Consider the following 268,885-nt stretch of genomic DNA (forward strand, 5'->3'; position numbering starts at 1 on the left):
GGAGTTTGCTTGCTCCTCTCCTTCCACTCTTCTCCCTGCTCACTCTCTTTCTCTAAAATAAATAAATAAAATCTTTTTTTTTAAAGTGGCCAAATTCTGGATCTATTTTTAGATAAAATCCACAGGATTTGTAGTATTTACAGTGTGAGACAAAGAGAGGTGATAAAGCTGATCCGAGGGGTTCAGCCTGAACATCTATAATAACAGTTACCATGAATTGAGATAGGAAAAAGAAAACTGCAGAATCTGAGAATGAAGATCAAGAGCTCAGACTGCAAACTCCTGCATGGAGAGGTGTCATAGCCAGCTGGATATATAGGTCAGGAGTTTAGGGGAGACGTCTGAGCTGGAGATATAAATTTGGAAGTTATCAGCATATCTATGGTATTTGAAGTCACAAGACTGATGACTTCATCTGGAAAGTGGTTTAGATTGTGAAAAAAGAGAAGAGGTTCAAGAACCAAGCCCCAGGGACTTCATCATTTAGAAGTGGGGACGATGAAGAGGAACCAGCAAACAAGACTGAAACAGAGCAACCAGAAATACAGGAAGAAAACAAGATGAGTGTGTGTCTTCAAAGCCAACTGAAGGAAGTTATTAAGGTATTCAAATCCATAGTTGGGTTCAATAGCAGTTTAGACATACATGAAGTTAAAATTAGCAAATTCAAGGAAAAGATAGAAAGATGGAAAAAAAAGGGGTTATTATAAGGAATGGAGGATAGAATGAAGACATTCAACATGTATTTATTCAGTGAATGTACTGGAAGGAAAGAACAGAGAATGCAAAAAGGTGATATTTCAAGAAAATATCTAGGAATTTTCTGTCATTAAATTTAGAGAGACATTAGTGTTGCAGGTTAGGTTCCTGGGGAGGTAAGTTAGGACAGAGGTTGGTGAACAGGAGGCTTATTATGGAATACTTCTGGGATCAATATCAGTGGAAGGGATGAAAGCAGGACAAGGCAGAGGGAGAGGGGGAGTGCTCTGCCGTCTCAACAAAGACTTCATTCACCTTTATGAGAAGGATGACCAATTGCCCTGGTTTGCCCAGGATCAACGGATTTCCCAAGATGCAAAATTGAGGGTTTTCAGAGACAAGAGTCTCTGAAATCTAGGCAAATCTAGGATGAATTAACCGTCCTATGATGGAAGCTAGGAAGCTAAGATGGACCTTTAGAATTGTCCCATGTAGAGACAAGAGGGCTAACTCTATATACCCCTGCCTCAACCAATCATTGGATGCCAGCTGCACTCAGGAAGGGGTGTCATGCTATGGGAGAAGCAGCCCTATTCAGCTGAAGGCAATTCCTAGAGAGGAGCTGACATTGTGAGATGTCTGCTGGAAGTACCTCCAGCTTCTATCATCTGGAGGATTAGGACTAAGTCCTTCAGCCCTGAAGAGAGATCCAGGTGGTCAGGACAGTGTCAAACACCATGAATCTTGGGTTCCTGGTGGCTCAGTCATTAAGCATCTGCCTTTGATTTGGGTCATGATCCCAGGGTCTTGGGATCAAGCCATGCTTTGGGCTCCCTGCTTAGCACGGAGTCTGCTTCTCCCTCCCCCACTCCCCCTGCTTGTGTTCCCTCTCTCACTGTCCCTCTCTCTGTCAAACAAATAAATAAAATCTTTAAAACAAACAAATAATACCATGAGTCTTGGGGTACCTGGGTGTCTGAATCTCGGTTTCTGCTCAGGTCATAATTTCATGGGTCACGGGACTGAACCTCACATTGGGCTCCCCACTCAGCGGGTAGTCTGCTTAAAGATTCTTTTTCTCTGCCCCTCCTCTGGCTTGCACCCCCTCACTCTAAATATAAATAAATCAAATGAATTTTTAAAAAGCATGAAAATATAAAAATCATTTTAAAACACTGTAAGTCTTTCTAATGGAAGTAGCCAATTGAGTCTTGACAGAGTAAATAAATACAAATCCATACGTAGACACATCATCACACCTGCAGAGCAATATAGACAAAGAAGAGAGAAATCCAACCAAACTGGAAAGACAAATTGTCTACAAAAGCACAGTAATTCCTGAGAGTCACCTTCTCATCCGCAATAACAAGAAAAGAAAATGAAACAGTTTGTTCAATGTAGCAAGGGAAAGTCATTGTCAACATGGAATTCTATATTCACCTGAATCATGTTTCCAGTCTGAGTTCAAAATAAAATAATGACATATTCAGACAAGCTAAAGATGAAGAGAGTTCATTTCTCACAGAACCTCAGTGAAAGAATTCCTGAAGAACATTCTCCACTAAGATGATAGTTGGAGTGGGATGCAAGGAGCAGTGGTGAATAACAGACTCTTAACTCTAGAGAACAAACTGAAGTTTGCAGGGAAGGAAGTGGATGGAGAATGGACTAGATAGGTACTAAGGAGTGCATTTGTGATGAGCACTAGGTGTTATATGTAAATGTTTAGTCACTAAATTCTAGTCCTGAAACCACCCCCAAAAAGGGGGTGGTGGTGGTGGAGGCATCATGACATTAAAATAATTATTTTTCTGTTAATAAAAAAAAAGAAACAGTGGTGAACAAACAGGTAGATTGGTAACCTAAACCCCAACAAACACTATTATAAATTACTAATTTGTGTGGAGAGGTTTAGAAACAAGACAGAAATACATTTTTGGCACCTATAATATGAAATGTAAGGGGGGGAGGTATTAAATCATTATAAGACCTTGCATTTTTTAGGAAGATAACAATACCAATTAATTTTGTAATTTATTATGTCAAAAATACATATTAAAATGCTAAGTGTCGCTTCTAAAAGAATAAAAAATAGAATACATAATTTCCAAATGCATAGAAATGAAAGGGAGGCCATACGAAAAACTTTTTATTAATATAATAAAAACAATTTAGAAAAAGAAAAGGCTTGAAAAAGGAAATGCACAAAAAGAGGACAGCAACATAAATCCAAACAGATCACTAGTCCCAATAAATTTATGTATTTACTTACTTCTCTTTTTAAAATTTTTTCAACAAATTTTTAAAATTAAATCCAGCTGTTAAAAGAGAAAAATTCCAAAAAAGTAAAATAAAAAAGACAAAAATTCTCATACCAGGATGTGAAATCCAACAGTTATGTTCTTTTTAAAGCAATAAATCTGGGGGTGACTGCATGGCCCACTGGGGGTGCCAAGTGCCTGCCTTCCACTCAGTTCATGATCCCAGAGTTCTGGGATCAAGCCTGAGTTCAGCTCCCTGCTCAGTAGGGGAGTCTGCTTCTCTCTCTCTCTGCCCTGCTTGTGGTCTTTCTCTCTCTCACTCTCTCAAACAAATAAATAAAATGTTTTTAAAAATAAAGAGGTAAATCTGAGGGGCACCTGGGTGGCTCAGTCAGTTAAGCTGTCTGACTTCAGCTCAGATCATGATCTCAGGGACCTGGGATAGAGCAGAGCCCTAGTCAGGCTCCCTGCGCATTGGGGAGTCTGCTTCTCCCTCTCCCCCTGCCCCCCCCTTTACCCCTCCTCCTCCCCCTGCTTGTGCTTTCGCTCTCTCAAATAAATAAATAAGATATAAAATACCAACAATAATAATATAATAATAAAGAGAAAAATCAAAGATGTAATGATGTAAGAATGTTCAAAGTAAATAGATGGCAGCATCTACACAAGGCAAATGCCGCAGGAAAGACAGCTGGTGTGGCAATAGCAATGTCAGGCAAAAAAAAAACATTACTAGAAACTAACTAAACTTCAGCTTGCAGCAAAGATGGAGTAACAGGACCCAGATTTACCTTCTCACCTGAAACAACTAAAGAAGTGAGCAGACTACTGGAAACAAAGGCTTTTCACACTTTGGACATCAGATGGCACAGATAGTGATCTCTGAGAGGGGAAACAAATTTGGCAAGCTGTATAATTGTTCCAGTTTAAAGCCCGGAGAGTTCCCAGGACATGGCATAGGCAGGGAGAACCCAGGCAGACCTGTGGTCTCCCTGAGGTGAAGAGACAAGTCTGGGAGTCCAAAGCAGGGAGATAAAGCTGTTATGGGTTTGCAGGCATAGCATTGGACAGAAGAGAATTGCACACAGAGAAAAACAGTTCCAGAGATCTGCATGTAAGATCCCCCTTAAGTCTTCAACTGAGTACTCTTCAGTACATGAGTGAAAGGAAACTTCCAAAAACCAGAAGAGAAATGACCCAAAAGGAGAAGAGGGAACCATCCAGGGAGATGACACAGGGCTAGGAATAGTTGGGTTCCCATAAGACAAAGTTGAAAACCCTGTAATTGATGCAGCATTGAGTAATCAGGACATGGCCTCAATAGTGGGGAGAAAACAGCACTAGACTAAAGACTACAAGAGTCTCACCAAACAAAGCTTAAAAATGAAAAATCCTGTGACACCTGGGTGGCACAATTAATCATTGCCTCTCAGTTTTGGCATGAATCATGATCTCAGGATTGTGAGATCAAGCCCTTCACAGGGCTCTGTGCTCAGTGGGAAGTCTGCTTGAGATTCTCTCTGTTGCTCTGCCTCTGCCCTTCCCCTGCACTCTCTCTCTCAAATAAATAAATAAATCTTAAAAAAAATAAAAAAATCCTTAGGGGGCGCCTGGGTGGCTCAGTGGGTTAAGCCTCTACCTTTGGCTCAGGTCATGATCCCAGGGTCCTGGGATCGAGCCCCGCATCCGGCTCTCTGCTCCACAGGGAGCCTGCTTCCTCCTCTCTCTCTGCCTGCGTCTCTGCCTCCTTGTGATCTCTGTCAAATAAATTAATAAGATCTTTAAAAAAAATAATAATAAATAAATAAAATAAAAAATCCTTAGGAGAATCAGCTGTTTCCTTGTAATTTAACTGTGTCCCAGAACAAAGCTCAAGAACATTTACAGAAACACAAAACATCTAGCATTTAACAAGGTAAAATATACAACGTCCAGAAACTAAGCAAAACTTAAGACTAGCATGCAAAGAAGCAGGAAACTATGATCCATAATGAGGAGAAAATTGGGGTGGAGGGGAGGAATAAGGATGAGAAGATGGTGGAGGAGTAGAGACCTAAATATCACTGGGTCCAAGGAGATCAGCTAGATAGTTATCCAACCATTCTAAACAACTGTAAACTCAACAGGAGATCGAATGGAAGAGCAGCAATTCTAGGAACAGAAAAGTGACCACTTTCCGGAAGGTAAGACACACAGAGAAGTGAATCTGAGACGATATACAGGAAGATAGACCACCGGGCGGGGTGGGGGTTGGCTCCTGGTAAGTGGTAGAGAAGTGGAGCACAAAATTGGAACTTTTAGAAGTCTGCTCCACTGAGGAACACGGCTCCAGAGGCTAAGCGGGGAGTGGAGCCCTCGTGGGGACAGTGTAGTCTCAGGACCCATGGGTCCACAGAAAGAGCGGGGGTGTCTGAGTGTGGCAGAGCTCCCAGGTATCGGATCAGGGAAGACAGCTATAGAGATGGAACCAAGCAGTGAGCTCTCAGCTCAGGGTTACCTTAAACTGTGATCTGCAGCATAGTCAGACCACTGCTCATTGAGCAGAGATCCTGCTAGTGGCAGATCTGGGGAAACTCAGCTTCCTCCACCAGGAGGAGTGATGCAGGAGTATGCTGCAGGAATCAGCTAGGTTGGAGACTCCAAACAGGGTTATGTGCCAGAGATAGAAACTCTTGGTCACAGACTGGGTGAGCAGGGAACGGACTGGAGACCAGGGAGACAGGAGGGATTGACTGCTTATCTCTGAGGGCACACTGAGGAGTGTGGCCCCAGGCTCTCGGCTCCTCTGGGCTGGAGATTGGGAGGCCACCATTTTCATTCCCATCCTCCAGAACTCTCCAGAAAGCATTCAGGGGGGTGCCTGGGTGGCTCAGTGGGTTAAAGCCTCCGCCTTCCACTTAGGTCATGATCTCAGAGTCCTGGGATCGAGCCCCTCATCAGGCTCTCTGCTCAAGCAGGGAGCTGCTTCCTCCTCTCTCTCTCTGCCTGCCTCTCTGCCTACTTGTGATCTCTGTCTGTCAAATAAATAAATAAAAATCTTAAAAAAAAAAAAAAGATAGCATTCAGGGAACAAAAGCTCCAAAAGCGAACCCAAGCAGATTACTTAGCCTGGCCCCTGGAAAGGGCAGTGCAATTCCACCTCAGGCAAAGACATTTGAGAATCATGGCAACATGCACCTCACCCAGAAGATCAGCAAGAACATCCAGCCAAGACCAAGTTCACCGATCAATGAGAACTGAGGAACTGCAGAGCTAGGGAATGCAACATATAGAATTCGTGGCTTTTTCCCCATGATTCTTTAGTCCTTTGAAGTTAAATTTTTTTAATTTTATTTTTTTCTTATTCCATTTTTAAAAATTTTTCCTCTCCTATTTTAACATTTTTAACTATTTTATCTTATCAATATCTTTTTAAAAAATCTTTTTAGGGGTGCCTGGGTGGCTCAGTGGGTTAAAGCCTCTGCCTTTGGCTCAGGTCATAATCCCAGGATCCTGGAATCAAACCCCACTTCAGGCTATCTGCTCCGCAGGGAGCCTGCTTCCCCTCTCTCTCTCTGCCTGCCTCTCTGCCTCTCTGCCTACTCTGTCTGTCAAGTAAATAAATAAAATCTTTTAAAAAAATCTTTTTAAATTTTTATTGTTATAGTCATATTCTATCTCTTCAGTGCATTTAACCTTATTTTTTGTACATATAGGTTTTTCTTTCTTTAAAATTTTGGGATACAGTTTCTTCTAACAGATCAAAACATATCCTGAATCTAGCATAGGGCTTTATTCTAGTCTCCAGCCTGACCACATTCTTTCCTCTTTTTTTTTTTTTCAACTTCTTATCTTATCAATTCCTTTTTTAGAATCTTTTTTTAAATTTTCATCTTTACAGTCATATTCTATCCTTCATCGTGTTTACACTTATTTTTGTGTATATATAAGTTTTTCATTCTTTAAAATTTGGGAGGCAGTTTCTTCTAACAGGCAGGTACACCCAAAATCAAATGTGTGGCTCTGTTCTATTCACCAGTTATATATAATCATTAGTAAGAAGCCAGAACTAGAGTTCAGAATGATGATTATCAAGGTGCTAGCTGGGCTTGAAAAAAGCATGGAAGATACTAGAGAATCCCTTTCTGGAGAAATAAAAGAACTAAAATCTAACCAAGTAGAAATTTTCAAAAGCTATTAAAGAGTGCAATAAAAAAAATGGGGTCTCTTACTACTTAGCATAAAAGAGGCAGAAGAGAGAACTAGTGATATAGAAGACCAAATGATGGAGAATAAATATGCCGAGAAAAAGAGAGAAAAACAGCTATTAAATCACAAGGGGAAAATTCGAGAGATAAGTAATACCATAAGATGAAACAATATTAGAATAATTGGAATCCCAAAAGAAGAAGAAAGGGGGGGCATAGAAACTATATTGGAGCAAATTATAGCAGAGAAGTTCCCTAATTTGGCCAAGGGAACAAGCATCAAAATCCAGGAGGCACAGAGAAACCCCTCAAAATCAATAAAAATAGGTCCACACCCCATCATCTAATAATAAAATTTATAAGTCTCAGTGATAAAGAAAAAATCCTGAAAGCAACTCGGGACAAGAAGTCTGTAACTTGGTAGAAATATTAGATTGGCAGCAGACCTATCCACAGAGACCTGGCAGGCCAGAAAGGACTGGCATGATATATTCAGAGCACTAATTGAGAAAAATATGCAGCCAAAAATACTATATCCACCTAAGCTGTCATTGAAAATAGAAGGAGAGATGAATAGCTTCCAGGACAAACAAAATCTAAAAGAATTCACAAACACCAAACCAGCCCTACAGGAAATATTGAAAGGGGTCCTCTAAGCAAAGAAAAAGCCTAAAAATAACAGACCAGAAAGGAGCAGAGACATATACAGTAACAGTCACCTTACAGGCATTACAATGGCACTAAACTCATATCTTTCAATGTTACCCTGAATGTAAATGGGCTAAATGTCCCAATCAAAAGACACAGAGTACCAGAATGGATTTAAAAAAAATAAGACCCACCAATATGCTGTCTGCAAGAAGCTCATGTTAGACCCAAAGATACCTCCAGATTTAAAGCAAAGGGGTGGAAAACAATTTGCCAGGCTAATGGACATAAAAAAAAAAAAAAAAAGAAAGAAAGAAAAGCTAGGTGGCAATCCTTATTTCAGAGGAGAAAACTCAATTAATAGAAACACATCATCCAGAAACAGCACAGAGGATAGAATTAATAGATAAGGACGCTAAGTTACTGTAACTATATTCCATAAGTTCAAGAAGGTGGAGGAAAGATTGAGCATGTTAAGAAGAGACATGAGAGATACAAAAAAGACCCAAATTGAAACTTTTAGAGATAAAAACTACAATGTCTGGGACAGATTTCACTGGTTGGTGTGAGCAGCCAATTGGCCACAGCAGGAAATAAAAGGGAGTTCATTAGAAAGTTATAAAAATCCTGAACAGCCATGCACCTAAACATAGAGACTTGAAGTATATGAAACAAAAATTGACAGACCTAAAGGAGTATTTGATGACTTCATGACCATGGTGAGAGATTTGCTTTATCAAATTCTGATAGATAGAAAGGCAGAGCTTTACATAAAAACAATAACAAAATGGGCTGCCTAGGTGCCTTGGTTACGCATCTGCCTTTGGGTCAGGTCATGATCCCACAGTTGTGGGATCGAATTCCCATATCCTGCTCCCTGCTCACTGGGGAGTCTGCTTCTCCCTCTCCCTCTGGCACTCCTCTGACTTGTGCTCTCCCTCTCCTTTTCTTACTCTATCAAGTAAATAAATAAAATCTTTAGAAAATAAATTCACTAAATAATAACAAAATATAATTAAAAACATAAATTCAAAGTAAAAATAAACTGCCATTGCAGGTCATATATCCTCATGGATTGAGACATTTGTCATCTACTATGAGGTCTCCAAAGAACAGAATTCAGGATAGACCCCTCAGAGCCTAGCATGGGGCCTGACATAGTTTATCAATAAATAAACATTTATTATTTTAATTCTAAATAACTAAAACATTTGTAAAGTCATAGAGCACATAAATGCATAATAAGATTGAATTAATGGATATATATAAAACTGCACCTAACAACAAATGGAACATATTTTTTTAAAAAGATTTATTTATTTATTTGTTTGTTTGTTTATTTATTTATTTATTTTAGAGAGAGAGCAGGGAGGGGCAGAGGGAGAGAGAGAAGTTTTAGCAAACTCTGCGTTCAGCACAGTATTCATTGTGGGGTTCAATCTCACCACCCCGAGATCACGACCTGAACCAAAACCAAGAGTTTGACGCTCGAGCGACCACTCCACCCAGGCACCCCACATATATACTTTTTTCAAAACCATGTGAAACTTCTGGGAAAGTCAACTATGGAGTAACCATTAGATAATGAAAAATGTGCTGTTATGCTGCTATAGGAGAGTCAAACTGTACCTTGTTTTCTTATTAGGTAAAAAGTGAATTCAGATACCTTAATGGTTCTTGGAAATAAAGTTATGAACACTGTTTTGTTTTCTGGGAAATTGAAGAAGGGACAATACTTCACTCTCCCCTCTCTCCATGTCGACAAGCTACTATCACTTCATAATCAGAACACAGCAGATCCTAAGTGGTGGTTTAAACTTCACATTCAGAGAACATAAGAACTCGGATCAAGTCTCCGTACTGATCTTCACCTTACTGGTAAGAGGAATATAATAATATTAACTGTAATATTACACTCTAATAACTGTATGATAAACTAACATTTAGTTCTCATTTCACATTTAGTCCTATAAACTCCTCCATCAAAAAGCCCATTAAAGTTAGCTATTGTTGTTAGCTATCTGGGTTGATTTCTCTTATCTGGTGATAGGCAAGAGTCTGGTGCCCCAAATAGTCAAAACAAAATAGACATCAGTCTCATAGAATTTTGCATTAAAAAAAAAAAAACAACTTTGGGGTGCCTGGCTGGCTCAGTCAGTAGAGTGTGTGACTCTCTTTCTTTTTTTATTGAGAGACAAAGAGAGAGCAAGTGAGCAAGCACAAGCAGGGGAATGGCAGGCAGAGGGAGAGGGAGGAGCAGGCTCCTTGCTGAGCAGAGCCTGATGTGGGGCTCGATCCCAGGACCCTGGGATCATGACCCGAGCCAAAGACAGACACTTAACCAATTGAGTTACCCAGGTGCCCTAAGTGTGTGACTCTTGATCTCAGGGTCATCAGTTTGAGCCTTGTACTGGGTGTAGGGATTTTTTTTTAACATTTTATTTATTTATTTGACAGAGAGAGATCACAAGTATGCAGAGAGGCAGGCAGAGAGAGAGAGGAAGAAGCAGGCTCCCTGCCGAGCAGAGAGCCCAATGTGGGGCTCGATCCGAGGACCCTGAGAATATGACCCGAGCCAAAGGCAGAGGCTTAACCCACTGAGCCACCCAGGTGCCCCAGTGTAGGGATTTCTTAAAAATAAAATCATAATAAAAAATTTTTTAAACACCTTTATTGATATATAATTCATGCCATACAGTTCACCCAAGTGTATAATTCAATGTTTGTGTATCCACAGTTTGAAATCTTCAAGCAATCAATTTTAGAATATTTTCATTAACCCCAAAACAAATTCTTTACCCACTGACGGTCGTTTTTCATTGTTCTCAGCCTAGGTGACCCTAATCTTCTCTCGGCCTCTATAGATTTGCCTATTCTGGACATTTCATATAAATAGAATTATACAATATATGCTTTCTGTGACTGGCTTCTTTAATTTAACATAATATTTTCTTTTTTAAAATTAATTTTTATTTAAAAATATTTTTAAACTAATCTCTGCACCCAATGTAAGGCTCAAACTCACAACCCCAAGATCAAGAGTCACACATTCTACATACTGTGCCAGCCCAGGGACCCCTAACATAACATTTTATTTTTTCATTTTATTTTTCATTACAATTCTTTTTTTTTTTAAGACTCCTTTTTTTTTTTTTTTAAGATTTTTTATTTATTTGACAGACAGAGATCACAAGTAGGCAGAGAGGCAAGCAGCAAGAGAGGGGGAAGCAGGCCCACTGCTGAGCAGAAAGCCTGACATGGGGCTCAATCCTTGGACCCTGGGATCATGACCTGAGCGAATGGCAGAAACTTTAACCCACTGAGCCACCCAGGAGCCCCAATATAACATTTTCAAGTTTCATTCACGTTGTAGCCTGTGTCAGTACTTCATGCCTTTCTATCACCAAATAATAATACTCACATATATGGATCATGTGATTTATCCATTTGTCACATGATGGACATTTGGGTTGTTTCTGATTTTCAGCTATTATGAATAATGTTGCTATGAATGGTTCTGTACAAGCTTTTGTGGGAACATACATTTTCCATTTCCCCTGGGTATATGGTAATGGAATTGCTGGATCACATGCGAACTCTATGAGGAAACTGCCAGATAGCCTTCCAAAGCAGCTGCACTATTTTGCATCCCACCAAAGGTGTTTAAGGGTTTAGATTTCTCCACGTAACTGTCAACACTTGCTACCATCTGTCTTTGAAAATTGTTGTCATAATGATAGGTGAAAAGTGCCATCTCACTGTGGTCCAAATATCAAGAGTTTTTTAAATTACCTTGCTATAAAATGCATTGTTATTAACCTTGTGTATCCATATAAATAACCAGGTTTGATATATGAAAATGGAAGGTGTTTGGTTACCTATTGCTATGTGACAAACCACCCCACAACTCAGGGGCTTAAAATAACAACCATTTTATTAGCTTTCATGATTCTGTAGGTTGATGAGGCTCAGCTGGGTGATTCTTCTGCTATGTGTGTTATCAGCTGATACCACAGTAACGGTGGCGGGGTGGGGGTGGGGGCTCTACTGCACAGGACCAGCCAAGATAGCACATCATCATGTCTGATACTTTCTTGGAGATAGCTGGCAGGCTAGACTTTGAGACCTTTCTAAAGCTTAGGCCTAGAACTGGCAAAGCTTCCACCATATTGTATTGATTGAAGGGAATCTGGGCCAATCTAGACCCCCAGACATGAGTCCTATATGGGGCAGATCCTGGGGGACCATCTTTGTAATCTGGCTACTGCAAAACGAATAGCTCACTCAGGAAATAATATCAACAATTGTTCTAATTTACTAACATTACTGTTCATGCTTTCAATGGTTAAGGCATTTCTGGCATCTATCATTCAGTACCTTTTGGAAAGCAAGGAAGAACTTGGTTTTGTAAGAAACTCTAAGAAAATATTCTCCCCCACCTTCCAGATTTCTTGTTCTCTCATGTGTCAAGGAGATTCCAAAAGGATCATTCTTACAACAGAATCTCGAGAAAAAAGACCCCCATGGCAGCTCAGAAAAATTATATGGAAACAGTCAGTCATTCCCATCGTCAAAACACACCTTCTTCTGATGCTTTTGGAAGATTGCCCTACCCACCATTCCACATGTTAGGTTATTTCTGGATGGGCATGCTTGTATTTCCCCATGGGCTCATGTTGAAGGGAAATAGAGGCTCCATGCTGCAGAAATTCAAACCCCAGTCCTAGACAACACACCTGAAGATGTTCTACATTTTACAACATTTGAAGGCATCTTGCCAGCATCTGATCCTAAGGTAATTTGGGATTTATTATTTTAAATGCACTCATCAAGTCCAACCATGTTGCTGATTCCTGATGAAGTAGGAAGCTCCCATCCCCAGAAGGCTTCCTACAGAGCTGGGTCCCCTGTCATGGATACTGCAAATTCCAGATCTTATTATTTTAAACCTGTTCAAAGTAGCCAAAGCATTGCCCACTAATGAAATGTTCCATTTCTGAAGTCAGATTTATCTGGCTTTATAACGTGGATTCACCATTTGCTAGCCTTGGATGGGTCATTTAAACTCTGTCAGCATGTTTTCTCAACTGTACAATAGGGATGAGAGTATTATCTATATTTAAGGTGTGGGTCCTTCAGCTGATCCAGAAAGCATGCAAGTGCTCCAGCCTTGGACCAGTTGCCTTTACTTCCAAAGTCACAGACTCCTCTAAGGATCTAATGAGAGCAGTGGAACCTCCATATTCCCCCAACCTGTGTTCGTATGATGAAAATGTTACTAAACATAAACAAGTTTATGGGTTTACAAACCCTCAGTTGCTCATTCATGGTTCTTCTAGGGAGTTCCAAGCCTTGGCTCTAGACTAAACACAACAGCAAGAAATCAACAAAGAAAAGGCAGCAACTCCTCCTCGTGAAAACTAGAGCAGCTCCAAAGGCAAACATGGACTGTGTCTTTGAGAGGCTCAGTCTACCTTTGATGTCCAGGAGTATAATCTTCTGGGACTGAGCTGACCCTACGGAAAATTTCCCATGTTGTTGTTTTAAGAACTATCTTGGAAGAAATAAAATGTAATAAGCAACACATAACCATCTTACCTTTAACATTTCAATCATCTTTCTACAATCTAAATAATTTTTGAGAAGTTCTCTGAGGAAAACCTAATTTTATTCTTTCCAGAATTTCCCCTGGATCTTCACTCTCTATTCTCCCACGTAGAGACTAGAAAGGCACAAATAGATTGAGAAGCTGAACTTGGAAGCCAAGTCTGTCATTAAAAAGAAGGAAGGGAAATTTGCAAATTTTGGGGTTTCTCACTCAAGCCCTGGCCTGAGTATTATCTAGAGGCTTATGAACCTATGAGCATTTATTTGATGGTTTAGGGGTTGGAAACTCTGAGTGCCCACTGAATAAGGAGACCTAGTCCTATGGCAGATGGGGAGAAATAACAAGTAACCCATCTCGGGACTAAAGAGAGCTACTCTTCTAAAGTCTATCCTCTCTCAGGAGAGGTCCAGTAGGGTCTCTGCATGGATGAAAAAACATGTGGTCTGAGCATATTATTATTGTTAATGATTGACTTTTCTCAAGAAGTAAATGGATGGGGCACCTCGGTGGTTCAGTGGGTTAAGCCTTTGCCTTCGGCTCAGTTCATGATCCCAGGTCCTGGGATCGAGCCCCAAGTTAGGCTCCCTGCTCAGCAGAGAGCCTGCTTCTCTCTCTCCCTCCGCCTGCCACGCTGCCTGCTTGTGCTCTCTCGCGCTCTCTCTCTTTCTCTCTCTCTCTGTCAAATAAATAAATAAAATCTTAAAAAAAAAAAAAAAGGAAGTAAATAGATAACATCTCTTGTGTTTGACCAAAGAGTTTTTGTGTCCCTTATATGGTTGTACATGTCTCCCCTTGTGTTGTTTTAAACTAGAGTTTAATTTTTAATAATTCATTAATGAATCTTGTTTAACCTTGCTTAATCTTCTTGCCTAATTCTCCTATACATTAAGGGATTAAAGACAGAAAAGGCGTAGCCAAGGGATGACTCACTCCTCTTTCAGTGCTGATCCCCAAAGGCAGATAGATGAGAATATATGTCCCAGGAATGAATGAAACACACAAGTCTAAACTGAAAAATAAATCATCCGAATCTCAGTCTATTTATTCTAACTTCCCCTTTCTTTCATGGCACAGAAATTAGTCTTATGAGGTCTGCAAGTGCTAGTCACTGCTGTACCTTCCACAGAATGCTCTCGAAAGAAGCTGGCATTACTAACTCACTGCCCCAAATCATTTGCTCTGAGCTTCTTCTCTGATGGTGGGGATGGGCCACACTGAGTCATCCACACTTTCCCCCAGGCCCCTAAGAATCCAGGAAATTGTTTATTTGACAAGTGGCCAGGATTAGTAATGCAGGGACTGTGGCTGCGGGGGCGAGGGACAGGCAGGCCATGGGGCCCAGGCCGTGCTAGGGCTGAGGAGGCTGGAAGGAGAGGCTGAGTCTCAGACTAGTTGGTTGCAGCCTGATGAGGTCAACTTACCCTACAGAACCCAGAAATGGTGTCTGGGTCACTTCAGTGGGTTCTGTGTTGCCCTTACCTATTTCCTGTTTCTACCCAAACTGGTGAAGTGTATCCTGACGTGGTGGGGCTCGAAGGGTCCCTGCTCTGAGGCCACCTGTGTTTTGGTCTTTTGAATTAAACCTGGAAAGCTTCCCCCTTTCCACCACATTCTTACAAGCCATCAGCCTCATGTGTGGGAGAATCAAGTAAGCACTTCCTAGACACCATGATTTAGGGGTACCAAGATGGGGAGAAAGTGTTTCTATCTTCTGGCCTCCCAACGATCCAAAGCAGGGAAGAAAAGTGAGAGAGATTATAAAGAATGCAGAAAAGCAGATTAGCACTAAAGAAGTTCACGACTTTATAGAGTGGTCCTCCCCTTCTCTGTGGGAAATTAATTCCAAAACCCCCAGTGGATGCCTAAAATTGTGGATAGTACTAAACCCTACAGGTACTGGGTTTCTTCTACATGTACATACTCATGATAAAGTTTCATTTATAAATTAGGCACGGTAAGAGATTAGCAATAACTAATAATGGAATAGGACAATGATAGCAATGATAGTAGTAAAAGTTACGTGAATGTGCTCTCTCTCTCCAAATATCTTATTGTACTGTCCTGACCTTTCTTCTTGTGATGACTTGAGATGATAAAATGCCTCCGTATGAGATGAAATGAACAGAGTGCCATAGGTGCATGAAGGATTGTGATGCAGCCTTAAGCTACTGAACATCAGAAGGAGGATCACCTGCTTCCAGATCACACTTGACCTCACGTACTAGAAACCACCGGCATTGACACTGTGGATAAGGGGGACTGCTCTTGGCTGGCTTTCTGAATTCACTTTTGCCTGGGCCAGTGGTTGGCAACCTGCTCTGTGGAGTCCAGGTGTGTTCTGGTCTCTTCCCCCCAGCCATATGATAAGCCAAACAGGATCACCTCTCTCCTTGCAGGGATGGACAATGGTGTTTTGGAGTAGCCCAAAACAGGACAGTATTGACAAGACCATTTGACTTCACAACCGAGTTTGGTAATGAAACCAGCATTTTATTTTATTTTTTTAAGATGTTATTATTTACTTGAGAGAGAGAACACAAGCAGGGAGGACGGGCAGAGAGAGTGAGAGAAGCAGACTCCCTGCTGAGCAGGGAGCCCCATGTGGGCTCAATCCCAGGACCCTCAGGTCATGTCCTGAACTGAAGGCAGAAGGCACCCAAAAACCAGCATTTTAATGATTCCTTAAAAATAACATTTAGGGGCACCTGGGTGGCTCAGTTGGTTAAGTGACTGCCTTCGGCTTGCGTGTGAACCCAGTGTCCTGGGATCAAACCCCACATTGGGATCCTTGCTCAGCAGGGAGCCTGCTTCTCCCTCTCCCTCTCCCTCTACCTGCTACTCTGCTAGCCTGTGGTCTCTCTCCCTCTCTCAAATAAATAAAAATTATTTAAAAAAAATAAAATTTAAACATCTATAAAATTTAAATATAAAAATATATATAAAGTTAAACACATGTAAAATTTATATATAATCCTAAAAATTCAAATAGGAGAAGAGACGTACTGTTCCGTTGTCCCCCTGCATTTAGGGTGACTTTTGTTTCCATTCACCAGTGTTCTGGAGTGCACTGCCAGGGGCTCAGGGCTTGAGGCAAGAGTTCATGAGACTATTTCTGACTCAGCCTTTACCAAGAGCCTCACCCAGGCTGAGATTACTCAGGTGTGTATGTATGCTGGCTGGGTACACCACTTCTCCGTGCTCTCAAGAAAGAGTGTCCTCCAAGGCGCCTGGGTGGCTCAGCCGTTAAGCGTCTGCCTTCAGCTCAGGTCATGATCCCAGCATCCTGGGATCTAGCCTGGGATCAAACCCTGGGATAGAGCCCCACACTGCGCTCCCTGCTTGGTGGAAAGCCTGCTCCTCCCTCTTTCACTCCCCCTGCTTCTGTTCCCTCTCTTTGTGTGTGTCTCTCTCAGTCAAATAAATAAAATCTTTAAAAATAATTTAAAAAAAGAGTGTCTTCCACACTGCCCAGAACAGTGAATATATAGAATCCTCATACCTACTAAACAAATGTTTCTGTGTTGTTTATCAGGAAGGATACTGAGGTTACAAAATGAAAGAGAAACCACAAATTCTTGGGATGATCTCACAAACAGGTCACATCTACGACTGGCATAGAGGTAACACACAAGGGGTTGTGGACACAGAGAGGAGGGGATTTTTAACTCTATCTAGGGAAGAAAGGGCTTCAAAAGGCATAAATATATACACAAAAGGCACAAATATATACACATATATACGTATATATTTGGCTTTGAGTAGTAGAATATCCAACTACAGTAACTGAAACAGTAAAGGTGTTTATTTTCTCATATAACAAGAAGTATGAAGACCAGGAAGTGCCGGATTGGTCTCGATGCCATTAAGAACCAGGTTCTCAAAAAACCCCAAAACCAAAACCAAACAAACAAACAAAGAAAAGCAGGCTCTATTTGTCCTGGCCCTGGGGAAAGAAGACTTCATTTACTTTAAATCTTCCCCACGGTGGATTTAATATGAAGTTTCCATTCTTATATTCCTCATTTCTGATCCAACAGTTCAGGATTTCTTCAGCGACTAAAATACATTTCGTGGTTTGTTATTATTTTATTATGAATTATTATATTTTATTATTTTAATAATACCCTTGGACCAAATATGTTTCTTTTTCTTATGAAGAACCTTTCAGTTTTGCAGCAGTGACTGAATGCCCCACTTGTCTCAAGCATTGATGAGTGTCCCTTGTAACAATCATTTTGGAGGACCAGGATAATTTCTCTCCCATTCTAGTAAAAATGCTGAACTAGGTCAATATCAGTTGTCTTTTAAATGTTCTAGGGAGAAAAAGCAAGGTTGCCATTTATTAAAACTGCGTTTGTTTGTTTATTTGATTACACAAGAGTAATACACATACATTTTAGAAGCTAGAGGCAATAAAGGAGGTTGTATGAGCCAGAGGTGTGAAGAGGGACAAATGGAGTCCCCAGGAGTTGTACAGTGCACATCCTATGAGACAGTATATGGCAACTTATTTCTGAACACATAGCACATAAGTGAAACAATTCCCCATGATTCTACCTTCTAGCAACAATATTAATATTTTTATAAGTTTACTTCCAGTCTTTCTTCTAGGTACATTGTGTTTTTAAATATTATAATGTACATCTGTTTTGTAACCTCCTTGACTTAACAATTAATTATGAACTTAATTATATTTAAATTTCTTAAAAACATCATTCTCAATTGTGCCATTGTGCCATATTTTATTATTTCATTTAACAAACACACAGTTGACCCTTGAAAAACATGGTGGTTAAATTTTTTAATTAAAAAAAATTTTTTTTTAAGGTTATTTATTTATTTATTTATTTGACAGAGAGAGAGAGAGAGATCACAAGTAGGCAGAGAGAGAGGGGAAATCAGGCTCCCTACTGAACAGAGAACCCGATGTAGGGCTCAATCCCAGAACCCTGGGATCATGACCCAAGCTGAAGGCAGAGGTTTTAACCCACTGGGCCACACAAGCGCCCCAAACATGGTGGTTAGGGGCACCAACTCTCCCATGCAGTTGAAAATCCACATATAACTTGTGACTCCCTCAAAACTTGACTACTAATAGCCTACTGTTGACAGGAAGACTTACTAATAACATAAACAACACATATGTTGTATGTTATATCTGTTCTTACAATAAAATAAGCTAGAGAAAAGAAAATATTATTAGGAAACTCATATGGAAGAGAAAGTACATTTACAGTACAGTATTTATCAAAACAAAAAAATCTGTATAAATGGACTCATGTAGTTTAACCCCATGTTGTTCAAGGTTAACTGTACAGCATTTCCCTTTTTTAAAAAAGATTTTATTTATTTATTTAGTTAGTTAGTTAGTTCACAGAATGAGAAAGAAAGTATAAGCTGGGGGAGCAGCAGGGGCAGAGGGAGAGAGAGAAGCAGGCTCCCCGCTGAGCAGAAATCCTGAGGTGGGGCTTGATCCCAAGACCCTGGGATCATGACCTGAGCCAAAGGCAGCCTTTTTCAACCACCTGAGCCACCCGGGTGCCCCTGAACAGTACTTTCTTAGTTTGTTTTTGTTTGTTTGTTTGTTTGTTTTGTTTTGTTTTGTTTTGTTGAGAGAGACAGAGAGTGCACAGTGACAGAGGGGCAGAGGGACAGGGAGAAAATCTTAAAAGACATTGCTGAGCTCAGAGCCAGACACAGGACTCGATCTCATAACCCTGAGATCATGATCTGAGTCAAAATCAAGAGTCACCTCAGCCAACTAGGCACCCCCTACAGTATTTTCTACATACTAGTCACTATCCTAAACTCATTAAAAATATTAACTCATATAATGCTGCACAGATACCTTCGTTTGCCTCTCCAGTCACCTCTACCTTCTTTCACCCTGCTCTGTGCCCCAGAAGGCCAACTTGCATAGGTCAATAAGCTTCTGTACCATCTCACTTCCCTTGGGTTTGGCCAGTGACAAATTGTGGTAGACTGGATTGTCATTCCCAACTCCACTCCCTGCCTCTCTTCCTGTGTTAGCATTTACCATGTCAATGTGCCTTCTCGTAGAATACACGGAACATAAATATTTCTACTCTGTTGATCTTGGGCTCAGTCATGTGACATGCTTTGGCCAATGGGATGGTTGTAGACTGGGGGCAATCAGAGGCCTGAAATGGACTTGTCTGTCTGGTTTGTCCTCTTGACTTCTGGCCCCAAAATAAAAGGCCTTCAAAGCTGACCAGAACCCAACCAATCCAAAACCTGAAGCAGAGCCACCCCTCAACCTGGGAATGAGAAAAACAAATGTTTGCAGTTGGTAGCCACTGAAATTTGGAGTTGTTTGTATATAGCCCTACGGCAGAAATGGCAGACTCATCACAGGTGTCTCAGAAGGACCCTAGAGAGTGAGGTCAAGGTACTTATGAAGGCTCTGTGGGCTTTCTTCAAAAAGCACAGCTCCTCCTAGATTGACCTCTTTCTCCCTCTCCCTCTCTCTCCCCTTCACTTTCTCTCTCACCAGGTTCCAATCACTGCCCAACTGCTTCCTATGACTGCATACTTTACTAGCCCAGGGTACTGCACTGTCATTTTTTTGCCCGACACCCTGTCCCCACCTCTATAAAGAGTCCCTTTGTTAAATTCTCCTCAAATTACCTAATTTCAGTGTGTCATTGGTTTTCCCTGTGCACCCTAATGGAGAAACATCCTCATAACTATCCTACAAGGCAGGTAATTATTGCTATCCCCACTTTACTGATGACCTTGTACAAGGTCACACAGCAGGTAAGTGGAGAAGATTTGAATCTAACTGACTTCACTCCAGGACTATCAGTCCACCTAATGGACCCATATCACAGTTTATTTATCTAGCTCCCTGTTGTCGAACATTTAGATGGTGCTTATATGTTTGCTATCAGGTTTTTTGTTTGTTTTTTTCTGTTGTACATACTGTTGGTGTGAGCAATCTCTGCATAAGTATTTGTTCATTTTCAGGGTGAAGAGCATTTCTGTTTTAAGATTTATTTATTTATTTATTTGAGAGAGCCAGAGCACATGCATGTGTAGGGGGACAGGGCAGAGGGAGTGGAAGTCTTAAGCCAAGTCTGAGCTGAGCGCAAAGCCCTGCCAGGGCTCGATCTCACCACCCTGAGATCACTGCGAGAGTGAGAGTCAGATGCTTAGCTGACTGCTCCACCCAGGCGCCTCAGGGTTAAGAGCATATTTAAAAGTGATATTGTTGAATTAAAGAACATGAACTTCTCTGTTCTCTAACTCTTTCTTTGTTTTTAAAATTGTTTCTTTTTTACTATAAAAATGACCAGATTTGATAAGCATAGGTCAATCATAACACAAGTGTATCTTGTAGGACATGAACAACCCTGTAATTCCATGCCCCCAGAAAACCATTGGTCCAGGATTTGTTACATTCTCTTTAGTAACAATAAATAGTAATTATTAATTTTTCTTATGGGAAAACCAACAAATACATTCTGTGGAAATGCAAAAAAAGAAAAGGAAAAAAATATTTTGTAATGTACAATTCATGCTGTGTGTGTGTGTAAACATAGGACCATATTGTGAATACAACCCAGTAAGATACATTTTTCACTCTGCAATACACATTGTCATGAATATTTATCATGTCATTGAATATTCTTCTACAATATCAGCTGTGTAGTACCTTCTATATCTACCTCCTATTTTACTGAATAGTATAAAACACTGGCATTTGTGCAACCAATTCCCTAGAAATAGACATTTAAGTTTTTTCTCCCTTTAAAGTACAATAAATACAATTTCCATGAACATAATTATAAAGAGATACATACACATACTTCTGGTTATTCCTTTAGAAAATATTTCTAGATAAGCAATTGCTGAATCAGAATGGATGCATGTTGATAAGGCTTTTGATTTATAATACAACTGGCCTTACAGAAGGGCTGCCAATTTAGTCTCCCAACAAAGGATACTATTGTTTAAAATTATTTTGTCAGTATGATTAAGTTTTTTAAAAAACAGGGAGGAGGAGATCTTCAGGGTCATTATTTACTCTCATTTGCTAACTAAGAAGATAGAGCATTTCCCAATTTTGTTGTCATTTGTACTTCTGTGGTTAAATTATGTACTTTCCCATTTTTCTGTTAGCATGTTAATTCTTTTATTAATGATTTGTAAGAATTCTCTTAAATTATCATATATGCCACAAAGGTTTTTTCCGCATTGTCATTTCTACTGTACTTTTTTGAAATGGATTTTTCATGCAGTCAGGTTTTATCTGTTTCTATGTTTATGGTGTCTGCCTTTCACGTTATATTTAGAAAGTTTTTCTTCACCCAAAAACCATGTAATCATTGATCCTTCTTCTAATTCTTCTGTGGTTTTACTTTTTTTTATGTTAAAAGTTGTAAGCCATCTGAAATTTATTTTGGTATTTTGGAGAGATAGGAACCTAGTTTAAGTTGTGTTCAAATGATGGGGTGCCTGGTTGGCTCAGTGGGGTAGGCCTCTACCTTCAGCTCGGGTCATGATGTCAGGGTCATGGGATCGAGCCCCACATCGGGCTCTCTGCTAAGCGGGGAGCCTGCTTCTCCCTCTCTCTCTGCCTGCCTCTCTGCCTACTTGTGATCTCTGTCAAATAAATAAATAAATAAATAAAATCTTTTAAAAAAATGTGTGTTCAAATGATCAGTCTATTCTCCCAACATCATTTACAAAGTAAACCATTCTTTCCCAATTGACCTGAACCACTTTTATCATATTTATCATATATCAAATTTTGGTATATTTCCTGGGCTTTTCATTTTGTTTCATTGGTTGAATAATTCTATGCCAATACCTCACTGCTTAAAATACCAAAGTTTATTATTATTTTATTTTATTTTTAAAGATTTATTTATTTATTAAAGAGAGAGCATGAAGGCAGAGGGAGGAAGGGAGAGTGAGGGGGATAGACTCTCAAGCAGACTCCTCACTGAGTGCAGAGTTCCCTATGGGGCTCAATCTCATGACTCTGAGATCATGACGTGAGCCAAAACTAAGAGTTGGGCGCTTAACTGACTAAGCCACCCAGGGGCCCCTATTTTTATTTTTAAGTTGGCTCCATGCTGAGTGTGGACACCAACTTGGGCCTCAAACTCATGACCCTGAGATCAAGACCCAAGATGAGATTAAGAGTCCGATGCTTAATCAACAGAGCCACCCAGATGCCCCCAAAGTACCAAGGTTTAATAACTTTTTTTTTTAAGATTTCATTTATTTATTTATTTGACAAAGAGAGAGAGATCACAAGTAGGCAGAGAGGCAGGCAGAGAGAAGGGGTGGGGGGGAAGCAGGCCTCCTGCTGAGCAGAGAGCCTGATGTGGGGCTAGATCCCAGACTCTGAGATCATGACCTGACCGAAGGCAGAGGCTTTAACCACTGAACCACCCAGGCGCCCCTAAGGTTTAATAACTTTTAATAACTAGTAGCTAGTAACACAACACTTCATTCATAATTGTTCTTTTTCAAAAATTTCTCACACTTTTATTCAGGAAGTATTCTAGCAGATGAACTTGGGATCACTTTTGCCTTGTTCAAAAAAAAAAAATTTACTGAAATCTTTTAAAGATTTATTTATTTATTTTGAGAGGCGGGGTGGGAGGGACAGAGAGAAATGGAGAGAGAGAATCTCCAGCAGATTTCCCACTGAATGGGGAGTCCTATGTGGGTCTCAATCTCACAACACTGAGATCATGACCCTGAGATCCTGACTGTAACCAAAATCGAGATTAGGGTGCTCAACCTACTGAGACACCAGCCATCCCCTGAAATTTTAAGTTAAAACTGCATTCAATATATTAAATAATTTTGAGGAGCCTATCTTTGCAATATTGAATTGTTCCACTTAGAAAGACAATATTCCATATTCCACTTATGCAGGTCCTTTGGGAACATCAAAGTACAGTTCGTGTGTTTTTTTGTTTTGTTTTATTTTGTTTTGTTTTCACAAAAATCCTGTGCAATTATTTTAGATGTTGAAAGATATGGGAAGTTGAAACTCTATAGTGGTTTTCAAATTCCAGGGAGCCCTGCTTAGAAGCCAAAAGATCTAAAAGAGACTGGCTTAGTCAGTAGAGTATTCGACTCTTGATCTTGGAGTTGTAAATTCAAGCCCCACGTTGGGTGTGGGGATTCCTTTAAAGAGTCGTCTTGGGGTGCCTGGCTGTCTCAGTTGGTAGAACAAGCTCCACACTGGGTGTAGAGCCTACAAGAAAAGAGAGGAGAAGAGAGACAAGAGAAGAGAGAGAAGAGAAGAGAAGAGAAGATGAGGAAAGGAAAGGGAAGGAGGGAAAGGAAAGAAAAGGAAATCTTAAAGAAAAAATCCTTGAAAGATAGGTTTTAGGCATTCACTTAGAAAAATTCACAAAACTTTCCTCACCCTCAGTTTCCTCAACTAGACTAATAATCCTTACCTGTTCCTACTTTCAGAGTTGGTCTGAGGATCATACAAACACTTCAGTAGAGAAAGCCATGTTAATACAACAGTTATTGTTTTACCAGTATATAGCTAACAATGGGGACGAGCTAGGAGGGATTTTACCGTATAAAACAATCCAACCAATCAAGAAATAATTACCCAGTAAAGTGCCCAACGTTTTTGCCAAAACCAGGTTTTTTTGTTTTGTTTTCTGGACATGTTACCTTCAGTGTTAAGACCAGGAAAAGTCTCAGCAAGCCAGAATGCATTGGTCATGCTAGCAGGCAGGGATTCCCTTTGAACTCTAAGAGGTTACAGTTCCGGGGACAAAACTGGCCCGTGCTCACAAGGTGTTTCCAATCTAGTAGTAGTGGAGTTCTAGTGTCTGCCTATGGTGTAATGAGGAAATGTGTACACACTGAGTTGTTCCATGAGGACTGGTGGAGGAATAGGGCTCCAAAGCGGGTGACTGGTTTGGACTGGAGACTCCACTGGAGGTGCCCGAATTAGACCTAAGAACCAGAGCGTGTGTGGGGGATGGGACTCCAGATGAGGAGGGAACAGAAGGTAGGAATCAGAGTTCAATTGCATGGAAGACATGATTGAGCTTTCTGCCCCAGGCCTGACACAAGGGTGGTACTCAATGAACACAAGTTCGGTCGCTTTTGATGGACCTGGTGACACGAACTGGATTATGCGTGGAGCATCTGCTCAGGGTTGCACACCCTCAAGTTTGCACTGTGAACAACTGGAAATGCAGAGCACCCCCTAAGAAGCTCTCTTCTAAAATGCTAAGTGAAATCACGGGAAATTTATACAAGTACGTTTCTCTTTTTCCTTTGGCATGCAGTTTTAATGCTAAATTTAGTGCCCAGGACAACTTCAAGAACTAGTTCCCATTTACTCCCTCCACTTCCTTCAATCAGGCATTGTTCTTTCATATCCTGAAATATCACAGTTTGCATTGCTTTAAAAAAAATTTCTACTTTGTGGTGGGGGCGTGGGATGGGGGACCCGACTGGCTCAGTTGGTGAAGTAACTTGACTCTTGACCTCAGGGTTTTAAGTTTGAACCCCATGTTGGGTGTAGAGATTGTGTTTTTAAAAAAACTTACTACCTGAAAAATACGCTATGAAAAAAATTAGGATATAAAGAAAAAGGTGAGGATGAAAGCCAAAATTTCTGATACACCCTCTAAGTATAGCTACTGTTAATATTTTAGTGTTCCCCCCCCCACACACACACACTCCCACCAAATTATTCTTTCTGGATATTGAACTGAGACTGTTTTCTTTTTTATTATTATTATTTTAAAGGTTTTATTTATTTATTTGAGAGAGAGAAAGAGCATGAGCAGGAGGAAGGCACAGCGGGAGAAGAAGAAGTAGACTCCCTGCTGAAGAGGGATTCCCAACATGAGTCTCCATCCCAGAACCCTGAGATTATAACCTGAGCCGAAGGCAGCTACTTAACTGACTGAGCCACCCAGGTGTCTTGGAATAGTTTTCTAACTTACTTTAAAAAAAAAAAAAATTATTTATTTATTTGACAGAGAGAGATCACAAGTAGGCAGAGAGGCAGGCAGAGAGAGAGAGAGAGAGACAGGAGGAAGCAGGCTCCCTGCTGAGCAGAGAGCCTGAAGTGGGACTTGATCCCAGGACCCTGAGATCATGACAGTGGGTTAAGGCAGAGGCTTAACCCACTGAGCCACCCAGATGCCCTCTAACTTACTTTTTTGACTTAATACTTCATGAAGATTTTTTCCATTTCAATAAATTGCCTCTGTATCAGTAGTCTTAGCTGTTACATATCATTTCACTTCGTGGTGATTCATTAATTTATGAACTAGTCTCCTGGTCTGCCTACTTTTGCTCTGCATTATGCAGTTGTCTGGTCATTTCCTTGAATAAAGTCCTAGAACTAACATCACTGGGCAAAATCTAAGTGTATTTTATATAGTATCACTTGCAGGTGAAGAGGCCAGTTCTTGGGACAGATTGCCTATGTTTAAAGCCTCTATTTTCCAGCTCTGTGGCCATAAGTCTCTTCTTGAATCCTTCTAAACCTTGTTTTTCATCTGATATTAAGATCACAATCGTACCCACCACATGGGGCTGTTGTGAGGATACAAATGATATGATATATGTGAAGCACTCAGCACTGCATCTGACCAGAGTGAGCACTAAATGCCTTCTATAATTATTTTGCTAAAGTGATCTCCAGAAAGATAGCATCAGTTTGCACTGATAACAAAGATCAATGGCCTTTGAGGGAGCAGATAGGATTTAACTCAAATAAAAGTTAAAAAGTAGCAATACATGCTGGTCCTTTGCCCACTAGGATGACTCTGAGCAATGTCCCCAAGAATGTCAGCCTATCCTTCCCAGAGTGTTTTAATCCAGTCCCCCTAGTGGCCAAGGGGCTGAATTTTCCTTTTTTTTTTTTTTTTTTAAGATTTTATTTATTTATTCTACAGAATAAAGACCACAAGTAGGCAGAGAGACAGGGAGAAGGGGGGGGGGGAGCAGGCTCCCCGCTGAGCAGAGAGCCCGATGCGGGGCTCCATCCCAGGACTCTGAGATCATGACCCGAGCCAAGGGCAGAGGCTTAACCCACTGAGCCACCCAGGTGCCCCAGGGCTGAATTTTCACAATAACTAAACTAATTCTGTTCTTTCAAGGTTAATTCACAAAGGGGAAATAAAACAACCTTGATTTTTTTTTTTAAGATTTTATTTATTTGAGAGAGAGAGGGAGGGCACAAGCTCAAGCAGGGGAAGCAGCAGAAGGGAGAGGCAGAAGCGGACTCCCGGCCAAGCAGGGAGCCCAATGCTGAGACTCCATCCCAGGACCCTGGGATCATAACCTAAGCTGAAGACAGGTGTTTAACTGACTGAGCCACCTAGATGCCCCAATTTCTTTTTAATAGAAAATTTGTCATGGCCCAAGTAACAGTCCTAAAGATAATATCGGGTCTCTCTACCTTCTGAAAGCTGCTAGCCTACTTTCCCAGATAGATGTAGCTTGTCCCTGCTAAAGAAGAATAAATCTGGCTAAAGCAGGGGTTCTCCATCTTGGCTGAGCCTCAGCATCCTGAAAAATAGAGATTCTCCAGAGATCCTGATTTAATCAGACAACAGTGTGGCTGAGTATCAGAATTTTAAAAAGCTCTCCAAGAAATTCTAATGTTCAGCTGAGGCTAAAGACATTTGGCAAGAATGCCCTCAAATTCATCTAAACCTCCACCCATTCTTCAACCAGACAAGCTACAGAGGATTTGCTTCTTCTCTTACCAATTCCTCTACTCTTAGGAGGGTTCCAAAGAGAATAAAGAACAAGTGTGAATAAACCCCCTGGGTCTAACTTCCCATTGCCTCTACCTGGCTAGAAATAAAGTGTGAGCTACAAAAGTAATTTAAAATTTTCTGAGTAGCTACATTTACCCAGGGAAAAAGAAACAGGTGAAATAATTTCAATAATATGCTTTATTTAACCCAAACATATCTAAATCAATGTCATTTCAATGTATAATTAATAGATAACATTATTATGTTATTATAAATTGTTATATACATTATATATATACATTTTATACATTATTATACTTAGCACTATTATTATGAGCTTTTACTTTTTTTATACTAGGTCTTTGAAATCTGGTGATATTTTACACTTAAGGTACATATCAATTCGGACTGGCCATTTAAGTGTTCAAAAGCCATATGTGGCTAGTGGCTTCCATATTGGACAGCACAGGGCTAGGAATTAAATGCAAATGAAGTCACCTCGCTAGGGCTCAGCCTTCCCTAAAATGGCAATATTTGTAGCGCTCCTCCTTGACATTGTCACAAGGATCAGTGAAATGCCTGTTACAGTGCTGGGTGGCCAGTGATCTGTCAGCAATGTTTAGTTTCTCTTATGCTAAGGGAAAGAGATGCACTGGTAGGAGGTAGATGGACAGACTCTTATCTCTTTAAAACAGGGTTTTTTTCAGTATGCTTAACCCATCTTCCCTTTAGCTAACCACAAAAAGCTCATGGTTTCCTTTGTGATTATTATTTATCTCAAAATACAATTTAAAAAATTCAATATTGTGACTAAAAATAAAAGAGATAGCACAAAGACTGCTTTGTCGTCATTCTCCCTCTTCCAGACCAAGCACGAGCCCTCCCTTCCCTTTTCTTCTCTCTCTTTTTTTAAGATTTTATTTATTTATTTGACAGACAGAGATCACAAATAGGTAGAGAGGCAGGCAGAGAGAGAGGGGGAAGCAGGCTCCCCACAGAGCAGAGAGCCTGATGCGGGCTCAATCCCAGGACCCTGATACCTTGACCAGAGCCAAAGGCAGAGGCTTAACCCTCTGAGCCACCCAGGCACCCCCTCCCTTCCCTTTTCTATTGTGAATCCTGCTCTAAACAATCTTTCTCATTTCAAGTCTGCTGTCTAAACTTCAGATGAGCCTTACATTCATGTTTAAAATAAGTTCTTTATCATTACAAAAATGATACATGTTCCCTAAACAAAATGAGAAAATGCAGAAAAGCAGAAAGTATAATGTTGGAACCGCTAGATCTGCACCATCCACAGGGAGCGTACACTAACACCTGTGGGAGATCTTTGAAGCAGCTGTTTCCAATCCTGGCTGTTCATCAGGATCACCTGGGCTTTCTATGCTATAGGATGCCCACCACCCATCCCCCTCCCTCTCTCTCGTCCTTTCTCCCTCTCTCCCTCCCCCACCCAGAGACTGTGATTTAATTGGATTGGGTGCCACCTGCGCACCAGGATTTTTTTTTTTTTTTAAGATTTCATTCATTTATTTGACAGAGAGAGATCACAAGTAGGCAGAGAGGCAGGCAGAGAGAGAGAGGAGGAAGCAGGCTCCCTGCTGAGCAGAGAGCCCAATGCGGGACTCGATCCCAGGACCCTGAGATCATGACCTGAGCCGAAGGCAGCGGCCCAACCCACTGAGCCACCCAGGCGCCCCCCAGGATTTTTTTTTAATGGACCTGGCTGGCTCAGTTGGTGGAGCAGGCAACACTGGATATCAGGGTTTTAAGTTCGAGTCCCACACTGGGTAAAGAGATTAATTAAAAATAAAATCTTTAAAAAATAAAAAATAAATAAATGCTCCTCAAGTGAGCTCTAATGAGCAACCAAGATAAGAACCAGTGTTCAAGAGCAGCGAGTCTCGGACTTTAATGTGCCCACCAATCGTGGTGACTTCATCAAAATGCAGATTCTGCTTGAATATCTCTAGAGTGGAGGCCAGGTTCTTTTATTTTTTTATTTTTTAATATTTTTGTTATTTATTTGAGAGACTAAATAAGAGAGAGAGCACAGGAAGGGACAGAGGCAGAGGGAGAAGCAGACTCCCCTGCTGAGCAGGGAGCCCGGCCCCGGGCTCAATCCTGGGCCCCTGGGATCATGACTTGAGCTGAAGGCAGATGCTTAACTGACTGAGGCACCCAGGCGCCCCTCCACAAACAACTCTTATATACTATCCCTCTCTCTTTTTTCCAGACCTTGAGAGCCACTGACTTAACACTTCCCTATTTTATAGGCACTAAACTTCCAACTGCTTTTCAGATAAACATAGCTAAAAAAGAAAAAAGGCGGGGGGAAGAAAAGGTAGATCACATCGCTCTTATGAAGTGTTATTACTGTCTCCATTTTACAAATAAGTAAAATTTTTGTGTGTAAAAATTTGCCCGTTAGATTCCGCTATTCACTTGGTTTGAGAATCATCAAAATTCTAATTTTACCCTTTTGTACTTGTGGGAAGGACAACAGTGTTTCCTAGACAAAGCCAAGCTCAGAGTGCTGGACACACCCACAGCCCTGCCAGATCCCTGCGTGAAGGGAAAGACCCCAGACAAAGCCACAGGTCTCCATGGGCAAAGGCCAAAAGACCAGGGAAACCAATGCAGGTCAAGCCAGCCGCCTACGAGGAGCTCTGCTATAAAACCCCTGGCTCAGCAGACTGGAGGCAGGTAGTAGCACCATGAGACACAGAAGCTGTAGAGGCCCAGAACTCTCGAAAAGCAGAAGCTAAGAGAGAGCAGAAGCCATGAGGCAGAGAAAAGAGGTGTGAAAGGTGGGCTGACAGCAACAGAAGTGTGAGAAGCGGAAGCAGAAGAAGGCTGTGTCATGCCGCAAAATGGACACTGTCTTGCCAAGGTGGGAACAAGACACTGTCCTTCAGGCTCTAGTTCCCAGAGCTCTTCCCAATCCTTGAGCTGTGTTCCAGTGAAGCCAGCTGGGAAGCCACTCCTGGTGCTTCTGGGGCCCTGAGCCCCACAATTACTATAGGGACTCTTCAAAATAATTATGTAGCCTCCTGCCCAATAAAGGAGGGGAATTATTTAAGGTAAACCAGAAAAAACTTCCTTACAAGCAAAAGTGTCTAACATACACTCCTCAGAATTTGACCCATTTCTTACATTTTGTGGGGAAAAAAAAAAGTAAAATCTGATTTTTTTTAATGGGAAGAAGAATGAAAGCAGGGTGACTGAATGAGGTGGAGACTGGGGGATCCCTGGAGAAGCAAGAGAGGGAAGACATTGTGGGGAGGGTAGAATAGGGGGAGATGGGAACAGACTTTTCCATCAGTAGCCAGTCTAGACTATTCCTGGAATGTTCGACTGTCTAGTCAGAAAGAGGACCCAACTGGTGGCAGAGTCAGAGAGAAGGGAAACTGGGCTGCAGTGTTGTCCATAAGGTGCTCAGGGGACAGTGTGGTGACCAGAGCAGGCCAAAGTGTGCAGGAAGCAGGGACTCCTTAAAGTCGCCTTTGGTCTGTTGAGGATCGGTCAGAAACAGCAACCAGATTTGCCCACCCAGAGTCCAGTCGTTCCATCGGAACAAGAACAAATATCCCAGTGCACTTTTAGAGGACAGAACTTAGGCACCCAGAAAGTCCCCACCATTTCCCCTAAGACAAAAGATACGCACCAAGAACTGGAGAGTCAGAGGTCAGCAGGCTCCTGTGAGCAGTGGGCTGACTGGCTACCATCGAACTCCCGGAGAAGCCTCAATTTTACATGCATCTCTCCCAAAGCTCCTATTTAGTGACATAAGAATAACAGTATTAGCAAAAGCGAATATGTGGTAAATCCTTAATGTGGGCCAGATGCCATGATAGAAGCCTCAAACCCATTATCTCATTTGATTTTTATATCATCCTTATGAAGTAGGCACAAAGACTCTCCCCACTTTACAGATAAGCTTATGCTCCAAGACACTGGTTAGTTTGACCAATGTCATACAGCTAGTTAGAGCAGAAATGGGATTCCCACTTTATGTCCGAATCCAAAGTCTGTGCTCTTGGTCACTTGAGTCATACAGACTCTCTAATCAATTATGATATTGAAAGGGAGTATAGTCATGATCTAAATTCAAAGCTCCATTTAAAATAGGAAAACATGTTCAACACCTCCGGATTTCATAGAGTGGTGAGCTTGGAAAATTACAAAAGAGTAACCCAGGCACCCAGTCTGGCAACAGGTGGTGAAGTCAAGCACCTAGAGGAAGTGACTTTCATTTGCAAATATGGCCAAACATTTCTCCTTTATAATGTACTGAACCCTTCCCAGAACCTTCACCTCAGCATTTCTCCTGGAAGTAGAAAACCCTGAAAAGCCATTAGGTCTTGAATCACACAGGCAAATCGAGCTGGTACAGTGAATTAAACACCATCTTTCATCAGAGAAAAGGATCAGTAAGTCCCCAAACCGGCACAGGGCTTAACTGTTTATCAGCAAGTAGCAACTCCAGATCTCATTCCAATGGTGCAGAGGGGGCCTCACATATTTCCTCTGGGGAAGTGTCTACAAAGGTGACTGGGGAGACCACGGGAGTGTGGGGCCAAGTCTGAGGACTGTGGAGAAAGGAGTGGTAGAAATTCCTTTTATTTTGTCCTATTTTATCAGGGCTGCCGAAGAGAAACATGGTCTGTTGAACTAAATTCTTATCCAAACAATACAATTAACTTCCTCCTCCTCCTTTTCCTTTTCCTTCTCCTCCTTTTCCGGCTCCCTGAAGCTTCCAGAAAGTAAATTTTACATCTTTCATTCAATATTACTTCTGCGCCGCTGAGACTACAGCTTACAGGGTACGTCTGCTTAGAGATGGGCCTCACCCTACCAACTGTGATTTGATTTGAAGGATGGGGAAGGGCCAATCTGTCCAAGTGCTGGACACTATTATTTTTCAAATTTACTCACCAGATGGTTCCAATGCTGTTAGGCAATTTAGAAGCATAAGAGAGAAAGCAAGCTTTCAGACTTTTTTTTTTTTTTTACAAAACCAGTATTACACTGATATCAAAACCTGAAAAATACAGCACCCAGAAGAAAACCACAAATTTCACTCCTGAATAGAGATTTTAAAAACCTGAAAGATGCGACATTGATTTCTGATAAAATCTCTTAATAAAAAAGAAGGATATCCCCGTAACATAAGAAACATATTCAGTCACACCAAAGCTAGCATCATGCTTAATCGTGAAATAATAAAAGGACACCCAGTAAACCTAACAAAAGACAAAAAGGCCCTCATTTGGATACTGGAGGGGAGGGTTTTGGGAGGGATGGGGTGGCTGGGTGATGGATATTGGGGAGGGTATGTGTTATGGTGTGTGATGCGAAATGTGTAAGAGTGATGATTCGCAGACCTGTACCCCTGAAACAAATAATACATTATATGTTAATTTTTTTTAAAAAATGGAGTGCCTGGGTGGCTCAGGTCATAATCTCGGGGTCCTGGGGTCGAGTCCCACGTCGGGCTCTCTGCTCAGCAGGGAGCCTGCTTCCCTCTATCTCTCACTCTGCCTGCCTCTTCATCTACTTGTGATCTCTCTCTGTCAAATAAATAAATAAAATCTTTAAAAAAAAAAAAAAAAAAAGATGCCCTCACTGCCACTATTATATTTTTCATGTTGTAGTAGAGGTATAAGCCAATGCAATTATAGAAGGGAAAGAAATAGGAAATATAAAAATCATTAAGGGAAAAACAATTTTCATTATTTATGGATGCTATGATGGTATGCTTTGAAAACTTAAGGGTAAGAAACTGCACTACAGTGTCTAACTGCAAAATAAATACAACAGAATATATAGTTCTATCAGTAAACGACTCAGACCTGAGAAAATAGAATTGTAAGATGGCAGTGGGAAAGATAAGAATCAAACCAATTTGCACCGCAGAATCCCCCACAGGCTCAGGAATTGGTGGGACCAGTTCCCTTCGGAAGTGGAGGAAGAATTAAAGCAAAGAGAACTGATGGAAATATTGTTTGAGAAGCAGTTAGAATCCCAAGGATCCTGTCACCTTCCTGCCTCGCCACAGCAGAAGACTGGAGGTTTATACTCTGGAAAGGGAATACCAGGGAGGTCTCTGGCTTGGAGGACATTAGGCACACTTGAGGGCAGGGGTACCAGTTGGAAAACAGGACTAGGTGTTAAGTATTGGTTGCTGAAACTTCTGCCCTCTTCCACCACCACTGCTCCTAGGAGATAGCAGCCTGCCTTTCTCCCTTGCAGAAGGAGGTTGGAAAAGACTTACCTGGGGAATCCAACCAGCTCACATGGAAAGACATAAAGGTACAGACAAAGGTCCCCCCCAGTGAAACCATCCACCTGGAATACGTTACAAATCCTTCTCTACACCTGCAAAGCTTCCAATCAGCTTAAATAGGAGCAGATGACCAAAGATCGCCAAGCATCTGAGGAAAACTTCTAACATGCAGAAACCAAATGCGGAAAGAGAAAAAGGAAGATGGAGGAAATGGATTATGTAATTATGCAAGGAGAAGAGCACAAAAGCAAGGACAACAAAAACCATTATTAATATCCTTAGGAACATAAGAAGCTATTGTGACATTGCATCCACAAAATAAGAATAGAATGCTCTAAAAAAAATATGAAAAAAAATAGACTGAGAGAGAGCTTTCGAAAATTTTTAAAAAATATTTTATTTGAGGGCGCCTGGCTGGCTCAGTGGGTTAAAGCCTCTGCCTTCAGCTCAGGTCATGATTCCAGGGTCCTGGGATCAAGCCCCGCATCAGGTTCTCTGCTCAGCAGGGAGCCTGCTTCCTCCTCTCTCTCTGCCTGCCTCTCTGTCTACTTGTGATGTCTGTCTGCCAAATAAATAAATAAAATCTTAAAAAAAAAAAAAAGATTTTATTTCAGAGAGACAGAGAGAAAGCGCGTGCACATGCACAGACAGAGGGACAAGCAAACTTCCCACTGAGTGGGGAGCCAAGATCCTGGTGGTCATGACCTGAGCCAAACACAGATGTTTAACCAACTGAGGCACCCCGGCACTCCCACTCCGTAGCTTTTGGAATTTAAATACATGATATGAGAGATTTGGTTTTAATCTACAGAAATGTTGGAAGTTGGTGTGGAGAAAATCTCTCAGTGTAAAACCCAGAGACAAAAAGATATGGCAAATAGGAGAGAAAATATAAGAAAGTTAGCAGCCTGGTCCCAGAGGTCCAACACCCGAAACGCAGGAGTTCAAGAAAGAATAAACAATGAACATAAAAGGGAGGGAATTATTAAAGAAATAATTTGAGAAAATTTCCCAGAACTGGAGAGCATGAGTTTCCAAATTAAAAGTATTCTACACAAAGAATTAAAATAGACCTGTGCTCACATTTATCATCGTAAAATTTCAGAACAACGAAGACAAACAAAAAATCCTCCAAATTTCTGGTGAGGTAAACAAAAGACTCAAATAAAAATGATCTGAGAATAGAGATGGTTTCTGACTTCTACCACATGAAGCTAGAAAGCAACAGAATGATGTTATCAAAATTCCAGAGTGGCTTTCAACTTAGAGATCCATGTTCATGATGCCACTACTGAAGTACAGGAGTCAAACAGGGACATGTTTACTTTTATTTTTTTTTTAAGATTTTATTTATTTATCTGACAGAGAGAGACAGAAGAAGGAACACAAGCAGAGAGAGTGGGAGAGGGAGAAGCAGGCTTCCCGCTGAGCAGGGAGCCCGATGTGGGGCTAGATCCCAGGACTCTAGGATCATGACTTGGGCTGAAGGCAGAGGCTTAGTGACTGAGCCACCCAGGCACCCCTAGGGACATTTTTAGATGTGAGAAAATGTACCTCTAAAGCACCCTTCCTTATAAAGCTATTGAAGGATATGCTTCACCAAAACATGAGAGTAAACCAAAAAAAAAAAAAAAGAAAAAGAAGAAGAAGAAAGAAAGAAAGAAAAGGAAAATCTAACGTCCAAAAACTAGAGCTCTTTCACAGGAGACAGGCTGAGGGGCTCTCCAGAAGAAATGACCAAGAGAGGAAAATATATACCAGGCATAGAGACCAAGTCCACATGTTTCTTAGGAAGAAAAAAGTTGATAAAATAGTAAACCTTGAGAAGAGATTTAGAAACTAGCAAAGAATTTGAAGTGGAATCAATCATAAACAGAAGAAATAAACAGAAAAAAAATCAATCAATAAAAACAATCAGTAAACAGAAAAACAACTGAGAAAACGGGGGGGGGGGAGACAGTTATTAACTCAGAGACAGAAAACAAATACTGAATACTAAAACACATTATAAATCTACCTATTTGAAACAATTTGGTGCCAGTTCAGGAATACACAAACAATTGTAACAGATTAAAGAGTTTAGGAAAAACTCTACATACCAATGAGAATTTAAAGTGTAATTTGGGGGGTGCCTGGGTGGCTCCGTGGGTTAAAGCCTCTGCCTTTGACTCAGGTCATGATCCCAGGATCCTAGGATCAAGCTGCATCAGGCTCTCTGCTTTTTCTCTGCCTGCCTCTCTCCTTACTTGTGATCTCTGTCTATCAAATATATAAATAAAAAAATCTTAAAATAAAATAAAGTGTAATTTGGTTGGTATTCCCAATCAGTGGGGGAAAGGATAGTTTCTCAATAAATCATGTTGCCTAGCCATTTAGGAAAAAAAAAAAAAAAAAGGTAGATGTCTTTCTTACTCTCCATTTCGAAGTAAATTTTAGATGGATTTAAACAGAAGAAATAAAGTCATAATAGGTATTGAGAAAACATGGGTAAATACTTTATAAACTTATTGCGAAAAAAAAACTTTTAAATAAAAAACAAAATCTAGGGGGGCGCCTGGGTGGCTCACTGGTTAAGCCGCTGCCTTCGGCTCGGGTCATGATCTCAGGGTCCTGGGATCGAGCCCCGCATCGGGCTCTCTGCTCAGCAGGGAGCCTGCTTCCTCCTCTCTCTCTGCCTGCCTCTCTGCCTGCTTGTGATCTCTCTCTGTCAAATAAATAAATAAAATCTAAAAAAAAAAAAATCTAGGGATGCCTGGGTGGCTTAGTCGGTTTAGTGTCCAACTCTTGGTTTCAGCTCATGTCAAAATTTCAGGGTTGTAAGATCAAGCCCCACAACAGGCTCTGCACTCAGCAGATAGTCTGCTTTCTCCTCCCTCTCCCTCTGCCCCTCCTCTCTTATGCTCATGCATGTGTGCTCTCTTTCTCTGTCAAATAAATAAATAAATAAATAATCTTTTTTTTTTTTAAGCCAAAATCTAATACTATAAAGGAAAAGATTAATAATTTTGACTACATAAAAATATAAATCACTCCTTTTCGGGGAGAAAAACCATGAAAAAGTCAAAAGACAAGCAAAAAGACAGAGATAATAGTTGCAACACATATAATGACCAGAGAGTTATCTTCCTTAACATATAAAGAGTATTAACAAACCAATAAAAAGGACCAAAAATCTACTTGAAAAATGGAACTAGGGAATTTACTTATAGGGAACATAATTGTGCTTTTAGAAGACATAAGAAGTGTTTAATTTTGCTCATAATTAAGAGACGTAAAACAAAAATATAATGCTATTTTATCTGTAAGATTGGCAAAGATTAAAAAGTGCTATAATCCTCAATGTTGCTAAGAATATGGGGAAACGTTAATTCTCACATACTGTTCGTGGGAGTGCAAATCAATATATTGTCTTAAAAAGGGAAATTGGCTATATATATCAAAACTTGTAGTGTAAATACTATTTGGACCAGCAGTTCTACTTCTGGCAATTTATACTAAACATATATTCTCATATGTTTACCAAATCGTATATACAAGATTTGTCATGTTAAACATATCACTTTGGGGACTCCTGTTTGTGTTATAGGATTCAAGAAAAATTCCACAAGCGGCATAGTGTGGGTTAAAGAATAGACTTCAGGGGCACCTGGGCAGCTCAGCTGGTTGGGCGTCCGACTCTTGAATTTGGCTGTGGTCAGATCTCAGGGTCATGAAATTGAGCCCTGTGTCAGGCTCCATGTTCAGAGGGGAGTCTGCAGGAAATTCTGTCCCTCTCCCTCCCTCTCTACCCTCTGCCCCTCCCTTGCTCTCTGGCTTGCTCTCTCGCTCTCTCTCTCTCTAATAAATAAATAAATCTTGGAAAAAAATAAAGAATAGACTTTAATGAGGGACGGTTGGGGTCAACAAGAGAAGGCCCATGATCCCCATCAACATATTTGCCCCTGGAGAAATGTGCTAGGACCCTGCAGTCTATTGGATATGCAATGCACATTTGTGTTTCATGGGAGGGACTCCAGTTCCCTGACAGAATCCCATCTTTCAGAGGAAACATGAGAACCACCTTACCAATGAAGCACAAGCTTGGATGCTGTGCCGTCTAGATATGGTGCCAGCGAATTTAGACACAGGGTGAGGCAAAAGAGCCACCTATTTCAGGTACAAAATTTAAGAAGCCACCCATACCTCAGTAATCAAGATAATTTATATTTTAATAAAATATATTAAAATAAAAATCAATATATAAGCCAAAATGACTTGGCACAGCACTGTTACTGATTCTGTCTTTATTTAAAATGTTGATATTTTGTTCATCATGGATTTTTTGGATTAATATTTATTTTTAAATATTGCATCAAATATCTTTTTTTTTTTCTTAATTACTGAGATTTGACATCCCTCTTAAAAGTTGCATCCAAGCACCATAGTCTCAGCCCTTTTGCCATTGTTGGCTATGCTGTCTGGGAAAGCCAGTGCCCCCAACCCTGCACCTGGATGAAGGAGCTCTCAGTATTACTGATGGAGTTCAGGTGCAGCCCTGTCCACTGATAAAAGTAGAGTGGAGGGAGACTCCAAGTTCCAGCTCGCTCGTTTTCTAGACTGCTTGGGAGAAACACTTGAGGACAATCATTGCACCACAAAGATGTTCACCGAAGCAGTAATCAGATAGAATAGGGCTGAAAATAAACCAAATGACCATCAATAGAAACAAATTAATTTTTTAAAAGGATTTCTATGGGTGCCTGGGTGGCTAAGTCGGTTAAGTATCTGCCTTTAGCTCAGGTCATGATCCCAGGGTCCTGGATGGAGCCAGGTCCCATGGTCCCAGGATGGAGCCCCGCATCTGGCTCCCTGCTCCGCGGGGAGCCTGCTTCTCTCTCTCTCACTCCCTTTACTCGTGTTACTGCTCTCACTGTATCTCTCTCTGTCAAATAAGTAAATAAAATCTTTTCAATAAATAAATGAAAGGATTTCTACGGATCTGTGAAAAAAAATAAGCAAGACTTAGAAGGTGAATAAAAGCAAGCTATACAACGATTCATGTAGTACAGTGGTTCTGCCTTAATCCAGGGTTTTGATTCCTGCAGTTTCAGCTACTCGTGGTAAACTGTGGTCTGGAAGAAAATAGTCTTCCTTCTGACATATTGTCATCAGGTCAGTATAGCCTAATACTGTATCACAATGCCCATGTCATTCCCCTTCACTTCCTCTCATCATGTAGGCATTTTATCACCTCACGTTATCACAAGAAAAAAGAGGTGAATACAGTACAATAAGATATTTTAAGAGAAACCACATTTGCCTCACTTTAAAAATATATATATATATATTATTTATTTATTTATTTGCCAGAGAGCGAGCAAGAGAGCGTGAGAGTGCAAGCAGGGGGAGCAGTAGGCAGAGGGAGAAGCAGGCTCCCCACTGAGGAAGGAGTGTCCTGGGATCATGACCTGAGCTGAAGGCAGATGCCCAACTGACTGAGCCACCCAAGTCCACACATTCACTTTTATTAAAGTATATTGTTATAATTGTATAATTTTATTATTGTTAATCTTTTATTGTGTCTAATTTATAAATTAAACTTTACTATAGGTATGCATGCACAGGAAAAAAATGTATATATTTTTTTAAGATTTTATTTATTTATTTGACAGAGAGAGAGAGCACAGGCAAGGGGAGTGGCAAGCAGAGGGAGAAGGAGAAATAGGCTACCAGCTTAGCAGGGATCCCAACCAGCATCTCCATCCCAGGACCTTGGGTTCAGGCACATAACCATTTAACCGACTGAACCACCCACCCCTGTGCCCAGAAAAAACATAGAGTTTGGTGCTGTTTTAGGCATCCACTGGGAGTCATGGAACACACCCCCATGGATAAGAGGAGACTACTACATGTCTCCATATGAATTTGCAACACAGGATATATAATATCAATGGTAATAATTATCATTATTGATAATAGACAGTCATTCAGTGCCTTATGTGTGCCAGACTCATTTAACCTCCATTAAAACCCTATTAAGTGGATACTATTATTATCCTCATGTTACAGATAAGGGAACTAAGATCCAGATAAATGAAGTAACCCTTTGAAGTCACCCAGCTAACAACTGAGGGAGTCAGGATTCTTCATTCGGCAAGGCCAGAAATTCCCTTGCTCCTGCCACAGTGAAATACCAATGATCCCACAACATGTCTCAATCTGATTAAGACAGGATTTCAACAGGTGGCATAACGCAGATATTGAAGTTACTCAATTCAATTACAACATATTATTAGGATGATTCAGAAACAACTGTGCCTGAAATTCTGCCTTCCCTTGGTTTTTTTTTTTTTTTACTGAAAAGGGATGAGTTGTCAACAACAAAACACCTCAGGCGCCCTCCATGGCACGGTTTGGCTCTATCTCTAACCCCAAGAGCAAGCAGAAGAGGCTTTTTTTTTTTTTTTTAAAGATTTTATTTATTTATTTGACAGAGAGAAATCACAAGTAGACGGAGAGGCAGGCAGAGAGAGAGGAAGGGAAGCAGGCTCCCCGCCGAGCAGAGAGCCCGATGCGGGACTCGATCTCAGGACCCTGAGATCATGACCTGAGCCGAAGGCAGCGGCTTAACCCACTGAGCCACCCAGGCGCCCCAGAAGAGGCTTTTGTTCAAATGCCCTGCCAATAAAAAACCAGACATATATTAATGGGAATTTCGGGCTCTAGAGAAAGCAACTCCACATCTGGGTACAGTATCGGAATTTGTATGGGGTCTGAACCACACACAGCTTCGGAAGCCTCACAGACAGCCATACACGCCGCCCTTCCGCTGGGTCCATATCACAAACCAGAATAGGAGGTGTGTCTCCTTGACCCATGGAGGCTAGATCCTCTCTGGGATTCCTCAGGGAGGGGAAGGAATTGGCCCCAAGCTTCCGGTCCTGAGGAGGCGGAACACCACGCTCCTTTGAATGTCAGTTACCAGCCGCTTATTGAATGTAAAACAACAAAGGGACATCAAGTACTTCTGCGTCCCAAGCTGTGCAACGGGAATCGCTCGTGTTCAAACAAATGCAAGCTCCATTGTTAAAGAAGAGGAACCCCAGGGAATAGGAAAGCCCAGCCCCGCCGAGTCGGCCCTCCCCGACGCGCTGCAGAGGCCAGCCCTGGGCAAGAGCGCCCCCTGCAGGCACCCAGCATCATTGCCAGGGAGCGCAGTCTAATTCAGAACTTCAGCCAGGTAAGTGCATGGCCTTGACTCACATCTAAAACCTCCTTAGGTGGTAGTCCTCTTACACGTAGCTTGGGTTGGGGGGTTGGGGCACTACACTTGAAAAGGAGAATGAGGGGTCTCATCACAGTGGGGGCCGATTAAAGGCAGTACAAATGACATGACTCTGGACTCTGGAGATAAACTGGATATCCTCTCATGGTTTCAAAGCCCTGGGCTGTGATGGATGTTGACAATTGACTTTGCTGGTACAAAGTCAGTTGACTGGCAACAACTGACTTCAGTTGACTGGCAATTCTGAGAAAATTAAACTCCTGGTTCTTTGTGTGGACGCCACCAAATCCCTGGTGAGGAATCCTTGTTCTTACAAGATGAGGGAGGCAGGCAAGAGACACATGAACAGAGTGATCACAGAGAAATGGATACAGCCCAGGCAAAGACAAGGGTCCAACATATATAACAACTAACATGCTATTTTCAACAACCCTGGGAGGAGGTTGGCCTTTCCCTCCATACTACTGTGCCTAGAGATAACATCCTGCCCATTGCTGAAATTTCACTGCTACTCAGGCTATCAAACCCACGAGAGTGTTGTCACATCAGTTAATGCTTAATTAAGTGAAATCAGCCATTATGGAATTATGTCTTTAGAAGCTTTCCTAAGAAGTTGTACAAGAATATGACATTCCTGGGGTGCCTGGGTGGCTCAGTGGGTTGGGCCTCTGCCTTCGGCTCAGGTCATGATCTCAGGGTACTGGGATCGAGCTCTGCATCGGGCTCTCTGCTCAGCGGGGTGTCTGCTTCCCCCTCTCTCTCTGCTTGCCTCTCTGCCTACTTGTGATCTCCATCTGTCAAATAAATAAATGGAATCTTTAAAAAAAAAAAAAAGAATATGACAGTCCCGATTTCTTTTTTTTTTTTTTTTAAGAGGGAGTGATAGAAAGGTGACGGGAGAGGCAGAGGGAGAGAGAGAATCCCAGGAAGGCTCCATGCCAGCTCAGTGCCCCACAAGGGCTCAGTCTCACAACCCTGAAATCATTGACCTGAGCGGAAACCAAGAGTCAGAGGTTTAACCGACTGAGCCACCCAGCGTCCCCAACATTCCTGATTTCTTAGCATCTGATTTGGAAACACAGCTTCACAACTGGTGTGATTCAAGAACGGGTTTATAATCTAAGTATAAAACAACCTTCCCACGTGTCCATCTCTCCCAAGCAGCAGGTAAGAAAAGACCCCCTCAGGGATCAAAGGAATTGATCCCTCATTTCATTGCTGAGGATATTTATTAGGTTAGGAACATGCATTAGAAGGTTTACAATTCTATGATATGCCAGTCACTCTCATGCTAATTGTTCTCTACCACATTCCACCTGTTGGTAGCACCAAGGAATGAGTAAAAATAATGAGGTATAGTAAGAGTCCTAACATATGGGCCAAATCCCCAAATATATCTGGCTATGTCACTTATGAAAGGACCTGATAAATACAAATAAGGAGGTTTTCTTAAAAACATTTTATTTATTTATTTGAGGAAGAGAGAGAGCACAATCAGAGGAAGGGACAGAGAGAGAAGGAGAAGCAGATTCCCCACTGAGCTCAGAGTCCAATGTGAGGCTTGATCCCAGAACCCTGAGATCATGACCTGAGCTGAAGCCAGACACCTAATGGACTGAGTCACTCCCAAATAAGGAGTTTTAAATTTAGCTTTGATCGGGGTGGGTGCCTGAGCAGCTCAGTCAGTTAAGTGTTCCACTCTGGGTTTTGGCTTGGGTCTTGATCTCAAGGTCGTGAGATTGAGCCCCACATCGGGCTCTGGGCTCTGGGCTCAGGGCAGTGTTGCTTGAGATTCTCTGCCTCTCCCTCTCCTTCTGCCCTCCCCTGCTCATGCTCACATTTGTTCTCTCTCTTAAAAAAATCTTTTAAAAAATAAAAAAATAATAAACTTGGCTTTGATAAAGCACAAGTGAAGGATGTGGGCAAAAGTGAGAAAAGAACTATGAATTGGAAAAAATAACAACTAAACATATGAGTCTCAGATGAAATTTCCCTCTATCTTTTGGGTTTTACACAATGTGGGTGACCAATCTGATGATCGTTTACTGGGTAAAGTGGGACAGGAACTTATGATTTCACAATTTATCAGAAAGATTAAAGTAAAAATGAAAACTCCCTTTAACTAAACGGTAGGTGCATTATGAACTTACTACCTTGGAATCAAACCATGAACGGGAGAAGAAGGGAGGCCCAGAAAAGATTGAATATGATCATAAACATAAATTCAGCACTCCCAAATCATGTGATGAGGTCTTTGATTGAATTTTCCTTTTCTAGTGTAGCTGCTCTGATCTTGTTTCTTTTCATTAGGGCTCCTGTTGCTCAAAGAGCAGCCCTTGATGGATGTGGGATTATTCCCTCTACTGGGAAGCAACACAACCTCCAGCATAAGGTGACTCCTCATCCATCAATTGCAGACAGACTGGACATGTAAGACTCTCCCAATCCAGGATGGGATGTATAAAAAGAACAATCATGGGGTGCCTGGGTGGCTCAGTGGATTAAGCTACTGCCTTTGGCTCAGGTCATGATCCCAGGGTCCTGGGATAGAGCCCCGCATTGGCCTCTCTGCTCAGCAGGGAGCCTGCTTCCCCTCCTCTCTCTCTGCCTGCCTCTCTGCCTACTTGTGATCTCTTTCTGTCAAATAAATAAATAAAATATTTTTAAAAAAGAAAAAAAATAGTCACATACTCTAATTAATAACATCCAATTATTTGAGTGTTTGCCGATAGAAGACGATATGGGAGGTAAGCTCAATTATGGAAGGATTCAACTATTGTAGCCACTGGCAAAAATAAATAATGAATGGAAATAAAAGCCAACAGTAAGTAATCCATATGTATAGATCCAAGATCAGAACATGACTTTTTTAAAAGTATACTGATATCCTTTTTTTTTTTTTTTTTAAAGATTTTATTTATTTATTTGACAGAGAGAAATTACAAGTACACTGAGAGGCAGGCAGAGAGAGAGAGAGAAGGAAGCAGGCTCCCTGCTGAGCAGAGAGTCTGATGCGGGACTCGATCCCAGGACACTGAGATCATGACCTGAGCCGAAGGCAGCGGCTTAACCCACTGAGCCACCCAGGCGCCCCTGATATCCTTTTAACAATAAAAAAATGAGCACATTCATCCCTTCCAGTCTACAATGAGTTTGTTTAACTGACTCAACTTGGGAGCCTGGGAATTGTGTTCCTGCAGGTTCTGGCAGTGGGTGCCATATTGGACTACTCCATTGACAGTGGGAAAAGATTGGAACATTTTACCATCCAGGCAAAAGACGAAACCAAAATCAAGAGTCGGATGCTTAACAGACTGAGCCATCTAGGTGCCCCTGATCCATGTCTTTAATATCTTTTTTTCTCTATATTTTTCAGGTGCATAATATTCCTCCCCACAATCTATTGTGCAAAAATTTTAAACTATAGGAAAGACCCAAAAACTTCACGATAAGCACTATACACCTACCTCCTAAATCCTACACTTAACATTTTATTATGCTTATTTTATCACCAATCTGTCCATCTATCCATTCCTCGGAGTTCACATTATTATGCTGATGAAAATTAATTATAGCTGAACCATATGGTAAATTACGGTGACTTTTCCTGAACAGCTTTTTGTTTTCCATGGCATTAAAAATTGTCTTGTTTCTCATTTTCACTTCTCTCTGAACACATCAGAATGTTCAACTCCCAAGTCTCCTCTCCACCAATTGGCTAAATATTTCATTATACTGAGACACATGCAGTTGCCTATAATTTTAGCTCATTGAGATCTCTCCTGGAGTTTTCTGACCTACTCCAAAATGGGCTGATTGCCCTGTTAGCTTAGAGCCGGAAGTGGACTTCTCATGAAGCTAATGAAGCCTCAGCTGCCGGAACCCTCCACACAATCATGAATTGGGTAAAATTTGCGAAGTAAGATATTTTAACTGTGATTGGTTAAATTCACTGTTTCTTTTCTATTCAACTTTCCCTCTGTCATACTTGTTCTCACACTGCAGTTATAGGAAAGTAAATTGGAGATCCCTTCAGTTTAGATTTAGTTGGATTTATTTCTGTAGCTTGCAGTCACATCTATATTCAGTTAGCTTATGGTCAACCATTCCAGTAGGAATTGCTTCAGGAGTATTTCTACCTCCTACTGTACCCAGCTCACCTAGAGCTATTACATGAAGGTGCTGGGTCAGAGGTTATAGCAAGATGTGCTATGGTGTCTAGCAGCAGGGTGAGTAGGGGCAGAGAGACAAAGATTGAATGTAAGGAGCCAGAAGCTAGTCTGTGGAAAACATTTTTCATTAATCAGATATAGGAAATTGCAAGCAACAGATTCGATTCTCAGCAATTCAGTTTTCTCCTATCAGGAATATACTGGATAATGCCACACATACAATTATAAATGCACTGTACAGTTTTTCTCTTTTGGGAGAATACATATATGAAATTTATCAGAATTTTGCTTAAGCCTATAGCAGAACAATACTATGTGTATATAAAGTTGCTTATTTTATACATCTCTACTGGTAATAATAAAAACAAATTGTGACTAACCACGCTCAAGAAAAGATTGAATTATCTCCCTATTCTCTCTAGAGAAAAATATCACAAAATCACTGTCACATGACTATATTAGGATGATAGAGGAATAGGAAAGGAGCCTGTATGTGGTGGGGGCAGGGGCTGAAAGAGAGTGAAATTCTCATCTTTCGGTACAGGAAGTGCATAAACGATACCTAAAATGGAAAAAAAAAATCAAGAAGCAGTACAGGGAAGCTATTTTGAGATATGGAAGCAGCTAAAATAATTCAAAGTGATTGCCTCTGAGAAGGCAGAAATGGGAGGAAGGAGACTAAGCACTGCTTTGGTTTTTTTCTTACCAAACTTTGCAGAACCCTATAACTCTTGAAATTTGTGCATGCGTAATTTTGATAAAAATTAAAAATTAAAGAACACTCATATCCTGAAATAGAGGGATTCTAGCTTTGAGAATTTATCTATCCCACAGATAGATTTACATATCTGCATAATGATATTTTTACAAAGTTATTGATTGCAACATGATCTATAAGAAATGATTTAAATACCATCAACAAGGGCTCATTAAATAAATGAAGTATATCCATTGCAATACTAGATTGCCTATTTTTAAAAAGAGGTGACTTGATATACATGTGGAAGTATCTCCTAATTGAAAAAGAAAAATGCAGAAAATGTGCATGGATCCTACCACTGGAATAGGAACAAGAAAATACTTGAATAGAAACTCTAGAAGGTAGGGCCACCTAGGTGGCTCAGTGGGTCAGCCTCTGTCTTCGGCTCAGGTCATAGTCTCAGGGTCCTGGGATCAAGCCCCGCATCAGGGCCTCTCCTTCCCCCTCTCTCTGTCTGCCTGTCTGCCTACTTGTGATCTTGGTCTGTCAAATAAATAAATAAAATCTTAAAGAAAAAAAAAAAGAAAATAAAAGAAACTCTAGAAAGACACACCAAAAATAAAAAGTTAATATTAGTTGTCTCCAGGAGAGAGAACTTGATGGCTAATGGAAAGGGTAGGAGTGTGACTTACTTTTCACTACTATACCCTTTCATACTTTTAAAATCGCAGGCTGTGTGATAATATTACCTATTAAAAATGAATTTTTAATTAGAAAAATGTTACTACAAAATGTAAAAACCATACAGTTTAATTAAAGGAGCCCAACAACAAAATAAATGTGTATTTGCTAATTAGTAACAGTATCAATGAGGATTCTCCAGAGAAACAGAACCAATTTATATATACAGAGACAGATTTATTTTAAGGAACTGGCTCTCACGATCAAGAGGGCTGGCAAGTCTGGAAAATGTGGGGCAGGTCAACAGGCTAGAAACTCAAATAAGATCTCTATTACAGTTTGAAGCAAATTCCTTTTCTCTAGGAAACCTTAGTTTTTGTTTTTAAGGCCTTCAATTGACTGGATGGGGTCCACCCACATTATCAAGAGTAATCTTCTTTACTTAAAGTCAACTGATTATAAATGTTCATCACATCTGCAAGATACTTTCACAGCAATATCTACACTAGTGTTTGACCAAACAACTGGGCACCATAACTCAACCAAATTAACACCTAAAATTAACCATCAGAGTAACCATCAATGAAGGTCGAGTTACAAAGCATTGAAATTGCTATGCAGGTTTTTTTTTTTAAAGAAAGTAGGTATTTGATACAAGAAAGTAGATGCTCACAAGGGTGCAATTTTTGAATGAGCATCTAGGAGATTGATCCTGGAACTGCTAAATTTACTGCCACAATAATGGCCTCTTAATATTTTAGAAACTATAGTCTGTAATCTACAGATGGTGTAGATAACTCAACATCTCCATGATCATGCTTGATATCCGTAATAGCCATGGAAACAGAAAGACAGCCACCAACTCACTTTCAACTTCTAAATCTCACCAGAGCACATATAACTGATTTGTCTTAGAGCCCTCATTGCAAAGGAAGGTGGGAAATGTAGTGTTTAGCTTACCACACTTTGTAGCGTGTGAAAGCATACCCCTGATGAAACTGGCTGGCAAACCAATCCACAGCATTTCCTGCAGCAACTAAACTTGTGAATGATGGTTCCTGAGAGGCCAGTAGATTAGTACCCTTCCTAGCAGCCTTAAGCCTTTGTGCTTTTTGGGTTGGAAGTCATTGGCTTACTAATGCCTTTGCAAAGCCAGGTGGATAGAGATCATTTCTTTCACTGACACAGTGACCAAGTATAAGCATTTATACACTTTAAAGAGTGTATTATACCTGTCAAGAAAAAACAAATTTCATGATACTTGTTTAAAGATGATAAAGAAGACTTTATTCAAAGAGGCTACTACAGAATGGGGTTTTGTGATCAAGGAGAAAGATCAGGTTCAGAATACAACAAAGACAAATAGAGATTTATAGCCAAGGAGCAGGATGGGCTCACGGGGTGGACGATTGTTAAGAAGAAACATCAAAACTAGCAGGATTCTTGTTAGCCCAACTCAACCAGATTCCTGCTGAAGGCAGGCTAGGGTTATAAAATATCAAGGATGAGGGATGAGGAATTTGATTAAATATCAAGTCAGTCAGACCAAAGGTGGGAGATTCTTGCCAAACTGACTCAGCAGAATTCTTGCTAAACTTGAATAAGCAGGCCAAGGACAGATCCCAAGGCCTAGTCAAAAACAGGACTCAGAGGAGCCTGACTAGAGGTAGGTCGAGAGCAAAGTCTTTGTCACATCCCTCCACACTCAATGGACAGAAATAATTGGGGAGGGATGAAATGTGCTAGCTGAACAATTTTTCCTTATGGTATGCCATGTGATAATCCTTGCCAATCTGGAAAAAAGACTGTCTTGATAAGCTGTCTTTAGGGAGCAGAAGGCTCCTAATGTTCTGTTCCCAAGATATCATTTACCTCAGTGACAACAGATGAAGAAAATATGAGGGCACCTTGGTCTCCCTGGACTCCTTCACGTGCTTGCAGCTACCTACAGGTCAGCAGGTGACTCTGCTTCTAGGAGTTGGCTAGCTGCTAACCTGTGTACCACTATTCTCCTCCATGTGGTCTCATCCTCCAGCAGGCCAGCCCAACTTTGTTGCCATGGGGAAGGCAGAGGTCGAAGAAAGAGGGTTGCAATGTGCAAGACCACATCTGGGGATCTAGGCTTGGAACTGGGATACCATCATTTTCATTGCATTCTATTTACTAAAGCAAATCACAAGGTCATCCCAGTTTTGAAGGATAGGAAAATAGACTCAAAGACTGACAGAGTCACATTGTAGTGGAAGTAGTATGGGGGGGGCATTAATTAGGTCCATAAAACTGCAATCAAGGGTGCCTGGGTGGCTCAGTTGGTTAAGCATCTGTCTTCAGTTCAGGTCATGATCCCAGAGTATGAGGATCAAGTCCCATGTTGGGCTCCCTGCTCAGCAGGGAGTCTGCTTCTCCCTCTGTCCTTCACCCTGCTTGTATTCTCTCTTGCTTTCTCTCTCACACTCTCAAATAAATAAATGAAATATAAAAAAAAATTGCAATCAATCTATCACAGTGACTTTGAGTAAGTTACTTATCTATATGAGCCTAAGTTTCATCATGTCTTAAATGAAAGTAAAGTAACTTTTCCTTTCATTTAATGAAATGAAAGTAAAGTAACATCTGAAAGGGTTTTAGTAAATAAGAATAATACACCTGTTCCAATCACTAGTAAGCACAGCATTTATTTATCTGAAAACTTTTAAAATATATTTTTAGGGGCGGATGGGCAAAGAGAGAGGGCAAGAGAGAATCCCAAGCAGGCCCCACATCCAATGCAGAGCCCCTACACAGGGCTTGACCCCATAACCCTGAGATCACGACCTGACCTGAAATCAAGAGTCAGACGCCCAACCGACTGAGCCACCCAGGCACCCCATCTGAAAAGTTTCTGCAATAAAGTCATAGCTTTCATATTTTTCTTGATTCATTTCAAGTTTGTTTCAGCCTCAGGGCCTTTGCATTTGCCACATCCTTTATCTAGAATGCTCTCGTCTCAGATCCTAACATGAGTATTCTTTTCACTTAGGGCTCAATTCAATTCTTTTTTTTTTTTTTACAGATTTTATTTATTTATTTGAAAGAGAAAGATCACAAGTCAGCAGAGAGGCAGGTAGAGAGAGAGAGAGAGAGAGAGAAGCAGGCTCGCCGTTGAGCAAAGAGCCCAATGCGGGGCTCGATCCCAGGACCCTGAGATCATGACCTGAGCCGGAGGCAGCAGCTTAACCCACTGAGCCACCCAGGTGCCCCAGGGCTCAACTCAATTCTTACCTGCACCCCCAACTCACATATGCCTCCCTGACCTGTCTATACTTAAAAAGAGTTTGCCAATCTATATGAACAAGGAATTTCATTATTTTAATTGCACAAAACACTGAAAAAAGCCAATGAGTTTATCAGTAAGGCTAAATACATTATGATGCATTCATATCTTGGAATACTATGTAGCTATGAAAAATGATGAAGCATTGTGGGGTTTAATAAAAACAACATGAAGAAGCACCTGGGTGACTCAGTCAGTTGAGTGTCTGACTGTTGATTTTGGCTTAGGTCATAATCTCAGGATCATGAGATCAAGCTCCATGTCAGGCTCTGTTCTCAGTGAAGAGTCTGCTCTCCTTCTCTCTCTCCCTTTGCTCCTCCCTGATTTGCACATTTTCTTTCTATATATTAAACAAAAAAAACAAATTAATCTTTAAAAAAGATCAATGTGGATTTGTGGTTTACTCATTCATCTGGTAAATATTTATGGAGCATGTACTATGTTCCAAACACTCTTCAAGAAACATGGATACATGCATAAAAACAGGGTCCTTGCCTTCATTCAACCCACATTTTAGCAATTCTGAAAATATGACAAACTTTATCACCTCAATAACCACCACTTCCAAGACAAATACCTAGAAATTTTGGATAAAAATATAATAAATATGATCGTAAATGCATATTTTAAAGATGGGTTCCATTCTGATTCTGTTGCCTTTGTGTTGTCTCTTTCTGGAAGTTGGTAGACTTCTTTGTTCCTGATGTTCTAAAAGGTCCTTATGATTTGTCATGATGTTGCTACATTTATTTATTAAATAAAAATATCTTGTTTTTAAGTAATCCCTTTACCTAATATGGAGCTTGAAGCAACAACCCTAAGGTCAAGAGTCACATGTTCTTCCAACTGAGCTAGCCAGGCATCCCAACATTGCTATATTTAAAGCAATTGTTCTGTGTACTGGATGGGCTTATTCAGTCTAGAATCTCATATATTTCAGTTTTTGCAAGTTTCCTTGAAAGATTTTCTCGATAATTTATACTCATCCATTTTTGTTGTTGTTCTTTCTAGAATTCCTATTATTCAATTTTTACTCTGAATATTTTAAAGGTTAGTGCGATTCTGATTCAGTTGCCTTTTTGTTTTCTCTTTCTGGAAATTTTTAGGATTCTCTCTTTGTTCCTGACATTCTGAAAGTCCAAAACCATGAGAAAATAAATTTCTGTTATTTAAGCCACCCAGTTGGTAGTATTTTGTTATGGCTGCCTGAGCTGTCTAATATAGGGTTCCACTCCTCTGGTAGATTTTCTTTCTTTTGAGCTGGTCAGTTTCTCTGCAGAAGACTTTCTCAAACTCCTGCCTGGGAGTTATAAGCCAGTCACTGATGTTCTCAGAGTCAAGTGGGGGGAAATGCACTGGAGTAATTCTGTTCAGTGGAGAGACTTTGAATTAATGCCCCAGTATTTAGTAGTGTTACTGTCCTTAGCTGTGCCTGGTGTCTCACAATCCAAAGACCTCAGGAGCAGCCTCTCTAGAGGAAAAGCCTCCAGTCTTCTTCCAGGGTAGAAGATGGGGTGATCTAACCTCCTGCTATATAGACATTTTTTTTTAAGATTTTATTTATTTATTTGACAGACAGAGATCACATGCAGGCAGAGAGGCAGGTGGTGGGGTGGGGGTTGGGAGGGTGGGAGCAGGCTCCCTGCTGAGCAGAAAGCCTGATGTGGGCTCAATTCCAGGATGCTGGGATCATGACCTGATCCAAAAACAGAGGCTTAAACCACTGAGCCACCCAGGCACCCCCATACAGACTTTCAAACAATATTCTTGCTTTTAAGATCATCTTCACCCACTCTCAGAGCAACATAGTGCTTCAAATTTCTAAGTCTTTCAGGGTTCTGTGCATGAATTCACTTGATTCTGGGTTTTCCTGCTGCTAACTTAGGTTTCAGCATTCTCTAATTGCTAAGCCAGTTATTTCTCATCCATTTGCTTCCCATCTTCCAAAATTTTGATGTTGCCATTCCCTAGCCTCTTCCCCACCCCCTACCTTTTGCTCCTATGAGTATTCAATACGTCCTGTCTAATCAGATATTTTAAATGCCCATATGGGAACATAAGACAAGACCTTGGATCCAAGGAACACTAATTGAAACTGTGATCCCTACATAAAGCCACGGCTTTCAAAGGAAAGTAACATCAGTGAAAACATAGACTAGAAAAACACACACTGACCTGAAGAGGGAAATGACAAGGAAGATTTTAACCTTGACTCTGAGAAGGAAAAAGTATTCTCCCTTAAGAATTTACAAACAGGGATAATGTCACACAATTGAATTTATATTATTAGGGAACCCCAAGACAAGAAACTGACATAAAAATTGGTCCCTATGTATATGATACTCCCAGAGGGCCTAGTCCTGAGTTTATGATGCTTCTAGAATGCTTGGCTTTGCAGAGGCAAATGCAAAACCACTTTGAAAGTACATGCTCTCAACAGAGGCCTCTCAAGTTTCTCATGGCTAATGTTTAATGAAGATGATCTCAAAATTCACAATTACAAAGTGGAAAGGAAACAATCATTAGGGTGATTAACACATAAACACACACAGTAAGATTAGATTCCCAAGATCTTCATAACTACAACAATCTAATGAATACTGAATATGCCTATTTAAAAGTATGAGAGATATAAAAATATTTAGAACCATACATTAAGTAACATGACATTATGAAAGAAGAACAAGAATCTTTGAAATGAATTAAATGTAATTTCTAGGAATGACAAAGGAAATCACTGAAAATAACTTAGATTGTTCAATATCAGATTAGACACAGCTGACGAGAGAGTTTGCATACTAGAAGATATATCCAGAATGCAGCACAGACAATTAAAAGTATGGAAGAATGTGGGGCGCCTGGGTGACTCAGTTGTTTAAAGCCTCTGCCTTCAGCTCAGGTCATGATCCCAGGGTCCTGGAATTGAGCCCCGCATCTCATCGGACTCTCTCCCCAGCAGGGAGCCTGCTTCCTCCTCTCTCTCTGCCTGCCTCTCTGCCTACTTGTGATCTCTGTCGGTCAAATAAGCAAATAAAATTTTTTTTCAAAGTATGGAAGAATGAAAAAGATTAATAAAGAATAGAAAAAGGAGTCAGACAGAAGTCCCAGAAGGAGAAAATAGAATGGTAATATCTGAAGAAACATTTGAAGGTAATATTTGAAAAAATAATGGCTTTGAAGAATTTGTTGGCCATATACTCTAGTCTGCAAACCAAATGTCATTTTATACTACAGAATGTACATCATATAGACCATGTTCTCTCCCCACAATATGATACAATGAGAAAGCAGTAATAAACAACAACAATACCACACATATTTGAAAAATTTAACCTATACTATATGGGTCAAAGAAGAAATCATAATAAAATCAGAAAATATTTAGCAATGGATGATAATGAAATCACTACATACCAAAATGTGTGTAATGCAGTCAAAGCAGTAGATACAGAAATGTATTGCCTTAATAAATCTTTTGGTTCTAAAGTTGATCCCAGGCCAGCAGGATGACCCAGGAACTTGATAGAAATGCAATTTTCTGTCTCCACCCAAAACCTATTGAATTAGAAATTTTGAAGGTGGGATCTAGAAATCTGTATTTTATCAAGACCTCCAGGTGATTCTGATGCATGCATAACTTTGAGAACCACTGCCTTAAATGTATATATTGAAACAAAGAGAAATATTAATAGCAAACACCCAACTCAAGAATTTGGAAAAAATATTAAAATCAATCTAAAAGTAATAGAAGGAAGGAAATAATGTTAACAGCAGACATTTTCTTTATAATCTATTTAAATGGCTTTAATTCTATGTTAGGAGCCTTAAAGAGGCATTACCTTTGCTTCCAGGTTGTAACAATCCCAGTTTTCCTCCAGCTTGACTCTGACTAGGTAGAGTAACAGTCAAGAAAATTGGGTAAAAAAGAAAGTAACATATAGAACAACATTTCAAGATAATTCATTCTAGATATCTATCTAGATATATGTATTTTTTTTCTAGACCAAGTCATAAGAAAGTATTAAAAATTATTTTCTTTGGGGAGGAGGGCTGGGAGTAAGTGGAGTAGTTTTCATTTTTCTTTTTAAAAACTTTTTAATGATTTTACTTATTTATTTGAGACAGAGAGAGAGAGCATGTACATACAAGCGGGAGAGGGTGACAGAGAGATGGAGGGAGAAGCCGACTCCCCACTGAGCAGGGATCCCAGTGAAGGACTTGATTCCAGGATGCTGGGATCATGAACTAAGCCGAAGACAGACGATTAACCAGCTGAGTCACCCAGGCACCCCTCATTTTTCCTTTTAAAATATTTCTACATGGGCACCTGGCTGACTCAGTTGGTGGAGATAGGACTTTTGATCTTGGGGTCGTGAGTTCAATCCCCATGTTGGGCATAGCACTTACTTTAAAAATAAATAGAGAAATGAATAAAATATTCTTACCAGAGTACCTGGGTGGCTCAATCATTTAATCATCTGCCTTGGCTCAGGTCATGATCTTGGGGTCCTGGGATGGAGCCCCAAGTCCGGCTCCCTGTTCAGTGATGAGCCTGCTTCCTCTTCTCCTTCTGCCCCTCCCCCCTGCTTATATGTGATTTTTCCTGCTCTGTCTCAAATAAATAAATAAAACATTTAAAAATATATTCCTATTAAGTTTGAATTTCTAATCTTTTATTTTCAAAAGCAATAGCAAGACTTATTTGATCTTTGAGATTATAGGTAATTTTTATTTCCTAATCAAAAAAGCAAAAACAAAAAGATACTTGGTTAATATTATTATTAAAACAATAAAAACAAAAACATTTCCCAGGCCTGGAGTTTGTCAGGTTCCCCCCCCCCCCTTAATTCACAATCTCTTTCTCGGAATTAACTAGCATGCTTGATAAAATGTGTAAGCAATTTTCTTTTTTTTTTTTTTTTGCAATTTTCTGATAAACTCCAAAAGAACTGAAGACTTGTTCTAAGAAACGCATTCACCTAACTGCCAGTCAAAACCCTAATTACCTCTAACCTAATATTGTACCTAATCTATTTTTATAAAATGTCCCTATCAAGAGTAAATCTTGATAGATTTGGCTTACAGGCTACTTTTCCTTTCCAGCAACATTTATAATAAACTTTGAGATAAGTGATCATAACTAAATTACTTGGAAATATTTTCTTGCCTAGTGTTTAAGTATGTTTCAAACCCTTAAAGAATCTGGGTAATGTCCACCTAACTTACAGTCTGAAAGATGAGGGCATGATGAATGACAGGGCCATAGAACTATGGGAATAGAATGGGATTCTTCCATTCTTTCCACGATTATCTGTCTACCTGTCAGGCTTTGAAAAGTACTTGAGCGGTTGCCACGTGCCAGGCACCGTTCTAGGATCTGCAGATACAAACAGGAACAAATAGACTGAGGGAATAAAACTACAGTTCCCACAATGTCTTGCCCTTCGGCTTCTTCCCAGGTGAGGGCTTCTTTCCGCCAGTCTCTTCCCAGGATCCTAGTAGTAAAGGAAAGCCCCGCCCGCTTAGCTGCCATTTGCCCATGTTCTGGTTAAAAGATGGACTACAACTCCCAAAATGCCTTTGTGGGGGCACCCTATAAGGGCTCCACCCGCTTCCCTGCCGTGTGGCGGAGGACTACAGCTCCCAGAATGCTCTGCTTCCTCTTTTGGGTGTTGTTGCCCCTTTCCCGGTGCCGGACGCGGTAGAAGCTAGCGAGAGTGCCAGGTCTTGGGTTCTCTGTGTCCTTCTCCGGGGCCAGGACGAGGCAGTGACTTGACTTTTGGGCGCCGAGCTCGGAGGGAGCGCAGGAGGCCGCTTTTCCTTCTGTCCGGTTTACCTCAGACTACTCTTCTTCTTCCCCACCCGCGGCCGCCTGGACGACTCCGGACTGACTGCCTGGGGCACGGGTGGCAGTCTCGGCAGCCAGGGCTGTGGCGAGGCCGCGGCCCTCGGGACGGCGGTCGCGGCGTCAGCGCTGGTGAGGAGGAGGAGGGAAGATGGCGTCGGAGCTGGAGCCCGAGGTGCAGGCCATCGACCGGAGTTTGCTGGAATGTTCGGCTGAGGAGATTGCAGGGGTGAGTGCCGGGACCCGAGCGGGGACTTTCGGCCCTCGCAGGCCGCGTCCCGGGAGAGGAACCGACTCCTGGAAATCTTGGAGCAGCCCTGCCCTGACTTGGGGCTACGACCTCGCCGGGCTCTCTGTCCTCGCCTTGTGGGTAACGGCCCGGGGAGGCCACTGTGCCTGCCCCGCTTCTTCCTTCTTTTATCTTCTAATGGGCGGCAGAGCCGTGCTGGGCGCCAGCCACCTTTGCGCTTCCCTTTCTGCCTAGGAGAACCGACAGCTCCTCCACTATTCCTCTTTTGCCCCCAGGCTCTCATTAGGTCCCCAGCACGAGGGCATTTGCCCTTTTTGCTAGCTCCTGGAAGAGGGAAGGGGAGACGCTTCCTGGTTTGGGGGTATAATCGTCCTACTTCATCTGCCTAATTCCTTTTCCGCAGATTAGCGGAGCGTTGCCTCCTCCACCGAAACATGCTACCCGAACCGGGTTCCTACTGTGTTCTGGGATTGCCCTGGGCACCAGAGGATGCAAACGGCGCTGTTTTCCCTTCATCCCCTGTTCAGTGCATTTTTGCCCCGGTTTGGTCAGTCGACAGCGTTGATGAATGTGCGGAAAGTAGTGTCTGGGCGTGTTTACTGAGTGTGAGAAAGCAATAGTGGAGGCTGGGAGAGTAAAAAAAATAATTTTTAGGGAGTTGGGGTTAGTCGGGTGGAAAGAATTGTTATGTAACTTTGAGAGAGCAGCTTTCAACAAATAGAAGCCAATAAAGTGAGTTTTGGTCACAGCCTAGTGGGTGCAGTTTAAATCCCAAACTTAAACATTCAAACCCAGTATTGTAACGAAAGTGTATTATGAATATGCTCTTGTAAGTAGCAGAGTTGTAAAATGATTACTTTAATAAACTTGATGGCATTTTTGCTCAAGAAGGACAGGGAACACCATTAGAACAAATAGTTCAGGATGGCTATAAGGACCAAAACAACCTAGGCCTCACCTCTAAGGTCTCTGATTTAAGAAGCTTAGTTTCTGGGGAGGGAGGGACCTTTGAACACTTGTCAACAACTCTAATGTTAGGAACAAAATTTTAGTGGGGCCCTTTGGAGCTGTTGGTCAGTGAGGAGTTATTTGTGTGACTTGATGAAGACACTAGAGGCAGAGTGGAAGCAGTTGACAGGAGTAGAGGTGAAGAGTTTAATATGTTGAATGATGACTCTTGCATTTTATTATTTTGAAACCACCTTGTTTAGTGTAGGTCTGTTTTCATTTACTTCCTACTTAATATCGCAGCAACCTGAGGGTTTTCGTCCCTTATCTATGAGATGTGAAAAAAGAAAAAGTGTTACAAGTAAACAGTAAAATGGTCAGAATAACAGCTATTCCCAATCTGTCACTCTGTTAGTATCCATGTTGATATTTTAATCTGTTGTTTACCTCAGAGTGTTGTTTTTACATCCACCAAATTATGTGTGTGTTGGCCCAGCGATACAGGCTGTGTGCTTCATTTTTGCAGTTCTGAAAGTGCAAGCTATCAAGTGATTGGGAGTTTTACCAACTTGTTGAAGTTCCTGCGAAGACAAGTTATAAACGGTGTTAGGGGGCAGTGTAATAATTCTTTTGCAGGGAAATTCTCAGGCAGATGCAGAGGGAGAAATTAAGGGAAAAGCAGTAAAAATTTATTAATTTGAATTTGTGAAGATCACAGTCTGAGCCACATTTTACTTTTGTTCTGTTTACTTTTGAATGGCTTTCTGAACAATAATATGAAAAAATATCTAGTCTAAAGACCAACAGAAGTCCTTAAAGAAGATGCACACTAATATTAAAATACAAGGCTCTTCTAGCTATATAACCTGCCCTTACTTTGTGAGAAATTGTCTGTGTTTAGTTAAAATGATATAACACTTACAAGCTGTTCTTTCAGCTTGGGCTGTAGCACAGCTCTATATCACAAATTGAAATGAATTAATAAAGTTTTCTCAAGTTAAAAGTAAATTTTAGAGTAAACAGCAGTAATTGCAGCCTTTAGACCTTTGTTACTGGTAATTTTGGGGATCACATCCACTTAAAATTACTTAATAAGCTTTTCCCACACTTTATTTACACACTGCTTTTTAATTTTCTATTATAAGGAGGAAGGATTTTTGTGATTTTGTATATCTTGACAAGCATCCTCACAAATAAAAGCCTTTACGCGCTCTCTGCGATAGTTGTAAGCTTTATCAATTATCTTGCAGTGGCCCTCTTTTCTCAGTTTTCTCCTTTTCTTGGTAGATTTGATTGCACAACAATATGACTTTCCCAGCGCTTCTTGAGTCTATCTACATTTTTTACTGCACAAATTTTATTATCATGTGTTCTAGTGGATGATTGTGACTTAAGAAGTACCTATATTGTTTTTCCCCAAACCTAAAATACATATTCATTATAGAAGTTTTATGTCTGTATTGGATACTTTTTGCTTTTAAATTTTGACAGTTTTATACATAATTCAGATATATAAATTTAGTTTAGTGTGTTTTTAGTATATTCACAGTTGTGCGACGTTCACTGCAATTTTAGAACATTTCATCATCCCAAAAAAGAAATCCTATACCTATCAGTAGTCACTTCTGTTTTCCTTTAAACTCCCAACTAAACTGCGTATCTATTTTCTGCCGCCATCAATTTGCTTATTCTGGAAATTTCTTTTTCTTTCTTTTTTCTTATAAGATTTTATTTATTTATTTGACAGAGATCACAAGTAGGCTGGGGGGGAGCAGGCTCCCTGCTGAGCAGAGAGCCCGATGTGGATCTCGATCCCAGGGTCACGACCTGAGGCAAAGGCAGAGGTTTAACCCACTGAGGCACTCAGGCACCCCTATTCTGGAAATTTCATATAGATGGAAGCATAACAATATGTTGTCTTTTTGACTTCTTTCACTTAACAGATGTTTACAAGGTTCATCCTTGTAGCATATATCAATACTCATTCCTTTTTATTGCCAAATGATAGTTCATTATATGACTATACTGTATTTTATTTATCCATTCATCAGTTGATGGACATTTGGGTTGCTAACACTTTTTGTATATTAGGAATTATGCTGCTGTGAACATTTGTGTTTGTTTTTATGGGAACATACGTTTTAATTTCTCTTGGGCATATATACCCAGGCATAGAATTGCTGGGTTCTATGGTAGTTTTATGCTTAATGTCTTGGGGAACCACTCAGCTGTTGTTCAGAGTGACTGCATCCTTTTACACTTTAACCAGCAGTATGCGAGGGTTCTATTGAATTTCTCTGTATCCTTTCCAACCTTTTTGATTATAGCCATTCTATTGAATGTAAAGTGGTATCTCATTGTAGTTTTGATTTGTATTTCCCTCTTGACTGTTGATGCTGAACATCTTTTCGTGATCTTACTGACTATACATCTTAAGAAGTGTCAATTCAGGTCTTTTGCTTATTTTTTAAATTCGATTTTTTTTCTTTTATTACTGAGTTTCTGTATTATTTTGATTTGTGAATGCTTCATTTCTGGAACTCAATATGATTTGTTTAAAATTTTTCTAATCTTAAAATTTTCATTTCAGCACTAGTGATTATTGTTTTGTAATTAACTTACATGTTGGTGGTTCTTGTTTGAAAACAAATCAAATGTGGTTGAAGGATACAGTTTTAATTGGGTATAGAATAATAATTAGATACTGTAATAAAAGGCTAACCTCTAGGGATTCTTTCATTTTTGTGTTTATCGTACTTGCTCTCTATCCCAAGGCTTAAATTTAGCATTCAAAAAAGGAAAGCTCCTGGAAACATTGTCATAACATGTTTACTTTAGTGGAATGAGTTGACAAGTTTCTTTAGTTCCCTTATGGAGGACTTCTAATAAGATAGTGCTTATTACTTTGTTGTGCACATTGGTGTGACAGCCACAAGTGTCTGAAATACTAACATGCAACCAAGTTAGAAATCAATAGTTTTTCCTGCTGAAGAAACAGTTACTGTTAGCTTATGTTAGTGAGGAGAGGAAAGGCTATTGATTTTATTCTTTTGAGAAATACGAGCTGTTATTGTGAAAGGTGGCCAAAAAATTTTTACCTCCTGCTCAGTTTTTCTTTACAATTTTTTTTTTTTTTTTAATCTATACTGTTGCCAGTCACTAATTCAGTATTTCTGGTATAGAATTCTCATGTAAAGGTACTTTGCTTTTTTTTTTTTTTTTAAAGATTTTATTTATTTGTCAGAGAGAGAGAGGGAGAGAGAGCGAGCACAGGCAGACAGAATGGCAGGCAGAGGCAGAGGGAGAAGCAGGCTCCCTGCTGAGCAAGGAGCCCGATGTGGGACTCATCCCAGGAGGCTGGGATCATGACCTGAGCCGAAGGCAGTCGCTTAACCAACTGAGCCACCCTGGCGTCCTGGTACTTTGCTTTTTATGTTGTTTAAATTTAAAGAAGTTTGAAATGCCCATTTCAGATCTCAAATCTGTTAGGTGACTTTAAATTTGAAGCATATGCCTGTGTTTTTTAAACCAGATATTTGTATTTTCTTAGTAATTTATAATAATATATTATAAACAGTATTCAGACTGAAATGCTTTACTAATATGTGATATATTATCAGCAGATATTATATATAGTAATATATTATTTTATATATAACAATATACAAGTATTAACAGTGATGATATAGTATAAATATATAACAACATGTAGTTAATATTATAATATAAAAAATATTTCATATAAGAGTGCTGATTTTTTTCTTAACCAAAAGTTGGTATTAGTTTCTGAATTTTTTGTTTAAGGAATCTATGAACAGGGTGTGCCTTGCTGGCTCCTTTGGTAGAGCATACAACTCTTAATCTCAGGGTCATGAGTTCAAGCCCCATGTTGGGCATGGAGTCTACTTTAAAAAAAAAAAAATTACGAACAGATTTGACCTGTCAGTGTTGTTGGAGCCACAAAACATATAATTTATTTTAGAAATCATCACCTTTTATTCTCCCTGGATGAAAATGCTGCAAAAGTGGTTTTAAGAAAATGGGAACATAAACTATAAAAAAAAAATTGTTGTTAAAATAAAACCTTTAAATGTGCTGTAAATTAACATTGCCTGAAGTGTAACTTTCTAGCAACATAGGAGTGAATTCTTTGAATCTTAAAGCTTTTTTATCCAGAAAGAAGTTACTTAGGATAATTTTACTATCTTCATTCAGATTTTGAAATAGGGTTTCTGACAATGGGTGAAAAACTGGGCATTTATTCTTAGATATGGCCAAAAGGTATTTTTTAGCCCAGAGAATTAGATTTTAGGTTGCTTATTGATTGATGACTCTTTGCCTTATACTATTGACTACTTTTTTAAAAAATTCATCCTTTTATAATTGCTGAATTGTGTGTGTGTGTGTGTGTATAATTTTGATTGCAAGTCACTTCTCTAAAGAGCGGTAATCCTTAATCCTGTGGGGTTATCTCCCAAGAAGTGCTTTTAAGAGTAGTTTAGTCTTTCTCCTTGAATAAAGCAAACAACTAAATTAGTAACATTTGAAAAAGATAGTTTCTCTTCAGGATAAAAACTTTTTTCACTGTGCTCCCTAAGAAGCTTCAATTCAGTCCTTTAATTTACAAACAAAATTTTACATTTTTAGTACACATGAAAATATGAAGTTGACTAGAAATATATATATATAATATATAATATTATATACATATATAATATATATACCACCTCAGAAATATTTAAAATTTCTCTCTATATATAGTTATTTTTAGAAGGAAGGAAGTGGGTAAAGACTGTACAAGTAAGAGTTAAAATGAAGACCTTATACTGTTGTCTTATGGTGTTAGACATTACTAAAATGTAAACTCTTTTAACAAGGATGTAATGTAAACTTTGATTGTAATCCATAGGTAAACATGGGGCATGTGAGTTAGCAGCTCTATTAACTGCATCTTTGTAGAAGTGAGTCCTTTCATGTGTTCTGATTTTAAATTTTTGCCTGGTTTAGAGCCAAAATAAGTGGCAAATACACAAAGCAGTATGGGGGAGAAATAAACATAAAGACAGAATTGATGGGGATCGATGACAATACAGGGAAGAGACTTAGATAAAAGGAAGTAAAAATGGAAAGGAAAGAAGGCGGTTTGAAGGATGCCCTATCTAGGGCTTATGGGTTTGGTTTTTAGAGATTGCAGGCCTGGATCTATTATCTCTGCTTTCATTAAAGCCACAAGTAGCATCTTTCTGTAGTATCAATACGTATGACAGTAAGTAGTATAAACATGTTTATAGTCACTCTGGTAAAAGATTTTACTAAATCCCCACTGACGCTGGGTTCTATTTTAGACCTAGGGGAATTGGGAACGGGTGATAGGAATGAGGAATGGGCTGAGCAGGCATCTTAGAGAATGTGAAACATGGAGTTCTGAAGAATGAGTAGAAAATAACCTGTAAAGCAGAGAGAAGAGCACTACTCAGGTGGAGGAGACAAGTATGACAGAGGCAGAGGACCTTATAGATCCTGTTGGGGACTTCACTTGATCCTAAATGCAAGGGGAAGTGGAATGACATGATCAGATTGACATTTTGCAAGAATCACTCTGGTAGTGAGGTTGGAAAATGGGCTGTACAAGGGCAAGACTAATGGGGATGAAGGAAGATTTTCAGGTTTTTCTGGCCCACTTTATGTTGGTGTGGTTACTTAGGTAGATGCTTGTATCTAAAATAGGGAAGTGGAGGCAATAGGTTTTTGAGAAGGGGTAATGGAGATCTTAAGTTCAATTTTAGACCTGTTGAGTTGGTGTTTGAATCAAGAGAAACTTTCTTCTATTTCTCTCTACACTTAACAATACCTGTGGCCACTGAATGTGTGAGTTTTTTCCCCATACTAAGTTCTCTAATTCCCTACAGACGCCAATTGGGTGTCCTACAATTCTGACACCATACACCTGGAATTAGAATCAGATCCCATAGATTAAGGGCACGGTCCCACAAGACTGACCCCCTTCACCACTTAAGATGCCAGTCACAAACAGTGGGTCCTCAGGTTACATAGAACTTCTGTCTGACTTGGCTACAAATTGAGGGTTCCCATGACCCCCTCTTCGGGTTCAATAATTTGCTAGATTGGCTCACAGAAGGTTTATTTAATAAATTACTGGTTTATTGTAAAATGATACAACTCAGAAACAGCAGGTGGAAGAGATGCATAGAGCAGCGTATGTGGGAAGGGGTGCAGAGCTGAATCTGGGTGCACCAGCCCTTCTGGGTTCACCATTCCAGAAGCTCTTTGAACCGCAGCATAGAAATTTTTATGGAAGCTTCATTATGTAAGCATAATTAGTAAATCAGTGGCCGTTAATGATTAGCTCAACTGGGAGCACCTCTCCCCTCCCTGAGGTTGGGGGTGGAGGCTATTATTTCCAACCTTCTTATCACATGCTATGTTCCCCTGGCAACCAGGTATCCATCCCTAGGGGCTTTCCAAAAGTCATCTTATTAAACTCAGCTCTAGTTCAGTTGAAAGGAGATTAATTATCACAGGTAGTTGGACATCAGAGTTTGGGGCAGAAAAGTAGCTTTTGTTTTTGAGCAGGAAGAGCAAAGGGGAAAGGGTTTACAGAGTGGTTAATCAGGGAAAGAAGGCATAATTGATAGAACAAAGTCCCTTGTAGATTCCTATTCATAAGAGACTGGTATATCATTTATTAATCAATGAGAAGTGTAAGTAGGCATAGTATAAGGCAGTTCATTTTCATTGCCTACTCTTCCTGTTAGCAAACTGACATGAGAACCCAAATTACAATCAGTATATCATTTGAGCAAAGGGTTAGAATGGAAGTCAGATGGGCATAATGGTTTGTGTCTTACATGATGATTTGTTGTGGTCATTTTCCTATAACTGCCTATAGAAGATTGCTTCAAGAGTAATTTTGAGGAGAGGGATCATTTTACTTTAAGTAAAGTAGAATTCTTAAATAGTGGCATTTTAGTAAAGTTCTAAGTGAATTTTACCCTTTTTGGAAAGAAAACCTGGTTATGCATTAAGTCAATAAAATAATTTATGTGATTATCTTAATCACTGTTTTTGTACTAAAGGAATATGTAGTAGGTTTATCCCCATTAGCAGTTTGACATTGTTGAAACCTAATTTTTCTTTTTTCTTTTTTTTTTTTTTTTTTAAGAAATGGCTGCAAGCAACTGACCTCACTAGAGAAGTTTACCAGCATTTAGCCCACTATGTACCCAAAATCTACTGCAGGGGTCCCAACCCTTTTCCACAGAAGGAGGACATGCTGGCACAGCATGTTTTGTTGGGACCAATGGAATGGTACCTTTGTGGTGAAGATCCTGCATTTGGATTTCCAAAACTTGAACAAGCAAACAAACCTTCTCATCTTTGTGGTCGTGTTTTTAAAGTAGGAGAACCTACATACTCTTGCAGGTAAAATACTGTAGTTTTCTTTCTAAAAGGCTCTTGTTTTTACTTTTTTTCCTGAAACTTTTATGTTTTTGTTTTAAAATTATGAAATATGTACATATTAAGAAAGTCTGCACAAATATATATGGCTTATTAAATAATCATGAAACAAATATTCATGTAATTATTTTCCAGGTCAAGATACAGATCATCAGGGGCACCTGGGTGGCTCAGTGAGTTAAACCTCTGCCTTTGGCATAGGTCATGATCTCAGGGCCCTGGGATGGAGCCCCACATTAGGCTCTCTGCTCACCAGGGAGCCTTCTTCCCCCCCACCCCCTCTGCCTGCCTCTCTGCCTACTTGTGATCTCTGTCTGTCAAATAAATAAATAAATAATCTTTAAAAAAAGAAAAGAATAAGAAAAAGAACATCATCAGCATTCCAGAAAACCACAGTATGTTTTCCTCCTGCCCTGTATTTAACTGCTGCCCTGACTTTTAAAATAATCATTTCTTTGCTTTTCTTGATAGTTTTCTAGCTGGTGATTTATTTTTTTTTTAATGTTGAGAATTGAGGGCAGAAGATGGAGAGGAAGGTGCCCTGTCCCCTTTAAAACCATCTACTCCTTTTCACAGAACTAGTCATTGTCAACAGTTTTTTATGTATCTTTCCAGAAATTTTTAATGCATAGTCAGTCCCATATATATGGCTATCTTATACATGTATACAAACATACATACCAAAGGGAGTATGTGTTATATATTCTGGGCTGAATTTTCCTTTCTGTGTTTAACAAAGTCTCGACTTCTGTCCATATCAGTTGGTATAGCTAGGTAATATTCCATTGCGTGGTTGTACTATTTATAGAGGCATTATGTACCATTTCTTTTCCTTAACACTTTTTTCTATAAGACTTAAATTTAATAAGATCGGGATGCCTGCGTGGCTCAGTTGGTTGAGCAGCTAGCTGCCTTCGGCTCAGGTCATGATCCCAGCATCCTAGGACTGATTCCCACATTGGGGGCTCCTTGCTCCACAGGGAGCCTGCTTCTCCCTCTTCCTCTGTCTGCCACTCTGCCTGCCTGTACTCTCTTTCTCTCTGACAAATAAATAAATAAAATCTAAAAAAAAAAATTAATAAGACCAGTTTTGGTTAAGGCCTGTAAGCATCTATGGTAGTCTTCCTTTATAAGCATGGTTAGAATACCAGTGGAGGTCTTTTTATATTTTGAAATACTGTTAGATTTAGTTTTTTGTTTGTCTTTATAAAAACTTTTTTGAGTTCTCTATTGATGTTTGCAATAGATTTTAGTTTAACATCATGATGTACAGACGAGGAACCTAAGACCCACTTGTTCCACTAATGTCTTTTGTAGCAAAAAGATCCATTTCAGCACATGTATTTGAATGTCATATCTTTTGATCTTTGATCTGGAATTTTTTCTCAGAGTTTTTTGTTGTTGTTTTGGTGTGTTTTTTTTTTTTTTAAACTTTCATGATCTTGATACTTTTGAAGATTACAAGCCAGTTGTTTTTTAAATGTCTGTTTGTTTGTCTAGCCCACTTTATGTTGGAGTTCGGTTGCATCTTTCACAGAAATATCACAGAAATCACATGTTCTCATTTTCATTTTACCCTGTCAAGTAGCATGTGATTTTGATTTGTTTGATAACTGGTGATATTAATTTTGATCGCTTGATTAAAGGAGTGTCGACAAGACTTCTCTGCTGTGAAGTTACTCTTTTACTCTTTGTAGTCAATAAGTATTTTGTGGGGAGGTACTCTAAGATATTTAATGTCCTGTTTCTTATTAAACATTCATTTTATTCATTTATTTATCTCAGTATATGTTCATGGAATCCCATTTTTATGTTCAAATAGTTCTGTATTTGACCAGTGGGAGGCCATTCAAGCTGTCTTCTTTGTTCTTTTCACGTCCCCATCATTTTTTGAATACTTCTTGGTCTATCACAAGATGTTTAGGGCACATCTTGAACTTTCTCTTGTCCCAGACCTGAAATCAGTCATTTCTTCAGGGAGCCTTGTTCCTTTTCAGTAGACATTAGTATTAAGAAATAAAATACTAGGTGTGCTTATTGCTATTGGTATGTCACTAATTCCAGGCCATCTCAGTGGATCTGTAATTTATAGATGTCTTTAGATACATATTGAAAGAAGTACTGAAAATCATGCATTTGCAGTAATCTCTCTAGTCTAGTCCAATGCCACAGCCTTCTCTCTTGTTTTCTCCCTTTGTGCATATGTATATATAGATAGATAGATAGATAGATATTTTTTTAAGATTATTTATTTATTTATTTGCAGACAAAGATCACAAGTAGACAGAGAGGCAGGCAGAGAGAGGAAGGGAAACAGGCTCCCGGCTGACCAGAGAGCCCGATGCGGAGCTCGATCCCAGGACCCTGGGATCATGACCTGAGCCGAAGGCAGAGGCTTTAACCCACTGAGCCACCCAGGTGTCCCATCCCTTTGCATATTTTTAACTTCTGTCTCTGATGAATCTGATTCTCTCTTATTTGAGGGACACCTGGGTGGCTCACTTGGTTAAGTGGCTGTCTTCGGCTCAGGTCATGATCCTGGGGTCCTGGGATCGAGTCCCGCATCAGGCTCCTTGCTTGGTGGGGAGCCTACTTCTCTCTCTCTCTCTGCCTGCTTGTGCCCTTTCTCTGTCTCTGTCAAATAAATAAATAAAATCTTAAAAAAAAAATTTTTTTTATTTGATCATTTACTTACGTACAACCACTGCTGCCGCCACTGCCTTATCCCATTTGGGCTCCATACCCTATGCTAGGTCATGGTAGCCTTCCCTCACCCCTCATTAGGACAGATCTAAAAGAAGTCTTCAAGACACATGATGTTGAATCAGCTGGATGTCTACCTTGACAAGAAGTCCAGAGTCCTCTAGCACTGTTGGCTGGACTTGAGTTATCTCTGTGGCACTCTTGATTCCCTAGCAGCCATTCCCTGAAGAGTGTTACTCTCTGTGTGTGCAACCTAACCCTCAGCCAAGAACTCATCCGAAGGTGACCTCCATATAGACTTCTGTCCTTTCCTGCCCCACCCGACCAGTGTACATTTCCACTCTTGGACCCTGACCCAAGATTTCTAGCTCTTTTACCTGCCCCCAAATTTGATCTAATCTCAGCTCAGTGGGACCTTCCTGTACTGCTTAGATTCTAGCTCACTGTGCCACAGGTGGGAATTTACCGCCTCAATGAGAGAGCCTTATGTATTCATCCAGTTTTATGGCTGTGTAGAGTATTCTGTTGAAACCAGAAGTGGAAGTTCTAATATTTATTTTAACGATGTTGCTTATGTTTGTTGAGCACCTTTAAGGCTCCACATTTAATGGTAAGTGTTTAATATGAAATCATGTTTAACCTGTCTACAAACTTCTGAGATAATATCCCTGAGGAGACTAAGGGTCAGAGTGGTTAAGTGACTTAACTTGCAGTCATAAAAATTGAAACCAGGGAGCTCTCAGACTCTAAAATCCATTATCTTTTCATTTTACCTTTGATCGATTCTCTTATATTGGTCTCTTACGAACTTTTTATTCATATTCAGTAAAAGAGGAAAAAATAGGAAAAATGTTGTTTTTCTTGCAACTAAATCTGTCTAGTTCCCAAATTCTGGGAAATGTTCTTTGTTGCTAAGATATTAGTATTTAAAATGAAGACAATGAACTAGGTAGTTTTGTTTTTTATTGATTTTAGACAAAAAATCAGCAATCCTTTTTGTGGTCATTCCACTGGTCCCAGAAACTCAGTAGCACTTGATTCCTAAGCAGAAAATCAAGTTGCTCTGTAGTACTGCTGTACTACAAAGTACCTGCAAAGAATATTAAATAAACTTATTTGGGCTGGAGAAGGAGCTTTTGGTGACGGTATTGTGAACTGGGCCTGAATCTTTTTTCCCCTCATTATTCCCAGTTAGCCTAGTCTATAAGATACTCTTTCCCCATTGCAGATGTTTGGCACTAATAATAGCCTCATACATATTAGGTGCTTAGCAAATATTTATTAAGAAAATGTCTGTTTTATTGTTCAAAGTACAGAGGACAGTTTTAAAGATATTCTGCTTTTCTTACTGTAGTTAAATTGTTTGAGTGTTCTTATTTTTTGCCTATTTCCATACCTGCCTGGTGGCAATATCATATTTATTGTAAGCCAGTACTTTGGGAGGTGTTATTAATGATTATGTATAAGAAATCCTTCTCATTCTAGATTTTACAACTTTGACTATTCTTCTATCCAGCCAAATCATTAATAGGACAGCTGGTGCTACCAGTACATAGCACATTAATCTCTCTTATGAATTTATTGCCATCTCATTTATCTTTTAACCATAGGCACAGTATTCAGAAATTTTGTTAATACCAGGAATTCATATGTGTCAATGTGGGCCCATCCCATGGGAGAAGAGATTGGGTACAGGTTTGAATGCTTTATACGGAGATCTTGTTTAAATTGACAGGGTTCTGGGATCTTCCATTACTAGAAGAAAAGGAAGTAAGAAGAACCTTGTCTTCAAAAGTGACTGTGGAATAGACTTTTGGGAGCTTGGAGGCATGGAGTGGGATGGCAGGAAGAGGAATATATTTATTCCCTCAATGAAAATGGTGCACTGAAAAGCTATTTTCCTATATTGGAAGGTTAGGTGTGTGTAAAGATTTGTGGGGGAAACTAAGTCAGAGATGATGTTAGTAGATTTTTTTTCTTTATTACATGTGGTCAAGTTTGAACTTGGGTACGTCAGCCTGGAGTTTCTCTGAGATATAAATTCTTTTCACTATAGTCCAGGTGTTTAGGTTAATCCATCATCCCTGTTCTGGATATTCTAACTGTATTAAGAGGTTGTATATAATCGGTGGAAGGAAGGCACAATTGGTAAGGGGAATGCCTCATGTTATGAGGAGAAAATTACTTCGTTGACATCATCTCAAGAGAGTCACAAGGGTATATTAAGGACAGAACATAGAAGAACAGCCTTAGCTACTGCTTTTTAGAAATTAAAAACCTAACAGGCAAGACATGCATTTGGTTATATCTTTCAAAAGGTACAAAAGTATATGCCATGAAAAATAACCTTCCTCCTCCGTCCCTTAATTTCCCGGCTTCCTTATCCAGAAGTGGCCACCATTAGTAGTTTCTTGTGCATTCTTCCAGATATCCTATGCATTTGCAACCATTTGTATTTTAGTCAGTGAATGCTAGCATATCACGTATCATATATACTGTTTTCACCTCGTTTATATAATTTCAAATTTGTCCTTAAAATTGTTACATAACATTAGAGAGTAACTATGCCAACTTTGTCTTATGTTTTTAATGGCTGATTATTCTGTTGCAAAATAGTCTATCCTTTACTTACTAGCCTTCTATTAATAGATATTTCGGTGGTTTGAGGTATTAGAAATAATAACACACTAAATATTTTTGTATGTCTTTGTGCACATGTAGAAGTAGATCACTGTATACATTCCTGTAAGTCGAATTTCTGGGTCAAAGGATGAATACTTTTATTTCTCTTTTCGCGATCAGTAGTAAAAACCTATAAAATGGGAAAGAGATGGGGACACCTGGGTGGCTTGTCAGTTAAGCAGCTACATTTGGCTTGGGTCATGATCCCAGGGGGTGCTAAGATCCAGTCCCACATCGGTTCCCTGCTAAGCAGGGAACCTGCTTCTCCCTCTGCCTGCAGCTCCCCCTGCTTGAGCGCTCTCTCTCTCTCTCTCTCTCTCTGACAAATATATAAATAAAATCTTAAAAACAAGAAAGGTGATGTGCTAGTTTGAGGAAGGGAGGCAGGGTGGGAGGCAAATAACAGACACTGCAATGGAAATGATGAGAAAGTTTGGAAGATCTGTCTTCTAGCCAGCCTTACAGGGATAAGAAACCAGGCAGAACAGAACAGTGTGCGACCCACTGAAAGAGGAAGCAGATTGGTCAGTTACCTGAGCTGTAGAGGAAAGAAAGCAGTGTCTGGTGAGAATCTCACGTGAAAGAACAGAAATCTTTCTCCCTGGGGTGGAGTAAAAGATTTAATCTGTAAAGGATCCAGTAGGTCCTACTGGAGTAGGTCCACTCTTAACAGATCTTTGTAAACTTTGCTGATACCTGAAGTTAGCCACACTCCAGATTAAAGGTACTGTCCTTCAAGACTGTTCAAGATACAGATGCATCGTATTTCATCTTCTCAGAGGCACCTTCAATTCTAATCAGCTGGCTGCAAATTTCAGGTATCTCAGGCTACCAGAGGTTATATAATTCATTAGAACAACTCCCAGAACTGAGGAAAATGCTGTACTTATGATTAAAGTTTTATTACAGAAAAAGGATACACATCAGAATTAGCCAGGGAGATAACGTGGGAAGATTTCCAAATGCAAAGCTCCTGTTTTCCTCAGGGACACATTATCTTCTGGACACGTTAATGCATGACGATCCACACACAGTATTGGCGACTAGGGACTCTCATCCAGGCTTTGGTGTCCAGAGTTCTGTTGGGTTTTCATTATGTAGAAATAACTAACTGAATCATTGCCCATGGACTTAATATCTAGCTCCACTTCCCTTCCCAGAGGTAGGGCTACTATTCTGCTGCTGAAAACCCCAACCCTCCAATCACATGGTTTGTCTTTCTAGTATGACCTATCCCCACTCTCTCATTCATTAGCATAAACTATCACATGGAGGGGACAGCATGAGTAACAAAGATACTCCTATCACAGGAAATTATAAGGATTTAAGAGTTCCCTGCAGAAATCCTGGGACAAAAGCCAGCCACATTCTTCAGTTACAGAGTTGTTGAGAAAGTAAAAGAGATCCATTGTATATTGCTTTCCACAATTCTTAGCACATGGTAAACTCTTCGTAAATGTCCGCACTGGGGTCCTGGGGATGAATGTCTCCTGTTACTCCCATGTCTCGTGTATTCCTGGTAAAATAACATGGAGCCTATCATTTGGAAAGATGAAGTACGATTATTGAAATTCTAGGGGAGTTTCTAAACTAGATCCTTCAAGGATAAAAATGATTTGTGTCTACAGGATAGAGGTTTTCTTGAACTAGAAAAAATGATATTCAGGAGTCTTTTATATGTGTTACTTAGGAAAGGGATTTGTGAAGGAAATTAGGTTAGTTTTTCTGTAGTGATTTGTACATAGTTTCTAAATTTGTATAGGTTCCAAATTACCTTGCTAAAGCCTCTGTGATACCAGAAAAACCTGTTTTCAGACAGTAGGCTAGTATTTTATATTTGTCTGTACTCAGTTATCTATTAGGAAAAGTGTAGTCAAATTTAACACTTGTTATTCCTTTCTAAATAGGGATGGTTATTAGGGACAGTAATCTTAGTTTTGATCATAACTATTTACCATTTTATAACCATTAATAGAAATAAAATATTAGTAAAATATGAAATCATACTTTAGTGTGGTATAAATTTTAATTTGAGTTTAACACTTCTGTTAGATGTAAAGAAATTAGCTTTAGTGATTTCTTTGCATAGTTAAATTGAGAACATTTTTTTTTATTGGAGTTTTATTTATTTAAATAATCTCTATACCCGATATAGTTGTAGCTCAAACTCATCATGCGAGATCGAGTCACATGCTCTTCCATCTGAGCCAGCCAGGCACCCTGACAACATTTTTTTTTAGCTAATAGTTTTAAAAACTTACTGCATAAATGTTGCAGATAACCAGAAGTTATGGTTGGGGAGTTATGCTGCCATCAGGAATATTCTTACTGTGTGTTTCCAGATAATGCTTTATGATGCTTTATTATAAATTATTAAATGGTTTTGCTCAGGTTTAACTTTTTTTCTTAACTTTGATTCTGTTAGTCGTGATAGATGAAGTTATGCTAAAAATAACAAACCAACCTACGGTCTTAAAGATTTGAACTACCTAAAATGTATTTATCACTCAGACTGTGACCCATTCAGATTGGTGAAGGCAATAAGTCAAGGGTTCTGTATTGGTTAGTTACTTAACACCATATTAAGTCTTTATAAACTTAACATAATGCTCTTTAGGGTTCAGCACAGCAAGGGAAGAGTAGGACTGGAGAGTCTTGCCCTGCAAATAAATTGCAGTCCTCAGAATTATCGACCATGCCATATCCCTTTAGCCAGAACTAATCTGAAGGCCTCTGTCTAACTACAAAACAGGGTGGGGAGGTATAATTCTCCAGTGTCTAGAAGAGATGGTAAACTCTCTGGATGAACATTAGAAGTATCTTCAGTGATTTTTTTAGGTTTTGGGGTTATTTTTCCTTCTTCACAGAGCAGTTAGGAAAAATGAGGTAATACGTAAATACAGCACTCGAGGAATTATGTAGGTAAGAATTTTTAAACCAAACACAGAGCCTTCTAATGAGTTACTGAGCCATGAGTAATATCTCAAGCAGAGGGGTAGAGATAATTTCATTTCTATTCTGTTTGGAAATATAACGGTCTAATGTGGAAGAAAGAACCTCTTATTTCCAATAGGAAGAGTTTGTTTAGTTTCTTGACTTTTAAAAAATTTGAAAACTTGATCTCTTTTTTAGCTGAGTTATAATTTAAGACTGTTTTTGTCTCGAATAGTCTAGAGATTGAAATCAATGCTATGTTAGTTTTTAAAAATACTGTTTACCTCTAATTACGATGTGCTGCATGAATGAAATTATACTGTGTATATTGCACTTGTGACTTTTTTCCATTTAACAGTTTGTCTCAGAGAACTTTCCCTGTTGATATGTATAAATCATCACTCTTCTAATTGCTGTGTTTCTATAGTAAGTTCAGGCCATTATTTAGTTCACTGCTCTGTTAATGAAATTAGAAATGGGGAACTTCTGGGATTTTTCCCCCATAATAAACTGCTGCAAAGAATACCCTGTACATATTTGTACACATCTCTTTTTATATATGTCCCAGTATTTCTCAAGATAAATATCTTGAAGTAGAATTTCAGTGCTGCGTGTTGTCATTGTGAGCTTCAATGTATAGGAAATTGCCTTGTCTGCACTGCTGTCTTTGCCCCAGGAAAATGACAGAGAGTGGGCAGTTGATTCCTTCTAAATAGTTTGGATTCCTGTAGTTGTCTAAAATGAGTCCTGTATTCTTGTTTTAGATATCTGTGATTGTTTTTAATTACTCTGTGCCAGTTTGTTGCAGGATCAAATATAGGCATGCATGGGGTATAATATCAACTTTATATGTATACCTTTGTCGATGTTAGGAAACAGTAGAACTATGACTAGATTACTATGGCCTGATCCTTTCAGGTACAGAAACTCAGATTTATATCTAAAATTTTCCTTTTGATGCACAATTGAGTTCTGTGTGTGTGTGTGTGTGTGTGTGTGTGTGTTTTAAGCGAAAATTTACATATTTCAAAAGGCACAAATCTTAATTATACATTTTTGGCAGTAGTTAACCTCATGTAACTCACATGCCTTTTGGATATGAATATTTCCATCTGCCTAGAAATTTCCCTCTGAATAGCTCCAGCCTCTAGGTAACCACTATTCTGATAATTTCACCTTATTTTGCCTGTTCTAGAACTTCATAAAAATGAAATCATTCTTTTGTGCCTGGCTTCTTTTACTCACGTAATGTCTATCAGATTTATCCATATTGGTACAGTTGTGGGAAATTGGTTCCACTTCAATTGCTGAGTAGTAGTCCATTGTATGAATGTCCTTATATTTGCCCATAATCCATTGGCCTGCTGATGAACATTTGGATGGTTTCCAGTTAGAGGCTATCATGAGTAAAGTTTCTATGACCTTTTTTTTAATTGCTTTTTTTTTAGTAAGATTTTTAATTTATTTTTGAGAGAGAGAGAGATAGCACAAGCCTGAGCAGGGGGAGAGGTGGAGGGAGAGGGAGACACAAACCCTCCACTGAGCAGGGAGCTCAGTGCAGCACTCGATCCCAGGACTGTAGGATCATGACCTGAGCTGAAGGCAGACAATTAACCTACAGGACCACCCAGGTGGCCGCCTTTTTTTTCCTTTTCCTTTTTTTTTTTTTTAAACAATTCTATTTTTTTTGTGTGAAAATTTTCTAAATTTAAAGGAAAGAAAATGGTAATTTTCTTTCATAAATCATATCAGTTTTTATTTATTTATTTTTTTTCTTTATCCATTTGAGAGAGAGTGTGACCATGAGCCAGAAGAGGAGCGCAGAAGGAGAGACATATACAGATTGAGGGTGGATCCCAAACAAGGCTCCATCCCAGGACATTGAGATCATGACCCGAGCTGATGCCACTTACCCAACTGAGCCACCCAGGTTCCCCTAAATCATATCAGTTTATGCCAGCATTATTTTAAATGCAGCATACTAAAGTACTGGGTGTTATTATTCTGTACTTAAACGTACTTATATGTGTCTAATAGGCCAAATAACATAAATCTTGGACTATTAAAAATCTTCAGCTTTTTATGACACATTTTAGGAATATTAAGATACCATTAAAATAGACCTTTCTGGACAGTAATCTAATATAGTGAGCATTCTTATCTGATACATTAGTTACTATTACCATTTGCAAACAAGTAATGTTTAATTTTTTCATGGATAATCCTTAGGAGTGGAATTGCTGAATCAAAGGGCAGGTATATGTTGAACTGCCAAAAACTTTCTCCAAAATGGTTTTTGTTCCCACCAGTAATGTGTGAAAACTGTTTGTTCCATATGTTAGTTTTTTAAATTATAGCCATTCTGTGTAGTGGTATCTCATTATGTTTTTGTGTTTTTTTCTTAAAAATTTTATTTATTTATTCAACAGAGAGAGAGAGAGCACAAGTAGGCAGAGAGGCAGGCAGAGAGAGAGGAGGAAGCAGGCTCCCCGCTGTGCAGAGAGCCCGATGTGGGGCTCTATCCCAGGTCCCTGAGATCATGACCTGAGCCAAAGGCAGAGGCTTAACCCATTGAGCCACCCAGGCGCCCCTCTCATTATGTTTTTAATTACCCCTAATGATGAATGATGTTGATGGAATTTTACAAGTACTCTTTGCTCATTCATCTAACTTCCAAAGTTTTTGTTCCAGTCTATTTTTTATTGGATTGTTTGTCTTTCTATTATTGAGTGTTGGAGTTCTTTAGATACTCTGGGTTAGATGTGTTTTGTATTTTCTCACAGTCTGTGGCTTGCCTATATGGTGTCTTAATGATAGACGTTTTTAATAATGATGTCTTTTTACCAGTTTTTTTTCTTTTCTGATGATTTAAGAAATGTCTGCCTTCTCCCAGGTAGCATAGTCTGTATATTTTCTTTTATAAACTTTGATATGTTAGATTTTATGTCTGGGTTTATGATCTTTTTCAAACATTTTTTTGAAATGTTTGTAAACATTTCAAACAACTACCTGTTGAGGTTTGAGGAGTTGAGCTTCACGTATTTATATGTGAATATCCAGTTGTTCCAGCACCATTTTTTCTTTTCCCTAGTGAATTGCTTTGGTACCTTATGAAAAAACATTTGACCATATAAGTGTTGGTCTATTTCAGAACACCCTAATCTATCGTAGCCCTCTTTTATCCACATGGGATATGTTCCTAGACCCCCAGTGGATGCCTGAAACCATGCACAATACCAAACCCTATATATACTGTGGTTTTTTTGTATATACATACCTGTGTAAAGTTGAATTTATAAATTAGGCACAGTTAGAGATTAACAAAACACAACAATGATAACAGTGTACTGTAATAAAAGGTATGTGAATGTGGTCTCTCAGAATATTTTATTGTATGTATTCACCCTTTTTTGTGATGACGTGAAATGGTAAAATGCCTACATGATGAAATGAAGTGAGGTGAATAACATTCCCTTGATCACATTGAGGAAGTTCTTATTTCTAGTTTGTAGAGTTTAAAAAGTATTATAAATGACTGTTGAATACTGTCAACTGCTTTTATATTGCAGCTTTCAGAATTGTCATAATTTTCCTTTTTTATTCCATTAGTGATTGCATTAATTGATTTTTCAGATGTTTTTCTTTTTTTCTTTTTTTAAAAATTAATTTATTTAATTATTGGACAGAGATCACAAGTAGGCAAAGAAGTAGGCAAAGAGAGAGGAGGAAGCAGGCTCCCTGCTGAGCAGAGAGCTCTATCTGGGCTCTGTCCCAGGACCCTGGGATCATGACCTGAGCCGAAGGCAGAGGCTTTAACTCACTGAGCCACCCAGGCGTCCCCAGATGTTTTTCATTACTGAGATAAACCCAACTTGATTATCATGTATTATAACTTTTATGTATTACTTGATTCCGTTTGCTAATACTGTGTTAAAGACTTTTGTGATTGTGTTCTATGCAGTATACCAGTCTGTCACCTTCTACAATTGACTTTGGTTTTTATATCTGAGTTAGTGTTGGCCTTATAAAATGAATTAAGAAGTATTTTTTCTACATTTTCTGAAGAATCTATGTAAAATTGATAGGATTTCTTGCTTAAGTGATAAAATTTTTCAGTAAAACTGTCAAAACCTGGTGTTTTTGTTGAAGGAAGTTTTTGTTTGTTTGTTTGTTTTTTAAGATTCTATTTATTTATTTGACAGAGATCACAAATAGGCAGAGAGGTAGGCAGAGAGAGGGGGAAGCAGGCTCCCTGCCGAGCAGAGAGCTTGATGCAGGGCTCCGTCCCAGGACCCTGGGATCATGACTTGAGCTGAAGACCAGGCTTTAACCCACTGAGCCACCCAGGTGCCCCTGTTGAAGGAAGTTTTTGATGACAGATTTCTTTCATACTTATTATAGTTGTTCAGAACTGTATTTCATCTTGTGTCAAGAAATATGTTTGATTGTATAATTCAAATTTATTGATATAAAGTTATACATAGTATTTTCTTATGCTATTGATGTCTGTAGTATCTGTAGTGAGGTCCCCTCTTTAATTCCTGATATTAGTGATTTGTGTTTTCTGTTGTTAATCAGTTTTATAAATCTTTCCAAAGAATCCATTTTTGGCTTTGTTAATGTTCTCTTTTATGTGTTTTGTTTCATTGATTTTTTTTTTCTTAAGATTTTATTTATTTGACAGACAGAGATCCCAAGTAGGCAGAGAGGCAGGCAGAGAGAGAGGAGGAAGCAGGCTCCCGGCCGAGCAGAGAGCCCAATGCGGGACTCGATCCCAGGACCCTGGGATCATGTCCTGAGCCAAAGGCAGAGGCTTTAACCCACTGAGCCACCCAGGCACCCCTGTTTCATTGATTTTTGCTCCTGTTGTTACTCTCCTTTCTGCTTACTTTAGATTTAATGTGCTTATATTTTATTCTTCAATCTCTCAGTTACTTAGAAGTATATTGTTTAATTTCCATAAACTTGAGGCTTTCCTAGATACTGTAACTTATTTCTAACACAAATGTTCTGTAAGGTTTCATTCTTGAAATTTATTAAGACTTGTTTTATGAGGAGCGCCTGGGTGGCTCAGTCATTTAAGGGTCTGCTTTCAGCTCAGGTCTGATCTCAGGGTCCTGGGATCGAGCCCCAGGGCTGGCTCCCTGCAAGTTTTAAAAATCAGAAAAAAAAACTTGTTTTATGATTCAGGACCACGGCCAGTCTTGAACATTCCGTATACACTTGAAAAGAAGGTGTATTTGGCAGTTGTTGGTTATAATATTCTATAAATGTCAATTAGAACAAGGTGGTTGGTAGTGCTGATCAGGTCGTCCTTGTGCTTATTTAGTGATTTTTATGACTAGTTGTTTTTATCAATTACTGAGAAAAGGGTATGAAAATACTCTAATGTGATTGTGGATTTATTTATTTCTTCGAGTTCTGTCAGTTTATTTTTCAGTTATCTTTCAGCTCTTTTATAAGCCACATATATAGATGTTCATAATTGCTGTGACTTCCTTTCGTATTGACCCTTTTATCATTATGAATTATCAGTGTCCTTTATTAATTCTGGTAATATTCCTTGCCTCAGGTCTACTTTATCAGATGTTAATATAGCCATTCCTACCTATTATAACATTCGTTATACTTTTTTTTTCCATTTTATTCTGTGGTTGCCCTAGAATTTGCAGTATATATTTACAGTTAATCCACGTTTCTTCATCTGAGAAAATTTTTTCTTTCTCCTTCACTTTTGAAAGATAATTTTGCAGATACAGAGCTGTAGGTTGGTGGGGTTTATCCTTCAACTTTTTTTTTTTTTAAGATTTTATTTATTTATTTGACAAAGACAGAGAGGGAACACAAGCTGTAGGAGTGGGAGAGGAAGAAGTGGGCTTCCTGCTGAACAGGGAGCCCCATGCAGGGCTTGATCCTAGAACCCTGGGATCATAACCTAAACCAAAGACAGACTCTGAAGGACTGAGCCACCCAGGCACCCATATCCTTCAACATTTGAAGTGTTCCACTCTACCCTCCTCTAACTTGCATGGCTTCTGAGAAATCCAGATATAATTCTTATCTTTATTGCTCTGTAGGTAAAGTGTTTTTTCTCCATTTGTGGCTTTTATCTTTAACTTTCTGTAATCTGAAAATAATATACGTAGGAATCATCTTTTTGGCATTTGTCTTGATGTTCTCTGAGCTTTCTGGATCTGTAGTTTGATGTCTGATGTTATTTTAGGGAAATTCTCAGTAATTTCTGTTTTAAAGAGTTCTTCTGTCCCCTTTTCTTTCTTGCCTTTTTTTTTTCTTTAAGATTTTACTCATTTACTTGTCAGAGGGAGCAAACAAGCTGGAGGAGCACCAGACAGAGGGAGAAGTAGACTCCCAGCTGAGCAAGGCCTCCCTCCTCCCCCACCATGCAGGACTCCATCCGGGGACCCTGGGATCATGACCTGAGCCAAAGGCAGACACTTAACCAACTGAGCCACTCAGGCATCCCTCCTTTTTCTTTCTTCTTTTTCTCTTCTCTGGTATTCCTGTTAAACATACATTCATATCTTTCGTAGTTGTCTCACATTTTGTGGATATTTTGTACTTTTTTTTTTTTGTCTTTTTCTGTTTGCTTCTCAGATTGTTGAGATATTCTCAACTCAAGTATTCTTTGTCCAGCTTTGTCCAGTCTGCTAATAAGCCCATCAAAGGCATTCTTCATTCTTTTACATCGTTTTGATCTTTAGGTTTTCTTTTTGGTTCTTTCTTAACATTTCCATCTCTGCTTACATTGCCCTTATTTTCTTGCATGCTGTCTACTATATTCATTAGAGACTCTAATATATTAGTTAGAGTTGTTTTCAATTTCAGATCTGATAAATCCAACATTTTTTAAAAGATTTTATTTATTTATTTGACACAGATCACAACTAGGCAGAGAGAGGGGTCAGGGAAGCAGGCTCCCCGCTGAGCAGAGAGCCCAATGTGGGGCTCAATCCCAGGACCCCAAGATCATGACCTGAATGAAGGCATAGACTTAACCCCACTGAGCCACCCAGGCGCCCCATATTCATCCTTTCTGATGGAGGCATAATACTCCATTGTATATATGGACCATATCTTCTTTATCATTTTGTCTATCGAAGGGCATCTTGGCTCTTTCCACAGTTTGGTGACTGTGGCCATTGCTGCTATGAACATTGGGGTACAGATGGCCCTTCTTTTCACTACATCTGTATCTTTGGGATTAATACCCAGTAGTGCAATTGCAGGGTCATAGGGTAGCTTTCTTGTTAATTTCTTAAGGAATCTCCACACTGTTTTCCAAAGTGACTGCACCAACTTGCATTCTCACCAACAGTGTAAGAGGGTTCCACTTTATCCACATCGTTTCCAACACACGTTTATTGTCTTACTGATTTTGGCCATTCTAACCTGGTATAAGGTGATATCTCACTGTGGTTTTTATTTGAATTTCCCTGATGGCTAATGACAATGTTTTCTTCATGTGTCTGTTAACCATTTGTATGTCTTTTTTGGAGAAGTGTCTATTCACATCTTCTGCCCATTTTTTGACATGATTATCTGTTTTTTGAGTGTTGAATTTGAGGAATTCTTTATAGATCTTGGATATCATTTGGACATGGACATGTAGTGTCATTTGTGAGTATCTTATCTTTTAAATTTTTTAAAATTAACATATAATGTATTATTTGTTTCAGGGGTAGAGGTCTGTGATTCATCAGTCTTAACATCATAATTCACAGCACTCACCATAGCACATACCCTCCCCAATCACCCATCACCCAGCCACCCCATCCTTCCCACCACCCTCCCCTCCAGCAACTCTCTGAGCCACCCAGGCACCCCATTAATCCAACATTTCTGGCATAAAGTGAGTTTGATTTTGATGCTTGCTCTGTCTCTTCAAGCTAAATTTTTGCCTTTTAGTCTTATAATTTTTTTTTTTTTTTGATAGCCAGGCATATGATATACCAGGTAAAAGGAATGTCATAAGCTTTTAGTGAAGTGGTAGTAAGGTGTGGGAAAGGGGAAACATTTTCTATCCTATGATCAGATCTCAGTCTTCTAGTGAGTCTGTACCTCTGGACTCTGAACTTCTCAGGTGCCTTTCATTACCTCACCGCCCCGCTCCCCTGGTCTTTATGTGGAACAGGATGGCTAGAGTGGGCTGGAAGTGGATAGTTCTCTTTTCCAGGTCAGTTAGATGCTGATAAAACCCCAGCTGGTTAAGCTCTGATTATGGTTTCTTCTGAGGGCAGACTTTTTAAGAACAGAATGCCCTTGCATATTTTAGAATGATTCCTTTTTTTTCCTACCTGCCGGAAATTTGAGATTTTTTTTCTTATGTTCACTGTGAAAACCTAGTAGAATTCCAGGAAATAAAACTCACCAAAATGTTAGGGCCCCCAGTGACTAGGCACCCCTCTGGTTCCCAGTGACTGGAGTTTTAATCTCTCAAACATTCACACTGAGCCTCCAGCAGTTTGGCAGGTACAGTTCAGGTTTCCCTACCTCAGCACTGGTTCCTGTAGAGGTTTGTGTTTGTGGGTTTCTGCTCTCACAAGTTGTGTCTCTGTATTCATTTATTGGTCTGTGTAATTTCAGGGGAAGACTGTGACTTTACTCCTTTCGAAATCTAAGTAGTATTGTTGGCTTTTCAGTTTGTTTAACTTTTTTACTTGTGAGGACAGTGTGGCAACCTCCAAACTTACATGCTCACTAGAAACTGGAAGTCTGCTCTCATTTTTTAGGGATATTTTCCTGAATATAGAATTCTGGGTTGATACTCCCCCCCCCCCACCCTTCAGCATTTTAAAGATCTTGTTCCATTGTCTTCTGACCTCTGTTAGCTTTGATGATGTCCGTTTTTATTAGCATATGTATGTGGCTCTGTATTAAGTGTGCTGGTTTTCTCTAGCTGGCTTTTCAAGATTCTTACTTTATTGTTGGATGTCAGCAGTGTGACTGTGATATGCCTGGCTGTATGTTCCTTTTTTGTATCCTTGAGTTTCTTGGATCATAAGTTGATGTCTTTAACCAAATTTGGAAAGTTCAGGTTATTACTTTTTCAAATAAACTTTCTGCCTCATATTTTCCACTGGGACTCCAGTTACACAGTAGTGTAAGTGAGGGACAGATTTTACTACATAGTAGTAAAGCATAAATATAACTTAAAAATATATGTAAAATTACTATGGAGATATGTGTGTAATACAAATGTATTTACATAGTGCGTGCTTTAAATATTTTAATAAGAAATGTGTGATTCAAGAGAGATTGGAGATGACTGCTTTTGCTAACGCTCTAAAATCTGAGGGATCTTTGTGTGCTTTCACCAAACCAGCATACCTTTAATATGGCAATTAACAACTGGTCCTGTAACTGTACACATTTGTCTTTTCTGTTAAATGATGGGCTCTTAGAGAACAAGGGTCTGGCTTTACTTTTCTTTTTAGTTATGTAAAGAGAGTGGCTCCCAGGTCGATTTTTAGAAACCCAAAAATTCTGTTTATGAGAGGCAAAGTAAAACTGAAAGTCACTAAAAATAGGAATAGAAATGGAGAAAAACTGCCAGCCAAAACTACGATACAATAGAAGGCTGAAATAACAATTTTTATATCTGACAAATAGAATTTATCATAGAAAACTAAAGGACACAAAAAGACAACCAAATTTTTAAAATGTGCAAAGGATCTGCATAGACATTTCTCCAAACATTTTGGTTGGTTATGTTTGTGCAACCTTGTAATATTACAAAGCTACCAAGTTGGACACTTTTTTAAAAATTAATAAGGCATTGTATTTGTTTTTGTTTTTGTGTTTTTTAAAGACTTTATTTATTTGTCAGAGAGAGAGCACACAAGCACAAGCAAGGGGAGAGGCAAGTAAAGGAAGACACAGGCTCCCTGCTGAGCAAGGAGCTAGATACAGGACTCCATCCCAGACTGTGGGATCATGACCTGAGCCAAAGGCAGATGCTTAACCCACTAAGCCACCCAGGTGTCCCTTTTTTTTTTTTTTAAACATAAGTTCTACATCCAACATGGGGCTTGAACTCATGATCCTGAGATCAAGAGTTACGTGCTTCACTGACTGAGACAGCCAGGTGCCCCTAAGGTGGACATTTTTAAAAAGATGAATTTTATATGTTAATTAGATCTTAATTTTTTAAAAGCAATCTGTTTATTTAACATAAAGGAAACTTCAGTTAATTCTTGAGGCTCAGAGCCATACAGATTGTTTTCCCCCTATGTTTAATAAAATTCGAAACTACGAAAGAGTAGGTTAAATAAATTTTATGTTTGGAAACTAACATTGCTAATGTTAAGCAAAAGAATATCACTGAAATCACTAAGAAAATTTAGAAATAGAACTGAATGATAAAAATGTGTTAAAATTTTGGGGACATAGCTAAGGGAGTATTCGTTCAGTAGGAAATACATACTTAAAAAAATATTTGCCAAGAAGAAAGAAAGGTTAAAAATAAGCTATGTGGTGGAAAACAAATGAAAACAAAAACAAAACAGTCCAGAATCTTTGGGATATAGCCAAAGTGATTCTAAGAGGGAAGTTCATAGCAATACAGGCCTGCCTTAAGAAGCAAGAAAAATCTCAACCAAACCTTTTACCTAAAGGAGCTAGAAAAAGAACAAAACCCAAACCCAGCAAAAGGAAGGAAATAATAAGGAGTAAAGCAGAAATAAATGATATAGGAACTAAAACAACAACAAAAAAAACAGATCAATGAAACCAGGACATGGTTCTTTCAAAAGATTGACAAAATTGGTAAATCCGTATCAAAACTCATTTTAAAAAAGAGGGAAAACCCAAAAAAACAAAATCATCAGTGAAAGAAACAACAACCAACACAATAGAAATACAAACAGTTGTTACAGAATATCATAAAAACCTATATGCCAATGAATTGGACAACTTAGAAGGAATGGATAAATTACTAGAAACATACAACCTACCAAAACTTAAACAAAAAGAAGTAGAAAATTTGGACAGACCGATTACCAGCAATTAAATTGAATTTGTAATTTAAAAATTCCAAAAAACAAAAGTCCAGGACCAGATGGGTTCACAGGTGAATTCCGTCACACATTTTCTCAAACTAATCTGAAGAAAACACGAGAGAAAGGAAAACTTTCATATTCATTCTATGAGGCCAGTATATCAAAACTAGATAAAGACACCACAAAAAAAGAGAACCACAGGCCAGATAGATGGAAAAATCCACAACAACATAACAGCAAACCGAATCCAAAAATACATTAAAAAAATTGTACACCACGATCAAGTGGTTCGGTATTCATAAAACAATCTACATGATATGTCACATCAGTAAGAGGAAGGATAGAAACCATATAATCATTTCTGTAGATGCAGAAAAAGCATTTAACAAAGTACAACATCCATTCGTGAGAAAAGAACCCTCTGCAAAGTAGACCTAGAGGGAACATATCTCAGCGCAATAAAGGCCTTATACAAAACACGCACAGCCAACATCCTATTTAATGGTGAAAAACGGAGAGCTTTTCCCCTAAGGTCAGGAACAAGACAAGGATGTCCACTCTCACCACTTTTATTCAACACAGTACTGGAAGTCCTAGCCAGAGCAATTTAGAGAACATAACTTAAAGGCATCTAAATTGGTAAGGAAGAAGTAAAACTCAGTGTTTGCAGGTGACATGGTAGTATATATAGAAGACCCTAAAGACTTGCCCAGAAAGCTACTAGAATTGATAAAACAAATTCAGTAAAGTCACAGTTTACAAAATCAGTGAACAGAAATCTGTTGCATTCTTGTACACTAATAATGAAGCAGCAGAAAGTGAATTAAGAAAGCAATCCCATTTACAATTGCACCAAAAAACAATAAAATATCTAGGAATAAACTTAACTAAAGAGGTAAAAGACCTGTCCTCTGAACACTATAAAAGACTGATAAAAGAAATTCAAGACAATGCAAGGAAATGGGAAAGATATTCTATGAAATGTTCATGGGTTGGAAGAACAAGTATTAAAATGTCTGTAGTACCTAAAGCAATCCCTAGTCTCTGGAATCCCTATCAAAATACCAACACATTTTTCACAGAACTAGAACAATCATAAAATCTGTATAGAAGCCCAAAAGACCTTGAATAGCCAAAGCAGTCTTGAAAAAAGAAAAAAATGAAGGTATCAGAATCCCAAATTTCAAGTTACATTACAAAACAGGGTGCCTGGGTGGCTCAGTCCTTTAAGCATCTGCCTTTGACTCAGTCATGATCCAGGGTCGGGATGGAGTCCCACGTCAGGCTCCCTGCTGAGAAGGAAGTCTGCTTCTCCCTTTGCCCCTCCCCTCTCCTTGTACTTTCACGCATTTGCTCTCTCTCATAAATAAGCAAGTAAAATCTTTAAAAAAACACAAAATGGGGGGAGCCTGGGTGGCTCAGTGGGTTAAAGCCTCTGCCTTTGGCTCAGGTCATGATCCGGGTGTCCTGGGATCGAGCCCCGCATCTGGCTCTCTGCTCAGTGGGGAGCCTGCTTTCTCTTCTCTCTATGCCTGCCTCTCTGCCTACTTGTGATCTCTGTCAAATGAATGAATAGAATCTTTGAAAAAAAAAAAAAAAGTTTTAAAATTTAAAAAAAAAACACAAAATGGTAATAATTTATTTTTTTTTAAGATTTATTTGTCAGAGAGAGAGGGAAGCGTATATGCTTACATGAGCAGAGGGAGAGAAATCCTCAAGCAGACTCCCCACTGAGCATGGAGCCCAAATCAGCGCTCAGTGCCAGGACCCTGATATCATGACCTGAGCCAGACTCAAGAGTTGGATGCTCAACTGACTGAGCCACCCAGGTGCCCCAAAGTGGTTGTAATTAAAACGGTATATAGTACTAGCATAAAAATAGACACAAGATCAATGGAACAGAATAGAAAACCCAGAAATAAACCTTTAAGAGTATGATCAATTAATTTTCAAGAAAGGAGGAATGAATATACAATGGGAAAAACAGTCTCTTCAACAAATGGTGTTGGAAAAATTGGACAGCCACGTGCAAAAGAATGAAACTAGACCACTTTCTTTCATCATATACAAAAATAAATTGAAAATGGATTGAACACCTAAATGTGAGACCTGAAACTATAAAAATCCTTGAGGAGAGCATCAGCAGTAAAGAGCATCAGCAGTAAAAAGCATCAGCAGTAATCTCTTTGACATCAGCCGTAACAGTGTTTTTCTAGATATATTTCCTGAGGCAAGAGAAAATAAAACTTAAACACAGTGAAGGAAACAGTCAACAAAACTAAAGGCAGCCTATGAATGGGAGAAGCTCTTTGCAAATGACATAACTGATAAAGGATTGGTATCCAAAACCTGTAAAGAACTCCTACAACTCAATATCCAAAAGACAAGTAATCCAATTTAAAAATGGGCAGAAGACATGAACAAACATTTCTCCAATGAAGACATATAGATGGCTGACACATGAAAAAGATGCCCAACATCATTCATCAGGGAATTACAAATCAAAAGTACAGTGAAATACCACCTCACACCTGTCCAAATGACCAAAATCAAAACAAACAACCAAGTGTTGATGAGGATGTGAAGAAAAAGCAATTGGTAGGAATGCAAACTGGTACACCCACTCTGGAAAACAAAACAACTTAAAAATAGAACTACCTAATGATCCAGTAATCATACTACCAGATATTTGCCCCCAAAGTACAAAAACACTCATTCAAAGGATTCATGTACCCCAGTTTATTGTAGCATTATTCACAATGGCCAGGCTGTGGAAGAGCCCAAGTGTCCATCAATAGGTGAAATGGGTAAAGAGGATGTGGCATATATTACACAGTGGGCTATTATTTAGCCATTAAAAGAAAGAGAAAGAAAGAAAGAAAGAAAGAAAGAAAGAAAGAAAGAAATCAATCTTGCTATTTGCACAATGTGGATAAAGCTAGAAAGTATACTGCTAAGGGAAGTAAGTCAAAGACAAATATTGTATGATCATACTCCTGTGGAATTTAAGAAACAAAGCAGACAAGCAGAGAAAAGAGAGAGAGAAGCTACGAAACAGACCATAACTATAGAGAATGAACTGATGGTTACCGGAGGGGAGGTTGGTGGGAGATGGGGGAAATAGGGGATGGGGTTTAAAGAGTACATTTATCATGATAAAAAAAATAAAATACTAAAAAATAGCTATACATTTCCTGGTTTTGTCTGCTGAAAGGGTCTAGAACAATGGAACTCCTGTAGCAGTGAGCACATCTAATACCCAGATACTGGTTTCTTAATTCCAGTGTCCAATAAAAGGAATTAGAGCTCCATGATGAAATGATTGATTCCAGGGCTGGGACAGAGAAAATACAAATTAAGTTTGGAACATGTTGTGTTGCTCTCTTCCCCCAAGAAAAAGAGGGAACATGTTGAAAGGGCACAGGAGCCAACCTGAAAGAGCTCCTGGTGGTCACAGTTGAAACCATTTGAACAGTAAAATGATTGGATTAAACTCTAACCCATAGACTCAAATAAATACTCATGAGACCACACTGATAGAAGTATTTGGTTGAATAAATAAATGGGAGAGAAGGGATGTTTTCAGTAGTTTTCCCATACTGAAAAATTCCAATTAATAAATAAGACAGGAATGCAGAAAATAGAAAGTTATCATTAGGCAAATCAGTAACTGTAGACAAGATTCATTGATAGGGGCCCCGGGGTGGCTCAGTGGGTTAAAGCCTCTGCCTTCGGCTCCGGTCATGATCCCAAGGTCAAGGGATCGAGCCCCACATTGGGCTGTCTGTTCAGCGGGGAGCCTGCTTCCTCCTCTCTCTCTCTGCCTGCCTCTCAGCCTACTTGTGATCTCTGTCAAATAAATAAATAAAATCTTAAAAAAAAAAAAAGATTCATTGATAAATGCTAAAAGTAGTAGAAGAAAGTTTGAGAAATAGTAGGATATTTGCATAGTCTCAAAGTATCTCCCCAAATATATTTATTGATAAATGCTAAAAGTAGTAGATAAAAATTTGAAAAATAGTGGGATATTTGCATAGTCTCAAAGTATCTCCCCAAATATATTTAATTATAAAAGGTACAGTAGCAAATTTATAGTGAAGGAATCTGGCAGATACCATTTTTTAAAATTAACATGTATTATTTGTTTCAGGGGTACAGGTCTATGATTCATCAGTTTTATACAATTTTTTTTTAAGATGTTATTTCTTTATTTGACAGACAGAGATCACAAGTAGGCAGAGAGAGAGGAAGGGAAGCAGGCTCCCTGCTGAGCAGAGAGTCCAATGGAGGGCTCGATCCTAGAATGCTAGGATCGTGACCTGAGCTGAAGGCAGAGGCTTTAACCCACTGAGCCACCCAGGCGCCCAGTTTTACACAATTCTGAATGCTCACCATAGCACATACCCTCCCCAAGTCCATCCCTCCCACCCCCCCTCCACTCCAGCAACCTTCAGTTTGTTTCCTGAGATGAAGTTTCTTGTGTTTTGTCTCCTCTGCTTTCATTTTGTTTCATTTTTCCCTCCTTTCCACTAAGATCTTATGTCTTGTTTCTCAGATTCCTCATATCAGAGAGATCATGTGATAATTGTCTTTCTCTGATAGACTTACTTTGCTTAGCATAATGCCCTCTAGTTCCATTCATGTCATTGCAAATGTCAAAGATTTTGGTGTTTTTTGATGGCTGCATAATATTCCATTGTATGTATAAACCACATCTTCTTTATCCATTCGTCTGTTAATGGACATCTAGGCTCTTTTCCATAGTTTGGTTATTGTGGACATTGTGGCAGAGACCATCTTAACAAAGTAAGCAAAGTTAATGCCACCAGTACTACAGCATATCAGATCAGCATCTTGTGCCCCATGTTACAATGTACTGAGGACAGAGCATCGCTTCCTGCAACATCACTTCTATAGTATCTTTGCCAAAAATACCTAACTTAATCTAATTATGAACATCTCAGACAAACCCAAATTGTAGGACCTCTACAGAATAACTAACCAACATTTTTCAAAAGGGTATGGTGACAAAAATCGAGAGAAGGCTGAGGAACTGTTAGAATTTGGAGGAGACTTAAGGAGCCATGACGTCTAATACAATGTGGGATCTTGTATTGTATCCTGAAAGAGAAAAAGGGACCATAGTGGGAAAACTGATTACTTCTGATTAAGGGCTGTAGTTAATAATATTGTGCCAATATTTATTTCCTTGTATTATTGTTAACATGAGGAAAGATTTGTTTAGGTATAAAGGAATTCTTTTTTGCACCTTTCCTATGAATAAAATTATTTCAAAGAAAAAATAAAAATAAATAGAGTAAACATCCAGCTCAGTAGGGTAGAACAATTGAGCACACTCAAAGGAGAGAGAAGAGAAATGGTCAGAAAATAAAAGTAAAAAATTGAGCTATACTGACTCTTTGTAATTAAGCCAATTTCCTTGCAAGACTGAATAAAAAGAATGCAGATACATAAAATTCAGAATGAAAAACTGGGAAACACATTTACATATTCCTTTTGGTGGTGTTATGTCTTACAAAGCTAGGTCCTCAACATTGCTGTGATTGAAAAGCAGATACTTTGTGGAATAGGTAATGAAGGTAACAGTGTCCAACTTGATTCCAAAGTGTTAAAATATTGTTCAGTGACCAATAGTTACTAAGTTGTTTGGGCTTTATTTGATAAACAGAACAATTGTTTCTTTTAGACTAGGGGTACCCTGAAAAAAAAAACTATGGTGACACTAAAGAACTTGGCAACCTCTGAAATATAAGGATTATAAACAACTAAATGCTAAAAAAAATTCAAAAACTTCAATGAAATGGATAAATTCATAGAAAAATAATAGGCAGCTTGAATGAAAAACATTGGAATAGTAATCAAAAATCTTCCCTCCCACAAATTAGGTATGACTGTATAGGTAAATTTTACCAAATTTCAAAGGGAAATTAATTCCCCATTTACACAGGTTACTACAAAAAATAGAAAATGTGAAAACTGCCTTAACTCTTTCTGAGCCTAATATACTCTTTATGAGCCTAATATAATCTTGTTTTCAATCCCTGATAAATTTAAGAGATTCTAAAGCCATTTCTCTTACTAATGTAACCAAAAGTATCTTAAATAAAATATTAGCTATCTGAATCCAGGAATATACTAAAAGAATAATGCATCATAATCAAATGGAGTTTAGTTCAGGAATCTAAATAGTTTGTTTTTATAACAATTATTAGTGTAATTCACCATTTTAATAGAGAAGAAAACTTTCTGAGTTGATTCTGGAAAGCATTATATAAATTTCAGCGATTGTTTATGATATAAATTCTTAGCAAACTACTGAATAATTTGGTGTTGGATTTTTAGAAACTTTTTGTTATGGACATTTTCAAACATTAAAAATAGAGTGAATGAATGGTATGATGAATCTTAAATGTACTTACTGCTCAGCTTCAGCTATTACCAACATATCGCAACTCTTTTTATGCAACACACATATACTCACACACTTTTTTCTCTTGCCCTGCAAGATTTTTTTTTTTTTAAGAGAGAGCAAGCAGAGACACCTGGGTGGCTTAGTCAGTTAAGCATCTGCTTTTGGCTCAGGTCATGATCCCAGGATTCTTGGAGAGAGAGAGCAGGAACATTGTGGTGGCGGGAGAAGGGGGTGTTGCAGAGAGAGAATATTAATCAGGCTCCACGGCTTGTGCTGCTCCTGATGCAAGGGACTCAATCTTACGACCCTGAGATCATGACATGAGCAAAAGTCAAGAGTCCGATGCTTGACTGAGTGAGCCACCCAGGCTCCCTATCTGCCAGATTACTTTAAAGCAAATTCCAGCAGCATGCCTTTTAACTCAGAATATAGCTTTTTTTTCTCTACAACCATTAACATCCTAAAAAAATTAACACTAATTTCTTAACATTATCTAATACCTAGGCTGAGTAGAATTGTCCTGATTGACTCACAGGTGGATTCAAAGTCCACACATTGCATTGGCTGTTATTCCTCATTTTTTCTTTTAATCTGTAATAGTTCTTCTCTCTCTTATTTTTTTTTCTTTTCTTCTTTTTTCCATTTATATTACTAAGAAACCAGGTCATTTGTCCTGTGGAATTTTCCACAGTCTGGATTTGTTTATTGTGTTCCCATGGTGTTGCTTAACATGTTTTTTCATTCCTTGTATGTCGTCTAAACAGGTAGTTAGGCATGATTAAATTGTTATTTGGTATTGGGGGTGAATTATAACTTCATAAATATTGATGTGCTTAATTCTTAATGACAGGAAGCACATGATGCTTGGTTTTTTTTATTTGTTAAGATGATCAGTGGGTTTAGGTACATGGCAGATGCAACCATTAAAAATGTCTTCTTTAACCTTTTTATTTACTGTCACTGATGCCTGTTGTTTAAATCATTATATTATTAGGAGGTAGCAAAATATTCTAACTTGTCATTTCCTTTATTAGCTTGTCTTTTATAAAAGAAGCACAGTCCTTCCTTAATCCTCTGATTAGCTTCAGATATAGTTTAGATAGGAAAGAAAAGGCAAGATACATGCTTCATTTTTCCCCCCCTAGAAGGTCACATTCTTAGTAAACCTACTATGAACATAATACTAATGGAGAACCTTTAGATATGTTTTTCTTTAATATCTAAAGCAAGGCAAGGGTGCCTACTTTTACTGCTGCTGTTTATTATATCATTGGAGGTCCTTGTCAACAATATAAAGGAAGAAAAATAAAATGCATTAATATTATATAAGGAAAGAGATAAAGTTGCCATATGCAGACTATATATATTCATTTACCTTGGGAGAAAAACAAAACAGAATTCAACAAACTGTAAGAACTGCCTTGAGTTTCATCAAGGGTCCTAAAAATCAGTGGTGCTACTTTTCATCATCCTTAAGCAACTAGAGAAGTATTTTTAAAAAATAGGTTTTCACTTAAAACCTAGAGAGTATCTAAGTATTAATCTAATCAAGAATATAAAGGATTCATCTGAAGAAAACTTTATAACTTCAGTAGAAAACTTAAGAAATAATCATGGACATGATAATTTCCTCTTATAACAATGTTCTTATTCCTGAAGTTTGTCAATAAATTCTAAGTAGCCTCTGTCAGAATTTTAGCTAGATATTTTTGAGAGGTTCTATACACTTAATCCTAAGTGATGTGTGGAAGAATAAAGAAGAGTTTTTGAATAGCTACGTCAACATTTTTAAAAAAGAGAAAAAAGGGAACTTCCAGCAGATATTCAGATATACTACAAAGCTATAGCAATGTAACGTGGTATGGTGTAGGAATAGACGACTAGCACATATTAGCTGAGATGTAGACCCAAGGAGATGTAGGAACTTAATATATTACGAAGATGACACCACAAGTACTAAAAGATCGTTTAGTAGATGGCGTTGAGAAAAAAAGAGCTCAGTATATATTGAGAAGTTAAACTTTATTCTACATCATATGCAAAGGTATAATGTATTCTACCTAAATGTGGAAGATAAACCAAAAGGTTAACAGAAGAAAATAAAGAATATTTTTGTGACCTGGGTTTGGGGAAGAACTATTTTTTTTTAAAGATTTAATTAATTTATTTGACAGAACACAAGCAGTCGGAGCAGGAGAGGGAGAGGGAGAAGCAGGCTTCCTGCTGAGCAGGGAGCCTGATGGTGGGGCTCAATCCCAGGACCCTGGGATCATGACCCTAGCCAAAGGCAGCCATTTAACCAACTGACCAGCCAGGAGCCCCAGGAAAGAACTTCTTAAAACCTCAAAATACAAACCAGTTGAAGGTGTATGTATGAATTTAATTGCATCAAAATAGGTACATCTATTTAACAAAGGACCCATAGGCAAAATTAATATACATGTAACAAATGAGAGACAATATTTGCAGTGTTCGATATTGCCAAGTGATTATATCCTCTAGATTAGATTGTGCAAATAAAATAAAGCGATCCCAGCAGGAAAATGGGCAAAGACAATATAGAAAAGGAAACCCCAAATGCAATAAGCGTTTGAAGAGTTGATCAAACATATTAACAATCAGGACATGCAAATTAAAACAGTAATACACCATTTCAAATATGTTGGCCTTGCACATATTAGAAAACTAGATAAAACCAAATGCATTGAAGATGCAGGGCTATCCCTGCATCCCTACACTGGTAGGGGATATGTAGTCACTCTGGACAGTAGCATGGCATTCAAATTAAGAACTTGACATGTATATGACCCAGCAATTCTGCTCCTGAGTTTATTTGCCAAAGAAAGTCTCAGACACCTCTCTAAGAACACATTTATACTGCTTTTATTACAGCATTATATATGGTAGAAAGGCATTGGAGTTGATCCATGTGTCCGGTACAGGGAGAGTAGAGAGATAAAATATTTTGGAAAAATGCCATGGCATATTATGTAGTGATTAGAAGCAGCAAATCAGATGTTCACTTACAAAATGAATGAATTATGTTATAGAAGTGAAAAAGTAACAGAATGAGATATATGATATAATAAGAGTTATATGCATTAAAAATACATGCACTTAAAAGAACACAGAGTTAGCACGGAGGAATGGTTGCCTATCAGGTTACAGTAACAAGGATAAAGGGAAATGTAAAGATTTTTGTAACTCCCTATCTCATTCCATGGAAGTATAGGGAGTCTCTTGTTTAAGATATGATCTATAAACGTATCTAACTGGCAGTATGAGGAAAGCAAATGAAACAACTGAAGTGAGATGAAAATGTGATTTACCCAAATCTAGTACAAGATAATACATATCCAGTAGTGTAAGAATCAGGTTCTTAAGCTGACTTCATTGCCCAAAGATCTAACAGATCTTTGGAAATAATACTTCCTTTCTTATAACACCAAGGCAGTTCACTATTCTGGCTTTTCTAGGATGGATTCCAACTGAAATATTATGTTGTGAAATACAGTTTTTTTAATGACACCCTGATTTTTTTTTTCTTTAACTTTACAGAGACTGTGCAGTTGATCCAACTTGTGTTTTATGCATGGAGTGCTTTTTGGGAAGTATTCACAGAGACCATCGATATAGGGTTAGTAATGTCCAGATAATAACCATACCCAACTATTAAATTTTATGTTAGATACCTTTTCTGCCTTTTTTAAATTCCAAGATTTAACATTATAATGGAGGAGAGTGGTTTAATAAATGTGTTATTTAAATCCTGTTAAACATATGATAGCAGTATAGAAATGAATTGTGAATCCAGACTTCTTGAACACATGGTTTAGGAACGACAGCACAGATACCAGTTTCTGCATATAGGTTTTTAACTAGTCTGTTTTGCTATTTCCTTATGTTTATTATTGTCATAATTCTCTGTTTATGCAGAAGGTTATCAAAAATTAGAGGGTAAAGGTGAGAGGTAAAACCAGGAGGGAGGTTCTGAAGAGAAGGATGTGTGAGAAAAGGAGTAAGGAAAAGTGTCAGGAAATTTAAGAAATATTCTATCTATTGGTCATCTTCTACAGAAAATTTGTCATTTGTTAATATTAAAGAGGCATCTTCTGCATTGTGAAAGAGGGCCCAACCCCAGAACATGACACCCACAAATTTTACTATTTTTCTACTGCTGTAATGCAACCAGTACTTTTCCAAAAATCATTTATGTTTGCTTTTAAATCAGGGATCTGACCAAAGGCAGATTATTGCTAAGCTTATCCTGATTGATTCCGCTACTGGATATTGAAGACAAAGCCTTGGACATTTAAAAGTTAGGGAAGTGTTAGTAGCTAGACCTTGGCACCCTATTCTCAAATCATGGAGAGGGAATATTGCAGTCTTGTTATTAATTCAGGAGCCCTATTGGCTCAGGACTTTTACTCCTGTTTTTCTTCACTCTACCTGAGTATTGATAATAATGAGCTAAAACATACAAAATTGGACCCCTTGGATCTTTGTATGTTCTCTTTATTTTCCTAAATTGGTAAGAGAATCCCTGTTTCCCGTAAGCTGACTTACCTATCTTGGGTAACCATAAGAAGCACAGAAGCTACAGGGTTATCATTTCCCAAATGGTTGGCTGCCTGTGTTTCTTGGCATATATCCTTGCAGCTTCTGGGAATAACTGTCATTTGTGGGTTTACGTTAATTATATTTTGATATAGAACACACAGATAACTTTTGGGGGGGGCAGAATATAATAGGGCTCATTCTAAAGTTTGCATCAAATACCCACTCCTAAACTCTCACAGTATTTTTTTTTTAAAGCAGAATTTCTGATAATTAAATAAAAAGTCTGTCTTGTCAGATTCCTTGGATCATTGCCATATCAGGGAAGTATGAATAATTCTTGAACCCTGCAGGTTGTGAAAACTTTCTCACTGGACAGTCTTACTTGTACATTTCTTCCTTGTAAACGAAGACTATTTGGAGGGTGTTAGAAAAGAAAAACAAACTATTTCTGTGGTTTTTGTTGGTCACATTATCTAATGCAGTTATAGCACACTCATGAGACTGTTCCTGAGGGAAAGCAACTGTAGTTATTACTGGAATCTGTTGTGTTACATTAAGCACTATAACCTGAGGGCATTGATACTGACATTTTACCAAACCCAGCAGGAAAACCCTCATGATTTCCTTAATTAAGGAAATCCTATAGGTGGACACATTTTACCTCTTTAAAATATCTGTAGTTTATTAGACATTACAAAGTAGTTTATTTTATTTTGAAATTGCTTAAATTAGTGTAGGCTTATTTAAGCTTTAAAACATTGAGAGTTTTGGCCTTTTATTTAATTTTAACTCCTCCAAAGGAACTAAGCACTTTAGCAATGTTATTTCCTTAGCACTTGATATTCTTATTTATAATCTGATAGCCCTCAGGAAACACTTATTGACAAGATACTTTACAATTTTTTTTTAAGATGACAACATCAGGAGGTGGAGGTTTCTGTGACTGTGGTGATACTGAAGCTTGGAAAGAGGGTCCTTACTGTCAAAAACATGAACTTAACACCTCTGAAATTGAGGAAGAAGAGGTAAAAACATTTTCACTAAGTTGTTTTTAAGGAAATACTGTTTTAACCACAAATTTGAAATACTTTCAGACATAGGAATTAGCTTATGAGATATGGGTAAGCAAAATAGTCCCGTCACTATAACCAGTGGCCAGATATACTTTGTAAGTTTTTTGCATTTTATAGATGCCATACCATTGCTGGTGGTACTCACTTGAAATTCTGGAAATTTAATTTAATTGGGATTTATTATTGGAGGTTTTGCTTTAAGTCCTCATTTATCATTGAAGGATATTTTTCCCATATGTAGAGACTAGTTAACTTGGTTGGTTTTTGTATAGTTGTGTTGTGACTAAGATTTTGTAGGCTAGATACCTTTCTTTACTGTAAGCGTACATGGTAGCCAGTCCTAATCACTAGCTTGCCTATCATGACCTTCGGATAAGTGATGGGACCAAGTATAAAGACAGTATGCTGCTCAGTACCCATTATAGTCACTCCAGCTGTTAATATGTGCTTTTTTAAGTAATTGATTCTGCATTATTTTTCTCTAAATGATATTTGTAACAATGTATTGGACTCTTACTAAATAAATATATAAATCTCTGCTATTTCTGACAGTTTGATGTTTGATTCAGGATCCTTATTTCACATATTATTTTTAAATGCAGAGAGATAGGTACATTTGAAGTACTTATGCATTGTTAGTAGGTCTGCTATAGATCTATGACAGGCGAACATTAATGGTGCTTCTGGTGCACATACCTTACAGGTCTCAAAATTTGACTAAGATTTTATAGTATGGAACAATGTCTTTTAGATTGTGTTCCACTGTGTTCAGGACAGATTAAAATTTGTATGAAGTGACTGAGTGCTATGGGAAACATATTTTGTGTTTCATTTGTTTTGTGTAAGTGTTTTAGGATTTGTGACAGATGCCCAGTGATCAGGATTTCAGAGCTCTCCACTTACATTGAAGGAGCTCTGTTGTTATCTCTTTTATATACTGTATTGGAGTTCCATTTGTAAAAATACAAATAGAAAAGCTGTTTTGACAAAAAGAGCTGTGCTTCTTCTAAAAAAAAATTGGAAACCAGTATAAAACTATGGGAGAAAATATTTACAAATTTGTATACAGTAGTCCCACCTTATCCGTGGAGGATATGTTCTAAGACCCCCCGTTAATGCCTGACATCATGGATGGTACCACACCCTGCATAGACTGTGTTTTTTTTCTTATGCATACATACCTATGACAAAATTTAATTTGTGAATTAAGCACAGTAAAAGACTGATAGTAACATTACAATAAAAGTTATGTGAATGTGGTGGCGCCTGGGTGGCTCAGTGGGTTAAGCCGCTGCCTTCGGCTCAGGTCGTGATCTCAGAGTCCTGGGATCGAGCCCCGCATCGGGCTCTCTGCTCAGCAGGGAGCCTGCTTCCTCCTCTCTCTCTGCCTGCCTCTCTGCCTGCTTGTGATCTCTCTCTGTCAAATAAATAAATAAAAATCTTAAAAAAAAAAAAGTTATGTGAATGTGCACTCACTCATTTGTTCTTATAATATTGTGCTGTGATGATATGAGATAGTGAAATGCCTACTTTGATGAGATGAAGTAAGGTGAATGCCACAGGCATTGTAAGATAATGTTAGGCTACTGTTGAGCTTCTGAGTGTACATGAGAAGAAGGACTGTCAGCTTCTAGTCTGCAATTGCCCTGGGAGTGCCTGAAGCTGTGGATAAGGGGGAATTTAATGTATCTGACAAGGGTCTAGTATCCAGAATATGTAAGAACTCAACAACAAAACCACAAACAACCCTGTTAAATATGGGCAAAGGACTTAAATAGACCTTTCTCCAAAGAAGATACAATACAAATGACCAACAAACACATGAAAACATGTTCAGCATCATTAGTTACTAAGGAAATGCACATTGAAACCACTTCACACCCACTAAAATGGCTATAATCAGAAAGAAAGAATGTGTGTGTTGGCGAGGATGTAGAAAAACTAGAGCCCTTGTACATTGCTTAAATGGGATGCAAAATGATCCAGTGCTGTGGAACAATTTGACAATTTTACTGTTCCTCCAAAAATTAAACAGAATTGCTATATGAACCTTTAATTTCACTCTTGGATATATACCCAAAAGAACTGAAAACAAGTATTCAAATAAGTATCACCCATAAATCTATGGGTGGATGGATGGAATTGTGGTATATAGCTACAGTGTAATATTACTCCGAGGTAAAAAGGAATGAAATACTGATACATGGTACAACTTGGATGAACCTGCCAAAACATGCTAAGTGAAAGAAGCCAGGCACAAAATACCACATATTGTATGATTCCATTGATAAAAATATCAGAAAGAGGTAAATCTGTAGACAGAACTCATACTGGTGATTGCCAAGGGAGTGGGGGGAGGGGGAGAATGGGGGGAAACTGCTTAATGGGTAAGGGGTTTTACTTTGAAGTAATAGAAATGTTTTGAAATTCTATAGGCGTGGTAGTGGAACAACATTATGAATGTAGCAAATACCACAAAGTAGTTTACTTTAAAATGGTTAAGTTTAGGTACTTTGATTTTTATCTCAATAAATTTGCAAAGAAAAACCTTAGGACTTTTGTTATCTTTCAGTCTTTGTTTTAGAGTAGACTTAAATCACTTTCTAAGAAAATTTGCTTTATTTTACTCTGTTGACCTTATCCTCATACATTAGTAGGGTTGCTATCTAATAGTGCAGACTTGAGTTAATTTCCTGAATTTTAGGAAGATGTTACCAAGATCACCTTCCTGGCTGAAATTATATGGTCCTGCCTGGAGAATTCATACTTCAGCAACTTGGCAGAAAATAAAACCTCCAGACTCTGCCATTTAATTCCTGTTTAAGAATTCAGCTAAGAGAAATGAAGTCCTCAAGGATAAGACTGTAAGAGAAGCTATTTTTAAAATAGCATTATGTTTAGCATTGCTGGTCCCCACTCATTAAATTTATACATATATGTAGGTTTTTAATATTTTGTGCTTGAAAAGGAAGAAAGCTATATAATATTTGCAGTGTACTTTTAAAAAAAATCGGTCATAGGATTGCTTTTATTGAATGTAATTTTTGTTATACATTTGGCCTGCATCTTAAGAAAAAGTTAGAAAAAGCTTAATACACTTCTATAGGGATAATGCTTAGCACTTCCACGGGTCTTCTCAACTCATTGCATATGGGATGGGACTTTTTTTTATTGTATAGGCCAAGGTTCAGCAAACTGTGGCCCCACAGGCCAGATCTTATTTTCAACCTGTTGCTGGCACCACCATAAGCTAAAAATGGTTTTTATATTTTTAAATACTTGGAAAAAGTCAATAGGATGATATCTGTGGCATGTGAAAATGATAGGAAATTCAAATTTTAGTGTCTATAAAACAATTTTATTGCAACACAGCAATGCTTGTGTTTATTGTCCAAAATTGCTTTTCCACTACAATAGAAAAATTGAGTAGCTACAACAAATACCCTATAGTCTACAAAAACTAAGAGACAATATCTGACTCTTCACAGAAGAGTTTGTGGACCCCATGTGTATGCTGTCAGAAGCATTGTGTTTATTATACCTGCTTCCCCCTCACTAAATGGCAATAGCATCTCCCATCACTGTGACGATAGTAAATGCCAGACCAGGTTTCCAAATGGGTCCTTTGGGCATGGGAGGTGAGTAAGAAGGCTAGAGTGTCCCCTTTGATAATCTTTACAGGAACTATAAGAAACTATTCTTAGGTCTCTGCATTAGGAAATGTTACTTTCTCTTCCTATGGGTCTGGTAACTGATTTTTTCCTCTTACTGAAGCTTTTGGGAAATAGAGTCAAATGTTTGGAAACGTGCCTGTCTATAGTAGCTGTTCGGAAATTGTATGATATGTCTGTATAATAAACATGTTATCTTGATTTCATTTTCCTACCTTTATTCTGGTTTTGCCCTCTTTGTACATCTATTTTTTTAATATTATGCTTTGGATGTATTCTTAAATTGCTATAAATCCTTTTTGAAGTGAGATTTAATTCAGTAACAAATGCACTTGAGTGAACCACCTCAGTGAAGACTTTCTTTTACCTGAAATTTTCACTTATCAGTGCTGCTCCCATCTCAGACATAGATTTGTGATTATTAGCTAAATATTATGCTAAGTATTGTGTTTATTTTTTTAATTCTCAGAACAGCCCTATAAGATAAATACTGCTGTTAATGAATATTTTATAGGTGCAGAAGCTTGAGTTTTAGGAGTTAAAAATTTGCCCAAAGTGTCTTAATGGTAGTATGGGCTCCAGTAATGGAATTCTTTAACAGTATTTTGCACTGATTTTATTTTATTTTATTCTTCAAATTTTTATTTAACATACAGTGTAATATTAGTTTCAGTTTAGATTTTAGTGATTCATCACTTAAATACAATACCCAGTGCTCATCAGAGCAAGTGCCCTCCTACCATTACCTACTTAACCCATCCTCCGCCCACCTCTCCTCCAGTAACCATCAGTTTGTTCTCTGGTTAAGAGTCTGTTTCTTGGTTTGCCACTCTTTTCCCCCAGTGTTCATTTATTTATTGTTTCATTTCTTAAATTCCACCATATGAGTGAAGTCATACGGTATTTGTCTTTCTTTGACTGACTTATTTCAGTTAGCATAATACTCTCCAGCTTCATCCACGTTGTTGCAAATGGCAAGATTTCATTCATTTTTTTCGCTGAGTAATATTACAGTGTGTGTGTGTGTGTGTGTGTGTGTGTGTGTGTGTGTGTATCTCACATCTTCCTTATCCATACATTAGTCAGTGGACATTTGGGCTCCTTCTGTAATTTGGCTGTTGATGAAGCTACATTACACTGATTTTATAAATAATATTCAGCAGTGGAATTGCTTTTTTTTTCCAACAAAATTCTAATTTTAAAATCCCAATAATTAAAGAGAATAGAGAATTTTTTTATTCCAGTGTAATTAGCATACAATGTTATATTAGCTCCAGGTACAAAATACAACGTTTCACCAGTTCTTTACATCACTCACTGCTCATCAGGATAAGTGTACCCTTTTTTTTTTTTTCATAGATGAGTTCTTTTTTTTTTTTTTAAGATTTTATTTATTTATTTGACAGAGACAGATCACAAGTAGGTAGAGAGGCAGGCAGAGAGAGGAAGGAAAGCAGGCTCCCTGCCGAGCAGAGAGCCCAATGTGGGGCTCGATCCCAGGACCCTGGGATCATGACCTGAGCTGAAGGCAGAGGCTTTAAACCACTGAGCCACCCAGGCGCCCCTAGGATAAGTGTACTCTTAATTCCTTTCAACTGTTTCACCCATGCCCCACCTACTTCCCCTCTGGAAGAGTCTGGTTTTTTGTTTATCTCTTTTTTCTTTGCTCATTTGTTTTGTTTCTTAAATTCCACATAATTGAAATCATGTGATATTTGTCTTTCTCTGACTTATTTCACTTAGCATTATACCCTGTAGATCCATACATGTTGTTGCAAATGGCAAGATTTATTCTTTTTTATGGCTGAGTAATATTCCATCGTATATATATATGTCACAGCTGCTTTATCCATTTATCAGTGGGCACTAAAAGTGGTATTATTAATGAACTTACTTTTTATCAGTTGAAATGTGTATTAATTACTTGCTAGAAAGTCAACTTTGAAATAAGGGAGGTGGTTTCGATAATTATTTAGTTTCTAGTTTATTACTAGTTTCAGTTGGGGAGTATAGGAAAAGTCCTTATTCATAGCTTATTTGCATATGACAACATGTTATTGTAATACAGTGTATGCTTACACTTTAAAAAATGACACGGGGTGCCTGGGTGGCTCAGATGTTAAACATCTGCCTTCGGCTCAGGTCATGATCCCAGGGTCCTGGGATGGAGCCCTGTGTCAGGCTCCCTGCTCAGAGGGAAGCCTGCTTCTCTCTCTGCCCCTCCCCCTGCTTGTTCCTGCTCTTGTTGTCTGTCTTTCTTTCAAATAAATAAATAAAATCTTTTTTTAAAAAGTGTATGACAGGGGCGCCTGGGTGGGTGGCTCAGGGGGTTAAAGCCTCTGCCTTCGGCTCAGGTCATGATCCCAGGGTCCTGGGATCGAGCCCCGCATCGGGCTCTCTGCTCGGCAGGGAGCCTGCTTCCCTTCCTCTCTCTCTGCCTGCTTCTCTGCCTACTTGTGATCTCTGTCTGTCAAATAAATAAATAAAATCTTTTCTAAAAAAAAAAAATAAATAAAAAGCATATGACATAACTAGTTTTCCGTAATTCCCACTACCTTCTAATGTAAGCAGATATCCTTTTTAGTAATATGTCTTGTGTTCTTCTAGTTTGAAAGAAGAGTAAGTCACAGTAAACTCACTGACCAGGGTTTGCATTCTATAAAATAAATGTAATCAAAGAACTACAGTTATTAATCATAATTGATAATATAGTATAGGGTGAGATGATCATTTATTTACAAATTCCAACTGACTTATGCTATCATAAGAGCACTTTGAGCAGAAGTCTTTCTTAGCATTTAATGAGAATCTTAAGCAGACTCTACAGTGTGCATGAAGCCCAATGGGGGACTTGGTCTCATGACCCTGAGATCATAACCTGAGCTGAAACCAAGAGTCAGACGCTTAACTGACTCTGCCCCCAGGTGTCACCAGAAATAATTCTTAATGAGTGACCATCTTTGAAGATGTTAACTTGTATGCAGAGATGGCAGAAAAATCTTTATTCCTAGCCCTACCCCAAACTGGGTTAATGTAATGGCAAAATTACTAGTTGGTGATCCTCAATATGTAATATTACACATCTTAGAGTGTATTTTTACATTCCATTTTAAAATACAGATAATTATATATTTTTAAGCCAGTGTGTAATTTAAACAGGAAACAGCTTTACCGGGCCCTCGGATTTTATAGAACAGTTTGAATACTACTGTCTTGGATTCTCAAGAATTGGCATTTGTTTCTGTTTCAGGACCTGTTTCGTTCTTATAAATTCTGTTTATTGTAATTCATTCTCTAAATGTCTTGTATTATGGGACATAATTGTGAGAAATGAGTGACTGACTATATAGCAGGGTAATATCACCAAGCAAACTGAGCTTTGATTCTACTTTCTATTTTGGTGTAGAAAGAGGTTCATATATATATATATATTTTAAGATTTTATTTATTTATTTGACAGAACAAGAGAGCACAAGCAGGGGGAACAGTAGAGGGAGAAACAAGCTCTCCACTTAGCAGACGGCCCAATGCAGGGCCCCATCCCAGGACCCTGGGATTACAACCTGAGCCAGAAGTAGGCACTCAACCATCTGAGCCACCCAGGCGGCCCTCCCCGCATTTCTTAAGATTTTATTTATTTATTTGTCAAAGCACACACAAGCAGGGAGAGTGGCAGGCAGAAGGAGAAGCAGGCTCCATGCTCAGAAAGGAGCCTGATGTAAGACTCCATCCCAGGACCCTGAGATCATGACCTGAGCCAAAGGCAAGCACTTAACTGACTAAGCCACACAGGCCTCCGGAGGTTCATATTATTATTATTACCCATTCTTTTATGAATCTCCAGGAGGTACCAGTTCTAGTTCCTTCTTTGTATGGATGGTTTCACTATGTTAGTGACTTCTAGTCTCTGAAAGAAATAGTAAAATAAACTTAAATAGTAGGATAAAAAAAATTTTTCCCATGGGACATATAAAGCAGACCATTGAGAAGATTGTAGATAAAAAGTCCTGTAAGACAAAAATCTTCTTACTCTTCTTTTTCTTATGTTCTTTACACTCTATACCCATCTCCTTTAGGAGTCTTTTTTCTTCCGTTCTTTTTATTCCCTGTCTCCATGTGTTTGTTATCAGTTCCACTAGGCTTATTTTTGGTGAGGATGTACAAAAAAATCTGTATCCTTTATGTATATTTGCAGTAATGTGTTGATTCCCATTCCATGATGTTGGAGCATACTGATTTTCCCTTTTTCGTAAAGATATATTTATTTTAAAGAGCTTGTGTACAAGAGAGAGGAGGGGCAGAGGGAGAGGAAGAGAGAATCTCAAGGAGACTCCCCACTCACCAGGGAGCCCGCTGCTGGGCTCAGTATCACAACCCTGAGATGAGGACATGGCCCACAGTCAAGAGTTGGATGCTGAACTTACTGAGCCACCCAGGTGCCCCAGAACATACTATTTTATTATTTGGGAATGAATATAATACTACTTAGCCATTAAGCTAGGTAACAAGCAAAGCATTAAGATTAAAATTGTGTAAAACATTTTGCCTAAAAGGTATGATAAGCTTAGTGTATGTTTACAGTAATACTTTTTCACATTAACCTAGAATTTTTTGTGACTTATTCCCTGTTAAGTATAAGGTGCTAAGTTCCCCTTCCATACATACATGACATGCACTTCTGAAACAAAGTAGACAAGGAAGTGATACCTACAGCATCAAGGGGCGGTTTTCTGACCTTGTTTTCTGACCGTTTAGAGTCGGGCTGAAAATGAGGCTCTCCTTTATACCTATAAACTAAATTATCTGTCCTTAGGTATCATTACTTTGTTTATTCTGGAAATTGGGGATTAGTAGGATATGAAGCTATAAAGATGGTTTGATGTTAGGTTTTAGAGATCCTGGAATGCCATGCTAAAATTTTTAGATTTATTCATCAATGGCCTTGGGATGCCATCGATTATGTTTAGGTTATCCAGTAATTGGGATCATTATAAACAGAATGGTTCAGGAAGCTTGATTTGGTAGGACATACAGGATCAACCTGAAGAGAAGCCAAAGCTGGAAGATCAGTCAGCTGTTCACAGTAGTATTTTGAGGGGTAGAGGCAGAACAAGAAAGAGGAGAATTAATATGCATTTAAGATGGTTGCAATTTTTATTTTCTGTTCTTAACAGGATCCTCTTGTGCATTTATCAGAAGATGTGATAGCAAGAACCTACAACATTTTTGCTATTATGTTTAGATATGCAGTGGAGATACTAACCTGGGAAAAAGAAAGTGAATTGCCAGCAGATTTAGAGATAATGTAAGTACAGCCCTTTTATTCTTTGTATTCGTATTTGCTCAAACTCTGTTTTAAGCATTTTGATTCTAATTCTTCAAATTAAGTTTAATACAGCTAAGATCGAACATACTCTCTTTTAGTAATTCGTTTTCAGAATACTTTATTTCAGAGTTTTTAAATATGTGTGATCCACTTAGTTGGTAGAGATTTCTCCCTGTTGATTGATTAGTTTACTTTAGCCTCGTATTTCAGGCACAGGCACTTTTCTGTTCTTTGTGTGATAAACCTGATAACTCTCACATTTTTACTGTTTGCGTTTTGATTATTGAGGTTGCAAACTTGTGACCAGAGAGTTGGATTCTGCCATAGTTGTATTAAGGCTCAGGGCTTACTTTTCCATGTGATGTGCCTGCCTCAAACAACCTTCCCTTTAACTTTTAATTCTAACTAAATTTATTGGAGTCCTGTTCATATTTAAGGTTGATTACAAATTGAAGTGAGGGTCTGGTGAACAGCAGTGGTTTCTTTTTTGCTTTTTCAGTACTGTTCTAGACACTTAGACTCTTCAGTGTTTTTTAATAAAGTGAGATGTTAATTATACTTTTTTGGAAATGTTGAAAATAGTGCCTTATGAATCTATCTTCACATGTATCCATATTGCCATATGAATCTTCACATATATCCACACATACCCATATATGTCGTATGAATCTATCTTCACAATATCTTGCAGGTATTGCAGGTTGGTTTCCAGACCACTGCAATAAAGCAAGTCAAATGAACTTTTTGGTTTCCCAGTACACATGAAAGTTAGATTTACACCATGCTGTAGTCTAATAACATTATGTATAAAAAACAAAGTACATAACCTTAACTTAAAAATACTTCATTGCTAAAAGATGCTGACCATCATCTCGGATTTCAGGGAGTCATAATCGAGGGTCCTGCCTCAATGTTGTTGGCTGCTGACTGAGCAGGTAGGGAGTGGCTGTGGCAGTTTCTTAAAACAAGACAACAGTGAAGGTTGCTACATCAGTCGACTCTTCCTTTCACTTGAACACTTAGAGATCATTACAGTTTCAGTTGTCTCAGAATACAGAGGCCCAGGGAGAGGGAGAGAAACAGGAAACAGCTGCTCAGTGGAGCAGTCAGAACACATACAACATTTATACCTAAGTTTGCAGTATTAAATGGATGTGGTTCCTGGTGCTCCAAAACAATTATGACCGTAATATTAAAGATCACTGATCACTGATCACCATAACAAATATAATAATGATGAAGATGTTTGAAGTATTGCAAGAATTACTAAAACATGATGCAGAGACATAACATGAGCAAATGCTGTTAGAAAGATGGCACTGAAGAGGCTTGCTCAACACAGCATTGCCACAAACCTTCAGTTTGTAAAAACAAACAAAACAACAAAAAACAAAACCCACAATATCTACAAAGCACAGTAAAACAAGATGTACTTCAAGTTGGGAACCGTTGATCAAAGATACAAATTTAGACCCTAGAGAATAGAAGAGTTTTGTTTTTATCTTTTTGTTTCATTGTAGGTTCAAAATCACCAGTATAGAAGGGAAAAGAATGTAACTTGCTTCTCTTATACTATTTTCCTGACTTAGTAGATGGCAGTCCATCTACACAGAAACCTGAATCGCCTATACCCATTTAGATTTCAAACCCAGCTGGTTCTTCCTCCATCAAATCATATAACTTCTGTTCTTCTCCATTACTGCTGTCCTACTCCAAATTAATTAATTTCATCATTGACAACATTGCTTCCCTAGCGGAATTGCTATATCTATTCTTGTCCTCAACGATTCATTCTCCACATGGTAGCAAAGTGAACGTTAAGGCAAACCTGACTGTTACTTATTTTTTTAAGGATCTCTGATATAAATCCCAAGTGGGGCTTGAACTCATGACCCCGAGATCAAGAGTCACATGCTCTTCCAACTGAGCCAGCCAGGTACCCCAGTGTATTGTAAAATACTTAGCAGGATCCCTGGTCCTTAACTGCTAGATGACAGTGGCACTCCTGCCCCAGTCATGACAACAGAAAATGTCTCTAGACATTGCCAAGTGGTCCTCTATGGTAGTTAGTGGAGAAGTGCCTCCAGTTTAGAACCATTGATAGTTAGTTTGACTTTGGGTCTCAGATTACTTCTCTGCAGTTCTCTGAAGTCCCAGACCTATTTTACCCTGTTGCAGTTTTTTGTTCTTTTTGATAAAAGCTAGTTCACTTAGAATTACATGTCAAATACCTATCTTCCCCAACAGATAGTGGTGTCATGGAGCATGGGAGACCACAGATGACTTTGCTACAGATACGTGCCCAGTACCTAGCACATCCCCTAGCACTAGAACCAAGTGTGCTCTTACTTAATCAGCCTAGAGCTAGAGAATATGCAGTTAGATAATATATAATTTACGTTTTACCCCACAGAGAGAAGAGGGATACCTACTATTGCATGCTGTTTAATGATGAGGTGCATACTTATGAACAAGTTATTTATACCCTTCAGAAAGCTGTTAACTGTACACAAAAAGAAGCCATTGGCTTTGCAACTACAGTAGATCGAGATGTAAGTAATTTTCATTATATTAATGTCACATAATAAATTTGAACCTTTATTACAGATAAGCTATTCTGGGAAAATTGAATAGTCTAGGGTGTTTTTGTTTTAAGGATTTTATTTATTTATTTGAGAGAGAGAAAGAACACAAGTAGAGGGGAGGAGCAGAGGGAGAGGGGGAAGCAGACTCCCCATTGAGCAGGGAGCCCAATGTAGGGCTTGATCCTGGGACTCTGGAATCATGACCTGAGACAAAGGCAGACGCTTAACCAACTGAGCCACCCAGGTGTTCTTAGGCTATTTTTTTTTTTAATTTCATTTGAATATTGGGACAGATACATATTGGGTATGAATGTAAGCTGTTGTCAGAAAGTTTAGAAGGAAATGTAGATGGAGTTGCCCTCATTCTACCCAGTGATTAGAAATATTCAGTTATGGAGCACCTGGGTGGCTCAATCAGTTAAGCATCTCCCTTCAGCTCAGGTCATGATTCCAGGGTCCCTGCTCAGTGGGGAGTCGTCATCTCCCTCTGCTCCTCCCCACAACTTGTGCTCTTTCTCTCTCTCTAACTCACTCTGTCTCTCAAAGAAATAAAACCTTAAAAAAAAGAAAAGAAATACTTAGTTATGAAAACAGGAATTATAGCAACCTAGAAGAATAAATGTTATATCATTTAAGGAAATATACTTATTAGTGAGTTGAAAATATTAGGATGGTTTTGAAGGAAGATAATTTACTTTTCATCATTGAATAGAATGAATGTTGTAAATATTAAAGTTGACAGGAGTTGTTATATGCTCAAATAAGTTTATTTACTGGATGAAAAGTTATTAATACTGAATATAATATTTTTACATGTTAATTTAAAATATCTTCATTTACCAGGGTCGTAGGTCTGTTCGATATGGAGATTTCCAGTATTGTGAACAAGCAAAATCAGTGATTGTTGTAAGTAATTTAAAAACATGTCTACGCTATTATTTTTTTTTTTAATTAGTTTAAAACTCATTCCATGTTTTGGCATTTATGAACACATATTTCTGTATTCATGAATGTAAAGCCAGCATCAGCCAAAAGTCATGTTTAATGATATGTTTCTTGAGCATTGTATTATTGCTCTGTTTTTTTAAGGTAAGAATAATATTGAAAATGAACATTTACATGAAATACAGATTTTATGCCTTCCTATTTCTCTGTCAGAAACATCTTAGAAAGTGTATCCTTTTTGTTTTGTTTTTGATAGCATGTCACATTACTTTTTAGGACTTTAACTGACTTAGCACCAAGATCAGAATTCAAGGGAGGTTGTTTCTTAGTAACTTATACCAAAGTATGCTGCATATAATGATAGCACTTAATGTAGTATTTCTCTAAAAGAAAACTATTCCTCACATTTATATTTATTTTTAAAAGTAAGAATTATTTTAAACTCTTCCATGTAAATGAATTTTATGTAAATGTCCTTTTTGTTAGGTATTTTAAATATGCAGATAAAAATAGAGATAACATAGCAAATGCCTGTATGCCCCCATTATACAGCTTTTTCCTCACACTTTTTTAATGTAAATAAAATAGTGTAGAGGACCCTGTATTATCCCTTCTTTATCCTATTCCCTTTTCTCCTACCCTAGAGATAGATAACGACTTTTACTAATTTGTTTGTTCATTCTTGTGCGTACCTTTATGCTTCCATTTATTAAGTCTGTTAACATTATATGTATTGATTTGGAGGCCTTTAAACATTAATTCATAATTTTCATAACAAGGTTCATACTGGATGTATTTATACTGCAGCTTTCTATTTCATTGTTGATACTAGGTTTGTGTGTGTTGATGCATGTACCTGTGAAGTATTCGATTAATAACTTTACCATAATTTTGCCATTCTCTTACTGATGGACAATTAGGATAATTCCTTTTTTTTTTTTTTTCTTTTGCTATGACTAAAAATCCGGCTATGGTTGCATAGATGTAAAAGTTTCTCTAGGGTATATACCAAGAAATAGGATTTCAGAGCATTTTCATCTTTACTAGAGTTTGCTAAGTTAGTCTCCAAAATGGTGGCACTAATATGCATGCCCACCAGAGGTGTATAGAGAGTTCCCATTTCTCCACAACTTTGTCAGACTGTGTATTGTCAGATTTTTAAATTTTTGCCAATTTCATGTGTATGGATGGCATCTCGTCAATTAAATTTACATTGTCTTAATTACAAGTATCTTTATATTTTCTTTAAGATTTATTTATTTATTTATTTATTTGATGGAGAGAGAGAGCGCACAAGTAGGCAGAGCAGTAGGGAGAGGTAGAAGCAGGTTGCTCATTGAGCAGAGGGCCTTTTGTAGAGCTGGATCCCAGGACCCTGAGCTGAAAGCAGACACTTCAGCTGACACTGACTGAGCCACCAAGGCACCCCATTTTATTTCATATTTATTTATGTTTTCTGTGAATTTCCTATTCATATCCTTTACCCATTTGGGGGGTTTTATCTTTTTCTTACTTTTTTGTTAGGGGTTCTTTATGTAACCCGAATTGTGGTCTTTTGTTACAAATATCTTTTCCCACGATGTGACTTAATTTACATTTGTCTCTGGTTCCTTTCATTGAGCAAAAACTTTAAATTTTACTGTAGCAAAATACATCTTTTTCTTTATGATTTGTACATTTGATGTTTTATTTTAAAAATTCTTAATATCTAGACATAATAATACATGAGGAACTATATCATGGTTGGGTAGAAGAATATTTCCATTTTTAGGAAATGCAGATTGAATATTAAGGGATAAGGAGGGATGATGTATATAACACACCCTCAGTAGTTCTTGGGGGTTTTTTCTTTTTTTTTTTAATTTAAGTTAATATATGTTTATCTGTGTGGAGAGAGGAAAAATAAGGTGGAAATGATAAAGCAATCGGGATCAAAGTTATAGTAGATGAATCTGAGTAAAGCAAAGAGGTATGTTTTTTCTTATATTGGTTACTTTATAACTTCTTATTTGTAGTACTGTCATTTCAATTTTTCCTTTTTAAGAAAATTAGTATTTGTAATCTCTGGTGGCATTTATATAGATATATTCATAATACAGAAAAGAAAGTCCAGAAATAGATACTAGCTAGAAGTAACTATAGGTACGTTCTAAGGGAGGAGGAGAGCTTCTTAACCTATACTAGAACCCCAGGAGTTAATAAAGAAATGTATTTTTTGGCTACGTAAAAAATTAGCATAAGAAGATACTCCATAAACAAAGTCAAGAAACAAACAGTAGATTTAGGCAAAATTATTTCTAACATAGAGGATAGACATTTAATGTTTATGATAAACAGAATACTCATAGATTATCAAGTAGGGAACAAATAACAAAATAGAAAAATGGACAGAGGATATGGAAAGGCAATTACAGCAGAGAAAAAAATCTAGGCAGTCAGTATGCATGAAGAGACTCACTCATTGGTAATCAGTAAAATGATGGGGAGATTTCATATTCAACAGGTTGGAGAGGTTAGAGTGATAAAATACCTTACTGGCAGAGATGCAGAGAATTTGAAAGCTGGTGTAAAATAAATGGCTACAGTATTTGGGGAAATAACTTAGTAGCATCTATTACTAAAGTTTTATCTTTCCTAAGAATTTATCTCATAGAAATGTAAGCACTAGCAAGTGTGTATACAAAGATGTTCAGTGCTGCTTTTTTTGTAGTCACAGGAGACTGAAAACAAAGGGAATATGAATGCCCTTCTCTAGAAGATGTTTGAATAAATCCACACCACAGAATATCATGAGTCATTAACCCAAAAAAATTGGTTAGCGCAAAGATACACAAGAGTATGTATAGTATCCCATTTTTGTAGATCAAATAAAAATCTTTATAAATGTATACATATATAATATATAGATAGAGAAAATATGCAGATACATACTGTGTTAATGTGGATTATGGGGATGGGATGAAGTTGGGGGTAGAAAGATGATCCAAACAAAAAATTATAATAGACTTAAGTAGACCTTTCTTCAAAAAGGTATATAAATTACCAGTAAGCACATGAAAACATCCTCAATAATCACTAATTGTTAGGGAAATGCAAATAAAAACCATGATGAGATGCCCACCTGTTACCCATTTGGATGGCTGTTGTAAACAAAAAACGTAACAGCATCAAAAGAGTTGGCAAGGATATGGAGAAATTGCAACCCTTGGGCACATTACTGGTGGGAATGTAAAATGGTACAGCTACTATGGAAAATTGTAATGTAGTTCCTCTAAAAATTAAAAGGGAATTAACATATGATCCAGCAGTTTTGCTTCTGGGTATATGCACAAAAGAATTGAAAGCAAGGTCTAGGAGATATTTGTACACCTATGTTCAAAACAGCATTGTTATTCACAATAGGCAAAAGAGCAACTCAAGTATCTATTGATGGATGAATGGAAAAATAAAATCTATATACATACAATAGAATATCATTCAGCCTTAAAAAGGAAGGAAATGCTGGTGCATGCTACAACATAGGTAAACCTTGAGGATATTATGCTGAGAGAAATAAGCCAGTCACAAAAAGATAAATAGTATATGATTCCATTTATATGATACCTACAGTGTTTGGTGGGTATAAAGTTTGGGTTCTTCAAGATGAAAAGAATTCTGGAGAAAAAAAAAAGAGTTCTGGACTGCCCTATGACCCAGCAATTGCACTACTGGGTATTTACCCTAAAGATACAAATGTAGTTATCCAAAGGGGCACGTGCACCCGAATGTTTATAGCAGCAATGTCCACAATAGCCAAACTATGGAAAGAACCTAGATGTCCATCAACAGATGAATGGATCAAGAAGATGTGGTATATATGCACAATAGAATACTATGCAGCTGCATCAAAAGAAATGAAATCTTGCCATTTGCGACAACATGGATGGAACTAGAGCGTATCATGCTTAGCGAAATAAGTCAAGCGGAGAAAGACAACTATCATATGATCTCCCTGATATGAGGAAGTGGTGATGCAACATGGGGGCTTAAGTGGGTAGGAGAAGAATCAATGAAACAAGATGGGATTGGGAGGGAGACAAACCATAAGTGACTCAATCTCACAAAACAAACTGAGGTTTGCTGAGGGGAGGGGGGTTGGAAGAAGGGGGGTGGGGTTATGGACATTGGGGAGGGTGTGTGCTATGGTGAGTGCTATGAAGTGTGTAAACCTGGCGATTCACAGACCTGTACCCCTGGGGATAAAAATATATATTTATAAAAAATTTTTTTAAAAAAGTTCTGGAAATTGGTTACACCACAGTGTGAATGTACTTAAGACTTGTACATTTAAGACTTAAGACTTCTATACATTTCAAAATGGTTATGTTGGAAATTATAGTTTATTATACAGCAGAGATTTTCTTTTTTTCAAAGTATGGATAACATCACTTCTATACTGTGAAGCAAATTACTTAAATAAATATGTAATTGCATTTAAGAAATTGAAAACCTAAAACAAATGTTAGCATTTAAGTAATTTCTAATTGGTGGGGCACATTTTCAAATATAGGACCAAAGACCCAGGTTACTCATAAGCTGTAACTTCTTACTTTTTTGGAGGAATCCTAAGATTCTTTCTAGATCCTAAATTAGGATCTGAGTAAGGCAAGCCAAGTGGTATTTTTCTTACACTCACACATGAAAAAAAAATTTCTCCTGTATGATGAGAGTATAGTTACATCAAATAAAAATGCTAGCTTTTTTCTATAAGACAGCCTTTTTAAGTTTGTTTTTTTCTTTCTGCCATTTCTTTTTAAGAGAAATACCAGTAGACAGACAAAGCCACTCAAAGTTCAAGTTATGCATTCGTCTATTGTCGCACATCAGAATTTTGGTTTGAAACTTTTGTCTTGGCTGGGAAGTATTATTGGATATTCAGGTAGGTTCAAAAAACTATTTTGGAAAAAATATCAAGTGAAATAATTTCTTTCTTTATTGTCACATTTTAAAATACCATCTCAGAATATATTTATGTACACAAAACCCATGTTTCTCAAATTTTGCTCCACAGGATTTTTTATATGCATACAAAGGATTTTGTGTTCAAATAAATGCAGGAAATACTGGATTAGACAATAATAAATGACTTTAATATGCTAATGCAATGCAAATCTTGCAGACTTAATAAAAGAACCCTTTTTTTTTTTTTAACCCCATCCTGTGGAACTCTGTTCCACAGAGCAAGCTAGGAAATACTACTATAAATAAAACATAAGTGATTAGCAGTTTAAAGGATACAACACTAATGTTGATATCTTTGTTTTGACTCTTCTAACTTCTGGTTACTAATAATTTGCAACTCCAAACACTTGCAGATTTGAAGTTAATGATTTATATTTGTTATTTTTTGTCTTTCCACATTCCACAAATTAGATAATCTTTTTAATGTGGTAGCAGAATGAAGAACCCACATGGCTAATGCCAGAAATACAAGTTTGATGTATAAAATAGAATACTAAAGAGAAAAATAGGAACAGATCTAAGCTATCCGTTATACTGTTCTTCAGAAAGCAAGAGTGGTGATTTGGATAAATGACATTGTGATGTTTATTATAAAAAGAAGTTCTAAAGTTTTGTATTAAAAGAGCATTGCCACACTGTGAACATGACAGTTGAAAAAATATGGAGGTACAGAAATTTAGGAAACCGTGTTTGCTTGTCTTTTTAAATGTTTTTCCATTATTTTTCTTATCCTCAGTCTTTTTAGTTTTGGTGTTTTCCATTGGATACCTGTTCACCAAGTTCTCCACTAGAGTAGTAATGAATAGTATCATGGAAGCAATTTCCTGCCAGAAATTTTTTTGAGATATTTACCCTTAATTATTTAAAGACCTTGTCTCTTATTTAATACTATATACATATTTCTCTTTAGTCTTATAAACAATTCCTGTTTGGTGGCTTTTATAATTTTAAAATTACTCCATTTCTTTCCGGTTATTTTGCATGCTTATAGAACACTAAAAACTGATTTTAAAAATCATAAAGTATGAAACATAAGGTATTAAAGTTTTGGTTATGTTAATGCTTATGTTAATATTTGAAGAACTTTTTTTTTTTAAGTTCAGCATTTAGAAGATACAGGAATTTGTCTTCCGGGACCTTTCACATAGTAGGTACACATAGGTTCACAGGGAACATTTATTTAATGAGTGGAAACATTTTGCATAGCACTGACAGTGGACTGGTGCTTATTATAGTACAGAGGCCATGCATACTTTTTTTTTTTTTAATGGCATCACAATTATACCTACCTTCACTTGTCATGGATGTAACAGTTTTATTATAATCTGGTTTAATTAACATAGGTCCTTAAAGAACTGTATTTAAGTTCTTTACAACATAAAAGGTCGTTGCCCTTCTGATAGGCTTATATTTTGGTATTCTGGAATGAGTGTTGGTGTAGAATGTGAGATTTGGAATTTTTCTCTTTTTGTGAAAATGCTAATAAAATAGTTAATATGTTTACTTTTTCTGAATAAAGTTGACCATTAACAAACATATAAAGCTCTATAGATTCACTGGAACATTTCTTTTAAAATGTCATTTTATTTTAATACTTGAAGTTTCTATTTCATTGACTACTTTCCTTCCTGTTTTAAGATGGGCTTCGTCGAATTTTATGTCAAGTTGGTTTACAAGAAGGGCCAGATGGTGAAAATTCTTCTCTAGTGGATAGATTGATGCTTAATGATTCCAAATTGTGGAAAGGTAATCTTTTAACTACTTTCAGGGTATAGGAGAACCTTAAATAAGTAAATGGGAAAAGGTTTTTTGGTTTTGTTTTGTTTTGTTTTCATTTGTGAAGGTATTTAATAAATATATTTATAGTTTTTAGAATTAACACATGCAGTCTTATTCTTTGGAAAAAACATCAACAGATTTTAGAGTCCATGACCCAAATTAAATGGCCTTTATATTTTGGTAGAAAACTATTTTTAGAAAAAATTTTTTAAGAAGCAGATTGCAAGTGTTTTATACTGAAGGAACACATTTAGAGTTCTGCTCTTACGACTTGAAATATAGTTTGACATATAAAAACCTTGGAATTGTAATTTTTGGCTTGTTTGATACATCATTATTTTACATCTACTCTTTTTGTAAAAGGTGCTAGGAGTGTGTATCACCAGTTGTTTATGAGCAGTCTCCTTATGGATTTGAAATACAAGAAATTGTTTGCTGTTCGATTTGCAAAGGTAAGTAGTCTCTCAGTTTGAAATTTAACGAAATGGGTATATACAGAGTAAATATAACCCATGATTATATCCAGGCTTTATAATATTAGAAACCAATAGTAATATGTCACCGTGTTGATTTTAAGTTCTCAGAAACTTCAATAGATGATCTTTTTATCTTTTATAAATAGAGTAAAATTCCAGCAGTAAGGCTTTTCTTTTGCGTCACCTGCCATGATAATAAAAAATCCACCTGTGAGATGTATATGATATCAAATGATAAATGAAGAATTTAAACCTATGCCATTGTGTATTATGTATGGTATTATACCCATTAAAATTTGTATAAGGAAAAGATCTTAGGTGAAATGACATGTATATGTGGATGTGATTTAAGAATTGTGAACTCTTGGTTGTTGATATTGTTGAATTATATTCTTCTCCTGTTTTGTAGTATGTGCTTTTTTTTTTAATTCACCTGAATTAGGAGTTCTTAATCAAGGAAGAATGTAAGGATCGTTTGGGGAGCTCTTTCAAAATACATCTCTCTGTGTCCCATTCTCAAACTTAATTAGGCAAATTCACCAAGAATGGGATCCAAGCATGTGTACTTGGAAAGAGCCATCAGGTGATTCTGATATACATCCATAAGAAATAAAAGTCTGTTTTCATCAGAGACCATGTATAGCTGCTGTGATTTAGCCCTACCAGTGTACAATAACATCCCAAGATTTTAGAAGCTGTTACTCCTGTTTGAGCTTGTAAAGATTGTATAGTAAATTTATACAAAATTTCATTGATAGAAATTATTTCAGTTATCATTCTCATAGCAGTGTTATCTTACTGACTCCTCCAACCCTGACTTTTCATTATAATCCTTAAACATTTGGTCGATGTGGATTAGAGGTGAATCTCCCCCTTGTTGTTTAGAATTACCAGCAGTTGCAGAGAGATTTTATGGAGGATGATCACGAGCGAGCAGTGTCCGTGACTGCTCTGTCTGTCCAGTTCTTCACCGCACCTACTCTGGTGAGTAGTGCTTGCCTTTTCTTTGTAACTGATAGCTGGCACTCCTTGCCTTTTTTTGCCTTCTTAATAGAACTATGAGCGTTTGCAGAGTGATTATGTGACAGATGACCACGACAGAGAGTTTTCAATCGCAGACCTCTCGGTTCAGATATTCACGGTTCCTTCACTTGTAAGTACTGAAAGACTAAGAAGAACTTTCTTGTTTGCCATTGACAGAAATAAAGCCTTAAAATACTAGAGAATAAAGATCTGTATATTCCTGAATAGAATAATATTTTATTAATGGGTGATCAGACTTCAGACACCTTCAGCGATACTAGAACGTAGCCTTCAGTATGTAATCTGAAAGAAAAAGTCATTTAAACTTAATCTGTATATTGTCATACACTTCCCCAAGGTTTTGAACTGGTAAGTTAAAAATTCAGCTGATTGGTTTAACAAACGTATCCATTAGAAATAGCATTTTTTTTTAAATTAGAAATAGCATTTTATATACAATCTCACATTTTGAGAAGCTTCCTTCCTCCCAATAAGGCAATTGAATCACAGTGGTTGGAGGTGGTCTCATACTAAGTTTCACTAGTTGCCCAGGAAGGCATCACTATGTTTTAGTGCTATTCAGTAATTAAAATTCATATTTAATTTATTTGACAAAAATGTGTTGAGATCTTTTATTTCTTGGACACAGTTCTAAGCTTTGGGAGTACAGCGGTGAACTTAAAATAATGGGAAGGACTCACAGAATTGGTTAATTAAAACTGTAATGAATACTCAAGAATTTCATTGTTTTGAGAGAGAATCAGAGAAAGATCTAACCTATTCCCAAATTTCCGAGAAGGGTTCTGTAGGGAAAGCACCTTTATGTGGGGTCATGAAGGAAAGTTCATTTAAATGGACCAGCACTTGAGCAGGTCTTGAGTTAGGAAAGTTCCTATCCAGGAAACAGAAGGAAAGCCAGCACAGTTGAAGATCTTTAAAGATGGAATAAAATAGAAGGCCGGTGCCTAATTGTATAGTATTCTAGGGTTATTTTCCTACAGAGGTGCATTTTCCAGTTTTTTTGTTTGTTTATAATGAGTGTTTTTCTCGGGATTACCTTTATGTTAAAGGATGTATTCTAGTCTAGTTGAAGCTGTCTGTATCCACTAATGAAATATTATAAGCCAAGAGAAGGATTTTGATTCAATGGGAGATCAGTGAAGATTTTAAAAGTGGCATTTACATCATCATGTTTGTGATTTTTAAAAGATCGTGCTGTTTGTAATTTGGAGAACAAATTGACAGGGGGCAAAAGTGAGCGTGAGGAACCTAATTAGAAGCTGATGCTGTGATCCAGACAAAAATTGGTGGTAACTCAGTCTGGGATTGTGGCAGTAGATGTGAGTTGTGAGAGAGATTTAAATAGTAAAAGCTACAGAATTGGCCAGACTTGGGTTTGGAGGATCAGTTGGTGATTGGTTGTTCAGTTGGAGAGAAAGAGTAAAGATGACTCCCAGGTTTGTGACTTACAGCCCAGTGGATGTCATGCCACCTGCACAGGGGATTTTGGAAAACGAGTAGTATTTGTGAAGAGAGAAAATGATGCTTTCATTTTTAGTCAGGGATGTTTGAGAAGCCTCTGAGATATCCCATATGTGTTCATATCTGTGCTTCCTCCATTATTATCCATTTCCCTGTCTGTACCCAGTTCTAATAATTTCTTTAATGTTCTCAGGCTTCTTTTTTTTTTTTTTTTTTTTTTTTAAGATGAACTAAAATTGGGATGCCTGGGTGGCTCAGTTGGTTAAGCGGCTGCCTTTGGCTCAGGTCATGATCCCAGGATCCTGGGATCAAGTCCTGCATTGGGCTCCTTGCTCCTTGCGGGGAGCCTCTGCCTGCCACTAGGCCTACTTGTGCACGTGCTCGCTTGCTCTCTCTCTCTCTCTCTGTCTGTCTCTGACAGATAAATAAATAAATTAAATATTTTTTTTTTAAATGAACTAAAAACACAAAAAAACACATTAGGATTTTGATTGAAAATGTATTTAAAGATACTTTGGGAAGAACTGATATCTTTGCAATATCAAATATCCCTGTCCAGGAACATAGTTTGTCCTCATTTATTAAGTCTTATTTTATGTTCTTATTACAAACTTAACCGTTCTCTTCTTGTGGGTCTTACACATTTTTAATCTGGCTATGTCTGGCATGTAGAAAAAGCACTGTTACTTACATACTCATCTTAAATCTTTCTGGTCCTCTTAATTAACATTTAAATGTTAAATTTTGTGTTAAATAATTTTGTATTAAATAACAAAATAATATTTTGTGTTGATTCCTTGGAATTTTGAGTAATCTACAAGTAATTTTTGTTCTACTATTTCATCTTCTATTTTTTCTTGTCTGATTCTTTTAGTTAGAAACACTAGACAAATAGCATATGTACTCATTTATTCAGAACTTACTTATTTAGCACCTTTACTGAGCAGGTACTGTTGTGGGCTCTGGAGAAAAATATTGCAGTAAACAAAGCAGACAAAAGTCCCTGATCCTATGGAATTGGGAAGAGACAGATATACAAACAGTTGGATACCATTTATGAATCAAGTGTTGATGAGTGCTATGAAGTAGAAAAGCAGGTTGAATGGATAGAGAGTGACACTTAAGGGATCATACTTTATACAAGGTTATCAGAAGGCCTCTTAGAGAAGTAGTGTTTGAACAGGAACCTGAAGAAAGTAAGAGATGAGTAATGTGACTAACTGGTGGAAGAGCCTCCTGGGCAGAGAGAACAGCAAGTACAAAAGTTCTGAGATGAATGTGCACTTGACATTTTGGAAGAAAGAATCCCAAACAGGCCAGTGTTGCTAGATAAATGAGGAAAATGGTCAGTGACATCACTGAGGTATAGGGTTGAAGATGGAATGGCAAGGGCCATTGTAAGAGCTTAGGTCTTTTGTCTAAAGAAAGTTTAATAAGGGAAATGATAAAAGAACAGAAATTAATAAAACAAAGCAAATATAGGTAATAAAAAAATCAGTACAACCAAAAGTTGGTTCTTTTAAAACACCAAGGAAAAAAGGAATAGATATTTAGAAAGACTAATAAAAATAGAAAAATTTTATTGTGAAAAGGGCTGCAAAAAAGCACAGGCCTTACAGTTATTAAGTAGAAAATAAGACAATATTGGGACCAACTTAAATCAGTATAATTGGAAGTTTGGATAAAATGAACAGATTCCTAAGAAAACCCGCAGGTTATTAAAAGAGAAATAAGGAACAAAAATTTTTAATTATTATAAAAATCTTCTCACAAGTCCCCAGGCCCAAGTGGCTACACTGGAGAATTCTTCCATATATTTAAGGAAGAAATAACAACTGTCTTACATTAATTTTTCTGGAAAACAGAGAAAGAGAATATACTGGCCAATTTAATTGAGTTCTCTGTTATCTTGATACCAAAATCCAGCAAGGCAATTTACAAGAAAATTACCATCTACTCCCTCTCACAGATGAGGTTGCACAAATCAAATCAGGCAATATAGAAAAAGGATAATACATCACACCAACTTTGGTTTTTTTCCTTAATGCAAGAGTAGTATAACATTTGGGGGAAAAAATCAGCTGGAATAATTCACCTTATTAACAGATGCGAAAAAAAAATTGTTTCAAATGTTTTTTCTGAATTAATGAAAATTCAACACTTTCTCATAATTTAAAACAAAATACCTCACACCTAGAAATGAAAGAGAACTTTAATCCGAGAGTACCTAAGAACAAAACAAAAAGTAAAAACCTCAAGCAAACATTCTGTTTAATGCTAAGTGTTAAAAGCTTTTCCCCTGAGATGAGGAATGAGAAAGATTCCTGCTTTTATTCACCACATGATGCCAACCATTCTTCCTGTAATTTCTTAAGATAGATGTTTAAGTTGTTGGCTTTCAGCCTTTCTCTCCTGATAAGTGCATTTAAGGCTTAAGTTTCCATCTAAGCAATGACGTTAGCTGCATCCCACAATTTTGTAATGTCCTATTTTTATTATACAGTTCAAAAAATCCACTGAGTTCCTTTGGGACCTCTTTTTCCTTGATCCATTTTTTTCTTCTTTGTGGTTATACTCCTTAGAGATATATTGCTAAATTTCAAAACACTCGGGCATTTTCTAATAATTATTTTGTTACGAATTCTAGTTTAATTTTACTGTGGTTGGAGAACTTGCTGATTTCACTTGTTTAGTCTAGCTTTATGGCCAGAATATTTTCAGTTTTGATAAATATCCCATATGAACTTGAAAATAATGTATATTCTCTTATCATTGGGTACAGTGTTTCTGTATGTCACTTGGGTCAAGTTTGTTCATTTTCATTTTGTAAGTCTTACATATTTACTAATCTTCTGCCTGCTTGTTCCATCAGCTGTTGAAGCATCTTAGGGCTTCCCACAGTGATTGTTAGATTTGTCTTTCTCCTTTTACATCTGTTTCTATATACATGTTTTATATATCTTTATGTTATTGGACACATACAAATTTAGAATTGTACCTTATAGATTAATCCTTTTATCATTATGAGTTATTTTGACTTAAAGTAATTTATATGATATTACAGCAACAACTCCTTTTTATTGGTTAGTGTTTGCATAATATGTCTTTTCCATTCTTTTTTTTTTTTAAGAGAGAGATAGTTGGGAGTTGGGGAGGGCCAGTGGGAGTAGGAGAGAATCTCAAGCAGCCCCTACTCCCAGTGCAGAGCCTGACATGGGGTTCAATCTCACAACCCAGAGATCATGACCTGAGCTGAAATTAAGAGTTGGATGCTTAACCAGCTGAGCCACCCAGACACCTCACATTTTTAACTTTTTTGTACCTTCATACTAAATTTAACATCACTTTTATAAAGCATGTATTTAGGTTTTGTTGTTTACCCAGTCTGTCACACCTGATGATATAATCACATTACTGCTCATTTAATGTAATTACTGGTATATTTGGCTTTAAAGATTACCTTGTGATTTTTTTGTTGTTGTTTGAACCACCTATTTCGTTTCTTTTTCTCTTCTTTCTTACCTTCTTTTGGATTAAGTAGTTATTTCTTTCCCCCACCCTTTATTAACTTGTCTTACATTCACTTACTACTCTCATAAGGGTGACTCTAAAGCAGTTTTATTCCGACGTGTCAGTAATGACAGGATAAACAACTTGTACCAGAATGTGAACCAACACGTTGTTGATCTCAGCACAACTCTTACTATGAGAGGGGCGCCTGGGTGGTTCCGTGGGTTAAGCCTCTGCCTTCGGCTCAGGTCATGATCTCAGGGTCCTAGGATGAGCCCCGCATCAGGCCCTCTGCTCAGCAGGGAGCCTGCTTCTCCCCGCTCCCCACCCCGCCTGCCTCTGTCTACTTGTAATCTCTCTCTCTCTGTCAAATAAATAAAATCTTTAAAAAAAAAAAAAAAAAACTCTGGCTATGAGAAAAAAAAAGTCAGCTAAATTAAACTGTTACTAGTTGATTTATCTTCTTGTCACAACAAGCAGTTTGTATGCTGCTGGTCCATGGAGCGTACTTTGAGTAGCACTGCCCTAGAGGTTACGTGTGCATCCCTGATACTGCAGGCCAGCGCTATGTTTCAGCCCTGAAGGGTGGAAGTCTAGACATCGCCACTCAGCTTTTGCTGGTGTAGATGGGACTGGAGCTATAGTTTTTCCTGTAGCAGTTGCCTAGAGTAGAGGGGTTCTTGTTGAAAGTTTTCTCTCCTGCTGGGTTACTTCTTTCCTGTAGCTGAGAGAGCTGGCTTTTATTGGGGCTTTAAAAAGAAAAATCTGTGCCCATTGGCATTTTCAGGTTACCAGCTTCTTAGAACTCTGCCTTGTCATTTTTTGGGTTCTCTGAGGTCCCTAGCCAGTCTGCCTTCTATCTAGCCACCTCTCTGAAATCTTCTGGTGTTCTTTTGCATATAATATCCAGGATTTTTAGGTGTCCTAAGAAAACTAAACCTACTCCCTCTAACCTGATCACTGGAACAAAAAAATCCATTTTTTTTTTAATGGATTCCAGTTTTCTGGTGAAATACTCCATTTTTTCCTCAGTTTTCTGACCATGTAAATCGTAGTTATTTTAAAGTCATGGTCTGATCTGGGAGTGCCTGGGTGGCTCAGTCAGTTGAGCTTTCAATTCTTGATTTCAGCTCAGGTCATGATCTCAGGGTCATGGCCTTGAGCCCCGTGTCAGGCTCTGTGCTCAGTGTGAATTCTGCTTGGGATTCTCTCCCTCTTCCTCTCCCTCTCCCCCTGCCCCTGCTCGCTCTCTCTCTCTCTCTCTCTCTCTCTCTCTGTAAAGTGGATAAATAAATACATCTTAAAGTCATAGTCTGATAATGTCATTATCTAGATCATTTGTAGGTCTATTCCTGTTTTTTTATGTTTTTGCTTCAGATGTTTTCCTTCAGATGCTGAAGGAAAAGCAGCTCCAGAATGTTGGCTCACCTCCCTCTGCCATGCCCCTTCTCCATGGTTTTATCCCCTCGAGTTCTTATTGTCTCAGCAGCTCTCTAATGATTTTAAACATTTCTTCCTAACTGATCTTTTCTGGTTGTTCTTAGGGGGAAATGTTGGTCAGCCTCAAGCTTCCATCATGACTGGAAGCAGAAGACTCACATGTATCATTTCTTGAAAAAGTACCATTAGTAATTCATCTGCCTATCCCTGCTTAAAAATCAATTGCCTAGGGGCGCCTGGGTGGCTTAGTCATTAAGCATCTGACTTTGGCTCAGGGCATGATCCCAGGATCCTGGGATCTAGACATGCATCAGACTCTCTCATTTTGATTTTTAGTCCTTTAAAATGCTTAATAACTTTTTATTGACATTTGTCTTAGATTTCAGCAGTCTTGATTTATGATTTATATAGCTTTGATTTTCTTTATAGATACTGGATGTAGCTACTATATCCCTATGCTGGTGGCTTTCTCAGATTTGGAAATTTTGGAGTCCTTCTCTTCTCAAATACGGTTTCTGTCCATTCTCTTTCTCATTGCCTTCTGATAGGATGTTCTTTATTACAAAATCTTAGATACTGCATGATATCTTTCTCCTAAGAAGATTCTCCTTAATGTTAGGCAACTGGAGAGAGGTCTGTCACCTTAGTCCAGTTAGGAATTGACATGATGCCAGGTTGTTTTGGCAAGACTCTGTCTTCTGAGTCATCCTCACCCCTGCAACATTATCCTCCAAGATTTTCCAATCGAGAGCCTAGAGGGTTCACAAGAGTCCTCCCCTCTCTAGGGTCCTGAACTTGTTTTATTTCCTTCACTTGCTAAAACTGCCACAGCGCTCCTCTGTTCTTCTAGTCTTTCTGCTCTTAGACTTCTGGCCTGCGTAGCTTCAGAATTTTGCAGGTATCTTATGGGGGAAAATGGAAGAAAATTGGACTCCATTCCTACTCTTCTATTCTTACTAGAGTCCTGACCACCCCACTCTCCACACCAGATAAAATCTTTGGTTTTTCTTCCTGTTAGCAGTTTTGTCAGACTCTTTCCCAGGATCTTCTGTCTCATTTTGTCCAGTTCCCAGAAGAGTCAGATGCTGAAGGAAAAGCAGCTCCAGAATATTGGCTCACCTCCTTCTGCCATGCCCCTTCTCCATGGTTTTATCCCCTCGAGTTCTTATTGTCTCAGCAGCTCTCTAATGATTTCAAACTTTTCTTCCTAACTGATCTTTTCTGGTTGTTCTTAGGGGGAAATGTTGGTTAGCCTCAAGCTTCCATCATGACTGGAAGCAGAAGACTCACATGTATCATTTCTTGAAAAAGCACCATCCATTAGTAATTCATCTGCCTATCCCTGCTTAAAAATCAATTGCTTAGAGGCACCTGGGTGGCTCAGTCATTAAGCGTCTGCCTTCGACTCAGCTCATGATCCCACGGTCCTGGGATCAAGCCCTGCTCTCTGCTCAGTGGGGAGCCTGCTTCTCCACTCTCTCACTCCCCCTTCTTGTGTTCCCTCTCTCGCTGTGTCTCTTTTTGTCAAATAAATAAATAAAATCTTTTTAAAAAATCAGTTGCCTAGATATTAGTGAAGTGTTATATATCCGTGATAGAACTCCATATATTGATTGATCTTTTGGGTTAACTGAAAATTCAGTCTTCATTTTTAAATAACCTGGTCAAAAACCAAAACTAATAATTCAAGTGATGACAGTATCTTATTTGTTCTAATTTGTTTTTGTTATATGTGCCCTAATTTATAGTCAGCATTACTCCTGTATGCTGTATCATGTTTAGCTTAACTAAAAGTGTGTACACAGGCCATTATTATTCAGTAAAGTTTTTCAGAAGAATGTTTGGGTGGTTCAGTCAGTTGGTCATCCGACTTGATTTCAGCTCATGTCCTGATCTCAAGGTGGTGAGATTGACCGCCATGTCAGGCTCTGTGCTCATTGTGGAATCTGCTTGAGATTCTTTCTCTCCCTCTGCCCCTGCCCCTCCTGATGCTCACACTCTCTTGCTCTCAAAATAATAAATAAGATCTGTATAAAAAATCTTAAAAAATAAAATGGGGGCCCCTGGGGGACTCAGGCATTAAGCCTCAGCCTTTGGCTGAGGACGTGATCCCAGAGTCTTGGGATCAAGCCCTGCATTGGGCTCCCTGCTCCATGGGAAGCAGCCTTCTCCCTCTCGCACTCCCCCTGCTTGTGTTCTCTCTCTCACTGTCTCTCTCTGTCAAATAAGTCAAATAAAAAATCTTTTTAAAAAATTAAAAATAAAGTTTTTCAGAGTCTTGGGGAACTATGGCCCATTTTGAATATGCTGTTAGATATGTAATGAGCCTTGCAACACAAGATTGAATACAAATTATCTAAAGTGAATAAAATTGTAATTAAGGTAAGTAGCAGTAGTAAAATTTAAAGCAAAGCGAATTGTAGGCATTTAAAAATTAAGCAGTTTGGGGATACCTGGGTGGCTCAGTTGGTTAAGTGACTGCCTTTGGCTCAGGTCATGTCGAGCCCCACCTCCCTCTCCTTCTGCCACTCCCTCTGCCTGTGCTGTCTTGCTTTCTCTCTCTCTCAAATAAATAAAATCTTTTTAAAAATAAATAAATTAAAATTAAAATTAAGCACTTTTAGGATAATAAGAAGTTCTAGGACTGTATAATAATGTTAGATATTTAATGTTGAAAGGTTACCTTGAAAGGTTAGCAACAAGCTAGGCAAGAGGTGATAAAGCCAAACACTTAAAGAAAGTTTTTTGTTCTTTTCTGAACTTTTTTGTTCTTCTTTCCTGAACTTTTGCTCTTGCTTTCTCTGGTTTTCATTTTAGAAGTGGAAATACCTGAATAACTCCTATCTCTTAATGGGACATTACTAATGGATGTCTTAGTGATTTTTTTTTAAGTTGGCACCCATGACCATCAGAATCATTTTACTTTCTCAAAATCAACTAATTCAGCAAACAAAGAAAAGGACTGTTTTGTTTTGTTTTGTTTTTTTAAAAGATTCTATTTATTTATTTGAGAGAGAATGAGAGAGAGAGCATGAGAAGGGGGAGGGTCAGAGAAGCAGACTCTCTGCCAAGCAGGGACCCTGATGTGGGCCTCAGTCTCCAGGGACTCCAGGATCATGACTTGAGCCAAAGGCAGTTGCTTAACCAACTGAGCCACCCAGGTGCCCCAACCTTTTATCTTAACCTGTCAATACCTCCTCTTCTTCAAAGTTGACCTTAGTCTTCACTGTGTAGGAAAATGAACAGAACTTAATCCTGTTGATTTTTGAGGTCTTAGGTCCTATGTTTTGACAAGGTGATGATGACTTGAGTTTTTCAAAGGAATATTTAACTACATAGATTTTCTCTTTATCTGATAACCTCAGAACTTTTACATTAGAACACAGCCTTACTATATACTTAGACTTATATCTTCTGCACTTTTTTGTCCTACTTTTTTTAAAAGATTTATTATTTTAGAGAAAGAGAGCACATGTGGGCAGGGGAAGGGGCAGAGAGAGGGAGAGAAGTATGGAGCCTGGCATGTGGCTCGATCCCATGACCCTGAGATCATGACCACCTGAGCCAAAATCAAGAAGTTGGACACTTAACCAACTGAGCCACCCAAGCACCCTGTCCTACTTTTTGATGCAACTTTCTATATTGCTAATTGATTAGTGGGAGACCTAGTTAAGTAGGTCCCCCCCAACGCCAGTAATACCCTTGAGCCTAGTTAGGCTAGAAAGGTAGGGGAAAACCATGATCATTTATAGCACAATGAGGTATTCAAATAATATTAGACCTTCTGACTTTATTATGGAGCAGAAAAGGAAATGCAAATTGTTATAAAATAATGTCCAACCTCATTCAAAGTAAGATGAAATCTAAAATCATCAGAATGGCAAAGATCAAATGTTTAAAGTTTCATTGTGTTACTGAAAGCATGAGGGGAAGGTCACACACTGTAGATGGACATATAAATTGGTGAGCTTCTTTGTGGAGACAGTTTGGTGATATCAGTAAAATTTATAATGTGCGTACACTTTAACCCAGTAATTCCACTTCTAGAAAATTATTCTATAAATATCCTTGCAGTTGTACACAGCTAATATTCATTGCAACATCTTTTGTAATAAATAGCAGAAGACTGGAAAAAATCCAGATGTCTCATGTCTCACCATTAAGGGCCTGCCTGGCTAAATAAAGTACGGTAGAAAAAAATAACCTGGTGATAGTTAAGACGATTGAGGGAATTTATATGAACTGATATGGAACAATCTCTAAAATACATGAAGTTAAAAAAACAAGTGCAGAACAGTGTTTATAATATGCTATCCTTTGAGGGTCAGAAATAGATATAATTAAATATATGTAGAGAAATAGGTATAGTTAAATATATGTATACTTCTATCTACTTAGTAACACTTAACCCATATATTATAAATGTATATATGTGTGTGTGTGTGTGTGTGTTGGTACATATATGTATGTATTATACACACACACACCATCTCTGGAAGAATATGCAAGAAAACTGCTCAAAGAGATTGCCTTTGCAAGGGGGACCTTGGGAGCTAGGAAACTTTTTACCTTTTTTTTTTTTAGTCATTTAAATGTATTTGCTTATTCAAAAATACATAGATATGTATATACATAGAAACAAAAAATAAATTTTAAAAGGAGATTAAGAGGAAATATAGTTTCATATGGAGTTCTACAGAATCTGATATGAACCTCTGGACCCTAGAATAATTATACCATACCATTATAGGTGTCTAAATGTCTCAGTTAAGGAAAATTTGCAGCCTGGTTCAGATCCCCCACCCTGAATTGTCTTTGAATAATGAGCCTTGGATCTGTCTCCTAAAATTCTGGCATCTTTCTCCGTGATATAATTGTTGCTTCATACACGTGGATATAATTGTTGCTTCATACACGTGGCTGTTGGAGTAAGTAATTGTTATTTAGAAATAGTGCATTTATGATACATAGTTACAGTGAAAGAGGTTTAAACTTCAAAGAGCTAACCAGTGTTGGTGACTTTTTTTAGCTTTCTAGTAAACAGGTTTTAATCACCAATGTACCCTGATACACTTTTTTCTAGGCTCGGATGCTTATCACAGAAGAAAACCTGATGACCATCATCATTAAGACTTTTATGGATCATTTGAGACATCGAGATGCCCAGGGTAGATTTCAGTTTGAACGATATACTGCTTTACAAGCCTTCAAGTTTAGGAGAGTTCAGAGCCTTATTTTAGACCTCAAGTAAGTTTTTATTTAATTATCCAACCACTTGCAACTTGTAATATGTCAGTGTTTACCCATATGTTCATTGCTATTTTTATCTTGTTCAGGTATGTGTTGATTAGCAAACCAACTGAGTGGTCAGATGATCTGAGGGAGAAATTCCTAGAAGGATTTGATGCCTTTTTGGAATTACTCAAATGTATGCAGGTATGTATAAATGGAACATTTTAAAGAGAAGAACTTTCTTTCTTTTCTTTTTTTTTTTCTTTTTTTTTTTTTTTTTGGTTTATTGCACTGAACATCTTTTGTGTTTTCATTTGGGGCACATTTCCAAAAGAATAATTTAGATGACTATAATTTGGACAAAGAAACTCTTTGGAAGAGTTTCTTTCTAAGAGTTGGAAACTCTTAGAATGGTGTAGAATGAATGACATCCAAGCAAAAGTTCTGGCATCTGCTATTCTTTTGTATTTGGCTGTTCTTTTGGTTACCATTAACGGGTTTTTTTTGAGGATTGCAAATTTACTGTTTTTAATATGCTTACATGGAAATATTGTGAAGTTAAGAAACTATAATGTTTATTTAAGAAACTATAATATTTAATTTTTTTGTTTAATTTTTCCATAATTCTTTTTCTCTCCTTGGTATATTTATATAATACAGTATAGAACTTACTGCCCTCTGTTTAATTCTGTTTTTTTGGAAACACTGTCCTATACAGAACAAAATCTAGAAGCAGAAGCTAATTGGTATGGTTTTAACTGTAAGAAGGTTGATATCATGCCAAAATATCTGAGCCATACCATTATAATTCTTTTATTTTTTTTTTTAAGATTTTATTTATTCATTTGATAGACAGAGATCACAAGTAGGCAGAAAGGCAGGCAGAGAGAGAGGGAGAAGCAGGCTCCCTTGACGAGCAGAGAGCCCGATGCGGGGCTTGATCCCAGGACCCTGAGATCATAACCTGGGCCGAAGGCAGAGGCTTAACCCACTGAGCCACCCAGGCACCCCCATTATAATTCTTTTAGTAGCTATCTGGCTTCCTTAAGCAAGAAATAAAATCAACTTATCATTTTTGGAAAATATTCTGGTTTCTATATTGGGTTAGGATGTTTAATTTATTATAATACTTTTCTGCTTTTCTATCTGTAGAAACTTTGGCCATTTTAAGTATTAGAGCTATCCTCTATTTCTGTAATCAGTTCTGATGCACCAAGAGGGTAGTTAGGCTAGTTTCTTTTTTTACTTTTTTCCTCTCTCTCTCTCTCTTTTTTTTTTTTTTTTTTTTTTAAGATTTTACTTATTTATTTGACAGAGCACGCAAGCAGACAGAGCAGCAGGCAGAGGGAAAAGGAGAAGCACGCCACCCACTGAGCAGGGAGCCCAATGCAAGGCTCAATCCCAGGACTCTGAGATCATGACCTGAGCCGAAGACAGATGCTTAACCAACTCAGACACCCAGACACCCTGTTAAGCTAATTTCTAAAACATTATATTATTAGTTAAAATTCTTCTAAAACTATATATTTTGGGGCGCCCAGCATGGCTCAGTCGGTTAAGCATCTGCTTTAGGCACAGGTCACGATCCCAGGGTTCTGGGATCAAGCTAGGTTGGGCTCCCTCCTCAGCAGGGAGCCTGCTTCTCCTCTCCCTCTGCCTCTCTCCCCTGCTCATGTTCTCTCTCTCTTTCCCTCAAATAAATAAAATCTTTTTTTTTTTTAAGTATATTCTTATATAACTATTTTGTTTATCTTTTTGTTTTCTATTTCTGTTTTGGAGGGGCTTTTTTTGTTTTGCTTTCTTTATTCTGTGAGAACTTTTAGTTGCGGATTAGCAATAATTACAAAAACTTTATTCTATTATATTGTAAAATATAAATTCATTACTATTTTAAAAACCTGTCCAATTTCTTTCAACAGTTTAGTCCGTAAATGATAGCGCTAAAAATATAACTTGAAGGATCGTTGGAGTGAAGTATACATTTTATTGTTTAAAACATATACAAGATTGCCTCAAAATTATTTGTTCTAATTTTTTTTAATTCCATATTTTAGAGAATGTTAATATAGAAACATGTAAGTTAGGGAGTTAGACTTCTTATAAAACTTGCATTTTACGTGTTTTTATAATCAAAATATATTCTATACTATTTCTTAAGTTTCATTGTAAGAGGACAAGCATAATTTTAATCCATTTAAAATCTTTTCTTTTGGGGCACCTGGGTGGCTCAGTCAGTAAAGCGTCTGCCTTTGGCTCAGGTAATGAATCCCCTGTCGGGCTCTGTTCAGCAGGGAACCTGTTTCTCCCTCTCCTTTTGCCTGCCCTTCTGCCTGCTTGTGCGCTCTTTTTCTCAAATAAATGCATAAAATATTTAAAAAATAAAATTTTTTTGCTTCTTCTAAGGGAATGGATCCAATTACACGTCAAGTAGGACAGCATATTGAAATGGAACCAGAATGGGAGGCAGCCTTTACGCTACAAATGAAATTAACACATGTCATTTCAATGATGCAGGACTGGTGTGCTTTAGACGTGAGTTTCTTTGAGGGGTAGTGGGGAAGGAGATAAATGGAAGAGGGGCTGTAGACAGATTCCTAAGATTTCTGAGGACATTTGGAGAGGATAGTGGTGATACTTAACTCGTGAAATAACATTTTTTTCTTCTCTTACCTACAAATTCCATAAAGGTTAAAATTCTGAAGCCTTAGGAAGAAACTTGGAAAACAGAGGAAGAAATGATCCACTCTCTCTTCTGTTACTATGTACATTTTCCCCCCATAATCTCATCTAGATTTTGAGCTTATAAAAAGAGTTTAGAGATTTATTCAAAAATGAAGCTTTATAACTATTTCATTTGTTCTCTGTCTTAAAATTACTTTGCTCTCCTTTGGCTATAAAGTCTAGGTGAGAGCCTGTGTAAGTTAAGAGGTAAGACAAGACTTCTATGAGATCTGAACTATGTGTCAGAGTTAACTGGTCAAAGAGCAAAGAATATTCCTGACTGTGAGACAGCTGCAGCATGCTCTGTTGATGAGAAAGAGTATGATTGGTCCAGGGGCCATGAGAAGGCTCAGGTTGGAGCACTGCAGTTGAAGGTAGAGAACTGGACAGGGACCTGATACTGCAGGGCCTTGGAGGCCATGGAGAGAAATTTGGGTTTTATTCTAATAGAGTTGGGATGCCACTAGTGGCTACTGTGCAGAAAAGGTGACATGATACAGGTTACATGTTGTTGTTTTCTTTTTTTTTAATTACTCTGTGTGAGAATAGATAGAGGAGAGGTCAAAATAGAAGCAGGGAATTTAATAAGTGGTTGGCTTTCCTTTGAGTTACTGGAGATGATAATTGGCCAGTTTTGAGAGAAATTTAGGAGATGAAATTGTAACTTAGTAATAGATTGGACAGTGGGAAATGAGGGAAAGGAGAGCATTGGAATAATTTCTAGATTTCCACAGCTGTATGGAGATGGTGTTCCCTGAGATAGGGCACTGGAAGAGGGACTCTATTGGGGGAGGGAAGATTGTGTTTGGTCTTGCCTATATTGATATCTGAGGTACTTAGTAAGTAAGTAAGTAAGTAAGAGGGCTTATTCAATGTTGTAGAAACCCAACTTTTTAAGTCACTTACAGAAAACCCTCTTTTTTAGGAAAAAGTGTTAATTGAAGCTTACAAGAAATGCCTTGCTGTATTGATGCAGTGTCATGGTGGTTTCACTGATGGTGAACAGCCAATCACGTTAAGCATTTGTGGACATTCAGTGGAAACTATCAGATACTGTGTTTCCCAAGAAAAAGTTAGCATTCACCTCCCAGTTTCTCGCTTACTTGCAGGTAAAGCATTTTTCCCCAAAAGAGAATCCTGAAATTATCTTTTAAGTTGTTTGTGATTAATATTTATTGAATACTTTCTGTACATTATATTGAGAGTTTTATAAGCATTGACTTACTTAATCACCACATTGGCCTATGAGGTAGGTATTATTACTATTACATTTGCTTCACAGAAGGGAAGACTGAGACATAGAGGTGACTTCTTAGTGTCATGCAGCAAGAAAGAGTCAGAGTAGGAATTGTGAGGTGCTTTGGTCCCAGAAGCCATGTTTATAAGGACAGTACCATAGTGCTGCCTCAGGCTTCTAAACTGCACGTACCACGTGTTGTATACCACATGGTTAACTCAGCCCACATTCAGAGTCTGTGTTGTTACCATTCAAATCACCCTGTCACTTAAGTGATTGCTGATAAATTGGAACCACCCTAATTTTTTTTCTTCTCCTCTGAACTGTTTCTTACTCATTTATTGATAACCTTTTAAGCAGCAGGTCTAGAGTGAGTCCCACATTGGAATGACAGTTTTTTAATCATAAGTAGTTGATTTACAAGCCCGTTATACTTGGTGGAATATTTGAAGCCACCACCTTGTAGCAGCCAAAAACTTTGAATATTCACTTGTCCATCTCTACCTTCAGACTCATTTCGGTGTAGCTTCCTTCCATATTTCTTAATTGCAGGAATTCTTATCCTGCTCACATACTACTGTTCCCTTTAGTTACATTTTTAACTTTTGAGAGTAGAAGTTCTGAAGGTAGCTATCTTACTCATTGCAGAATTTGTAGTTTATCTTAAGTATGTGGCTGAATAATTTATTATGATGTAAAAGTGGTTTGTGTAAGAGATCGTGGAGAATTGATATCATTTCTTCCTTAAATGTTTGGTAGAATTCCTCAGTGAAACCATATGGGCTTGATAGTTTTCTTTTTTGGAAGGTCATTAATTACTGGCTCAGTTTCTTTAATGGATATAGGTTAGTTCTAGTTATCTGTTTCTCCTTCTAGGAGCTTTGGTAGTCTGAGTTTTTCAAGAAATTGTTACATTTCATCTAAGTTATCAAATTTATGGGCATAGAGCTCTTCCTAGTATTCCTTTAGTATTCCTTTAAGTATTCTATTCTTTATTATTCCTTTATTATTCTTTACATACATAAAGTATGTAAAGTATTCCTTTATTATTCTTTATTATTCTTAAATGGACATGGGATCAGGAATAATAATCCTCTTTCTTTTCTGAGTGCATTTTTCTTTGACTGCTCTGAGCATTGTCACATTTTCTTAATGCTAGAGCCTAGCATTCCAGCAGTCTTATGGAAGTTGTGGAGATTTAATAGAACTTAGACATCCAAATATCAGTAATGCAACAAATAGAACAACAAAGAAGTACTTAGTATGAAACTTGTTGAGGCCCTGTTTTGTTTCCACAAATGCTTTGAGCATACAGAACCTATTGATACTTGTGAGCAGGTGATAGCACAGTGTTGTGGGAAAGTTTTCAGCTGGGATGTAGGAATGTTGGTCCTATTTACAACTCAGTTGCTGATCTTTGCTGCCTTTAAAAATTCTGGTTTTATGTTGGAGGCCAGTGCTGATAGTTATCCACAAGGAAAATAGTCAGTACTCTGAGAGTTGTACTCATTTCTGCCTACCTAGGTCTTTACTGCTCTCAGACCTCAGTGAACCTTTTTGAGCATTCTCCTGACTGTATTTGATAAAACTTGGCCTAAATGCTTATAATCTAATTGAAGAGCTTACTAAGTAAACACACATAAAACGGTTCAACAACAACCTGGGGTTTGTACTAATGGAGCTTGAGTGGCAGATGTCAAGTGCAGGTCATTAAAATGAGACTCATGATTCAGGTCTTCTCGGGTATAAAAGCCTCAAGCCAGTATTGACCAAGTGGTCAGCCATATCTATTGATAAGATTGTAGAAAAACATTCTCTATGTAGACAGCAACATAAATAGGAGAATTAGTTCTTAGTTAACAGAATTAAGCAAGGTTGAGCAATACAAAAGCCCTTTGCAGTTAGGAACTAGAGAGGCTTTGATCTTAAAGTTCTAAGGGAACTTAAATCTGAGATCAGGATTGGCATGGACCATGAATCCCAGGACTCATCTCTCTGTTGACTTGCCAGAAGGATCTCCTGCTATACTTTAAATGGGGACAGTGAAATATGACCCTTAAAGTGAGGATAACATATATAAATTGCTTTGATAATTACAGAACTGCTTTTGCTATATTTGTACGTCTAACATTTAGTTCTATAAAACATCATCAGTGTGTATTAGTAAATGTAATTAGGACTCTAGCTCTAAGTGTGCCTTTGATACAGAGGTTCATGAGAATATCAATTCAAAAAGCTTCATTTATAGATTCAATTCATTTTTTATCTTACTTTGTAATGAGATAGGTTCCCAAAAAGAAAGAGTAGATACGAAATTGAGTGAATATTTAGGACTTTTTTCTAAATGATTTGCATTTGTAGAAATGCTTTTTTGTTTGTTCTCCTATGCAGGTTTACATGTATTATTAAGCAAAAGCGAAGTGGCATACAAATTTCCAGAACTCTTACCTCTAGTAAGTAATTTTAACATTTAAAAGTAAATGCCTATTTATTATGTTTCATGTGCTTGAAATTACTTTAAAACAAACTTTATTAATCAGGGTTCTAGAGAAAAAAACAGAACCAATAGAAGATTGTGCATACGTGCATGTTCATAGGGGTGTGTAAGTATGGAGAGAGAAAAAGACAAAAAATTGATTTATTGTAAGGAATTGGCTTACGCAGATTATGGGGTCTGGCAAGTCTGAAATATGGAGACCCAAGGAAGAGTTCATATTGTAGTCTGAGGTCCAAAGGCATTCTGGAAACCAAATTTCTTCAGCTGTGGTTGGGGGACCTCAGTGTTTCTCTTAAGGCCTTGAACTTAATTGGATGAGGTCCACCTACATTACGGAGGGTAATGTGCTTTACTCAAAGTATGGTGATTTAAATGCTAATCACATCTACAAAATATTTTCACAGCAGCATGTGGACTGGACTTAATCAAAAGCTGGGTACCATGGCGTAGCCAAGTTAACACATAAAATTAACCATCAGGCAAACATACTTTAAGTAATTTTGACTGCTGTTTTATATAGTTTCCATCACTATCACCCTATCTTCTTTATACAGTTGAGATTTTTATGGATTAAAAAAATTTTTTTTTATATACAGAGTGAACTTAGCCCACCCATGTTGATAGAACACCCTCTTAGATGTCTTGTTTTATGTGCCCAAGTACATGCAGGCATGTGGAGAAGAAATGGGTTCTCTCTAGTAAACCAGGTAAGTGTTTTTTAGTTCATGAAGAGATTTCAGTCCATCTATTCCTTTGGCTTCTGAGAAGGTTGTAATTTTCACTGTACTTAAGTCATGGAAAGTTGAGTATCTATATTAAATTGTTCAAGAGGATAAAAGTAATGTTAAACCAAAAAGTTTCTTAGAACTCTTATTCATACTTTGTCAAGAAACAGTATCAAAAATAGAAATGAACTTAAGTTACTTGATTTTTTTTAATTTGAGATCATTTTTAGAACAGTTTAACAAAACATAATGTAGTAAAAATCCAGATTTTATCTATTTAAATAAAATTGTGCTAAAAGTTGAAAATTCTCTCAGAAACTAATGGTTACCAGAGGGGAAGGAGTATGGGGATGGGTTAAATGGGTGAAGCAGAGTGAGGGGTATAAGTTTCCAATTATGGAATGAGTAAGTCATGAAGATGAAAGGCACAGCATAGGGACTCTTAGTCAGTGGTATTGTGATAGTGTTAAATGGGGACAGATGGCAGCTACACTTGTGAGCACAGCATAACTTAGTGGACTTGTCCAATTATTGTGTTGCACACCTGAAACTAATGGAATATTGTGTGTCAGCTGTACTTCAATCAAAAAAAAAAGTTATATTACTATAGCTCTGAAATTGAGGTTTTATTTTTAGACCTTATCAAGGCTTGGTATAGGCTTTGGTTTGGTTTTGTTTTCATTCTTCATAGCCATAAACCTTATAGAAAAGTAGTTTTGTTGGGGAAACCAGAAAGTTGGTTGCAAAATGTGGGCTATAGAGTGAATACTGAAATCTGGAAATTTCTAATTAATTAATCTCTGTGAGGATAGTATTAACTGTTGAGAGAACCACGTGTGTGTGTGTGTGTGTGTGTGTGTGTGTGTGTGTGTGTGTGTGTACAAGCATGCATGTGCGTGTGCATCTGCGTTCACACTTGGATTAAACCCATGTGCTATTGGGGATTGGGGAGGGAAGGGAGCTGCACAAATAAAAACCTATTTAACCAATATAATCAATTTTTTTTTAGATATATTACTACCATAATGTGAAATGCAGACGTGAAATGTTTGACAAGGATATAATAATGCTTCAGGTAATGAATTAAAAGCATTAAACTTAGAGGTTGTAGGAAATGTTTTTCTTCTTGTCATTTTCACAGAACCCAGTCACTTATGATTACTCCCAAATCTGTAGCTTTAGCCTAGCCCTGTCTGCTGAGCTCTAAACTCATATGGCTAACAGCCTGTAGAACATTTCCATCTAGATTTCTTGGACATGTTTCAGATTTAGTATATTCAAACTAACTCCTCTTATTTCCTCCATACCTTCCTCCTGTCTTGGGTTTCCTACCTCAGTATATTGTTTAATAATCTATACAGTCGTATAGTTGAGTCAGAAACCTGAAAGCCATCTTTTTCTTCATTGTCCAGACCCTAAGGTTTATGAAACTTAACTATGTTAAAATTCCCTGAAATTGCCATGCTCTCTTAAGTCTTACATTCTGCACATCTGTTTCTTTTGCTCCCCAGTTTGCCCACCCCATCCCCTTCCTTTTCTGTTCACCTTGCAGCTTGTCTTCCTGCATGTCTTAGTGTTTAGTGTCACTTTCACCAGAAGGCTTCCCCAACACACAGAAATGTAGCTAAATATCCCATTTGGGAAGGTCCTAGCATGGTGTTCATCCCCACCATAGCATTTACAGCTCTGGATCCGCAGTTTCCAATTTACTTTTTGTCCCTTCCACTAAACTATGGCAACTGTATCTTAGTCCCTTTTTGTCCATTGTGCAGATAGCATAATCACATAGTAGTTGTTCCATATTATTGCTGAATAGATTTAAAAGTGATACGAAAGGTTATGAAATGTAAATTTCAAAAATGATTGGCTCAAAATAAAATTCGAGTTGATTTAATTAAAGAAGAATTAAAACTAATATTTAAAAGCTGTTTCAGGGGCACCTGGATGGCTCAGTGGGTTAAAGCCTCTGCCTTTGGCTTAGGTCATGATCCAGGGTTCGGGGATCAAGCCCCGAATTGGGCTCTCTGCTAGGCAGGGAGACTACTTCCTCCCCTCTCTCTCTGCCTGCCTCTCTGCCTACTTGTGATCTCTGTCTGTCAAATAAATAAATAAATAATCTTAAAAAAAAAAAAAAAAACCTTTCAGTTAGTATAGTTTTTATCACCAAAAATTAGTTTGAGAGTTCTCCTTAAGAACTTAGTATTAGATAAATAAGAAGTGCTAGAAGCTTAATTGCAATAGCACATTTCTCTCAGAGTCCATGCACTACTAGAGAGTGATAAGAGAGCCCAGAGATAAAATTTCAGAATGGAATTTATAGGGTTGCAGTTAAGTCAGAGCATTAAAAGACAAGAGAACATATAGTCCGTGTTATTCCAGTGGGTAAGGTTAGGGTGTTTTTGTTTTGTCTATACTTTATTTTGTTTTACCAGCTTAGATTCTTGTCCACACTTGTAGCTTCAACAGGTAGGGAATTGACTGGGGGGCCGGGTTCATCTTTTATAGGGATTGGTGAATAAGTAAGCTCTTTTCACTTATTCAGCCCAAAATATCTTTCACTAATTGTTTAGTAACCCTTTTAACCTCCCTCTTTTCCTTTATCTCAAACATTTAAAAAAACAAAACAAAACAAAAGACAGGTGTCTCCATGATGGATCCAAATCATTTCCTGATGATAATGCTCAGCCGCTTTGAACTTTACCAGATTTTCAGTACTCCAGACTATGGAAAAAGATTTAGCTCTGAGATTACCCATAAGGTAAGAGCATGTTTTATAAGACCACAATACGTTATTTAAACAATATCTTTCATTCTTTTTGGATGTGTTTGTATTTGTATCTCTGAACTTCCCTTCCACTTGTTACAGGATGTAGTTCAGCAAAACAACACTTTAATAGAAGAGATGTTGTACCTCATTATAATGCTTGTTGGTAAGTTTGGATTGTTTGCAACATTTATCAATTACATTGACTTTTGTGATAAGAAATAGTTCCAAGTTTCTAAGCTGCAGTTCTTTTGTTTGAGCAGTTCTTCAGTTTCAGGGGAAGATTAGAGCATCCATCTCTTTCTCCCTTCCAGTTACTGTAGCACTGAGAGTGATAATGCCTTGGTGCTTTGGAAGAAGAGAGTGAAAGTGCTGAAGCAGAATAATCTGAAAGGCTCTTTGTTGAGAAAAAAGTAGGACAGAAGAGTTTATCAAGTAAAAATAAGATGTTTAGGAGCTATTTGAGCTATTTACTATTACTTCATATCTTAAGCATGTTTCTTTCTGTGGTTTTGTGTTACAGAACTGTCATCTTGGCTTTTAGATAGGATAAAAATAAGTTAATAGAGACCTGTGGCTAACAGATGCAGATTTCTTCTCTTATTGCCTGTATTTTCAGTCCTGTCACCGCCATCTTTCCTATTCTATTTCTTTACCTTCTCTACCTCCTCTACTATTTTAGACTCTGTAGTCCATACAACAGAGCACCCTGGCTTCTGTCAGGGGGTGATACTAACAGAGGTCTCAGAAGGTGAGATCTTATTTGCCACTAGATAGGACAGAGGAAGGCTCTCCCTCCCTGCTACCTGTGGCAGATGGTGTGAAAGCAGTTTCCTAGGCCTCTGGTTACAACTACTGCTCTACCAGTTACTGACTACATCTAGTCCCTTCCTGCCTTCTCATCCCATTCTTTCAAAATAGCATGCAGAGTTTTCTCTGTGCTACCCAAAGCCTGTACTCACCTGTTGTGTCTGAGCCTCAGAAGTATGGTTAGGAGCTGCTCTCACCCTAGCTTGTTGCCAAACCAATTATTACTTTCCTAGTGCACAAAGAAAAATACATTATTGTATTGCACCGATTAAAAGTGTATGCTGCTTAAGTATTGTGATTATGTTAAATGTGTGAATATATACTTTTGCACTAACAGGAGAGAGATTTAGTCCTGGAGTTGGACAGGTAAATGCTACAGATGAAATTAAGCGAGAGATTATCCATCAATTAAGCATCAAACCTATGGCCCATAGTGAATTGGTGAAGTCTTTACCTGAAGATGTAAGTACCTACATCTTACAAAAGAAATTATGGAAATTCTTCCTTTCCTGATAGGCTAGTGTGTTTAGATTTAGAGTGGTAAAGACTGCAGTTCTAGGACAACTGTAATTCCCAGTCACTCTTATTAGAAATAATTAGAGGGGCACTTGGATAGTTGTTAGTAGAGCGAGACTCTCTGAGTAGAGTGAGACTCTAAGGAGTTGTGGGTTTGAGCCCCACACTAGGTGTAGAGGTTACTTCAGTTTTTTTTCTTTCTCTTTTCTTTTTTTTGTATGGGGGAAACAAAAGAATACTAGTGACTGGCAATAGACAGCAGCATAAGAGTAGAATCTTTTACGGTGAATTCTTAGAAGAGGTAAGGATGCTGAATAAAAGTAAACCTGATCTTGAAAAATGAATTTATTTATCCAGTAGACAGTGTTTATTATTGAGTCCTTACTACAAAGTTGCCATGGGTGGAGATAATGCTTTACAACTTCATATATTGGAGAAGGAAGTGAAAAATATCTATTCATCTGTATTGAGGATACTAAAGTTTTTCAGAACTTTTTCCTTCTGAAGCATCCAGAAACTCTCTTTAGGGAGCCATCTCTTTCATTTTAGTGAATGTAAAGTAATGTTCACATGGGCATTCATGGGCTAATTGTAACTGTTTACCTACAGGATCTCAAGTTCCCTGGCCACCTGTTTTTCAGCCACAGGGCTTTTCAGATAGATACCCAATACTTATAGTTAGGAGAGGTCCTTTTTTCCTTGAGGTTTTTCAAAATGCTTCCCCAAATTTGAAACATAGATCAAAACTTTCAACTTTAATGTTCATTCTTCTGGGATTTAAACCTGTATTTGTTGCATAATACTTCCTTTAAACTTTATATTATGAAAAGTTTTAAATATCTATAGAAACAGAAAACATAGTATAACAAAACCCATCACCAGTTTTAACCAGTCTTGTTTTATCTATACCCAAACCACTAATCCCTGCATGCCCACTGGATTATTTGGTTAAGAATACTTGGTTTAGGGACACTTGGGTGGCTCAGTCGTTAAGTATCTGCCTTTAGCTCAGGTCATGATCCCAGGGTCCTGGGATCGAGCCCTACATTGGGCTCCCTGCTCAGCAGGAAGACTGCTTCTCCCTCTTCCACTACCCCTGCTTGTGTTCCTTCTCTTGCTGTGTCTCTGTCAAATAAATAAATAAAATCTTAAAAAAAACAAAGTTTGCTTGCAAATGATACACAGTCTCCACCACCCAACCAAAACCACAAAATGAATTTGCCACAAGGGGGGAGAAATGAACCAAAACTTCTAAGACCCTACGTTTTTTCTTAAAGTACCTTAAAAAAGAAAATTTTTATTTTTTATTATATTTTATATTTTATGTACATATTGCTAGTGCTCAGCCATGTTTAATGATCTTGGATGACCAAACCAGCCTTCAAAGTATCTTCTGTCCTGCTTCTGACTTTACTTGTGTGTGACCATGTTCATTATCATTTCAAAGGAGAGAAAAAAGATCTTATTTAAAAAAAAAAAAAAACCAGCAACAAAAAAACCAGTCTTATTCCAAGCATAGCAGTAACTTTTTTGATATTCGCTTAGTTATAATATAAGTAGTTGGTTTATATGAGATGGTTAAAAAGGTCAAAGATGAAGATTTCTTTTTTTTTTTTTCCTTTTTTTGTTTATGAAGTTTCCTGGCCGGGGGTGGGGGATGGTTGGCCTGTTTGATGTATGTGTAAAACAGTGCTGTACAACAATAAGCCAAAATTTTATTTTGCTGAGTTGTTCTAACCACTATCCTTCCCCCCAAAAATTAAAAAACCGGAATGCAGGGCTTACCATTTCATCTATAAATAGAACTGTTTATATGTTAAAACAGTGGTTCTCAACCAGGGATAGTTTTGCCCTCCAGGAGACATTTGGCAGTGTCACTGCTCAGGGCAGGGCTGTGTGGTGCCCCTGGCAGCCGGTGAGCAGAGGCCAGGGGTACAGCTAAATATCCCGCAATGCATAGGGCAGACCCCCACAACAACATCAGAATTATCTGATGCAAACATCAGCAGTGCCATGGTTGAGAAACTGGCCTAAAAGGACTTTTAGAAAAACCTATCTATCCCTATGCCATGATGAAAGAACAATAATTAATAATTTCTTAGTATCACTAAATATCTGGTCAGGATAAAAATTGCTCCTACTTTTTTATACAGGATATGAATCCTGAGTTGTTAGATGAGGAAGCAATTACAGTTTCACTTAGACTTATTCACTTAGAATAAAGAAGAATATAATTTGGGGGTGGGAGGAGAGGCAGAGGGAGAAGGAGAGAGAGAATCTCAGGCAAGCTCCATGTCCAGCACAGAGCCCAACACAGGGCTCGATCCCAGGACACTGATCATGACCTGAGCCAAAAGTTAAGAATCAGACACTTAAGCGAGCCACCCAGACACCCCAAGAGGAATATATGCTAAACAGCATTTTAAAGTACATCTGGTACAACACAGTGGCAACTATATTTACCAAACATCTTTGACCAGAGAATTCTTTAATCAGAATTCGTATTAACATCTTTTTATAAATAGTTTATGATTTAGGAAATGCTGTTGTACTAAAAATAGATAAGGAATCAGTGTAACTTTCACAAAATAGTATAAATATCTTACATAAATTTTGTTTAAATAATATGTGTACTTTGTGTTTTTAGCTTAATTCCTTTTGAAAGCTGTTGCCTTGAGTCCATATGGTAATGACTTGTTTTTAATTATATGAGTCTGAATGAATGTTAGGTGACAAAATAGGTTTCCCTGGTTATATATTAAAAATTATGTTTACTGTGGAATCCTCATCTGTAAAAAATTTGGGAAAAATAGTGTATCCTGCTTCATAGGAAAAACACCATGTTCAAAGTGCTAGCCGATACTGTTAATATGAAACGCACTTACTTGTTTCTCGTACTGTTAGGAGAACAAGGAGACTGGCATGGAGAGTGTAATTGAAGCAGTTGCCCATTTCAAGTGAGTTTTTTTCCTGTTTTTTTCCTGTTCCATTTTTTTAATATAAATTAATTTTTCTTGTGTTTTGATGGAAGTGAGAATGAAATTGTTCCTTTCAGAGAGTGACAGACATTTTCAGATACTTAGTTCTGAACTAGATTTCTATCATTTCACTCTTCTGATCTAGCTCTGCACTAAGCAACCTAAACTGGTTTAAGAGAATCTTCACTGTGCTCAGAACCAATATTCCTGATAGTTTCAGATAATTGACATTAAACTGGCAGGTGACAAAAGTCAATGCATTGAGTTTTCTTAAAACTGCTTTCTTTGTTTCCATCTGAATGTGTCTCCTAAGTTGCAAAACGCTCTCTCAGTACTGCCTTCACTCTCTGGAGGCCAGGGTGCTGCCCAGTAGGTAAATTAGTCGATCCCTCTGAGGATGATTGAGGCAGTTCCTCACTCCTGCTTTGTCCTTGCTCCCACCCCACCTGTGATGACTATTTTTGTTCATTATAAAGATACAGTAATGCTTTTAGAGAAAATACAGAAAAATATATATATAAACATTCCCTAACCCTTAAAATTGTACCTACTTTTTCCACCTGATAGAACTTATCAGAGACATCTTTATACATCAAAATTTAGATATTATTATCACTTTTAGTGATGTTCAACTGTGTGGCAGTGTAATAATGTGTATAACATATTTCCTGTTGTTAGTTTTTGAATTGTTACTATAATGACCATCACATTCACCTGTCCAGTTAGGATAAATTCAAAGTGGATGTGTCCAATAGGATGATGCATGTAGAGCTTTGCATTTAGGTTACCAGATTAGCCTACAGAAAATAGTACCAGTTTACGTTCATCAGCAGTAAATGAGAACTCTGCTTTTTTGTTATGTTATCTAAGACTATCATAAGTTAGGGTATGACTTTAATAATAATATTTTAAGGACTTTTTTTTCCATAGAAAACCTGGATTAACAGGCCGAGGCATGTATGAACTGAAACCAGAGTGTGCCAAAGAGTTCAATTTGTATTTCTATCACTTTTCAAGGGCAGAGCAGTCCAAGGTAAATGGGAAAATAAAAAGTATACTGGGGAAGAACTGTGTGTGTTTGTTGATTTGATTTGTTTCTCCTATACAACTTTTACTGTCTTTCAGAGATTAAAAAATGATACATTTTTATTGTAGGAAATTTGAGAAGTATAAAAAGCTATAATGAAGAAAGTAGATATTACCTAAAAATACCACGACCTAACAACCTAACACCTCCCTCCCACCATGTATACTACATACATATATAAGATCTATATAATTGTATCATAAACCATACATATATAATTATATTTTATTGGCTTTTGAAAAGAAATTGTCAACGTGTATAATAGTTAAGCTATTTCATGCTCATTTCAGAATTGCTACTACCAACACTGCTTTTCCATAGTACTTTATGGAATTTTCCTCGTGATTCTTGGCTAAATTTTGTCTTTTAGCATTCTACTTTGTTTTTAAGATTTGCTTATTATTAGAGCGGTAGACTGCACACACACATGGGAGTGAGAGGGGAAAGGGTGTGGAAGAGAATCTTAGGCGGAGTCCCCACAGAGCACAGAGTCTGGCACTTAACTGACTGAGCCATGCAGACGCCCTCGCAGTCTACTTTTAAAATACTTCTTCAGGGCGCCTGGGTGGCTCAGTGGTTAAAGCCTCTGCCTTCTGCACAGGTCATGATCCCAGGGTCCTGAGATCGAGTCCTGCATCGGGCTCTCTGCTCAGCGGGGAGCCTGCTTCCCCCCACCCTGCCACCCCCGCTTCTCTCTCTGCTTACCTGTGATCTCTGTCAAATAAATAAATAAATCTTTAAAATAATATAATAAAATAAACTACTTTTTCATAAATGGCATTAATTAAATTTAAACATGAAGCTTTGTTTAGTTTTAGATGCATGTCATAGAGTTTAAGCCTAAATAATACTAAATAATATTTTGGTTTGATTTGTATGTGTTTCCCCTGCGTTTTAAAATAAGAAAGAACTCCTTGGGGCTTGGTGGCAGTGAGTAGTGAGGGGAAAAACAATAACTTAGATGTGTCATTTGGGGGCTGGGGAGAGCACTATAAAACTAAGAGTAAATATCAGAAGATAATATGGATATTAGGTTGTTGTGTATTACTAATTCCCTGTCCAAATTTCTTTTTTATTAGGCAGAGGAAGCTCAACGAAAATTGAAAAGACAAAACAGGGAAGATACAGGTATTTTTAATCTTTCTAAAAATCTCTTGTCTCTTCTATGTGTTAAATGATGTTTTCTATTGACTATGATTATCCTTGGTGAAGTGGAAGATGTAAATGTATGCTTTCCAAGTGAACATTCACAAGACTCATAAATATGCGTATATAGAAAGAGGCTATGCTGAGTCATCTCTGGGTTAATGGTTTTATCTCAGATCCTAGGATATTCCTAGGGAAAAGTCTTCCCTTTGTTCCCTTTGTACTGCTACTATTAATGTAGCTGTTTTTATGCATTTGACCTTGAGAAGGTAAAATACAGCTTTAAGATGTATTAATATTCTTTGAGTGAAGACTATCTAAAGATGGGGTCTTTTTTTTTTTAAACATGTTCTAAAAAGAAACCAATAATAACCTTATTTTCAGCACTTCCACCTCCAGTTTTGCCTCCATTCTGCCCTCTATTTGCAAGTCTGGTAAATATTTTGCAATCAGATGTGATGTTGTGCATCATGAGGACAGTCCTCCAGTGGGCTGTAGAACATAATGGATATGCCTGGTCTGAGTCCATGCTGCAAAGGGTAGGTTTAAAAACATTTATTGTTTAAATTTTAGTGCTTTTTTAGTAAAAGCCAAAGTATTCATCAGTATCTAGATACAGACAACTAAGCACTAAATGTAGTGGATGTTTAAATTTGAAATATAGTAATATTATTACTGCTTTTGTGTCTGACATTGAAAATGGTAGTCTGGCAGATACTTTTTATACCAGTTGGTTGTGATTTAAATTTAATCCCCTCAAAAACCCTGTGGGTTCATCAGTATCTATACTTTACAGTTGAAGAAATTGAAACTCAGACACATATGGTCTGTTGCTAATAAGTGGCATGTCTAGAACCTTGTTTGTATTTTATTTTGTAGCCTTGATGTGAGTCATTCTTCTACTGTTTATTTCATTGAATTCACACAATACCCATTTGGGTAGATACAACTTTTTCCGTTGTATAGATGAGGAAGTCAGGTTTCAGTGAGATTCACGTAACTTGTCCTTGTTACTCAACTAGTTAGTAACATAATAGTAATTAATCAGTTAATAGAATTAGCCTGTTCTGTGCCTTATTCTGTGGTATGTACTTTTACATTCATACAATGTTTGCAATTCTCAAAAATTCTAAAGGGAAGCTTTTTTTTTCCATTTTAAAGTTGATGAAATTAGGCTCAGATTCCCTGAAGGCGTGTTACCTTGAAAGCTGTGAAGCCAGGATGTAAATGAAAGCACGCATTCTTCCAGAGTCATCCTCCAAAACTATTTTTCTTTCCATTGTCTTAGCAGGCTTAAGTGTCTCATTGGCTAAGATACATATATACTACACACCCCTCCCATTTATAAACAGACACTTAAAATGTAAAAACAGAGCTGTGGTCTACTAGAGACCATCATTATGTGAGCAGAGGAGTTGTAGGAAATGATGGAGAAGAAAAGAACAGTTTTTATTTTTTGTGTACATTTGTTTCATGTCCTTCAAGCTAACCTAGTTTATCCAGCTCTCTGACATCCACAGTAGCTTTTTGTGTGGGGAAACATACAGACACCACACCGATATCTCCTTCCAAAATTGGGAAGCAGGATAAGAGCAATAAAAATGCAAATAAGATAAGTGTAATTTTTTATTTTCTTAGAAATCTGGTAAGGAATTTTTTGTGAGATATAGGGAATAACTGTAAACATCTTCAATAATTATGTGGCATTAAATTGAAAGTATGTATCTTTCTGAGACGATTAAGATTTTTAGTCCTTAGAGAAATTTAACTAGAGAGTATTATAGACCATATCATTCCCTGATAGATGCTTTCAGCTCTAATTATTTGGCCACCAATTCTTAGAAGTTTTTTTTTTTTTTTTTTTAAGACTGTAGTGTAGGGATGTGTATGAACTTACCCTAAGAATATACGGTTGAATTTTCTTCATACCTGATGTGGAAATTTTTGTTTCCTTACTGAGAATTTTTTTATCAGAAAATGAAATATAGAGTTTGAGTTTAATAGTTAGTCTTTAGTAGTTTGCTTTATCTTTTTCCAGTGGTGAATTCATTTTTGTTACTATAAACTTGGTTTTGGATTTACTAAAAGTTACAAAACATTTTATTCGAGGTGTTACATTTAATTGGAATGGCACTACAAGAAGAAAAACAGCATTTAGACAATGTCACGGAAGAGCATGTAGTAACATTTACCTTCACTCAGAAGATATCAAGTACGTATACACCTTTTACTAAATTAATTCAAGATACTAGTGATTTTAAATATGTAATATAGGGGCACCTGGGTGGCTCAGTTAAGTGGCTACCTTCAGCTCAGGTCATGATCCCAGAGTCCTGGAATTGAGCCCCACATCAGGCTTCCCACTTAATGGAAAGCCTGCTTATCCTTCCCCCTCTGCCTGCTACTCCGTAAACTATGCTCGCTTGCTCTCTCCCTGTCAAATAAATACTTAGAAAGAAAAATTTTTTAATAAATATGTAATATAACCTCTTATTTGCTCCTACAGTTTCAAAATAAATTTTAATCCAGATTTCTGAGATTATATGTATTTATCTGTGTTAAAGGTACTATATGAGATCCTGATGTATTTTCATAAAAACATATAGTTTTAATTCATAAACTGCAAACATTAATGAGGAGTCACTAGCTTGAAGTCATTATGGCACATGCATTTAAATAATTCTCAGATGCGCTTTAAAAACAAAAAGTATGCTATCAGGATTTCACTTTTAATATTATTGCTGTTACCTTGTAAAGACATAATGAAAATAAGAGAATTAGCTATAGGGGGCACCTGGGTGGCTCAGTCGGTTAAGAAAATTAACTATAGTGGATTAGATTATCATTTTGTATATAAAGTTACATGACTTTTTTAGAAGGCCAGGAGACATTTTTTCCTATCTTTTTATTATTAAGAAGTTTAAACATACAGGCAAGAGTTGGTAAAGCAAACATCCATACACCTGCCACCTAGATTCAGTAGTTAGTATTTTGCTATATTTGCTTTAATATTTGTACACTTCTTTAAACCATTTGTTTTAGCCATCATATTTCACCTCTGATGAAAACCTTTTCCAGGGTGCCTGGGTGGCTTAGTCGTTCAGCATCTGCCTTCGGCTCAGGTCATGATCCCAGGGTCCTGGGATCAAGCCCTGCTTCAGTCTCCCTCCTCACCTGAGAGCCTGCTTCTCTCTCCTTGTATTCCCTCTCTTGCTGTCTCTCTCTCTCTGTCAAATAAATAAATTTTTTTTAAAAAATCTACTGATTTTCAGGATAAGCAGTTGGTTTAGTAGTTAACTTCAGTGGTGACAACTGTGAATCTTTTTCGTTTGCTTAGGATTGTTACGCTTTATTTTTTTAATATTACTCTTGTGTTTTTATTCTCTGTCTTGGAGTCACATGATCAAGTCTCCTTTAAAAAAAAAAAAATCTTTTTGATACTCAAACTGCCAATTTTGGTCACTGGGAATCTGTTCATTTGGCCTCACTGCCCTTTTGACCCAAGCCCACTAGTATTTGAGCACCACCTTGCTTTCTAGCACAAAAGATAGCCCAGGCTCATCTTATACCCTGCCCCAGACAGATGTGCAATCAAGCATTTGGTGAGATACTTACGAATTTATGCTGGTATACTAGGAGTTACAGCAATCAGTATATAATGGGTAATATGACCCAGTAGAGGTAGTATAATGGATAATATGGTCTTGTTTGCTGCTGGATCTCTATTTTTCCCCTTTTTGCCCTCATATAGAAAAGTAGGAGGATGAGGGGAAACTGCCTTTCCATACTGAAGCCTAGGTTCTTGGGTGCCAGCCTTTCCCTGCTCCTTTCTCTCAGTATTTCTTCCTGTGGATTAGCATTGTATGTTTTGCCCCCTTCATCTCCAGGGCTTTTACTTTAGGATAACCACACAGAAAACTGTCTGATTTCATCCACTTACCACTATACAATCCCAGATTCTCTCTTTTTTTTTTTTTGTCTCTCTTTCTTTGAACAAGCAACCTTTTTCTTTAGACATTCCTCCTATTTCTCTTTAAACATTTTATTTCATTAAAGCACACTGTTTAGAGCGAAATCCCTAAACTATAGGCATAGAACTTTACATCTGAAAGAATATTAAAGATCACATAGTTCAGTCTCTTCCCCTCTTAAGAATATTTTGCCCAAATGATGACACTTAAACCAAGAAAATCAATAACTGGACATTTCTGACTACAGAACTAAATTGCAAACATTAAATTACGTGTACTTTTGAGACACTGAACTTGACTTGTATGTTTTTTCCTCAAATGAAGAAATAAATTTACAGAGGAAGAAATGTATTTTTTTAATTTTTATAAAGATTTTATTTGTTTGTTTGTTTAAGAGAAAGAGGCAGAGAAAGCAACGGAGAGTGAGAGAAAACACAGGTGGCGAGGAGAGGGAGAAGCTGCCAGGCGAGTAGGGAGCCTGACAAAGGGCTCAATCCCAGAACCCTGGGATTATGACTTGAGCCAAAAGCAGACTCTCAACCAACTGAGCCACCTATGTACCCTAAAATGCACTTTATTTTAAATCTAGGTTTTATTTAAAAGGAAAAACAAAATAATATTTTTACACACACATCCTTACAAATGCAGTTCATTTCTTAGACTTGGTAAAATCTCAGGTAGATCTTTTAGCTGGATTTTTATTTAATAGCTAAAGGCTATGTTAAATAATCATTTGGTGTAAGGTGTCCGTTTTGAATGATTAAAGCATTCTGGTTGTTAACTTGTTTGTTAAGTACAGATACATCATGTTCTCAAGAAGTATTGAAAATCTCTAATAAGTAGAGCTATAATTAAATGATGGGCAGATAATGTTATAAGCAACATTATCTTCTCGTGCATAGTAATAAGCACTGTGAAGTCTTAGCTGTTGTTATTGTGCCTTTTATTTTTTTTCTGCCTTAGAACCTGGTGAAGCACCAAACAACTCCCCTAGTATACTAGCTATGCTGGAAACACTACAGAGCGCTCCCTACCTAGATGTACACAAAGATATGATTAGGTGGATATTAAAGGTACAATTTCCGGCATCACTGTTTTTGTGATAAACACTCAGTGTTTGTTATCTTTAAATTTTTGTAATATTTCATAGCTTCCAAATAACTGATACTTTCTGTCATAGACTTTTAATGCTATTAAGAAGATAAGAGAAAGCTCATCCACCAGTCCCGTGGCAGAAACTGAAGGAACCATAATGGAAGAGGTATGAGAAGCAAGGTGTGGTCCTACTGAAGGATTATAGCAAGTTCACTACACACAATTGATTTTATCTGTAATAAGTTGGTACTTGATAATACTCACAAAAAAATGTGAATTCCAAAAAATGTGCCACTATTTATCTTTATTTGTTGTAGCAAAATTTTTTTGCTCCCTGTTCTTTTTTTAAAAACAAGTCAAAAAAATCTTTTCTCTTGTTTTATAAGTGACATTATAAAACAGTTTTTTAATTAGTATTTACAATCAGGGTAGTTCTGCTTTGGGGGAAACATATGCATTTGGCATCTAATGGTCTAACTAAATGAAACATACTTTCAGAGTTCAAGAGACAAAGACAAGGCTGAGAGGAAGAGAAAAGCTGAGATTGCCAGACTGCGCAGAGAAAAGATCATGGCCCAGATGTCTGAGATGCAGAGACACTTTATTGATGAGAACAAAGAACTCTTTCAGCAGACATTAGAACTGGATGCCTCTACCTCTGCTGTTCTTGATAATAGGTAAAAGTTAAAAAAAAAAAATCAACATTTTTAAATCTCTTGACTCTTGGTTCTCAAATGGGAAAGATGTTGCTTTTTTGCCTTAAAAGTACATGTTTAGTCTTAAAGTAATTTAGAAGGATTGGTAGGTAAATTTTACAGTCTCCAACTAGAGGAATTAGTCTTGGAATTTGAGTTTATTAGTATATGTTTATATCTCTTAACTGTAGATGAGATACCATGTGCACACTCAGAATGATATGCCTCACAGAACACCCTTGACATTCATAAAAGCATGGGTGCACAGGGGCATCTGGGTGGCTCAGTTTGTTGATCATCCAACTCTTGATTTCGGCTCAGGTCGTGATCTCAGGGTCATGAGATCGAGCCCTGCATCAGGCTTCACACTTAACAGGGAGTCTGCTTGAGATCCTCTCCCTCTCCCTATGCACTTACCCATGCTCGCTCTCACTCTTTTTCAAATAAATAAGTCTTAAGAAGGAAAAACAAGAAAAAAAGAATGAGTGCACTAGGTTCAGTTAACTGAGTGGCTTCTGTTTTGCATTTTGGATTGCTGTGAGGATTATAGGAGAAGGTTTGAGAAATATGAATGACTTCTGCCAGTTCAAATCATACCATGTGTTCAATATGTGCATACCTAAAGTCCACTGTTTTATAATTAAATGGAAACTTCTTAGGCTCGTTAATGAAACATCTACTATTTTATCGCAGCCCTATGGTTTCAGATACGGCACTTACAGCATTGGGCCCAGCACAAACTCAGGTCCCTGAACAGAGACAGTTTGTTACTTGTATATTGTGTCAAGAGGAGCAAGAGGTGAAGGTGGAGAGCAAGGCAATGGTTCTGGCAGCATTTGTTCAAAGATCAACTGTATTATCAAAAAACAGGAGTAAATTCATTCAGGATCCAGGTAAGTCATAGCCAGATCCTCTCCTCCCTCTTAATGATTCCCACTCAGTGTGGCATAGAAATTTTATTAAGCTAATAGTCATAGGGTTGGTGGTGTCTAGGCAGCTGTCTTAGACAGAAATTTTCCAGTTGACAGGTGTGGAAACACTCCAGAAAGTTAAGTATCAGTCATGAATTAGATAGCTGGTAAATAACAGGGATTCAAAAGGAAGCTTTTCTTTGTGATATAACATTAATATAATTGGTACTTAACAGTCCATTCTTCAATACACTTGGAAAGTCCTAATAATTAGTTGGCACATGGAAATAATAATAATTTTGTCTCCTGAATAGATCCAAAGTGTGATCTCTTGGGAACAGTTGTGTGAGTTACCTATGTGAGAAGCAGTCCTTGAGCCAGATTCTGATGCAAAGTAGTAATAATATCACTGATAGGGTTCCCCAGAAAACAGACTCTTAAAATAGAGATTACCATGCAGGACATTTATTTGGGATAGCCTTGGAATAAACATCTGTGGAATGGAGAAGAAGGGAGCAGCTTTGGGCAAAGGGAGCAGTTGAGCTTTCATGCAATCCCCCAAAGGCTTCATCCCACCCCACTGGAGCTCTCTAGCTGATGGCCCTTTGGAGGTGTTCCGAGTCAGAGCAAGGGGAATAGGGTCTTTAAACCCCAGCAGTGATCAGTGACTGTGGGCCACCTCTAGAAAGAGGTGTGACTTTGAGCAAAGCAGTTGTCACTTACGAATAAGAGTAAAGTACCCTTGGGCGCCTGGGTGGCTCAGTGGGTTAAGCCGCTGCCTTCGGCTCAGGTCATGATCTCGGGGTCCTGGGATCGAGTCCCGCATCGGACTCTGCTCAGCAGGGAGCCTGCTTCCTTCTCTCTCTCTGTCTGCCTCTCTGCCTACTTGTGATCTCTCTGTGTCAAATAAATAATAAAATCTTTAAAAAAAAAAAAAGAGTAAAGTGCCCTCTTCCAACTGCTAAGGAGGGAGTAAGTCATTCATTCCTCCACTGGCATCTAAGCTGCACATTATTGTTTCCACCACAGACATTTTTCATATCTCTACTCTTAGACTTGTTTATATGTGCATATACCTCGACAATTCTAGTAAACTTCTTGAGAGTGGGAACTGTGTCTTAGAATTTCCAAAGCACTTATTTAACAAGTGCCTTTTACATGGTAGAATTAAAAAGCCACTGGTCTTTTTAAAGCTCTTTCGCCATAAGGAAAGTCTTCACAGTGTGGTTCTCAAGCACCTAGTTGATAAGGATTAGTCCGCTTCATCTTAAAAAATGGTCCTTTGAACTCCACGATTTGTAAATTTCATTCCAGGCCAAAGATTAAAGTTAACAGTTTTATTTAAATAGTTATTTTGTGAAGAAAAAACTTGGGCTAAAAGAAGGTCTTCCAAATGCTTTCACAACTTATATTGGAAATATTTTCTTTATGCTATGTAAAGCAAATTGAAACTTGAGTAATTCTTTATAGAATGCTATAGAATTTCTAAGATCATAATAATTAATATAGAGAATTTGAAAAATTCTAAAAAGCCAGGGAGCCATCTTAAGTTTGTCTTCATGTTTTCATCTTCTTTGAATATAAAAAATTAGCACTAGATTGGACGACTGACTAAATTATCCTATTCCCCATCTGGGCTGCTGTCCTGGGCATTCTGTTCCCACTTTGGCTCTGTCTGGTACTCATTGTGACTCTTCTTTGCACGAGAGTCTTTAGGCAGAATCTCCTCTAGGGGGCGTCCCATTACTGCCAAAATACCTTCTTGTTGCAGATACGGTGACCCAGCCCCGCCAAAGTATTAAAGGCAGCCCCATGAAGAACGAGTTCTGGGCTTTTACAGGGGATAGGAGTCTCTTAGTGCCCTGAAAGCATGGAATGTTCAAAGGAGTAGATGTACATAATACAGAATTCCAGTTTCAGTTAACAACTTAGGGATGTTTCATTTGCTCAGGGTGATAAAAATTAGAGTCCTGCTTTCTAAATAATCCAGGGTCTTGCATACATGACTGATATCTCGAAGGAATAAACTAGCATTTCATTTCAAATTTACAAGCCCTTATTAAGGATTTCACAATTTAAAGTTGTACATTTATTAAAGGAAGATTAAATGCTTGGTTTTTTGGTTTTTGTTTCTTTGTTTTCTAATGCAGAAAAATATGATCCATTATTCATGCACCCTGATCTGTCTTGCGGAACACACACTGGTAGCTGTGGGCACATTATGCATGCCCATTGTTGGCAAAGGTAATTTATATTCTTAATATTAGTCAAGAGAAGCTTATCTGAACGCTCAAAATTAACTTTTTAAATAAAGGACATATCATTCTAGAAAAAGGGAGAAAGAATGAGAGATGCTGAAGAAAAACCTGCATATCACTACCTAATAACAATTAAAATTGAGCTGCTTTGTTGTACATGTTAAAGGAGTAACTTAGAAATTTCATAGTGTATCAGATATATCTTTTAATGTGGGTAACTAACAAGTTGGACAAAGAAAAAAGTTTTATTTTTTAGAAAAAAGATTTTTATGGTGGCATTAAAAACTAGGTGAGTAATGTCTTGCCAGGGTGTTCACTCTTAACTCTAAAGGTATTAGTACTTACCTTGTTACTTCCTGAGATTGTCCTGGCTCCCCAAACTAAGATGGGATAACCTCAAATTTGTTCTACTTTGGTATATTCTGCAAAGCCAACAAGTCAGTGTTGTTATTGTTGCACTGTGCTCATTCAGTGACCATGCACTTCCACTAGCAAGTAGCCACCGGCCCTGGGAAAGTGACAAGACAGCACTGGGACCAAGAACTGTGAAGATTTTATTGTATTGTGGAAACAAAATAGTTAAAACGTAGAAGCTTGTGGCTCTCATTGAGAAAAATTACCGTTGTTTTTGATACCTCATGTTCTCTAATTGTAAAGGTATTTTGATTCCGTTCAAGCTAAAGAACAGCGAAGGCAACAGAGATTGCGCTTACATACCAGCTACGATGTGGAAAATGGAGAATTCCTTTGTCCCCTCTGTGAGTGCTTGAGTAATACTGTAATTCCTCTGCTGCTTCCTCCACGAAATATTTTTAACAGGTAAGTTTGGGCCCATGAAACCTTTGTATTTAAGCTGTAGTTTTCCATTAAAGATAATGAGATGATAAACCGGAGAGGGGAGAAATCATTCCAGGTAATCACATTGTTTTCCCGATACATTTTTTGTAGTCATTTCTTCTGATAGACTTGTGAAATACAATTTTGGTTTTTAGAAAGGAATAGGCCAGACTTCAGTTTCTTGGTCATCCATTATAGAAGGTGTAAAATGCCCATATGTTTATGAAAACTGTTTTCCTTTATTTCTAGGACCCTACCTTAAGTATCTTCCTCATACTTTGCAAGATATGTTTGGTAAATTGGTAGGGGATGGAGGAGCCGCTCAAACTGAATTTATTGAATATTCTAACAAATATAATTTTTTACAATTTACTGGCTGATAATACCTTCAAGAGTTGGGCCAAAAAAATTAAAATCTGTTGATGTTTTTAAAATGGAAAATTTTTGTTGTTTTTATGTTATTTCATAATTTGTAGGATGCTTCTAGTTAATAGAAGTATTGGATATTCTGATTTCAAATATGAATTTTATACTATCTGCTCTTCAGATCTGGTTTTTATATTTCAGTATACAATTATGCTATCTACCTTACATGCACAAATACTAATTTAAGTTTTGTGAATATGAATCATCCATTAATTTCTGTGCTGTTTGGATTCAACTCGAAGCAAAGTTCTTTTCAGTTTTAAGAATTCAAACTATGGTGTCTTATTTATGCTACCACAAAATCTTCTTAAAATACGAGTAGAAAAAAAAAAAACACCAGTAGATTTGAGTGTAAGGTCATGCTTTTTAATCATAACAGAAAGTCATGGTGACTTACATCTGTATTTGAACTAATAAATTAGTCATTGTTAGATTAAGGAGTCACTGCATATAAGAAGTAAAAAAATTACCTTTGTTGTGTTTCACACATCACTTCTGTTTTGTTTCGTTTTCTCATGAAGGCCAATTACATCATAGTCCTGAAGAACACAGGCTTTTTTTGGAGTCTGTATAACTGGGTTTGAATGCCAGATCTGTACTTTATGTGGTCTTAGTCAAGTTACATAGCTCTAAACCTCAGTTTCCTCATCTGTAAAATGGGGAAAATAACATAATCTATCACATAAGAGTATTTTAATAAGTCTAATACTGTAAAATGCTTTTAGTATTTGTCACATAATAAATACTAATAGTGGTGCTATGATTGTCTAAGAATTATTAGCAAATTCCAGTACTGCGAAAAAAGTGAAATTTTTGACAAATAATGTTGTTAGCATTATAGTAACAAATAGTATCTTCTCATTTCCATTGGCAAATACCTATTATTTTTTTAAGGCACCAAATTTTCCCCTACCTTTTTTTTTTAAGTATTTGAAATGTGTTTAAATCATTATGCTCATAAGCATTTGAAGAATCTTTTTGTATCTTAAACTAAGCAGCAACAGAATACTAAACAGTTTCTATAATCTTCTCTAGCAGGTTAAATATTTCAGACCAACCAAAACTGACTCAGTGGATTAGAACAATCTCTCAGCAAATAAAAGCATTACAGGTTCTTAGGAAAGAAGAAAGTATTCCTAGTAAGTTCTGATAAGTTCATTTTTCCCCTAAAGTCTGAGATTGTTGGAAAATGTAGCTCCACAAGAAATTATTTAAGACTATTTTAAAAGTGAAACCTCTCATTTTAAAATTTGATTTATTCTGATTTCCTTTGTCTTAATGAACTAATTTTAACTTTACTACATTATTCCTTATTCCTTGAAAAACATACAAGCCCATGTGATGTTTATAATAAATACTTCTCACTTATTCCCCCATTTTATTGAAGAGCTTCTGGGGGTGGGGGAATGTAACTGAGTGTTGGAGAGCCAGCTTTAGTTTGTGGCGAGCCGACTCACTTTATTGTTGGTATTACCAGAGACTTCCCAAGTTTCATAAATATGTACGGCATTTAATGACCTTTCAAGAAAGCAGTCTGAGCAGAATTTCTATCATTGGATTTTATTAAAACAAAATAGCATACTCTCCTTACCTTCCCTAGCTGTGTCCTAGTGGCTCTACTATTAGGAAAGCGTAGTTGACTGTGAAAGGTGCCTTGGTCAGTCAGCTACTATTTCTCATGCTTTGAATGTACCTTAGGACAGTTTTTGTTAATGGGACTCTCCCCTGTCATTTTTTAATTTCTTTGACCTACTTATATTTAGAATGAAATTTATGACTGAAATTTACAGAACTACTATAGAACCGATGATTATAATAATATAAAATGCTTATTTCTTTAGATACTGCTTCTTCAAAGAATTCAGAAAATATGGATGAATTGCAGCTCCCTGAAGGGTTTAGGCCTGATTTTCATCCTAAGTGAGTATATTATTTGATTTCATTCACACTTGTTCCAGTTAAAATGAAAAATTTAATGGTTAGAATATGATTTATCAAACTAGGGAGCAAAATATTATGAGACATTGATCTTGAAATCTGAGGTTTAAAGATTACATGATAAAAACCAAAGAACCATATGACATGCTTTACTCCTCCCAGCCTCCTTTAGTTTGCATTGCTGACTCCCTGCTCTACCCTTTGTCTGGCTCTCCCCAGCAGCAACTAATCAGTACATCTAAATCTGAACTGTTCAGCTTCCCCACGAAGTCCTGTGCTTTCCTTCTGACTTTCATATTTCTGTTGAGGGCCCCACCAGTGTCTGAGTAACCCAGGATCAAACCAGAATATTTTCAGCCCTGTTTTAAGCAAATTAATTGTGAAGTGTAGTATAGATTATAGAGCCAAACTGCGACTGCTTGATTCCGTCTCCAGCAGCACTACCTACCTACTAGCTATGTGACTTTTTTTTTCCAAATGCATAACCTCTCTGTGCTTCAGTTTCCTCATCTATAAAGTGAGAGTACTAATATTCCCCTTGTCAGTGTTGTGAGGGTAAAGTGACATGCTGTAGGTAAAGCCACCTGGCTGCCACGCCTGGCATGTACTACGTTAACTCAAGAAAAGCCTCAGTCCTTTGCCTTCCACATCCCCTACTTCCGTCCCCATCACCAGTCCTATGATATTGTTTATTTCTTCTGCCATTTACTTTCATATATCTAGTTAAAATGCTTAGTCGACTGTCTCTTGATTTATCATTTTTAAACCATTACCTCTCTGTTGACTAACTGGCAGTTAATTCACCCCTCATGTCTGTTGTATCCACTGCCCCTCACCAGTGCGTAGGTAAAGTTACTTCAGGTTTTAGATAAATCAGTTGGCAGTTTTTACGTTGTAATTGTCTCTGCTGATAGAAGTTATGTGTTACGATTTTATTTACTTATATAATTTTGCCTTTCTGGTGGCTAATAATCACCTCATATCTTTCACGTGCTTGGTTTTCTATGTGTATATTACTTTCCCCCACAGACACCCATGGTGTCTAGCTGTAGCTTTTCGAAAATGCTCAGATGGATCAGATGATTTTCTGTCCTGGACCATCACCACCTACCCCCCCACCCCCACAGCCTGCGTCCTCCTGTACTTATCAGGACAAGGCCCAGCTGTCATCCTGAGACTTCCCCTTGCCATGCCCTTCATACTTCCCTGACTCTCATATCATGCTCTTTCTCGATTTACTTCTGATTCCTAAGAAAGGGTGCCTGGGTGTTAAATTTTCATGTTTGAAAATACATTTATTTATTTACTTGGTTAATGGCTTGGGTATAGAACTGTAGATAGGTTAGAAGTAATTTTTTATCTAGACTTTGAAAGTATTGTTTTACCAAATTCTAGCGTCTGTTGAGAAATTAACGCCATTCTGACTCCTTTTCCTTTGTAGTTATTACTTTAGGAAGCTCTGGGATCTTCCCTTTAATTCTCAGTGGTGCTTTGTTGTTGTTGTTAAGATTTTATTTATTTGACAGAGAGAGAGACAGGGAGAGAGGGAACACAAGCACAAGGAGTGGGAGAGGGAGAAGCAGGCTTCCGGCTGAGCAGGGAGCCCAACACAGGACTCCATCTAGGACCCTGGGATCATGACCTAAGCCAAAGGCAGATGCTTAACAACTGAGCCACCCAGGCGCCCAATTCCCAGTGTTCTAAAAATTTCTCTGTGTTGTTCCTTGGTATGTGAATCTTTTCCTCATCCATTTTGCTACATTTTTAGTAGGCTCTTTGGAGATTCCCATCCTTTAGCTATGAGAGTTGTCTGTTTCTTCGACAGTCCTCTCCTTTTGGTTTTTCGGTTCTTGGAGATAGTCTTACTGTTACCTCAGTGTTGGCGCTCTTGGACTGATCCTCAAATTTCTCACAAGTTTGCTGGGTTCTGTACTGTTTCTGTTATCCCTGTATTTTTTGTTTCTGCCTGTTCGTTTGAATTTATCTCTTTGATGTTTGATTCTTTCCTTAAATGTTTACTGTTCCTTGGGTGGCTATTCAAAAGCTCATTGGATTCCTGGTGGGCAGGCTGGAGCTTGCTGACCTGTTAACTTCACAGTGAAATGATCAGGCCCCCACCGGTCCTTTACTTGGGTCCCCAAATGCCAGTGTGTAAAACAGCTTCCCTCTGAGGATTCTTCCCTGAAGAAACTAAAATTTGTGGCAGTAGATATACACTGCCAATGTTCTGTAGATGGAGAAAGAGTTCAAGGGTTAACTTTAACCTTTGTTATGATTCAGTATGTAGGCTTCCACTGGATAGCTTATTTTCAGCCCTGGGCTTCACCCCTGCCCACCGAAATAAAGTATAACTCCTTTCAGGCAGAGACAGTTTGCAAGTCTCTAATTCCCACTTTGCACACTCTGTTTTTAAGTAGTTTAAGTGTTTCAATTCCAGCATAGCAAATGGCTGTTAAGAAACTAAACCATTGACGCCTGGGTAGCTCAGTTGGTTGAGCGGTTGCCTTCGGCTCAGGTCATGATCCCAGCGTCCTGGGATCGAGTCCCGCATCAGGCTCCTTGCTCCGCCGGGAGCCTCCTTCTCCCTCTGACTCTGCCTTCCACTCTGTCTGCCTGTGCTCCCTCTCGCTCGCTCGCTCGCTCTCTGACAAATAAATAAAAAAAAAGAAAAAAAAAAGAAACTAAACCATTGATTATCACGAGCACATTGTTTTGAGCTAATTCTATACATGTTCACTTCAGGAACCCTTATTCTGAGAGCATAAAAGAAATGCTAACAACATTTGGAACTGCTACTTACAAGGTGGGACTAAAGGTTCATCCCAATGAGGAGGATCCCCGTGTACCCATAATGTGTTGGGGTAGTTGTGCATACACCATCCAAAGCATAGGTAAGAGATTTTCAATTGTCTCAACATTAAGTCACAAGCATGTGCTAACATGAATTATGTGTAGAAGCTTCTATTTAAATGAGTTGTTTAAAGTGGCAATAGTCTGAGGATATAAAGACTTTGAAGCAGGAAGTATATACGGACAAAATATTAGACTGACAGCTTGTAAATTAAGCACAGAAACAACTTATTCTTGTTGGTTGAGAGGATGTATTTTCAGTTTTACTTTTCATTCAGAGTTAATTCTTGTGAAATTACTTAAAAGATTTCAAAATGTAACAATATCGTGCTTTCAAATATACATAATATCCAGTTTATTTATCATCTTAACCATTTTTAATCTGCAGAAAGAATTTTAAGTGATGAAGATAAACCATTATTTGGTCCTTTGCCTTGCAGACTGGTAAGTTGTCAGTTTGCTCAGTTCACAGAATGGTGGAAATAGAAATTCAGAAGTTCTGCTTTTTTTAATTTTAAAAACCTGAACTGGTTATTTAAGCATAGGTTTATCACTCCTTTCATAGTAAAACCCATTTTCTTTAACAGTAGTGAAGAAGTCATGCTTGTTGTTTAATTTTTCATGACTTTCTTTTAAATAGATTTGAGCTCTTCACATCCAGAGATCTTGGTTAAACACATGAAAAGTGGGAAAAAAACTAAAAAGAGTTCTTGTTCTTGAATTTTTAATGCAGTAATTAGAAATATAAAACAGAACATACTCTCTACCATATTTGATTACCTTTTATGAGCATTATGTAGTACAGATTGATGTGAAAATAATACATTTAATACTAAGAATGAAGAAGGAATATACAAAGCTTGCTAATTTTTATTGTGTAGTTAGTGTCAGTGTGATAGACCACCCTGCTATCCAAGTTTAAAATCATAAAAGTGCACTTAAGAACAAAATCATGTAATTTTATTCATGTAGAATCACTTGGGGAGTTTAAAAAATGCCTGGGCTCTACATGAGTCAATTAGAGTCTCTGGAGATGGGCCCCAGGCATTAGGATTTTTTTTTTTAATTTCTTAGGTGCCAAGATTGACAACACAGATATAAGAGCCTAACGAAGAAACAAACTGCATAGAAAATACAGTTCAGCATGATCACTCAACAACTAGTGAATTTGCTGACTTTTGTTTTCATTGCAAACACTAGAGTCTCAGGACCCTTTCTTATCATTTAAAGAATATAGTTTGCATATAGAAGTACTCAGCTTGGGGTTGTCCATTCAAATCCTCTTTGGAACATTTTAATAATAGAAGTATCTAAACTGCTTTGCACTTGGAAAATCTGGAAGTAGACCTAGTATTAAAACCATCCTGAATTATATCTTTATAGTAAATCAACAGAATGGTAGTTCTTAACTATCAGATATATGATGATATAATGATATGATATATCAGAGTTGACTGTGACATTTTTCTCACAGTAAATAAGAGTTGGTAATAGGTTGATTATTAAAAAGGCAATCTAAGTAGCCATCTAGTTGATCAGCAGAGTTTGTTGAATTCCTCTTCTTTGTATTTGTCCTGTCCCTTTCATTTGTACTCCCGCTTGTTTGGTTCATACCATTTCTGGCCTAGATTATTATATCAGTCTCTACCCTGAATCTTTTTCCTAATACAATATCAGAGGGTTCCTCCAAACAGTGACTATATCTCTTAAACTTTTTTTTTTAAGTATATTTAGTTATTTATTTAAGTAATCTCTGCACCCAATGTGGGGCTCAAACTCAAACTCCAAGATCAAGAGTTGCATGCTCTACTGATTGAGCCAGTCAGACACCCCTATCTCTTAAGCTTCTTCTTTTTTTTTTTTTTTTTTTTTTTAAGATTTTATTTATTTATTTGACAGAGACACAGCGAGAGAGGGAACACAAGCAGGGGAAATGGGAGAGAGAAATAGGCTTCCCACAAAGCAGGCAGCCTGATGTGGGACTCAAACCCAGGACCCTAGGATTTTGACCTGAGCTGAAAGCAGTTGCTTAACCAACTGAGTCACCCTGGCGCCCCTCTCTGAAACTTCTTTTTTTTTTTTTAAGATTTTATTTATTTATTTGACAGACAGAGATCACAAGTAGGCAGAGAGGCAGGCAGAGAGAGGGGGGAAGCAGGCTCCCTGCTGAGCAGAGAGCCCAATGCGGGGCTCAATCCCAGGATCCTGGAATCATGACCCAAGCTGAGGCAGAGGCTTTAACTCACTGAGCCACCCAGGCGCCCCACTCTGAAACTTCTTAACCTGTTTCTCCATTGTCACTTCCTGCCAATCCCCACATCCATGGTCCAAGCTGACAGAATTACTGCCAGTCCCCAAATGCTAATTCCCAGGCCTTCCTCTCTGTTAGAGTGCCCCAAATAGACTCCTCTTTTTGATGGCTATTCAAGCTCTGCCTTCTCTGGGAAACCTCTGAGCCGTGCCCAATGAGGGGGATATCCCTCTTCTGTGATACTGCCTTCTGCAGTCATTTTCTCCCCATTGCCTTCCCTACCTCTGCTCACCCCAGTCCCCCATCCATCCGCCCCCAGCCAGGACCATGAGATTCTTGAGTGCAAGAGAAGTGGAGTAAGTGTTCATTTAAGAGTTTCAAAACCTAGACTGACATATATTAGTAGTCCTCAATATCTGGTGAACCAAACAGTGTTACAGGAATTCAGAAAACGGAATTAAGCAGAAAGGGAAAAACTCATCAGTTCACCACCTTTTTCATTAGCATGTTGAAACTTGATTACAGTTGATACTTAACATGTAGTTCTGTTCTTGCTATATTCTTCACTTTACATCAAGATTTTTCTCATTGTTGGGGCACCTGGGTGGCTGTCATTGAGTGTCTGCCTTCAGCTCAGGTCATGATCCCAGGGTCCTGGAATCGAGCCCTGCATTGGGCTCCCTGCTCAGCAGAAAGCCTGCTTCTCCCTCTCCCACTCCCCCTCCTTGTATTCCCTCTCTCTCTGTCTCTCTCTCTGTCAAATAAATAAACAAAATCTTTAAAAAAAAAAAAATTTTTTTTCTCAATGTTGCTACGTAGTCACTATAATAATTTTGATGAGCTGCAGACATGCTGATTTGTTACATCCATCTTCTTGCCCATAGTTTCCCCACTATTTGGAGGATTTCCCACATTTTCGAATATCTTTTTAGAATAAAGAAATACCGCATCACCTTGGGAGTCTTGGTTATTCACGGTTTGTCTTGATGCATGTGTCCGTTTCCTTAGAGAACTAGCAGCATGGTTGCAAGGAGATAGCTTCAGTGTTTTCTGCATACAATTAGATATTCTTCATTCCATTCCTTTCACGTTAGAGTCCTGTCATTACAGATGTGACAGAGTCAGTTCCTTATTACCTAGAAATATCCAAAAGAGATCTCCTATGCATCCAGCTTTGCTTTGACTAGCTGTGCTCTGTACTAGAATTCCTGAAAGGAGAGAACTACAACATAGGTTTGAACTGAACAGGTTCATTTATACATGGTGTGTGTGTGTGTGTGTGTGTGTGTGTGTGTGTACAGTGCCATAAATGTATTTTCTCTTAAGTCATAATGGCCTATTTTCTTTTTTCTTGCTTCTATTATAAGAATATAGTATGTAATACATGTAACATACAAAAATGTGTTAACTGTTTATGTCATCAGTAAGGCTTCTAGTCAGCAGTAGGCTATTACGTTTTGGGGGAGTGAAAAGTTATATGCAGATTTTCAGCTGTGGTGAAGGGGGGCTCGGCTCCTCCAACCCCAACGTTGCTCAAGGATGAAGTGTACCTTATATGCTGGCTTCTTTGCTCATTGCATCAATCTCTTTATTTCAGGATGACTGTCTTAGGTCACTAACAAGATTTGCTGCAGCACATTGGACAGTGGCATCACTTTCAGTAGTGCAAGGACACTTCTGTAAACTTTTTGCATGTGAGTATGAACACTTAATCCGTATATGGTAATTTCTCATCTTCCGTGATTTTTTCTTAGTGGTGCAACTTCTCTCCGTTAGTAAAAATAGTTTGGTAATACTGTTTATGTGCAGGTTCTAGCTTATAAATTCATACATATCTTACAGAAGAACACATTTAAACTCTAGGGTGTATACATTTTTATGTTGGCATATGAGATGTGCTAATATATTTTTCTTTAACTATTTAGCATTGGTGCCAGATGACAACCATGGAGACCTTCCATGCATATTAGATATTGACATGTTCCATTTGTTGGTGAGTATCTTGTGATTTGTGTTTGGAATTCTCTTTATTGTACTCTATCTTAGACTTGGTGAATAGTGTAAAGGCAAACAGGAGGAGTTGTCATCTATTATTATTAATACTTTTGAGTATAATTCTTTTCCCAGAAGGCTCAAAAAAGAAAATGTTAAGGAATATAGTTGAGAGGCTTGACCTCTTATTTTGCTTTGTGCCTGAGGTCAGTAATTTAACCTCTTTATGTTTTTTACCCTTACAGTGCTTTGGGACAGATAAACCCTATGGTCATGTTGCTTAGCAACAGACAGCTCTTTTCAGTGATTTAAGGAAAGGTTTGTCTTCTGAGCAGGTGCCAGGACGCAGCAGGGGCCAGGCAGTGGGTGGCTAACCTTTAGCACCGCATCAGCTGTGTGCCTTACACAGGACACTGAGTGCGCCACCACACACAGCAACCCTATGTGCTGTCCCCTTAACCTCTTTGGGCATCAGATTCTGAACCTTTGAGTTAGTTAGTTCCTATCTCGTATGATTGTGTCAGAACTAGCATTTACTGTGTACCTGACTGCTTTCGTCCGTTCTCAGTTAGCCCTTACATCCTTACTGCTGAGGTATTAAAGCATATATATATTAGGTCTAGTTTACCAGCAGGAAAGCTGAGGCTCAAAGTTGCTAACTTGAATAAAAAGCCTGTAAGAGGAGCTGGGATTCATATCTAGATTTTTGTGTGTCCAAAACCCTGGGTTTTTTTTTTCCACTGCTCACTCCCTAGAAAGGTATCAAGTGTTATCTTTCTTACTACTAATAAGGTATGTATGAGGGAGTCCCTGGACGTATGAAATGATGGTACTTATGCAGACCGCATTAGGCCGTAAGTGGTTTCATTTAGCCAATCCCAGTGGAATTTCTAGCATGTGCCCTTTAACAACAAAGATTTCTGAAGGGGAGGGGCTGAGCTCAGAAGAAGATCATGTTAAGAAAATGGAAATGTGTTCAACTGTGGAAGGAAAGGTCACCTGTCTGACCCTTGGCATTTGGTATCTAGGTGGGCTTGGTGCTCGCTTTCCCTGCTTTGCAGTGTCAGGATTTCTCTGGGATCAGCCTTGGCACTGGAGACCTTCACATTTTCCATCTGGTTACTATGGCACACATCATACAGATCTTACTTACCTCATGTACAGGTAACTCATTTTTTTCAGTTTCTTCAAGGGTGTACTTGAGTTTTCCCTGTTTAAAAAAAAAAAAAAAGAGGGCAGAACACCTGGGTGGCTCAGTCGGTTAAACATCTGCCTTCAGCTCAGGTTCCTGGGATCGAGTCCCACATTGGGCTCCTTGCTCAATGGGGGAGCCTGCTTCTCCCTCTTCCTGCCACTCCCCTTACTTGTGAGCTCGCACATGCAAACACACACTCACTTGCTCTTTCTGACAAATAAATAAAATCTTTTAAAAAAAAGGAAGAGGTGCCCAGATAAGGATAATGCATAAATTAGCATAAATTATAATTAGGCTTCTTTTTTCTGTTCATCCTCACATGGATCATTTTGAAACCAATTCTTTTCTCCTAGTAAAATCCCCTAGCAGTGTGAGCGTTTTCTACTTATTTATTATTTCTTAAGTTCAGTAATAGTCGAGTACCATAGAATGTGTATTTGGCTAATTTCCTCAAAGCCTGCTGGCTCCTTGTTATGATGGAGATTGACACAGTGCTCATACCTGGGAGCTAAATTTCTTTGTATTCCGTGTGAGTATTTTCAGATATGTGCAAATATAGGAATCTATTTGAGGACTTAAATGATGTCATTAATCCATAAGCAAATATAGGTTACTGATATTTTCATATCTTTCAGAAGAGGATGGCATGGATCAAGAAAATCCTGCTGGGGAAGAAGAATTAGCGGTTCTTGCTTTGTATAAAACACTTCAGCAGCATACAGGAAGGTGAGGTCATAATCTTGACATCATCACAGTTCCCCAAATATTAGTGGCTGATAGCATGAGAAAGGAATTCCTCTGTTGGAAAGGGACATTGCTGCCTGTTGACATGTGTAAAAAAGAAAACGAGGGCTGAAATTTTAATATGCTAACATGATTGGAAATCTCTGAGAAACAAGTAATATATGGAGCTTCCCACGTGTATTTGGCCATAGAACCTTTGCTCACAGGATCTGGCACGGACTAGTGAAAATATGGAACTTACTTTGAAAAGTATTATTCTAAAATATATGTTGTCGGGGCGCCTGGGTGGCTCAGTGGGTTAAGCTTCTGCCTTCGGCTCAGGTCATGGTCTCAGAGTCCTGGGATGGAGTCCCGCATCGGGCTCTGCTCAGTAGGGAGTCTGCTTCCCCCTCTCTCCACCTGCCTCTCTTCCTACTTGTGATCTCTGTCTGTCAAATAAATAAATAAAATCTTAAAAAAATAAAATAAAATGTATGTTGTCTCACTAGGAGTTTTTAAATGCAAGTTAAGTCAGCATAATATATTTTTAAGGTAATATCCAGGACTGGCTGGAGTGCAGAGGAATTACTAGAATTCCACATATTGTTGGAGTCATTTGGATTTGTTACGGCAGTTTCACTTAGCTTTCTAACAGTGTGTGTCAAGAACCATAATTTTATTCTTTAAATTTTATTCTTTTTCCCATTTCTGAGAATGCACTCTAATAAAATAATTCAACATATAGAAAAACCTATCGCCATAAAGATATACACTGTGACAGGGGCGCCTGGGTGGCTCAGTGGTTTTGGCTGCTGCCTTTGGCTCGGGTCATGATCTCAGGGTCCTGGGATCGAGCTCCCTGCTCCGCAGGAAGCCTGCTTCCCTCTCTCTCTCTCTCTGCCTGCCTCTCTGCCTACTTGTGATCTCCGTCTTTCAAATAAATAAATAAAATCTAAAAAAAAAAAAAAAGATATACACTGTGACAAAGAATTTAAAGCAGTCGCAGTGTTTGCTTATAGGCGAATAATTTTCTGAATATTATGATCGATGTATTCTGGAATATTACAGTTCTGATAAAATTATGTTTTATGATGTTCTGAAAAAGATTTTTATATTTCATATGTTTCAACTATAACTACATAAGACATAGATGAGTGTGAAAATAAAAATAGCTAGAGTAATGGTGCTGGTAAAAGTTTCTAGAATAGTTTTTTTTTTTTTCAAACTTTACATAGTTATACTTTTTTATATTTTAATAACAGCATTCTGGGGGCGCCTGGGTGGCTCAGTGGGTTAGGCCACTGCCTTTGGCTCAGGTCATGATCTCAGGGTCCTAGGATCGAGTCCCACATCGGGCTCTCTGCTCAGCAGGGAGCCTGCTTCCCTCTCTCTCTCTTCCTGCCTCTCCATCTACTTGTGATTTCTCTCTGTCAAATAAATACATAAAATCTTTAAAAAAAAAAAAAAAACCAGCATTCTGTATTTAATAACAGCGTAATAATGGCTATAGCACCATTTATACCTGACATCCCATAATGGGGGGCTGCCCCACTCCTTTTAAGCCTCTGCCACTGATTCCAAATAGCAGTTTTCACCATTTTCATGATGTGCTATAACTAGAATGACCTTTCCTCATAGATTTCCCAATTACCATTTTTCTCTTTTTAGTGCCTTGAAAGAAACACCATCTGGCTGGCATCTGTGGAGGAATGTCAGGAATGGAATCATGCCTTTCCTGAAGTGTTCTGCTTTGTTTTTTCACTACTTAAATGGAGTTCCTTCCCCACCTGAAATTCAAGGTAATTTCTTATTTCTTTCAAAATGTAGGAAATGTATGTAGTCTTTTACTCTAGCAGTATATAATTAAAGTTACTTGCAAAAATGAAAGCTTAGGGGGCACCTGGGTGGCTCAGTCGGTCAAGCATCCAACTTTTCATTTTGACTCAGGTCATTATCTCAGTGTCATGAGATCAAACCCTGTGTGGGCTTCATGCTGGTTATGGAGCCTGCTTAAGATTCTCCCCTCTCTGTCTGTCCTCTCCCCCCAACTTGGGTGCCCACTCTCTCTCTCTCAAAAAAAAAAAAAAAAGAAGGAAAGAAAACTTAGAACGTAGCTAATTGAACTGTTTCGAAGTACACAATTATAGAATAAAAATGCATATACATGTATATATGACTGATTTTATTTAGCTCTCATAAATGTATTGTTTTTATGTACAAAAACATACTAGTTTTTCTTCAGAGTTAGAGTGTTCAATTATATGTTATTCATCAACTGGGTTCTTCAGGTAATAAAAAGGGAAAACTCATAATGTCAGGTGTTTGTTAACTTGAAATGTCTTGAAATGTGTGGCATTAATGTTCAGAATACCTGTAATTGCACATATGATTTTAATTTAGAAATTCATTTACTGTTTTACAGTTATTTTCTACGTTTTATTTTGATTCATCTCATAAAATTATAGCATCAAGACAGACTTAAAGTTTACTTAGTCTCTGTACCTCATAGTGTCTGGGCAAGGGGTGCCCACCAGTGAGATGTTGACTGGCACCTTCGTTCAGCTAACAGTGTAGACTTCCTAATCATTTGCAGTGATGATTAAGGGTAGTGCTTAAATCCATCTCCCATGATAAAATGATTTTCTATTTCTGTGTTGCTTTATACTTTTCTAGAGCATTCATACTTTTTATTATCATCTGTTTGTTCACACATAACCCCAATGAAGTAGACTGGTCTGGTACATAATTTTTCAAATGGTTAAATTGAGACACCAAGAAATCGTGACCAGTTTGGTGTGGGAGCTTCATGGTTTTGTTCTCAGTTCTTCCATTTTCTAAGGACCCCTTCCATATGCCCCTTGTGAACTTCCTATGAGTTCTGTATCTAGTAAATCCAAACTCTTTCATCATGCTTTTAAGTTCTGCTAGTGCTTACTGTCCTACAGGATGCACTCTCAGTTGTTATATGCACCACTCTTCTCTGCCCCGTTTGCAGTTTCTGGAACAAGCCATTTTGAGCATTTGTGTAACTACCTTTCCCTGCCAAACAACCTCATTTGCCTTTTTCAAGAAAATAATGAGATAACAAAATTACTGATTGAAAGGTAAGGATTATATGCTTTTCTTCCCTTATATTGAATAGTTCTGTGGAAACAAACTTAGGTGTTTTTCACATATTACAGAATTCTCAGGTAGGGAACCTGGCAGAATTCAATCTGTATAATTCATCCTGTAAGGATTAGGCCTTCTTAGTTAAGAATCTACCTTTATGGAAAGGTTTTTGCCAAGCTAGAATAGCGAATAGCATAAGCAAATTTGCTCAGAAGGAGGATAGTGGTAGGAATGTTTATTTCCTCATATTAATTTACTTGTTAAGGATTCTGTTACATAAATTTTTGGAACTGAAAAACCTTGAGTGTTATCTAGTCCAATGCCCTCACTTTATATTTGAGAAAATTGAAGTCTAGAAAATTGTCAGTCATGTCAAGTTAGTGAGTTAAGATTAGAATTTGGCTGTTTGACCCACCGAATGGGGGGTTGCAAATCATGTATCTGGTAAGGGATCAGTATTCAGAATGTATGAGTATATGGCCAGAATACTTACATCTCAACCAAAAAAGCAACCTCCCATTTAAAAAGGAGCAAAGGACTTCTCCAAAGAAGATAGAGGCCAGTAAGCACATGAAAACATGCTCACATCCCTAGACGTTAAGAAAACACAAATAAGGGCCACAGTGAGGTACTACTTCACACTTATTAGGATGGTTGTAATCAAAAGACAGACAATAATAACACATGCTTTTTAGAAATGAAAGAAATTGAAGTTCTTGTGCATTGCTCATAGGAATAGAAAATAGGGCAGTTCCTCTGGAAAATAGTATGGCATTTCCTCAAAAAGTTAAACATAGAATTATCATATGATGCAGTAGTTCACCTTCCCGGTATATATTGCAAAAGATTGGAAATCAGGGACTCAGATAGCTAGTTGTACAACTGTGTTCATAGCAGCATTAGTCATAATAGCCAAAAGGTAGAGCAACCTAACTGTCTAACAAATGAGTAGATAAATAATATGTAGTATATACATATACTATATGACATACTCTTTTGGCCTCAAAAAGGAAGGAAATTCTGGCCCCTGCTACAATAGGGATGAAGCTTGAAAACATGCTAAGTAGAAGCCAGTCACAAAAGAATGAATATTATATGTTTCTATTTACCTTAGGTATCTTCGGTAGTCAGATTCATAGAGACAGAAAACAGTGATTGTCAGAGGCCAGAGGGAAGGAGGAAGGGGTTAGTGTTTAACGAGTACAGAATTTCATTTCGGAATGTTGAAAAAGTTGTGGAGATGGATGGTAGGGATGGTTGCCCAACTGTGTGAATGTACTTAATGCCACAGAACTATATGCTTTAAAATGGTTAAAATAGTAAGCTTCATGTTATGTATATTTTGCCACAATTAAAAAAAAAAAATTTATAATGACTGTTCTAGCTCCAAATAATAAGAGCTTGTCATTAATTCATACTGCATTTTCCAGAATGCCCAAGTTAGTGGGATAATAGTGTATGCTTTTAGGAAATCACAGGTCATATTCTTCTGAATTTAAAAATTACAGCAAAATATGTCTTCCTCCTTTTGATGTGAATATATTAAGCCAAGAAGATTTGTTTTTTTCTTACTAGATAGAGAAATAGGAAAAAATCCTATTTTCACCTTTCAAAAGTTAAATTTTGGGTTTTTTTTTTCCCATTCACATTGAAGTTGGTGCCATAACATTGAAGTGAAAAGATATCTAGAAGGTGAAAGAGATGCCATAAGGTAAGTTAAAGATTATCAAAAATTTGGTTGGGCAGGAAGTAGGGAAGAAGCAAGATGTAAGTATGCCTTTCCTTTAAAATTGACCTCTCAGGGGCACCTGGGTGGCTCAGTGGGTTAGGCCGCTGCCTTCAGCTCAGGTCATGATCTCGGGGTCCTGGGATCGAGTCCCTCATCGGGCTCTCTGCTCAGCAGGGAGCCTGCTTCCTCCTCTTTCTCTCTCTGCCTGCCTCTCTGCCTACTTGTGATCTCTGTCTGTCAAATAAATAAATAAAATCTTTAAAAAAATAAAATTAAATAAATAAAATAAAATTGACCTCCCAGGCATTCAGTGATTCTGAGAGGAAGAACATCTTGCCTTCATACTTTTTTCTTAGTCTAACAATGAGAGTTTCTAAAGAATAAGAATTATGAATCTAAGTATAGTGCATTATTCCTGGCAGAGGAAAAAATAATTCAAAATTATTATATTTTGAAGTGTTTGCTCTTTTAAAAATATAGGTCCTTTTTCAGATTTTTTCTTAGCTGTTTTTTTTTCCATTTATTGTAGAAAATTTTAAACTGTCCAAAAGTGTGAAGGGTTGTATGATAAGGTTCCACATTCCTATCACTCAGTTTCAGTAATTATCAAATCATGGCCTTTCCCCCCCCCCCCATTCTTTTTGATGTTAGCTCTATTCTGATTCCATAGGAAAGTATGCTATCGTGGTGATAACAGATGTATTTCATCTGTTAATGGCTCCTTGGTTCTACCAAATACATCTCTCATAAAACTCAAAAGGCTAGAGGAAATGATCTGTTCTGTTTCTTTGATTTTTTTTTTTAAGATTTTGTTTATTTATTTGACAGAGAGAGAGATCACAAGTAGACAGAGCAACAGGCAGAGAGAGAGGGGGAAGCAGACTCCCCGCTGAGCAGAGAGCCCTATGTGGGGCTCAATCCCAAGACCCTGAGATCATGACTTGAGCCAAAGGCAGAGACTTAACCCACTGAGCCACCCAGGCACTTTTATTTCTTTGATTTCATACACATCCTGTCCCAAATCTAGAAATGATAGCACCCTAATTTTATTAAGTTGAGCCACATGAAATTCCAGTTAATTTAAGTCAAAAATGGTTAAGTATCACCAGTGTCATATGGTTCAACTCTGCAGTCAGAAAACTCATGTGGAACAGTAGTTCTCTACTTAACATCTCCATCAGCTTTTTAAAAATACTCAGGCCTAAGGGTGCCTGACTGGCTCAGTGACTCTTATTCTTGGGGTTGGGAGTTTGATTCCCTCATTGGGTATAGAGATTACTTTAAAGAAATCTTGGGAGAAAAAAAATACCCAGGCCTTACCTACCAAATCTGATTTCTCTAACATGGGTATATGTGTCTCCCCAGGTTCCCCCCATGTGACTCTGGTATAAGATCTGCTATCTGAGGGGCACCTGGGTGGCTCAGTCAATTAAGTGTCCCACTCTTGATTTCGGCTCAGGTCATGATCTCAGGGTTGTAAGAGCAAGCCCCCATGTTGGGTTCACATACTAGGCATGGAGCCTGTTTAGGATTCTCTCTCTCTCACTCTCTCTCTCTCTCTCTCTCTCTTTTTTTTTCCTTAAAACGATCTGCTGTCTCAGTCACTCCCCCTTTGCTGTGTGTCTTGCCTCAGGGAAAGAAGGGGCAAGCCATATTACACAGCCTGTGTTGGGCATATGTGAACACTGAGAAGAGATCCACACATATAGTTAAATTTGGAACTACATATTATATGAATTAACTTGTCACAGAATCATCATGGCCTGGTGTCTCGAATTTAAAGAAAATCTATTTGTTCTTCTACTGCCTTCTCTTCTCCCCCCTCATTTCACCCTTAATAAGTGTATCTTCTCTGTCTTACCCTGAATTTTGTGGTTGGACTCTACATTACTGTGCTGTTTTTCCATAGAAGCCCAGGGAGGAATCTCCCCTTCTTCCCAGAGCTACCAGATTTTCACTTAAATGGGGCAGGTACTAAGTACTATCTACTGTCTTGATTATGTATTCTGGGCTCTTCAAGTAAAAATGTAAACAGTAGGGTCCTGTGTTATTTAAGAGTGCCTTTTTAGGAGTCCCTGACTGGCTCAGTGGGAGAATGTGGGACTCTTGATCTTGGGGTTGTGAGTTCAACCCCCATGTTGGGCATAGAGCTTTCATAAAAATTTTTAAAATACTAATAATAAAGATACTGCATCTTTTTTTTAAAAAGAGTGTCTTTTGAATCTTTTATTGTGGCTTCTCTTACCACTGTGATAATACCCAGTCACTCAGATTGAGTCTTCCTTTATTTGTTTCAACTAAGAGTTACTTGTCATTGTTGTACTATGACTTCTGACTGGTTTTATATGTGGCTTTTTGTGTATTGGTTTTGTTTTGTTTTAGCTATCCAAGAGAATCCAACAAATTAATAGACCTTCCAGAGGATTACAGCAGCCTCATTAATCAAGCATCTAATTTCTCGTAAGTTCTGATATTTAAGTGTTGAGCATTTCTTAACACTGGAAGCCCTCATTGTTCTATACAGATTTGAGGGATTTTGTTGTTCCATTTTGTTTGGGTCGGGGAATTAGAACTTTGTTAGTGTTTTTCATTGCCCATCTTGTAACAGCACCATTCCAGAACGCTTCAGAATAAGGTATGAGAAACGCTGATGGGTGACAGATTGGATTCATTACACGTTATCTAAATAACTGTTTGCACTTTAAAGTAATAACAGCCCTTAGTAGTATTTGTAAACGTTTGACGCAGAAACTGCATAAGAATAATGGGTAGTGTAAAAACCAGAACAATACCGAGGCAATTGACGCTGCCTTGTGTACCTCTTCTCTATACTTCTCGTGTTTGTCCTCCTCCTCCCCCTGCAGAGATCCCCTGTTCTACACAGAGTATCAAGCTTCTGCTACATTTATATGTTAGCAACTAATGTTTGTATTCCCAAGCAGCATATTTTGCCTTTCTAAGCTTTAAAAATGGCACTCTGTTGTACATATCCTATAGTTTCTTGCACTCAGCACTGTTTGTCAGAGGTTTTTTTACTTTCGGCATATATAACTATTAACTCATCAATTTTCATCTTGTGTAGTATTTCTTCACAACAGAATTTACTGGTTTTTTTCTCTTACTGATTTTAATTTACCTCTTTTCCAGTTGTTGTATGAATGTTTCCAATACATGGTGCTTGTGTGAGATGTTCCTAATTCCAGAAGTAAATTTGTCTGGGCCGTAGGATATAGGCATCTTCAGCTCTGCTTGATGTTGCAGAATTTGGTCCAGGGTGCCTTTACCACCATCAGCTCTTTAGCCACTCTTTTTTAGAGCAATGACTTGAGCTTTTTTTTGTCCCATGGAGGTGCCCCAAATCAGGTGGTGATAAGAGCAGAGCCCCCACTCTGTGCCTTGTGTGTGGAACTCTGTTGTGCTCCCAGAGCTACTGCTGTCAGACTGAACTGGAAGGGGAAGACGTGGGAGCCTGCACAGCTCACACCTACTCCTGTGGTTCTGGGGTGGGCATCTTCCTCAGGTAAGACCCTGACAGGAGCTGTTTGTTCACTTTGCATCTGCCATGGTATGTGCATGTTGAGGGATAGCACAAGAAACTACTGTGTTGCAGAGAATTTTGAGAGTGCTGTTCTCCTTGTTTTACTCATTCAAGGAACATGGGAGCCTTGTCTCCTCACATCTGTTTGGCTCATGCTATCTCTTTGCCGCTTCCATTGTCATCCTTCCCACTTCCATGGCAATTCAGTTAGACTTTCTGTGTGCCTCATTCTAGTGTGAAACTTTACCTTGATTTCCTGCCCAGATCAGTCAAAATTACTTCTTTAGTTGTATCCTTATGGTTTGGGATCCATAAGATACCACTGGCTGATGTGTATACCGTTGACCCTTGAATAACATGGTTTGGAACTATATTCAAGTCTGCTCATACATAGACTTTTTTCAGTAAATACAGTATAGTGCTGCAAGTGTATTTTCTCTTCCTTCTGAGTTTCTTAATAACATTTTTCTCTTGCTTTATTAAAAGAATACAGTATATAATACATAAAACATGCGAAACGTGTGTTCATAAATTGTCTGTGTTATTGGTAAAGCTTTTAGTCAACAGTGAGCTATTGATAGTTAAGTTTTGGGAGAGTCAGAAGTTAAATGCAGATACTCAGCCGCATGGCGGCAGTGGCAGCATCTCTAACTGCCGTGTTCTGGGGTCAACTGTGATTATATTAGACAACAAACCACAAATACTGTGACTACTGTGTACTGGACTTTGAGAACGCAATAGTCAGCAAAACAGACCAAAATCTCTACCTTTGTGGAGCTCATTTTCTAGTGTGGGAGATGAAAAATAAGGCTGATAAGAATTTTAGAAAGTGATACACTCAAAAGAGAAAAACTAAAGCAGGGAGAGGAATATGAAATGGCAGGTGGGGAGTTGGATTTTATTTAGGGAATCACGAAGGTGACTTTTGAGTAAACACTGAAAGAAGTGGAGAGAACACTCTAGGGAGGGTACAGCAATTGTGAAAATTGCTGGGGAATGTGCCTGCTGTGTTCAGGAAACAGCAGTGAGGCTCGTGTCACTGGAATAGTGTGCGCAAAGCGGGGAGTCCTGGGACTTGCTATGTCCTGGTGACACTTCTGAGTGAGAAAACTCAGTTCAGGGTTTGAAGGAGAGAAGTGACAAGAGTTTGAGTTCACCTGAGGCATTAATTAGGTCTGTATCTTAGGTAGCTTTGTGCCCTGGAGCCTGACAGTTTTCCTTTGTGACAGGTTCTCAGTAAATATTGAATTGAGCCAAATTATTAATACCCCAAAAAGGTCAGGCAAACCTCTCAAAGGGATTGGGAGACACATTTTTAAATAGCCCTTAGGAGAAATCAAAAAGCAGTTTCTCTTATCTAGCATATTTCAAAATCGTTTCAGTCATGTATGGTGTAACTTTGTGTTTCAAATCAGTCAATGTTTTTGTACATTTTTTTAAATGAACAATTTCTTCATAATAGTGGTTAAAATATCAGTAACTATTTTATGTTTAGAAGTTAACTGTCAGAGCTTCTGGATAGCTCAGATGGTTCAGCCTCTGTCCTTGGTCAGGTCATGATCTCCGATTCTGGGATCAAGCCCCACATCAGGCTCTGCTCAGTGGGGAGTCTGCTTCTCTCTCTCTCTCCCTCTTCCCCTCCCCCTGCTTATGCTGTCTCTCTCTCTCAAATGAATAAATTTTTTAAAAAAGATTTAAACAATCTTTAAAAAAAAAAAAGCTAACTATCTCTCTCACACTTCATAATGTTTTTAAATGCTAGTATTACATGAGCCATTGGTTCGTAGTCCAAAATGTTCCTCACCCTCGCTATACTGATTTACAATGCAGTAATTATTGGTTACAGTACAATCATTTTAGTTATTTTAAAACTTGGGCAGATGTCTTGATACTTGAAGTATCTTTGCTTGAATGTTTCTTCTAACACTGGTGTTTAGTTTTATGAGATTTCAGTCCATTAGGAACTGAATCCAAGCATCGGTTAATAATATATGATGTGTAAATGGTCTCTCTACAGAGTGCGGGAATGTCAGGTGCTATTCTTAGCTGGCAAAACCAAAGGCTGTTTTTACTCTCCTCCTTACCTTGATGACTATGGGGAGACTGACCAGGGACTCAGGTAAGAGCCCATCCTAGGGGGCTGGGTTGGCTGACCCTAGGCCTCCAGAGCCGTCAGCACACAGTGAATGTGATCAGCCTGAGTGAGGCTAATAGTCTGGCAGCTGTGGAGCTGTTTTGGCAGAGATGGATCTTCCAAGAAGGGCACCCTGTCTGCTTCATTGGGGATTTTCTTACCCAGCCCTCAGAATGTCATAAGTGGGGGGTGCCTGGGTTGCTCAGTTGGTTAAGCATCTGACCTTGGCTCAGGTCATGATCTCAGGGTTCTGGAATCAAGCCCTGATCAGCAGAGAGTCTGCTTGTCCCTCTGCCTCTGCACCTGTTTGTACCCTGTCTCTCTATCTTCTCTCAAATAAATAAAATGTATATTTTTTTGATGTCATGAAGGCCATCAGGACAGATAAGGGAAAAGAAATGGAGAGAGTGCAATTTTTTCCATTTATCACTCTAGGGAACCATTGAAATGGCCACATGGCATCAACAGCATCAGAACACTGCAAGGATAGCCTGTTGTGATTTGTGTTGCTTTGTATGAGGAGACCCAGTGTTGTTCAGATGATGTAAAAGAGCAAATCTTAATTGGTGAGAGATGAGCTTGGGGCGCCCAACTGGCTCAGTCAGTGGAGCATGCAGCTCTTGATCTCAGGATCGTGAGTTCCAGCCCCATGCTGCGTGTGGTGCCTACTTTTAAAAAAGAGAGAGAGAGATGTGATACCTTTTAACTTAAGAATCTGGGGACAAAGATACCGAACATATAGAGCAATACAACAGTATTTGAGGCTTAATCACTTCTACTCTGGTTGCTTCTATTATAGCATGAGAAAATGCTAACAGCAGTTCCCTCAAGCACTAGTAACTTCTTTTAGACCATCTTTTTGCCCAGAGGAGATGAAAATATTAACCTAGGTAGAACCATCCAGCCTTGGGGAGCAGAAAATGAAGACCTAGAAACCAAGGCAAGATAAGTAGGGGCCTGTCCCATGAGCTCGGCCGCAAGTTTACAGGCATATGCCACCTGGTAATGGCTCTCCCGATGCCCTGAGGAGTGTGGGCTGTAGGAGGAAGAGCCCTGGTTAAGAGAGTAAGAGGATTGATGTGCTCTGATCAGGAGCAAAGGCCATCAGCGTGAACTCCCCAAAACCTTCTCTCTGGTTCAATTAGACCTGGAAGTCATTCACACTTGGCTGCTTCGCTTCTGCTTTGTGGCTGAAAGAGCACTCTGGGGAGTGTTTTTTACCCTTGCAATTCTTGCATCCTCTCCCCTTCCTTCTCCCTTTTTTCTTACATTTTACCAACAAAGTGAACAATGAATGGATAGTTCTAGCCTCTCCACCCAGACCTTTCTACTCAACCCTACCCTCTCTTCCCTCACCCCAGCTTGAGTAAGTGTAGCTCGTGTACATTTTCCTCTTCTTTTCAGCACCTACTCGCAGCTGCTCCTAGCCAGCCTTCAGAGCCAATGTGTTAATAGCCACAGTCTTGTGCCAAACAGGAATTGTGCAAAGGATCTTAAACCAGTAACTTGTAACTGTTCCTAAATCAGGAAAGGTTGGGGTATAATAAACAGAATGCATCCTGAGTGACATGCATCTTCCTTCTAGACGGGGAAATCCTTTACATTTGTGCAAAGAGCGATTTAAGAAGATTCAGAAGCTTTGGCACCAGCACAGTATCACGGAGGAGATTGGACATGCACAGGAAGCAAATCAGACACTGGTTGGCATTGACTGGCAACATTTATAATTACTTCACCACCAAAAACATAAACTTGGATTTTTTGTAACCCAGTTGGCTTTTCAGGAAAGAGAATAGGAAATAAATTCTGCTGAATTTGGAAATAAATTCTCTATTTAAGCTTTTCTTCCCAGTTTTGTTTTCATAGTTTCTGGCTCCAGGGACTGATGAAAGTCATCTTCCATCAGTGGATTTTCTTGCATCGTTTGCTGTGCTCCTCAAACGTAACTGCTTGAGTTTTAGGACCCAGCGAGGAGCTTCTCTTCACAGGTTGAGCACAGCCCTTTTTGGGCATCTGACTGTGTCTGACCGTTCCCAGTAGTCTGAGCCATGTTACATTACTGATCACAAGGAACTCCAGGCCTGAAGCTGACTCAACAGCAGCAGGAAACAGTCTCTGTAATCTGTTGGGGTCACACTTCCTGGTCCCTTTCAGTGACTCTCAACACTGGGACTAGGTCGCTGTCCCCTCTGCTGACAGGACCCTACCTCTAAGAGCAAAGCAGTGGATTTTGAAAGCGGCTATCCCTCATCTCCACTGGTTACGAGCGGGTTGGGGCACATGCTCAGGAGGAGCCTGTGGGATGAAGGGGAGAGCCTGGTTGTTTCATATGCTGGGTGGTTTTCAGGGCTATAGAAGTTGGATTTTTATTTTTTTATTTTTATTTTATTATTTTTTTTTTTTGCAAGACTTTTGGCTTTGAGGGAAAAACTCAATTTAAAGGGCTTTTTGAAAACTTAGAGTATCCTAATTTTTCAGACACTATATTCCCATTTCTAAATCTAAACTGAGAGATCGTATGCATCTAGAATCAATCAAACACTAGCAGAAAAAATGAGAACTCAGAGTTTTGAGGTTCCCCTACTCCTTCCAGCATTTCCTGGACTAGATGAATTGCTGTTTACCTGCTGGCTCACTTAGATATTCCTGGGACAGCCTGTGTGCCCAGGCTTTTTATTATTTTTAAACATTATTTTTCTTACTAAGAGGTGCCTTCCTAGAATGATAGCCGCTTAGTAAAATAACTTTTAACTCATATACTGCACAGCCACTCTCGTTTGATATATATATGCTGAGAGCTTGAATACACACAGAGAGTGATGGCAGATTTAGTGGAGGAAGAAATTCTGAGCCTCTCTAAGGTGGGACTGAGGGACAAATGAATAATAAAAGGCTCTTGGATTTTTTTTTAACCAGTGCAAGTAACCCTTTCACTCAGTTTTTTTGAACTGCATCTAATAGTTCTGTTCCACTCAGCTTTGCGTACACTGCAATAAACCCAGGAGGAAGGTCAGAAATCCAGACTTTGGGTCAGAATAAGTGGTGGGAATGAAGAAGCCACATTCACTGCTGCTTTTCCAAGATAGTGTGTGACAGGAGTGCCCTCTTCTGAAAGGATGACCATAACCCTTCTTGCTTGGGACTGGCTCACCAGCTGAGAGGAGGACCAACAGGAAGAAAATCCAAATTAGAACCCAGCACTTTACCCCTTCTTCTGGCCTTTCTTCCATTCATAAGATCTGGGGCTATGGATGGCATAGTGATTTTAATGTTTATTTTGGCATTTGTCACATCCCCATCCCTTTAGCTTTTAAGCCCAGCTTCTTTTGGCCTTTATCCATATGTTCATCAAGCTTAAATTTAAAATAGAACCAGGTTTCTCTCTCTATAAATGGATTATAAACATTTCCACCAAATCATAGCAATACTCTGGCTTTCAGGAATGACTTCATAGAAGTCCTTGGTTAGCAGAGGGTGTCCCTGGATTTCATTTTCTGAAAATGTCGGGGAGTCTGAGAGATGATGAACTTATATGAAGTAGCAACACACATATGCCCTTTATTTTCTAGTGTGTGCATCATTAAGCTAATTGTCTTCCTTACCTAATGAATCATCTTAGTTTTTATGATTTGTTCCGCATGTATTATGTTTATTGTAGAAATGTTTATATAACATGCTTTCCATATCAGGGAAAATCATATCTGTTTAATAAATTGGCTATAACTTTAATATCTGTGGACAGCTGTAAAATTTGGAATGTATCATATGTAAAAAGTTTAAAGATATCAAAATAAATGCTTTAGGTGTTGACATTACTTTGGATCTGCCTACATTTTCTTTCTGTTTTGTTTCACACATTTAAATGCCATGGAAATGCTCCCCATGTCACCTTGCTACAACTAAAGTGGGACGTCTGTATTAGCTTGAAAATTAAGACGCTTATATTATTAGTGTCAGTTATGGCCATTAGCCAGACAAACCATCTTGACCTTCCCAGAGATAGCTGGATCATCATTTCAGCTGATTAATCTCCGTATTCATTGGCTATGACAACTCATGACCTTTCTGAACCATTTTGAACCTCAAATCACTGGGAAAACAGAGCATTCAAAGTCTCTCTCAGGAACAAGACTTGTCTCCAGGTTTATGCTCTTCTTTCTCTTTCTTCTCTGGTAATCTCCGTGTCCTTATAATTACACAGTCCCCAGACACTGATTATGAGAGACCCATGTAAGAACACGTATATCCTTCATTTGCAGGAGAGTTACTACCTACAAGAGCTCTGCTGTGCTTTTCAAAATTGCCTTAAAGTGGAAGGTATAAACTAAGAAATCAAGGTTTCCATCCACTTTCCCTGTCTCCTGGCCTTTCATGCTGCTCCCAGCTTACTCCCTTCCCTGGTCCTAATGTTAGCATTAGCCCTGTGAAAATGTTGCTTGTTCTGTCTGTACTCTTGTTTTTTCAAGTCAAGTTTATTAAGTTTTATTTTGCACACAGTAAAATTCACCCTAATTTTTAATGGAAAGTTTTATGCATTTTAACAAATGCATATATTGTTTAACAACTGCTACAATCAAATAGTACAGTTCTGTGTCCCCATGAAGCTCCCTCAAGCCCCTTTGTGGTCACCTTCTTGCCCCATCCTCACCCCAGCCAACCACTAACCTTTCTGTCCCTTTGTTTTGCCTCTTCCAGAATGGTCTATAAATACATATCATGTAGTCTTTTGAGCCTGGCTTCTCTCACTAAGAAGACTAATGCGTTGGAGAATCATCCACATGATTTTGGTTGCTGAGTCGCATTCTGTTGTGCAGATGTTTATGCAGTTACCAGGTGTGAAGGATGTTTGGGTGGTTTTTGGTGATATGAAGAAAGTGAAAACATTAATGCACAGGTTTTTGTGTGGACCTACATTTCCATTCTCCTTGGGTAAATAACTAGTTGCCCCTAGTTAATAAAATAAAATTTTATTATTTTATATTTTATAAACTATCTTATAGTTTATATATTTTATTATTTTAAAGTTGCCCCTTTATCTTAAGCGACTGTATACCATCTTTAACTTTGCTGTTTATACTCATTCTCTTTTTGGGAGGACAAAGTGTACCATTGAAAGTTAAAGACTATTGTTTCCTCCCTTCAAGCTAGTTTCCTGCCCACTGAGGACCAGGAAGGCATCCCCTCTCTCCCTTACTTACAGACTGTCCCCACCCACCCCACCCCCCAACTGCCACATTCCTGTTCCTAACACACCCTGCTGCTGCCTGCTGCACTGTCTTCAGGAGCCCTGTTCTTACCCAGTAGTAGGTCAGAGGCCCTGTCTTGGTTCCCCCTTCCCCCACCCCAGCTCTTGGCTAAGCTGCAAACCTGCTGGCCTAGCATTACAGATGCCGGGACAAGGAGGGGCAGGGGGCCATGCAATGCAGAGCAAGCACTTAATCTTATTAACTTGTATTGAGGTTACTTGGGGTTTATTTGCTGGTGGCTCAGCTCTGCGCTGGACAGTGTTGCAAGAGGCTGTGGGTTCTTAAACTGAAAGCCACGGATTCTAGGATACCTGTCTTCTTAAACGTTCAAGAATAAGTAACTAGTACTTAATTCACCATGGGGTAAGTGTTTTAAAAGGCCTAAGGTGATGCCTTTATCTCTCATCCTACCCCAGGGCTAGGCCTGCCAGACTTGAAAACCTGGCTGAGTCCCTGGGGAAAAATGAATTTACACTGTCCCAGGAAAGACTGAGGTTAGACACAAGGAAGTCCTGGTACAGAGTCTTGCCAGCAGCTTCCTGAGAGGACCTGATAAATGCAGGTCGCCCTAAGTCTGCTCTGAACCAACCAGGGATATTCATTGTAAGGTCAGTTAACCCTTAGTCCTCCCAGCAGCTCTCCGATTTACATCTGCCCTATTACCTGGCCCACAGAGACTCACATTTCCTTGTTTGGGAAAATACGTTTTGACCAGTGCAGGAAAAAAACATGGTTTGGAATTTTTGCTTAAATCGTTAAACTAAAATTCCACCTATTAATTCAGCTCTGGTCTAAACTAGCAAATGTCAAGATTATTTGGATAACCTTATAATCACTGTACTTACAGACAGGAAATGGTAAGAGGGAGAGCGGTAACACCCATCTTTTTGAAACAGCTACCCTGTTGAAACGCTTCCTTTTAGGGTCAAGTGCAATTTGGCTTTGTTAACAAATACTAGCTAGAGTTGGGAATGCTGTGATAACATACTGTTGAATAGGCTAAGATAGGCATTAACACAAATGATTTTCACACAATGTAATTTTTAATGTCTATCATACAGCTGTTAACAGCATAGTTACACATGGGCCTAGAGCAGCACATTCACAATGGTTCTCAGCACTCCTGAGGGGAGAGAGTTCCAGGCCCCTTGTCAGAGGTGGCTGACTCCCTCAGCATTTTCAATGTGGACCATTCTTTGGTCTCAAAGAGACTCAGAAGTCTAATTAAATTAAACCTGGGACCAAAGTCTGACAGTGTCCAAATATCTTTGATCTGATCTTATGCCCGGGAGAATTAGAGCCCCAGAACATACCCCAGGCAGCACCAGAAGTTTTTTCTCCCCACTGAACACTTCAGAACAGTAACAAAGTCATTATCTCCTTCCCCTAAAAGCTTCCTTTTTTTTTTTTCTTTTCTGAGAGAAGTTAAAATTTCTCTTGCCATCACTAGCTCGGGAAGATGGACGGTCTCAAGGAATCTTCTTTAATACAGAGGCATTCCAGAAATATTGCTTTGCAGGATGGGTATTTGAGAAAAGAAACAGGAAGAATCTCCCAGAGGATACCTTGTGCTCCACTGTAGACCATACATGTGGTCCATGGAGGCTGTCATGGCCACCTGTGTGGGTATTCCTGGGCCCCTCAAGAGGTGAGGCCTGGTCTCCAAAGGATGGACTCTTATCTGATTGTTGCTCCTCTTCCAGTAAAGGGCAACCACCTAACCCAGTGCTTCCGCAGACAAGCCAAAGGAGGTCAGCTGGCACTTGAGGGGTGATATGTTGCCGGAACATGCAAATAACCTGACTTCCTCAGCCCATGGCTCACTCCAGGCTAAGTGAGGGCATGGGACTGTGACACAAAAGTAGCCTTTAACTGTGTTTTTGGTGAGAAAGTAATCCCCTGTCTTTAGGTTATTTTGCCCCATGATTGAAGGCTTCCTCTTGTGAAGCCCTCAGTGCTTTGAGAGTGCATTACTCTTAGAAAAGTATAATGCCCCCCCTCCTTCCACAATTACACAAATAAAATGGCTGACCTGTCGATCTTGGCATTAAAAAAAAAAAAAAAAAAGATGACAACATGGCCAGGACATTTTTTTAGACTTCTCTGCCTGTGTACCGAGTGACGCTTTGGATACAGAATGAAGCAACTTGGAGCTCGTAATGGCATACACTTTAAAGGGGAGCTGCCCTCATGTGTGGCCAGTAGCTTCAGGATGGAACTGAATTCATGTGCTATGAAGAGTGATCCGTGAAGAGTCCACCGTGAGGGCATATCCAAAAGTCGTGGGCCTGAGTAGGGGTTCGTTCATTTTTAGGTCATTCAACAAATGTTTGCCAAATGCTTTTAGGGATCCTAAACTTTAAATCCCACCATCCAGAAGAGTCTCTGTAAAATTGCCATCCTCCTTGGGAGTTCAGATTGGATGGGGGTGTATCCACTTTTTGGAGTCCGCTACTTCTCCGTGTTCAGGAGGGGAGGGTACCCCGGGGCCATCAGCCAGCCTCTGGGGCCTGGCCCGCATCCGCACCCTCAGCTTCCACCTGGTTACTCTTGCCCAACTTTTTCAGACTCTCCAAAAAGGCCTTCCAAGTCTCCGACACACTCTTTTCCAGAAGCCAGCCCTCACTCTCACACTCAGGGTCTTCCGGGTTGGACACACTTTCCAGTGCTGTGTGTAGGTAGCGCAGGCCAATTGTGATGGTCACCTGGTGGGGAGAAGAGATTTAGAGGAGGTCTGGGAGAAGGAGCTAGGGGCTGGAGCTATTAGGAAACTGTGCAGGCCACCAGCCTCTTCAACCCCAGGGCCCCACAAGTGTGACAGCATCTCTGGAGTCTGGGTCGGTTGAGGGCCTGCACACCAGGCTGGCCTCGCGCTCAAGATAGCTGCCTCTTCTCCAGCCTCATCTCCAGCCCCATTCTCCTCTCTCTCTGGTCACTCTGGGCTCCTTAGGGTCCCATCCACACTTCTTCCCTCTAGTTTTTACCATTTGCTGTTTGCCTAGAACATTGTTCCTCTCCACATTCACCTGTTAATTCAGCTTCAGCCTTCCGTGAGTGGCCCTGCTACTCACTCTCCTTCCTCCTCTCAGGTTTCACATTCTGAGAGCATTAGTCCCAGGCTTCTCCTCATAACCACCCCATTCCTAGCACAGTGCTTGGCCCGTACTGGGTATTGGGTAACTATTTGCTATACAAAATTAAAGTCACCCCCTTCTCAGCAAACAGTACCACTGTATGTGGTTTCCTCTACTTCTGTTATTTTGATTCGTGCAGGGATGAGTGGGTGATTAGTTTGCATTTGTTCACTAGCAGTCATTGCAGCAGGCTATGGAGCCAAAATGCCTGGGTTCAAATCCCAGTCCTGGCACTTGGCAAGCCATGTGACTAAGAAGCCTCAGTTAACTCATCTGGTTTACAGATTTTCAGATGGAGTGTCTCCGCCGCGTGTGCATGCTGTGTCATGTCAGTAGCGGTAGAGCGCGGTACGTGGTGTGCAGTAAGGATGAATAGACATGTCGGCCGTGGTTGGTTGTTAGTGTGGTAAGTACTGTTTCCACTGTTCTAATGTATTGTGTTACCCACTTGTTTCTACACAGATTCCTGGTTTTATTCTCTTACACACTGTGAGGTGGTGAGGCCTGCTTACAGAGAATGTCCACCCCCTAATCTGTCTCATTCATTCAGTCTCCCAGCCCCTAGAACAGCGCCCCATGGCCGTAGGGCCTCAAGAAACATCTACTGAATCAATGCTCAAGGAGTATTTTATCATTGCAATAGTAGAGGACATTAGTAACTAATAGCTTTAGGTTTTTGTTATTGTCGTTGTCTATTGAAAGTTTTATAAAAATATTTTTATGGTGGAAAAACTCACCTCCAAGGGGTCCTTCTGGTATGCATGCTCCCACTCTGATCCCCTCCTGCTTTCCTGAAGGGGGCTTACTGCTGCATTATGAACTTTGCACTTGGTAATGGTTCTCCCTGTGGTTCATGAGTTAGATGTCACCTCCTAACTGGATTGTGAGGCCCAGCAGGGCAAGACTCAGGCCAGAGTCCTAGCATTAGTAGTTCAGCCACCCTTGTGCCCATCACAGAGTTCGGCTAACCAAAGACCTCAACTAAAAATCAAGGGCATTTACTCCCTGTTTCCAGTGAGCCTGTCCTCATCTCATACAGTCATTAGCTCCCTAGAATGGTGAGCAAACTGAGAGGCAACCGGTGGGACCCCGTTTTCCCACTGACTTCTGTTATCCTTTCAGACTTCTTTTCATGGGTTTTCAGGGGACACGACCTTCTGACCTTCTAGCAGTAAGCTTCTCGCCCAGCTCAACCCACTCATACCCAAGACTGTGCCTCAAGGAGTCAATGGCCAATAAAACGATATTCATGTGCCTCAACAATAAAAGAAGCCCTCCCTTCCCAACCAGCCCATCCCCAGATTTTACAGTACCTCTAATGGGATGTAGTGAGTTAGAAGCAGTCATCTCAGCCAAGGGCACAACTAAGTGTGAACTTCCATAGCACTAAGAGAACAACTTACTTAAAGGAAACTTTCAGTGAATCTCCTCTAATGGACAAACTTTCCCCACCTAAGGCTTCTTGCTTTGTACTTGTGAATCTGGGGGTCTGGATTTTCTGCTGTTAGCACAAAGCAGGAGCCCCTAAGTCACCCTCTCTACCCCCACGGTTTATCACTCCCTAATACTTGCTTTCATTCAGCACCCAGGACAGCGCCTAGCAGTCCAAGAACTAACTCTTCAATAAATGAATGGCTACATCCCAAACTCTTCTGTACAGAGAGGAATTAAGCCTTACAGGTGAAATCAGATGAACACACTAATTAGAATAACAGCTAAATTGCTACCAGAGTCTCCAGAGAATCACAAATCCAAACAGCTCCCATTTCCTGAACACAATGTACGTATTATCTCCTTTTGCCCCCCAGGAGTCCCAAAGCTAATGCTATCGGCACCCTATAACAGAGAGGTTAAATAACTTTCCACAACCTCAGACTGAAAAAACAAAGGCACAGGATGAACCTCTAAAACATGCAAAGTGAAGGAAGCCAGACAGGAAAGTTACATATTGTGATGACATTTATATAAAATGTCCAGAATAGATAAATACACAAGAACAGAGCACAGATTAACGGTTGCCAGGGGCTGGGGTGAAAGAGATGGGGAGTATGCTCCTTAATGGGTATGAGCTTCTCTTTGGGAGTGATGAAAATCTAGAGCTAGATAGAGGTCATGGTTACACAACATTGTGAATGTACTAACTGCCACTGAACTGCTCACTTTAAATTGTTCATTTTATGTTCCATGAATTTCACCTCAATAAACTATTTTTTGAGTCATAGGAAAGAAACAAAAAATAATGAAGGTGCTGGGATTGAAACTTAGGCCTGCCTGACCCACAGCTAGGCTAAGGGCTGGTGCCAAGGAGAGAGACAAGCACTCCAGGCCAGGCCCCACCCATGAAATCCAAATGGTGCAGGTGGCTCTCACTTCCTCGCCCCCACCTGGCCCAAAGCCTACCTCAAAGAGCCAGACAAGGAGGGCGACAGCACCCATGGAGTTCATGAGGCTGCTGTAGTAGTTCAGCAGGGCGGCCCTGCAGCCATTCACCCATAGGTTCAGCTCCTCTGTCTGGTGGTCGTAGCTGTAATGCGCTGAGTTGTTGGTGAGCTGGTACTGAATGCAGGGCCGTGGTGAGCTGGGGTTGCAGCAGCTGAAGGGAACGCCATCCACCAGGTATCGCCCATCCACATTGCTCTTGATGCGACTAGAGGAGAAAGATGGCTTGAGAGAGGCTTCTTGGATTTCTCACCAGGAGCCAACTCCCCCCATCCCCTGACTCTGAAAATCTATAATATTCATTCATCCATTTGTTCATTCATTCATTCTTGATAAATATTTGTTGTGCATCTACTATGTGCCAGCCACTGTTCTAGGAGCTGAAGATAGAGAAATGATGGGGCGCCTGGGTGGCTCAGTTGTTAAGCATCTGCCTTCAGCTCAGGTCATGATTCCAGGGTCCTGGGATTGAGCCCCGCATCAGGCTCCCTGCTCAGCAGGAAGCCTGCTTCTCCCTCTCCCACCCCGCCCCCTGCTTGTGTTCCCTCTCTCACTGTGTCTCTCTCTGTCAAATAAATAAAATCTTAAAAAAAAGAGAGAGAGAGAGAGAGAGAAATTACCCTAGAAAACCAATCTTCCTGCCTTCCTAGAGCTAATGTCCTACAGGGTTGAGACAGATGATGAATCAAGAAGCAAGTCAGTAAGAAATGTAGAAATTCATCCAACCACCCTGTGGACTGCCAGGCCCTGGCCTGCAGGGATTATTTGGAGCCATGTCAAGCTGGTAGGAAGAGGAACAGGACAGGTGGTGACTAGGACAAGACTTGCCAACAACCTTTAGCCCCCAGCCCTGTCTCCAACCTTCTGTCTCCCAATAACAAGTCACTGGGAACCAAGGGCCCCTCTGGCCAGACCAGTTCTATTCAAGAGAGGTTTCCAGAAGTCCTGCTCTGGCCCGGGTCTATGTGCGGGCAGGGAATGAGACTGGACAGGCACAGTCCTTGCCGTCAGCTTGCTTGATGTCCACAGTGAACTCTGCCTGTGGCCAGGTGGGCTCTCCTTACTCACCTGAAGGATGCAGTGCACATTACTTCTGCACTTCCATTTTTACTATGTATTTGGTTAGGGCGTACCATACATTCATCTGGGTTGAGAATTCAAAAGGGGCAGACATCTTTACAGTGAAGGCTCTCCCCATCCTCTTCAGGCATCTGGGTATGTCCTGTCTGACCTGAGTGCAGTTACCCAGGTGTCTTATGTGCGAGATGTCATCAAGCTTCATACTTAAGATCTGTGCGAGTGTATGCCTGTCATCTTGAGTACCAAGTTTTTTTTAATTTGCACATGAACAATACATTATATAATAGTGGCATACTTTTACAACGCAAGAATAGAAAGCATGTAATTATTTAAAGTAGAAATTATAATTCCACTTCTGGGTATTCAAAGAAAATGAGAACATTAACTCGAGGAGCACCTGGCTGTCTCAGTCATTGGAGCATGTGACTCTTGATCTCGGGGTTGTGAGTTCAGGCCCCACATTGAGTGTAGAGGTTACTTAAAAATAAAATCTTGAAAGAAGAAGATATTAAGTTGAAAAGATATATGTATCCCTGTGTTCACTCCAGCATTATTTATAAAAGCCAAAACATGGCAACAACTTAAGTGTCCATTGATGGGTGAATGGATAAAGAAACTTTGGTACACACACACAATGGTATATTATTCAGCTATTTAAAAAAAAATCTTTAAAAGAAATCTATAAAAAAGAAATCTTGCCATTTGAAACAACACGGATGGACCTTGAGGACATTATGCCAAGTGAAATAATAAAGACAAATACAATTTGATCTCACTTATATGTGGACTCTAAAAACAAAACAAGCCAAAAAAACAAGTTTATAGATACAGAGAATATTTGTGGTTACCAGAGGCAGGTGAGATAGGTGGGTAAAATGGCTGTTGGTGACCAAAGTAGATGCTTCCAGTTATAAATAAATAAGTCCTGGGGATGTAATATACAGCATGGTGACTATAGTTAATAATGCTGTATAGCCTATTTGAAAGCTGCCAAGAGAGTTCATCTTGAAGTTTCTTATCACCAGAAAAAAAATTCTCTAACTATATATGGTGATGGATGCTAGCTAGATTTATTGTGGTGATAACTTTGCATTTTATTCAAACAAAAAATCGTATGTTGTATCCAAAACTAATATAATGTTGCATGTCAACTATACCTCAATAATATATAAGTAAATAATAGAAATTGTTTTCAATGGGCGCCTGGGTGGCTCAGTTAAGCGTCTGCCTTTGGCTCAGGTCACGATCTCAGGGTCCTGGGATTGAGCCCGCATGGGGCTCCCTGCTCAGTGGGAAGCATGCTTCTCCCTCACCCTCTGCCCCTCCCCCCACTTGTGCTCTTGCTCTCTTTCTCTCTCATGCGCTCTCTCAAATAAATAAAATCTTCAAAAAACATTAATAAAAAGAAATTCTTTTCAACAATGTTCATTGAAATGTTAATTTCAATATTTAGCTTCTAAATGTCCATGTTTAGTCCGCCACTCATTCTTGTCCCTTGACCTCCAGGTACACTCAGCTGTAGCCAACTGTCTGTCCTTCTAAAAAGGTTTCATATGGGGCATCTGGGTGACTCAGTCATTGGGCATCTGCCTTCGGCTCAGGTCATAATCCCAGGGTCCTGGAATCGAAACTCGTATCAGGGTCCCTGTTCGGCGGGAAGCCTGCCTGGTTCTCCCTCTCCCACTCCCCGACTTGTGTTCCCTCTCTCGGCTGTGTCTCTATCAAATAAGTAAAATCTTTCAATAAATAAATATAAATAATAAAAAGGCTTCATACATGAAAAGTAAACACAGAATCTACAAATATTCTTATTCTTCCTGTTTTTTTACCCCGATGGTAATGTACTGTCTTGAACCTTTCTCTTTTCCTTTAGCAGAATCTTTGAGATCTTTTTATGTCTACTAGTGGAGAGTCTTCTCCAGGTTTTTTGTTTTGTGTTGTTTTTTTTTTAATTAGTGATGGACATTCTTTTTTTTTTTATTTTATTTTTTTAAAGATTTTATTTATTTATTTGACAGAGATCACAAGTAAGCAAAGAAGCAGGCAGAGAGAGAAGGGGAAACAGACTCCCTGCCAAGCAGAAAGCCCGATGTGGGGCTTGATCCCAGGACCCTGGGATCATGACCTGAGCTGAAGGCAGAGGCTTAACCCACTGAGCCACCCAGGCACCTCTGTCTTCCAGGTTTTTAATGAGCTGCATGGTATCACCATTGTACAGGTGATCCATGGAATACTAGTCAGTTCCCTACTGCTGGATATTTAGGGTTTTCCCAGTGGCCTGTCAATACAAACATTTTGGGTATTGTGAATATATCTAGAGGGTCAATTCCTAGAGAGGTATCCCTGCATCAAAGGGTGGGTCCATCTGTAATTACCCTAGATCCCTGCCATATTTCACTCTGGAGTTTGTACAATCACATCCCCAACAGACATGCATGAGACAACCTATCCTTCATGGCTATACCCACACAGGTTTGATTTTTGACCTTTGCCAACCTGATAGCTGGAAGATAGTATCTAACTTCCATTTCCCTCATTACGAATGAAGTTGAGTATCTTCTGCTATGTTGAAGGGTCATGTGTGGTTCCATTTCTGTGAACTGTCTGTTGATCAGTATAATTAAGACTTCAGAAATGTTCTGCACAAGGTGGCCTCCTTGGTTCCAGAACAGTCCTTGCCTGGGTTATGGTGACCATATTTCCACACGCTCTCCAGTCCCTCTACTCCCTGGGCAGGACCCTTGCCCAGAGAAAGGGTGGGTCTGGGTACACAGGAGATCCAGAACAGTGGTAAGAGCAGGATCACCTGAACTTACTCCCAGTCCATTCCTCTGGACAAGTTCCTCTGCCTCTCTAGGCCTCAGCTTCCTCATCTGTAAAATGGAGTTGATATGAGATCGTATGAAGGCATGCATGTAAAAAGTCTTGGAAGAGTGGCTGGTACGTAGTAAGTTCGCAACAAGCATGGACTCATGGCCAAGCCTAGGTGAGGCGATGGAGCAGGAGCCTTCACATGTGCTCTGTGTGCTCTCAGGAAACAACTGTGACAATGAACAGACCACTCAACACCACTGGGCAGTAGACACTTAGGAGCAGGTGGCAGGGTTTCTGCCAACCAAGAAGAGACTATGAGAGTCTTCTGTGGGGACAGCAACCATGTCTGTAAGAGCACAGCTCACTGCTGACCTGAGGCAAGCCCTATTAGACATTTGTCGCTGACTAAATCGGTTGCTACTGAAGTTCTTCCTTGAGTCTAACTAAGTGCACCGAGAGCACAGTGGGAGCAGAAACCACTCTGCTCTCTCCCTGCAGACCCAGCTCAGCATCTGGTGGTGGGACCCTGGGTGGTCCAAGTTGGGAAGACTGAAGCAGAAAGGCTATCAGTTTGGGATTCCTGTCCCCCTCTTGAGCCAGCAGTCCCTGCCCAACTGAGCAGACAGTAATCTCCCATCCCCAGTCTCTTGATGCTGGGGGTCTCTGAGCTCAATTTCTGTCTGTCCTTTTTCCTGACCTGCAGGCTGTCGCTTTAGCTTTCTCCCACCATCACAACATCCCACCTGGGCCATTCCCAATATCCCCATGAGAAGAGTGAAGATAGTAGAGGGACCCAGACTTTGAGTCCCAAGTCTGCCTTTCTGATCTGTGGAACTTCATCCTCTGGACCTCTTTGAGTTGGGGATTACTCTCTTGGGAGCTGTGGGGAGCTTTAAATGAGGCAAGGTATGGAATGCACTTGACACAGGCCCTCAGAGAATGCCCATGGCCAGGTAGGCAGGACCTTGCAATCCATCAGATTGTTCTACAGAAGAAGTAGTGAACAAGAAGTGGGAGACTAGCCCATAGCAGTTGCCCACTCCTCCCCTCAGAGATTCTTCAGAGTCTCTTAGGTCCTTCCTGTCTGTTGGAGGTTCTTGCTCCTTATGCACTCTCCAGGCGTATTAAGTTGGGGTAAAGCCTATGGACCTGCCTCATACATATTACATGTGTATCTGAAGTGAAGGCCAGGCTTGTAGTTGTGTGAGCTGAGGCCAGTGAGGCTCTGAGCTACCCTTACTCTGCAGGCTGGCCTTCTGGAAAGCCCTTATCTTTCCTCCTCACCTAGCTCACTCCCCCTAGTGGAAAAATCACCTTGCTAGCCTTGTTAAGACAAAGCTACGTCTCCCCTCAGATTGGGATTCTCTGAATTAGGATTGTGTCTTCCCCCTCAGACTGGGGCTCCCTGAGGACTAGGCTCTGTCTCCCCTCAGACTGGGGCTCCCTGAGGACAAGGCTGTGTCTCCCCTCAGACTGGAGCTCCCTGAGGGCAGGGCTGTGTCTCCCCTCAGACTGGAGCTCCCTGAGGGCAGGGCTGTGTCTCCCATTTGTGTCTTCCCTCACCACCTGCAGTACTTTATGTCCAGTCACATTAAAAAAAAAAAAAAACCCATCTTTAAGGAAATGCTAATACTATACTGCTGTATATCAACTGCTATATGTGTATTATTCCATTTACTCTCTACCGCGCCCCTGTCATGTCATTTCTCAGATGAGATAACTGAGTCTGACAAAGGCCAGGTGAATTGCCAAGGTTTCCACAAGTGTCACTTAGCATTCCAGTTGGGGACTGATTCATTATCAGTTATATTCCTGCCTTCCCTACTCCACACCACTGTTTCTTTCCATATGCCTTTCCTTGTTCATTTATTGATTTACCTCCTAAATTACGTTGGTTTTTCCAGGAAAACTCTGACATGATGATTTTCCCAAGCATATATGACTTGGCTGTGGCTGAGTATGCTAGAAAACAGGTCTTATCTTTTTTTTTTTTTTTTTTTTGAAAACAGGTCTTATCTTAATCAAGACCCTTACAAGCCCTGGTGAGCCCTGAGCAGAGCAAGATTTGTAGCCTGGGAAATACTCTGATATAAATAGCCAGCTCACCACCTAAGGAGCTCTCCTTGCCTGGCTTTGTCTTAAGAGGGTGAGTGGGGCCTTAATCTGTCGTTGGAACCAGGACAAGCAGTAAGTAAACAAGGTGATGCTTCTAGAGGAGAGTGGGGTGTGGGACCTACTTCCAGAGGTGTGAGACCCCAACAGATCCTAGGCTGGGTGCCCAGGGAAGTTTCACCCTCTATCAAGTCAGACCTGCCTCCCCTATGCTGTCCTGAGCATTGTCCTCAGGCATTTCCAGTCTGAGGGGAGAAGAAACTACACAGCCCTCAAGAAGCCCCAGTCTGAGTGGGGAGATATAGTCCTGCCCTCAGGAAGCCTCAGTCTGATGGGAGGAGACATAGTCCTGCCCTCAGGAGAACACCACTCTGAGGAGGAGACACAGCACAGTCCTCAAGGAATCCCAGTCTGAGGGGAAACTCAGTCTTGCCTTCGGGGAGCTCCTAGCCAAGGTCTGGTCTTCATGAAATCTCTGTAAATTGTTCAGAAAGAGAGAACAGGAGTCTGTAGCCTGTGGATTCCCTGAGTGGGACGGGAAACTGAGAGAGCTTGGTGCCAACTTCTCCTTCAGACTGAGGGCTCCAGGCCAACCCCTCCTGGCTGTGACAGTGCCTGGTGCTAAGGCCTCTCACCCCAAGACACTAAAGCTCTGCTCATCCTGAAATCAGGGGACACTTTGAAGGAATTGCTATAAACTGGCTGAAGACTTCACTCTCTTCATGTGATGCATTAAGATATACAAGGCACCCCAGGAAGTGTTCTTGCTAAAACCAAACCTGAATCCAAGCCCACCTCAGCCCTAACTACTGGCTTATGGGGACATAAGAACAACTTAGATGACACCACTTGGCTGCTGTCGCCCGGCTGAGAATGTAAGGAATTCTTTAGGACGAATAGCCTCATTCCTTCAATACACACATGGCATGACAGTAACTGTTCTAGAGTAAAAGAAACAAAAGTGGGGGTGCCTGGGTGGCTCAGTGGATTAAGCCTCTGCCTTTGGCTCAGGTCATGATCTCAGAGTCCTGGGAACGAGCCCCCCGTATGAGGCTCTCTGCTCATCAGGGAGCCTGCTTCCTCCTCTCTCTCTCTGCCTGCCTCTCTGCCTACTTGTGATCTCTGCCTGTCAAATAAATAAATAAAATCTTTAAAAAAAAAAAAAAAAGAAACAAACAACGGTGATCAAAGAACCAAATGCGCAATGTGGGCTTTGTTTTGCTCCTGATTTGAACAAACCAACTGGAAAAGATAGTTTGAGGCAATCAGAGAAGACTGAACAGACCAGATGATCTTGCTGCTAGTTTTGTTGGTCATGATTACTATTGTGCTTATATCAAACAAAAACAAAAAGACAAAAAAACAAACCCTCTTTACCTGTTAGAAATGCCTCCACAAGTATTTACAGGTGAAAGGAAACCATGCCCAGGATTTGCTTTAAGATACTCAGGAGATGGTGCCTGGGTGGCTCAGGGGGTTAAAGCCTCTGCCTTCAGCTCAGGTCATGACCGAGCCCCGCATCGGGCTCTCTGCTCAGCAGGGAGCCTGATTCCCTCTCTCTCTGCCTGCTTCTCTGCCTACTTGTGATCTCTGTCTGTCAAATAAATAAATAAAATCTTAAAAAAAAAAAAAAAAGATACTCAGAGGGGATAATGTGTGTTTGGGAGAATGGTAGAAATGAAACAAGAAAACAAGAATGTGTGTTCTGTTGAAGCTAAGAGAGGTGTACGTGGAAAGCCATCATCTCTCTACTTTGGTGAATGCTTGAAATTTTCCATGATGAAAGTCAAAAATGCAATAAAATAAAATAAGCACTGAATAGGAACTACAAACCTCTGTCTTGATAACTTACCTTGAAGATTCAGGGGCTGAGAGGGACAGCATGGCTTCTCCCTCCGAGGGCTTCCCCCAGTTATAAGGGAGCATGTCTCCCCACCCACAGGAGCACCAGTCCAGAGCTGGTGAGAAGGTAGACACAGGGTAGAGCGAGCCCCAAGCCTCGCTTGCCACAGGCCGCAGGCAGCCTCGCTAGTGTCTCTGGTTTCTGTGCGGCCACCTCACGATTATCTAGGACCTGAGCACAGAAGAACTGGAATCCAGTCAATCCACAGAAGTTTCTCAAGCCTAGGTCATCTCTGCCGACACCTTCCACTGTCCCTCTGGAGGAGGACGACATTGATGACAAGAAGACAGAGAAAGACAGGATGAGAGAAGACAGCGTGGCCTAGATAATTCCAAGTTTCAGTCGGTAAGGGCACAGATTCATCTAACACTGAAGCTATGCAAGGTGACTTCGACATCACTGGCAAGCAGCATGGTCATCTGGAAGGAGCAGAATTACAACCTGGCCTTCCATCCAACAGGATATCATTTGTCCATAAAAGGGAAGGACAGTCTAACAAATGTAGCAACATGGTTGAACTTCAAAAACATTATGCTAAGTCAGAGGAGCCAGGCCCCAAAGGACCAATATTATATTATTTCATTCAAATGAGGTGTCCAGAAGAGGGAGGAATATAGAGACAGAGAGGAGACAGTGGTTCTTTAGAGGCAGGCCATGGGAGGCCAGGATACAGGCCATCCCTGCCCCATGATGAAAAAAAGAAATCTTTTTTGGGGCACCTGGGTGGCTCAGTAGGTTAAGCCTACTATTGCCCCCCCTACCCCAGCCTGCTTCTCTGCCTACTTGTGATCTCTCTGCCAAATAAATAAATAAAATCTTTTAAAAAACAAAAAAATAAAAGATTCTCAAAAAAAAAGAAAAAGAAATCTTTTTTAAAAATCTTCAATTGAGGGGCGCTTGGGTGGCTCAGTGGGTTAAGCCGCTGCCTTCGGCTCAGGTCGTGATCTCAGAGTCCTGGGATCAAGCCCCGCATCGGGCTCTCTGCTCAGCAGGGAGCCTGCTTTCTCCTCTCTCTCTGCCTGCCTCTCTGCCTACTTGTGATCTCTCTCTGTCAAATAAATAAATAAAATCTTAAAAAAAAAAATCTTCAATTGATATTGTTTAGTCCAGGAGCCTTCAGGAAACAGTCCTTGATCTTAAAGATCCCCCTAAGAAATCTCTAAACACCAGCCACCCCTCCATGGGTTTTGTTTTTTGGTTTTGGGTTTTTTTTAAGATTTTATTTATTTATCTGACAGAGCACAAGAGGGCAGAGCAGCAGGCAGAGGGAGAAAGGGAGAGGGAGAAACAGGCTTCCCGCTGAGCAGGGAGCTCAACGTGGGGCTCTATCCCAGGACCCTGGGACCATGACCCAAGCCGAAGGCAGCCGTCCAACTGACTGAGCCACCCAGGCACCGCACCCCTCCATGTTTGCCGGGACCACAAGCTCTGTGCTCAGTTTGTCAGGGGACCATTGGAGGAGGGGCATTGCTTGGGAGGTCCCAGGGAGCCCTGTGTGCAGGAACCCAGTTCCACCTTTCAGCACCCAGGCTGGAAATGTTTTCTGTAGCCCAGTCCAGCAAGGTGTGCATAGTATGGAATGAAGAGAGATGTCCCCATGGGGCAGAGCCTCCAGAAAGGACCAGAAGTCATTGGCACTAGACACTGCCCTACCTAGGACCAGTGTCACTGGAGGAGCTTGGTGCGTTTTCTGCAGTCTTCCCACCTCCAACCAGCTCACTGCTCCTGAGATTACCTCTCAGAGTCTTTAGGGTCAAGGAGGAAACTGAGGCTACCCCAGCCTTTTTATTGGCTAGTCTGAATTTGGTGGGGAGAGGAAAAAGAGAAAAAAGTGAAGAATTCCTTAAAAAAATTTTTGGTGAAAGGAGTGTCTAGGTGGCTCAGTTGATTAATAAGTGTCTGCCTTCAGCTCAGGTCATGATCCCGGGGTCATGGGATCGAGCCCCACATCAAGTTCCCTGCTCAGTGGGGAGTCTGCTTCTCTTTCTCCCAGTCCCCCCACTTGTTCTTTCTCTCTGTGTGTCAAATAAACAAATAAACCCTTAAAAAAAAAAAAAAAGTCTTGGGGCATCTGGCTGGCTCAGTGGGTTAAGCCTCTGCCTTCGGCTCAGGTCATGGTCTTAGGGTCCTGGGAGTAAGCCCCACTCTCTGCTCCACGAGGGGCTTGCTTCCCCACCCCCACCCCCGCCTGCCTCTTTGCCTACTTGTGATCTCTGTCAAATAAATAAATAAAATCTTAAAAAAAAAAAAAAGTCTTGGTGGAAGATGCCACTTCTCCCTGGTCCTGCCCTCTGGCCAGGACCCACCCCTGCCTCTCTTGGTTCTGCTGCCTCCGGATCCCTCCACTGAGGGTGCTGCTGAGAAAACCCAGAGAAAGTAAATGCTTCCTACTTCCCACCACTTGGCCTCCCCAAAAACAAATACACTTGCTTGTTCAGAGGAGAATTTTCAGGGGCCAGCTTTGTCAGGAAAACTAAGTCAAGACATGAAAAAAATGTGAGCACCTGGAAAGGGAAGAAAGGCCACTCCACACCCCAGGAGCCTCCCCTCACTCACAGGTGTTGTCCACTGGTCAAACATGAGAATTTGCAGAAAGCAATGACGTGGTCCTCTCTCTGTGAAGGTGACCCTATGAGACTGTACCCTTAGCACAGGAGGGTGACCTCGAGGGAGGTTTTGGAAAGGAGAAAGGCATTTCAGTTCTAACATTGTGTCTTAAGACCAGCTTTATGGAAAGTTACAGCCAACAGGTACACTTTCCACCTGGAAACTTAGTCTAAGGAAAGTAAGAGAGACAGAGACAAAGAGACAGAAGCCAAAGCCTACTCCAGTGTTACCAGAAGAGGCAAATTAGAACACCCTAAATGCCTAAGGGTGTCCTTTCAGTGAGTGTAATATGATGCATCACTGAAACATGATCCCTTTACACAAATACTTGATGATCTCACTGACCTGTAAAATCTAAAAAAACAAACACATAGAAACAGAGACTAGACTGGTGGTTGCGGTTGCTGGGGGCAGGGAGAGGGAAAGGGAGTTGTTGGGTGAAAGGGTGCAAACTTCCAGTGATAAGATGAGTAAGTTCTGGGGATCTTCTACACAACATGGCGATTATAGTTAACTATCCTGTGTTAGATCCTTGAAACTTGCTAAGGGAGTTCTCACCACAAAAAAGCAATGGCCATTACGTGCCATGATGCACGTGTCAGCTAACGTGACCATAGTAATCACTTTGCAATACCTAAGTCTATCAAATCAACATGTTCTGTGCCTTAAACACACGCTAGGCTATTTGTCAATTATATTTAAACAAAGCTGGGGAGAAAACAGTTGTTTTGAACATTATGCAAATATTACGTGATCATATTACAAAATGGGGCGCTCAGTTGTATTTATTCCATGGTTATGCTATTTATTATGTAAATGTTAACAAGACTAAACCAAAATGGGAGGAAATTAAAGCCATTAGTCTGTGGTGGGTGAGAATCTGGCTTGAATTCTTTTTCCTGTTTTTGTTTCTCTTAATGTTGTCACTGCATTTTTTTGTGTAGCTGAGAAACTTTTTTTAAGTCAGCGAGTTAGGATAGCTTCACTCCAGCAAGTTGGTATGAAGCATTGAGGTGGTTCAGATCAAGCCTGCTGTTTGCCTGACAATGCAGATAAGCCAGCCATTGGGAGTAGAACAAGCTGGAGAATTTCTCTGCTCCGGGCCAAGAGGAGATTTGGGGATTACAGAGAGATTTTGTACATCTCTCCTGCAACTAACTCTGTGCAGAAGGCAATCAAGGAAAATGACAGGAAAAAGTAAAGCCCTTTCTTATTTGCTCACAAAGGCTGTTTCAGCTTCACCCCCTCTCCCACTCCCATGCCCAGGAATTCTGCTTGTCCCTCCTGCAGCAGACTGTGTGAGTCCTGCCACCTTGTGCTGTCCCTGCAAGACCTGTCACCTAGGAAGGGCAAAGCGATTTACCAGCCTCTCCTTGACTGGAGATTTGTAGCAGTAATCCCCACCCACAGAGAAAATAGAAGCCCCAACAGTGACCTTCAGTCTGACTTTCCTTCCATCTGAGGTGCAGCTAAGCTAGCCCATCTGGGCTTCCTGGGTGTTGTCCGGGCTTCAGCCGTGCTCTGCTGCCGGCGTGCCCAGCACCCTGTGTGCAAGTCCCCCTGGACTCACCAGTCTTACCCAGGACCAACCTGGATGAACAGCTGACCCCTTGCCTCAGCCAGGGAATGGGTTGTATGGGATGGAAAGAAGAGGTGAGGACGAGCCACAGGCTCAGGGCAGGCCACCCTTTCCCTGGAAAATGACTTGAGACCCATAATGGTGGGTCTTTTGGGAAAAGCAGCGGGCCGGAGTCAGCCGCTCTCACCTCCACCTCTAGCTCACCAGTACTACGTCGCACCTCAGGATTTTATTTTTATTCACACCACAAATACTCTAGAAACATTATTGTGTCACACTATCGTGATTCAAGAAGTACACACCAGCAGGCATTTAATAGGCACCTGCTGTATGCCAGGCTTTAGATGAAGCTAGGAGGTAACCTCTCAAGATTATCTATTCCAGTGCCTTCATTTAAAAGATGGGCAAGCAGGGGACCGGAGTGGCAAGTGACTTACCCAAGGTCACAAGCTAAGTCACAACACATCCTAGACTATAGCCTGGACCTCCTGACTGCCCTATCCTCTGCTCTTTCCACCATACCCAAGGACAAACATCTTGAGATGCTCCGAGTCAGAAGGTTGGAAAACAAGGGGAACTAACCAGGAAATTTAAGTTCTGGGACTGAATGCATGAACTTTGAGTGAATAAGATGAACCAAGTGACATCTCAGTATTTGTGACCTGTGAGTGCCCCATCCCTACTGAATGAAGCAGACTCACATTCCTGGCTGTGTCTTCCTCCCTGGAGACTCCTATCCAAGCAACTTCTATAACTCGACACCTTCCTCCGACAGCCATTCCTGCCAGACATTAGGTGGAACATATGACATCGCCATCTTTATAGGTAAAAATGTTAGCATATTGGCAACTTTCTATAGGCCAAGTGAATCCAGACTCCCACACAGAGCACCCCCATGGGCCTCCAAGTCCCCATCTAGCTCTGACCCCAGGACAGGAGACCCACTCACTCTTTGACTTCTTTGGAGGAGAAGTCCAGGTAGCGATTGCTGATCCACTGAATCTCAAACCAGTCTCGAAAGCCATTGTTGCCACAGCATTTGAACTCAATCTGCAGCATGTCGATGGTCTTCTTCATGAAACACCTGCCAGGGGTATCTGTGTCTCGGTAGTACTTCATGCCATTCTTGAGCCCGTGGGCCAGGGTGCTCTCCAGGGAGCCCCGCATGAGGAAGCAGCAGAGGGTCACCAGCAAGAGGGCAATGTTGAAGAGGACACAGACAGCCAAGTATGGCTTCAGCCAGGGCTTCCACTTGGCGTACTTGGCAGGGTCCAGGGCGTCATAGCAGATCTTGCCCGCCAGAGAGTTGAAGACACAGGATAGCATCCCCATCCCTATCAAGGAGTTGGGCACAAAATGGCTCTCTGAATTATTCATCACTTCACTCCTCTTCCGCAGTTCGATCTTAAGGAATAGCCCTAGGCTGAAGATGACGATGCCAGCCAACACCGAGAGCCAGTTCATGAGCCAGAGCCCTTGGGCCAATTTCACCCGCTTCATCTGGTCAAATTTGACCTTCAGCAGCGCCATGCTTGCCGAGTGCAGTCCAGGCAGCTTCCCACAGCACAGCTCCCACTCCTGACCTTTGTGAGCCTGGAGGCTGAAAACTCAGGGCCTTGGGAAGGGAGCAGATGGCCCACGCTGCAGGGAGCCACCCTGGGAGCTGCCCATGTTGAGCTCCTTCCCCTGGGACACCAGGGATGTAGTCGTGGTAATGGGCTGCAGAGGCGCAGCTCAGGAAGGGGCCCAGTCTCTGCGATGTTCCTACAGCTTCCTTCCTAGCCAAGCAGAGAGAGCCTGAACGCTGCAGATTAAAAGTGGGGACCACAAGACATCTCGCTAATCTCATTAGCCAGGTTCATCCCATTAGATAAAGCTGTGCCAGTTTCAGAGCATGGCCAAGAGGAGCCTAAACGGACACCCTGGAGCAGAGAGCTCTGGGTTCAGCTTGAAGAACCAGGACCAAGAACAAGACTGGCCAGAGGAGTGGGCTCTCCTTGAGGGCTGGCTCAGATCACATGGCTCCCTGGAGGCCTGTTTCCAGGCCAGACTCTCTCAAATTCAGAGCTTTCTCCGGGACAAAAGACATTATTATCCAAGTTGAAAAAGAAATGACAGACTGTGGGAAAATATTTACAACATGTTAAAAAAAAAAAAAAATGCTTTTTTTTTTTTTTTTTTAGCTTCCACAATTCTACTTTCAAAAGATCAACAATTGATTGGAAAAACAGGTAAAAGGCAGAACAGGTGGTTTATAATAGGCAAACTTGGAAAGTCCAATCTGGAAAAGATGTTCAGTCTGAGTAGAACACAGGGAAATGTGATTAAGATAATAATAAAAGACCAAATTTAATCCATCAGATTGAACACCTGTCAAAATTTTGTCACCAAATGTATAAACAAAGATAAGAATGAAAATGTACACTCTTTATGTTTTGAAGATTTTTAAAAATTTATTAAAGAGAGACACAGAGACAGCACAAGCTGGGGAAGAAGCAGACTCCTCCCTCAGCTGGGAGCCGGACATGGGGCTGGATCCCAGGATCTAGATATGACCTGAGCTAAAGGCAGACGCTTAACACTGTAAGCCACACAGGCACCTCAACTTTTTAATGTTTTTAATTAGCACTCTTTATTTCTTTCTTTTTTCTTTTTTTTTTCTTTTTGTTTTTTTTTAGCAGACTTTATTTCTTAAAGCAGGTCTAGGTTTAAAAAAAAATGGGGGGCGCCTGGGTAACTCTGTTGGTTAAACATCTGCCTTCTTCTCAGGTCACGATTCCAGGGTCCTGGGATCGAGCCCCTCCCTCATCAGGCTCCCTGCTCAGCGAGGAGTCTGCTTCCCCCTCGGCCTGCTGCTCCCCCTGCGCTGGCTCGCTCTCTCTGACAAATAAAAATACTTAAAAAATTAAACAGAAAGTACGGAGAGTTCCCATATATTCCTTTCCCACAATCAGTTTTTCCTGTAAGTAATACAAATATTGGTATCATCATCATCATCATCATTATTATATTATTATTAATCACAACCCATAGTTTACATTAGGGTTTGCTTGTTGTACATCCTGTGGGCTTCGCCAAAGGCATAATGTCGTGTACCCACCATTATCAGATCATACAGGATAATTTCACTGCTCTCAACAATCCGCGTGTTGCACCCAGGCATTCCTCCTTCCCTCCCTGCCCAACCCCAGGCAACCAGGCTCTACAGTTTCACCTTTTCCAGGACGTCGTATAATTGGAATTACAGCATTTTCAAACTGGTTTGTTTCTCTTAGCAATACATACTTGGTATTTCTCCATGTCTTTCTGTGACTTGATCGCTCATTTCTTTTTTTTTTTTTTAAGATTTTATTTATTATTTGACAGAGAAAAAGATCACAAGTAGGCAGAGCAGCAGGCAGAAGGAAAGAGGGGGAAGAGGCCCCCTGCTGATTAGAGAGGCTGATGCAAGGCTCGATCCCAGGACCCAGAGATCATGACCTGAGCCGAAGGCAGAGGCTTAACCCACTGAGCCACTCAGAAGCCCGGTCTTTTTATTGCTGAAAAATATTCCATTAAAATGGATGTGCCATGGTTTATTTATCAATTCACCTATTAATGGGCATCATGGTTGCTTCCAATTTTTGGCAATTATAACTAAAGCTGCTATAAACATCTATATGCAGGTTTTTGTGTGGACCTAAGTTTTACTCTCATTGAGTAAATATCTAGAAGCTGCATTGCTCGGTCATATGGTAAGACTATGTTTAGCTTTGCAAGAAACTGCCCAATTATCTTCCAAAGTGGCTGTACCATTTTTCGCTCCCCCCAGCAATGGATGAGAGTTCCTGTTGCTCCACACCCCCACCAGCGTGGGGCTCTTAGCATTCTGGATCTTAAGCATCTCACTTGCTTTAATGTGCATTTCCTTGAGGACATATGATGTGGAACATCTTTTCATGATTAGAGGCCTTCTTTGGTGAGGTATCTGTCCAGTACTTTTGTCCTCTTTTTAATGGGGTTGCTTGGGGGTTTTAGACTGTAAATATTGGGAGAATAATTTATCTATCTCCATTAAAACTTAAAATTCACATTCCCAATGGTTCAGCAGTGCCACTTCTCAAACACCCTGTGCCTATAACACGGGGAGTTTTAGGAACAAACCAATTGTGTCCTCAAATTCATGTCCACCTAATGCCTAAGAAGTCATGAGCTCAAGGCAGTAAATGGGTCCGGTCTCCAATCTGGAACCTGGTGTCTTCCCTTACATGTATTAGATACCAGAACCACCACTTGCATGTCCCTCTTTTTTTTTTTTTTTTTTTTTTTTTTTTAATTTTTATTATTTTTTTATTTGACAGATGGAGATCACAAGCAGACAGAGAGGCAGGCAGAGAGAGAGAGGGAAGCAGGCTCCCGCCTGAGCAGAGAGCCTGATGCGGGGCTCGATCCCAGGACCCTGGAATCATGACCTGAGTCAAAGGCAGAGGCTTTAACCCACTGAGCCACCCAGGTGCCCCTTGCATGTCCCTCTTTAAGATCTCTAAGTCACTAAGTAGAATCAAAGGAGTATTTCTCCAAATAGAGGAGGTATGGGAACAAAGCAATGAGCTTTTCCACTCCAGCACAGTCACCTTAGAACAAGACATCTATTTCATTGCTCCATCCAAATTTGGACTCCAATGAGGGAGGGGCGAAGGCCCGGTTCTAACACATATAGGAAAAACAGTCTTATTATTTTATCATCACACCATGTTGTGGGCCAAAACCAACATTAGTATTAAGAGAGTTCTCATGCTCTTCATGGCCAAGACCTGGGGATGACTGGGTGGCTCAGTCAGCTAAGTGTCAGCCTTTGGCTCAGGTCATGATCCTGGGGTTCAGCCCCACATTGAGCTCCCTGCTCTGCAGGAACACTGCTTCTCCCTCTGCCTGCCAATCCCCCTGCTTGTGCTGTCTCTCAATCCTCTGATAAACAAATAAACAAACAAACAACAAATAAATAAAATCTTTAAAAAGAATATAAACAAGCCTTGGTTGCTAAGAAACCTCGGATGTTCAAAGAATTTCGACCCTTCACCATCAGAAGAAACATTGAACAGAATGTGCTGCATTTTCTGGAGTTTGGTTTTGTTTTTGTTTTTCTTCCCAAGACAGAATGTTCAGGCAACCAGAAGTGTGACCAGACCCAGACTTCTTATACCCAGAATTTAAAGACAATAGTCTTGAGAGAAAAAGGGTGTGGGTGACCATGAAGCTATCTCAAAGAACTTATTTGGAACATGCACGTGGACAAGACAAAGTCAGGATATAAAAGTCGATGTAGAAGCCAGAAACAAAAATTTGAAAATACTTCTACAGGGATAATCTTATAAGCGATTAGCCAGGGACTTCTCTCTCCTCAGTTGACCAAGTTGTACAGCATGAGAAAGAGCAGAGCTGAGCGGGGATGCCCCCTGGTGGTCAGAAATAGAATGGCTTCAGTGTCTGAAAAGGGAGATTTTCCCTTTTGGGCTGTTATCTGAAAGGAATAAGAGAAAGAACAGACATCAGAAATGTCCCTGGCCAAACCTTTCAGGGAAGAAGCAAGGCAGAATATGGTGAGGATGAAGCAGAGAAAAGTAGACTGCAGATAAAGGAATAATGAATCTCTTCTGGAGGATGGAGGATGGGGGGGAAAGCTGGCTCCCTCCCCACTGGACCAATGGATGAGTCTAGATGCCATCAGTCTGGTATAGAGACAGTAGACTAGGTTAATGGAATTAAGGCTGACTCATTTTTCTTCAGAATTCCTTTACTGCTATTCTAATAATGAAATGAAAATAACAGAAGTATGCAGTTAAAAAAATGATGAATGAACCAAAGAGATCATCTCTCTGGGCCTCAGAACCAAGGAACAATGAGGCAGGGGTTGGTGTTTTGAGTAATTAACTGACTTTTGTTTTCTTAACCTCTCTCCTTTGATCATCATCTTACTTCCCTGTACCCTCTACTCTTTTTCCTTCTCTCTTTCTGCCTTCTTTTCCTTCCTTTCTTTCACTTTTCTGGTTAAATATATCATACACAGAGAAAAGGATAATTTTTAAATAAACATTTATATCCTCTCCCCCACATAAGAAACAGAATATCACCAGTACCAATGAAGTAACCTGGGTGCCCCTCCTTCTTTATTCTCAGGGGTAACCTGAATTTGGTATTTATCCTTCTCTTCATTTTCTTTTGTGTCACCACCTATACATGTATTCTTAGACAATATATCATTTAGTTTTGCATGACTTTGAACTTCACATAAATAGAATCATTCCTTTTTTGTTGTTCTTGCTTTCTTCAACCAAACATTGCATGTAAATTTTTCATACCTCCAGGCGTGCCTGCATGGCTCAGTTGCTCAAGCATCTGACTCTTGGTTTTGGCTCAGGTAGTGATCTCAGGGTCATGAGATTGAGCCCCGCATCGGACTCCCGCACTCCCTGGGGAGTTGGTTTGAAGATTCTCTCCCTCTGTCACTCCCCCATTCTCGCACGCACACTTTGTCTGTCTCTCTCAAATAAATAAATAAATCTTTACTTTGGGGCGCCTGGGTGACTCAGTGGATTAAAGCCTCTGCCTTCAGCTCTGGTCATGATCCCAGGGTCCTGGGATCCAGACCTGAGTTGGGTTCTCTCCTCAGCAGGGAGCTTCCTCCTCTCTCTCTGACTGCCTCTCTGCCTACTTGTGATCTGTGTCTGTCAAATAAATACAATCTTTTTTAAAAAATAAATCTTTACTTTTTTTTTTTAAGATTTCTAAAATTAACTTGAGAGAGAGTACAAGTGGGGGAGAGGCAGAAGGAGAACCAGACTCCCCACTGAACTGGGGAGTCTGACATGGGGTTCTATCCCAGGACCCAGAGATCATGACCTTAGCTGAAGGCAGATGCTTCAGTGACTGAACTACCCAGGTCACCCAAAAAAATGAACTTTAAAAAAATTTTTTTTATATCTCCAGAAAGCCCACATCTCATAAGTGTATAGCTTGATCAACCAACATTAAATTTTTCATTTGAATTTCATCAACATTAATATATAGCTCTAAGTTCATTATTTTTTTATCTTTAAATATAATTTTTTAAAAGATTTTATTTATTTATTTGACAGCCAGAGATCAAAAGTAGGCAGAGAGGCAGGCAGAGAGAGAGAGAGAGAGGAGGAAGCAGGCTCCCTGCGGAGCAGAGAGCCCAATTCGGGACTCGATCCCAGGATCCTGGAATCATGACCTGAGCCGAAGGCAGAGGTCCAACGCACTGAGCCACCCAGGTGCCCCTAAATATAATTTTTTAAAAGATTTTATTCATTTGAGAGAGAGAGAGCATGAGCAGGGCGAGGGGCAGAGGGAAAAGGGAGATGCAGACTCCCTGCTGAGTAGAGAGCCCAAATTGGGGCTTAATCCCAGGACCCCAGGATTGTGACCCAAGTCGAAGGTGGACATTTAACTGACTGAGCTACCCAGGTGCCCCTAAATATAATTTTTAACACTTTATTTTTTTAAAGATTTTTATTGGTTTGACAGAGAGAGACACAGTGAGGGAGGGAACACAAGCAGGGGGGAGTGGGAGAGGGAGAAGCAGGCCTCCTGCTGAGCAGGGAGCCCGATGTGGGGCTCCACCCAGAACCCTGGGATTATGGCCTGAGCCGAAGGCTTACACCTGAGCCACCCAGGTGCCCCTTAGCACTTTATTTTTAAGTAATCTCTACATCCACCCAACAAGGGGCTCAAACCCACAACCCTGAGAACAAAAGTCACAGGTTCCGTTAACTGAGCCAGCCAGGTGCCCCTAAATAAATTTTTGATACAAAGAATACAGTAAGTATATAAATCATAATAATAAATTAAATACTTTATTCCATACTATTCCATAAATGAAATTTCACAAGTAATTTGTACCTACATATGATTCTTCTCATCACTTCTCATCTCATCTCTAACATAGACTGATTGTGTCCCCTGAAAATTTGTATGTGGAAGCCCTAACCCCCAGCATGACTGCATGTGTTACCTATAGGTTTTTTTTTTTTTTTTTTAAGATTTGTTTATTAACTTGAGAGAAAGAGGGAGGAGAGAGGGAAATAGAGAATCCTCAAGCAGACTCCCCACTGAGTGCGGAGCCTGACACAGAGCTCAATCCCAGGACCCTGAGATCATGCCAGGTTAATGATAGCATAGGAATAGATAGATAAAATAAATAAATGCCCCAGGTTAAATGGAGTCTTACATATGGGGTTCTAATCTGATAAGACTGATATTCCTTTTTTTTTTTTTTAAAGATTTTATTTATTTTGACAAACAGAGATGACAAGTAGGCAGAGAGGCAGGCCGGATGGGGGGAGCAGGCTCCCCGCTGAGCAGAGAGCCTGACGTGGGGCTCGATCCCAGGACCCTGAGACCATGACCCAAGCTGAAGGCAGAGGCCTTAACCCACTGAGCCACCCAGGCGCCCCAAGACTGGTATACTTATAAGAAAATAAAACAAGATGAAATCAGAGAGAGACACAAACCATAAGAAACTCTTAATCATAGGAAACAAACTGAGGGTTGCTGGCGGGGTTGAGGGAAGGGGTAACTGGGTGATGGGCATTAAGGAGGGCAGGTGATGGAATGAGCACTGGGTGTTCTATAAGACTGATGAATCACTGACTTCTACCTCTGAAACCAATAATACATTATATGTTAATTAATTGAGTTTAAAAAATAAAAATAATATTTTAGGGAGTGCCTGGGTGGCTCAGTGGTTTAAAGCCTAAGCCTTGGGCTCAGGTCATGATCCCGGGGTCCTGGGATCAAGCCCCATGTCCGGCTCTCTGCTCAACGAGGAGCCTGCTTCCCCCTCTCTCTCTGCCTGCCTCTCTGATTATTTGTGATCTCTGTATGTCAAATAAAATCGTAAAAAATAATAATAATATTTTATTTTTAATATTTTTTTAAAAGAAGCAATACATTAAGGCTTTTTAGCACTTAGTGGGTGCTCAATAAATATTAGTTCCCTTTAGGGGCGCCTGGGTGGCTCAGTTGGTTAAGTGACTGCCTTTGGCTCAGGTCGTGATTGCAGGGTCCTGGGATGGAGTCCCGCATTGGATTCCCTGCTCACTGGGCAGTCTGCTTCTCCGTCTCCCTCTGCTGCTCTGCCTGCTGCTCTGCCCACTTCCTCTCTCTGTCAAATAAATAAAATCTTTGAGAAAAAAAAAAAAAAAACATTAGTTCTCTTTAAAAAAAAAAAAGAAAGAAAAAGAAAAGAAAAGGAAGAGAGACCAGAACTTTCTCCCCGCCAGCACACACCAAGGAAAAGCCATGTGAGGCCTCAGCAACAAGGCGGGAAGAGAGATTTCACAGAAACCAAATCAGCAGACACCTTCATCTCGGACCTCCAACCTCTAGAACTGGGAGAAAATGGATTTCTGTTGTTTAAGCGCCTCCAGTCTGTGGTCTTCTGTTAAGGCAGCCTGAGCTGACCAAGACACCTTCCCTCCTGCTAAAGAGGTAGCCATTATTCTGGATATGTCAACTTTTTCTTCTCATAGAAACACCATGTAGTGTTTCCCTGCGTATATTTTTTTGTCTAAATTTTTGAGATTTACAAAGTTGTACTCAGGCCATACATAGCCTTCAGAACTTTTTTTTCACTTTTTTTTCATATGTTTTGGGGTTTTGTTGTTGTTGTTGTTGTTTTGTCTTGTTTTGCTTTAAGATTTTATTTATTCATTTGACAAAGAGATAGAGAGAACACAAGTAGGCAGAGGGAGAGGGAGAAGCAGGCTCTCCACCGAGCAGGCAGCCCGATGTGGAGCTCCATCTCAGGACCCTGGGATCATGACCCGAGCTGAAGGCAGCCACTCAACCGACTGAGCCACCCAGATGCCCCAACGTTATGTTTTAAGACTTACACATGTTGCTGCATATCACTATAGTTCATTTGCATATATAGATCATATGGCATGGGCCATTCTGTCAGTGGATATATGACTGATTTCCATTGTTTGTTTGTTTTTTTGTTTTTTAAAGATTTTATTTAAATCTTTAAAATTTAGAGAGAGAGGAAAAAATCACAAGTAGGCAGAGAGAGAGGGGGAAGCAGGCTCCCTGCTGAGCAGAGAGCCTGATGCGGGGCTCCATCCTAGAACCCTGAGATCATGACTCAAGGCATCCCTGTTTTGTTTTGTTTTTAATGGTTTCTAGTGTTACTTTTATGAGCAGAGCTGCATTTTTAATTTTTTTAAGATTTTTATTTTTTATTTATTCATGAGAAACACAGAGAGAGAGAGGCATAGGGAGAAGCAGGCTCCCAGCAGAGCAGGGGGAGCCTGATGTGGGACTCGATCCCAGGATCCTGGGGTCATGACCTGGACAGAAAGCAATCACTTAACCAACTGAACTACCTAGGTGCCCTCAGGTGAATTTCCATAAACAAAAGCTGCAAGAATTCTGAGAGCCATTTCATCCCAGTGAAAGTCTTTGGCCATGAATGACAAAAATAAGGCATAGTCTGAAGTGCAAGAACCAGGGCAAGGGGTGCTTGTAGCAGAGAAGAGAATGACAAAGAAAGAACAGATTGTTAAATGAGTGCCATGGGAACTCTGGGTGATAATTGAGAAAAGTAAAGCTAGAACCCCACTTAATATGATATAATGAATAAAGGTATGTAACAATGTATACAGTTTTTTTCTTCTTTTAAAGATTTTATTTATTCATTTGACAGAGAGAAACACAGAGAGGGAAGACAAGCAGGGAAGCAGGAGAGGGAGAAGCAGGCTTCCTGCCGAGCAGGGAGCCCAATGCTGGGCTCAATCCCAGGACCCTGGGATCATGACTGAGTGGAAGGCAGACACTTAATGACAGAGCCACCCAGGCGCCCCAACAATGTATACATTAAAAAAAAAAAAGCACCCAACTTTATGTACTCTTAAAAATGCAGATTTTGGGGGCCTCATGACAGAGTTGAAGAATGAAAAGCCCTGAGGCAGGTCCCAGAAAACTGCATCTTCAACAAGTTCCCGAGGTGATAAAATACATTCATCTGTAAATATTTTCTATATTTTCTTGTAGTGCTTTTATAATTTTAAGATGGACAAGGCATGATTCAAAGCCAGAAGTCATTATAGAAAATATCAGTAGATAGGGCTATGTAAAATAAAAAAACTTTTATTTGTCAATAAAAAGAAATCTCCTGGGGCACCTGGGTGGCTCAGTGGGTTAAGCCTCTGCCTTTGGCTCAGGTCATGATCTCAGGGTCCTGGGATCGAGCCCTACATCAGGCTCTCTGCTCAGTGGGGAGATTGTTCCCCCACCCCCGCCTGCTTACTTATGATCTCTCTCTCTCTGTCAAATAAATAAATAAAATCTTAAAAAAAAAAAAAAAAGAAATCTCCCATGAACCAAAAGTGAAAGGCAAACAATGAGCTAAAAATAAAAATTACAAAATATATGACAAAGAAAAATATGAAAAGGGGTCAATAACCTTCAAAGGTAATGAGCACTTATAAATCAATAAGAAAAAAATTCCTATAAAAGAATGGGCAAAGGACATAAATAGGTAATTCATTTACATAAGACATGTAAATATCTAATATTATGTCAAAATATTATTACATATTCCACTTTTCATCTGTCCAGTTTTTTTTCATAAAAAATGTAGCATATATATGTATATATAAAAATATTTACATATATATATAGAGAAAGATTATTCAGCCACTAAAAAAGAAAAAAATTCTGCCATTTATGACAGCATTGACAGACCCTGAAGCCATTATATTAAATGAAATAAGTAAGACAGAGAAAGACAACTACTATATGATGTCACTTGTACATGGAATCTAAGGAAACCGAACTCAGATAGCAGAAAACGAATTATTGCTTGTCAGAGGCAGTGGGTGGGGAAGTGTGGTGGATAGAGGAAATGGTGAAGGTGGTCAAAAGGTACAAATTTAAGGTAAAAGGTAGAAAAGTTCTGGAGATACAATGCACAACATGGTGACTATAGTTAACTACTGTATTGTATATTTGAAGGTTACTAAGAGAGTAGATCTTAAAAGTTCTCATCAGAAGAGGAGGAACTGGGATGCCTGGGTGGCTCAGTTGGTTAAGCAGCTGCCTTTAGCTCAGGTCATGATCCCAGCATCCTGGGATCGAGTCCCACATCGGGCTCCTTGCTCCGCAGGGAGCCTGCTTCTCCCTCTGACTCTGCCTGCCACTCTGTCTGCCTGTGCTCGCTCTCACTCACTCTCTCTCTGACAAATAAATAAATTAAATCTTAAAAAAAAAAAAAAAAGAGGAGGAGAAACTAGGTGAAGTGATAGTTGTTAACTAAACTGATTGGGGTAGTCATTTTGTAACATATACATACATCAAATCATTATGTTGTCTACCTTTTTTTTTTTAAGATTTTTATTTATTTGACAGACAGAAATCACAAGTAGGCAGAGAGAGAGGAAGGGAAGCAGGCTCCCCACTGACCAGAGAGCCCGATGAGGGACTCAGGCTCCCAGGACCCTGAGATCGTGACCTGAGCCAAAGGCAGAGGCTTTAATTCACTAAGCCACCCAGGCACCCCTATGTTGTCTACCTTAAACTATTATAACTTAGGTATACGCCATTATAGCTCAAGAAGTCTGGAAAATTTTTAAGATATGAAATAATGGTGATTTACTCTCTCATCAAAGATACAGGTTTCTTATCTCAACAGTCCTCCTCATAATTCTGAAAGTAAAGAAACAACTTTCTTCAGGACAGATCTAGTTTCTGGTTCTGTACTTCATAAGCTATATCTTTTTTTTAAGGTTTCATTTATTTATTTATTTGACAGAGAGAGCACAGGTAGGGGAAGCAGCAGGCAGAGGGAGAAGGAGAAGCAGGCTCTCTGCTGAGCAAGAAGCCTGATGCGATGCGGGGTTGATTCCAGGACCCTGAGATCATGACCTGAGCCAAAGGCAGACGCCTAACCAACTGAGCCCTCCAGGAGCCCCACTTTTCTGTATTTTGTTTCTTCTGTTTCTGCTATTCTTTTAGTAATTTTTTAAAGATTTTATTTATTTATTTATTTAAGAAACAGACAGAACACAAGCAGGGTGAGGAGCAGAAGGAGAGAGAGAAGGACAAGCAGACTCCTTGCGGAGCACGGAACCTGAGTTAGGGCCCCATTCCTGGACCCCGAGATCATGACCTGAGCTAAAGATGTTTAACCAACTGAGCACCCAAGCACCTCTCTTTTTGTAACTTCTTAAGGTAGATACTTAGCTCATTCATCTTTAGACTTTTTTCTTATATAAGAAATTCAAGGGCAAAAGAAAAATCTTACTTTTTATGGCTAAAGCATAGATATACATAATGAATGATACAGCACAGCACAGAAATCTACAGTGCATCTGTGATCTTAAAATTATATAGACAGGGAATTATATAGGTGATTAGGGAAAGAAATGTCTAAAAAGTTTCCTTAGGGGGATAATAATGAAAGAAACATTGAAAAACACCACCCTAAGACCAGGATCTGAGAGAACGTAGTTAACTTGGAGAGTTCATGTGGCACCCATGGGGAGGGGAAGAAGTGATACAGGAGGGAAGGCAGCCACGAGGGAGGATGCTTTCAGGCCAGCTTCCACTGGGGAAATCCAGAGGGCATCGCCTCCGAGTCATGCCATGTGCGCTGAGGGAGCCCAGGTATTTATTCACTAGCTCCTGGCCGGCTTTCATTGACAGTCTTGGAAACCAGAACATACTGGCACTAGCTATTGACCATATCCTGCAGTAGTCCACCGGGACATAAGAAAAAGAGAGATATGGGTGGTCAGTGCCCCCTGCTACACTATTGTTACTTAAAATAATAGAAAGTGGGGGTGCCTGTGTGGCTCAGTCGTTTAGGCGTCTGCCTTTGGCTCAGGTCTTGATCTCAGGGTCCTGGGATCGAGCCCCGCATCGGGCTCCCTGCTCGGTGGGGAGCCTGCTTCTCCCTCTCCTGCTTGTGTTCCCTCTCCTGCTTGTGTTCCCTCTCTCGCTGTGTCTCTCTCTGTCAAATAAATAAAAAAATCTTAAAAAAAATAATAGAAAGTGCTATTAGGAGAAAATTTTTTTTTTTTAAAGATTTTATTTATTTATTTGACAGAGAGAGAGCACAGTAGGAGAGAGGAAGGGAAGAGATCACAGAGAGAGGAAGGGAAGCAGGCCCCCTGCTGAGCAGAGAGCCCGATGCGGGACTCGATCCCAGGACCCTGAGATCATGACCTGAGCCGAAGGCAGCGGCTTAACCCACTGAGCCACCCAGGCGCCCCAGGAGAAAATTTTTGATATGAATAATCACAAGCAGCACTTTTCACAAAGCCCTCAGGGAGACCCAGCTGTCATGTAGGTGCTGCTGGACTGAACAGGGTCAATGTTTCTTATGGTCAGTCATACATCATCAGGGTGCTTCAAGTCTAACCCATCTTTCCTAGAGATGCAATGTTACAAATTGTGTTTTTTTTTTTCTTTTAAGATTTTATTGTAAGTAATGCCTGCACCCAGTGTGGGGCTCGAACTCACAGCCCTGAGATCAAGAGTCGCATGCTCTACCAGCTGAGCCAGCCAGGTGCCCCACCCTGTTCTTTTCTCCCGAGCTCATTCTGTGGTCTTTCTGAGAAGTGTTTCCTCTGATGTCTCATCTCTTAAGCGTTTCCAAAGAACAATGACTTTGCAGAAATCATTTCTTGAGTCAGAGGCATAGTGGCTTCTCTGTATCTGATTATGCTGAACACGCATTCTTAAGTGTTGCCATCACAGGATTGTTGGCTGCATTGGCTTGCAACTCCCACTTCCTTCCAATCTTTCTTTCCCTCAAAACCTGTGCCTACTAGAGAATGCAACTCGACTTCAGGAAGACTTGCTCATTCACTTTTCTTTGTTTGCCCTGTTATCTTAAAATATCATGCTTCTTTTTCAAAGAAACTAAGGGGAATCCCAGAAAACTTCCCAAAGGAGGTGACAATTGGCTTGTGCAAAATTTTGGCACGTGTATAGGGACTTAAGTGTGGGAACTGCTTGAGAAAAGGCCAGGAAGTATGGCAGGTGTTTGTACTGATGATGTTCCATTTGTTCCTCCAAATCCATTCTTCATTTTTCTCCACCCTGCTGTGTCCTGGGAGATGACAGTTAGGGACTACACCAACAGACCTCCTTGTCCTACAGTTTCCGGTTGGGTGCAGGCAGTGGAAGGCACCAGCAGAAGTGTGGCATTTTTTCATTCCCACTGTGGCGGCATCCCTCCACCAAAGCTCCTGCCAGGTAATGGTTTTATCCCTTCGGCCCTAGGAGTGCTAACAGGTATCACACCATTTCTTACTGCTCTTCCTAAACTCTACCCACAGCTTTGAAAGAGCTGCTGTATTAAGCTCTTCTTAAATTATCCATTTTGAGTGTGCCATCTGTTTCCTGCCAGGTCCCTGATTGATGCACTGTGTTTGATTAATGGGTATTAGTTCAGACTAGTTGGAGCATGAAGTGTTGTGTGATGAAACAGCAAAACATTATGTAGGAACAGTAGGCGGAGAACAGATGGTGAAGGGGCTTGTCTTCCAGGCCAGGGAATGGGAACCTCAGAGGGTTTTAGACCAGGAGTGACATGCTCTAAGAAAACTAATTTGGCAGCTGCATGTAGAAGAGTTTAACATTCAGAGATAGGAAGACAAGTTAGGAGATGATTACAACTGCTCTTACAGGAAGATGTGCACTTTGTAATTATCAGATTGGCAGAGCGCCAAAGATTTGATAGCACAGCAGGTTGATTAGGATGTAGAGAAGCAGTGCTCTCAGACATCACTAGTGAGGGCATAATTTGACAAACCTCTTTGAAAGGCAATTTGATAATATCTATCAATATTGTAAATGATCATAAGCTATTGGTCCAGCAATTCCTCATTTAGGTGCTTAACCTATAGACAACATTGCACAAATGCTAAATAATTTATATGTAAGACTATGTAGCATTTTTCTAATGGCTCAATTTTGAAACAACCTAAATGTCCATCGTTAGAGGCTGGTAAACAAGTATAGCACAGGGACGCCTGAGTGGCTCTGTGGGTTAAGCTTCTGCCTTTGGCTCGGGTCGTGATCTCAGGGTCCTGGGATTGAGCCCCACATCGGGCTCTCTGCTCAGTGGGGAGCCTGCTTCCCCCCCTCTCTCTGCCTATCTCTCTGCCTACTTGTGATCTGTCAAATAAATGAATAAACTCTTAAAAAAAAAAGTATAGCATAGCACAGTCCATGGAATGGAATACTATGCAGCAGTTAAAGAGAATGAAATTACCATGTCTTCATTTGGGAAGATAGCCTAATAGTTTACATAATATGCTTCTATTTGGGTGGGAGGATAAAAGGATATTGTTCACATAAGTTTATAAATGAAAAAAAAAACAGAATAAAGGAAACGGGGACAGGATGATTGCTCTCTGAAGAGAACTGAATGGCTAGGATCAAACAAAGGGAGATTTTCCTTTCATTCTAATCTTATTGTCCCTGTGCATACATTACCTGTGTTAAAAAATCCACTGCACTGCCATCTTAGACTCAAACCTCTACCTTGAGAACAGTTCAAAAAATCAGGCTACGTATAGCTTTCTTGGCGAAATAACACAACTGCAAGGTATTCAACTAAAAATAATAATAATAATATTATCTTCACAACACAGCATTTGTTGAATGTTGAGCTTTATTACCAGGTAAGTAAATGGCCTTGAATTGTCTTGCCTGGTCTTGTCAGTTCTTAAAGTTCAGAGTGAGTACAGTATCTGAAAAACTGGAAGACAGGTCTGTGACTAGTAACTGCATCCTTTTGTGACGGTTGCTGATCCAAGTAGGTAGTGGGCAGAGAGGTCATTCAGAGAATTCAGCCCCTGGATGGGTGTTTGATATAAACGCTTCACTTAATGTCTTTTCTGAACTGGAGAGGCTATAAGGCACTGCTCTTTCAGAGCTTTCAGAATTTCTCTGTCAGGATTGCTCTTTCATTCATCTTCACCTAAACTGTATGCTCCGTAAAGGAAGACCACAGGCTTGTTGGCCATTGCATTCTTAGTGCCCAGCACTGAGCAGGGGCCTAGTAGTTGCTCAAGTATTTGTCCAGTTGAATCAAACGTGGCTTTCTGTGTCATATTGCCCCTGCCCTTCCTGGATAAATAATTGACCCTTCATCTCCCTTTGTCTTGATTGCAATGACCAACTTATCTTCTTCATAAGAGAAGGAAAATAGTCAAGTACTGTGACTAAGTTTCCGAGTTAATGAGACTTTTTATTTTTTATTTTTTAAAAATATTTTATTTATTTATTTGACAGAGAGATCACAAGTAGGCAGAGAGACAGGCAGAAAGCAGGCTCCCCGCAGAGCAGAGAGCCCAATGCGGGGCTCAATCCCAGGACCCTGAGATCATGACCTGAGCTGAAGGCAGAGGCTTTTACCCACTGAGCCACAGTGGGTGAAAGTGCCCCGAGACTTTGGAATTAAGTGCAATTTAGTCATCTAATTTCTGTGATACTAGAGTAATTGCATGATGTTTCTAAAACATTGTATTACCTTGTAACATTACCCATAGAAAGTTGAATCTTTACATCTTGCTGCTTTAGTTCATTTCCTAGTTAATACAATTAAAACTTTTTTTGTCAATAACTCCTGCATTGCAGTCAGAACTTCAGGATTAGAACTTATATATATTGGCCATTTCTCTTATTTTTATGGGGTTGATACTCTGGAGAGATACTTTACAATTATATAATACTGTACTGAATTATGTCTAACATAGCCAATCATAAATGAAGTTTGATAAACTTGACTGCTTGACTAATGTGTAATTTTATTGCTTCCTTAGAGGTTTTTTGTTTTTTTTAACTTTTTAAAAAGATATTATTTTAGAGAGAGCAAAAGGGGGCACAGAGGGAGAATCTCAAGCAGACATATAGTTCTATCCCAAGGCTCTGAGACTATGACCTAAGCTGAAATCAAGAGTCCAAGCTTAACCCACTGAGCCACCCAGGTGCCCCCCCAATGACTTTTTTATGAAAATATATAGTTATCACATTTATTGGTGCAATATGCCCTCACTATAATGACATAGTATATTAAATTTGCTTAATAAAAACATAGTAACTCTAATTAAGCTTTTTTTTTTTCTTTTTAAGTTATCTCTATGCTCAGCATGGGGCTTAAATTCACAGCCTGAGACCAAGAGTCGCATGCTCTACCAGCTGAGCCAGCCAAGCGCCTCCCAATCAATGACTTTGATTTGGGGTTTTTTTTTTTTTTTTTGGTTAAAAAAAAAAACAACCATCACAGTTTAAGTCTAGGGAAAATGTAACAATGTCTAGTTTTCTGAAATGCCAGAAAGACTTGAGAGGATAGGATAAATAGGCAAGATCTGCTGCAGGCCGAACTGACAGGATTTGGAAGTCTGGTATTACAAATCGGCCAGCTCAAGGACCAGATGTGGACCGCAAAAAATGTTTTGCTTGGTTTGTACGTTGTTTTTTAAAAACACTTAAATTTGTCTGCTAAGTGACTTGGTCCCCCACTCCCTAATGACTTTCTCCCAACAACCTGACCTTACCTGCTTGGCTCTCATAAGCATCGAATGCCTGGAGAAGAGCAACATCATAGAAAGAAATACGGAGGGTGCCTGGGTGGCTCAGTGGGTTAAGCCTCTGCCTTCAGCTCAGGTCATGATCTCAGGGTCCTGGGATCGAGTCCCACATTGGGCTCTCTGCTCAGCAGGGAGCCTGCCTCCCCTCTCTGCCTCTCTCTTCCTCCTTGTGATCTCTCTCCCTCTGCCAAATAAATAAATGAAATCTTAAAAAAAAAAAAAAGAAAGAAAGAAAGAAATATGGAACTTGGGAGGGAAAGAAATGAAAATGATTTTAAGAATATATGAATTTGACAGGCAAGTGAGCCCACTGTCAGAACTGCACACAGAGGTTCAACATGCATACAACATGCATACAAAGAAGCTAAAGGTAAACCCTTGGGTAATACTCAAATTCAAGGGCTGCTGGAATCATAATGAAAGGAAAGAACTGTCCTAAGAGACATAGGGTAGAGCAAAGCTATGGAGGTCAGAAAGAGAACTTCAAAAGTTAGAGGAAAGCTCAGCTGAGATTAGCAAGCACCAACTATGGTTCAAACAGCCATGATTTTGTTTTTATTATCTACTACAGACTGCAGGGACTTTTTTTTTGGATGCAACTACTTTTAACTGTCCTGTGGAAGTTCCGTCCGCAAATAGGAATGACAAGCCCATCAGTGCCATAAGCATGTTTTGTTTTTTTTTTCCCTGAAGGGCACTTGGTGTTAAACTGTCTTTAGAAGCATTGCTTTACAATACCAGTCCGAGTTTCTTATGTGAACACATAGTTGAGAATTTCATTACATGTTGTCTCTTTTTATTACCAGAATTCATTCTACGAAGCAACAGATTTTTATTTTTGCCCCTTTCCTTTGTAGATGTTGCACATTGTGACATGATTAGGATTATTTCAAGTCAGCCGATAGTTGAAGGAAAAAAATTCCAGATTCATCTCTAGCTAGAACAGAGCTTGGTAGGCCACAATTTTTACCGGCCTCAGTTATGCCTGGGTGACTCTATCCTTGTTCCTCCTTCTCATTTGTTATCTTGCTACATTTCACATATCCTAAAAGCTACCTTAAGTTCTTTTTTGGAACAAGATAGAACATATAAATACTTAAAGTACTACAAGCATTTTAATGCCTGTGGTCATTATTAAAATCATGTCTGCAGTTATAAGGCCACTAGACCCCAAAAAGCTTTTGAAACTCTTAAATTTCCACTTAGGAATAATGGGTGATAACAGGGCAGAATGCCAAATATGTAATAGTTGAAAATTATAGCAAAGTGAGTGGAAAAAATTAAGACTCAGCTAGTTGGTTTTTCTGTGAGGATATGTAGGATATTTATTCCTGAGCTATCAGGAAAAGCATTTGCCCTCTTTAATGACTTTGGAAGCTCTCTTTCCAACTCAACTAACACTATTCAAAATCACTATGTTGTAGGGGTTGCGAAGGTGGGCTCTGAAGCCACACCACCTGGTTTCAAATTCTAGTCCACGTAAGCTGTGTGACTCAGGCGACTGACCGGCCTCACCTGAAAAATGGTGCTAACAGAACCTCCCTCATAAGATTTTCTGGACTTTGACATGTTTACATGAGTAAGGTGCTTAGAACATTGTCTGTGACCTTTTAAGGGCACAAAAAAACTGGTAGCGATAATTATTATTGCTTTACAGTAGGTTAAGCCTCATGAGCCTCCTGGGGTCAATGCCAACACTCTGGATCAAAACAACTAGATGCTTAGCTGGATTCCAGAAGCCAAAGCGAATGTGCACCTGAACACCGGTCTCAACACCGGTCTACGCACCGCCCTGCCGAGTAATACCTGTGGAAGTCAAACCTTCAATTCAAGAGCTCTCAATTACTAGTGTTTTGCACAGGTTTGATACCATACTTTACATTAACTGGCTCCTAACAGAGCACTATTAAATTCATTTATTAAATATTTACTGAGGGCCTACTTTGTCATTAAGTTTTAAACGCCACAAACCACTAATAACCAACACACACCCACACTCTTCCTCTTGCTGCTTCAAACGATCATGGTCAAATCAAAGCTACTACACATTACTGAAACAGCAAAAATGCTTCAAAGTGTTAGACCTATGGCGAATTTAATGGAAATCACAAGTAGGAGCTTATCACAATCATGCCTTAAAATACTGAAAAAATACAAAGTATGAAAACAATAAGTAAACTCTGAGGTCCCATTAGCAGGAGCTGGTCCCACACGGGAAGTATTTGGTAGGAGTGAAGAACACAGCGACAACTGTTTAGTCCCACTGGATCATTCGCTCTTCTTCAGGGAGAATACTCCAGTTCGGGGAGGCCATATCCCGGGCCAGCCAGTTGAAATCGTCGACGTCGTTCCAGTTATTTCTGCTCCTATCTAAACCAGAGCCCTCGAAGTCCTTGTCGATGCCCGGGTAGCTCCAGGTATAGGGGGCGAACTGAATCCCGCTGCAGTCCTCCACGATTGCCCTGCTGGTCACCTGCAAAAAGATACGGGTGTCTCTCGTAGTGTGTACGCGGAGCTGTTGGCAGGCCACGGCCAGCACGCAATCACTGCAGTCCTCCAGGAACACAGAGGTGGACACCGGGCCGCAGAGCAGTGTGCAACTTCGGGCTTTGGCCAGCCGCAGGGTGTTGGGATTGCCATACAGTTTGATTGTGCATTTGCTCAGATCGGTCAAAAGGACGTCGCGCTGGTGCAGCTCCTCCGCCCGCTTCTCCAAGGCTTGGGACTCCACATTGGAGAAGCCGCAGACAAAGCTGGAGCCGATGCCTCCCTCCTCCTTCAATGGCGGCGGGGAGGTCGGGACGCCTTCCGCGGCCGGGGCGCCAGGACCCGCGTCGACTTTGGTGCCCGAAGCAGCGTCCTTCCTCCGGGTCTTGAAGGCGAAACGCTTTTTGGGTTGCAGCTCCTGGCGCCGCTCGGCCAGGATCGCCTGCAGCCGCGTCAGCGCCTCCTGTGCCTGCCGCAGGTCGTAGGCGGCCAGAAACAAAACCGAGTCGTTGAGAAGTTTCTGCAGGCCCTGGAGCCGAGCAGCCGCCTCCTCCAGCTGCTCCATGGATTCCCCGCTCTTCAGAAGCTCTCCCACCGCCGCTTGCTCCCGAGAGAAGGCGGCGGCGAAAAAGTCGCTCTTCTCCTCCTCCACCTCCTGGTTCTGCCGCTTTTGCTTCCGCCTTTCTACCTCCAGTTGCCGCTCTTGTTCTCGTCTTTGAAGTCGTTCAGGCACCATGCTCCGGTCCCGCGGCGAACCCATGGCCCCGTTTGCCGCGGCAGCGGAGCAACCAGCGCTCTCCATCTTGACATCCAGTTTCCTTTCTCCTACCTTGCTTCCTCAGGGCGCGCCCTCCCTGGGGCCGCCCACCAACGCGTCCTGTGATTGGCCGGACACGCTTACGTCAGCCCCGGCCTTATTTTCTTCGCCCATTGGTCCCTCTGCGTCGAAGGGGGCGGGGATATGAGGCGGGGCCGAGTGACAAGAGGGGTGGGGAGACAAAGGTCCTTGTGGATGGGTGGGGTGGGAGACAGGAGGGGGAAGCTTTTTTTCCTCTTAAAGGGGCAGGACTTATATCCGGGATTGTGGGGTGAGTTGCAGCAGCGGCAGCTGCACATGTGGGTTTGTTTATAAGAACAAGGTTAGAAACTCGCAGGCCTCCCCCTCCCCCCGGCTCCTCCCTACTACCCCCTTACGGGCCGGAGATCCGCTACTGGTGGGGGGAATGTGTGCGTATGGTGGGTGGGGGGACAGGTAGTGGTGAGAAAGATGGAGGGGGGGTATATTGCACCGCCCGGCCCGCGCCGGAGGAAGCGGCAGCTGGAACAGCTGGCTAGGGAGCCGCTTGCATGCCTCTGGTTTTTTCTTTTCCTTTCCACCACTCCCTCCCCCAACCCATTCCTGCCGTCCCCAAACCCTTATTCTACCCGCCTTCCCCTCTCAGCCGCAGCAGTTCGGCGTGGCCTGGGGTCTCCTGGATTCCCGCAGGCACTTACGGGGGCGGGAGTAGGCGAGGGGCACCGGGATGGGAGAGACTGGGTTTCTCATTGCAACCGGGTTCCGGGGGCCCAGGGGTAGTCTAAAAACGGATTACTATTTTTTTGGCCAATTGCTGCGGTCGGAGGGGTGGGGGCGGGGGAGGGTGAGATTCCACACCCCCTTCCTCTTCCTCCCACGTCCCCCTCCCCACTTCGCGGTCACTCCCTCCGCAGCTGAGCGCTGCTGGCGGCGCGGGGGTGACACTCTCAGCCCCCGGCTCTGCAGCTCTCCGTGGGGCCGTCGGTCTTTAGGAAAGCCTTGGGGGAAATGTTACATTATTTCTAGAGGTGGTGGGAGGGATTTGTCACCGGAAGTGAATGAGCCTAGCCCAAAGTCAGGATCAGGCGGAGGTGTTAGTGGGCCGCCAAGCCGGCGTAGTCAGTAGCAAAACGCCGGGCAACCGGCCGGCTCAGAGCCGAGACGCCGCCGGCTGCGGGCCCGCCGCAACCTCGCGAGCTCGGTGCAGCCCGCCGAGCGCGGGGCGCGTCTTTAACCCCGCCCGCCCTGCAAGGCTTTGGTTTCACCCTGCTCTCCGCCGCGTTCCCAGCCACCACCGTTTCTAATTGGGGATATTTGTCCAAGAAACTGTCACTTGAAATTTCACTGATACGTCTGCATTTGGATGCAGAGAAAGATGGGAAGAAACGAGAAAATTAAGACTTATTTCCAGTTTTTCACGCCCCACTGTCCTCCTTCCCTTCCCATTTAAAACAACAAAACACAACACATAAATTCCTGTATTTCTCCACTGCAGGCAAGCACAGATCACAGCGCTCGTCAAATTGCTCGCCAGGGTGAGGGGTGGGGGTGTCCAGTGTGTATGTGTGTGCAGCGGCTGGAAACCAGGAACTGGGGGTAAAATTTTTCTGTGCTTGTACTTGTAGTATCTATTCTTCGTTTTTGTTCGCTTTGTTTTATGTGCAAGCTGGATAAGGCTTTTTGCTTTTTGTGAGGTTTGGTTCTGAGGCTGGTGAATGAGATGTAGCTGGTTATTTTGTCTAAATCGGGGGAATGCAATAGCCGCTTTATTTTGTAAAGAGTTGATTTAAGCAAGGAAAGTTTAAGATTTATTTTGCTAGGGAAACAACAAAAAACAAAAACCGACCGCCTTCCTTAAGTTTTTCAGCAGTTGAACTTGTCGCACTCAAAAAAAAAAAAAAAAAAAGTTTGTAGCGGAACGAGGTTTACTGGAGCTGCAGGTGCATGAGGCAACATTTCTGTGTTAGCCACAGTGAATCTGTTGGTGGTTGGTAGTGTCTGTTTTCATAAGTGGAATTGAACGTCGTGAGACCTTCCCGAGAACTTCATTTCTGCCCCCAAACAGGTTTTGACATAAAGGCCAGTAGACCTTGGAAGTTTCTGAATAGTTCAAACTCTCTCTCTCTCTCTCTTTTTTTTTTTTTAAGATTTATTTATTGGACAGAGAGATCACAAGTAGGGAGAGAAGCAGGCAGAGATGGGGGTGGGGGACAGGGGGAGCAGTCTCCCTGCTGAGCAGGGAGCCCTATGGGAGGAGGCTCCATCTCTGGACCCTGAGATCACAACTAGAGCTGAGGCAGAAGCTTAACCCACTGAGCCACCCAGGTGCCCCAGTTCAAACTCTTATGAGAAAGAATAGCCTCTTCCTTGTCCTTTGATGAAAACATACAGGTCAGCCTATTGGCACCCCCCCACCCCCCGCACTGAAGGCAGTTTCAGAGACTGATGTGGAGCCTGAGTGGGAATGGGCGGGGGTTGGTGATGTGATCCTCATGAAACATTGGCTTGACAGTTCCCTGCAGCCCCCAGCAGAGCTGCAAGCCAAGGTAGGTGGCCAAGATAGGAACATGAAGCTACATTTCTATGTTCAAAAGCAACAGCAGAGCCAGAAAATCTCTAGCAGGTACCAGGCTGTATTGGGGTCTTTCTTCTGACATTTGAGGGCAGTCAGTTCAGTGTGCATCCTTGAAAGGGATCCCAACTCCTGAGAGGGGAGGGCCTGTTCCAATGCCAGGAGACAGGGTGATTCATGACAACAATGTGGCATGTGGCAAAAGGCAAGCAGCACAAGAACTCTGAATCCTACTTTCAAAATTTCAAAGAGCTTGTGAATCAAGGACTGCTTTTCTCTTTGAGACATCTTGAAAGACTCCTAAAGTGTTCCAGACTTCAAAAATTACTTAAAAAACATTTATGGTTTATGATTCTGTTGTGAGATTGATTTTTTAACATCTTCAAAATTTCAAACCTAGTAAGAGGGACAGTGGAGGGGGTGGGTTCTCATCACCCGAGCTTCAAGTTACCAACTGACAGTCTGGTTTCTTCCAAAACTCTGGCCACTTACACACCCCATCCCCCTGATTATTTTACAGCAAATCCTAGACATTGTATGATTTCATCTTTTACAATCTGTGAGTATTTCAGTATGTCTCAAAAGGATGAGGACTGCCTTTTTAAAACATGACCTACATACCATCACCACATTCCCGAAACATAGTGAAGTTTCCTTATTATCAGAGTTCCAGTCTGTATTCATGTTTCCTTGATTATGCTATAATTTCCTCCCTTTTAAGTTACTTATTGACTAAGGATCCCAAAAAGTTCCACACAATGTGTCTAGTTGATCTGTTCCTTCAGTTACTTTAATCACTTCTAAAGCCACCCCCATGCCTGAGCAATTGTTGCGTTGGAAGAGCTTGATCATTTGTTCAGTAGAGTTTCTCCCTGTCTGGATGTTGCCGGTCGCATCTCCATACCGTATTGGATGCTAAGTATTTGTTGTATTCACTTGATCTTTTCATATCATTAGTGAATGTTTATGTATTAGTATGCCAAAGAAAATGAGAACATTTCAGCTCAAGAAGCAGTCTTCAGTTACGGCCAGACAGCCAGGAATAAGGCCTTTTGCTGTTCTGTGGAATTTAGCAGAGACCCGGTGTGGATGGGAGATACCAGGCAAACAAAGAGGTCCAGGCCCTGTTTTCTAGTAGCTGCATTCCAAAAAGGAGGTAACATCTTTCAGCAAAGATTGACTATATAGCAGATATAAAGCATTCATTAAAGAGCTCTACATGCCAAATATTTAACATTAGGCAAATTTCCCAACTTAGTTGCTGACTTTCCTGACCCGGAAAGACGACAGCATGTCCTTGGCATGTGCTGTCCTTGCAAAGGCTCCAGGTTGGTCTGGGAAGCCCGACCGGAGCAGCCCCTTCCTTCCACACCTCTGCCCCTAGCTCTCCTCGCCTTCAACCCCCTTCAGTTTTCTGGAACGCTTTTCATCATTGTACACCCAGGGCCATTTTTGAATCTAGCATCAGTTTATGAAGCACTTGCTGAGCCCCCTGCTGAGCCCACAGACCCCTTCAGGCTGCCAAGGTGAATAAAGACAGAGTCCCTTTCCTCCTTGAGGAGGGCTAACTGGGCCAATAATGGCACAAACATGTAAAAGTGTAACAGTGACATCTGACAACAGTTACAGAAGAAAGAGGAACAGTGAGTGCTGCCAGGGGGAGGTTTGACCTTGTTGGGGAGATCAGTGAAGACTTCTGTGGGGCTTAAGTGAGGCTGGAAGGGTGAGTAAGCGTAAGAAGTGAGTGAGCACTGCAAAGTATCTTCTAGATGTATGGGCTCATGGAGTCACTGCTGACTTTCTGGAGAAAATTCCAGAGGACTGCTGTGGGCAGTAGACTTGGGCGGGGTGGGGGTGATGGTGGTAATGGAGCTAGTGATAAACACAGATAACTCTTTGGAGAAGTTCTCCTGTGAAGGGGAAGGGACAGTAACTGGGGGATAGGAGGAGGCCAGTGAGAGGTTTTTGTTTTTTACAAAGAAACATAAGGTTCATAGTAGAAGGGTCTTGAAAAGGCTAGGTAGGGGGAGTGGGTCCCAAAGCACAGGCACAGGTACAAGGATCCATCCTAAATAGAGCAACATTGCAATGTTGTTGTTTAAACTTTTTATTGTTGCATGTTTTCCAACATACACAAACTATTTGACCTCAGCCCACAGTAACAGATGCATGGTAATCGAAACAGAGGCTGTAAGAAACAGTAAATACGCTTACAATGTACACTAGATACTATTTTCTGTTCTACTTACTGCATTTCAGAAATACTAATCAAGGCCCCCTAAATTAAACTGCATTTTTTTTAAAATGCTGTATCAGCAGGAGAGGGTGCAGCTGTAGGTAAATTTGTATGTTTGGTAATCAGCAGCTGAGTCGGATGGTTTCTGTGTTCTCTATAAAGGAGGCAGTGAGGTCCTCTGCTGGATATGGGAGGGAAGGGTTGGGCTTATCTATAAGTGTGGGTAAGGTTTGAAACCTTTTGGGGGGCGCCTGGGTGGCTCAGTGGGTTAATCCTCTGCCTTCAGCTCGGTCATGATCTCAGGTCATGATCTCAGGTCCTGGGATCGAGCTCTGCATCAGGCTCTCTGCTCAGCAGGGGGCCTAGCCCCCCCCCCCCCCCGCCTCTCTGCCTACTGTGGTCTCTCTTTCTGTGTCTAATAAATAAATAAAATCTTTTTTATAAAAAAGAGAAAGAAAGAAAGCTTTCTGGGAAGAGGATCAGTATGTTGCCCAGAGAAGTGAGGCTGGGTAGTGTAGATTATCAGCATTTGGAGAATGAATGAGGGAATGACTGAGAACCTCCCAGAGACCAACTCAGGGAAGGGACATGGGGTGTGGGGTAGGCCCCAGGAAAGAAGCTGGTGTTGAGAGCCTGACCCTCAGAAGGCAGGGAATCCATGTAAAGCAACTTTTCCAGAAGAGTCTGAGGCTTGTCACCTGCAGTCCCTCATTCATTCCGCATAAGACTCTTCAGGAAGTTCTATCATGGGGTGCCTGGGAAGTTCAGTTAAGTGCCTAACAGGCTCAGGTCATCATGGGGGGTGGCTACCCACATCAGACTCCCTCCTCTCCTTCTGCTCTGCTTCCTCCCCTCTCCCCCACTCCTCCTGTGTGTGCTCTCTCTCTCAAATAAATAAAATCTTAAAAGAAAAAAAAAGAAGAAGAAGAAGAAGAAGGAGGAGGAGGAGGAGGAGGAGGAGGAGGAGAAGAAGAAGAAGAAGAAGAAGAAAAGAAAAAGAAAGTTCTGTCACTTCCCAGGAGCCCCACTGCCTGTCAGCAGATGAGCTTACCTCCTCTTCACAGAGTAAAAAGCTCACCAGTTGGGAACCTGAACTTGCCTCCCATCTCAATTATAGTTTGTCTGTGACGATCCACCTCTTTGTCTTTACCTTCTCAACCAAAGCAAAGCCATCCACCTGAGTTTCCATATCCCTTCCCCTTCATGTTTCTGGGACCTCCAGCCACACTCATCCTCTCTTCCTTCAGGATCTTTCCTCTCTCTTCTTCAGCATCTCCTCCCAGCAAGTAGGTTCCCTCAACTTAAAACAATTTTCTTTTTGTCCCATCATCCACTTAAGTGGATGCTCTTTCTTCCTTCTCTCTCTCTCTTTTTTTTTTAAGATTTTATTTATTTATTTGACAGACAGAGATCACAAGTAGGCAGAGAGGCAGGCAGAGAGAGAGAGAGGTGGAAGCAGGCTCCCTGCTGAGCAGAGAGCTCGATGTGGGGCCGATGCCAGGACCCTGGGATCATGACCTGAGCTGAAGGCAGAGGCTTAACCCGCTGAGCCACCCAGGTGTCCCGGGAGAGAGATAATCTTTTTTTTTTTTTTTTTTAAGATTTTATTTATTTATTTGACAGAGATCACCTCTTTGGCCACCTTAGGACTCCTGTCCACATGCTGACCACCTCTCCATTCCCTGCCTCCTCCACCTCTCTCCTAAGCCTGACCCTGAACTGCCAACACCCTTCTAGCAATTGCCAAGTCACTATTTACTGTCCTCGGAACCATCTTCTATCCAAAATACCTCATCTTAATAAAACAAACAAAAAATACCCCATCTGAAGTAGAGGGCCTAAAATGAAATCCTCCGTGCCCCAGTGATACTCTTTTTCTTCTCTATGTAAGTTTCGAGTCTTTGTTGCTGCATAACCATCCCAAAACTTAATGGCTTAAAATAACAATAATTTATTATTTCTCACAATTCTGTGGGCTCAGCTGGGGCTGGAGTGTTCAAGATAGCCTCCCTCCCACGTCTGGGGCCTTAGTGCTAGCTGTTGCCTGGTGTACCTAGCTTCTCCTGGTGGTCTCTCCCTTATGCTTGGTCTCTTAGCCTGTGGTGGTTGAACTTCAACTTTGCATGGTGCCTGACTTCCAAAGGGGTATAAGCAGAGGCCACTAGGCCCATTTAGGCTTGGACCAAATCGTTACAGTGTCACTTCTAGTGCATTCTTTTGGTCAAAGCAAATCACAAAGCCACCGCAGATTCAAGGGGAGGAGAAACAGACTCCGCCTCCTGGTGGGTGGGGCCGGAGGCCTCTAGAGAGAGATGGAAGGAATGGGCCACCATCTTCGAGGGTAATCTGCCATGCTATATAATAGAAATTGTTCTGCTAACTCTTACATGACATTCACCATGTGCCAGGCAGTGGCTAAACATTTACATGTATTATCTTATTTAGTCTTAACATTCCTGCGAGGTAGGAACTACTGCTGTCTCCATTTAACAGACGAACAACTGAAGAAATGACAGTGATTTCCTCAGGACCAAGACCTAGCAAGTGGCAGAGCTAAGATTTGAACCGAGCCATCCTGGTTCCTGAGTCCAAGCTTTTAACACCACCCGACTGTGCTCCCAGCGCCACATCGGTAGGCTCCCAAGCAGAAGGTGACGGTGCCTCATTCTCCCTCCCAGGGCCTCACAGCTGCAAGTACTGTCCTGTCTCTCTCTCAGTTCTGGGCACCCCCCTCATCTTCTTCTCCCTGGGCTATTGTTCTAGACTCCCAGCTGGTTCCCTACCCAGTGCCACCTGGCGTTCCCCCAGCCCTCCAAGCCTCAGTCAGTGACTGCCCTAAAACTCAACTGTTGAAGTCACTTCACTTCAAACTTCTGCTGCCTCCCTATTGTCCAGTACTGTTTCAATTCCTTAGTGCTGTTACCAGGCCCTTCTCAGCCTGTTCCAAGTGTACCTCCTCAGCCTCCTCTCCCACCAGTGCCACACCACACTCGCCATAACACCAGCACACCATGCTCACCCACTTCTACTTACTCGGCTGCACTTAGTCAGACCCAACCATGTGCTAGGCACTCTGCAAGGTGCTGAACACACAGACAGGGGCCCCCTCTGAGTTTACAGCCTAAGTGAGGGATACAGACAATGTGGTGGGATGATACACCCTCTAATGGGGGGAATCCTGGGTGCTAAGATCACCCACAGTAACCTAATCCAGACCAGAGGAATGGGGTGGGTAAGGGGGTGTCTTTTAGAAAATCTAAGCTGAATCTTGAAAAATGAGTGAGATCTAACTTGGAGAAGTGGGGGAAAGAAATCACTTATCACTCCTTTCTGTGGATATTCCTGGAGCACCAGCTATGATCTGGGTACCGTTCTAGGTGCTGGAAATACAACAGTGAGAAAGACAAGAAGTCCCTAGCCTGATGGCCAGGAAGCTAGGAGAGCTCCAGTGCCTCTAGCAATAGAGACATGGCAGTAAACCCGGACGTGAGAAAAAGATGTGTTCGATGAGAGCAGTGCCCTCTGCCCTGGCTGCACATTGGTAGTCCTGGGAGGAATCCCTGGGAATGGGACTTTGGCACTGGTGTTTTTTTGTTGTTGTTATTTTTTTTACATTATATCTATTTATTTGACAGACAGAGACCACAAGTAGACAGAGAGGCAGAGAGAGAGGGGGAAGCAGGCTCCCTGCTGAGCAGAGAGCCTCATTCGGGGCTTGATCCCAGGACCCTGGGATTGTGGCCTGAGCCAAAGGCAGAGGCTTAACCCACTGAGCCACCCAGGCACCGCGACACTGGTGTTTTATAAAGCTCTCAATGTGGTCCTAGTGGGCAGCCAGGGTTGTAAGCCGTCCTGTTTTAGGACCTGCAGCACATTAAAGCTGTAAGTGATCAGAGTTGAGCTTGCTGTAGTGAGCCGAGGCCAGACCACCAGGGGTCTTGAAGTTTGGGCTTAACATTGAAGTGACTAGGAACTGGGGAAGGATTCTGACAGGATAATGACAGATGCAGATCACTTTTTCCTCCCCACCGTCCCTTAAGAAAGAATCGGGCTGGGGGCGCCTGGGTGGCTCAGTGGGTTGGGCCGCTGCCTTCGGCTCGGGTCATGATCTCGGGGTCCTGGGATCGAGTCCCGCATCGGGCTCTCTGCTCTTCGGGGAGCCTGTTTCCTCCTCTCTCTCTTTCTGCCTGCCTCTCTGCCTACTTGTGATCTCTGTCTGTCAAATAAATCTTTAAAAAAAAAAAAAAGAAAGAAAGAATCGGGCTGGATGCTCTATGTGGAATGGATTCTCTTGGAACAAAAGTAACCTGATAACCAGTTTGGAGGCTGTCTCTGGAGCCAAGGAGAAGCGGAGGTCCCAGGCTATGATGAGGGGTGAAGAGAGAGAAGGAAGGGGGTAACATATGAGAGATTTAGGGGACTACACAGGACTCTGACTCACTGGAGGTGAAGGATAAAGGAGAGCAGAGAGTTGGGGAAGGTTTGGGCTTGAGGAGCTGGGTCCGTGGTGATCCTGGTGCGAGAGATAGTGAACCAGGAAGAGCATGTTTGGAGAGCGAGCGGGTGATTCCATTTGGGACCTGCTTCTTGCTTCCTTGTCCTACTGCCTGTGATTCTCTAATCTCCACGTGGGGGCCTTGCCTCCCACCAGACCCATTTTACACACCTCTTCCTGGAAGCCTTTCCGGATTCTGCCTTCCATTGGCTCTGGGTGAATGCCTATCCATTTGTGAGGTCAGTATCTATTGATAGATACGTATTCTATAGCTTGGGCTTCTCCAAGCATGGATGTGTCCTGTTCTAGCTGTCTGCCTAGCACAGTGCCAGCTACACAGGAAGTGCCTGATAAAAAGATGTTAAATAGATGAGTTAACAGCTGAAGACGGGCCAGAAGCAAGAAGTTGGAAGGGGCTTCTTGTTCTCATTTCTAGGGAAAGGGACAGACAAAGTCCAGGGCCAGAGGAGGGTATTTGCTGAGCTGATCAGGAAAGAGGCTGAGTGAGAGGCTCCGAAGCTGTTGACTCATAGAAGGAGGGACAGATAGTCAGCTACCTAAATTGTCTTTTGAGTATCATTTCAAATTCTTTTTGTGGCAAAGGCATATACATCTCTAAAAAACTTTCCTGTATCTGTCCTTTCTCTTCCTGTCAGTGAAGTAGAGTGTCGGTAATAAGTGGACAGATCTGAGTTTAAATGCTGATTACTAACTCTGTGACACTGAGCATGATGCACAACCTCTCTGAGCTCAGTTTCCTCCAATTGTGAAGTGGAAATAAAGACAAATATATTTCTCCCAGGATTGTTGTAATGTTAAATAATGTGTGGGAAAAGTACCAACTATTGGGCAGACCTGTGGTAGACCGTCAGCTATTGCCAGGTCTCTTTCTGCCTGCCAGTTGCTGGACCTTTGTGCCAGAACATTTCTCAGTCCTCAAGGTGAGTGGTAGAAGCAGAATTTGCTAGGTGCATTATATACTGTCTCATAAAGGGTCCTTTACTGTCCAGGGTTTCTGCAATTCTGGGGATATTTGGGCATATGCTACATGTAAGTAGTCCTGCAAAAGAAAACGAGAGAATCCCAGGAAGAGAGACCTGTGCAAGCTCTGACGAATCCTTTAATATATCAGGATAAAACCTGGCTTATAGTTTAAGGGAAAAATAAGGATATGTGGTGATTCTTTTTTCTTGACAATTAATACAGTTTAAAGAATTATATTAATAGAGCATATCATTTTTCTTTTTTCTTTTTTTTTAAGTATTTTTTTTATGACAGCCTTTCTATCTATGAAATCTTTACCTTGGGGAACCACTGATCTTACCTCACTTTATAAATAAGGGAGTGTCAAACAGTTGTATGTTATGTAATACTAATGGAATGTGTCATATTTTCCCAAACTCTAAACTCTTTGACTGTAGACATCCTAAGGACTGTGGTTGTATCTACTGTTTTTTGGATCCCATAATCCCAGAATATGGCACCATGCCTAGCATGGGAGGCTGACAATAATTATCTGATGGAGGAATAAATGAATTGTTCAGCCCAGGCACTCTAGAATTCTAGGGATTTATTTGTAGTTTTCAAGGTCCAAAAGCCAATTTATTTAGTTTTTTAAGATTATTTATTTATTTGACAGACAGAGATCACAAGTAGGCAGAGAGGCAGGCAGAGACAGAGAGAGTGGGAAGCAGGCTCCCCGCTGAGCAGAGAGCCCAATGTGGGGCTCGATCCCAGGACCTTGGGATCATGACCTGAGCGGAAGGCAGAAGCTTTAACCCACTAAGCCACCCAGGCACCCCGAAAAACCAATTTATTTTTTATCATGTATGTGTATAAAGTTACTATTTAAATTTTAGTTAGTTAGCATACAGTGTAATATTAGTTTCAAGTGTACCATATAGTGGTTCAGCACTTCCATACAACAGCCCACAGCTGGTGCTCATCACAACACAAGCCCTCCTTAATCCTTCCACCCAGCTGCCCTCTGGTAGCCATCAGTGTGTTCTCTAAGGTTAAGAGTCTATTTCTTGGGGCGCCTGGGTGGCTCAGTGGGTTAAAGCCTCTGCCTTCGGCTCAGGTCATGATCCCAGGGTCCTGGGATCAAGCCCCGCATCGGGCTCTCTGCTCCGTGGAGAGCCTGCTTCCTCCTGTCTCTCTGCCTACTTGTCATCTCTGTCTATCAAATAAATAAAACCTTTAAAAAAAAAAAAAAGAGTCTATTTCTTGGATTGCCTCTCTCTCTCTTTCTGTCCCTTTGCTCATTCATATGTGAGTAAAATCATATGGTATTTTCCTTTCTCTGACTGACTTATTTCACTTAGCATTGTACTCACTAGTGATAATTCACCCCAAATGGCAAGTTTACTTTTTTTTTTTTTTTTGGCTGAGTAATATCCCATTGTATATATACCACATCTTCATTCTTTCATCAGTTGATGAACACTTGGGCTATTTCCACAGTTTGGCTGTTGTAAATAATGCTGCTGCAAATGTCAGGGTGCATATATCCCTTTGAATTAGTATTTTTTTATTCTCTGAATAAAAATACCTAGTAGTGCAATTGCTGGATCATAGGGTAGTTCTGGTTTAACTTAAAAAAAAAAAAAAAAAAAGATATGGGATGCCTGGGTGGTTCAGTTGGTTAAGCGGCTGCCTTCAGCTCAGGTCGTAATCCCAGTGTCCTGGGATCAAGTCCTACATCGGGCTCCTTGCTCGGCGGGGAGCCTGCTTCTCCCTCTGCCTCTGCCTGTCACTCTGCCTGTACTCGCTTGCTCTCTCTCTCTCTCTCTCTGACAAATAAATAAATCTTTAAAAATTAATTAATTAATTACTTTTAAAAAATTTTAAGAAAGATTTATTTGTTTATTGTAGAGAGAGAGAGAGAGAGAGAGTGCACATGAGAGGGAGGGTCAGAAAGAGAGGGAGAGGGGCCCCTGGGTGGCTCACAGTCGGTTCAGCATCTGCCTTCGACCCAGGTCATGATCCCAGGGTCCTGGGATCAAGCCCTGCATCGGGCTCCCTGCTCAGTGGGGAGTCTACTTCTCCTTCTCCCTTTGCCATCCCCCATGCTTGTGCTCTCTCCCTGACAAATAAATAAATCTTAAAAAAAAAAAAAAAAAGAAGGAGAGGAAGAGAGAATCTCAAGTAGACTGCCCACTGAGCATGGAACCCAACTCAGAGCTCTATCCCATGACCCTGAGATCATGACCTAAGCCAAAATCAAGACTCAGAAGCTTAACAGACTGGGCCACCCAGGCTTGCCTCTATTCTTAACTTTTTGAGAAACCTCCATCGTGTTTTCCAGAGTGGCTGCAGTAGTTTGCATAGAATCCGAGTTGCTAATGGTATTTGTTTTTATTCATGGAGCCAGTACACTCTGTGAGAGACCCTGTTCTCTATTGCCCAGCAGGGCAGGTGCTCAGCGAGTGATTGAGCCTCTGGCCATGTAGAGATCAGACATAGCCAAGAAAAGATAACCTGAGAACCTGAATGGTAGCAGGAGCCACCATGTACTTCCCTTATATTATCTCCCTTAATCTCCGTGGTAACCTTGCCAGGACCTGTTTGTGCTGTATGTCATAATTTGAAGCAACAATTTTAAGATTGTTTAAAAGATATTGCTGAATTGTAATCCTTGAACAGATATGTTTTAAATACAGACTGTGAGGGGGGCGGTGAGAGGTGGAGGTAACTTTTCTGCTTCAGTTTCTTTCTTTCTTCAGTGTAAAGAGAATAGTGCGACCCACAAGGTTTTGAGATTGTTTAAAAGTTTTTGTTGAAGTGTTCATTTACTAAGATCAAATACTTGTAAAGTGTCCTGGAAGTTGAAAGTTAAATAAGAAGCAAAAAGTTTACTCTTTGTCAACTCTTCTGCCTGGAATTTTTAAGGCCCCCTTCTTTAGTGGGATTTCATTATTTGCCATAAAATGATACTTTTCTGTGAAATACTATAAACTACTGTTTCCATGTCTTATGTTCCAATGCAGTAAGATCATGAAATCCATTTAGTGGATGGTGGTCTTTTAAAAATGACAAAAGAGGGGCATACGGCTGGCTCAGTTGGTAGACCTTGTGACTAAGTTCGAGCCCCATGTTGGGTGTAGAGATTACTTAAAAATAAAATCTTTTTTAAAAAAAATGTTGGGTGGGGTGCCTGGGTGGCTCAGTGGGTTGGTCTTCTGCCTTCGGTTCAGGTCATGATCCCAGAGTCCTGGGATCAAGCCCCACATCGGGCTCTCTGCTCCGCGGGGAGCCTGCTTCCCTTTCTCATTCTCTGCCTGCCTCTCTGACTATCAAATAAATAAATAAAATCTTTTAAAAAAAATGTTGGGGGGCACCTGGGTGGCTCAGTGGGTTAAGCCGCTGCCTTCGGCTCAGGTCATGATCTCAGGGTCCTACGGTCGAGTACCGCATCGGGCTCTCTGCTCGGCAGGGAGCCTGCTTCCCTCTCTCTCTCTCTCTCTGACTGCCTCTCCGTCTACTTGTGATTTCTCTCTGTCAAATTAATAAATAAAATCTTTAAAAAAAAAAAAATGTTGGGTGCTCGGGTGGCTTAGTTGGCTAAGCGTCTGCCTTTGGTTCAGGTCGTGATCTGAGGGTCCTGGGATCAGGTCCCATGTCAGGCTCCCTGCTCAGCTCTACCCCTTCCCCCAACCCCGCTCATGGGCTCTCAAATAAATAAATAAATAAATAATCTTTTTAAAAATGTCAAAAAGATGTCAGTGCATTGTGTTGCATAAATGAGTTTATATTACATGTGTATGTTTTTATGGATATATAACATGACTTGCAAGATAAAATGTATTTCTTTTTATAGGTTACAGTCAAAAAAGTTTGAGAAGATGGTTTTGTTGGGGCGCCTGGCCAGCTCAGTCGGTAGACCTTGTGACTCTTGATCTTGCAGTGGTGAGTCCAAGCCCCACATTGTGTGGAGCCTTAAAAAAAAAAAAAATATATATATATATATATATACATATATTTATTTATTTAAAAGAAAAGATAAAATGGTTTAGTGAATGATGCCTTGACATTATGGTGTTCAAAAGTATACTTTGGCATGGGTGAAGGGACATTGTGTCATTATGAAGAGATAGCAGTAAGGAAAAATGGATACTGAGCTAATTCCTACAAAACATCTTCTTAGGTGGGAACCTGTTGGTGCCACTCGTGCTTCCTACTCCTTCCATTTGGAAAAATGCTGGAAGGCTCCCTCATAAAAAGTGAAAAATTTGGAGGAGGGAACAATGGCACATAAAGTTTGGGAATGAGTGTGAAACAGGCTACAGTGTGAAGCATTTCTGCTTCTAATAGTTGTGAGTTTTACTCTCTGGAAGGGGCCCTGTCATGTAGTAACTTGAAATGTGCTGAGGCACGAATGTGAGTACATTCTAGTTGGCCTGTGGGTAGAGAAACAGTCCTTTATTTAGCTCATAAGGGAGCCACACCCCCTGCCCTCCATCATCTCCATTTTTTCTATTCTTTGGGTCTTTTTTTTTCAAGATTTATTTTTATTTTGTGGGGGGAGAGGTGGAAAGAGAGAATCTGAAGCAGACTCCCCACTGAGCAAGGAGCCTCACGTGGGGCTCGATCCCACAACCCTGAGATCATGACCTTAGCCGAAACCAAGAGTCGGCCGCTTCACCAACTGAGCCATCCAGGCGGCCCTCTATTCTTTAAGGGCATAATTCCCATAAGGTAATAAAAATTTTATTCTGTCTGGAGAATGACCATGAAGTGAAAGGCGAAGCTTGGTGTAACTGGAGATGTAAAGACCCAGCGAGGAAGACAGCTTCTTGACAAAGCTGCCATTTCCCAGAAAGCCAGAGTCACTACAAGTATCCTTGTGTTCCCCAAGCTGGCAACTCCTGGAGGTCTCTGGAGGTTGCTCAGGCCGTGCCCTATGTTTTGCTGCCTTTGTAGAGCCTGTGGGGTGAGCACGATTTGAGGCGGTATTCATTTACTGTATATCCTATGAAAGACAGAGACTTAGTGTGTAGGAATTTTCATGTTTGTTTAAAAAGAGGAACAATTCTATGTTCTATGGGCTATATTTGGTTTTTGCTTATTGATCAGTGTTTCTTCTTCAACGGCTTTGGAATGACTGTGTAAAGTTCTCTGAGACAACCTGAAGTGGTTATGCTCTTTAGGATTCCACGTTGTCTGTCTCTGGTTTGCTGAGAGCTGAGGCCTTCACACAGCTCTGGAGGGATAGAGGAACACCTGGGGGACAGGACAGTGGATAAATCAGGACCAGTTTCTGCTTCTGCCTTCACGTGTGGATGCTGACTCTTTTGAAAGAATTACAATAAAGTCACTGATGGGTCGACTCATGTGCCCTTTCTCTAAAAGGTATAAACTGGATAGCTGAAGCGGGGAGGGATCACCCCCTCCCTATTCTCCAGTGTTTCAACCTGAAGCTAGCATTCTGTAATGTGCCTGTGAGACACAGATACAAGGTAGAAATAGGGAAAGAGAGGAAAGGGGGAGAAGCAAGTTAGTTTATCAGGAAATTGTAGCTCCTTCTTTATTTAAAAAAAAAAAATGGGGACTGGGATTCAGTCATTTTTGCACCATTGATGTCACCAGGAGCCTGCTTCTGCTCTCCCAGCTCTGCATAGTGAGGCTAGGTGACCCCTTACCTAAATGTGATTAGGTCCGGGGAGAACTTGTCTCTACTACCCCAACTGACTATAATCAAATTTGGTGACCATTTGTGGAGTGCCTGGTCCCTCCTAACACCAGCTAGGTGCCCTGATACAGTAAATGCTCAATAAATGTTCCTTTAGCATGGAACATTGATGAAGATGCTCTGGTTGGTCCTGGGGTTGGGGGGTGCTGCAAACGAGGAAAGCATAGTCCTCACCTCCTTGAGTCTCATGATCTGGGGATGAACATGAAGATGATTAATTACAAGTCAAGCCAACTGCAGTTTGTGTTATAAAGGAAGGAGGAAGAGGGAGTTCTTTGGGAGTACAGTGGGAAGAGGGAAGAGGCCAGAGAGAGGGCTGAGGGAAAGTGAGCAGGAAGGGGAGCTACCAATAGTATTTGCAGAACATGGCGTAAACACCATGTGTGAAGAGCGGAGAGCCGTCAGAGGGAACAGAGAGGGAGGTGGTGAACCATGGGCTGAGCCCACCTTCATCATTCCAGTGGCACCGGGGCCCCATGGCCGGTTTTGAGCAGGGAGTGAGGCACTGGATTTGTGTATTAAGAAGAGAAGTTGAAGAGAATGGATTGGAGCAGGGGCCACTGAAATGGTTCGTTGGCTAAGTGACAGGGCTTGACCGAGGCCAGTGGAAATGAAGTGGAGGTCACTCAAGAATGATTTGTACCCAAGAGGCAGTCTGTGAATTTATAATGGGCATGAACCTACCCAACCACTGGAGTGATTAGGTCAGCTGGCCAGAACACAACTTTTAAAATTGAAGTACATTAATAATCAAAGGATTACTTGGTGAAAATGGAGCTAAGGCAGAAGGAGTTGGATGGTCTGAAAGGACCTTTTACACAATCCGTAGCTGTTACTGTAGAGCAGTAATAATGAAGCTTAGTGGGATACTTGGCCTGCTGGAGTGGAAGGAGCTGCTATGCTGGACAGCGCCCTGGAGAGGCTGCTGGGCAGCATACCCGAGGCTCTTTTGGTTGCAAGAGAGGGAATTCACTCATAGGAGAGCAAGTAAAATGAGGAATAATTCTAAAGAACAGTCTTCCAATCCAAATGCTAGAAAGGCAGCCAGGCCTCATGGGGCTTACAATATCAGCAGGCATTTTCTCCAACCCTCTTCCTTCCCTCCACCCCTAGTGAGAATCCCTTCCCCCTGATGCAGTGGCCTTCCTGTTCCCACCCACTGGCATGGGCCCCATTGTAACTGCTCCAAAATGGCGGCCATGACCCTTAGTCTTTCCAGCCATATCATCTGCTCCCCACAGCTGAGCCAGTTTCTGTGTCCCAGGTACTAACATGAGCAGAGAGGGTCCAATTGGTCCAGGTTGGGTCATGGGCCTTTCCCTAATTAGGCTGAAGATGTGAGGTGATAGATTGTTGGAGAAAAGAACAAAATGATACTAAACAATGGGTAATTCTAGTATGCTGATATAAATGTTCAGCTCTTCTAGACTTTATGAATAACCCAAGGTATTAGTCTTGTATGGCTGTATAACAAAGTGCCTTATAATGTAGCAGTTTAGTTGGGTTATGGACATTGGGGAGGGTATGTGCTATGGTGAGTGCTGTGAAGTGTGTAAACCTGGCAATTCACAGACCTATACCCCTGGGGCTAATAATACATTTTATGTTAAAAAAAATTTTTTTGAAAAAAAAAAAAAAAGAAAAATAATAATTTAACAGTTTGGGATGCCTCAGTGGTTCAGTTGGTTAAGCATCTGCCTTCAGCTCAGGTCATGATCCTGGGGTCCTAGGATCGAGTCCCACATCGGGCTCCCTGCTCAGCAGGGAGCCTGCTTCTCCCTCTGCCTGTCACTCCCCCTGCTTGTGCTGCTTGCTCTCACTCTCTCTCACTGACAAGTAAAATCTCTAAAAAAAATTTAGCAGTTTATTTTTATTTCTTTTTATTTTTTAATTTTTAAAAAATATTTTTTAATTGGCAGAGAGAGAAACAGCTAGGGAGGGAACACAAGCAGGGGAAGTAGGAGAGGGAGAAGCAGGCTTCCCACTGAGCAGGGAGCCCCATGTGCGGTTCCATCCCAGGACCTTGGGATCATGACCTGAGCTGAATGCAGACACTTAATGACTGAGCCACTCAGGCACCCCAGTTTAATTTTTTTAAACACTTTATTTATTTAATTGACACAGAGAGAGAGAGCGAGAGAGAGCAAGCAAGGAGAAGGGCAGAGGGAGAGGGAGAAGCAGGCTTCCCACTAAGCAAGGAGCCCCATGCAGGACTCAATCCCAGGACCCTGAGATCATGACCTGAGCTGAAGGCAGATGCTTAATTGACTAGGCCACCCAGGTGCCCCTAGTAGTTTAATTTTAATTTTAATTTATTTTTTAAGTAATCTCTACACCCATCGTTTGGCTGGACCTCACAACCCTGAGATGAAAAGTACCCGCTCTATCTCCTGAGCCAGCCAGACACCCCCAAAATTTAGCAGTTGAAAGCAACAAGCATTTATTACACCACAGTTATGTGGGTCAGGAACCCAGGAATAGTTTAGCCGGGAGTTTCTACCTCGGGATCTCTCAGGAGCTTGTAATTCAGCTGTGCTTTGGGGTTGCAGTAAACTGAGGTGTGGGCGAGGTGGGTGATGTGCTTGCACAATGGGTAAAAAGGCTCAGGGCCCCTCTGACTGCTGGCTAGAGACCTCAGTTTCTGGCCACATGGGTCTCTCCACAGACTGTCCTAGGATGGGGCAGCTGGCTTTCCCCAGACTGAGTGATCCAGAGACAGCACCTCCGAGGGAATCTGCAGCCTTTATAACCTACCCTCAGATGTGGCAAACAGTCGCTTCCGCCCTGTTCTGTTAGCCACAGACCACCCCTGGTACCGCGTGGGAGAGGGGTACACAAAGGTGAGACTGCGAAGTGGTAAGGCTTCTTGGGAGTCATCTTGATGAGTCATACTCAGGACTTACCGTACTCAGTCAGACATGTATTTGGTGCCTACTTGTATGCCGGGTGTGAGGATTTCAGAGCTATGTGATGGTTCTGTCCTTGAGGAGCTCCCTGTCTAGTGTGGGGAAGCCTTACAAAACACACTGCCATGTGTCCCCTGAGCTTTTTTTCACTTCTGTGCAGCCGTCTTTCACACTACCACCGCACTTATTCTCATAAAATTCCAATGTGTTCATAGCAATCCAAAAGGCTGCTTAAACCCCTCAAATGGTACCCCCTTTTGCCTAGACAGGTGTTTGGGGGGCAGTGTTTGTTTTTGTTTTTTAAGATTTTATTTATTTATTTGAGAGAGAGAGAGAGCGTGTGCGCAAAGGAGCAGTGGAAGAGGCAGAGGGAGAGGGAGAAGCAGACTCCCCACTGAGCAGGGAGTCCGATGCGGGGTTCGATCCCAGGACCATGAGATCATGACCTGAGCCAAAGGCAGAGGCTTTAGGTGCCCAGAGGCTTTTGGGTGCCCACTGAGCCACCCAGGCACCCCCCTGCATTGTTTTTTTTTTTTTTTTAATTTTAATCACCACCACAGGAAAAAATACTTGTTTTTTTCATTTTTTTACTTAAGCGTAGACAAAATACCATCTAATTTCACTTATGTGTGGAATCTTCAAAATAAAACAAATGAATAAACAAACAAAAAACAGAAACAGAACCATAAATACAGAGAACAAACCAGTGGTTGCAGAGGAGAGGAGAATGGAGGGGTAGGCAAGAAGAGTGGGAGATACCAGCTTCCAGTTATGGAAAGACTTAGTCACAGAGATGAAAGGAACAGCATAAGGAATATAGTCAATGGCATTGTAGTAATAATTATAATATATGGTGTGGTGACAGATGGCAGTTACACTTGTGGTGAGCACAGCATAACCTAGAGGGCTGTTGAATCAGTGTGTTGTATACCAAAAATTAAAGTAGCATTGTGTGTCAACTATATTGCAATAAAAATAATTATAAAAATTTTTTAAAAATTTAGTCACCACCACAGTAAGAAATACATATATACATAAATAAATATATATTTTTAATTTAAGTGTAGTTGACATATGGTATTATATTAATTTCAGGTATACAACACAATGATTCAACATTGATAAACATTATAAAGTGATCACCAGGATACATCTCACTACCATCTGTCAGAGAAAGTTGTTACATATTTTTAACTATATTCCTATGCTGTACATTGTGTCCTCCTGTCATACTTATTTTATATCACAAACCAGCACACACATATATAGACATGTTTATAATGAAAACAAATTTCACAAAAAAGTTGACAGTACTTTACTACCTGTGATATGTTCAGATATTTTCTATTCTAGGCTCTTTCGTTTTTTATGAAAGCTGGTCACAATTTCATGAATTTTATAACCCATTGAATTGTGACCTACAGTGTGAAAAGGAGCAGTCTAAAGAATCACCCAGACTCCCTGCCGTGAGCTGCGGAAGCCCCACATAAAGTTCCTCTGCCCAGAGCTCTCTCCTCTCTTTCCCCACACCATTTAGAGAACTCTTAGGCATTCTTTAAAACCCGTCATTAAAGTATCTCCTCTTCACCTCTCTTCTGGCATAGAATTGTAAGGCTTTCAGAGCATTTCACTTGGTGACTATCCTTCCTGCCTTCCAGCCTGCTCTGGGGCCAGTTCCCCAAGTCCACAATGCATTTTCATAAAGGCTCTCCAAATATGTTTACCAAGACATGGAGCAAATTAGCATCACGCAAATGACAGTGCTGCAAACAAGCAGGCGGGCAGCGGGCAGCGGGCAGGTGGGGGGTGTCGCACGCAGGTTTCCTGTTGCTGGAGCCACGTGCTGCAGAAACAGGATCCCTCCCCTATGGGCCACTGTCTCGCCTGGTGCATGCAGCTCAGGTACATTTCACACTAGAACTTGCCACCCGGGTTCTTTGCTGCGATTCATTTTAGCTTTTCTGGGGTTTTCTTGTTTCGGGTTTTGGTTTTGGTTTTGTTTTGTTTTTCTACTTTTGTTCATTTGTTTGTGTTGATGGAGACAGCCTAGTGAGAAGCGGAGCTTCGGGCAGCACAGATAAAAAGGTCTTTGCACCGGCCCCAGAGAGGGGGTGGTTCCTTTCTGAAGTGGTATGGAAGGAGGGTTTTGAGGTTTTTGAATATTTGCTGCTAAGTATCTAAGAAAGAGATTTGTTTGCCCACATTTGCACTATCTTGGCAGGCTAGCAACCTGACAAAATATTTTCTGTTTTTTTGCCTCTGTGGTTTTTATTTTTGAGGGCAAGAAGAATTTACACCTTGGTTCAGTGGTGCTGAAATACAATGGCTGTTTCCTTTTAACTTAAGGGTTGATGCTAATACGATTCCTAGACCCAGCCTCTTGGGAGTTGCTGATAGGCTATGCTGTGAGCCATAACCAGAAAAGGGGGGGGGGGAGAAGGCAATTAAATTATTCCTTCTCCAGTATTCTCATTTCTGCATTTGTCAACGGCTGTGTAACTGCCCAAGGATATGTTGACTTGCTTCTGGTGTGTGCATATTTGGGGGAGGGAAAGTAGGGGTGAAGACAGACTGTAAACAGATAATTACTGTGGAATATGGTAAATAGTATGTTAGAGGTACTACTGCATGCATAGGGAAAGGGGGCATTTATTCCCTTCAAGCGGCAATTTTCAAATGAGGGTCACCTCCATTAGTGGATCATGAAATCCATTTACAAGGTGGCTTAACAGCCCTTCTAAAAGTGAGATAGAATAGACTGAAAGTTTGCCCCTTGAACAACATAGGGATTAGAGGCCCCAACTCCCCCACAACCTCCACTGCTTAGTCAAAAATCCATGCATAACTTGACTCCCCCAAAACTTGGCTACTCATAGTCTACTGTTGACTGGAAGCCTTCCATAACATAGAGTTGATCAACACATACTTCGTATGTCATATGTATTATATGTTGATTTTTTAAAAAGATTTTATTTATTTACTTGAGAGAGAGAGAGCGAAGGAACAGTGGAAGGGGCAGAGGGAGAGGGAGAAGCAGACTCCCTGCTGAGCAGGGAGTCCCACATGGGGCTCAATCACAGGACCCTGAAATCATAACCTGAGCCTAAGGCAGACGCTTAACTGACTTGAGCCACCCAGGCGCCCATATGCTGTATTCATACAATAAAGTAAGCTAGGGAAAAGAAAATGTTATTAAGAAATTCATAAGGGGAGCACCTGAGTGGCTCAGTGGGTTAAAGCCTCTGCTTTCGGCTCAGGTCATGATCTCAGGGTCCTGGGATCGAGCCCCACATCCGGCTCTCTGCTCAGCAGGGAGCCTGCTTCCTCCTCTCTCTCTGCCTGCCTCTCTGCCTACTTGTGATCTCTGTCAAATAAATAAATAAAATCTTTTAAAAAAAAAAAGGAAATTCATAAGGAAGAGAAAATACATTAACAGGGCTGTGTTATAAGAAAATCTGCATATAGGAGACCCACACACTTCGAACCCATGTTGTTCAGTGGTCAAAGGGCATCTCAAGTTGCAACCTCCATAGTAAGTTTTTAGATACTGTTTTCCAAAACCTTTGATTTTTTTTTAAAGATTTTATTTATTTATTTGCCAGAGAGAGAGAGAGCACGCGCAAGCAAGCACAGGCAGACAGAGTGGCAGCAGAGGCAGAGGGAGAAGCAGGCTCCCGGCCGAGCAAGGAGCCCGATGTGGGACTCGATCCCAGGACGCTGGGATCATGACCTGAGCCGAAGGCAGCTGCTCAACCAACTGAGTCACCCAGGCGTCCCCCAAAACCTTTGATTTAATTAGATATTTATTGCATGGTAATGTGAAATCTATTTCTTGAGAGTGAGTGAGTCTCAGACAAAGATGTCTAAAAGCCACTTGTAGGGGATAGAAGAAGGCACCTCAAAGAGGTGGCATTTGAGCTGAGTTTTGGAGAATGGTGGACTTGCCCCAGAGGAGGAAGGGCATTCCAGGCAGAGGGGAAAGCTTATTGCTCACAGCGGGCAAATTTATTCAGGAACAGGCTGTCCCCCATGATTGCACTGCAGGGTACTAGGAGAAGAGCAGTTAGAGGTGCTCCTGGGGGGCAAGTGCAGTAATTCATGGACCACTTGAAAATATAAATGCTGGCACCTCATCTCTCCCCAGAACTTCCAAGTGTCCGGGCCTTGGGAATCTATATTTTGGATAAGCTTCCCTGAGCAGTGTGGTGCTAACGAAGGTGTGACATAACCAGCTGGGTTTGCAAAAGGTGGTTTTTGCAGTAATTTAGATAAAGATTGAATGGGGAGGCCAAGCAAGGGAGAGATGAGGACCTGAAGTGAGGTGGAGAGGAGAGACTGGATTTGAGGGAGATGTTGGAGGTGGGTTGCATGGACTAAGGGAAGTCAGAGAATAAGAAGGAATCGTAGATAATCCTAAAATATTTGGGGTTGGTGACACAGAGACTAGAGGGAAGACCAAATTCAGAAGGGGAGAGGATGACTTGAGTTTGGGGTTTTGCCCTAGGACAGGGCAAGAAGAACCCATCAAGCTTTCACCATGCCCCCATGCCATCTAAACCTGCAGAGCATACGTGTCCTTTGCCCAGACTGCCCATCTCTGATCCTAATTGCCTTAGACCTGACTCCAGGTCATTTAACTCACAAGAGATTGATTCATACACCCACCTTCTAGTTGACTGGTATGATTTACAGTGAGGGGAGATAAAAACTTTGTGAGATATAAGAGTACTTACCTCTTTGCATAGGGTGTCACCTTTATGGTCTCAGAGTACCTGGGAATGGAGGCAATCATTAAAAGACATAGGTGGGAGGGAATTGCATAGTCTGAGGGGTGTCGTATGTGGGCTGTGAAAATGCCTAATTAACTTTACTCAACTCAAATAAGAATGTGGCTCTTCAGTGATCAAAGTACTCGCAGAAGTTACAGTGTCTATTCTGCCTTGGGCGTGGTGGGGAAGGAGTGCTCTGTTTGGGACAGGTTAGGCATTCTGCCAGAACACCAGAGGGGCTGGGTGGGGACTTGGCAAGTGACACATCCCAGCCATGCCTTCCAGTTGCTCTGGCATGTGGTACCTTTTTTTTTTTTTTTTTTTTTAAGATTTTATTTATTTATTCGTTAGCAGAGGGAGTGGCAGGCAGAGCAGGCAGAGGGAGAAGCAGGCTCCCCAGTGAGCAGGGAGCCCAATGCAGGGCTCTATCCTAGGACTCTGGGATCATCACCTGAGCTGAGGGCAGGTGCTTAACTGACTGAGCCACCCAGGCATCCCAGGCATGTGGTGTCTGAACCTGATGACTGCCCTTCCCCCTTATACTCTGTGGGGAAGCAGGCTAGATGTGTAAGACAGTAAGCCCAGTGGGAATGCTGACTGCCTTTTTTTTTTTTTTGCAGTTCTGTTATACTCCTTATCCTAGAAGCTTGTGGGAGTTCAGACTTTTAAAAATCTGTCAAGGAAAATAACCAGCTTGAAATATGTCATGACAAGAATAGCCTTAGTCTCTACAAAGATGATTTAAGGTGTTTATATTCATGTATCAAATAATGTAGGCAAGGTTTTGAAAACAGTTGTAAGGACTCCAATAAATTGTGTGTTTACCATTGCTTTGAAAACAATTACTTCTAATGATAGTATTAATAGTGACAACACTAAGGGTAACTATTACTGAATATTTACTATATATCCAGTTCTAAAGCAAAGATTTTGTCATACTAACGTCATTTAACTCTCCACCAACCTGAGATACAGGTATTGTTACTTTCATGTCACAGATAAGGAAACAGAGGTGAGAGAAGTTTAAAAAATTAGACAAAGAGACCACAGGGCTAAAATCCGGAAATGACAGCTTTAACTGGTGAGAGAGAGAGAGAAAGAGAGAGAGAAAGGGGGAGAGGGAGAAAGAGAATGAGAAGGAGAGGGAGGTGGGGGGGGGGAGGAAGAACTCTAAACCATTAGCCTCTTCTGCCTGTGATCCATTGGGCAATGGTTTTATGTGGTTCTAGGAGACTTACTGCACTCCCTTAATATATAGGTCTCTAGATACAGTTTGATTTCTTGTGTTCTTATGCTTCTTGCGGACTGGGCTGGTTTTCTTTTATCCCACAGGTACTGATGGTGAGCTAACTATACAGAGTACTCTGGTAGGCCCTTAGAGAATAGAAAGCCCTTATGGAGCTCCCTATCTGGGAGGGAACATAAGAGAAAGATAATTAGGTTGAATCATATGAGCTTGCCATTGGGAAATTACAAGGGACATACTAAAATAAATTACTGATGCATAACTAAAATAAGACAATATAATATTAGCTAAATACTGTGACCTTTCCTGTTTCAGGTAGCTTGCTAAATATTTTACGTGCACTAGTTCCTGAATCCTTAAAATAACTCTCAGACATGATTATAATTACCCCGTTTTATAGATGAGGAAGTTGAGGCTCTGAAGGGTGAAATGAGTTGCCCAAAGCCACACACCTGGTTGGGTCAAAGGTGGGATCTGAACCCAGGTCAGCCTGAATACAGAGCTAGTGCACTTAAGCCCCAGAATATAAGTACTTCTAGAGGTACAAATAAAGTTATATACCTTTTTACACACATTGGCAATTTTTCCATTTTTCTTTCACACACACTATATAGAGCATTTACTAACTCATCTGGTATATTTTGGCATTTCTGTGATGGGGGCACATCTGGTCATGCGCATCACCACTTAATCTCAGCATCTGCTGTCTTCCCCTTCTGCCCTTCTGAGAATGGCCCACCAACCAAGGGAAACATATGGAGGGAAAAGACAAAAAAACAGATATATTTCAACTTGTGTTTTGTGGACATTGGACCTGTTCATTTATATGCCCAAACACATGCTAGAACATTTCAATTATAATTTAATTACTTCCTTTTTTTTTCTTCTGTATCCACTTGTCCTTCTTTCTTTCTAAGTCACACATGCAGATGGGAATCATAGGAATGACCATTTCAGTTGTACATAATTACAGGAAATATATTAAAGTTATTTGTGTACAATCAAGCCATTTTAAGAAGTTTCCTCTTAAAAAGTTTCCTTTTTTTTTCTTAAAAAGTTTCCTGATATCACATTCAGATACCAAAATCCTGTTTATATAAACCACAATTTAAAATTTTATATACAAAGGCATATCCCTTATTTTAAAATGTTAGGTTTTTTTAATCACATGGGAAAAAAGTAAAGATGCTTTTGTTTTGTTATAGTATTAAGTGGTATCAGTTTTGGTGGTGTCTGGTGAATCTGAGATTCTCCCCACTGCTGTCCCAGGATTTTGTAACACCCCCCAAAATTTAAAATTAGATTTGACAGCTGGCATTCTCAAACGAGGTGGTCACAAATCAGACAGTTGTCCCGTCTGCCTATGCCACAGTACTGAACTCTGTTTATATTAAAACAGAGAGGACTGGGGCGCCTGGGTGGCTCAGTGGGTTAAAGCCTCTGCTTTCAGCTCATCAGGTCATGGTCTCAGTGTCCTGGGATCAAGCACTACATTGGGCTCTCTGCTCGGCCAGGGAGTCGGCTTCCTCTTCTCTCTCTGCCTGCCTCTCTGCCTGCTTGTGATCTCTTTCTGTCAAATAAATAAATAAAATCTTTAAAAACAAAAACAAAAACAAAAAACAGGGAGGACTGCTTGTTCCCTAGATCCTTTTCAGGCTTTGAAGAGGGTGACTTTTAGCATCAACCTGACTTGGGCTCCCTCACCAGCCCATATTAGACTGATGACCTCAGACAAATTACTGAAACCATTGGGAGCCTCAGCTGCAAAATCAGGTTGATTAAACCTTATTCTACAGGTTTGTAGGAAGGTTCATCCAGTAATGTATATAAGCATCTAGGTGGTTAGTAGGCATTCAGGAAATGTCAGTGCTTTTCTTCTATGTGGACGTTCTTTTAAAAATCCTGCAGTGCCCTATACTCTTTATAAGTATACAAATTCAATTTTGTTTGACGATCTGTTAAAGTCAAATTTGTGTGTCTTTGGGTTTGGGGCAACTTGGGAGAATAGCATTCTGAAATCCATTAATATTTCATTGGAGCTGTGGAGCAACAGCTGTATAACTTGCTTGGTGGGTACTAATTGCAATGAATAATCCATGAACTCTTTTGAAATGTAATTCTTCAAAATGGGTATTATAATTAAATTCCAGCCAATCAAAGAGCACTTTAAAACGTGTTTAAAAATTTCCCAAGCCAATTAGAAAACTGGTTGGTCCAACTGTCAAGTGTAGAGTAATATGCTAATTTATGCAGAGACTACTGTTCCAGGAAGGCCTTGGCTGAATGTGAAGCACATTTTCTGAGAAAACACCTCAATGATACTATGTGATACTAAATCACTGAATATATTTTTAAGGCATGTCCAAATACAAAGCATACATTGTGAACGACAGAGCAGCAGTTACTAGAGCAAGATATGGTTTGTTTTTTAAAAAGATTTTCTATCTTGAGTATGACAACATTGTATGCCAACACTGACATATTTATCTTGGGCAACCCAGCATAGTTACAGTATCATTATAAAAGCAAGCAAGGTGTACTACTACTGTTTAATTCTAAGGGGATATAGAAACTAAACAATTTCACTTGAATAATTTAAATCTAGGGATAACTTGATTTAAAACTCACCAAGTATCTCGGGGACATGGGTCTGAACATTCTGTTTATCAGCAGGACCCCCACTGCTATATGTATTACAAACTAATTTAAAATAATTTTAGAACATTTTTGGAGCTTACATATGTAGTTTTTAAAAATCTAAGTCACATTCCTAACAATTCACCTTTTACCTGCCCTTGATGTTTATTTAAAAGATAACAAGACCCCCCCCCCTATTTTCCTTGGCATTTACAGGAAAAGTAAATACAATTAACCTAGACACAAAGACACCCCCTCCCAATCTACCCTATCATAATTAACGTTTACATAAACACTTTGAGGGCTGGATGGTTTATGGAGAGGTCTCAACAATTTGAGATTTGTGATTCAGAATGGGTAGTAACTATATACTTGCACCAAAGAGTGTTATAAGATTGGGTAGCTCCGTTTTTAAAACTGGGGATCACGTAATGAAAATTCCACAAATTTGGAATATTGGTGGTGATAAAGGATATCCAGTAAAGAGAAGGCAATAGGAATTGGATGTTTCCAGTGACTTAATCAGCTCCTCACCTTCATCTTGGCCGCTAAAGTTATGTTTTCTTTTCTTTTCTTTTTAATGCTGACTTACAGATTTCAGATAAGGTTTCACGATTCTGGAATGAAAAGAGAGGGTGTTGCAAAGGAAAGCCTAGTACATTTAAAAGTTAGAATGAATCAGTTATTTGCCAAATAACTAAGTAAAAGTGTTGTTTTACTTTTTTCAAAAGCATATGCAAAAAAGGTATTTACTGATTCTTATCAGAGTTCTAAACAAATATTTTGCTTTTTGTTTTTAACCTCTGGGCGTCCCCCATCCCCCGTAGAGCTAAAACTGGAGAGAGAGAGTGTGGGGTGTGTGTGTGTGTGTGTGTGTGTGTGTGTGTGTGCAGGGCGCCTGCAGAGAATAGCACGCATCTTGTAGATCTTAAAAAAAAAAAAAAGCCAAATAAACCTGTTTCTTGAATAAACCAATACATTTCTGAAGTTAAAAAGAATCCCGAAGGAAACAGGAATTGACAGCTTGGGAGCTTGATTTTAAAAAAAAAAAAAAATTTTTTTTAATTAAAAAAACCCTAATCTCCACATTTTTTGCTAGGCGAGAACCGAAGTTTGGAGGTAGACGAGCAGGCGAGCGGTTTGCCCGGGCGCAGAGCATGAAGGCCGGGCGGGCGCGGGGAGCGGGCGCCCGCCGCCCGGCGCGGGGGTGAGCGAGAGAGAGAGCGGAGCGCGTGTGGCCGGCGCCGCTCGGCCGGGAGCTCCCGCGCCCGCGCCCCGCGCCCCGCGCCCGCCGCCGCCGCCGCCGCCGCCGCCCCTGGTGCGATGGCGCAGAAACCCCGTTGACAAGGCACTGCTTTTTCATGACGGTGAGTTTCCCTTTGAGTGTATTATAATTTTGTGATAAAAATTTCAAGGAGAAAAAAAAAACACACACAACCTCCTTCCTCTGCCTCTTTCCTTCGGGGAGGGGAAAAGCGAGGGAGGGGGGGGCTGGAGATCTATCTCCAGACAGACAGAAAAGAAAGAGGAGCAAATTAAACACCGAGTTGCCAAAACCAGGATATTAGGTTTCAGCCCAGAGAGCTATTGGCTAAGGCTGTGTTTTTTTTGGGGGGGGGGGTGGGTTTGTGGGTGGGTGATGGTGGTGGTGGGTGGATGTTTAATGGACACGGAGAAAAGGGGAATCGAGTGTTTATGCCTTTCCCAGCGCCGCCCGGGCCCCGGGAAGACCAAGTTCAGTGTCTCGGGCGGGGGCGCGGACGGGCAGGGGGCGGCGGGGCCGGGCTGGGGGCGCCTCGGCGGGGTGGGGGCCTCGGCGCCTTTTTTTTTTTTTTTTTTTTTCCTTTTCCGCGGATGCAAATTTCTGGAGCGGGGAGAGGGAGAGCCTGGGAAGGGGGGTGGCGTGGCGGTTGGTGGTGGGGAGGAGAGGGGAGGGAAGCCTTTTAATGACTCATTGATTGAGCCGGTTTAAAATTAGTTGTGTGCGCGAGTGTGAGTGTGTTTTCCGCCCCCCGGAGCCGCCGGGAGCCGGGAAGGAGGGAGCGGGGCTCGGCAAGGGGAGGACGGCGCGGCGAGGCCGCGAGCAGGGGGCAGGGAGGGCCAGGAGTGACGGCGGGCGAGGAAGAAAAATAAGCTTTTCCAATCTCCTCCCCTCGGTTTTCCCCCCCTCATTTCTTTTCTCTCTCGGCAGCTTTTGGGTGTGAATCGCATTTTCTTTCTTCTCGGCAAAATGGACCCCGCGTCTCGGGAGGGGGAGGGGAGAGGGTGGGGAGAGAGGCGGCGGCGGGGACCGGCTTTCTTCTTCATCCCGGCTTCCTTCTTCCCGCCGCTCGCGCGGGCGGCCGCGGCGAGAGCTCGGAGCCGGCCGCGCGTCCCAGGCGGGGCCCGGTCCGGCCCGGTGACCGGCGCGCGCCCGCCGCGGACGGGCCCTGCCCCGTCGCCTCGCCGCCTGGCCCCGAAGCTCCGCCGAGGACCCGCGGCCGGGCCGGACGAGCCCCCGCGCCGCGCCGAGGACCCGCGGCCCAGCCAGGGGCCTCTTGCCGGACCCGCGTGGCCGGGCCGAAGAGACGAGAGGCCGTGGCGACACTGTTTTGGCCGAGAGTGCGCGGGCCCGACGCGGTTCGCGCCCCCCGAGTCGCCCCGAATGTGGGATCTTTGGGGGGGTGCGGCTGGAAGGCGCTAAGATGGCGCTGGGCCTGGCCCTTCGCCAGGGCTGGTGGCGCAGTTGCTCCGCGGGCGCCATCTTCCCTGGCGGCTCGGGCGGCGCCCTTCGTGGACGCTTCGCCGGCCGGGGCTCGGGGAGGTCGGGGGCAACGGGGAGCTTCGCTCGGGGTGTGGGGGTGTGTAAATGGGGCCGAGGCCGCGTAGCCTTGGTCTTCCTCAGACCTCCAGACCCAAAAGGCGAGGCGGCCGGGTCCGGCGGCGTCTGGAGCCTTAGCGCTTGTGTTTGAGCAAAAAGGGGGCCGGGGGTCGGGCCTTGCATCTGGTGGGTTCCCCCTTTGAGTCCGGGTCCCCCTCCGGTCAAAATTGGAGGGGGAGTGTTCTCGTCCTCTTTCCTAGGACTTGAAACTGGACGGCTTTGTCTTCCCAGACCTGGCAGGGGGCAGGGCACGGAGGCTTTCTTTTCATCCTCTTCCAGTTAGTTTTCAAGAGTAAAGTCAAACCAGGTCATAAAATTGCAAGAAGTCGAGGACAGTGTCTGCCTTTTGGTGACACGGTTCTTTATAGGCACCCTATCTTAGTTTTCTTTCTTTAGTTGCATTATTATAAAACAGCCCTGGGGAGACATTGATCCAGTCAAACTGTGGGAAGGTTATGGGTTCCAGTGATTTGAAATATCTTGTTGGCTTTCATCTTAATTATTCCAAATGGCAGCGACTTAGAACAGTTCGTTAGCACTCTGATCGGAAAAATTAAACTCGCTTTGAAACTCAGACTTTCCCCCTTTTCCTTTCTAAAAAAACCCCTGCACTGTTTGTGTCTGTTCTTTCCCATGAGTATAATAAGGCTTTTCAGTTCCTTGACACCCTGTTTCCTTAAAACCACCCATACAAGTATTTATCTGTTCTTAGAGCTGTATGAAGAGATGTGTGTGGGTTTTAACTGTTTTAAGTTGTTACTGAAAAGATTATTGGGAGGAGGAAACAAGTCCCTAAAACTGATCTCTTTAGGAGTCTACAGAGATGGAAAGTAAGTAGTTAACTTCTATTGGGTGAAAGTAACATAGTGGCACCAGTAGGTGTGTCCTTGCACATACAAACACAATGTATATAGTGGCTGTTTTAGGCATGGTGATAAGACCTACCGTGTTTTGAACGCTGCTGCAAGTTTGTGCCTGGTGCATTATTTAACTCCTATTTATAGCAGTCCTGCAGTACTGGTTTTATTATCTGTTTATACTAGAGAAGGAACTAGTGTTCACCTAGATACACAAATTGTTCTAGGTCTTGCCATTTTATTTATTTTTTTAAAAAGATTTTATTTATTTATTTGACAGATCACAAGTAGGCAGGCAGGCAGAGAGAGAGGAGGAAGCAGGCTCCCTACTGAGCAGAGCTCCCGATGTGGGGTGGGGCTCCATCCCAGGACCCTGAGATCATGACCTGAGCCAAAGGCAGAGGCTTTAACCCACTGAGCCACCCAGGCGCCCCAAGGTCTTGCCATTTTAAATGGTAAAAATGCCATTGGATTCCAAAAGCCATGTTCTTGGTTCTGCACCTGTGGTGTCCCAAATCTGAGTTTCAGAAGCAAACTAGGGGGAGAGATTTTTAAATAAAGATTTGTTACATCACTTTTTTCCCCATTATTTGTTAAGGCCAGTTGGGTTTGTGTGTGTGTGTATGTTCATTCAAAACATCTCTTGTGTTAGGCAGTCTCAGTTTTAAGCTGACTTTCAACTTTCCCAAGCCCCTCACTCCCAATTTTGAAATTCCGGCCCACCCAGCACCCCCTAAATCTGACGATGTAGGAGTCTGTTGTTCCAAAGCTCTCCAGGTGATTCCACTGTGACAGATGCGGATTGGGAATATCACTGTACTACACTATGCTGCTGGCTCTTTTTTGAATCGGAGTGAGACTTGAAACCCATATTGTTTCAAGTTTCAAAGTTTATTGCTCATTCTCAAGTTCATTTTTCTCTGGCTGCTGTTCATCAGATTTTTTTTTTCTAAATTTTTATTTATTTGACAGATCACAAGTAGGCAGAGAGAGAGAGGAGGAAGCAGGCTCCCTGCTGAGCAGAGCGCCCTATTTGGGGCTCGATCCCAGGACCCTGAGATCATGACCTGAACCAAAGGCAGAGGCTTAACCCACTAAGCCACCCAGGCACCCCTGTTAATCAGATTATTGAAACAATTTTCTTAGAGAAAGGTTTGCCTAGTCTAAGCCTTTGAAATCTCAGTACATTTTCAAAAGTGTATCTCATTCTGCTGAGAAGTTACTAAGCACGCAGGCATCTAGGTCTAGCTGGGCCATCTAGTTTAGTCTAGATAGCTGTGGAACAAGAATAGAATTGAATCTAGGATTGAGATAGAAATTGGGAATAGGGGGGGCGCCTGGGTGGCTCAGTGGTTTGGGCTGCTGCCTTCGGCTCGGGTCATGATCTCAGGGTCCTGGGATCTAGCCCCGCATCGGGCTCTCTGCTCCGCAGGAAGCCTGCTTCTCTCTCTCTCTCTCTCTCTCTCTCTCTGCCTGCCTCTCTGCCTACTTGTGATCTCTGTCTGTCAAATAAATAAATAAAATCTTTAAAAAAAAAAAAAAGAAATTGGGAATAGGGTAGAAAAGATCCTGGGGTGGGGGAAACCTAGAAGTAAGTCCTTGGAAGGAAGGATTTTTTTCAGAATTTTGAATTGTGAAGGTATTTTTCGGGACCTAGGATGGTGAAATTATTCTAAATGTGAGACTCTTTCAAGAACAGAGTATGCATTTAGGACACAGAAGGTCAGGAAGAAACATCCAGAGCAGGTGATGAATAACTGACCTGACCAAAATGAGAGAGAACGAAGTCAGTGATGAAATCATTAACTTCTCTGCCGCAAGAACCATATATACTTATTTTGTGTTTTCGAATCCCTGTTGTGTTTAGTAATTGCTAGGGGGAATGGTTAAAAACTTTGATTTTTGATGCAGATGACAAAATTATATTATCTTTGCATACGTCCATTTTTCTTTCCTTTCACATATGAAAATTTTTATCAGGAACACCTGTTGAATACCTGTGTGCAGTCCGAGTCCAGTCCAGATTAGTAGGAGGGTGGAGGTCGAGGCTTTGACTGTCCTGTGTGCTTTTTCTCCCATTGTGTCTCTTGGTAAATGCCAGAGTAATTATATTGTTTAACTAAAATCCAGTGAAGCTTGAAAGGAGGGGAAATCTAAAATAAACCTGCTTAGACAGGAGGTGTAGCGTCTTTATTTTAAAGTAGCCTTTATTGGGGGTGCCTGGCTGGCTCAAGTCGGTAGACCTCAGTCATCAAGATCATCTTGATCTTGGGGTCGTGAGTCTAAACCCCTCACTGGGTGTAGAGGTTACTTTAAAAATAAATAATTTATAAAAAATAAAATAGCCTTTGGTGGAATTCAAGATAGGTGAAATCTCTGCCTTCGTGGAATTTATGGTGTAGTGGGGAAGACAGGAAATAAGTTAAATACTGATAATCAAGATGATTACAGATTAAGAAACCTGTAAAAAGTTAGTAAGTTGGTGGTAGATCTAAAAGAGCGTGGTATGGGGAATGGATGTCTTGGGTAGTGAGAGTCAAGATGCATCCCTTTGAAGAGGTGTTATTTGAGCTGAGGCTTAAAGCTTGAGCCTGTGCTAGCCACAAGAAGCTGGGGAGACAGAGCTAGCCTGTGAACCAATGCAAAGACCTGGAAGGCCCAGAAGGGCATGGGTGTTAGAACAGAGAGAGGTAAGAGGAGAATGGAATGAGATGGAAGTTGAGAGCGCCTCTGGGGTTTCCTGTATGAAGCTGTACAAGGAGTTTGGAGGTTTATGTTATTCAAAATGACAAGCTATTGAAGGGCTTTCATTAGGGCCTCGATGTTTTTGTTTTCAACAGTCACTGCCCCTCTGTGGAACAAGGAAGGAAGTCAGGGGAGTTAGGAGGCTATTGCAGTGGCCAGTTCAAAATTGATGGTACCTTGGGCAAATCTAGTGGCAGTGGGGATGGAGCAAAGTGGATAGCCGGCTCCAAAATTAGAAGTATTTACTTAATGGGTTGGCTGTGGAGATAGGAAGAATCAAGGAAGCCTTCAGGGTTCTAGCCTAAGCCTTGGTGGCTGACGGTGCCATTTGCTGGTGGAGAAGACTGAAGGAAAAGGCAGGGATGGGTGAGTAATAAGAGATACTTGCAAGGCATCCAAATGGTATGTCAGCTAGGCAGTGGATATACAAATTGGACTGATAGGAGTAGACTTAAATTGTGGGAGTCACTAGCGGTACAGATGGCATGTCGTAGAACTGGTTGAGATCGTTTGTGATCCGGGAAGCCTTAACATTAAACCGTAAAACACGTCCAGTGGCTCGAGTTTGGACAAAAGAGACGGGGAAGGTTTAGCTCTGAATGTGAAAGAGTGCATTATTCTTTTCAAGAAAGAAGGAATGGGCTCTGCCAAATGCTGCTAAGAACAGTAAGGATGAAAAAGTGACCACTAAGATTTGGCAACATGGAGGTGGCTGTTTGACAAGTAATTTCTGTGGCATATGGGGTTGGAAGCCAAATTGGAATGCACTGAGAATGGGATGCGGTGAGGTGAACGGAGCCCACTTGTTGGTGAAGTCTCACTGTAAGGTGAGAAGAGCGACAGCACAGCAGAGGCTGGAGAGGGAGGTGGGGTCAAAGATATGCTTCCTTTTAAATCATGGGGAATAGAAGAGCGTTTTAAAATAGACTAATGGTGGGGGGCACCTGGGTGGCTCAGTTGGTTGAGGGGTTGCCTTCAGCTCAGGTCGTGATTCCAGGGTCCTGGGTTGAGTCCTGCATCGAGCTCCCTGCTCAGCAAAGAACCTGCTTCTCTCTCTCCCTGTGCCTGCTGTTCTGCTTACTTGTGTTCTCTATCTCTGTCAAATAAATAAAATAAAATCTTTAATAAATAAATAGACTAATGGGAATATCTAATAGGGAGGGAGAGCCTATTACAGAGAAGAGAGAGAATACTACCAAAGGTGCAGAATTCTTGAGGTGAGAAGCTACTCAGAACACAAGAAGAAGGTTTGCCTTTGGTGGGAGCAAGACAGCTTGAGCAGAAGAGAAGGCAGAGAACATGGGTGCTGTGCAAGGACATGTATGAATTGAGCGTAGAAGACAGGGCTTTAGGTCCTGTGTTCTCAGTGAAGTCTCAGGCATGGCCAGCAGTTAAGGAAGGAGCGATGGGGATGGTTTCAGGTTAGAAGGACTCCTCGCCTTGGGCAGCAGAACTGTGAAGTCAGTCACTGGGAAACAAGGTAGGACTGTTGCTCACAGGACTGTCTGGCTGTGAGTCCAGGCTCTCGAGTCTGAATTTGAAACCAGTCCATCCAGGTAGTTGAGTGGTTTACACCAGTGACATCCACCTGTTAAAGGGAAGGCAAGAGCAGGCAGGGGATTGGTTTGACCAGAATTGGAATCCCCCCTACCCCCTCAACCCTGGTGTGACAGAAGAGAGAAGATAGGGACCTGAAGGTGGGTGCAGGGGGCAATTAAAATGAGGAACCTTGGAGTGTTCGCTGGGTAGGAAATCAAGAGAATGGGGGTGGGGGCCATGAGGGTAAACCATGAAGATCAGTCTTGGTTAATAAAAAAATGAGTTAATGGGTACAGAATGTCAAGGTGAACTGCTGAAAAATCCTGAAGTCAGGTAGTGGCTGCAGCCACTCCGCAGGGTGAATGGACAGAAGGCCCCCGAGCCATACACGTAAAGGTGGGAACCACGTGTATTTTACCACAATAAAAATGAGTTAGCATCAAAACATTTTGTGGCAAGTAGAGATGTTATTCGCACACTGCCTTGGACTCTTTGCAGAATACTGTATTTTCTGTAGAAGAAAGTAGCTTTAAAAATCGAATCTCAAATTCCTGGGGCTAGGGAGAGCATCGCCACTTATCATGGTCCCAATCTTGTGTATGCAGAACAGTCACCTAGAGATTCTGGAGTGGGACCACGAAACCTTATATTTTTTCTTTCCCTTTTCAGTGACTTGTTCTGGCCCTTCAGCATAGCATTTAAAACAAACCAAGCACTCAATTAACATTTGCTGACTAGTTGTCAACTGGGTTTGACAACCCAGGTAGAATAACCAAAGGGAAAGTTTTTCCAGATAGGTTGAGATCTACAGTGCCTTATACATTCTGATCTCTATGGGTGATTTAAAAAAAAAAAAAAAAAAAAAAAAGATCACAGGCAAGAAGGGAGAAAATAAGTATTAGGGAAATGATTTTTTAAAGATTTTTATTTGTTTTGAGAGAGAGCGAGAGCATACACCTATGCAACAAGGGCAAGGAAGGGGGAAAGAATCTCAAGCAGATGAGTTCAGAGCCAGAACCTGACTTGGGGCTGGATCTCATGACCCTGAGATCATAAACCTGAGCCAGAACCAAGAGTCAGACACTTAACCGAGTGAGCCACCCAGGCGCCCCATGGAAAATCATTTTTTAAAGATTCTGGGGTGCCTGGGTGGCTCAATGGGTTAAAGCCTCTGCCTTCAGCTCAGGTCATGATCCCAGGGTCTTGGGATCGAGCCCCGCATGGGGCTCTCTGCTCAGCGGGGAGCCTGCTTCCCCTCTCTCTCTCTGCCTACTTGTGATCTCTGTCAAATAAATAAAATATTTAAAAAAAAAAAGTTTCAAACAATACCAAGTGAAAGCGTGTAGCACTCCCCTCAACCTCCCTGTCTACATTCTTTTCTCTGAGTGATGTCATTGACCTTTTCATAAGGTCCCCTGTTCCCAGCTCGCCTACAGAGTAACAGTAAAGTGAAATTAGAGAAAAGGAGAACAGGGTATAGATGTCTGTGGTCTCCATTGAGAAGAGAACAAGGTCATTTGTCAGGGGCAGAGGCAAAAGGCTTTGAGTTTAAGGAGAGAGGAGGAAATTTGTGGAATGTATCAGATGTGGAGGGAAATGGACCAAAGAAATGGTACTTGGCTGTTAGGAGGCAGCATCAAATTAAGTAACATACCAGATCCATCTGCAGGGCAAGATTCCGTGGTCCATAATGCTCTAGAGTAGAAATGGAAAATACAGTAAGTGAGGAGGATGGCATAGAAGGAGGGTTTGTTAAATCAGTGTGGGAAAGTGGGAGTGCTGACAGAAAAGGAACGGGATGTGGACTTCAAAGGAAGGCCCTACAATGGAATCGTATGTGGTACCTCCTGGGACTGCCCAGGCTGTGGCTCTGCTGGGGATGGCTTGCCCCTCTGTAGTGCAGTTCAGGAGAGCTCAAGGGTGGGTCCACATGTTGTATGGGAAAATGGAAGAGGTCTGGGGGAGAAACAGGTGGGGGCTTTGATCTCTCTCTCTTTTTTTCTTTTCCTTACCTCCTTTGTGCTTGCACTCAGGAAGAGATCCTGGGGCCTCACTGTACCAGATCTTAAATCCAGTTTCCCCTTCCCCTTAATGCTCATCGACTTTATCTCGTTGTGACTTAATGATAAATTTCTTCTTAATAAAGTTGTAAAGTTGAACATTTTCTGGTTTTGTGGGTTCTTTGGCTGCCTTGCAAACACATTAATCACCTATATTACCTGAAATAAAAACCCTGAATGTGAGAATGTGAGGGAATGAGAGGCATGAAAAAGTGCTATCTTTTTAGAAAAGACTTACCTCAGTTCAGCCAAAATCCAAGATGCTTCCTTGCATCATCAGAAATTGTGTTTTATGTCCTAATCCGTAATTGAAACATTTTCATAAGGAAGAAAATGGAGGGAAAGAGAAATAATATTTGTTAGACCTTAACATTATTTCAGGCCCTAATAGGTGTTTAATATCATTAAATTCTTACAGTAACTCTGGAGGTGGGTTTTGAGAGTTATTTTAAAGGTATTTTATAGATATAAAACTGAGGTTTACAAAGGATAAATAACTTACCCAAGGTTGCTTTACTAAGGGTCAGAGCTAGGATTTGAATACAAACCGTAGATCCGTGCAGCATACATTTTGCCATTGATACCAAGCCTGTGTATAAATTTAATCTACAGATGGCTGCCTGCTAAACATTTTTTTTTTAAGATTTTATTTATTTATTTGACAGAGAGAGAGAGATCACAAGCAGGCAGAGAGGCAGGCAGACCGAGGAGGAAGCAGGCTCCCCGCTGAGCAGAGAGCCTGATGTGGGGTTCATGACCTGAGCCAAAGGCAGAGGATTAACCCACTGAGCCACCCAGGCGCCCCCCTGCTAAACATTTTAATATCTTAAAATTGGATGACTGTTAGGTCAGTAGGAAGAATAGGGAAAAGGAGTGTTTTTATCGATAAATTATAATTAAAAAAAACAAAAAAACTTATGGTAATAGTTAAATTCTAGGTCAGAGCAGTCATTCTACTCCTGCAGATTATTCAGTTTTTATTTGCATAGTGTGGTGAGTCAAACGTGGGGACCATTTTAGCTCTATATTTGGTAGCAATCAGAGATTATGAATCATATCTTTCACTTTAAAAAAATCCTAATCAGAAAAGAGAACACTTAGGACCTTAATTAAAGATGATACAGTGCAGCTCAAGTTGTTCCCTTGCTTGGAATGTCGATGTAAGCACAGTAATTAGAAGTACAGATTTGGGGGAGAAAGTATTTAAAACGCTTGAAGTGTGATTCACTTTAAGGAAATGTTCTTTTAAAGAGTCCATACTGTAGATTGAGTGTAAGGCACATTTACTAAGTGGGGCCAGTAAGATCACATGTCAAAAGGAATTTTTTTTTTCTTTTTGACTGTGCAAGAAAGCTTAGCCCTGAGAGGCCGCAGGAGTGAAAAGATCATGTAACATTCTCACTGTAGATTTGAGTTCATCAGGGCTGACCTGCAGCTTTTGAGCCTCACGCCACTCACCCAGCAGTTTGCAGTAGTGTGTGAGCTCTTCATGCAAGGCTGCAAGCACTGACTAGAATTTTCCTCCTTGCCCAATGAGAACCAACATAGTAGCACTACATATTAGTGGGAAGCCTTGGTTGGGGAGATGAAGAATTTCAAAATCTTGTGGTAAGTGTAATATCAGAGAGAATTTCAAAATTTGTCATGTGGACTGTAAATATTTTGACTATAACTAAGGAGTAAGAAGACTGCTATTTTATGTATCAGAGTCAACCATCCTTCAAGTTTCTTGCAGGGGCGCCTGGATGGCTCAGTTGGTTAAGCATCTGACTTTGGCTCAGGTTAAGATCCCAAGGTCCTGGAACCCAGTTCCGCTTCATTGGGCTCCCTGCTCCACAGGGGGCCTGCTTCTCCCTCTCCCTTTGCCTGCTGCTCCCACTGCTTGTGCACTCTCTCTCTCTCTCTCAAATAAATAAAATCTTTGTTTTGTTTTGTTTTTTTAAATTTGACAGAGAGACCACAAGTAGGCAGGGAGGCAGGCAGAGACTGGGGGAAGCAGGCTCCCCACCGAGCAGAGAGACTGATGCGGGGCTCGATTCCAGGACCTTGAGATCATGACCTGAGCTGAAGGCAGAGGCTTAACCCACTGAGCCACCCCGGCTCCCCTAAATAAATAAAATCTTAAAAAAAAAAAAAAAGTTGCTTGCAATATATTTCAGATATGACTCCTGTTTTTAAAAGATAAATCAGCTTGGGGGACGCCTGGGTGGCTCAGTGGGTTAAACCCTCTACCTTCGGCTCAGGTCATGATCCCAGAGTCCTGGGATGGAGCCCCGAATCAGGCTCTCTGCTCAGCAGGGAGCCTGCTTCCCCCTCTGTCTCTGCCTGCCTCTCTGCCTACTTGTGATCTCTCTCTCTGTCAAATAAAATAAATAAAATCTAAAAAAGAAAAAAAAAAAACAAATACCTTTTAAAAAAAAAATAAAAAAAATAAATTTTTGTTTTAGAATTGTTTGGTGCTCCTAGGAAATTTTTTACTGTTAGGGCCACTCCCATCAGTGTATTTTTAGCAATAAGTTTTAAAGCCCTAAGCATTTCCCGTGAATTTAAAAAAAAAAGTCATAGTTATTGAATAAGTCTAGCTTCAGTACAGTAAAACTGGTAGTTTTATAAATATAAAATAAATTAGGGTAGTCTATATATATATATATATATATATTTTTTTTTTTTTTTTCCCCAAAAATCACTTTTCATTGTGCCTGACTGGCTCAGTCAGTAGAGCATGTGACTTGATCTCAGGGTTGGTGAGTTCAAGCCCCACACTGGGTATAGAATTCACTTCAGAAAATCTTTTAAAGGGCACCTGGGTGGCTCAGTGGGTTAAAGCTTTTGCCTTCAGCTCAGGTCATGATGTCCGGCTTCCCCCCCACCCCTGCCTTCCTCTCCGACTACTTGTGATCTCTGTCAAATAAATAAATAAAATCTTTAAAGCTTTTTTTTTTAAATTTATTAATTTGACAGAGAGAAATCACAAGTAGATGGAGAGGCAGCCAGAGAGAGAGAGAGAGATAGGGAAGCAGGCTCCCTGCTGAGCAGAGAGCCCGACGCGGGTCTCGATCCCAGGACCCCGAGATCATGACCCGAGCCGAAGGCAGCGGCCCAACCCACTGAGCCACCCAGGTGCCCCAATAAATAAAATCTTTAAAAAGAAAAAAAAAAAGGAATCTTTTTAAAAAAATTCATTTCTCTGGGGTGCCTGTGTAGCTCAGTGGGGTAAGCCTCTGCCTTCAGCCCAGGTCATGATCCCAGGGTCCTGGGATTGAGCCCCGCATGGGGCTCTCTGCTTGGCAGGGAGCCTGCTTCCCCCTCACTCTCTGCCTGCCTCTCTGCCTACTTGTGAGCTCTATCTGTCAAATAAATAAATAAAATCTTAAAAAAAAATTCATTTCTCGATAAACAATAGAACTGAAGAAACCTGGATGCCATTTTGAGAGATTAAAATCTTTGTGTTTGACAAACACATTTGTTACATACAAAGTTAGAATTCACATCCAAGAAAGTTTTCTAGAGCAAAAACAAATTGTTTTTAAACTGGAACTAACCAAAGAAGTAGAATACTAGATATATATATATATAGATATATAGATATATATATATATTTTTTTTTTTTATAGTGGAGAAATGTCTTAAAATTTCCATGTAGAGACTGTTACCCACATACAAAATAATCAGATTTTTTTTTTCTCCTGATTACTGAGAGTAAAAGTTATTTTTGTGTGGTTTTGATTTGGAAGTACTTCTTCTAGGATTTAAAATAAAAATGAATGCTGCTATATTTAGATTGGTTTTAACTCTGGCATTTCCTAGAAGTGCAAAGAAATATATTTAGAAATAGGTCACTTTATTCTTCCTATTTGTATTCTGATTCTCTAGATCTGTGAGAATCTCAGGATTGGAGAGATCCACGAGAGCCCAAATCCTTTTCTCTAGGTGTGATCACACTTAAAAGATGAGTATTTACAACTGGATATGTTTGGAACTGCTTCTATCCATAGACCTCAAGATTTTTATTTTCAAATTTTAAAACCGTTTTACTTATCTGACTTTATACAGCATGTGATATCCTTACTATTTTTCTGTTATAGCATATATCATGTAGATAAAACAATCTGAAAGTAAATGTCCAGAGAGAGTAATACAAAGAGAAATAAAATTTGGGTAACCCTGCTGTTTGAAAAAAAAGGGGGGGGGGTTGGGGAGGACCTTCACATACCTAGGTATGTGAAGTTGACATTGTGCCACGTGAAACACCTAATGCAGCCCAAAGAAAATCTGCTTATCTTTTTGATGGTATTTTCCAAGTACAAATATATTGCTATATATGCTTTTTTCATTTGCAAAGCCATGTTCAAATTTTAGAGTTAAATTAGTCATACAGTCAATTAAGAAATTACCATATGTCCTGCAGGAGTCTGTTTACAGAGCTCCCCACCCCCTCACAGAGGGAATTGTGCAGGCCCTGCAGTCAAGTTAAGGAAAAGATCTGCAGCTAATGTTACAAAGTTGTCTCCAGGGGTTTTCAGAAACACACATGTTGTGTATGCAGCACAACAGGCACAATGTAGAGTAGGCTCAGTGTTTGTGTAGGTGAATACTTCTGTTCCCTAAATAACTGTATAATATAAATTTAGATAAATTATTTTATAGAACAATTTTCTTCAATACAGTGAAATTCTCCCAGCCAGAGTTTCTGCTGTCATTAGATCAGAAAATGACATTAAACCTATTTGACATTAACTTTTTATTTTTGTCACATGTTACATAATTTCCCAACTCATAATTCTCATTTAAAGTATGTTCTGTGTTTCATATTGCCTGTGAAAACATTACTTAAGCTTGACTCTCAAGAATGTCTTCAGGTTATAAGATGCTGTAAAAGTCACAAAGCACATATTTTCCTTTCAGAGCATGAAATGGATGTGTGTGTGTGTGTGTGTGTGTGTGTGTGTGTGTGTGTGTGTGTGCGCGCGCGCGTGCGCGTGCATGTGCGAATAAAATACATCCTTTTAAGATTAATTTAGAAGTTGGGCGCCTGGGTGGCTCAGTGGGTGAAGCCGCTGCCTTCGGCTCAGGTCATGATCTCAGGGTCCTGGGATCGAGTCCCATATCGGGCTCTCTGCTCAGCAGGGAGCCTGCTTCCCTTCCTCTCTCTCTGCCTGCCTCTCTGCCTGCTGTGATCTCTCTCTGTCAAATAAATAAATAAAATATTTAAAAAAACAAAAAAAGAAGAAGTATATATTCTAGGGATGCCTGGGTGGCTCAGTCGGTTAAGCATCTGCCTTCAGCTAAGGTCATGATCCCAGGGTCCTGGGATCGACTCCCACATCTTGCTCCTTGCTCAGTAGAAGGCCTGCTGTTCCCCCTGCTTGTGCTGTCTGTCTCTCTGGCATAATAAATAAATAAATAAATACATAAATAAATAAATAAATAATTTTTTAAAGTATATATTCTAAATTTTTCTTATACTGCTTTCTAGAATGCTTCTTTTCTAAATGGAATGTCAAAAATGAATCTTTTGAGGAAATATTACTCTATCTGCTCTGAAAGAAAAAGGCACTGCACTGATGTCATCATCAAATATTTGTTAAATGCTGATTTTGTACAGGGCACTTAGAGGTTACAGGAACACATAATCTAGCTAGGTGAATAGTAGGTGCGCACAGAAAAAGACACAATGGTATATGGGAAGTGCCAAGTGAGTGGTACGAATGAGAGCAAAGGAGAGCCTTCAAAGTGTGGGAGAGCATTGTGCTCCTGCATTCAGCGATGATTGGGCTAACCTGGGCCAGTGCCATTCTGGGCTCCCAGATCCCTCAATGAACAAAAGACCAAGGCCCTTCTCTCATAAGAAGACAGACAGTAAACCCAGGTAAACACTGTAGTAAGTTACAGGAAAGAAAATAAGTCAAGATAAGGAAAATGTAGTGCTGGGGAATGGGAAGGTGGTCATGGTCATGGATCTGCCATCTGAGCAGAGACTTGAAGTAAGGGACAAGCCTGGTGATATCCAAAGGAACCTCATTCCAGGCAGAGAGCAGCCAGTGCAAAGGACCTGAGACATGAGCATCCCAAGTAAGTTCAGGGCATGACAAGTCAGCAAGGGATAGAATCAGAGCGGGGTGGGGGGGGCAGAGGGGTTGGGATGCCAAGAGAGTAGTTGTGTAGGGCATTGCGGGTATCCACAGTTGAGTGTAGGAAAGGACTTTGTTTTTTACAGTGAAGAAAGCGGGGATTCATTGGAGGCTCTGTGGGCTTATGTTTTATTTTATTTTATTTTTTAAGATTCTTTTATTTTACAGAGAGATCGCGAACCAGCACGGGTTGGGGCATAAGGGGAGGGAGAGAGGGAAACCTTAATAGACTCCACACTGAGCATGGAGCCTGATTCCATGTCCCTGAGATTATGACCTGAGCCAAAACCAAGAGTCGGACACTTAATGGACTATGCTACTCAGGGCCCCTTGGCTTATGTTTTAAAGGTATTACTCAGGAGGTTGGGATGAGAATAGATTGTAGGGGGTAAAAGAATAAAAGCAGACCACAAGGGATATGATGATGACATGGATCAGGGCGATGGCAGTAGAGGGTGGTACGTGGTTAGATTCTGATCTATTTTGGAAGTGCTGCCAAGGGGCTTTCTTGATGGATGTGGAGCAGAAGAGAATGAGCAGTCAAGGGTTACATATAGAAAGTGGAATTTGAGCTGAAGCCTGGAGGAATTTTTTGACCACAAGAAGATGGCATACGTAGAGGAAGTTAGGTGGGAAGGAACTAAATTAGGTGAGGAGAGTAAGAAAGGGGTAAGACAGTGAGGAAGGTTCTTTGATGGAGTGAGAAGTTTGTAAAAGAGGATGGAAAGAGGGGGAAAAGGAAGGCTGGGAAGGGACTTTTGTGAAATGCACTAAATGCCAAGTCCAAGTATATGAATTTTTCCCTTACATGTTAAAAAAAAATAAGAGTTTTCAAACAAGGCATTGGTGCGACTTAAAAAGAAAGAAGCATTGTAGTCAATAATAGCTTCGGAACCAGACAGATTCGGGTTCCACCCCTCGCTCTTTTCCTTTCTATGCTGTCTTTGAATAAATTATATAACCTCCCTGAAGGAATGTGCCCAGTTTCTCCCTCTGGATTGAGAACTTCCCATTCCAAGGAAGTTTGTAAGCATCAAATGAGATCATGCATATAAAGGTTTACATAGTGCCTGACCCATGTGGGTCTCAGCTATCACTGCTATTTAAAATTATTATTGCTATGAAAAGTAACATTAAAACAGTGTTTCATTAGACATGTCTGCTACCAGTGAATGAATGGTTCCTTTAGGAACTGAAGTGAACTCTTCTAAAGTGAATTATTCCTGTCAACCAGTATTTCTGTCTAAGACTGGGCATTGCCCCTTGAAATTCCTATTAGTTATCCAGTAGTATATCAAAACAGCAGGAAATGTAATGCAGAATTTCCCCCCAAACATTTAGAGATCAAATCTAACAGATTGCCATCTTGATATTCCCAGTTTAGTACAGAAAAGCTTCTGAGAAATGTAGCAGCAGAAACGTAATGTCATTTTAAAACCCGGTTGCCCAAAATTAAGGTCCTGCTGAACACTGTTCTGCAGAACACAGATTTAGAAAATGCTGGTAAAGTAAAAAAAAAAAAAAGGCATATGGGTTATTTCATTTACATATAAAAATGTGCCTTAAATGTAAAAATGTACTAACGAAGAAGACTGAAAGATCATGTTCTATGGTATCAGCTCAGGATGCTATAACAAAATACCAAAGGCTTATGGGTGGCCTAAACAACTGAAGTTTATTTTCTCACAGTTCTCAAGGGTGGGTAGTCCAACGTCCGCATCCCTGCAGGGCCCTCTTCCTCATTTGCAGACCGCTTTTTCTCCGTGTGTCTTCACCTGAGCTCTGATGTCCCTTCCTCTTATAAAAGCACCAGCCTTGGGGCGCCTGGGTTGCTCTGTCAGTTAAGCATCCGATTCTTGATTTTGACTCAGGTAATGATCTCGGGGTCCTGGGATCAAGCCCCAAGTCGGGTTCCACACTGTGCAGGGAGTCTGCTTAAGATTCTCACTCTTGGGGGGCACCTGGGTGGCTCAGTGGGTTAAAGCCTCTGCCTTCAGCTCAGGTCATGATCCCAGCATCCTGGGATCAAGCCCCCCCCCCCAAAAAAATCAGGCTCTCTGCTCAGCAGGGTGCCTGCTTCCTCCTCTCTCTCTGCCTGCCTCTCTGCCTACTTGTGCTCTCTGTCTGTCAAATAAATAAATAAAATATTTAAAAAAAAAAAAAAGATTCTCACTCTTGGGACACCTGGGTGGCTCAGTCAGTTAAGCATCTGCCTTCAGCTCAGGTCATGATTCCAGGGTCCTGGAATCCAGGGTCCCACATCTGGCTCCCTCCTCAGCGGGAAGTCTGCATCTCCCTCTGCCCCTCCCCCTGCTCCTGCTCTCTGTCACTCTGCTCTCAAATGATTAAATAAAATCTTAAAAATAAATTCTCTCTTTCTCCCTCTGCCCCTCCACTATGACCTACTTTCCCTCCTTCTCTTAAAAAAAAAAAATACACACACACACACACACACACACCCCTTGTCTTCAAATCCAGTCATACTGGGGGTTAGGGTTTCGAACATGAGTTTTGGAAGGGACATAGTTCAGTCCATAGCAGACACCTCTGGGCAGTGGAATCATAAGTAATTTTCATTTTCCTCTTTATACACTTCTGCACTTTCCAAACTTTCTGTGGTTGTAGGGGTTGAGTGAAACTAGATTCTATTTCTAGATTCCATTTATATGAGGTACCTAGAGGAGTCAGATTCATAGGGACAGAAAGTACAGTGGTGGTTGCCAGGGGCTGGGGGGAGAGTGGAACTAATGTTGAATGTGTACAGGTTTTCCAGATGAAGACTTCAGAAGACGGCCGGTGGGAGAGTTGCACAATGATGTAAATGTACTTAATACCACTGAACTGTACACTTAAAAATAATTAAGATGGGGGTGGCTGGGTGGCTCAGTCAGTTAAACATCTGCCTTCGGCTAGACTTGTGGTCATCAAGTCCCACATCGGGTTCCTTGCTCAGGGGGGAGCCTGCTTCTCCCTCTCCCTCTGCCCCGCCTCCCTCATCAGGCTTGCTCCATCTCTCTCTCAAATAAATACAATCTTAAATAAAAAGATTTTTTTTAAAGATTTTATTTATTTATTTGACAGAGAGAAATCACAAGTAGATGGAGAGGCAAGCAGAGAGAGAGAGACAGGGAAGCAGGCTCCCTGCCGAGCAGAGAGCCCAATGCGGGACTCGATCCCAGGACGCTGAGATCATGACCTGAGCCGAAGGCAGCGGTTTAACCCACTGAGCCACCCAGGCACCCCAAGATTTTCTTTTTTTATTTGACAGAGAGAGAGATCACAAGTAGGCAGAGAGGCAGGCAGAGGGGGAGGGGGGAGCAGGCTCCTCACCGAGCAGAGAGCCCGAGGCGGGGCTCAATCCCAGGACCCTGAGTACATGACCTGAGCCAAAGGCAGAGGCTTAACCCAAATAAGTAAAATCTTAAAAAAATACTTAAGATGATAGATTTTATGGTATGTGTACACCCTCCATCAGAAAAAAAAAAAAACTTCTAAAAAAAATACACAGATACACAGCTTTCAGAGTTAAACATGGTTAAGTACTAGTTCTGTGTTGGTCTAGAGGTTCTCAAACTTGAGTTCATATCAGAATTATGCAGATGGCTTGGTTAACACCCCTTGAGTTCCGGATCCAGTAGGACTGGGATGGGCCTGAGAATGTGCATTTTTAACAAGCCCCCAGGTGGTTGAGAACCACTGGATAAGAACAAGTCTTCGTTCCTGGTTTATAAAAATGGAGATGTGAGTCAGATGTGAGGCTTCTGTGAGAACACTCCAGCTCTCAGCATCAGCTTTAGTTTCCTTCTAACAAATTGTTTGCTTGTTTTTATTTTCAAATAATTTAATTTTTGGATTTTTACCCCAGGGAATAATTATGGTCATTTTACACAAACAGAAAGAAATCACTCATTTTTATTTTACTTTATTTTTCAGTAAGCTTTATATGGGGCTTGAATTCACGACCCCAAGATCAAGAGTCACATGCTCTACCCACTGAGCCAGAAATAACTTGTTTTTACAAATATATATTACAGTGTGACAGGCGTGTAACATTAACTTTGTTTCTTAGATTAGGATTATTTCAGTCCAATGGCTAGACTGGGGTTATCTATTTAATGATTAACTCTTTTCTTATTTCAAACTAAATCTGCCCATGTACGTCTGGCAGGCCGGTGAAAATAAGGTTAAGGCAACTCCCCTCCCACCGTTCCCGCCTGTAAAAAACAAAAAAACAAACAAAAACAC

At 40.3% G+C, this 268,885-nt stretch overlaps 4 protein-coding genes across 28 annotated transcripts in view; 2 read left to right on the forward strand and 2 right to left on the reverse strand.

The window, feature by feature from the left end:
- The first annotated feature begins 54,509 nt into the window (after positions 1-54,509).
- UBR2 (ubiquitin protein ligase E3 component n-recognin 2) lies at positions 54,510-179,906 on the forward strand. 21 transcript variants are annotated; one of them, XR_014312338.1, is made up of 47 exons: positions 54,510-55,635; positions 63,788-64,047; positions 93,412-93,490; positions 95,325-95,438; positions 104,332-104,462; positions 106,897-107,035; positions 107,912-107,974; positions 112,811-112,931; positions 114,653-114,760; positions 115,157-115,245; positions 116,324-116,422; positions 127,808-127,971; positions 128,061-128,160; positions 130,360-130,488; positions 131,603-131,786; positions 134,306-134,367; positions 135,008-135,118; positions 136,146-136,211; positions 137,772-137,894; positions 138,003-138,066; positions 139,048-139,172; positions 142,131-142,183; positions 143,135-143,237; positions 144,371-144,419; positions 144,822-144,976; positions 146,547-146,649; positions 149,372-149,481; positions 149,589-149,669; positions 150,002-150,180; positions 150,892-151,091; positions 153,260-153,353; positions 154,045-154,186; positions 155,666-155,769; positions 156,472-156,550; positions 159,311-159,459; positions 159,807-159,862; positions 163,267-163,363; positions 163,595-163,662; positions 164,690-164,825; positions 165,492-165,582; positions 167,248-167,378; positions 168,575-168,683; positions 170,345-170,401; positions 172,802-172,879; positions 173,567-173,939; positions 175,975-176,076; positions 177,677-179,906. XR_014312338.1 is itself a non-coding variant. In XM_082732976.1 (47 exons), exons 1-47 carry the CDS (start codon positions 55,558-55,560, stop codon positions 177,816-177,818), a joined length of 5,262 nt encoding a protein of 1,753 aa, XP_082589102.1. In that variant the 5' UTR covers positions 54,528-55,557; the 3' UTR covers positions 177,819-179,906. The 21 variants fall into 21 exon arrangements, 11 of the variants coding, with proteins under 11 accessions (XP_082589102.1, XP_082589101.1, XP_082589100.1 ...); XR_014312339.1 differs by having other exon boundaries at positions 173,769-173,939; XR_014312340.1 differs by having other exon boundaries at positions 165,495-165,582; positions 173,769-173,939.
- A 2,461-nt stretch (positions 179,907-182,367) lies between these two features.
- On the reverse strand, positions 182,368-200,760 carry PRPH2 (peripherin 2). Its single transcript, XM_082733054.1, has 3 exons — positions 199,955-200,760; positions 186,872-187,118; positions 182,368-184,042 (listed from the first exon to the last, which is right to left on the reverse strand). Exons 1-3 carry the CDS (start codon positions 200,533-200,535, stop codon positions 183,830-183,832), a joined length of 1,041 nt encoding a protein of 346 aa, XP_082589180.1. The 5' UTR covers positions 200,536-200,760; the 3' UTR covers positions 182,368-183,829.
- A 17,385-nt stretch (positions 200,761-218,145) lies between these two features.
- TBCC (tubulin folding cofactor C) lies at positions 218,146-220,902 on the reverse strand (the record flags this gene model as incomplete). Its single annotated transcript, XM_082733055.1, has 1 exon — positions 218,146-220,902. One exon carries the CDS (start codon positions 220,900-220,902, stop codon positions 219,868-219,870), a length of 1,035 nt encoding a protein of 344 aa, XP_082589181.1. The 3' UTR covers positions 218,146-219,867.
- A 211-nt stretch (positions 220,903-221,113) lies between these two features.
- Positions 221,114-268,885, forward strand: part of BICRAL (BICRA like chromatin remodeling complex associated protein) — a 105,962-nt gene continuing 58,190 nt past the window's right edge. Inside the window, exons 1-4 of one of the 5 annotated variants that reach the window (XM_082733033.1) lie at positions 221,114-221,188; positions 228,198-228,336; positions 235,019-235,107; positions 249,548-249,815. The gene's annotated coding sequence lies outside the window, so the exon portion shown is untranslated. Of the gene's footprint in view, positions 221,240-228,197; positions 228,337-231,105; positions 231,141-235,018; positions 235,108-249,547; positions 249,816-268,885 lie in introns of those variants that run through there. The other 4 variants (XM_082733032.1, XM_082733035.1, XM_082733036.1 and 1 more) reach the window with 4 other exon arrangements.

Source organism: Mustela nivalis, assembly GCF_964662115.1.
Source record: "Mustela nivalis genome assembly, chromosome: 5".
Lineage (NCBI taxonomy): Eukaryota > Metazoa > Chordata > Mammalia > Carnivora > Mustelidae > Mustela > Mustela nivalis.

Bases quoted from the DNA above. Each gene is read 5' to 3' on its own strand.
- UBR2 (XM_082732970.1), top strand. From the start codon at position 55,558: ATGGCGTCGGAGCTGGAGCCCGAGGTGCAGGCCATCGACCGGAGTTTG. The intron at 139,173-142,130 runs GTAAGTACCTAC...TCGTACTGTTAG, and splicing joins TGAAGTCTTTACCTGAAGAT to GAGAACAAGGAGACTGGCAT. The intron at 163,364-163,594 runs GTGAGTATGAAC...TTAACTATTTAG, and splicing joins CTTCTGTAAACTTTTTGCAT to CATTGGTGCCAGATGACAAC.
- PRPH2 (XM_082733054.1), bottom strand. From the start codon at position 200,535: ATGGCGCTGCTGAAGGTCAAATTTGACCAGATGAAGCGGGTGAAATTG. The intron at 187,119-199,954 runs GTGAGTGGGTCT...TTTCTCCTCTAG, and splicing joins TCCTCCAAAGAAGTCAAAGA to TCGCATCAAGAGCAATGTGG. The intron at 184,043-186,871 runs GTAGGCTTTGGG...TCTCCCCACCAG, and splicing joins TCCTTGTCTGGCTCTTTGAG to GTGACCATCACAATTGGCCT.